Below are 243,968 nucleotides of genomic sequence, written 5' to 3' on the forward strand. Positions count from 1 at the left end.
TCTGAGATCCCCCTTGTCTCCACAACCCAGACCATAACTGGGATCTAGGAACAAGGACTTCCTTTACAAAGTAAATTTCCTGTCATGTGTACTGACGTGGAGGGACACCAGGCTACCATTACCCCATTTGTCCTTGACCTCCCAATATCATTATGGGGTTGGGCCTTACCCAATTAAACCTGTCCATACAGTCAAATTTACCCTAACGGCCATTGCTGGAAAAATATCCAACTCAAACTGTCCTAGAAAACTGGAAAATGGGTCTGGGTGGAGCAATGGCTTTTAATTTCTTTTTTTTTAAGCTTATTTTTGACAGGGAAAGAGAAACAGAGCATGAGTGGGGTAGGGGCAGAGAGAGGGAGACACAGAATCTGAAGTAGGCTCCAGGCTCTGAGCTGTCAGCACAAAGCCCTATGCGGGGATCAAACTCACGGACTGCAAGATCATGACCTAAGCCGAAGTCGGAGGCTCAATCAACTGAGCCACCCAGTCGCCCCACAATGGCCTTTAAAAGGGGGGAAATTAAAGCAAATTCAAATACCAGTGAAAGAACAACTTAATCTTGGACATGTTGAACTAGCTCTTTCAACACTCCAATTTTTTATATTCCAAAGAAGTCAGGGAAATGGAGACTCCTCTACGATGTAAGTGCTGTTAATACTCTTTTGATCCCAATGGGGCCATTGCAATTTGGCCTACCTAACCCAGCTTTAATCCCTCGAGATTATAATATCATTATAATTGATTTAAAAGATTGTTTTTTCACTATTCCATTACCTCCAGATAACAAAGAAAAATTTGCTTTCTCTGTCCCTAATATTAACAATCATCAACATATACAGAGATTTCACTGGAAATTCCAGCCACAAGGCATTTTGAACAGCCCCACCATGTGTTAGTCATTCGTTACTGCAGCCTTAACAACCACCAGAACAATTTCCCCAAGTTCTCATTTTTCATTACAAAGATGATATTCTATTAGCAGTCCCCCAACAAAACATTCTTGAGACTTGTTCACATTTTTTTTTTCAATCAATTACTTCTGTCGGCCTCCTCATTGCTCCTGAAAAAATTCACAGGTAGGCTCCATAGAAATATTTAGGATATAAACTTTTGCAAAGTTATGTCATCCCACAACATATTCATCTCCCTAACCCTTTGACACTTAGTTCACTGCAACAATTCTTAGGACATATCAATTGGCTCAGACCCACCTTAGAAATCCTGACACATCAGCTTACTTCATTGTTTGACTTGTTAAGAGGGGACCCTAGCCCTGCTTACCCTCAGCATGTCACACCAAAAGCTCTAGAGCAATTGCATCTCATAGCCCATCAGGCTTCCATTACCTTTATTGATCAGCAGGAATCCCTATTTCCTTTTGTTATTTTCATTTTAAACACACCCCATTCTCCCACTGGAGTTGTCAACTTTTGCCTACTAAATGTATAATCATTGAATGGTTATTTTTACCTTCCCAACTCAAATGTCAGGTAACTCCTTATTTGTCACTCCAACTACAATGAATCCATGAGAGCTGTAATTGAATCATTCAACTTACCAGGACTGACCCTATATCTATTTTTCCAGGAATTAATAAAGATGAGATTGAATACCTTTGGGCCCAAAATGAACTTTTCCAAATCACTATGGCAGATTACACAGGTAATTTTCTTTATTCTTTCCCACATGCTAAAAGAATCCAAGGCCTTCAATTTCTTCATCTTTCTGCTAAACCCCTCATTTCCAAACAATCAATTTTTGGTTGTTTGGTTGATGCTCTTACTGGTATATTATTTTATTGTGGCTCAAAAAGGGCCTTCTGAGGTGTCATTACATGGACCGAAAATGCCACCTGGAAATTTACCCTTACTGCTTCCACTACTTCTACCTAAAGGGCTGAACTAGCTGCTGCTATATTGGCTCTCAAAACATTTTTGAATCAACCAATTAATTACCAACTCTCAATATGTTGCTCAATTACTTAATGACCTTCCTTGTGCCACTCTCAATACTAACCTTGATCAACCTTTGCTCAATATGTTTCTAGAAGCCCAAGAACTTTTGCAAATGCATCATCATCTCATTTTCATATTTCATATTCAAAGTCATTCTCATTTACCTGGGCCCCTTAAATATGGAAATGACTTAGCTGGCTCTTTATTAACAGGGTCACTTTTCTCATCCACTATCATTTCTCACTCTTTTTTTCACCAAGGTGCATGCTATCCAAATATATTTCCATTCCTCTTGCTCAAGCAAAGAATGTCATTCATTCCTACCCAGAATGTCAATAATTTCCCCCTACTTACTTGCTCCATGGAATAAACCCTCAGGGCCTAACAGTCAATCAATTATGGCAAATGGATGTTACACACATATCTTTTGGTAAGTCTCAATGGGTGCATGTGTCTATAGACATTTTTTCCGTATATATATATGGGCTCTGCCCAGAAAGAACGCATCTCACATGTTATCTCTTACTTACTGGAATACTTTACAGCAATGGGTGTACCTGAAAAGATCAAAACTGATAATGCCCCAACTTACACCTCACAACAATTACAACTCTTCTTCCAACAATGGAATATATGTCCCTTCACTGGAATTCCTTATAACCCACAAGGTCAAGCCATTGTGGAATGTGCAAATGGCACCCTAAAACTACTTTTATTGAAACAAAAGGGGGAAAATTCTACCCCTACGGCCAGATTAATGAAAGCCCTATTCACATTAAATCATTTATAATTAGAAATTCTCATTCTGCAGTGTTCATTTTCAAATGGAATAGGAACTCCCCCAAACCAAGATATGATATAGATTGCCCAATGAGGGGCAACCTGGAAGGGTCCAACACCATTGTTAACTAACCTGGGGGAGGGGTTATGCTGCTGTGTTTTCTCCTCAAGGTCCTGTATGTGTACCTTCCCAGTTAATAAAACCACATCATAAGCTGGCACGAGGGACTCAGAAATCCAATACCAGACTTCAAATTGATGGCAGTGGCCCCTCCCAATGGGATGTCAAATCAAAGAAAAGGAATATTGGGGCCCCTGGGTGGCTCGGTCGGTTGAGCCTGGGACTTCTGGCTCAGATCATGATCTCACGGTCTGTGAGTTTGAGCCCCGCATTGGGTCTGTGCTGACAGCTCAGAGCCTGGATCCTGCTTCAGATTCTGTGTCTCCCTCTCTCTCTGACCCTTCCCTGTTCATGCTCTCTGTCTCAAAAGTAAACATTAAAAAAAAAAAAACAAAGAAAAGTAATATTGGCCACTCAGCCAACTGAGATATATCCTGGGGTGATGTTAAGAAATTAACTTCACAGGCTGAAGCAGTGTTAATCAACACAGGCACGCCTGTGACCTCTGAAAATGTTTCTGTCCATCATCTCTTACTTTACTGCCCACTCAACTAAGGTAATACTCCTGCTAATGTGTCTTCATTCTTTACCTGCTGCTTTTAGCCACCCACACTTTACTTTTCCCTATTGGACTTATCCTGTTAGCCCTCCTATGTTTGATCTAGTCTCCTGGGAAGATCTTGAAATTCCTATCTCATCTAATGATTCCTCTATTACCAAAGGACACTGGGTCTATTAACACTGATGATTCGTCTAACTATGCATCACATAGACTCTCCACAAATTGGAATTTTTCTCACTTGGGCATTCCTCTTTGTTTCTATTATAACTCTAATACTTGCAATATTAACCTAAGCCCCTGTGTCCCTCTTCACAAACAATGAAGAGCGTACCCAAAACACCAGAAGATGAATCTCAGGTAAGTATTATTAGATATCAACATTTTGTTCTCACAGTGGGAATATAAGTAAACCTATCTGAGGGAAAATGAATACCAAAACCTCCAGTGCCAGTATGTTCCAGACTCTGGCTGGAGATGGGGTACCATGATGGCTTCTCATGGGACCTCTGCTGTTCTTGTAATTTTACTCAAATTTCCTTATTTAACAAAATAATAAATTGATCAGTAATCAAAAATCTCCCAACAAGGAAGATTCCAGGTCTGGATAGCTTTCCAGGGGAATTCTACCAAACACATAAAGAAGAGTTGACATCTATATTTTTGAAGCTGTTCCAAAAAAATTAAAAAAAAAAATAAAAGAAATAGAAGGAAAACTTCCAAACTCATTGTATGAGGCATTACCTTGATTCAAAAACCAAAGACCCCACTAAAAAGGAGAACTATAGACCAATATCCCTGATGAAATGGATGCAAAATTTCTCAACAAGATACTATCAAACAATACATTAAAGAATTATTCAGCATGATACAGTCAGAATTATTCATTTGATATAGGGCTAGTTCAATACTGCATCAATCAAGGTGATACATCACATTAATAAAAGAAAGGATAAGAACCACATGATCTTCTCAATAGGTGCAGAAAAAGCATTTGACAAAATACAGCATCCATTATTGATATAAACCCTCAACAAAGAAGTGTAAGAAGGAACATACCTCAAGATCATAAAGGCAATAGATGAAAGGCCCACAGCTAATATCATCCTCAATGGGGAAAAACTGAGAGTTTCCCCCCCAGGGTCAGGAACACAACAGGGATGCCCACTCTCACCACTGTTGCTCAACATAGTGTTGGAAGTCCTAGTCTCAGCAATCAGACAACAAAAAGAAGTAAAAGGCATCCAAATCGGTATGGAGGAAGACAAACTTTCACTCTTCACAGGTGACATGATAATCTATGTGGAAGACCCAAAAGACTCCACCAAAAAAACCCAAAAATTCTAGAATTGAGACATAAATTCAGCAAAGTTGCAGGATATAAAATCAATGCACAGAAATTGGTTGCATTTCTATACACCAATAACAAAGCAACAGAAAGAAATCAAGAAATTGATCCCATTTATAATTGCACCAAAAACCATAAAGAACCTAGGAATAAACCTAATCAAAGAGGTGAAAAATCTATACACTGAAAACTATAGAAAGCTTATGAAAGAAATTGAAGAAGACACGAAAAAATGGAAAAACATTTCATGCTCATGGATTGGAAGAACAAATATTGTTAAAATGTCACTACTACCCAAGCAATATTCAATGCAATCTGTTTCAAAATAACACCAGCATTCTTCACAGAGCTAGAACAGTCTTAAAATTTGTATGGAACCAGAAAAGATCCTGAATAGCCAAAGCAATCTTGAGAAAGAAAACCAAAGTAGGAGGCATCACAATCCCGGACATTAAGCTGTATTCATCAAGACAGTATGGCACTGGCACAAGAACAGACACTCAGATCAATGGAAAAGAATAGAGAACCCAGAAATAGACCCACAAACGTATGGCCAACTAATCTTTGACAAAGCAGGAAAGAATATCCAATGGAACAAAGACAGTCTCTTCAGCAGGTGGTGCTGGGAAAACTGGACAGTGACATGCAGAAGAACGAACCTGGACCACTTTCTTACACCATACACAAAAATAAACTCAAAATGGATGAAAGACCTAAGCGTAAGACAGGAAGCCATCAAAATCCTCGAGGAGAAAGCAGGCAAAAACCTCTTTGACCTTGGCCACAGCAACTTCTTCCTCAACACGTCTCTGGAGGCAAGGGAAACAAATGCAAAAATGAACTACTGGGACCTCATCAAAATAAAAAACTTATGCACAGCAAAGGAAACCATCAGCAAAACTAAAAGGCAACCGACAGAATGGGAGAAGATATTTGCAAATGACATATCAGATAAAGGGTTAGTACCCAAAATCTATAAAGAACTTATCAAACTCAACACCCAGAAAACAAATAATCCAGTGAAGAAATGGGCAAAAGACATGAATAGACACTTCTCCAAAGAAGACACCCAGATGGCCAACCGACACATGAAAAAATGCTCCACATCACTCATCATCAGGGAAATACAAATCAAAACCACAATGAGATACCACCTCACACCTGTCAGAATGGCTAACATTAACAACTCAGGCAACAACAGATGTTGGCAAGGATGCAGAGAAAGAGGATCTCTTTTGCATTGTTGGTGGGAATGCAAGCTGGTACAGCCACTCTGGAAAACAGTATGGAGGTTCCTCGAAAAATTAAAAATAGAACCACCTTATGACTCAGCAATTGCACTACTAGGCATTTATCCACGGGATACAGGTATGCTGCTTTGAAGGGACACATGCACCCCCATGTTTATAGGAACACTATCAACAATAGCCAAAGTATGGAAAGAGCCCAAATGCCCATCGATGGATGAATGGATAAAGAAGGTGTGGAAAATATACAATGGGGTAATACTCAGCGATCAAAAAGAATGAAATCTTGCCATTTGCAACTACGTGGAGGGAACTAGAGGGTATTATGCTAAGCGAAATTAGTCAGAAAAAGACAAATATCATATGACTTCACTCATATGAGGACTAAGATACAAAACAGATGAACATAAGGGAAGGGAAACAAAAATAATATAAAAACTGGGAGGGGGACAAAACATAAGAGACTCTTAAATATGGGGAACAAACAGAGGGTTACTGGAGGGGTTGTGGGAGGGGGGATGGGCCAAATGGGTAAGGGCCATTAAGGAATCTACTCCTGAAATCATATGCTGAGTAATTTGGTTGTAAACTTAAAAAATAAAATAAATTTAAAAAATTAAAAAGAGCTAAGTTTTCCTAACAACTTTACAACCCTAAACAAAAAAAACAAAAACAAAAACAAAAACAAAATGAAAAAAACGAAAAACGAGAGCAGAAGGCTGACACTCCTGCTTACTGCCCTCAGCCAGAGTGAGTCCCCTCTTTTATGTCTGGAAACAGCACAAAACTTGGGTGCAACCAATCTTTCTTGTGACCCAAGGGATTCAGACCATGCTGTCACTCTTGGGATTCTTCCCTGCTTCACCACTTGAGCACCTTTAAGCCAGGCACTTCCCCATGGTAGCGGATTTCTAAAAATTCAGATTTTGTGCTCAGCTGCTTATATTATTTTGTAGTAGCCTCTGTAAGTAGGCTTCCTCCCCGCAGCCATATCCAGAGAAATATCTTCCACCATAAACTCTCTGTACCTCCTGCCTTCCAAAAGGTGGTCACTTTTCTCTTGCAGTTTTGCAGTTTTTGTTCTCTCAGACCTCCAATTGATTTCTTCAATGTTGAGAGTGACTTGATAACTATCTAGCTATGTTCAAGGGATAAGATAAGCTAAGGGTCTCCCTACTCCTCTGCCATCATATCTCCTCTAGATCTTCTTGATGGATAGACCCCTTAATTATGATATAATGCCCTTCCTCATCTCTTGCTACAGTCTTCAGTTTAAAATCTAGCTAGTCTGATATAAGTATGGCTAGTCTGGCTTTCTTTTGACATCCATTAGCATGATGAATGGTTCTCCATCCCCTCGCTTTCAATCTGCAGGTGTCTTTAGGTCTAAACTGAATCTCTTATAGGGGGAATATAGAATGATCTTGGGTTTTTTTTTATTCATTCTGATACCCTATGTCTTTTATTTGGAACATTTAGTCCATTTATATTCAGAATGATTATTGAAAGTTATGAATTTAGTGCCATTGTGTTTCCTGTAGAGTTGGTGTTTCTGGTAATGTCCTCTTGTCCTTTCTCATATTTGTTGCTTTGGTCTTTTTTTCTTTTTTCTTCTCTCAAAGAGTCCCTCTTAAAATTTCTTGCAGGGATGATTTAGTTGTCATGAACTTCTTTAGTGTTTGTTTGGGAAACTCTATCTCTCCTTCTATTCTGAATGACAGCCTTGTTGGGTAAAGAATTCTTGGCTGCATATTTCTCCCATTCATCACATTGAATATTTCCTGCCACTCCTTTCTGGCCTGCCATGTATCTGTGGACAGATCTTCTGTGAACCTGATCTGTCTTCCCTTATAGGTTTAGGACTTTTATTCCCTTGCAGCTTTCAGGATTCTGTCCTTGTCTATTTTGTGAATTTCACTATTATATGCCTTGGCTATGATCAGATTTTGTTGAATTTAAATGGGAGTTCTCTGTGCTTCTTGGATTTTGGTGTCCATGATCTTCCCCAGATTACGGGAGTTTTCAGTTATAACTTCTTTGAATAAACCTTCTTCCCCTTATTCTCTCTCTTTATCTTCTGAGACTCCCATGATATAAATGTTACTATGTTTTAATAAGTTTCTGAGTCCCCTAAGTCTGCCTTCAGGGCCCATGACCTTTCTTTCCCTCATCTTTTAGGTTCGTTATTTTCCAAAATTTTATCTCCTATACCACTGATTCCCTCCTCTACTTCATCCATCCTCATTTTTATGGCTTCCAATTGAGATTGCATCTCAGTTACAATATTTTTAATTTCAGCCTGATTAGATTTTAGTTATTTTATCTCTGCAGTAAGGGATTCCCTTGTATTTTCTATGCTTTTTTTCAAGCCCTACTAGTATACTTATAATTGTTGTTTTAAATTATAGTTCAGACATCTTAATTTTATCTGTATTGATTAAACCCCTCATCATGACTTTTTATTCTTTCTTTTGGGGTCAATTCCTTCAGCTTATGTTGTCAAGGTCAGAAAAAAGAAAAAGAAAGGAAGCTGGATCCTGTTTCCCCTAGAGCTGAAGCTTTGTAACACTCTATGAATAGCAGGCTTGGTTCATGTGAGGGGTTTGTGCTGGTTTTATGATGGTAGGGCCTGTGGCTGATCCTCAGGAAGACTTATCCTAGTGGAGATGCGCCTGCAGGATGCTAGGGGAAAGGACTTGGTGTACATGGCTCCAGCCTCCACTTGGTGGTGCTGTTTTGCTCACTGAAGTTAGTCAGTGCTGGTGGGCAGGGTGAAGATGGCATTGTCCAGCTCTCTTATCCCTGGAGCAACGAGATCGCACATGGCACTCTTCAGGAAGCCCTTACAGAAGAGCAAACAATCATCCAGGTTTCTGGAAGATCCTCGTCTTCACCCTCCCTGCATCTAAACTGCCTGTCTGCCAGGTGGCATAGCACTCCTGTGTTTTATATCAGGTACTGGGCTGCATTTCAAAACTCCAAATTTTAGAGATCCACATGGTACAGACCTGAGCTGATCCTCTGGGAGAGGGTCACACTATGCTGTGACTGGTGCTGGCTTGTCCCAGAAATCGGTTATGCTGCTGTGCAGTTGTCTGGGATTTATCGTCAAGTGCAGCAGAAAGCTTACACCAAGGCTCATTGCCCTCAGCCAGTGTTCCCATTCCTATGTTAGTGAATGGGCCAGCCCAGTAGAGCTGGCCAGGTCTCTTGACCCTAGAAAAGATGTGCCATCCCTTCCAAATGCGCTCCTAACAGAGAAAATGCTTCTCCCCATGTGAGCCATGGGACCCTCAGACCATGGTGCCCCTACCAGGTTTTTACCCTCCTTCCCCACCAGATCACCACTAAGTTCACCAGGCATGACTCTGGTGATGGTACGGACGTCCAAAACTACAGACTCTGCACTCCATTGTTTATAAAAACCAAAGGTATTCAGCCCCTCTCCTTTTCCCAGTAACGGTTTTAGAGAAGAGTTTTTCTTGAACAATTCCTCATGCACACTTTCACTCTTTCTCTCTCCCTCTTTCTTTTGCACTCCTTTCTCCTCGATCAAGACTCCCTCCCCATCTCAGTACTCACAGCTCTCTCTCCCCCAAATCAACTCTCTGCAGTTCCTACCTTCCACAATGTGGTGCTTTTTTCATCTCTCTTTATGAATTTTTAGCTCTCTCATTCCTTAGATCTTGGGTCTTGAAAACAATTTGATATTCATCTAGCTATGTTTGAGGCAAGCCTAGGGTCTCCCTACTCTTCAGCCATCTTTGTAAGGTTTTTTTATGTTTGTTTATTTATTTTTGAGAGAGAATAGAGGTCAGAGAGAGAGAGAGAAAGAGAGAGAGAGAGAGAGACTCCCAAAAGAGAGAGAGTTCCAAGTCTCTCCCAAGAGAGTCCCAATGAAGGGCTCAAACCCATGAACTGTGAGATCATGACCTGAGTGTAAACCGAGAGTTGGATGCTTAACTGACTAAGCGACCCAGGTGCCCTGGGTGTTTTTTGATTACTGATTCAATATCCTTGCTGTTAATGTCTGTTGTATGTTTAAATGTTATATTTTTTCCTGCTTCAATTTTGGTAGGTTATATGTTTATAGGAATTTATCCATTTCCTTTAGGTTGTCTCATTTGTTTGTATATAGTTTTTCACAATATTCTTACTTTTTTTTTTTTTTTTGTATTTCTGTGGTGTTGGTTGTTATTCTTCCTATTTATTTGTGATTTTATTTATTTGGGTCTCTCTCTCTCTCTCTCTCTCTCTCTCTTTGGTGTGTCTGGCTAGAAGTTTATGAATTTTGTTAATCTTTCCAAAGAACCAGCTCCTTGGTTTCATGGACTTTTTTTTTCCAGTTTCTATATCATTTATATTTGTAATATTTATTATTTCCTTTCCTCTGCTGGCTTTACACTTCATTCTTCATTCTTCTGTTTCAAGCTCTTTTAGGTGCAAGTTTAGGTTTTATTTGAGGTGTTTTTTTTTTTTTTTTTCTTCAGGTAGGCCTGTATTGTTATATACTTCCCTCTTAGGACCACTTTTGCTGAATTCCAAAGGTTTTGGAGATTTGCGTTTTCATTTTTATTTATTTTCATGCATTTTTTTTTACTTCTCCTTTGATTTCATGGCTGACCCATGCATTGTTTAGTAGCATGTTACTTAACCTCCATGTATTTGTGCTCTTCCCAGATTTTTTTTGTGATTGACTTATACTTTCATAGTATTGTTATTAGTAAAGGTTCATGGTTTGATTTCAAACTTTTTGTATTTTTGAGGCCTGATTTAGTACCTAATATGTGATCTATTCTGGAGCTGTTTCCATGTGCACTTGAAAAATATGTGTATTCTACTTTATTAGTATGATAAATTCTGAATATGTCTGTTTACTCCATCCAATCCAGTGTTTCACTCAAAGTCATTGTTTCCTTGTTTATTTTGTTTGTTTGATCTGTCCATAGATGGAAGTGTGGTGTTAAAGTCCTCTATGATTATTGTATTAATATTGGTTAGTTCCTTTATGTTTCTTATTAACTGATTTATTATTTGGGTGCTTTCATATTTGGTGCAAAAATATTTACAATTGTTATATTTTCTTGTCTCTTTCTTTATTAAATACTGCTCTTCTTTTTCTTTTTTTACAGACCTTGTTTTAGGCTATTTTGTCTGCTACAAGTATTGCTGCTCTCACTTTCTTTGGATATCCATGTGCATGCTGTGTTTCTCCATAACATCAGTTTTAATCTGCCTGTGTCTTTATCTAAAATGAATTTTTTATAGGCAATGTATAGATGGATCTTGTTTTTTATCCACTCTGTAACCTTTGGTATCTTTTTAAATTTATTTATTTAAATTCAAGTTATCATACCATGTAGTATTGGTTTGAGGAGTAGAATCAAGTGATTCATTACTTACATATAACACCCAGTGCTCATCTCAACAAATGCACTCTTTAATTCCCAACACCCATTTTGCCCATTCCCCATCCACCTCCCCTCCAGCAACCCTCAGTTTGTTCTCTGTATTTAAGAGTCTTTTACGGTTTTTCTCCATCTCTGTTTTTATCTTATTTTCCTTCCCTTCCCTCATGTTTATCTGTTTTGTTTCTTAAATTCCACATAAGTGAAATCATATGGTATTTTTCTTTCTCTGAATAATTTATTTCACTTAGCATAATACCCTCTAATTACATCCATGTTGTGGCAAATGGCTATATTTTATTCTTTTTGATCACTGAGTAATATCCCATTATATATATAATATATATATAATCGGGGCTTGATCTCACAATCATGAGATCAAGACCAGAGCCAAAACTGAGAGTTGAACACATAATTGACTTTGCCACACATCTTCTATACCTATACCACATCTTCTGTTTTTTTTTTTTAATTTTTAAATGTTTATTTTATTTTATTTGTATTTTTTTCCTTTTTTGTAATTTTATTTTTTTATTTTTTAAAATGTACAACCAAATTAGTTAGCATATAGTGCAACAATGATTTCAGGAGTAGATTCCTTAATGGCCCTTACCCATTTGGCCCATCCCCCCTCCCACAACCCCTCCAGTAACCCTCTGTTTGTTCCCCATATTTAAGAGTCTCTTATGTTTTGTCCCCCTCCCAGTTTTTATATTATTTTTGTTTCCCTTCCCTTATGTTCATCTGTTTTGTATCTTAGTCCTCATATGAGTGAAGTCATATGATATTTGTCTTTTTCTGACTAATTTCGCTTAGCATAATACCCTCTAGTTCCCTCCACGTAGTTGCAAATGGCAAGATTTCATTCTTTTTGATCGCTGAGTATTACCCCATTGTATATTTTCCACACCTTCTTTATCCATTCATCCATCGATGGGCATTTGGGCTCTTTCCATACTTTGGCTATTGTTGATAGTGTTCCTATAAACATGGGGGTGCATGTGTCCCTTCAAAGCAGCATACCTGTATCCCGTGGATAAATGCCTAGTAGTGCAATTGCTGAGTCATAAGGTGGTTCTATTTTTAATTTTTCGAGGAACCTCCATACTGTTTTCCAGAGTGGCTGTACCAGCTTGCATTCCCACCAACAATGCAAAAGAGATCCTCTTTCTCTGCATCCTTGCCAACATCTGTTGTTGCCTGAGTTGTTAATGTTAGCCATTCTGACAGGTGTGAGGTGGTATCTCATTGTGGTTTTGATTTGTATTTCCCTGATGATGAGTGATGTGGAGCATTTTTTCATGTGTCGGTTGGCCATCTGGGTGTCTTCTTTGGAGAAGTGTCTATTCATGTCTTTTGCCCATTTCTTCACTGGATTATTTGTTTTCTGGGTGTTGAGTTTGATAAGTTCTTTATAGATTTTGGGTACTAACCCTTTATCTGATATGTCATTTGCAAATATCTTCTCCCATTCTGTCGGTTGCCTTTTAGTTTTGCTGATGGTTTCCTTTGCTGTGCATAAGTTTTTTATTTTGATGAGGTCCCAGTAGTTCATTTTTGCATTTGTTTCCCTTGCCTCCAGAGACGTGTTGAGGAAGAAGTTGCTGTGGCCAAGGTCAAAGAGGTTTTTGCCTGCTTTCTCCTCGAGGATTTTGATGGCTTCCTGTCTTACGCTTAGGTCTTTCATCCATTTTGAGTTTATTTTTGTGTATGGTGTAAGAAAGTGGTCCAGGTTCGTTCTTCTGCATGTCACTGTCCAGTTTTCCCAGCACCACCTGCTGAAGAGACTGTCTTTGTTCCATTGGATATTCTTTCCTGCTTTGTCAAAGATTAGTTGGCCATACGTTTGTGGGTCTATTTCTGGGTTCTCTATTTGTTTCATTGGTCTGAGTGTCTGTTTTTGTGCCACTATTACTCTATATTCTGTAACTATAGAATACTTATGAAAGAAATTGAAGAGGACACAAAGAAATGGAAAAGCATTCCATACTCATGGATTGTCAAACAAATATTGTGAAAATGTCTGTACTACTCAAAGCAATCTACATGTTTATTGCAATCCCTATCAAAATACCACCAGAATTTTTTTCACAGGCAGAACAAAGAATCCTAAATTTTTTATGGAACCAGGAAAGTCCCCAAATACCCAAAGAAATCCTGACAAAGAGAAATAAAACTTTAGGCATCACAATTCCAGATTTCAAGCTACACTACAAGGCCATAGTCACCAAGATAGTATGGTACTGGCACAAAAACTGACAGAATGATCAGTGGAAAAGAATAGAAAACCGAGAAATTGACTCACAAATATATGGCCAACTAAGCTTCAACAAAACAGGAAAAAATATCTAGTGAAAAAGAAAATAGTCTCTTCAACAAATGGTGTTGGGAAGGCTGAATGGCAACATGCAGAAGAATGAAACTGGACCACTTTCTTACACCATACACAAAATATATTCAAAATGGATGAAAGACCTACATGTGAGACAAGACACCATCAAAATCCTAGAGAATACAGTCAGCAACCTCTTTGATCTCAGCCAGAGCAACTTCTTTCTAGACACATTGCCGGAGGCAAGGGAAACAAAGACAAACGTGATCTCCTGGGACCTGATCAAAATAAAACCTTCTTCAAAATGAAGGAAACAATCAACAAAACTAAAAGACAGCCTATGGAATGGGAAAAGGTATTTGCAAATGACATATGTGATGAAGGGTTAATATCCACAATCTATAAGGAACTTACCAAACTCAACATCCAAAAAACAAATAACTTAGAAGAAATAGGCAGAAGACATGAAAAAACATTTCTCCAAAGAAGACATCAAAATGGCTAACAGACACATGAAAATATGCTCATCATCAGGGAAATACAAATCGAAACCATGATGAGATACCACCTCACACCTGTCAGAATGGCTAAAATTAACAAGAAACAACACGTATTCATGAAGATGCAGAGAAAGGGGAACCTCTTGCACTAACGGTGGGAATGCAAACTGGTGCAGCCACTCTGGAAAACAGTATGGAGGTTCCTCAAAAAGCTAAAAATAGAACTACCCTATTACCCAGAAATTTCACTAGATATTTACCCAAAGGATACAAAAATACAAATTTGAAGCAGTATGTGAACCCTGATATTTATAGTAGCATTATCAACAACAGCCAAACGATGGAAAGAGCCCAAATGCCCATCTACTGATGAATGGATAAATATGTGGTGTGTGTGTGTGTGTGTGTGTGTATGTATATATACAATGGAGTATTACTCAGCCGTCAAAAAGAATGAAATCTTGCCATTTGCAATTATGTGGAAGGAGGTAGAGTAGAGTGTGTTATGTTAAGCAAAATAAGTCAGTCAGAGAAAGACAAATAACATATGATTTCACTCATGTGGAATTTAAGAAACAAAAGAGATGAACCTATGCAATGGGGGGGAAAAAGAGAGAAGGAAGGAAGCCATAAAGACTCTTTAGGATAGAGAACAATCTGAAGATTGATGAAGGGAGGTTGGTTTGGGATCTGCTAAGTGGGTGATGGTATTAAGGAGGGCGCTTTTTATGATGAGCACTTGGTGTCATATGTAATTGATTCATCACTAAATTCTACTCCTAAAATTAATATTACACTATATGCTAACTAACTAGAATTTAAATAAAAATTTGAAAAAAAATAATAGAAAGCTAGATCACCTTTAAAAAGGAGGGTGGGACTGGGCGATTGTTCTGACACTTGAGCCAGCTTCTGTGCATATGTAGGGGCTGACACTAGTTCTCCTGGAACAACTTTCCCATGGAGAGAGGAGTTGACAGAGTCCTCCCGACTTCTTTCCGAGAGTCCAGCCTGTAGCTGGCAGAAGCTGACTCTTGCTCTTAGACGTCTGAGGGAGTGGGGGAATTCCTGTTGTCCTGTAGTTACCTCCAGGCTGTGGCATACCCAGGCTAGGGCATTCCCATTAGCCCCCATGTAGACATGTCTTCATTCTGTTCCTGTCTCCGCCTCCCCAATGCCCCTTCACCTTCAGAACTTCTTCATCTGACATCCCTTTACTCCCTTTATTGTAATGAGAAATAACATATTAGCTGATTAGAATGTAGCAGCACTCAGGCCACAGCTGAACATGAGTTCATAGGCTTAATCCACTATCCCTCCCTCTCAAGGCTGTTTGCATATTCATGGGAGATCCACAGAGGCATCAGCCTTTCTCATGCCAGGAACCTGCCAGGCACTGCACTGGGTGATTTTACATATTTTATCATCTCACTTAATTCTCATAGAAATTTTGTAATTATTATTTATTCCCATTTTGTAGATGAGGCTGCTGAAGCTCAGAGAAGCTAAGTAATTTGCCCAAGGTCACACAGATAATAATGGGAGTTGAGATTCCATGTCATTCTGTCTAGGTCCAGGACCCTACAGTGCATAGGAAAGGAGCACTGTTCACAGCCTGCCTCAATCACTGCAGATATGTCTACCTGCCTTCTCTACCTTCTGAAATACCATTTCTATTTATTCAGCTTCTCCTACAAAAGGGAAGCAGCATCAACTCCTATTTACAGTGATGAATTTTATAACCTTCTAGCATTTTCTGATGGGATGTATGTGAGAGAGCAAAACCTCACAGTCTTGTGGAAAGCACTGAAGAAGGTTCTAAGCCCTAAGGAGGATGAGTAAAGAGGATTCTGGCCTCTAAACTGTGAACAGGAGGGTTTTGAAAAGATCGAAGAGGCATCTCTGCAGCCAGTCTTCAGCTGCTTCATCAGGTGGACCATTGGTTCGGGGGCGGGGGTGGGAAGCGCGGTCAAAGCCCACCAGGGGGCAGCAGAGAATGAGTCAATGGACAGCAAGCTAACTTTGGGACACTGGCAGGTTAAGTTGCAACCTCACATCCAAACTAAAGGCAGATTTTAGCTGGGCCAGAAGAGTAATGGGTGGGGCAGCCTTGTAGTAACAGCTCACCCTTGATGCTTAAGGTATTTAAGCACATGGTAAGCATTATCTCCTTTAGCTTTCACAACTTACCTAGGAAGTAAATCCTATTTATTATCAGCCCTACTTTTTCATGCAATGAGGCTCCAAGAAGTATATGATTTGCCCAAGGTCACACAGATTGAAGAGATGAAGTACAGATAATTTGGACTCTAGAATCCCTGTGGTTAGCCTTGGAGCTATACTGCCAGGGAAGAAAGGACATTATGGGAAGTGTGGAAGGTAGTAGGGCCTGGGTTTGTTCTGGGGGCAGAGACTGATGCCTAGGCCAATCCAAGGACAGTGACTAGAAGCCTGGTCAAAAGGAAATTCTTGGGGTAATTCCAGGAAACAGGATGTGGTAGGATTTTCAGTCTGAGGTTCCCTGGAAACCCTTATTTGAAGAAGCCACTCCAGCTCATCCTTGGCACTTCACCCTGACAGGACTGGACACATCAGAAGCTGCAAGCCACTCAAAGACCCAAAGAGATGTCCCTGTAAGATCTAATCAGGACTCCCTTGCTGAGCTTCAAAAACTGGATGAGTGGGAGAGTATGTCTCCAAACAGGCTGTAGTGTCCCCAGTGTGCCGAATCTGGTCCTGTGGCTCTCTCTGGGGCAGGGGATGATGCTAGCTGCCTTGCATGATCCACGCTGGAACAATACCTGGGCAAATTCAAGGCCCCTGAATTAGTTCACATCACCAGGGGACTTAAACAAGACCTGGGAGCTTGCCTTACCCTGAGATCCAAGTCAGTACCTCCTTCTCTGGTCTTGCCACCAATCATGCAGGGGCCCAGTTTAGTTGAGGAATCCAGTTTAGCACAAACCTTTGGCTTCCTGGTTCAGAAATGCATCCTTCTTTCTAGACTTGCACCCACCACTAGGACTGTCTGGGAGTTACTGGGCATAACCCTAACGTTCTCAGGTTAAAGTCACCTTCCTCAAATCCACTGACACAATGGGCTTATATTCTTCCTGATGCGTGTACAGAATCTACTGAATCAGTCTCAGTTCTGGGAATCCAGACTAATTCATGTTCTGTTACTCTGCCTCAGGGCCTTTGCTTCAGGTTCTTCTATCTGAGATCCTCTTCCTCCATCTTTGTATGACTTCTTTGCTGACTCCTTTTTGTCACTTACATCTCAGTTTACATTTTTCCTCTTTTTCAGAAAGGCTTTCCCTGTCTTACCTAATAAGGATCAAACCCCCTCTCTCTCCTTTTTGTCTTTTCTCTCCTTTGTAATTTCCAGTGATGATTATCCAGTATCCAGTAGGTTGATAATGCCCTCACACAGAACAGTCTAAAATGGAAAGTGGAAAGCCATAGGATAAGGAAGTAGTGGGGACCTTGGATATTATGGGGAAGTGACCTTAGTAGTTATTTAATCGAAGTCCTCAGCTGATAAGAATTATCACATTCTTTTTTTCAGTTGAGTGTTTTGTTTCTCCACAACAGTTACAGAGAGCTGGTAGGTAACTGTTCTATCCTAAGACATGCCTCTGGGTTATACACAGTTGACTCTTGGGGTAGATTATAATGCCAGGTCAAATCAGTTAGATACTAGGTAGGTCATATCCACCTGTTTTCAGTTAGATACTAGGTAGATCTTATCTACCTTCAAAGAGAAACTTTTGTCTGCCCCTTGCAAATGCACAGAACCCACTCTCCCCAGGAGACAATTATCTTTGAATATGTCACAGAGAAATCAGGGAGCTTAGGAAGTTTTTAGGAGGCCTTAAGGATCTTCTATTTCCTAATAGGAAATAGAATCCAACAATACATTAAAAGAATTATTCACCACGATCAAGTGGGATTTATTTCTAGGATGCAGGGCTGGTTCAGTATCTGCAAATCAATTAAAGTGATACATCACATCAATAAAAGAAAGGATAAGAACGACATGATCCTCTCAATAGATGCAGAAAAAGCATTTGATAAAATACAGCATCGTTTCTTAATAAAAACTCTCAAAAAAGTAGGGATAGAAGGAACATATGTCAACATCATAAAGGCCATATATGAATAGTCCCACAACTAATCTCATCCTCAATGGGGAAAAACTGTCAGCTTTTCTACTAAGATCGGGAACACAACAGGGATCTCCACTCTCACCACTGCTGTTCAACGTAGAGCTGGAAGTCCTAGTCCCAGCGATCAGACAACAAAAAGAAGTAAAATGCATTCAAATCATCAAGGAAGAAGTCAAACTCTTACTCTTCACAGATGACATGATACTCTATGTGGGAAGCTCAAAAGACTCCACCAAAAAACCCTGCTAGAACAGCAAAGTCACAGGATATAAAATCAATGCACGGAAATTAGTTGCATTTCTATACATCAAAAATGAAGCAACAGAAAGAGAAATCAAGAAATTTATCCCATTTACAATTGCGCCAAAACCATAAAACACCTAGGAATAAACCTAATCAATAGGTAAAAAAAACCCTAATCAATAGGTAAAAAATCTATACACTGAAAACTATAGAAAGCTTATGAAAGAAATTGAAGAAGACACACAAAAAGTGGAAAAACATTCCATGCTCATGGATTGGAAGAACAAATAATGTTAAAAATGTCGCTACTACCCAAGCAATATTCAATGCAATCTGTATCAAAATAACACCAGCATTCTTCACAGAGCTAGAACAAACAATCCTAAAATTTGTATGGAACCAGAAAAGACCCTGAATAGCCAAACAATCCTGACAAAAACAAAAACAGAAACAAACCTGAAAACTGGAAGCATCACAATTCTGGACTTCAGGCTTTATTACAAAGCCGTAATCATCAAGACAGTAGGGTACTGGCACAAAAACAGACACACAGATCAATGGAACAGAATAGAGAACCAGAAATGGACCCACAGATGTATGGCCAACTAATCTTTGACAAAGCAGGAAAGAATATCCAATGGAAAAAAGACAATATCTTCAGCAAATGGTGCTGGGAAAACTGGACAGCAGCATGCCAGAAGGATGAAACTGGACCATTTTCTTACACTACACATAAAAGCAAACTCAAAACGGATGAAAGACCTAAATGTAAGACAGGAAACCATCAAAATTCTAGAGCAGAAAACAGGCAGCAATCTCTTTGATCTCGGCCGCAGCAACTTCTTTCTAGATAAGTCCCCGGAGGCAAGGGAAACAAAAGCAAAAATACAGTATTGGGACCTCATCAAAATAAAAAGCTCTGCACAGCAAAGGAAACAATCAACAAAACTAAAGCCAACTGACAGAGTGGGAAAAGATATTTGTAAATGACATATCAGATAAAGGGTTAGTATCCAAAATCTATAAAGAACTTACCAAACTCAACAACCAAAAAGCAAATAATTCAGTGAAGAAATGGGCAAAAGACATGAACAGATACTTTTCCAAAGACACCCTAACGGACTAATGGCTAATGGACACAGGAAAAAATGCTCCACATCACTCATCATCAGGGAAATACAAATCAAAACCCCAATGAGATACCACCTCACACTTGCTAGATTGGCTAAAATTAACAATTTAAGGAAACAACAGATATTGGTGAGGATGTGGAGAAAGAGGAAAACTTGTACACTGCTGGTGGGAATGCAAACTGGTGCAGCCATTCTGGAAAACAGTATGGAGTTTCCTCAAAAAATTAAAAATAGAACTCGCCTATGACCCAGCAATTGCACTATTAAGTATTTATCCAAAGGATAGAAAAATGCTGATTCGAAGGGGAACATGCACCCCAATGTTTATAGCAGCACTATCAACAATAGCCAAATTATGGAAAGAGTCCAAATGTTCATCAACTGATGAATGGATAAATAAGATATGGTGTATATATACAATGGAATATTATTTGGCGACCAAAAACAATGAAATCTTGCCATTTGTAACAATGTGTATGGAACTAGAGTGTATTATGCTAAGTGAAATAACTCAGTCAGTAAAAGATAAATATCATATGATTTCACTTATAAGTGGAGTTTAAAAAACAGATGAACATAGGGGACAAGAAGGAAACATAAGATAAAAAGAGAAGGAGGTAAACCATAAGAGACTCTTAAATACAGAGAACAAGCTGGAGGGATGTTGGGTGGGGGGATGGGCTAAATGGGTGATGGGCATTAAGGAGGGCACTTGTTGGGATGAACACTGGGTATTAAATATAAGTGATAAATCACTAAATTCTAACAAAATAAATAAATAAAACCCTGATAAATTTTTTAAAAAGTATCTTCTATTTCCTCTTCTGGATCAGAACCAGGTGGGACAAGATGGTCTCCAGGTCTGAGCCTAAAGGCTCTTTAAGTCTTTGAGGTGGGGATAAGGGAGGATATAGGGTCCCCAGGTATATTTTCAGATAAACAATATCTAATTTTTTAAGTAAAAATATGTCCTATCCAGTAAGTGGGGCATAATTATGCTAAAAAATATATTTCATGGGACATAGTTATATTAAAAATTATTCAGTGTTTATCTGAAATTCAAATATAATTGGGCATCCTATATTTTATCTAGCAACCTTAAGGGAGACAGACCAACATTTAAAATAAGTGGCTTCCAAGGGGTGCCTGGGTGGCTCAGTCAGTTAAGCGTCTGACTTCAGCTCAGGTCATGATCTCACTATTCACGGGAGTTCTAGCCCTGTGATGGGCTCTGTGCCAACAGCTCAGAGCCTGGAGCCTGCTTCAGATTCTGTGTCTCCCTCTCTCTCTGCCCCTCCCCCACTCGCACTCTGCTTCTCTCTCTCTCTCTCAAAAATAAATAAACATTAAAAAGAAACATGTTAAATAATAAACAAACAAACAAATAAAATAAGTGGCTTCCCTAAAAGGAAATCTTGAGATTGGGGAAAACAGAGGCCACAGTGAGCAATGACTTTTTGAGGAGAGGAATGAAGTCAGTTTCTTTCATGCCAATTAAGCAATCACAGGCAACCCTGTCAGAAATCCAAACTCATGACTAACATGGGACTGGAGATCAGGAAAAGAAATTTAAAAGATTAAGAGTCAGAGAAGCAATCTTCACACACAGGGCAAGCCAGAAGACAGAACAATCCCATCCAGGAAGGTAAGAGCATGGCCTTCTCACCCATTGTTTTTGCCCAAGAGAACAGGTTTTGGGGGATTCTGGTGGGCTCCTTTGCCCTCCTTCGTTGCTTCCCTGATGCTTGGCTGTCAGCGAAATTTCTCCTCAGTGCATATAAGTCTTCAGCTACTGAGGGCTCATGAAGTTTCTTCCTAGGTCCTGTTTCTAGACTGCCAAAAAGCAAAGAAGAGAGCCAGGTAAAGCAATCATTCAGGCTACATCCTGATTTTGATTCTGTGTGTGTATTCTCTTGTCATTTGAAAGACTGCTTCTCTTGGTTTGAGTGAGATGAGATGAGGTACATTTGTTGTCCCTATACTGTTTGCAGAGGTTTACATAGATTTACAAAAACAATTTAATGCAGAATCAAGTTTTGTATCTGTAATTTTGAGCACAGGGCTCACCCCTACATTATTTACCTGAGATGATCATGAGTTCAACTATAATTTCTTTCCTACAATTGGGAAGGAAAAATTACGCACAAAATGCCCCAGTGTAAGGTGTTCATGTGGTGAATTCCCCCTCTGTTCTCCCACTTCTCTCCTACTATTTTAAGCAGGCTCATTAATATAACTCTATTATCAGACCTTTGAAATTCATAAGAATAAGAGGGAAGAAAAATACATATAATAGCAAGGAGAGAAGAGAAACCACTGTTGGTTTCCAACCAGCACACTTTAATCATGACTTCCATAGTTCATGAGCTTTTGTCTATTTGTTTGTATTAGGGCTTAAAATTGTGTATTAAAATATATATCATTATAAGACATATACACAAACAGATTTAAGCCCTATTCCTGAGACTTGAATGAGGGAGAAAGAGGATGCTGTGTTCAGCCACATATTCATGTCATCATAACCATCTATTTGGCCAAAGATTGAAATGAAATTAATACCTTTGGAGAGAACTCCTTTTATTAACCAGTTTTGTGCCAAGGAAAGTAGGGAATAAATAAAAATGAATTTTGTTTCTCTACAAGCTTATGGTATAGAGTCACATTGAAGGCAAATGAAGAGCATTTCCCCCCAGAATAATAACTCAAAGTTTGTTGTTGTTGTTTGCTTTTGTTTGTAGTTTCTTCTTTGAACTTAAGTTTCAGTTGGTAGAAGTGGTTAGAACCTTGAGCAATCTCCACTTGATATCAATGAAAAAAGCAAGTACAAATCCTTTCCCAGAGAGAAACCAGAGGGTCCTGGGTATTATCAATGTCCACCCGGAGAGAATGTCTTTTGGATCTTTATGAAGTGCTGAGTGAGATGCTCTGGATGCATTAAATGATGCCTGTGTGCCCCTGCTACAGGTATCCTGCGAACTGTGCCCATAAGATGCCAAAAGAAGAGGCTTACTTCATCCTTGGCTACCCCAAGAAGGGGCACAACCACTCCTACATCACAACTGAAGAGTAAGTTCAAAACTGAACCTAGGGGGGTTTCTAGTTTGCCATTTGCTGACACAGCCTGCTGATTTCTACCAGCACCTGCTTGTCAGTAAATCTCTCTAGTGTTCATTTCTGCAGAGAGTAAAAACCCTGATAATGAGGTGAGGAACCCCCATGATCCTACAAGGGACTCAGTCAAGCTTCTCTGAGGCCAAACAGGCAAGGAAACAGGAATGATAATCAGTTGGATCTTGGCATTTATTTTTCTGTATCCTTGGCTATTAGGTTTTCACTACAGGTTCCCTGGATGGAAAACGTCTGGATGCAAGATGACACTTTCCTCAAACCTTGTTATGTCTAACCCACTCAGGCTCCTAGAGATGGTCTGCAGACAGAACAAAGGCGAGTTGCCAAAGAGCTAGTGAGAATGAAGGGCAAGTATGTGCGACTCCAACTGCAGACTGACTCCAGGGTGAAGATGGTGGTTATAATTCTGCATCATAATTTATCCTAAGGAAAGCTGTTTGATATTATGAATTAATTAAAAATAAGTATTTATATGATTCAGTATTTCTAAGTGCTAAGCAATGCATAATCAGTCCAAGACACTATCCTTGTCTTTGGAAAAATATTACAGTCTTTTGGATAATTAGGTTCAAGAATAATTTTAGCAAACATAAGTGCTGTAACGGGATGACAGTCTCCTGGGACACACTCTACATGTACTAGAGTGGGCAAGATTGGTGGGAGGTCAGTTTACACCCTCTGAGTGGAGACTCCAACAGGAAAAAAATGGTACCAGGTTTTTATTTGGACTACCTCTTAAGTTCAGAAGTTACTGAAAACTTGCTCTCCCTTGGAAAAGAACTATTTAAAAATCTTTATTAGAGTGAACTAGCAGGGGCAAGCAAGATGTAGAATCCATTAAAGGGACTGAGGAAGAATTTAGGCTGGGAGCATTTCCTTAGAAGACTCTAGTGGGATTCTCTAACATTCCTGCATGGTCAGTGGGGAACTGGGATGGGGAGATCTTCTGAAAAAATGTCTGAAGAGCAAAAATATACTCTTTGGGGTATTTGGGGGGTACACATATTAGGTAGGATATTGTTTCAGCTTCTGTATAATGATTTAACAAACTGTATCACTGTGAAACGTCAGGAAAGAGAGGTTGAGGGGTTCTCTCAGTTGAAAGGGCATAAGTAATTTATGGAGGTTTTAAACTGCAGTTTTCCAGTCAGTGCCACTAGAGAGGCTGATTTCATAGGTCTGGGGGTAGGGGCACAGAGTTGGCACTTTAACAAGCATCTCATGTGACTCTGCTGCAGGAGGCATTTGAATGACACTCTAGAGAGCCCTGCCCAGCTGAGTAGTGGATTCTTTTGGTGTGTCTGGCATATCCTGATGTTTTCCACTACTGTATCAGTCACTGGATGTGTGTAAATGCAATGTGACTGTGCATAAAGAAGTGGAACAGAGCTCTGTCTGTGTCAAGATGTCCAAGGGGATGACCACAGACTTGGTGGGTGAAATTAGAGCACAAGCATGCTAAGAATTAAATCATCTGCCTTCAGTCATGAGAACCCACTGAATGCTTCTTGTGAAAGCTTCATTTCAGGAAAGGGTGATATGGCAGGAAAGAATGATATAGAAGGAAAGGCACTGCTTGGATATCTTAGGCCAGTCACTGTGAATGCTGGTTCTTTCACTTACTAGTTGTGCAGCCTTGGGCATTTTACCACCTTAAAATGTTAGGGATATCAGCTGTGACATGAACATCATATCTACTTTGGAGGACTATTGTGAGGATGAAATAAAAGTCTATATGTGGGGTGCTTAGCACAATGCATGGCACAAATCAGTGCTCAATGAATGGCAGAGAAGCCACTAACCTGGTGGTGATGTTGATGAATCTTGGTGGGTCTCAGCTTCATGATCCACAAAATAGGTGGACTGGCCTGCATAATTAGGTCAGAGTTTTTATCCAGCACTGTCATCCATCCTGTTTAGAGATGGACAGAATAGACTTAATGCCTCAGCAGCCTTGAGAAGGAGGTGGTCAGGTAGATGTTACAGGGCTTCTGTCCAGGAGAAGCCTCAGCTATATCTTGATTTACATTCAGATGCTCAATCTCCTATAAATCACCCAGCTCTGCAGAGCCTTTCTTTAGCAAGTCACAGCACTCTCCACTTTGATCATGCTATGATGTAGAAAATCAGGCCGATGCCACCTAATTGACAGTGTTATACAGGGAAAGCACAGCCTCAGTCATTGTTTCCAGGGCCTCTGTGGTAACTAATGCTTCCCATGGGCCACTGGACACAGGGCTCAAAAGGTTGGCTTAGATGCCCAGATTGCGTCCTGCTACAATCTTAGTGAAGTTCCATTCTTAGTGAAGCTACAGGTTTGCTCTAGGTTCAGCTCAGACAGTTCTCCCCAGCACTGAGCCTCCTTGTTATATCTTTTAATAACCCATGCCTGGCCAGCTGGGAGGTTCTTATTGAACATCTTTAGAGTCTCTTGACTCCAAAGTCAAGCCAGCTGGCATCTCTGACTTGGCAGCCAAGCAGTCTGGAGAGATAAGGTTGCTTGTCTCAGCATCCCCTGGGCTCTAGTCCCAGCTCAATTCTAAAATATCTTTTCCAGGTCACTTAGGTGAGAACAGAGTAAGCAGTAAGCACTGACCCATCTGGTTCAGTCTTTGGTGATTCTAAACTGGATTCCTGAAGCAAGCAGAGGCCATATAGCATCTTGTGTAATGGAGTATAAACATGAGACACATATCCTAACAGCTGGGCTAGGCTCTGGCATCCCCATGCAATAGTTACAGTCTTGGGGACCTTTAAATCCAACAAGCCCTACTTCCACCCCTTCAGTCAGAATGTGCCAGCCCTAAGTCCTCAGTGGCTGCTTTAAATACTTTCTCCTCTTCACTATCTTTTCTCTATCCCCAATCAAAACCTGCTCTGTGGAAAGTCGCAGATCCCCTCATTCTCACTAGAGTGTCAATGACCCACAAGAGGTGAAAGTAACAGAATATTAAGCTTTTAGGACAAAGGAAAGATGAATCTTTAAAGATGGTATTTCAGGTCTTCAGTTCCAATTGTAAATGAGTAAAAATAATGATGTTGGGGCTAGCATTATGCCCCAAATCCACATATTTATAAATAGTTACCTTAAAAGAGCATTCAATGGTTCATTCATTTTGCAGATGTGAATTTGTAATCACTCATAATTCATTAATTTGGCCATCCATCCAACTGTCCACTTAGCCATCCATCCATCCATCCATCCATCCATCCATCCATCCATCTTTAAGAAATATTTTTTTGAAACACCAATGTGCCTGACACTTTCTAGGCACTGAGGAAACAAATTAAAACATAAACCAAAAACCAAAAAACTCCTTTGGGACCTCCTCTCCTAGAAGAGACAGGTAAGCACACTGCTGATTACCACTGCAGGGCTGTGTATAAGAGAAGACAGGATTGGTTGCCATCATCCTGGGAGGGGTGGGTGGTGCTGAATCTTTGAACATGAATTTATTAGTCATGCACAAGGAATAAGGGGGTGAGTTTGGGTCAGAAAAGACACAAACACAAATGAGATAAACTCAGGTTTAAATCCTGGCTCCATCTTGTGCTACCCTCTGTATGACCATCAGCAAGGCACTTCACCTCTAAATCTATTTCCTCATCTGTGAAATGGGGATGATATGTAATGTCTCCTTTGCAGGATTGTTGTAAGAATTAAATAATCTAGTATATGTACAATGTTCATCATGGCATCCGGCTTAGAGTAGGTCTTGAGTCAATGTTAATTATCAATACTTTTTCTGGACTAATAGTTGGGGAAAATGTTTTAAATAAGTCCTGATGGAAAGAAAAGATAACTCAGTCTCAGTAAAAACTTTGTTCATGTAAGGGTCAGTTGCTACTGCACTTTTTGTGTCTGGAACTTGGGTGCTTAGGCCATGCCAGTTAGCCCTATTTCTGTGGGCACACACCTGAGAGACTCCTAAAGAAGTTCCTGTTCCTGGTTACAGATGCTAGAGGCCTGGTGAGCGTTCAGTGTGGTATGGGGTAGGAAACTACTTGGGGGCTGGGAGGTGTTGCTCTGGGCTGGAAAAACTCCTGTGAAGATTGAAGATTGATGCATGTTCATCGCAATCTGGAGCGAGGATTCTGTACCCAGATGGATTTGTCTATCTCTTGGGCCAGGGCTGCAGGGATTGGAATCCTGACAGTAGTCCTGGGAATTTTGCTGCTCATTGGCTGCTGGTATTGTAGAAGACGAAGTGGATACAGAAGCTTGAGGGTTAGTAAAGTTTCCACTGCTGGAATCCCTCTGGATCCAGGATACCCTTCCCTTTCTTTCTTTGAATTTCTGGGGAATGAGATAACATTCTCATGATCACCTCTAGCTCTTCTCTCTGGTTCTGATGAGTCTTTCTCTATACTTCTTTCAAGTCTTCTTTGCTTCTACCTAGGCATGAACCCCAACCAGAAACTTGGCTCATCTCAGTGATTTGATTCACAGCAAACCTGAGTACTTGGCTGTGTATGTAGCTGAGCACTGATAGTTTGTGTGGTGCAAGGATAGAGGTCCTGATACTCTTGCACAGCAAACAATGGCATGTGAGATCCTCCAGATCTTATCAATCCTTCTGGGAATTCTCACTGGTTCTGTTCTTCAACTTAGTGGCTTGCTCATCTCAGCTTGCTGCCTCGCCTGGGAGTTCCAGGTTCTTCTAACTCTGTTATACCAAGCAATTCAGCATGCCTAGGACCTATACAGCCATAAGTACAATGAGGAAACCATCCACCCCTCAGCAGCACAAAGGACCGCTGGGTTTTTAACAGAGCCCATTGTCGTTTGATGACCCATGTAGTTTTGACAGAATTTTTTCTTCTTTACCCACATGAACAGGAAGCTAACAAATTACACAGCCCAGTCTTGGGGCAGTAGTGTCTTCCACACATAAGAAACATCAATTGAATCTTAAACCATTAGAACTACAGGTCTCACTTAAAAGCCAAGTAGCACTTTAGCTTTAAGCATCCAAAGGCTCTCTCCATAGTGAGCAATGAAATGAAAGGAAAGTTGCAATTTCTCTCTCCCTTCCCCCTTCTTCCTTCTCTCTTTCCTCCTCCACCCTCTCTTTTTCTGTCCCTCCACACTTCTCTCCATTTCTCCCTTTATTATTACACATCTGAAAACTTCTGGGTTGATACATAATGGAAAAAATTATCTTTACAAAAGATGTTGGAATGTCCCGTTCCTCATTCAGCAAACACTCCATTTAGAAGAAAAGGTTCTATGACAGAGAGGACGGTTGTGAGGGTGGGGTTTGGAGCTTGGCAGTCTGAAGAAGGGAAGGGGAAGATAACAGGTATAGCTTTGAATTCTCCTTGCCAGGAAGCTTGGGCAGTCCCATGTGCCCCTTGCCCTAATGCCCATCTTGCCAGAGTGTCCAAATACAAATCATGACATACAGTGCAAGTTTGGGGGCCAACACGGCCACTGAGCAGTAGTAGCCCTCCCGTGTGTTGACATTTAGTGGAAAGAAGGAAGTTTATGAGTCTGAATAAGATCCCAAACCAAGTACCATAGGAAAGCCTTGGCTTAGGAGATTAGGGATGGACCTTGTGTTCATATGACACTTCTCTGTGGCTGTTCACAACAGATTAGGAAGGGACTTTGCTCTCTGCCACAGAATTCCATTTGTGCCTCTAGTACAGAGTTAATATTGCTGTGCAATTGGATATTTATTTATTTTTGCCTCCTCCACCCCTTATCCTTCCTCCATTTATGTCTTGGGACAGAGAATATTTCTTACTCATCTTGGTACCTCCAGTGCCTGGCCCATAGCAGTCACCCAATTGTATGGCATCAGGATTTGGTCTCATTGTCTGTCATTGACTCGCTTGATGACCTTAGATTTTAACTTCTCTGAGCCTCATTTACTGTATTCTACACCTAGGCACATGTGATATAATGTGATATATATCAGTTTTTATTTAATATATATTTTCTTCCATATGTTTATTTAATTCTATATTTGTATATAAAAACACACAATGATTTAAGTCTTTCAAGGAGTAAAAGCTCTACAAATTCAATATGTTGACAACCATTTCCTAACTGGCTTGATGCCACTGGACAAAAATACAATGATTTTTTTCCTTCCTGATTCAACACTCCCATCTTAAACTCAATTAAACCATAACAGAGAGTCTTTAATGTCATAAGCTCAGACACTGTGAACATTTTGCTTAGTAAGGTTTAAGTTCAACCTTACTAGATCAGTGATTTGTAGAGTTTCTGGAATTTTTGTGAGATGGAGCTGTGTTTAAGTTTTCTGGTTCCTGTGGCACCTAAAAAATGCTGTCATTTATTTTTTTTAATGTTTATTTTTATTTTTGAGAGAGAAAGAGAGACAGAGCATGAGTAGGAGAGGGTCAGAGAGAGAGGAAGACACAATCCAAAGCAGACTCCAGGCTCTGAGCTGTCAGCACAGACCCTGATGTGGGGCTCAAACCCATGAGTCATGAGATCATGACCTGAGGTGAAGTCAGACACTTAACCGACTAAGCCACCCAGGTGCCCCCTACTTTTTAAATTAATATTAAAATCTTGTTTTGAGACTTTCATATTTCCTGAAAAGCTGGATTGGGGATCAGTAGTCTAAGAAATTTAGGCAAAATTATGTAAAATAGTGCACTAAATAAATCCTCCCTGCCTCTCTTCAGTGATTCTTCTTTTTTTTTTTTTTTCATTTTGAAACCAAAGGACATAAATGACAATAAATGCAAGCTTCAGGTAGCTAAGTTACTCCACCTTTACCAACCTGCTTTAAGCTTTGAAATGTTTACTTTCCCACTTCCATTGACCATAGAATGGTAGCATGGTTGGTTGGAATTAAGATCTCCTAAAGTGTCTCCATTGACTCACAACTCCCTTTAGCCCTGAAAAACATCTTTTGAAAGAAAAGAGTGCTTTTTGCAGCTTGTTTCTGCAGGAAAATGATTTATAAAGGGATGGCAGTTGTTTTTGTATTTACCAACTTTACCTTTCACTTGAAAGTTTAGGACAAAATGCTTTTTGATTCTTGGATAATTTCTTGGAGAATTTCAAGGCCCCTGCTACAGCTCAGTTGACACTCATGTTTCACTTGTGTTTCTCAATGCTTGATCAGGGGCCCCTGCACTGGGGCTCTTGCTAAAATGCAGATTCTGGGACCCTCTCTGGTGGTGGGACCCAGGAAGCTGCCTTTTAAAAAGATTTATTTTTGAGAGACAGGGAGAGAGGCGGTGGGGGGGGTGGGGTTGGAGAATCCCAAGCAGGTCCCACACTGTCAGTGCAGAGCCCAATGCGGGGCTCGATCCCACGAACCGTGAAATCATGACGTGAGCTGCAATCAAGAGTCTGACACTTAATGGACTGAGCCACCCAGGCATCCCCAGGAAGATGCCTTTTAAATCGAATGCTGAAGTTTCAGTACAAATGCATAGAATTGGCAGTGAACTAGGGGAGTGGATCATGCCCCTATCCTATAGCAGGTGAGAGATTTACAAAGAAGAAAAAGAATAAAAGTGATAATTGAGGTAAAGGGAGAAAAGGCATTAAATACCTTATCTGTGGGCTGCGAGTTGGGGAGGGGAGCAGAAACTTCCTGCATCCTCACATCAAGATTAGGGCCTTTGCGCATATATCCTTCCAGGGGGTAACATCAATAATAATTTCAGACTAGAGTCTAGGAAAACTACTTCTTTACAGTCTGAAGACTGTGTAGTTATCAGCCCAATCCATGTCTGGCCTGATCTCACTGATATTTCAAACATTTCTCCACTTCTCCCTGAGAAACCTGCCTTAATGCCCTCTTCCAACCTAGTAGACCCCAATGATTAGCCACAGTCTGCAGAAAAGGCTGAAGAACTGCTAACATCCTCACAGCCTCCTTGTTCCAGTCCCTCTCAGCCAGTACCACAGAATGCATACTGCTAATGCCCTACTGGCTAGATTTGGCTCACTGGTGTTTGGGACTGTATTAAAAAAAAAATTTAATTAGGTACTAAAATTTAAAAGTAGCATGTTACATAAAAATCTCAATTTCCAGTTTCTTTTAAAAATCAAGAGATCTAGCAAAAACTGGCAGCTATATAGTGGTTGTCCCTTTAGATGAGATACTCTCCCTCCTTTTCTATTGCCCCCACCTGGCCCCTTTCCTCCCCCTTAGCATTACCTGCCTGCTTCCTCTAAGGATCTGAATATAGCTGGGTTGCCTGGGGGCAGGCAATAAAGAGGCGCATTGTCTGCATAGCACTGGTTCTCCATGTGACCCTAGATCATCAGTTTTGACAGTGTCACCTGGGAACTTGTTGGAAATGCGCATTATGGGCCTCACCCTAGTGTCAGAAAGTCTGGATGTGGGTCTGCCAATCTGGGTTTAACAAGCCCTCAGGTAATACTGATGCATGCTAAAATTTGAGAACTGCCACTATGGAGAATTTAACAAAAATAAAAGCAACTAAAACTATGCTTTTTATTATCATAATGTGCCAGTAATTTTAAACTATGTCAGTGATGAAATATTCCACCTCACTATGGTGGACCACTCCTGAAGTCCCCACTTGGGTATGTTTCTCTGTCCTGCACAATTTGTTGTTATTTTATTGTAGGGATGGAGAATATCACCCTGTAAACCTATGCAAAGCACCAAACTAAGCTTTCACCCACCCCTCCCCATGATAACTCAGGGTGCATAATTTATTCCTTGACTAGTCATCATGTTGCAGTTTAACTTGGAAGCTCAGACTACAACCACAGTATTTCTACCACAACATATGTGTTTGTAGCATTTTAAAGATATTTTGCTGTCATTATGGGGAAGGCAGAAATAGTCAGTGTGTCCCTGCTGCCAAGTTTCTCAAAAGTTTTTTTCTCACTGAGATACCTCACTAGCTTTGACCACCTCCACTCAAAATCATTCTCTGAGGTTCATTTTTTAGATTGATTCTTTTTCTCTTTCCCTTCAAGAATATTCATTGACGAACTAATGGGTATCAGGCACTGTACTAAGTGCTTTACCTTTAGTTTTAATTTCTACAACTCTGAGAGGTAGGTGGTATTATCGTCATACTACAGATGCACAAATACTAGAATTCAGACAGGCAAAATGACTACTAGCCTGAAACACACTGCACATAAGTGGCAGAACCAAGATTAAAACCCATTCTCCTTTTTTTTTTTTTATAAGTTTATTTATTTATTTTGAGAGGCAGGGTGAGGGGAGAAGTAGAGGCAGAAGGAGAGAAAGAATCCCAAGCAGGCTCAGTGCTGTCAGCACAGAGCCTGACATGGGGCTTCATCTCACAAACTGAGAGATTATGACCTGAGCCCAGATCAAGAATTGGGTGCTCAACCAACTGAGCCACCCAGGCATCCTGATTAAAACCCATTCTTAAAATTTCAACTTCCTTCTCTTTTATTTATTGAACTCAATTATTTTTTTCTCAACCACTGACCTTCATGCATGCACATTTCAGGACAAAAGCATTCACGCTGGCACTCGAAGCACCTTAACAAGGAGATGTCCACGTGAGGGGTTTGGTCACCAGGATAGCAAGCTGCCTTTTCAAGAGAATAATTGTGAACCTGTGGTAGGTTGAGATCCTATATCTTGGTGTTTCTGTATGGCTGTTTTTAACTCAAATGAATAAAATTATTCCAATTTAAAAAGCAAGGACAATATGAATATACATAATGCTCCTGAACTGTACACTTAAAAATGGTTAATTACAATGGTAAAATTTATGTTATATATATATATATTATATACATATATATATAAACATAAGTAATAACATAATAAACATAACAAAAACATAAATAAACAAAATACATAACAAATAAACAAAAAACACAATAACAAAGATAAAAATGGGGAAGCCCAGAGATTGTCTTAAATCATGTCCTCTTTTACTCAGATTTTTTAGGGTCAGTGATCTTATGTGTATAAGATCCAAAGGAAGAAGTTTGTTCTGTATACAATATCTTTTTTGTTTTATGTTTTTAGTATATTTGCCTTTTTCTGAATATAGATACATCTAGGGGAGAAAAAAAAGCATCTGTTATTAATTGTATAGAGCTGTGCAGTCCAAAAGGGTAGCCACTAGCCACATGTGGCTATGGAGCATTTGTAACAAAGTAGTTTAAATTACAATGTGCTGTAACACATACCAGATTTCAAAGATTTAGTATGAAGAAAAAAATATAAATAATTCATTAATGATTTTTATATCAATTACATGTTGAAATGATATTTTGATATGTGGGATTAAATAATTAAGATTAATTTTACCTGTTCATTCTTATTTTGTAATGTGGATACTAGAAATGTTTAAATCTCATATATGGTATACTCTATTTCTATTGTGTGCACTGGTATAGGTGCAGTATATCATAATGGTGGAGAGAATGGACTCTGGAGCCAAATTGCTGTGAAATTGTGTGACCTTGAACAAGTGACTTAACCTCAGTTTTCCAACCTGTAACATGAAAACACTCTAGAATTCTAAATTTTGAGCATTAAATAAAGGCCTGGCACATTTTTGCTATACTGATGATAGCACTGGCCTTTAGATACACAAGATACACAAGGATGTATCTATGTGGTATAAATGTAATGTATATTAGTGGCTTTAAAAACAGTGTTCAAGAACTCACTAGCTAGGGCTTGGGACTTAAACTGACAAAGGTAATGCAGGTATAAATAAGTTTTTGATATTTTGGGAAGCCTGTGGACACTTACAAGTTTCTGTCCAGAGAAGTAGTATAGTTATGATGCTAACCATTAACTCTACCCTCTCCCAGAACATACGCACTGTTGCCAAGCCTATACTCTCCCTTTCTCATTCTCACAGGTTCCCAATGCTCCACCTGCCTATGAGAAACTCTCTGCAGAACAGTCACCACCACCTTATTCCCCGTGAGAATGCTGAGAGGTGCTGAAATGATTTCCCTTACAATTTTGCTGGAATTTAATATGGACATCTAATATTCTGCTTTGGAATGCTGTAGAAACAGTGTAAATCATCCCTAATAATAAGCTTAGTATTAAATTGTTAGTAGAGCAACTAGTAATACTAATTGGAGAAATTATGAGAAATATTAAAATGGAAAAAACTTTCTTAATAAACACTATAATGCCTGATACTATTTGTATAATTTTCTGAGACAGAATTCAAGTGTGTATTCTGGCACCATTAAATTTCTTCTTTGTTGAAATTTGGCTAACAACTAAGAAACTACTATTCTGATTTTTGAAGAAGCAGCCTCTTGGCCAATAAGAACTCTAACAAAATTGCTGCACATGAGTCTGTGGCAGGGAGTACTTGCAGAGGATATCTTTATAGGTTTAAGACAAATTTGACCTACCAAATTATAGTCACATTCAGAAAAGTATCAGTAATGTCTCTTTGTGGTCTACAATTCCATGATACTACAATAACATACTGCAGAGATCCTGTATCTTCATACATAGAATCCAGTTCTAATTACATTTCACTTCAAGACTTAATGCTATCATAATTAATGATAAAAAGTTTCTGTTAAACCAGAAGGTGGTGTAAGGATTTAAATAAGATACTGTAGGATTCTGGGAAGATGGCAGCATAGGAGGATGCTGAGCTCACCACGTCCTGCGGGTCACTTAGATTACATCCACACCTGCCTAAATAACCCAGAAAATTTTCTAGCAGAACCCAGAAGACTAGCAGAACGGATTCTCTGGAGCCAAGCATAGATGAGAGGTCCACGGAAGAGGGTAGGAAGGATGGAGAGGCGGTGCACGCTACAGGGACTGGCAGGATGCAGCCGGGGCAGAGGGGTGGCCCGCCGGCAAGGCAGAGCCCCCAAGTCTGGCTTGCAAAAACAGAGGGGACTGACGGAGTGTGTTCTGACAGCAAGCAGGACTTAACATCTGGAAGGTTATAAGTTAACAGCTCTGCTCGGAGAGCAAGAGAGCTGGAGGACAAAGGGAGGGAGAGTTGTTGAGCCCCTGACGACAGAGGGCAGCTTGGTGGGGAACAAAGGCGCTCACCAGCGCCATCTCCCTTGCCCATCCCCCAGCCAAAATCCCAAAGGGAACCGGTTCCTGCCAGGGAACTGGCTTGCACTGCGCAAACACCAAATGCTGTGATTCTGTGGTTCCATCCCTCCAGTGGGTCTGACTCCCTCCCGGTGCCGCAGGGCCCCTCCTGAAGGGGATCTCCGAAGGATAAGCTAGCTGAGCCTGCCCGTCCCACCCCCGTGCACCTTGCCGATCCACCCCAGCTAATAGGCCAGATCCCCAGCACCACAAGCCTGGCAATGTGCAAGTAGCCAAGATGGCCACGCCACCCCACAGTGAATCCCACCCCTAGGAGAGGGGAAGAGAAAGTACACACCAGTCTGACTGTGGCCCCAGTGGTGGGCTGGGGGCAGACATCAGGTCGGACTGCGGCCCCCGCCCACCAACCCAAGTTATTCAAGACAGCACAGGGGAAGTGCCCCGCAGTCCCCCACCACTCCAGGGACTATCCAAAATGACGAAACAGAAGAATTCCCCTCAAAAAAACCTCCAGGAAATAACCACAGCTAATGAACTGATCAAAAACGATTTAAAAAATATAACAGAAAGTGAATTTAGAATAATAGTCATAAAATTAATCGCTGGGCTTGAAAACAGTATAGAGGACAGCAGAGAATCTATTGCTACAGATCAAGGGACTAAGGAACAGTCAGGAGGAGCTAAAAAATGCTATTAACGAGCTGCAAAATAAAATGGAGATGATCACAGCCCAGATTAAAGAGGCAGAGGAGAGAATAGGTGAACTAGAAGATAAAGTTATGGAAAAAGAAGAAGCTGAGAAGAAGAGAGATAAAAAAATCCAGGAGTATGAGGGGAAAATTAGAGAACTGAGTGATGCACTAAAGAGAAATAATCTACGCATAATTGGTATTCCAGAGGAGGAAGAGAGATGGAAAGGTGCTGAAGGTGTACTTGAAGAAATCATAGCTGAGAACGTACCTGATCTGGGGAAGGAAAAAGGCATTGAAATCCAAGAGGCACAGAGAACTCCCTTCAGACGTAACTTGAATCGATCATCTGCACGACATATCATAGTGAAACTGGCAAAGTATAAGGATAAAGAGAAAATTCTGAAAGCAGCTAGGGATAAACGTGCTCTAACACATAAAGGGAGACCTATAAGACTCGTGATCGATCTCTCTACTGAAACTTAGCAGGCCAGAAAGGAATGGCAGGAAATCTTCCATGTGATGAAAAGAAAAAATATGAAGCCAAAAATCCTTTATCCAGCAAGTCTGTCATTTAGAATAGAAGGAGAGATAAAGGTCTTCCCAAACAAACAAAAACTGAAGGAATTCGTCACCACTAAACCAGCCCTACAAGACATCCTAAGGGGGATCCTGTGAGACAAAGTACCAGAGACATGGCTACAAGCATGAAACCTACAGACATCATAATGACTCTAAACACATACCTTTCTATAATAACACTGAACGTAAATGGACTAAATGCGCCAACCAAAAGACATAGGGTATCAGAATGGATAAAAAAACAAGACCCATCTATTTCCTGTCTACAAGAGACTCATTGTAGACCTAAGGACATCTTCAGATTGACAGTGAGGGGATGCAGAACTATTTATCATGCTACTGGAAGTCAAAACAAAGCTGCAGTAGCCATACTTATATCAGACAAACTAGACATTAAATTAAAGGCTGTAACAAGAGATGAAGAAGGGCATTATATAATAATTACAGGGTCTATCCATCAAGAAGAACTAACAATTATAAATGTCTATGCACCGAATACAGAAGCCCCCAAATATAGAAAACAATTACTCACTAACATAAGCAACCTTGTTGATAAGAATGTGGTAATTGCAGGGGACTTTAACACCCCACTCACAGCAATGGATATCATCTAGACACACGGTCAATAAAGAAACAAGGACCCTGAATGATACACTGGATCAGATGGACTTGACAGATATATTTAGAACTCTGCATCCCAAAGCAACAGAATATACTTTCTTCTCGAGTGCACATGGAATATTCTCCAAGATAGATCACATACTGGGTCACAAAACAGCCCTTCATAACTATACAAGAATGGAGATCATACCATGCATACTTTCAGACCACAATGCGATGAAGCTTGAAATCAACCACAGGAAAAAGTCTGGAAAACCTCCAAAAGCGTGGAGGTTAAAGAACACCCTACTAAAGAATGAATGGGTCAACCAGGCAATTAGAAAAGAAATTAAAAAATATATGGAAACAAACGAAAATGAAAATACAACAATCCAAACGCTTTGGGATGCAGCGAAGGCAGTCCTGAGAGGAAAATATATTGCAATCCAGGCCTACTTCAAGAAACAAGAAAAATCCCAAATACAGAATCTAACACCACACCTAAAGGAAATAGAAGCAGAGCAGCAAACACACCCCAAACCCAGCAGAAGAAGAGAATAATAAAGATCAGAGCAGAAATAAACAATATAGAATCTAAAAAAACTGTAGAGCAGATCAACGAAACCAAGAGTTTGGTTTTTTTGAAAAAATAAACAAAATTGATAAACCTCTAGCCAGGCTTCTCAAAAAGAAAAGGGAGATGACCCAAACAGATAAAATCATGAATGAAAATGGAATTATTACAACCAATCCCTCAGAAATACAAACAATTATCAGGGAATACTATGAAAAATTATATGCCAACAAACTGGACGACCTGGAAGAAATGGACACATTCCTAAACACCCACACTCTTCCAAAACTCAATGGGGAAGAACTGAGAGCTTTTTCCCTGAGATCAGGAACACGACAGGGATGCCCACTCTCACCGCTGTTGTTTAATATAGTGTTGGAAGTTCTAGCATCAGCAATCAGACAACAAAAGGAAATCAAAGGCATCAAAATTGGCAAAGATGAAGTCAAGCTTTCGCTTTTTGCAGTTGACATGATATTATACACGGAAAATCCGACAGACTCCACAAAAAGTCTGCTAGAACTGATACATGAATTCAGCAAAGTTGCAGGATACAAAATCAATGTACAGAAATCAGTTGCATTCTTATACACTAATAATGAAGCAACAGAAAGACAAATAAACTGATCCCATTCACAATTGCACCAAGAAGCATAAAATACCTAGGAATAAATCTAACCAAAGATGTAAAAGATCTGTATGCTGAAAAATATAGAAAGGTTATGAAGGAAATTGAAGAAGATATAAAGAAATGGAAATACATTCCGTACTCATGGACTGGAAGAATAAATATTGTTAAAATGTCAATACTACCCAAAGCTATCTATACATGCAATGCAATCCCAATCAAAATTGCACCAGCATTCTTCTCGAAGCTAGAACAAGAAATCCTAAAATTCATATGGAACCACAAAAGGCCCCGAATAGCCAAAGAAATTTTGAAGAAGAAGACCAAAGCAGGAGGCATCACAATCCCTGACTTCAGCCCCTACTACAAAGCTGTAATCATCAAGACAGCATGGTTTTGGCACAAAAACAGACACATAGACCAATAGAATAGAATAGAAACCCCAGAACTAGACCCACAAAAGTATGGCCAACTCATCTTTGACAAAGCAGGAAAGAACATCCAATGGAAAAAAGACAGTCTCTTTAACAAATGGTGCTGGGAGAACTGGACAGCAACATGCAGAAGAATGAAACTAGACCACTTTCTTACACCATTCACAAAAATAAACTCAAAATGGATAAAGGACCTGAATGTGAGACAGGAAACCATCAAAACCCTAGAGGAGAAAGCAGGAAAAAACCTCTCTGACCTCAGCCGCAGCAATTTCTTACTTGACACATCCGCAAAGGCAAGGGAATTAAAAGCAAAAGTGAACTATTGGGACCTCATGAAGATAAAAAGCTTCTGCACTGCAAAGGACACGATCAACAAAACTAAAAGGCAACCAATGGAATGGGAAAAGATATTTGCAAATGACATATTGGACAAAGGGCTAGTATCCAAAATCTATAAAGAGCTCACCAAACTCCACACCAAAAAACAAATAACCCAGTGAAGAAATGGGCAGAAAACATGAATAGACACTTGTCTAAAGAAGACATCCAGATGGCCAAGAGGCACATAAAAAGATGCTCAACATCGCTCCCCATTAGGGAAATACAAATCAAAACCACACTCAGATATCACCTCATACCAGTCAGAGTGGCCAAAATGAACAAAACAGGAGACTATAGATGCTGGAGAGGGTGTGGAGAAACGGGAACCCTCTTGCACTGTTGGTGGGAATGCAAACTGGTGCAGCCACTCTGGAAAACAGTATGGAGGTTCCTCAAAAAATTAAAAATAGACCTACCCTACGACCCAGCAGTAGCACTGCTAGGAATTTACCCAAGGGATACAGGAGTACGGATGCATAGGGGCACTTGTACCCCAATGTTTAAACAGCACTCTCAATAATAGCTAAATTATGGAAAGAGCCTAAATGTCCATCAACTGATGAATGGATAAAGAAATTGTGGTTTATATACACAATGGAGTACTATGTGGCAATGAGAAGGAATGAAATATGGCCCTTTGTAGCAACGTGGATGGAACTGGAGAGTGTGAGGCTAAGTGAAATAAGCCATACAGAGAAGGACAGATTCCATATGTTTCCACTGCTATGTGGATCCTGAGAAACTTAACAGAAGACCATGGGGGAGAGGAAGGGGGAAAAAAAGTTAGAGAGGGAGGGAGCCAAACCATAAGAGACTCTTAAAAACTGAGAACAAACTGAGGGTTGATGGGGGGTGGGAGGGAGGGGAAGGTAGGTGATGGGCATTGAAGAGGGCATCTTTTGGGATGAGCACTGGGTGTTGTATGGAAACTAATTTGACAATAAATTTCATATAATATAAAAAAAATTTTTTAAAAAGATACTGTAGTTTGGCTGATGTCTTGCTTTAAATGTTCCAATGGCAGTTTAGCTACTTTGGGCTCCAAAGCCTTCTCACAAAAAAAAAAAAAAAAAAAAAAAAAAAAAAAAAAAATATATATATATATATATATATATATATATATATATATATATATATATATGTAATCAAAAAGGATCAGAGATTTTGGAATGGTATGGAATGGTGCATAACAACATTAATTTTTTTTTGTTGACCTCTACATGTCATCTTTACTATTGTTTATCTAATGTTTATTCTTTCAGTCAACTCATTAAAAAAATTTTTTTTGGGGGGGTTCCGGAAGATGGCGGCGTAGGAGGACGCGGGGCTCACAGCGCGTCCGGCCGATCACTTAGATTCCACCTACACCTGCCTAAAGAACCCAGAAAACCGCCAGAGGATTAGCAGAAGGGAGTCTCAGGAGTCAAGCGCAGACTAGAGGCCCACGGAAGAGGGTAGGAAGGGCGGCGAGGCGGTGCGCGCTCCACGGACCGGCGGGAGGGAGCCGGGGCGGAGGGGCGGCTCCCCGGCCAAGCAGAGCCCCCGAGTCTGGCTGGCAAAAGCGGAGGGGCCAGACAGACTGTGTTCCGACAGCAAGCGCGACTTAGCGTCTGGGAGGTCATAAGTTAACAGCTCTGCTCGGAAAGCGGGAAGGCTGGAGGACAAAGGGAGGGAGAGCTGCTGAGCCCCCGGACGGCAGAGCTCAGCTTGGCGGGGAACAAAGGCGCCAGTGCCATCTCCCCCGCCCATCCCCCAGCCAAAATCCCAAAGGGAACCAGTTCCTGCCAGGGAACTTGCTCGCTCCGCGCAAACACCCAACTCTGTGCTTCTGCGGAGCCAAACCTCCGGCAGCGGATCTGACTCCCTCCCGCTGCCACAGGGCTCCTCCTGAAGTGGATCACCTAAGGAGAAGCGAGCTAAGCCTGCCCCTCTTGCCCCCGTGCACCTTGCCTACCCACCCCAGCTAATACGCCAGATCCCCAGCAACACAAGCCTGGCAGTGTGCAAGTAGCCCAGACGGAACACGCCACCCCACAGTGAATCCCGCCCCTAGGAGAGGGGAAGAGAAGGCACACACCAGTCTGACTGTGGCCCCAGCAGTGGGCTGGGGGCAGACATCGGGTCGGACTGCGGCCCCGCCCACTAACTCCAGTTATACACCACAGCACAGGGGAAGTGCACTGCAGGTCCTCACCACGCCAGGGACTCTCCAAAATGACCAAAGGGAAGAATTCCGCTCAGAAGAATCTCCAGGAAATAACAACAGCTAATGAACTGATCAAAAAGGATTTAAATAATATAACAGAAAGTGAATTTAGAATAATAGTCATAAAATTAATCGCTGGGCTTGAAAACAGTATACAGGACAGCAGAGAATCTCTTGCCATAAAGATCGAGGGACTAAGGAACAGTCACGAGGAGTTGAAAAACGCTTTAAACGAAATGCAAAACAAAATGGAAACCACAATGGCTCGGCTTGAAGAGGCAGAGGAGAGAATAGGTGAACTAGAAGATAAAGTTATGGAGAAAGAGGAAGCTGAAAGAAAGAGAGATAAAAAAATCCAGGAGTATGAGGGGAAAATTAGAGAACTAAGTGATACACTAAAAAAAAATAATATACGCATAATTGGTATCCCAGAGGAGGAAGAGAGAGGGAAAGGTGCTGAAGGGGTACTTGAACAAATTATAGCTGAGAACTTCCCTGAACTGGGGAAGGAAAAAGGCATTGAAATCCAAGAGGCACAGAGAACTCCCTTCAGACGTAACTTGAATCGATCTTTTCTGCACGACATATCATAGTGAAACTGGCAAAATACAAGGATAAAGAGAAAATTCTGAAAGCAGCAAGGGATAAACGTGCCCTCACATATAAAGGGAGACCTATAAGACTCGTGACTGATCTCTCCTTTGAAACTTGGCAGGCCAGAAAGGCTTGGCACGATATCTACAGTGTGCTAAACAGAAAAAATATGCAGCCGAGAATCCTTTATCCAGCAAGTCTGTCATTTAGAATAGAAGGAGAGATAAAGGTCTTCCCAAACAAACAAAAACTGAAGGAATTTGTCACCACGAAACCAGCCCTACAAGAGATCCTAAGGGGGATCCTGTGAGACAAAGTACCAGAGACATCACTACAAGCATAAAACATACAGACATCACAATGACTCTAAACCCATATCTTTCTATAATAACACTGAATGTAAATGGATTAAATGCGCCAACTAAAAGACAGGGTATCAGAATGGATAAAAAAACAAGACCCATCTATTTGCTGTCTACAAGAGACTCATTTTAGATCTGAGGACACCTTTAGATTGAGAGTGAGGGGATGGAGAACTATTTATCATGCTCCTGGAAGCCAAAAGAAATCTGGAGTAGCCATACTTATATCAGACAAACTAGACTTTAAATTAAAGGCTGTAACAAGAGATGAACAAGGGCATTATATAATAATCACAGGGTCTATCCACCAGGAAGAGCTAACTATTATAAATGTCTATGCGCCAAATACCCGAGCCCCCAGATATATAAAACGATTACTCATAAACATAAGCAACCTTATTGATAAGAATGTGGTCATTGCAGGGGACTTTAACACCCCACTTACAGAAATGGATAGATCATCTAGACACACAGTCAATAAAGAAACAAGGGCCCTGAATGATACATTGGATCAGATGGACTTGACAGATATATTTAGAACTCTGCATCCCAAAGCAACAGAATATACTTTCTTGAAAGTATTGAAATTATAATTGAATATACCATATATATACCAAATATATATACCAAATATAATTGAAATTATACCATGCATACTTTCAGACCACAATGCTATGAAGCTTGAAATCAACCACAGGAAAAAGTCTGGAAAACCTCCAAAAGCATGGAGGTTAAAGAACACCCTACTAACGAATGAGTGGGTCAACCAGGCAATTAGAGAAGAAATTAAAATATATATGGAAACAAACGAAAATGAAAAGACAACAATCCAAACGCTTTGGGATGCAGCGAAGGCAGTCCTGAGAGGAAAATACATTGCAATCCAGGCCTATCTCAAGAAACAAGAAAAATCCCAAATACAAAACCTAACAGCACACCTAAAGGAAATAGAAGCAGAACAGCAAAGGCAGCCTAAACCCAGCAGAAGAAGAGAAATAATAAAGATCAGAGCAGAAATAAACAATATAGAATCTAAAAAAACTGTAGAGCAGATCAACGAAACCAAGAGGTGGTTTTTTGAAAAAATAAACAAAATTGACAAACCTCTAGCCAGGCTTCTCAAAAAGAAAAGGGAGATGACCCAAATAGATAAAATCATGAATGAAAATGGAATGATTACAACCAATCCCTCAGAGATACAAACAATTATCAGGGAATACTATGAAAAATTATATGCCAACAAACTGGACGACCTGGAAGAAATGGACAAATTTCTAAACACCCACACTCTTCCAAAACTCAATCAGGAGGAAATAGAAAGCTTGAACAGACCCATAACCAACGAAGAAATTGAATCGGTTATCAAAAATCTCCCAACAAATAAGAGTCCAGGACCAGATGCCTTCCCAGGGGAGTTCTACCAGACATTTAAAGCAGAGATAATACCTATCCTTCTCAAGCTATTCCAAGAAATAGAAAGGGAAGGAAAACTTCCAGACTCATTCTATGAAGCCAGTATTACTTTGATTCCTAAACCAGACAGAGACCCAGTAAAAAAAGAGAACTACAGGCCAATATCCCTGATGAATATGGATGCAAAAATTCTTAATAAGATACTAGCAAATCGAATTCAACAGCATATAAAAAGAATTATTCACCATGATCAAGTGGGATTCATTCCTGTGATGCAGGGCTGGTTCAACATTCGCAAATCGATCAACGTGATACATCACATTAACAAAAAAAAAGAGAAGAACCATATGATCCTGTCAATCGATGCAGAAAAGGCCTTTGACAAAATCCAGCACCCTTTCTTAATAAAAACCCTTGAGAAAGTCGGGATAGAAGGAACATACTTAAAGATCATAAAGGCCATTTATGAAAAGCCCACAGCTAACATCATCCTCAGTGGGGAAAAACTGAGAGCTTTTTCCCTGAGATCAGGAACACGACAGGGATGCCCACTGTCACCGCTGTTGTTTAACATAGTGCTGGAAGTTCTAGCATCAGCAATCAGACAACAAAAGGAAATCAAAGGCATCAAAATTGGCAAAGATGAAGTCAAGCTTTCGCTTTTTGCAGATGACATGATATTATACATGGAAAATCCGATAGACTCCACCAAAAGTCTGCTAGAACTGATACATGAATTCAGCAAAGTTGCAGGATACAAAATCAATGTGCAGAAATCAGTTGCATTCTTATACACTAACAATGAAGCAACAGAAAGACAAATGAAGAAACTGATCCCATTCACAATTGCACCAAGAAGCATAAAATACCTAGGAATAAATCTACCCAAAGATGTAAAAGATCTGTATGCTGAAAACTATAGAAAGCTTATGCAGGTAATTGAAGAAGATATAAAGAAATGGAAAGACATTCCCTGCTCATGGATTGGAAGAATAAATATTGTCAAAATGTCAATACTACCCAAAGCTATCTACACATTCAATGCAATCCCAATCAAAATTGCACCAGCATTCTTCTCGAAACTAGAACAAGCAATCCTAAAATTCATATGGAACCACAAAAGGCCCCGAATAGCCAAAGTAATTTTGAAGAAGAAGACCAAAGCAGGAGGCATCACAATCCCAGACTTTAGCCTCTACTACAAAGCTGTCATCATCAAGACAGCATGGTATTGGCACAAAAACAGACACATAGACCAATGGAATAGAATAGAAACCCCAGAACTAGACCCACAAACGTATGGCCAACTCATCTTTGACAAAGCAGGAAAGAACATCCAATGGAAAAAAGACAGTCTCTTTAACAAATGGTGCTGGGAGAACTGGACAGCAACATGCAGAAGATTGAAACTAGACCACTTTCTCACACCATTCACAAAAATAAACTCAAAATGGATAAAGGACCTGAATGTGAGACAGGAAACCATCAAAACCTTAGAGGAGAAAGCAGGAAAAGACCTCTCTGACCTCAGCCGTAGCAATCTCTTACTCGGCACATCCCCAAAGGCAAGGGAATTAAAAGCAAAAGTGAATTACTGGGACCTTATGAAGATAAAAAGCTTCTGCACAGCAAAGGAAACAACCAACAAAACTAAAAGGCAACCAACGGAATGGGAAAAGATATTTGCAAATGACACATCGGACAAAGGGCTAGTATCCAAAATCTATAAAGAGCTCATCAAACTCCACACCCGAAAAACAAATAACCCAGTGAAGAAATGGGCAGAAAACATGAATAGACACTTCTCTAAAGAAGACATCCGGATGGCCAACAGGCACATGAAAAGATGTTCAACGTCGCTCCTTATCAGGGAAATACAAATCAAAACCACACTCAGATACCACCTCACGCCAGTCAGAGTGGCCAAAATGAAGAAATCAGGAGACTATAGATGCTGGAGAGGATGTGGAGAAACAGGAACCCTCTTGCACTGTTGGTGGGAATGCAAATTGGTGCAGCCGCTCTGGAAAGCAGTGTGGAGGTTCCTCAGAAAATTAAAAATAGACCTACCCTATGACCCAGCAATAGCACTGCTAGGAATTTATCCAAGGGATACAGGAGTACTGATGCATAGGGGCACCTGTACCCCAATGTTTATAGCGGCACTCTCAACAATAGCCAAATTATGGAAAGAGCCTAAATGTCCATCAACTGATGAATGGATAAAGAAATTGTGGTTTATATACACAATGGAATACTACGTGGCAATGAGAAAAAATGAAATATGGCCTTTTGTAGCAACATGGATGGAACTGGAGAGTGTGATGCTAAGTGAAATAAGCCATACAGAGAAAGACAGATACCATATGGTTTCACTCTTATGTGGATCCTGAGAAACATAACAGAAACCCATGGGGGAGGGGAAGGAAAAAAAAAAAAAAAAAAAAAGAGGTTAGAGTGGGAGAGAGCCAAAGCATAAGAGACTGTTAAAAACTGAGAACAAACTGAGGGTTGATGGGGGGTGGGAGGGAGGGCAGGGTGGGAGGGAGGGCAGGGTGGGTGATGGGTATTGAGGAGGGCACCTTTTGGGATGAGCACTGGGTGTTGTATGGAAACCAATTTGACAGTAAATTTCATATATTAAAAAATAAAAAAAAATAAAAAAAAAATTTTTTTTTGTCTTGAATTTACTTCACGACCCTAAATGGAAAATCAGTATCATTTTCCATAAGTAGAAGATAATGCTAAAAATGAAGATAATGAAAGTATTTTTATGCACACCTAGAAGGTTACTGATGATCACAGAAGGCTGTCAACCTGAGACCTGCTCTTTTTATTCAAGAGGGAGATTAGCAAGAATCAAAGAGCTTTCAACATAATTAAAAGACTTGCAAGAGAAAGTTATGACTGCCTCACTGTATGATTCAGCGTTTTTTAATGCTGAATCAGTAAACCACCTAAAGTCATCTTGTATCATCGGAAATACTAGGGTAGCAGAATTGTTTCATTTTCTACAAAAGACACGATTGCACTGAAAAGAAAAAACACTGAATAAACAGACTTTTACACATTGAAAAAATCATTAAACAAAATGCTGAAATACTTACATACTGTTCCTGATTCTGTTCTCTTACCACTTAAAATAAGCCTTCTCCCTCCCCTTTTGAAACAAATGAGCTCTAAATGAAGTAAACATCAACAGGCATTTCGTCAGCTCCTTGCAATCCCTAGTCTAAGCCTCAATCCTCCACCTCTATAGAAGTATGTGTGGCTTGAGCCCCGGACCTCTCTAGCATCTCCAGACCATCATTGCTGAGAGTGCTCTCCTTTACCCATGGAAAAAGGTTCTCTTCACAAAGTCCTTCAAACTAGCATCCTAGGTGATGAACAAGGAGGACTGAGAGATTCCCTGAGGGAGTCTGATTGTTTTTACAGTTAAAAGCAGACACACTTTCAGGAGAAAAAAAGTCATCTCAAGTGACTGATGCCAAAACATCTTAGGAGCAATTCAGAAGAACATTCTTCATGGCATGTTTGGATAAAAACATTCATTTTTAAGAAAGCTTAAAACTGCTATTCTAAGAAGCTGTGCAATGTAAGAAAAAGTGTAGGAAATGAACAGAAGACAATGCTTGACAACTTGAAAACACAAATGAAAGAGGCTTTAAATTATAAAGAGAGCCTATTAAAATCTCTAAAACAGCACTGAAGACAAGTTTGCCTGCTCTCTTTAGAGAAGGTTACATAGATGATGGCAACTTGAAATCAGACAAAGAGAAAGAAAACTGAGACTCCCTAAACTGCCCATCAGAAGTTAACTTGGAGAAATACATTGATGCTATTCATTTTTAAATAAGGCTTGAAGGAGAATGACCAAGACAATCTAAAAAGTGAAGAAAATTAATCAATTGCTTATAATTCAAATAAAAGGTCTCCAAACTGAACAAACACCTTTGCAGTCTAAAAATACTGCTTGAAATTGAGATTCAAAAACTTCAGCTAAAACTTCAAATACTACCTGAACTACACCAAGAACATGCAATGCATATCTGTAGAAAATCCATCAAGGAAAGACTTTACAGTTTAGAAATAAAGGAGAAACTTCCCAAAGTATATGAAGCCACATACATCAGAAGTATGACTCCTATAGGTAGATGGTCTTGAGAAATAGTTGGAAAGAAGTACTTCCTTTTACCAAAGCTGGATTGTCTCCAATGATAAAAGAGCACCTTGGCTGAGTCAAATCTCACTGAGCTAAGAAAAAAATCACAACAAGCAAAAATTAGCTGAAGAAGTGTAAATTCCAGCTTTTCCCAAGTGGCCTCCACTGCTCCACAGGTAGTCCTGGGCAGAGGCTAGAGAGTATCAGGGGACTCCCTGAATCATCAGGTCCCCAAGGAAAGAGGAAGATTGAACTGTAAGGGCTCAGGTATCTGAGTCACCTGTAAGTTTGATTCATGTTTACAGTAGCCAAGTCCTAAACATCCACAGCAGGACATCTGTCTTTTCTCTTTAAAAATAATTTAGAGCAGGGGCACCTGGGTGGCTCAGTTGGTTGAGTGTCCGACTTCAGCTCAGGTCATGATCTCACAGTTTGTGGGTTTGAGCCCTGTGTTGTGCTCTGTTCTGACAGCTCAGAGCCTGGAGCCTGCTTCGGATTCTGTGTCTCCCTCTCTCTCTGACCCTTCCCTGCTCACACTCTGTCTGTCTGTCTCTCTCTCAAAAATAAACATTTTAAAAAAATAATTTAGAGCAATCTCTTTTTAGTTTAAGTATTGTTACTTAATTGATGCTATATTTGCCCAAATTCAAGTTTGACAGAATTATAATTCCTAAGATAGCGTTTTACCAATCTAGATGGTTTTAATAAAATTCTTATGGACATTAGACCATTTCATTAGATATTACAGAATTAGATCCAAATAAGTATTGTATTTAGATTGAACTAAATGGTCTACTATTACTTAAGCCACAACTTAAGTTAACTTTTACATAATCAGGGAAAAACATTTAATCAATAAATTCCATTTATATATGTTATGAGCTGTTTGAAGAAATCTGTAAAAATATTTATCTAATAAATTTTGGTTTAAAAAAACAATATAAAACAAGAAACCCACCAAAAACAAAACCCTAAACCAAATACCACCCCCCCCCAACTAAACCTATTAGTCTTTTAACTTTTTTTTAGCACTAGATTCAGATAATTTAGGGCAGATAAAATTATGTTCATGATATTCTTTGCTGTTACAATGTTTCTAAGTTTTATGCAATCAAAATAAATTCTTTCCCTTAAAAAACATTTTTCTATCCTTCTCAATCCAAATACAGGTTTCCCCAATTATTTGAAAGTAGACAGTTCTTATGAAAACTTTGAAGCCAACATGGGGTAAAATGAAGAGATGATTACCATTAACTACATGGAAAAGTTTTTAGCCATCCCAGATCCCCAAAATAACCTCTTAGGCTACTTTGATACCTTAGGACACATCTTGGTAACAGATACAAAGCAAATTGACATAAAGCACAGATACTCACAGGTCAAAGCTATGGCGACTTGAAGCTGAGAAGTTCCCAGGGAAGGAGCTTGGTGGTGCCTCTCACTGCTTGGGGTGCCTGCTGTTTCTATAAAGGCTCAATGCAAAACAAACCATGAGTGCTGTTTTTGCTTTTCTCCGTTTTTTTTTTTTTTTTTTTTTTTTTTTTTTTTTTTTTTTGTAAAAGTGAAAATCCTCTTTGGACTTCTTTTGGTTAGGGAAAACAGGTACTAATGCAGGTCTTTTGTAAAAGTAAAGTAGCATGATGTGAACTTTTGCAAATGGTCAGAAACCTGTAGTTTCTCTTTTTCTCACTTCTCTGTTGCAAGCTACCATCACTGCCAGATAAAAGGTCTTCATACTACTTTCTTGACTTACCTAGTAACTTCCTAATTGGCATGTCTCTAGTCAGGTAAATGATAGCAGCTACTATTTATTAAACGTTTACTTTGTGGCAGACTTTGGGCCAAGTGTGTTACATAAATTATTACATGTAATCTTCACAGCAACGCTGCAAGGTAAATTAACTGATCTTCATCTTACATGTGAATGTTAATACCTTTGCCTCAAAAGCTTCAGTACCATCCCAATGACTTTCAGAATATTTTTCAGTCCTTTGTCACCCCTACCTATTTTTTAGTCATTCCTCATCAGCCCCCCCAACCCATAATATTCTATTCAAACTCAACTGCTATTCCCTAAATGCTCCTTGTGCTTTTTTTTAAAGAAAACTGAGATATAATTGACATATAATATTGTATTCATTTTGGTGTACATGATTTATGTATATATATTGTAGAACTATCACATTAAATCTAGTTAACATCTATCACCAGTGATAATTTTTCTTGTGATGAGAACTTTTGATCTACTCTTAGCAACTTTCAAATGTGCAATATAGTACTGTTAATTTACCTGTGCTTTTTAAAGACTCTTTCCAAGTCCAGTTCTAAATATACTTTCAGTCCCAGCACAAATTCCACCTCTTATATGAAACCTCTGGCACCTTACCACTAAATTCCTAAGAGTTCTTTATTCCTCTGATATTTACTTTTAACTTATTGTTACATTCTGTTGTTGTTGTTGTTGTTGTTGTTGTTGTGTGTGTGTGTGTGTGTGTGTGTGTGTGTGTGTTGAGGACAGGGATGTGATCTTATTCATCTATGTTGATCCTACATCTTCTGTATTATACAGTTCTCAAAAAATGTGTAGAATTAATTTACACCTCTTTGAATTTAAAGCTTGTTGACAATCATGCTTTCCATTTACCTTGATAATTACTTTAAGAATGATATTGAGGATTACACACATAAAAGCATGCATTTCTTTAATACTTCTTTATATATTACTTAACCATAGAATTTTCTCACACTCAGATTTTGTCCCCATGTTAAACTATAAGAACCTGAACTGTGCCATGCCCTTCAACTTTCTTGGTAATGGCATGCATAATAAATACTTATTCAATAAATAAGTAAAAATACCTGAGACAGTGGAAAACATTATAGCAACAATCAGGCTTCAGGCTCAGATAATAGCAAAACAACTTTTAGAGTGACTTAAGGTAATTTGTTATCATCTCTATGTTATAATACACTGTAACTTGGATAGTTCATCAAATTTCTTAGATCACTTTCAGAATTTGCTACATTCTCAAGCTTTTAATATCAAAGATTTCTAAATTCACTGTCAATGATATACTGGGGGAAGCAAAAATTTTCACTTATCTAAGTGTACATATTACTATCACTGCTTTAATTATAAAACTATTGAAGTCAATTAATTATTAAATGCACCAATAAAATTGTAGGCTTGAAAGGAAAACTTCTAAACTCTATGAAGCCAGCATTACCTTGATTCCAAAACCAGAAAAAGACTCCACTAAAAAAGGAGAACTATAGACCAATTTCCCTGATGAACGTGGATGCAAAAATCCTCAACAAGATATTAGCCAACCGGATCCAACAATACATTAAAAAAACTGTTCACCACAACCAAGTGGGATTTAAACCTGGGATGCAGGGCTGGTTCAATATCCACAAAACAATCAATGTGATTCATCACATCAATAAAAGAAAGGATAAGAACCACATGATCCTCTCAATAGATGCAGAGAAAGCAGAAAGCATTTGACAAAATACAGCATCCTTTCTTCATAAAAACCCTCAAGAAAATGGGGATAGAAGGATCATACCTTGAGATCATAAAAGCCATATATGAAAGACCCTACGCTAATACCATCCTCAACGGGGAAAAACTGAGAGCTTTCCCTGTAAGGTTAGGAACAAGATAGGGATGTCTACTCTCGCCACTGTTATTCAACATAGTATTGGAAGTCTTAGCCTCAGCAATCAGACAACACAAAGAAATAAAAGGCATCCAAATTGGCCAGAAGGAGGTCAAACCTTCACGCTTCGCAGATGACGTGATACTTTATATGGAAAACCCAAAAGATTCCACCAAAAAAACTGCTAGAACTGATCCATGAATTCAGTAAAGTTGCAGGATATAAAATCAATGCACAGAAATCGGTTGCATTCCTATACACCAACAATGAAGCAACAGAGAAATCAAGAAATTGATCCCATTTACAATTGCACCAAAAATCATAAAATACCTAGGAATAAATCTAACCAAAGAGGTGAAAAATCTATATATTGAAAACTATAGAAAGCTTATGAAAAAAATTGAAGAAGACACAAAAAAAAAAAAAAATGGAAAAAGATTCCATGTTCCTGGTTAGGAAGAACAAATATTGTTAAGATGTCAATACTACCCAAAGCAATCTACATATTCAATACAATCCCTACCAAAATAACACCAGCATTCTTCACAGAGCTAGAACAAATAATCTTAAAATTTGTATGGAACCAGAAAAGACCCTGAATAGCCAAAGCAATCTTGAAAAAGAAAACCAAAGCAGGAGGCAACACAAGCCTGGACTTCAAGCTGTATTACAAAGCTGTAATCATCAAGACAGTAGGATACTGGAACAGAAACACTCAGATCAATGGAACAGAATAGAGAACACAGAAATGTACCCACAAACGTATGGCCAACTAATCTTTGACAAAGTAGGAAAGAATATCCAGTGGAATAAAGATGGTCTCTTCAGCAAGTGGTGCTGGGAAAACTGGACAGCGACATGCAGAAGAATGAACCTGGACCACTTTCTTACACCATACACAAAAATAAACTCAAAATGGATGAAAGACCAAATGTAAGACAGGAAGCCATCAAAATCCTCAAGGAGAAAGCAGGCAAAAACGTCTTTGACCTTGCCACAGCAACTTCTTACTCAACAACTTACTCTCTGGAGGCAAGGGAAACAAGTGCAAAAATGAATTACTGGGACCTCATCAAAATAAAAAGTTTCTGCACAGCGATCGAAACAATCAGCAACACTAAAAGGCAACTGACAGAATGGGAGAAGACATTTGCAAATGACATATCAGATAAAGGGTTAATACTCAAAATCTATAAAGAACTTATCAAACTCAACACCCAAAAAACAAACAATCCAGTGAAGAAATGGGCAAAAGACATGAATAGACACTTCTCCAAAGAAGACATCCAGATGGCCAACTGACACATGAAAAAATGCTCCACATCACTCATCATCAGGGAAATACAAATCAAAACCACAGTGAGATACCATCTCACACCTGTCGGAATGGCTAACATTAACAACTCAGGCAACAACAGATGTTGGTGAGGATGTGGAGAAAGAGGATCTCTTTTGCATTGTTGGTGGGAATGCAAGCTGGTACAGCCACTCTGGAAAACAGTATGGAGGTTCCTCAAAAAATTAAAAATAGAACCACCTTAGACCCAGCAATTGCACTACTAGGCATTTACCAATGGGATACAGGTATGTTTCGAAGGGGCACTTGCACCCCAATGTTTATAGCAGAGCTATCAACAATAGCCAAAGTTTGGAAAGAGCCCAAATGTCCATCAACAGATGGAGGGATAAAGAAGATGTGGTATATATATACAATGGAGTATTACTCAGCAATGAAAAAGAACGAAATCTTGCCATTTGCAATTACGTGAATGGAACTAAAGGGTTACTATGCTAAGTGAAATTAGAGACAGACAAAAATCATGACTTTACTCATATGAGGACTTTAAGAGACAAAACAGATGAACATAAGGGAAGGGAAGCAAAAATAATATAAAAACAGGGAGGGGGACAAAACACGAGACTCTTAAATATGGAGAACAAACAGAGGGTTACTGGAGGAGTATGGGAGGGGGGATGGGTAAATGGGTAAGGGGCATTAAGGAATCTACTCCTGAAATCGTTGTTGTACTATATGTTAACTTGGATGTAAATTAAAAAAATAAACTAAATTAAATTGGAGGCTTGAAATGGAAGCAGGAATCTAAAGAGTCCCTTAGTATTTTATATATAATTTTGTTTTTACTATTCACAAAGAATTGATTTTTTTTTTTTTTGAGGAAAAACCATATAGGAAATGAGAGGAAAGAGCTAACATATCAGAAAGACATGTTATTTCCCCATGTTTTAGCTTAGCATTGAAAATGATGCTGAATATATTCAAATGTCCTATTTCTATACTATGTGTGGAAACATACTGTTTTAGTACCATGAAGTTTTCAGGTAGCATTGTAGTGACTTTTCTTCCTTTACATGAATGCCTTTATAAACAGTGTTGAAGAATACTTAACGATAACACTGATTACAAAGAACTGAGGAATTTGACTTTGTACTCTTTGGTTGGCCAAGATCCCAGAAATCCACATGATCTACCAAGCTGGAAACAAAAGAAAAAGAATTTGGCTTTTGGTTATATTAAGAAGCTACCTACATTTCTCACTGATTTATTCAACAAACATATTGAATGTCTACTGGGTGCGAGTTACTGAGGTGACAATGATGACTGACAAGGTCTCTCTTTATGAAGGTCTCTCTTTAAAAAGGAAGACAGACTTTCAATAATTGCATACAAATCTCATTACAGTAGTGTAGTACTATGCCCTTCTCAATCTATGAATGACTACAATATCATGATGCTGGCTAGGATGAAGTAAGGAGAGGGAGTTATGTAATATGTAATGGGAATATGTAATGAAACATTAAGTCAAAGAGAACTTCTAGGAATGCCTTGAACTTTCTAGAAACTAAAAGAAAACTAGAGTGCAATAAGCAAGGGAATAGGTTGAAAAGAAGCTGGTGAGGTAAGCAGCAATAGATTGAGGCCCCTTTTAATCCCCAAGGGGATGGCAGGGTCAGGGGCTGGGGTTTCACTCTAAAAGGTTCACCAGATCACACAGAGTTTCAAAGGTCATATTAGGATTTTGGATTTAGGAGTTAGAAAAGAATTGTGGTTAATAATTAGTTTAGGTCCTTCACTGGGATTAAAGTTGGGCCATAGGTAATTCAGTAAATTAGTTTCTAGAAATGGCTTGGAGAATTCTTTAAAGGGAAAAGATGAATAATTTCTGGTTGTTTTGCTTTAAAAGTTGAGTATGTAAGTACATTTATTTATTGAGCACACCTATGCACAATGCAATTGCATTCCCAAATATCACCCACATTCCCTTGAAATCCAAGGTCTTTCTAAACTGAAAGGGAAAGAGGGGCAGTGACTACAGAGGAGAACATAGACATGACTGGCAAAGGCACTGTTTTAGAACATAAGTATAGATTTTTGAGAGCCTTTAGCAACTTTCCAGGAACATCCTCACACCCCTTCCACTTTGATAACTAATACATTTCAGTGTAGTTTCAAAGGAAGTCTTCAGGCCTACTCTTCCCCATCATTTTTAACCCTAGACTACAACTCCATGTGATGTTTAACGTCATTATAAACATAATCTGGATGAATATACAATCACTATCTTAGATAATGGATAAAGATCCAATAAATATAAAATCTATCTTTTTTTGACTTTTCATGCTTTGCCTTCTTAAAAAGATATTTATTTATTTATGACTAAGCAATTATACATTTTTTTTGTGTATTCCTTATGCTGTGTCTTTTTTCCCAGACTTTAAAAAATTTTAATTCCAGTAAATATGCAGTGTTATATTAGTTTTGAGTGCACAGTATAGTGATTTAACAATTCTATACACTACTCAGTGTTCATTGTGATAATAAAATCTATCTTTTATTTAAAATGAGGCATATTCTGAAATACCACAAAGTCAAACCCTGAGAAGAAGCTGCCCCATAAAAATCACTTGTTTTACAACAGAATATAAGTGACTGCTCTGTGATTGAAAAAACAGCAAACAAAAACAAAGAATGCTTATAAATAATTGGAAGTGTTCAAATTCATTTGTTATTCTAAATTAAAAAAAGGAAAATTCTTATGTTTTATCATTTTGGAAAATCAGTCAACTATGAAATAATACCTCAATATAAAAACAGACATATCAGGAGGGAAGCTATATATAGGGTACATAAGACCTCTCCATACTACCATCACAACTTCTTGTGAATCTAAATTTGAAAATAAAAAATTAACAAAGCATATCTGAGGTGCATAAACACAGACCAAACACATTGGCCTGAAAGATTACTTAATCAATGGGGAATTTGTTGGTGAAATAAGACAAAAAACTTAAAACAATGAAATCCAAAGTGAAATTTTATAATAGAAGTAATGTACAATCATGGAAATTTAAAGCATCAGGTTCAACTAATGGCTCAGGTCTACCACCCACTTGCTGGATGACCTCGGACAACATCACTTAATCTTTCAAGACTACTGTGAAAAGTAAGTAAGATATATGAAGTAAAATTTGTAAACTGTAAAACCTTGTACAAATGCTAGCCATTAATTCAAATTTCCCACCCTTAATTCCTTTCAATGGAACAAGAACGCAGTTCTTTCAATGGAACAATTCTTTCAATGGAACAAGAACGCAGTTTAAAAATGGTATTCAAACAAAGAAATACAGCAACTCAGTTTATTACATGCAGATTCTTCTGCATTGTTGCTAACAGTTCACTGGTCCAAAATTACTAAAATATTTAAAAAACTATACATTATGTAAACAAAACATAAATAAGACAGCATAGTTCTTTGTACATATAGTTTAGTACAGGTTGTTAGGGATTTAGGAATATGTACAATTTTACAACATGGACTGCATTTTCACAATGCATAAATATGTGTGTGTGTGTGTGTATACACACACACACACACATACATACATTTATTTATATTTTTACAGAAAACAAAAACAAGATTTCACTAATGACACAGAATACAATATTGTTGATACACACTGCCATAGTCCAAGTTCAAGAAGAAACATGTCAATTCAAGTGTGCAAAGAGCTAGCCTACTACGAACTAGTGAAACTTGACTTTGTCCAATCTATGCAATACAGACAGGTAGATTCTGTCTATTTTAAACAACTTTGGAAAACATACTCATACCAATGAGTTAAATGGAACAGATCTTTTTCTCCCAAAGGAAACAAAGCCTTGTTGCAAGCTAATGAAAAGATACATTAAAACACACAGAACTATGTATAGTATGTTTTCAACAGTATAATAAAGTTAAAATTTTTATGGGAGTCAAAACAATGCCCCATTATTTAAAAACTGGCTCATTTAGTCTAAATTCAGGATGCAGCTGTGTTGGGCTTCTCTAAGTCAGATGAGTGAAAAGCGGGGAAGACAGAGGCAGGATTTCGACTAGCAGATACAACAATTTGAGAGAGAGAGGAGGAGAGAGAAGAAACCTTAGATGCTGGAGGATTTATGGTATTCAAAATGGCTCCTTCTGGGCTAACCAACAATTTTTTGACTGATGTGTCCAGATGAAATACTGATGTGCTACTTGGCAGTGGAGGATTAGTAGAACAAATGGCAGAAACCAAAGATGTCTTAGCCAAAAGAGTAGCTGGAGGAGACTTAATTACTGAAGCCAATGACACTGTTGGTGCGGGAAGTGGAACAGACACTTTAGCAGTTGTGTTTATGATCTGTGATGTTGTATGTACTGTGGGTAGAGGACTGACATTCCCAAGAGAGTTTATAATTTTTGTAGAACTTCTTAGAGAATGCTTCACAGGTTGCCCACTTAAAGAATTATTTGATGCTAGTGTGATCTGGGCAGGGTTATCTACTGATAAAGCCGGAAGGCCTTGGCCACTGTTAAGAACTAAGGGAGGTCCATATTTTGGATTAGTAGATATAAGAAGAACATGGCTACCAGCTCCAAGACCTTGTGGTGGGACAATAAACCGGGTTCCATTAATCATGATCTGAGTACCAGGTGCCAAAGGTGTACTGGTGTTGATGACTATTTTTTGCTGAATATAAGGTTCACTGAACTGACCCCCTATCACACTATTCACATTTGATGGTGCTGTAGCAGTGTGAATGGCAGAGCCACCAGGAGCAGAACTGTAACTTGAGGTTGATTTTACTAAAGCAGAGGACATTTGCTGGTTTGGCAGAGAAGCAAAATTGGAAATATTAATTACTTTACCTAGACTTTGTGAAAGGGATGGCAATTCAGTTTGAGGTTTATTTGTGTTTATATTTGTTGGCACTGTAGTTAAAATCCCTGGTGACTGAATCTGGACAGAAGTCCGAGATTGTCTTTTAGAAAGAGATATAGAACATGTGGCTCCTGGTACAGTTGCCACTTGTGGAACTGTGTTGATTATTTTAGGGGATACAGTCACAGGTGTAGGTAAGGCAACAGTAACAGGGATCTGCAAAGCTGATGTTAAACATTTAGGAGACACTGTTGGTTGTGTAGTTGAAATCAGAACAGATGATGCAAGATGTCCTGTTTTCACAGTTGATATAGCCACAGTGTTTCCGAGATTTGACGTGCAAAGTCTATTTGACAAAATAGGCATAATTCTTGAAGAGGTATCATTTCCACTGACTAAAACAGGAGGTCGTGTCCCAACGGAAGCAGAGGCTGAGGTCACTGAAAGAGAACCCAAAGACACGTTTGCTCCTGTTACTGAAAACATGTTTACTGCTCTTGTTGCAGAAACCATTGATTCATTAAGAGGAGTAATATTTTGACTCACAAAACTTGAGCTTACTGGAATTGAATTACTACTTGTTGACAATGGCAAAACATAGCCCTTGGTACTTTTTTCTTCTCCTTTTGGGGTTACATTTTGCAATATGTTAATTGATGGTATAGGTGGCACACTGCCTGAAGTGTTTACAATTGCTTGACCTATGTTTAGTCCAATTTTCACATCTTTTATCTGAGATACAGTTGGTGATGAATTTATTTTTATTGGTGCTCCCACTGTTGATGGAATTAGTACTATCTGGGGTTGTTCTGGAGTCTTAACATATGTTTTACTCAAGGGGGGAGAAAGAGTTTGTTTTAATGGTTCTGCCACAATAGTTGGAGTTGAAGTGCCACTGGGAATTGGAGCATTAATAAAAACTAATTTCTGGGCAGAAACACCCGTAGATGTTGGTGCAGGTGTCACATTAATTGCAGTTCCACTGCTAGAAGAAAGAACAGATGGAGCTGACACCAGCATAAGTTTGTGAACTGCAGTTGCACTGATCACATCGCCATTTGTTGCTGCTGTTGCTTCTGATCTTGTAACAGGGAAACTTTTTGTGAAATAATCTCCCTGTTGTTTATTTGGAGTATGAATAACATTCGTACTGGTTTGTCCAAAATTTCCTGTTGATATACTAATTACATTTACTGAATTATTTGCTGTTGATGATAGTAGAGTGCCAGAAGAAAGAGAGGACTTTAAGGGAGAAGGCGGCATATGTGAAGCTTTATCTATCATGTGGCCCAAATTACCACCGCAGGAAGACTGGCCTAATGTAAGCTTGAGATTCTTTCCCACTGATGGATTAAAGCCAGACGGAATGGAATCAGAAGTTGATGTTTGGCTAAAAGATGGGAGACTAGATGTAGTAGTCACTCCAACTGAGGGTGAAAAAACAGAGGATGATGAAGTTGTTGATTTGGGTACCAGAAATGCCTGAAGCTGAGGAGCAAAAGTGAAAACTGAACTTGAAGATAAGCTATTGGGTGAATTTTGATCTGGACTGGTCTGTACTTTTACAACTCCAGTGTTCCCACCTCGTGTCCTAACAAGAATTGATTGTGAATCTCTTATACACACAGTTTTCAGTTCTTGCTTTACTTCAGAAGAATCAGGAGTTTGTTGTGCAAAAGAGTTGAGGGAACTACCAGGATTTGTAGATCCACTTAGTGTTGTTGCTGAAAACAGAGGCTGAACTGTTGAGGAAATGGTGGATGAAACAATGGGCTGGGAAAATGTGGCTGCTGAAACTGCATTCTTGACTTTTCCTGACTCACTCTGGCTAGTCTTAACTGGTGGTGTTAATAAATTACTTATGGAGGTTACAGGTGACAAAGGTTGTGGCCTATCACTATTTGACAAAGGTGTAATTGTCCTATTGAAAAGTATATTAGGTAGCTGGGTAGAAACAGTTCCTGCTGAGCTGACAAGAACTGATGCTAAAGAAGAGTTTACATTTGTTGTCTGTAGGAAAGATGAACAAGGTTGTTCTGTACTTTTCTGTTGAAGTGGCGGTACTTCTTTTGCAACTGCTTTCCCTTCCTTGTGCTGAATCACAAAATTCTTAGGCAGAATGAGAACCTGTTGCATGATTTTTTCTCCTGTTTTAGAATCTAGCACAGGTTGCATCTGAATCTTTACAGAGCTGTTATGGAGATCTATGGGCAACCACTGGCCACAGGGCACTTTGTATACCATTTGTAAAGGACCTTTTGTACTGGTGTGGCAGGTCAATGCTGGCTTTATAGGACTTGCTTCTGGAGGAGATATAACTGGTTTTTCCAAAGCAGGAGCAGTTCTACCTGTGGAAGGGGGCAGTTGATTTGTTAAGGTCACTTTGTTCCCAATATTCTTTGCAAGCAAGGCCTGAATAGGTTTGGTCCCTTTCTGGAGAATAGATACTGGTGTTGAATCCACTGAGGCAAACGACTCTGGAAACAGTGGCTCTGTATGCTTGAATTCATTCAAATAGTCAATCTGCACCTCACCTTCTGCATTCTCAACTGTTGTCTCATTTGTGCTTAACTTTGCTTTCTTCCTTGGGGAAAGATCTTTTGTGCTATCATCCACATAATTAGTTTGTTTTGACTGTCGTTTAAGTGTTTTAGGCAGTATCTTTGCAATATCTTTAGAAGGCAATTCCTTTTTCAACAACTTGCTTCTGGCCATAGGAAAATCTATTTCAGACAGTTTCATGTCATCTGAAAATTATAAAAGCAAACACTGTGTTTAAATAAAACAGCAACTGAATAGCAATAATAAGACCAATTATAAAAAAGCAAGTCAATCTTTGAACTGGAACTTTATTAAGAAATCTACTACAGGGTGATTTCAAAGTCTCAGCACCCTGATTGGAAAATTAAGGTAAGGTGATCTTTGACATGGCAATCTTGATAGCACAACCCATTCCCAACTATGTATTAATGACAGAGTTTTTTTTTGTTCAAACTCTGCTAAGTCTGCTGCAATACAAACACAAAGGAAAATTTACATCTCTTAAAGAGATACTCAGGCCAGCAATTAGAGCTCAGAATTTAGATCTGAAAAGGAATACAGTCTAGTTCTTTTCTTCTAGATAAGGAAATCATGAAATCAAAGAGAGATAGTTCTCCATTCTAATTTTCAGAGACTCTAAAGGAGTTTCTGGGGTTAATTATTCCTACAGTAAAAAAATTATGTTCATATCAGTCAAACTGGGTTGATGAGAAGCTACTCTTTTTCAAGTCACCAAGGACATGAAAAACAACAGGTTAAAAAATTACTAACCACAAATTTTCACACTAACCTGTTATATAACTAAAGAAAGTTATTTAACTAGATTTAAAGAATAATATAATCTGATAAACTGAAATGAATTATAGATAATCTAATTTAGCCCCCTTATGATGATATGTCCACTCTGGGGTCTCATTAGGCCATCAACCTTGGTCATTCCTCATAAAAAATCTTCCCAGATTAGGGACTTGTCAAATTCCATTTAAATCAAATCAAAAACAGTGCTTCAAAAATAGTAACAATAAAAAGAAGATGATGAACTTATTTTAAGAATTTTAAGAATAATATAATCTGATAAACTGAAATGAATTATAGATAATCTAATTTAGCCCCCTTATGATGATATGTCCACTCTGGGGTCTCATTAGGCCATCAACCTTGGTCATTCCTCATAAAAAATCTTCCCAGATTAGGGACTTGTCAAATTCCATTTAAATCAATCAAAAACAGTGCTTCAAAAATAGTAACAATAAAAAGAAGATGATGAACTTATTTTAGAGGGATTGTATATTAAAGATGTGTGGTCTATAATGAGCAAAGACATGCCTACAGTTTGGAGGCAGGCACTGGCTCCAGAAACTCCTAGAAATGTAATGATTCCAAGGAACCTTTACAAGGACACAGGACACCTTCAAAACATGGCAGATTTTCCTAATTAATACACATCATTAACCAGATTAACCTTTATCTCCACAAAAGATAGTAAAACTTCTCTTTGTGGTTTTAGTGTTGATTTAAAGAAAGTTTTAATACTTACCTGAATCAAAGTTATCTTTCTCCAGGATATCCAAAGGTTCTGTCACCTCTACAGACTTACTAATTTCTACTTTAGGAGATTCTTTTCCAGGATCTCCTTCACCTTCTTCAGTAGTCCACAGTTCTCTAGTAAATTTATCATGATCAGGCTGTCTTCTGAAATCATCGTAGTCTTTCTTTAGGCGGCTCCTGAAATAAAATGCCCAACAAACAACACATACATCTTAAACTCTTGGAAGCTAAACTAACTGTTAATAATTTAAACTTTATTTTGAAATATTTTCAATTAAGTCGCTAAAAGCTATGTTTTAATCTCAAGTGTGTCTAAGATGCTTGGTTCAGTCTTACCAACAAGTATCATTAAAGAAGAGAAAACCCAGGGGGTAGGCATAAGAAACCAGAAAGGATTATATTTATAACTTCAGAATACAGTGTTTGAATATACCACCAATTTGTCTTTTTAAATGCTATTAGACCTATTAAATGAGAGAAAGGTAAATTTTTTTTTTCTAGCTGCATGGACAAAAATAGATTTGAAATATTTTCATAATTACTGATTATAATATAGTAAAAAATGCCATTTAAAAAAGTTAATCAAATCCTAAACACTTTACCAGCAAATGAATGAAGTAAAGTTGTAGGATACAAAATGAATACCCAGAAATTGATAGTATTTCTATATATTAATAACAAAATAGCATAAGGAGAAATTAAGAAAACAATTCCTTTTACAATTGCATCAAAAAGAATGAAATATCTAGGAATAGGCTTAACCAAAGAGGTGAAAGACATGTACTCTAAAAACTTTAAAACACTGATGAAAGAAATTGAAGATGACACAACTAGAAAAATATTCCATGCTCATGGATTGGGAGAATATTATTAAATGTTCATAAAGCCCAAAGCAATCTACAGATTCCAAGACAATCACTATCAAAATACCAACAGCATTTTTCACAAAGCTAGGGGAAACAGTACTAAAATATGTACAGAACTACAAAGACCCCGAATTGCCAAAACAATCTTGAGAAACAAAAACAAAGCTATAGGAATCACAATTCCAGATTTCAAGATATACTACAAAGCTGAAGTAATCAAAACAGTAGGGTAATGGGGCACAGGGGTGGCTCGGTGGGTTAAGCGTCAAACTTTGGCTCAGGTCATGATCTCATAGATCGTGGGTTTGAGCCCCATGTCGGGCTCTGTGCTGACAGCTCAGAGCCTGGAGACTGCTTCGGATTCTTTATCTCCCTCTCTCTCTGCCCCTCCCTTGCTCGCACTCTGTCTTTCTCTCACAAATAAATAAACATTAAAAAAAATAGTACGGTACTGACACAAAAACAGATACACACATCAAGGGAACAGAATAAAAACCCCAGATACAAACCTATACTTATATGGTCAACTAATTTATGACAAAAAAGGCAAGATATACAATGGGGAAAAGTCTCTTCAATAAATGGTGCTTGGAAAACTGAACAGCCACATGTAAAAGAATTAAACTGGGGGCGCCTGGGTGGATCAGTGGGTTAAGTATCCGACTTCGGCCTAGGTCATGATCTCGTGATTCGTGAGTTCGAGCCCCGTGTTGGGCTCTGTGCTGACAGCTTGGAGCCTGGAGCCTGCTTCAGATTCTGTGTCTTCCTCTCTCTCTGCCCCTCCCCTGCTCATGCTCTCTCAAAAATAAATAAATGTTAAAAAAAAAAATTTAAAGAATGAAGCTGAACCACTTTCTAATACCACACATAAAAATAAACCCAAAATAGATCAAGACCTAAATGTGAGATCTGAAACTATAAAAATCTTAGAAGAGGACACAGGCAGTAATTTCTCTAACATCAGCATGGCAACATTTTTCTAGATTTGTCTCCTAAAACAAGGGAAACAAAAGCAAAAATTAACTACTGGGACTAAACAAAAATAAAAAGCTTCTTCACAGTGAAGGAAACAATCAATAAAACAAAAAGGCAACCTAATAAAAGGAAAAAGATACTTGCAAATGATGTATCCAATAAAGGGTTACTAACCAAAACATAAAAAAAAAAAAAAACTTCTACAACTCAATACCAAAAAGCAAACAATCTGATTAAAAAATGGGCATAGGACCTTAACTGACATTTCTCTAAAGAAGACCATATAGATGGCCAAGAGACATATGAAAAGATGCTCAACATCATCAGAGAAACACAAATCAAAACTACAATGAGATATCACCTTACACCTGTAAGAATGGCTAAAATCAAAAAGTTAAGAAGTAACAAGAGTTGGTGAGAAAAAGGAACCCTTGTACACTGTTGGTGGGAATGTAAATTGGGGCAGATACTGTGGAAAACAGTATGAAGGTTTATCAAAATTTAAAGATAGAAGCTTTGCACAGTGGCAGTATCATAGCCAATGAGGTTTATCTGAGGCATGATTATTGCTAATTGAAAACTTTTCCCAATATCTTGCCAGGATGATTTAAAATATAGTCAGCACTGGCAATTTTTGAAAAAAAGAAATTAAAAATAGAAATAACATATGATCCAATAATTCCATTAGTGGGTGTTTGCCCAAAGAAAACAAAAACACTATAAAGGAAATAAGCACCCCTGTGTTCACTGCAGCATTATTTACAATAGCCAAGCTTTGGAAGCAACCTAAATGTCCATCGATAGACAAACAGATAAGGAAGACATGGTATATATTATGTGTACACATGCACACACATACACACATACACACACACACACACTGGAACATTATGCAGCCATGAGAAAGGATGAGATCTTGCCATTTGCGATAACATGGATGAACCCAGAGGATATTTTGCCCAGTGAAATAAGTCAGAGAAAGAAAAATACCGTAAGATTACACTCACATGTGAAATCTAAAAAACAAATGAAGGGACTTTTCAGAAGATGGCGGTGCAGGAGGACACTGGGCACACTGTGTCCTGATGATCACCTAGATTCCACCCATATCTGCTTAATTTACCCAGAAAACCGCCAGAAGACTAGCAGAACAGACTCTCCGGAGCCAAGCGTAGACAAGAGGCCCACGGAAGAGGGTAGGAAGGGCAGAGAGGCAGTGCGAGCTACACAGACTGGCGGGAGGGAGCCAGGGCGGTGGAGGGGCAGCCAGCACACCCGGCAAGGCAGAGCCCCAGAGTCTGGCTTGCAAAAGCGGAGGCGCGGGTGGAGTGTGTTCTGACAGCCAGTGGGACTTAACATCTGGAATTTTATAAGTCAACAGCTCTGCTTGGAGACGGGAGGGCTAAAGGACAACAGGAGGAAGAGTTGTTGAACCCCGGAGGACAGAGCTCATCTTGGCGGGAAGGCGCTGGGAAGCGCCATCTCCCTCGCCCATCCCCCAGCCAAAATCCCAAAGGGAACCAGTGCCCGTCACAAACTTGCTTGCACTGGGCAAACACCCAACGCTGTGCTTCTGCGGATCCATCCCTCCAAAGAGTCTGCCTTGCTCCCGGTGCCACAGGACCCCTCCCAAAGCGGACCACTGAAGGCAAAGCGAGCTATGCCCGCCCCTCCCGCCCCTGTGCACCTTGCGGATCCACCCCCGCTAATAGGTCAGATCCCATAGAAGCAGCACCACAAGCCTGGCAGTGTGCAAGTAGCCCAGACACGGGCCACACCACTCCAAGTGAGTCCTGCCCTTGGGAGAGAAGATAAGGTACACACCAGTCTGACTGTGGCCCCATCGGTGGGCTGGGGGCAGACATCAGGTCTGACTGCGCCCGCCCACCAACACAAGTTACTCCAGACAACACAGTGGAAGAGCCCTGCGGTTCCCCACCACTGCAGGGACTATCCAAAATGACAAAACAGAAGACTTCCCCTCAAAAGAAACTCCAGGAAGTAGCGACAGTTAACGAACTGATCAAAAATGATTTAAGCAATATCGCAGAAAATGAATTTAAAATAATAGTCATAAAATTAATTGCTGGGCTTGAAAAAAGTATAGAGGACAGCAGAGAATCTATTACTACGGAGATTAAGGGACTAAGAAACAGGAGGAGCTAAAAAATGCTCTAAATGAGCTGCAAAATAAAATGGGAGGCGACCACAGCTCGGATTGAAGAGGCAGAGGAGAGAAATAGGTGACTTAGAAGATAAAATTATGGAAAAAGAAGAAGCTGAGAAAAAGAGAGATAAAAAATTCCAGGAGTATGAGGGGAGACTTAGAGAACTAAGTGACATAATTAAACGAAATAATATATGCATAATTGGGATTCCAGAGGAGGAAGAGAGAGGGAAATGTGCTGAAGGTGTACTTGAAGAAATCATAGCTGAGAACTTCCCTGAACTGGGGAAGGAAAAAGGCATTGAAATCCAAGAGGCACAGAGAACTCCCTTCATACGTAACTTGAATCGATCTTCTGCACGACATATCATAGTGAAACTGGCAAAATACAAGGATAAAGAGAAAATTCTGAAAGCAGTTAGGGATAAACGTGCTCTAACATATAAAGGGAGACCAATAAGACTCGTGACAGATCTGTCTACTGAAACTTGGCAGGCCAGAAAGGAATGGCAGGAAATCTTCAATGTGCTGAACAGAAAAAAAAAAAAAATGCAGCCGAGAATCCTTTATTCAGTAAGTCTGTCATTTAGAATAGAAGGAGAGATAAAGGTCTTCCCAAAACAAACAAAAACTGAAGGAATTCGTCACCACTAAACCAGCCCTACAAGAGATCCTAAGGGGGATCCTGTGAGACAAAATACCAGAGATATCGCTACAAGCACAAAACCTACAGACATCACAATGACTCCAAACCCATATCTTTCTATAACACTGAAAGTAAATGGACTAAATGCACCAACCAAAAGAAATAGGTTATCAGAATGGATACAAAAAAAACAAGGCCCATCTATTTGCTGTCTACAAGAGACTCATTTTTGACCTAAGGACACCTTCAGATTGAAAGTGAGGGGATGGAGGACTATCTATCATGCTACTGGAAGTCAAAAGAAAGCTGGAGTGGCCATACTTCTATTGGACAAACTAGACTTTAAATTAAAGGCTGTAACAAGAGATGAAGAACGTTATATAATAATTACAGGGTCTATCCATCAGGAAGAGCTAATAATTATAAATGTCTATGTGCTGAATATGGGAGCTCCCAAATATATAAAACAATTAATCACAAATATAAGCAACCTTATTGATAAGAATGTGGTAATTGCAGGGGACTTTAATACTCCAGTTACAACACTGGACAGATCATCTAGACACAGGATCAATAAAGAAACAAGGGCTCTGAATGATACATTGGATCAGATGGACTTGACAGATATATTTAGAACTCTGCATCCCAAAGCAACAGAATATACTTTCTTCTCGAGTGCACATGGAACATTCTCCAAGATAGATCACATACTGGGTCACAAAACAGCCCTTCATAAGTATACAAGAATGGAGATCATACCATGCATACTTTCAGACCACAATGCGATGAAGCTTGAAATCAACCACAAGAAAAAGTCTGGAAAACCTCCAAAAGCATGCAGGTTAAAGAACACCCTACTAAAGAATGAATGGGTCAACCAGGCAATTAGAGAAGAAATTAAAAAATATATGGAAACAAACAAAAATGAAAATACAACAATCCAAATGCTTTGGGATGCAGCAAAGGCAGTCCTGAGAGGAAAATACATTGCAATCCAGGCCCATCTAAAGAAACAAGAAAAATCCCAAATATAAAATCTAACAGCACACCTAAGGGAAATAGAAGCAGAACAGCAAAGATACCCCAAACCCAGCAGAAGAGAAATAATAAAGATCAGAGCAGAAATGAACAACATAGAATGTAAAAAAACTGTAGAGCAGATCAATGAAACCAAGAGTTGGTTTTTTGAAAAAATAAACAAAACTGATAAACCTCTAGCCAGGCTTCTCAAAAAGAAAAGGGAGATGACCCAAATAGAGAAAATCATGAATGAAAATGGAATTATTACAACCAATCCCTCAGAGATACAAGCAATTATCAGGAAATACTATGAAAACTTATATGCCAACAAACTGGACAACCTGGAAGAAATGGACACATTCCTAAACACCCACACCTTTCCAAAACTCAAACAGGAAGAAATAGAAAGCTTGAAAAGACCCATAACCAGTGAAGAAATTCAATCAGTTATAAAAAATCTCCCAACAAATAAGAGTCCAGGACCAGATGGCTTCCCTGGGGAATTCTACCAGACATTTAAAGCAGAGATAATACCTATCTTTCTCAAGCTGTTCCAAAAATAGAAAGGGAAGGAAAACTTCCAGACTCATTCTATGAAGCCAGCATTACTTTGATTCCTAAACCAGACAGAGACCCAGTAAAAAAAGAGAACTACAGGCCAACATCCCTGATGAATATGGATGCAAAAAATTCTCAATAAGATACTAGCAAAATGAATTCAACAGCTTATAAAAAGAATTATTCACCATGATCAAGTGGGATTCATTCCTGGGCTGCAGGGCTGGTTCAACATTTGCAAATCAATCAACGTGATACATCACATTAATAAAAGAAAAGAAAAGAAAAGAAAAGAAAAGAAAAGAAAAGAAAAGAAAAGAAAAAGAACCATATGATCCTGTCAATCGATGCAGAAAAAGCATCTGACAAAATTCAGCATCCTTTGTTAATAAAAACCCTCGAGAAAGTCGGGGTAAAAGGAATATACTTAAAGATCATAAAAGCCATTTATGAAAAGCCCACAGCGAACATCATCCTCAATGGGGAAAAACTGAGAGCTTTTTCCCTCAGATCAGGAACACGACAGGGATGTCCACTCACCGCTGTTGTTTAACATAGTGTTGGAAGTGCTAGCATCAGCAATCAGACAACAAGAGGAAATCAAAGGCATCAAAATTGGCAAAGATGAAGTCAAGCTTTCACTTTTTGCAGATGACATGATATTATACATGGAAAATCCGACAGACTCCACCAAAAGTCTGCTAGAACTGATACATGAATTCAGCAAAGTTGCAAGATACAAAATCAATGTACAGAAATCAGTTGCATTCTTATACACTAATAATGAAGCAACAGAAAGACAAATAAAGAAACTGATCCCATTCACAATTGCACCAAGAAGCATAAAATACTTGGGAATAAACCTAACCAAAGATATAAAAGATCTGTATGCTGTAAACTATAGAAAGGTTATGAAGGAAATTGAAGAAGATATAAAGAAATGGAAAAACATTCTGTGCTCATGGATTGGAAGAATAAATATTATTAAAATGTCAATACTACCCAAAGCTATCTATACATGCAATGCAATCCCAATAAAATTGCACCAGTATTTTTCTTCAAGCTAGAACAAGCAATCCTAAAATTTGTATGGAACCACAAAAGTCCCCGAATAGCCAAAATAATTTTGAAGAAGACCAAAGCAGGAGGCATCCAATCTCAGACTTTAGCCTCTACTACAAAGCTGTCATCATCAAGACAGCATGGTATTGGCACAAAAACAGACACATAGACCAATGGAATAGAATAGAAACCCCAGAACTAGACCCACAAACGTATGGCCAACTCATCTTTGACAAAGCAGGAAAGTACATCCAATGGAAAAAAGACAGTCTCTTTAACAAATGGTGCTGGGAGAACTGGACAGTAACATGCAGAAGGTTGAAACTAGACCACTTTCTCACACCATTCACCAAAATAAACTCAAAATGGATAAAGGACCTGAATGTGAGACAGGAAACCATCAAAAACCCTAGAGGAGAAAGCAGGAAAAGACCTCTCTGACCTCAGCCGTAGCAATCTCTTACTCGATACATCCCCAAAGGCAAGGGAATTAAAAGCAAAAATGAACTACTGGGACCTCTTTTATATATATATATAATATAACATATATACAACATAACAGAGAAAGCTGAAAAGTGATCTCTCAGAGATCCTTTTCACATAAAAATATAATAGCTATGTTTCCATAAAACAATGGAGAGATGAAAACATTTCCAAAGACACATAATTTAGAGATCCTCTATTATTCCTCTTGCTTTCAACTGAATTTCTCTATTCTACCACTAACCTTTACCTTATTTCATTTTGTTTAAAAAAGAAATGGGGGTGCCTGGGTGGCTCAGTCCATTAAGCATCGAGTCTTGATTTTGGCTCAGGTCATGATCTCAAGGTTTGTGGGATTTGAGACCTGCATCGAGCTCTGTGCTGACAGCAGAGCCTGCTTGGGATTCTCTCTCTCTCTCTGTTCTCTCTGCTCTCTCTCTCTCTCTCTCACTCTCAAAATAAATAAATAAATAAACATTGAAAAAGATCTGAACATATATTCTCCAATTTATTTTTACTACAAATTCTTATTTAAGTATACTGAAGCTTAAGTCTCACCTCTGTCACTTAATAGCTGTGAGACTTTGGGGAAGCTCCTTAAACTTTCTTTTTATTTTAAGCTTATTTATTTATTTTGAGAGAGAGAAAGAGAAAGAAAGAAAGAGAGCAAATGAGTGCGTGCAAGTGGGGGAGGGGCAGAGAGAGTGGGAGAGAGAGAGAATCCTAAACAGGCTCCTCGCTCAGACACAACCTGATGCAGGGCTCAATCTCATGACTGTGAGATCATGCTCTGAGCCAAAATTAAGAGTCAGATGCTTAACCAACTGAGCCACCCAGGCACCTAGCACCTTAAACTTTCTAGCATCAGTTTACTTTTTTGTATAATGGGGATAATAATAGTACTTACCTCACAGTATGTGTGGCACATAGAATAATTGTAAAATTAATCTCCTTTTAGAAATATCTTCATGGGGGTTGTATGAAATTCCTCCCTTCTCAGCCCTCTTCTTTGTCTCAGCTGTTTTGTTTTATTTTATTTACAGGGAAAATAGAAGCTGGGGCACCTGAGTGGCTCAGTCCATTAAGCATCTGACTTCGTGAGTTCAAGCCTTGTGTCGGGCTCTGTACTGACAGCTCAGACCCTGGAGCCTGCTTCGGATTCTGTTTCCTTCTCTCTCTGCCCCTCCCCTGCTTACGGTCTGTCTGTCTCTCTCTCTGTCTCTCAAAAATAAACAAACATTAAAAAAAGAAGAAGAAAATAGAAGCAGACAAGAACTTTCATATGCTCTTATCTCATCTGCCACTTATGACCTTCATTTGTACTCATATTCTGTCTTCCTATTTAAGCTAATGCCTCCATTTATGCATCCTCTCTCATCTATCCAATAATATCATTCTACCAAATGTCTCTTCCTTTCCCTGAGTCCATTTTTGCCTATTAGATCATTTTCACCAGTATACAGAAAGTTATTTCCCCATTAATTAAAACAAACAACAACAAAAAACCAAAGCACCTTCTCTTGACTGCAACTTGTCCTTCCAGCTACTGCCCTATTTATCTGCTCCACTTTATGATAAAACTTCCTCTCCCCTAATTCTCTTGAACAGACTTCTATGACTTTTACCCACTACTCTACCAACACAGCTCATCAAGGTCATCAATGATTTCCATGTTGCCAAATTCAAAATTAATTCTCAGGCCTCATCTTTTTCAATCTATCACAAACAGCCCTCCTTTTTGAAATTATTTTCTTTACCTGGCTTCCAAGACACCCCGCTTTCTCTTGGTTATCCTACCTTACTGAACATTCCTTCTCAGTCTCTTCTGCTGAGTCCTATTCCTCTCCACCATCTCTAAATGTTGGAATGCCCCAGGGCCCGGTCTCTCTTTTTCTCTATCTATGCTCACATTCTAGGTGATTTCTACCAGTCTCATAGCTTAAATATAATCTATATCCTGACAACCCTAAATTTATGCCTCCAGTCTGGTTTATTCCCTTGAACAGGGACTCATACACTAAACTGTCTACTCAATTAAGCCCAATTAGATGTCTAAAAATCATATCAAACTTCACATGCTGAAATCCAAACTCCTGAATCCCTGCCCTGCAAACCTGCTACTCCTTTAGTTTCCCTTATCTAAATTAATGGCAATTCCATTATTCCAGTTGTTTAGACCAAAAATAGAACATCAACTTTTTACTCTTCCTCTTCTTCTTCTTTTTTTTTTTTTTTGACACTTTATATCCAATGTTTAAGAAAATTCTACCTATCCTACTTTCAAGATACATCCAGAATCCAACCACCCCTTGCCATCTGAATAGCTGTTAAGGAGAATCATGAAAAACAGGTGACCACCAATTGACCCATGAGTTGGACCCAGGCACTCAAAGGCTTCTCATTCCTTCCCCCACCCTTGGAATGCAGGTTCTACTTGCCTTTCCTGCCCCCCAGAGACTGCTCCAAGAACACAGCCTTGAGATAGTGATGTGATGTTGAAAATACCTACACGATATATATGTGATTGCATCTAAGTAAGGCCTCCTTATATGAACTTTTAAGATCTGGTGGGCAGGTGCAGAGATCCATTTGTCTTGCTGCTGCTCAAGACAAGCCTTATCAAATGTAATTTCCTTTTACTTACTCAACCTGCCACCTACGCACCTGGAGTGGCCTGTTTCTTCTTTTGGTCTCTCCCTGCCCTCTGAATACAGACGCCAGTTTCAGATTACACCAGGGAAACTCCTTAAGAGTGTTACAGACCAGTAACCACTATCCTGTTCCAAGCCATCATCGTTTTTGTTTTTGCCTGGATTATTGCTTTTTGTAATTGAATTCCCTGTCATCCCACTACACTAATCTCAGCATGACAGGTAGTGTGAGTGCTTTAAAACATAAGTCAGATCAGGTCCTTCCTCTGCTTAAAACCATTCAATGGTGTCTTATTTCAGAGTAAAAACAAAAGTCCATTAAGACTTACATGATCTGGATACTGTTCCCTATACTTCTCTGATATCTTGACTCTTAGCCTTTTAATCCTCACTCACTCAGCTCTGGATACACCTGTGAACCTTTGCATTTCTTCTACATGCCAAATATGAGGCCAACCTTAGGGCTTCTGCATCTTCTTTTCCTTCAGATATCCATGTGGCTCTCTTCCTCATTTATTTCAGGTCTCTGAATATCAACTCATCAGGGAAGCTTTCCCTGACACCCTACAAAAGAGCAATCATCATCTCATCCAAACCAGGCATTTCCTATTCTCCTTACCGTAATTTAATTTTCTTCATAGTACATATCACTAACTGACATTTTGAGCTTGTCTGTTTCTTCTGAGAATGTACACCACAGATGAAGTCAGAAATCAATAATAGAAGGAAAACTGGAAAATCCACAAATTTGTGGAAATTTAATAACATACTATTAAACAACTAATGGATTAAGGAAGAAATTATTTTAAAAAACCTGGAAAATACTTATACATAATGGAAATGAAAACACAACATAGTAAAACGATGGGACACAGTGGGGGGAAAAACAGTGCTAAGGGGGAAATTTAGAGCTATAAAGAAATGTTTACACTAAAAAACAAGAAACATTTCAAATCAACGACCTAACTTTATAACTTTAGAAATTCAAAAAAGAAAAACAAACTAAACCTAAAGCTAATGGAAGGAAGGAACTAAGATATCAGAGGTAAACAATATAGAGAATAGAACAACAAAAGAGAAAAATCAATGAAACCAAAATTTCCTTCTTTTAAAAGATCAACAAAATTAACAAATCTTTATCTAGATCAACTTAGAAAAAAAAAAAGAGAGAAGACTCAAATTAGGAAAATCAGAGATAAAAGTGGGGCCATTACAACCAATCCCATAAAAATAATAATTAGAATGTTATGAAAAACTGTATGCCACCAAATTGGATAATTTAGATGAAATAGACAAATTTCTAAAATCAAAAACCTACCAGGATTAAGTTACAAGGAAACAGAAAATCTGAATATGCCTGTAACTATTAAAGGAGAATGAATCATTAATTCAAAAGTCTCTCAACACAGAAAAGTTTGGATCTAATGCACTCACTGGTGAAATCTACCAAACATTTAAGAACTAATACCTTTCTTTTGCAAACTTTTCCCCCAAAAAACTGAAAAGTAAGAAAAACTTCCTAATTCATTCTTTGAGGCCAGCATGACGCTAATGCCAAAGCCTGACAAGGACACTACAAAAAAAACTAGACAAGTATCTCTTTTTTTTTCTTTTTTGTCCCATTTTAATTCCAGTTAGTTAACAATTAGTGTTATATTAGTTAAGATGTACAATATAGTGCTTCAACAATTCAATACATCATCCTGGTGCCCATCACTACAAGTGCACTCCATAATCGCCATCACATTTTTAACCCATCCTCTACCCTCCTCCCATGTAGTAACCATCAATTTTTCTCTATAGTTGAGTCTGTTTCCTGGTCCGTCTCTCTCTATATATAGATGTAGATATATAGATATAGATAGATTTCTCCTTTGCTTATTTTGTTTCTTAAATTCCACATGAGTGAAATCATATGGTATTTGTCTTTTTCTGACAGTTTGATTAGCATTATACTCTCTAGCTCCATCCATGTTACTGCAAATGACAAGATTTCCTTCTTCTTTATGGCTGAATAATATTCCATTGTGTGTGTGTGTGTGTGTGTGTGTGTGTGTGTGTGTGTGTGTGTGTGTGTGTGTATGCCACTTCTTCTTTATCCATTCATCAATTAGTGAACACCTGGGATGCTTCTGTATCTTTGCTACTGTAAATAATGTTGCTATAACATAGGGATGCCTGTATCACTTTGAATTAGTGTTCTTGTATCCTTTGGGTAAATACCCAGTAGTGCCATTGCTGGATCATCATTTTTAACTTTCTGAGGAGCTTCCATACTGTTTTCAACAGTACCTGCTCCCACTGACACTGTAAGAGGATTTCCCTTTCTCTGCAACCTCGTCAACACCTGTTGTATCTTATGCTGTTGATTAGCCATTGTGACAGGTGTGGGGCAATATCTCATTGTAGTTTTGATTTGCATTTCCCTGAAGGTAAGGGATGATGAACATCTTTTCATATGTCTCTTTGCTATCTGGATGTCTTCTTTGGAGTAATGTCTGTTGATGTCTTCTGCCTACTGTTAACTGGGTTATTTGTTTTTTGGGTGTTGAGTTGTATAAGTTCTTGAGTTGTATAAGTTCTTTATATATTTTGGATACTACCCCTTTATCAGATGTGTCATTTGCAAATATCTTCTCTTATTTAGTAGGTTGCCTTTTAGTTTTGTTGACTGTTTCCTTCCTTGTGCAGAAGCTTTTTATTTTGATGTTGTCCTAATAATTTATTTTTTCTTTTTAGGTTTTTTAATGTCCCAAACATTTATTTTTTCTTTTTGGGTCTTTTGATGTTGTTCCAATAATTTATTTTTTCTCTTTAGGTCCTTAATCCACTTTGAATTTAGTTTTGTGTATGGTGTAAGAAAGGAATACGGTTTCCTTCTTTTGCATGTTGCTGCCCAGTTTTCCCAATACCATTTGTTGAAGAGACTATCCTTTTCCCATTGGATATTCTTTCTTGCTTTATCAAAGATTACTTGACCAAAAAACTGTGGGTTCATTTCCATTTCAATACCATTCCCTTGATCTATGTGTCTATTTTTGTGTCAGTACAATAAATACTGTTTTGATTACTACAGCTTTGTTAATATAACTTGAAGTCCAGAATTGTGATGCCTCCAGTTTTGTTTTCCTTTTTCAAGACTGTTTTGGCTATTCAGAATATTTTGTGATTCCATGCGATTTTAGGGTTGCCTGTTCTAGGTCTGTAAAACATGTTATTGGTATTTTGATTGGGATTGCATTAAAGGTGTAAATTGCTTTTTGAAGTACAGACATTTTAACAGTACTTGTTCTTCCAATCCTTGGGCATGGAATGTCTTTCCATTTCTTGGTGTCTTCAATTTCTTTCATCACTGTTTTATAGATTTCAGAGTACAGGTCTTTTACCTCTTTGGTTAGGTTTATTCCTGGGTATCTTATTATTTTTGGTGCAATTGTAAATGGGATTGATTCCTTAATTTCTCTTTCTGCTGCTTCATTATTGGTGTATAGAAATGCAACAGATTTCTGTATATTGATTTTGTATCCTGTGGCTTTACTAAATTTGTTTAGCAGTTCTAGTCATTTTTTTAGTGGAGTTTTTGGGCTTTCTATATATAGTATCATGTCATCTGCAAATAATGAATGTTTTACTTCTTCCTTGCCAGTTTAGATGCCTTTTATTTATTTTTGTTGTCTGAGACCGCTGTGGCTAGGACTTTCAGTACTATGTTGAATAAGTGGTGAGAATGGACATCCTTGTCTTGTTTCTGACCTTAGGGAGAAAAATTTGTTGAAGGTTTTTTACCATGAATGATGTTGTATTTTGTCAAATGCTTTTTCTGAATCTACTGAAATGATCCTATGGTTCTTATCTTTTCTCTTATTGATGTGGTGTATTACGTTGACTGGTTTGCAACTATTAAACTACCACTACAACCTAGGAATAAATCACATTTGTTTCTGGTGAATGATCTTCTTAATATATTGTTGAATTTGGTTTGTCAGTATCTGTTGAGGATTTTTACATATATGTCAATCAGGGATATTGGCCTGTAGTTATCTTTTTTAGTGGTGTGTCTACCTGGTTTTGTTATCAGGGTAATCCTGGCCTCATAGAATGAATTTGGAAGTTTTCCTTCCTTTTCTATGCCCTGGAATAGTTTGAGTAAAACAGGTATTAATTCTTCTTTAAATATTTGGTAGAATTCACCTATGAAGTCATCTAGTCCTGGAGTTTTTTTGTTGGAAATTTTTTGATTATTCATTCAATTTCTTTCCTGGTTATCAGCCTGTTCAAATCTTCTATATCCTCCTGTTTCAGTTTTGGTAGTTTATAGGTTTCTAGGAATTTATCCATTTCTTCTTGGTTGTCCAATTTGTTGGCATGCAGTTTTTCCATAATATTTTCTTATAATTATTTGTACTTCTGTGGTGTTGGCTGTTATTTCTCCTCTCTCATTTGTGATTTTATTTGAGTTCTTTCTGTTTTTTCCCTGATAAGCCTGACTAGATTTTTATCAATTTTAATTGTTTGTTTGTTGTTCTTTTTCTCACTCCCTTAGATGTAAGGTTAGGTTGAGATTTTTCTTGCTTCTAATTGAGCCCTTTATTTCTGCTTTATTATTCCTTATCTCTGTATTAAGGGTCTCACTCATGTCTTCCACTCTCTTCTCAGGTCCACTGAGTATCCTTATGATCACTGCTTTAAATTCTCTATCAGGCATATTACTTATATCTGTTTGGCTTAGATCTCTGGCTGTGGCCTTGTCCTGTTCTTTCATCTGGGATAAGTATCTCTGTCTCCTCATTTTGTCTGCCTCTCTGGGTCTGTTTCTCTGTGTTAAGAAAAGCAGCTATGTCTTCTGCTCTTGAAAGAAGTGACTTTATGAAGAGGAGGTTCTGGAGTGTCCTGCAGTGCAGTGTCCCCTATTCACCAGAACCTGGCACTTCAGGAGAATGTCCTATGTGTATTGCTTACTGTAATGTCCAAATCACTTTTCCTTTCAGAGCAGTCGTCTGCGCTGACCCTCTGCCTGTTGTGGGCTATGCTTACTCTGTGGTATTAGTGGGACTCAGGCCGACCAGCTCTAAGAGGGGAGAGCTCACCAGGGAACCTGCAAGTGGGCAATCGGTGTTAGCGAAATTATATTGGGCCACTAGTCCTCTGCAGGATCTCTCAAAGCGCTATGGCTGTGGGGGATGTGAAGCTGGTCTGGGCGCAAGATGATGGCTGGGCATGGCCTGCAGCAGCAGATATGCACCTGGAGTCTGGGCAGGGTACCTATGCAACTTTAACAAAACTTGCCCTGAGTGCTGGGTCGAGGCTACAGGTATCTGTGCAGCTTTGTCTCCTATGGCTGGTTCTATGTTTATCCTGAGGGTCAGGGAGGAAAATGGTGCCTGCCAGCTTCCTCATTTTGAAAAAAGTTCACCAAGTCTAAAATCAGTATGAACAGATCTGTTTCCTGTTTGCCCCTGGCGTTGTGTAAACTGCTGTTTTTATGTTGCCTCTCTGCACAGGCTGTTATCTCTTTAAAGGCAGGAAACCAGCAGCTATCACTTACCCTCCTGGCTCACCCAGTGCTTAGTCAGCAGACTTTTAAAGCTCCAGGCTCCAATTCCCACTGGTTTTACAAACTCATGGAATTCAGCCCCTCTGGTTTTTAAAGCCAAACATTATGGGAATTAGTCTTCCCCATTGTGAGCTCCCTGGCAGAAGTACCTGTTTCTTTACCCTCTCTGTGTACACAGTCCTTTCCCTCCTGCAGGCAGCCTCCCTCCACATTTTGGCAGCCTCCCTCTACATTTTGGACTTCCCTAAACTTTCAGATGCAGCTTCTTCTCTATATTTAGTTGTGGAGTTTGGTCTGCCAGTCTTCAGACTGCTCTCTGATTTATTGACTTGGGTGGATGATATCTAGCTGTAAACATGGGATGGTGTGAGCTCAGGATCCTTCTACTCTGCCATTGTTCCCATGCTCCCACAGACCAGTATCTCTTATAAACACTGATGCAGAAATCCTCAACAAAATATAAGCAAATGGAATTCTGCAGCATACTGAAAGGACCTGAACAAATGGGATTTACTGCTAGAATGCAAGGATGGTTCAACATATGAAAACTGATTAATGTAACATACCACATTGACACAAGAAAGCAAAGAAACCACATGATCATCTCAATCATTGCAGAAAAAGCATTTGACAAAATTCATCATTCTTTCATGATAGAAACACTCAACAAATAGAAGGAAGCTATCTCAATATAAGAAAAGCCATAAGGAAAACCCATAGTGAACATCACACTCAATGATGAAAGACTGAAATCTTTTCCTTCTAAGTTTGGGTAGAAGGCAAAGATACTCACTTTTGCTACTTCTATTCAACACAGGACTAGAAGTTCTAGACCAAGGGGTGCCTGGGTGGCTCAGTTGGTTGAGTGTCCGACTTCAGCGCAGGTCATGATCTCATGGCTTGTGAGTTTGAGCCCTGCATCGGGCTCTGTGCTGACAGCCCAGAGCCTGGAGCCTGCTTCCGATTCTGTGTCTCCCTCTCTCTCTGCCCTTAACCCACTCGCATTCTGTCTCTGTCTCTCTCAAAAATAATAAACAAACATTAAAAAAAAAAAAAAAAAAAAAAAAAAAAAAAGAAGTTCTAGACCAAGCATTACGCAGGAAAAAGAAAAGGCATCCAAATTGAAAAGAATAATCTTTTCACAAACAACATGATCTTACATGTAGAAAACCCTACAGAGCCACAAAAAAAATTGATAGAACTAACTAAATGAGTTTAGCAAAGTAGCAGGATACAAAGTCAACACACAAGAATCAGTTGCATTTCTATACAGTAACAATGATCAATCTGAAAAGCATCTTAAAACAATTCCATTTTTAATAGCATAAAAAAGAATAAAACATTTAGGAATTAATCAAGGATGTGAGAGACCTGTACAATGAAAAGTACAAAACACTGGAGAGAGAGATTAAAGATGATATAAATAAATGGAAACACATCCATGTTTATGGATTAGAAGACTTAATATTTTTAAGATGTCAATACTACCCAATGGGCTCTACAGATTCAAGGCAATCCCTATCAAAATCCCAATTGTATTTGTTACAGAAATAGAAAAACCTATTCTAAAACTCATATGGCATCTCAAGGGACTTGAGCCAAAACAATCTTGAAAAATAAAAACAAAGTTGGAGTGCTCACACTTCCTGGTTTCAAAACTTACTACTAAACTTACTAATAATTTCTTGGGAATTACACCAAAGGCAGAGGCAACAACAAAAAAAGACAAACTGGACCTTATGAAAAATTTCAAAAATTGCTCATCAAAGGCACTATCAACAAAACAGAAAGATAACACACAGAATGGAGGGAAACATTTGTAAGTCATATACCCAATAAGGGATTAATAGCCAGAATATACAAGGAATTCCTAAAAATCAACATAAATCAACAAGCAGATTCAAAAATGGGCAAAAAACTTAAATAGCCATTTCTCCAAAGATATGTAAGTAACCAATAAGCACATGAAAAGATACCCATTTTATTTCAATATTATTAATCATTAGGTAAATACAAATCAAAAGTACAAAAATATACCACCTAGTGCTCATTAGAATGGTTACTAGTAAAAAACAAAAACAAAAACAAACAAACAAACAAAAAAAACCCAGAAAATAACAAATGTTGGTGAGGATGTGGAGAAATTGGGATCCTTGTGCATTGTTGGTGGGAATGGAAAACTGTACAGTCACTTGGAAAAGAGTATGGTGGTTCCTTAAGAAATTAAAAATAAAACTACCCTACAACCCAGCATTGCACTACTAGGTATTTATCCAAAGGGTATGAAAATGTTGATTCAAAGGGGCACACGCACCCCAACGTTTATAGCAGTGCTATCAATGACAGCCAAATTATGGACAGAGCCCAAATACAAATGTCCATCAACTAATAAATGGATAAAGAAGATGTGTGTGTGTGTGTGTCTGTGTGTATGTGTGTGTGTGTGTGTGTGTGGTGGAATATTACTCAGTGATCAAAAAGAATGAAATCTTGCCATTTGCAACAACATGGATGGAACTAGAGTGTATTATGCTAAATACACTGAATATGCTGAAATAAGTCAGTCGGAGAAAGATAAATATATGATTTCATTCTTATGTGGAATTTAAGAAACAAACAAGATCAACATAGGGGAAGGGAAGGAAAAATGAAATAAAGTAAAAACAGAGAGGGAGGCAGACCATAAGAGACTCTTAAATACAAAGAACAAACTGAGGGTTCATGGAGGAGCCATGGGTGGGGGATGGGCATTAAGGAGGGCACTTGTTGGGATGAGCACTGGGTGTTATGTATGTAATTGATGAATCACTGGGTTGTACTCCTGAAACCAATACTACACTTCACGTTAACTACTTGAATTTAAATAAACAAATAAATAAAACAAATAAAATAAAATAAAAATAGAATTACCACATGATCCAGCAATTCCACTTCTAAGTATATACCCAAAAGAAGTGAAAGCAGTATCTTGAAGAGATATTTGTACACCCATGTTCTTGGCAACATTATTCATAATAGCTAAAACATGAAAACCACCCAAGCATCCACTGACAGATAAATAAGCAAAATGGTATACACACACAATGAAATACTGAGCCTTAAAAAGGAAGGAAATTCTGACATATGCTACAACATGAATGAACCTCGACAATATTATGCTAAGTGAAAGAAGATAGTCACAAAAACACAAAAATATAAATGCTGTGTATTACATGAGGTACTTAAGAGCAGTCAAATAATATAGACAAAGTAGAATGGCGGTTGTGAGGGGTGGGTGGGAAGGAAAATGGGGACTTATTTAATAGGTACAGTTTCATTTTTACAAGATAGTAGGGTTCTGTTTAAACAGCACTACTTTTTCAGGGCTTAGAAGTGCCTTGCACACAGCAGGCACTCAAAAATAACTGTTGAATTATAAATCAATGGAAAAATACCAAATGATTCCAGAACATCTTCCCATAATCACAAGTTAAGAGCCCTAAAATAAGTAAAACGTTATAAAGCTCAAAGTACCTGTTTCTTTGAAAAGCTTTCATCAACTTTGGTTCCCATGGCAGCAACTCATTTAAAAGACGTATCAATGTACCATGCAATTCTTTTACAGCTTGCCTCCGATGATACCATTTGCCCTAAAAACACAATATTAAAGTAAATCCTTTAGATTTAATCTAAAAGTGAATGTCAAGCCTTATTTTCTGAGTAAAACACAAAATAAAACACCAATACTTATCAAATGAGTATATCTTTTTTAGAAGGTTGCAGAAAGAGGAAAAATATTCTGTAATAAATTTATAATATTTTAAAGACTCTCAATTCTACTAGAGAAATCTAAAACCTATTTAATCAAACAAGGAGACAAAATTTTTTTTTACGTTTTTAATTGGGTCAACTGTAAATATTTTAATAAGTCATTTCTAAATACATGTAAAAATACAAACATTCATAAAAATTCACTAAATATGTAAATGATATGGTTCACTTCTGTAAAGTTTTTGTAATTATCCCAAAGAGTGGGAAAAAAGAGAAAAAAGTCAGGATTGTTATATTCAAGCACAGTCTTAACAAACTTCCTTAGGAAGTTTTACAATTATTTTTACTTAAAAATATTTCCACCACAGACAAACAGATAAGTGGTCATAATTTTCAACACTATAATGCTACAGCTACACTGAGTTAATAATTACTGACGCCCCCTCTCCATTTGTTAAGTATTATCCAAAGTATTTAACTCATATATCTATCTCTATTTCTATCTATCTGTATCTCTATCTAGAAGGGGAAAAGGAGGGAGGGAAAAGGAGGAGGAAAGTGAGGAAGAGAAGGAGGGGAAAGAATGGAGGGGTTGAATGAGCATGAGAGTACACATGTACTTTAGTGTTATGAAAACCTTTCTAATGTATGTGCCTTTTTAGTCTCACTTAACAAATGAAACTAAGGCTGAGAGATTAAATGACTTGTTTAAGGTCCTATGACTTGAATCCAGATCTACCTTATGTTGAAGTACAAGTTCTTAGAACTACATCACTCTACTCTACTACATCACTCTACTCTACATGTCTACTCTTAAGAGCTGTATTGCATAAATTCAATGACATAGGTTATAAAAACCATTAGTAAAGATACACTTCACCAGTACCCATAAAATTATTCAAATACCATAGGAACAATAAGGTTACAGAAGTTATATCGTTAGGTAGCCAACTCCCCCCTTTTCCACAATGTTAGTGTATACCTATCACCATCACCATCTTCATCATCATCATCATCACTACCATCTTCATCATTTGCTGCTCTATAACCATGTGGTATTTCTTTTTTTTTGTTGAGATATAATTCATATACCATATAGACCACTCATTTTTTTCTTTTGTAACAAAAAATACACAACTATATATACTGTGGATCACAATTAACATGCAAAAATTAGACTTCATCTCATAGCAACTATTGAGTTAATTTACCACATATGTAGAACACTACGGCAGAAAAATAACCACTTCCTAAAGCAAAATGTATTCTGAATCTGTGCATAAATTTCCCAATTTTATATATATATATATATATATATATAACCGTCAACATTTCAGCCACTTACTGAAATGTGAAATTTATCTATGTATGTGAAATTTTAGTCACAAACATAAATGATGAATAGTGTAGTTCCTACTCCAACAGAATATTTATTCATGTAGAAATAAACAAGTACATTTTTGCTTCTGAGGTTTTTATATCTTGGAAGGGAATTGTTTATTAGAAGAGTAGGAAGATTTGGGATTACATGTGTGCACATAATGAGTATGGAACCTAGGCTCAATGATTAACCCTTATCTTTTTAATGGCATGACAAATCAGAGTATTGTGAAAAAATTTCAAGGAAAGTAATTATTTCATATATTGTTTATATATTATATCAATCATTATATCAATTGTATCAATCATTTATATGATATATTATATCAATTATATTTCATATAATAAACTAGACAGACTTTTCTTCTTGTCAAATGCTTTCTCAAAGGACTCAACAGTAAGTTATATCTCAAAAGTTTATTTTCTCAAAAAAAAAAAGGGGTTAGAAAATAGTATAAAGTGCTTATTCTAACCCATGAAAACTATTAAACAATAAACAATACTTTTATCTAGGGAGAGGTAAATGAGGAAGATGAAAAGGCAGATGACAGACAGTCACCCTAAATCCTTTGTGGAATGAGGTAGTACTCTCAGTTAAAAAAAAAAAAAAAAAAAGGTAGAGATTCTTTTTTTTTTTTTTTTCTTTAACAGGGCATACAACAGCATTATTTCTCAACTTTTTAACTACTACTTGGCTCAAAAATGAAATGGTAAGAATAGACGCAGAAAGACGAAAGGCATGAGTAATGAAGGTTCAGGGAGACTATCATCTTTGTGGTATATTTAATTGGAGAAGTGTTAAAAGACTAGAGAGCACCAGGCATTCTCTTTTTTTCTTTCAATTTTTCTTTATAATTTTTATTTAGTTTTGAGAGACAGAGAGAGAGAGAGAGAGAGAGAGAGGCAGAGAGGGAGACACAGAATCCGAAGCAGGCTCCAGGCTCTGAGCTGTCAGCACAGAGCCTGGCGTGGGGCTCAAACTTAGGAATCACAAGATCATTACCTGAGCTAAAATCAGACATTTAACTGACTGAGCCACCCAGGCACCCCGAGAGCACCAGGCATTCTGAAGTTTTTGTAACTGAGGGTTATATGGGGAAAGAATGGCAGATGCAGAATGAACCTGGGTAGTATGGCTTCTATCTGGATTAGTGTAGTGGTGATGGTGTGGGGAATGTAGAAGGACGAGCAGTATTGTGGGACCTTGAGACTAGGTAGATGAGGCAAAGGAATAGGAATCTGTGTAGCTGAATGTCATTATTTTAAGACATTTGTCAGCTGTGTTTGTGTCTCTATTAAATTATAGCATTAATTTTTGTAGAAAAGACATTAAAAAAGATCAGGAGAATTTTATCTTTTGATTTTGATTACTAAATTTTAATTAATCTAATGTCCAGAAAATATATTACTGAACTATCCAACTATATATACAGAGAAGGGATCATAAATATTAATCAGAGAATAGAATTCTAACTTTCATATAATTCTGTCTTATCTGCTGACCTGTTTGAAAATGCCTATAGCTTTCTAACTTTATATATGTTTTTTGGCCTTCTTCCCCTTTTTTAATATTGTATATTCTCAACTTGGGGTAGTGATGGTATGGTATTTCATTATTTAAAAATGCATATTTAATTATTATATATTTGGAAAACAAAAAGTCTATTATTGTCATAAAAGAAATTATAGAAAGAGTGATAAAAACTAGAAGATACATGTAAAGAATACAATGACCTCAATAAAGGATATCACTATATCCTGCCATGGGGTATGTGTGTCCACAGTTTTTATGTTTACCAAAAGGGGATACACATTTAAAAAAGTTCAGAATCACTGCACTGGGACTGGTATTTTAGGTAAGGTGATTTAACAACTTGACAGTAAAAAAGAAACTCACACTGCCTGTTTCATTTACCATCTTCTTTGGTCAATAAAAACCAAATGGAATTAATATAACGTGTCCCCTCCTACCTAGTGGTGGTCTTGGAGTGTCACAGTATACAATGAAACTAATATAAAGAGAAAAAAGTTACGAATTTTTAAAAGAAGTTAGAAATGGCAACCATCTGCCTTAACTTGGGTCTAATGTAAAAATTTATATAAAATCAAATATTTCCCGAATTTAAATCAGGTCGTTAACTAAAAGCTAGCAATAGCTATTCTGACTGATCAGCTTTATTTACATATACAAAAAGGCAAAACTGAGAATAACTACTGCGTTTCTTCTAGGATGAAATTATTAAAGCTAAAGGGAAGGACGAGAACATAGACTCAGTGAAACACAGGGAAGTGCCTGTAGACAGAGGCAGACTTTCAGCTAGAATTCTAGCTCTTCTGAATGTTAAAATCCCTTCTTCCACACAATGCTGTCCCACTTGGCCTACAGACAATTCCTAAAGAATACGAGACTGTATTACCTAAGTACCTATCTTTACACGTAGGTGTCTCTGTAATGCAAAAATTAAAATCTATAAAATTTAGTTTATTTACAATATTACTTAAAATTATACTGTTCTAAAGTTTAAAACTGGACTAAAAAACACAGAAAACAGCAAATTCCTCATCTTCAAACACTTAAGAGAGAACATGGATGTAATAAAAATCAGAAAGGTTCTTACAATCTTTATCTGTAGATATCAACACAGAATTGAAAATAAAGACAGTAGGTATAGAAGGACTAGTAAGAGGTCATTTGTGAAACAGTGTTATAACTATTTCTCTAATAAAAAAATATTTTATAAGCTTTATGTACATAAATGTAGTCCTAACACTTTTTATAAACAGGTATGTGAAAAGGGGGAAGAATAAACTGTTTTTCATTTAATATTATTTTCATTTAATATTTCATTCAATATTAGAATTCTATTTTCAGGGATAAAAACTATCTTGTAAGATAATCCCAATGTATTATGTGAACTTAATAATGCAAACATTTACTGAAGGTCACGTTAAAAGAGGAGAGTAATATTTTTCTTTTATGAATCTAATATAAAGTTTAACATAAAGTATGAATTTCAAGCATACACCATAGAGCCAAAGGCATTTAATATGGTCTAAATCTGAAGCTTACCTTTCAATACTTCTCATCCAATGTCCACAGCAGCTGCAGATTGCCAGCTCCCTTTCCATGAGATGCCCCAAATGTCAAACAATGGAGGTATTATAACCTCATAGGGATTACTACAAAAAGAACCTGGTCTATGGTTACAAGATAAAACTTTTATTATATTATGCAGTTTTATAAGTTTCTGAATAAGATACATTAATAACCTAAGGAACCATACAGGAAAAGAAACTTGAAAAAAAACTTACAAAACTACACAATATTATAAAATGAAAAGCTGAGTCTATGTGTATGAAATGAGTGGGGAGGGAAACTTACCTTACAACTAAAGAACGATTCCATTCTGCTGCAGTAATCAGGGATGGGTATGACAGAACCAGCATAATGCTGGCTGGGGTGTTGCAAGGACAGGGAGTTGGCAATCTACTGATGCTGGAGACATTGGACACCTAAAAGAAGAACAAAAGGAAAACAAGTAAATTCTAGGTTCCTTACATGTCTCATCATCATGGATGTATTTTACACATTTTAATAATTGTAGATGCTTTGAATGTTAAACTTAGGTGAAAGTAACTTGTTTACACAAATCATCCTATTACTTATATAGATTTTCTTATAACATTATATGTAAACAAAATAGCTGTTGACAGCTATATGAAGAAAAAAATAAAATCATATATAAATATACAATGAATGCTTTTATAAATTGAGAAGGTACTAATGTGTTAAGAACAGTAAAAAAAAAAGATGTATATAACAAAAACATCAATACTATTTTTCTATTTTTCTATACTCCTCTATAAATGTTAGATCACAGAAACTGGACCATATGACAAAATATTTTTTTGTTACAGGCTTGGCTCTTGTCACATAAATTGTGACAAAGGATTGGAAAAGGGATTAAATAATATATCGAGCTTTTCAAATAAAATGCAAATAACTTTGAGAAAAGCTAACCGTACACAAAGGTGTCTCATTTAAAATCACTAGCAGTATCTGAAGGTAACTTGTAAATAATTTCAACTCCTATGTATAAAAACACAGCACAAATCAAATTAACTATAATTAAGTATATTAATAAACCAATTATTTGGCATTCTCCTTAGTCTAAATAATATTAAATGAAAAGGTAGTATTTACTTTTTCTTATTGCTTACCTAAATAAACTATCATCATACTCATGTATTCCTGCATACTCACAGTTTTAGGGGTAAAGTATTACATTCACCTTTTTGGTATACAGTCCCTTGGAAAAGTGCTAGTTTGACAGTATAGTGAAATATATGCATATTAACATCAGAAAAGTTAAAAGGTATTAACACTGCCAGAGGTTCTAATATGAACTATCTAATGCTAGTATTTTCTCTCATCCATTTTCACCTAAGACTAATTTAACAGAAAAAGGGGCACCTGGGTGGCTCAGTCGGGTAAGTGTCCGACTTTGTCTCAGGGCATGATCTCACAGTTCGTGGGTTTGAGCACCGCATCGGGCTCTGTGCTGACAGCTCAGAGCCTGCAGCCTGCTTCAGATTCTGTGTCTCCCTCTCTCTCTGCCCCTTCCCCACTCTGTCTCTGTCTCTCAAAATAAATAAACATTAAAAAAATTTTTTTTACAGACTAATTTAACAGAAAAGCATTTGTACTTTATTTTAAAGGCATCTCACACTGAACAACATATACAACATGCCCATTATATATCCATAATAGCATTTAACTAGAAAGCATGAAAACAAACAACTGCATCAATGCTGAAAATTTACTGCAAATTTCAATGGCATTTAGTTTTGTAGAGAGGAAAACTGGGTAACAGATCATATTCCTAGTCAGGTAATTACTACTACTGGGGAAGAAAATCTAACAATATATATGTACAGATGGTATATAACCACTTTCATTTACAAAGAAGAACGAATTCTGGATTGGAAATTAACCACAGGTTGAGTATCTGAATTTGACCTTTTTCAAAAGTAAATTGGTGGTAGCAAATAAATTGATAAAATTTGATCAATCTATACCTGATATATCAGAAAGGTGGGTTCTCAAGCAATTCACTGCACAGTCTGAATCACTAAGCAATGCTACATTTGGTATCATCAGAGCATAAAAAAAATTCCACATAAGTGACATGAAGATTGGGACTATCTGAAGAGCAAGGACAGTAACCTACTTATTTTTACTTTCTCAGGTTCTATCACAATGCCTAGCACAGAGTGGGCCTACAAAAAGTATTCAAACTACATAAGTAAATTTCTTATTTAACTGAGGTTTTCTGCTCAGATGCAAAAGATTTTTTAATTGAGGGAAATATGTCTTCTAGATTTTCTGAACACACAATGAATATAATTTAACTCTTGATGACTTGAATCATCATAAACAAATTATTGTGTTACATTTTAATACAATTACTCTCAGGGACTGTTCACATTTCTCTATGATCTGTATTTCTACATCAAATGATTATTGACTATATTTTTGGACTACCAAGACATACTCTTACAGGTTTTTCTAATTGCCTGTCAGTGTTTCATGCTATTGTCAATAAACCTGCTTTAAATTGCTCTTGTCCTAATTAAAAGCACCTACTACTACTTGTTAGCATCACATATCGTTTAAAAAGTATTTACAGGTAAGCCTTTTTCTATATTAAAAATAATTTTAATTCCAGTGTAATTAACATACTTTATATTAGTTTCAGGTGTACAAAATAGTGGTTCAACAGTCCCACATATTACTCACATGCTCATCAAGTGTACTTTTTAAAAAATGTTTATTTATTTTTGAAGAACAGGTAGAGAGAGAGGGAGACACAGAATCTGAGCAGTCTCGAGGGTCCAAGCTGTCAGCACAGAGCCCGATGCAGGGCTCAAACCCACGAGCCGTGAGATCATGACCTGAGCCGAAGTCGGATGCTCAACCACCTGAGCCACCCAGGTGCCCCAAAAGAAGTGTACTCTTAATCCCCTTCACCTCTTTCACCCATCCCCTCTACCTACCTCTCTCTCTGGTAACCATCTGTTTAGTCTCCTATAGTTAAGAGTCTGTTTTTTGGTTTGTTTCTTTTGTGCACTCTACACCCTCTATGCAGGCTCCTTTCTACTCTCTGCAGATTCTGAGTTGATCTTTCTTTAATATGTAATGTATCATTTTTTTCTTTTCCTAAAGTCTGGTAAAATGGTAGGGAAGTTCTATTACTGTTCAATTCTCTCAGGTTTTTTTTTTGTTTTTTTTTGTTTTTTTATATTTTTTACCAATTCACAAAATGCATTCAACTATTCTATCTTTAAATTTTGGGGTCTTTCCAAAGAGTTCAATATCTTCTGTAATATAAAAAGTTGGAATGATGTGAAGCTTATGGAGGGGTGCCTTAATCGCCCCAAAGATTTCAATTCAATTTTCCACAACTTTTGTCAGTGGAACGTAGTAACTATTAAATAGCTAATACAAATTTAGTTGGTGCTTTGAAACTTATTTGACATATAAACGTTAGTTATATCTGTGTGTGATATGTTAATTGAGAAGGGTTTAAGCCACACTATGAAGCTCTAGCTATAGAAGAATCTGTAACTTAGTTCAACTCTTCCTTTGAAGCTCACTTCAATTATCTGCCTGATATAAAAATACAAAATAACCCTTTTCCCTTTTAATTGCAACTTTCTTTTGAAGAAAAGGGGTTTTCAAGTAATTGTTTTTATGAAAGTTTCCCTAATGGGATTAAAACTATGCCAAACTGTAATTAAGTAGAAACAGTGAGCTCTATTAACAGGGGTTAAAATCCAGTTCTAGGTTGAGTAGTTATTAAAGGTCAAAAAAAAAAAAATACCCAAAGAACAAGATTTACGATAGATATAAATATGGATAATGCATTCTTAGATAATTCAGTAATTAGTTGATTAAAGCTTTGTCTTACCAAATATTGCTCTGGTTCATATTTCCTGTCATCTAACTTTCTTTTCTATTATTTTGAGCATGTCAATTACCATCTGATTGTTCATAAAACACATATGTTTTCTATCTCGCCACTATACTCTCAAACAAGGGAAGTAAGCAGGTGTCTGGAGTGTTTGGTGACTTCTGAATTAACACTGCTTGAAAAGAAAAGATTAAGTCTTTCATAAAAGGACAGAAGCTAGCTCAACTAACCCTGTTTAAAATTAAAAATTTATCCTCAGGGTTGGGAATAAAATCTTAAACTCTGTAAGTGGATTCTTTAAGGATAAGGACTATGTTTTAATCTCTGGACCCCTACCCAAGTTCCTGGTAGTATGCATAGCACACAGATGACAGTAAGGAAATACAAGCCTTATGAATAAGACTTGAACCTATAACTAAGATACATACAGAAACTTATTTTATCTGTTGCACAGGCCTTCCAGAAGGTCGTTTTATTTTTTTCAAAAATGTTTATTTATTTTGAGAGAGAGCACACACACATGTGGGTGAGGCGGAGAGGGAGAGAGAAAATCCCAAGCAGGCTCCACACTGTCAGTGCAGAGCCTGAGAGGAGGCTTGATCTCAAGAATTGTGAGATCATGACCTGAGCCAAAATCAAGAGTTGGATGCTTAACCACCTGAGCCATCTAAGCGCCCCCAAAAGGTCGTTTTAATTTTTTTTTTTTTCAACGTTTTTTATTTATTTTTGGGACAGAGAGAGACAGAGCATGAACGGGGGAGGGGCAGAGAGAGAGAGGGAGACACAGAATCGGAAACAGGCTCCAGGCTCCGAGCCATCAGCCCAGAGCCCGACGCGGGGCTCGAACTCACGGACCGCGAGATCGTGACCTGGCTGAAGTCGGACGCTCAACCGACTGCGCCACCCAGGCGCCCCGGTCGTTTTAATTTTTTAAAAGCTTTACATATGACTAAAGACGTGATTCCCCCACCACAGCTGAGATAGTTTTCAGTTTTGTTAACCAATAGTTTACCAGAAAATCTAGAATAAGAAAATGATATATATAATGATGTAATTGTAAAAATTTAAGTATAATTAATTTTAAGGACAATTTAGAGATTATTGCAACCATATCTACAGGAAAAGCCATTAAATAAAGTTAATTAGGGCATATTCAGGACTCTGAAGGTATCTAATATTCTTTACACTCTAATAAAATAGATTATGCACTCTCAACAGCTGGTTATAAAATAATTATGATTTGATGCTTCACTGTGAGCACATGGATATAGAATACAGAGAGGAGGGAAAAATCCCATAATCTTCCATTATAATAGAGTTTCTGTTACAGGTGTTAGAAAGTGAGATTAAAATATAATAACCCTTGGCTGCATATTAAGGCTATACTACACGCAATTATGTTTTGGGGGTCCCGTATAAAGTCACATAACTTTTAAACATAATTTGACTATATTTTTCTATTTATCTGTTTCTACTCCTTACTGTATCTTCACTTTTTAAGAATATATTACAGCATCTTTCTAAAAATGAATAAAGAAAATACATATACAATCATGTTATTTGTAATTTCTTCATTTCCTATATAAAGGAAGGTAAAGGTAAATGGTGAATATACTTGAAACAGGTCATAAATCATAATAAATTGAAAACATCTGGATATGAAGCTAAGGTCAAGAATCTTTTTTAACTATCTGATGAACTATAAAGGGTAAATGTTAATACTAACATTCACAAGTTTCACCAAATGTGAGTCTGAATTAGAAGTATATGGTCTACTAAAAGTACTCTCAATTATGGGAGCGAGTATATGATTCCATTGATTTCTACCTAACTTTCAAAACATCAACTTATTTTCTCTCCATAATAAGTTGGCAGCAGCAGACAAAGCAAGGGAATAGGGCCCTTAGCAAATACAGGCTTATGCTGGGGTTTTGCAATTTCCACACAAATGACATTTGAGGCCAGATAATTTTTTATTGTGGGAGATTATCACGCGCATTATAGGATCATTATAATGTAGGATATTTTTAGCAGCATCACAGGCCTCTATCCATTAAGTGCCAGTACCACCTCTTCAACAACCAAAAATGTCTTTAGACATTGCCAAAAGTCTCCCAGGTGGGGAGAGGAATCATCTCTGATTGATAACCAGTGGCTTATACAGAACTCTGTGATCAAAAAAGGGGTGTCACCATCTCTGATCAAAGCTTCTAATTTCTCTAACATTTGGTCTTGTTAATGTACACCCTTTGGTCAGGCAAGAGAAATATTATTATTGTATGATGAATTTAAATTATCTTAACATAATAAAGATTAATTTTATTCACTACTTGAAATCCTTTCCAATTCTTAACATGTCTTTTTATATATTATAATCATTAGTCACATATCATTTTATATATTTAAAAAACTTAACATTTCACAAATTATTTCCATGTAGTAACAATGACCTACAAATATTTTATTTTACTAGCTTTATGATACACTACTGTGTTAATACTGTTTGGTTAGGCATCTTCCTACTGTTGGACATATAGGCTTTTTCCAAATTTCCACTATTAGAGGTAGTCTGCTCAACACACTATTGTGTAAATTGCTTTTGGAGATAGGGCATGAAATGGGGAAAGTAAAAGTTAAATTCCAAACAGGATTACAGGCTCAAATAGCAAGGCAGTTTTATAGCTTTTCTTATATATTGATCATGATATTTATCCTAAGTGTTGAGTTACTTAACTACTAAAAGATATATTAGAAAAGAAAAAAAAAAAAGTCTTGTATTTTAAATTTTAGTTTCTCTATATTGATAAGGCTATCATTCATCACTATATAATCCAGACAAGGTTTCTTTTCTTATAAAAATTTTTTTTTTTTTTTTTTTTTTTTTGCCAAATTGTTCACACTTTTCCTTACACCCAGTTTCTATAGGGATCTTTCCTTATTGAAGAAAACTAGGTTGAAACCTCTTTGAAAATCTAAATTATGATCTAAAACATAAGGAAATTAGGGAGATATGAAAAAGAGAAAAAGGTCAGATGAAAACGCAAAATATAACCACTTCTGATATCAGCCTGGCAAAATTTTCCAATTTTGACTGTTTAAAATTTTGACTGAAAGCAATACTAATGTATTTCAAATACAACAGGATCAGGCAAATTTATCAATATCTGAGCTCTATCTTTCTGGAAAACTAATACATTTCCTCAATCTAAAAAGATATTTTCTGGGGCACCTGGGTGGCTCAGTTGGTTGAGCATCCAACTCTTGATTTTGGTTCAGGTCATGATCTCAGGGTTTGTGGGTTTGAGCCTTGTGTGCATCAGGCTCTGCACTGACAGCATGGAGCCTGTTTGGAATTCTCTCTCTCCCTTGCTCTCTCTGCCCCTCCCCTTCTTCCTCTCTCTCTCTAAATAAATAAATATTTAAAAATTAAATAAGATAAAAATATAATTTCCAAATAGACAATGTGAATTTTATCTCTTGACTAAAAACACAAAATAAAAATAAAATGTTATGATTTTCTCCTTTAGCTCACTGAAGAATCCTATGATCTAAACAATAATGAGGAAAACAAAATTTAAAAACTGTCAAACTATATACTTCTATTTATCTCAACCAGATGTCTCACTTTAAACAAATCTCAGGTAAATAATTAGGTATAACACTGCAGGATCTAAAGGATGTTGAAAGTTGCTTCCAAAATTGAAGTAATGGTATCAAGTGTGCTCAGACAAACTCAAGAAAATGAAAGCATTTTTTCTCCTTACATTATTAACTATAAATAGAATTAGCTGTCTTACAAGAATGAGTAAACGATCCAGATTTTTAAAAGATTATAAACTATCTGAAGAGGCTCTGCAGAGAAGAAATCCTCTAAAGAAGTGAGGTGTTTGTATGAATCCATATTAAATCCTCTATCACATAAATATTTCTGTTTTTAAAAATGGCTTATGACAAATAAATGTCTATATGGAATAAATCCTCTTTGTTACTGGAGCATTATAGATATAAAAGCTGATGAGTAACAGAATTGTTTTGACTCTAAATACTATTTTAGTTTTGACAGTGATATCTTATGAAGATCAAAATTAATACTCTATTTGTCTGGCAATAGTGAAGGAAGTCCACAGGCAAGGAATCAGTGAAAATGGCTACCACCATCACCAAGTTCATGCATTTCTCATTATTAAGAAAGTCTCTCAGGTCCTTACTACAAGTCCAATTCTTATAAATATTGTTACTTCCTTTGTAATTCACAGTATATTAGCTAAGGCAAGTACATGGACAAACACAAGAAACAACAGGTTGACCAAGAAAAGATAACAAAAGCAAAAATACAAACACACACCTTCAAAATATATAACATAAAGGTCTTTTGGTAAATGTTTAGAGTTATTGATATCAATACACTTTTAGGGTATCAGTATAATTATGGATATTCATTATGATCCTTGAATCATCAAAAAATGTTAAAATTTTGTTGAATATAGTACAAGGAGGCAGGGAAGTTTCTCATTAAATGATTAAAATAAGAAATTAAAAAGAAAGGAAGGAAGGAATTTAGTCCTAAAGTTCAGGTTTCAGTTACCTAGAAAATTCAGTTCAGTGAAACATCTTATTCCAAAATGATGCCAAATAAATTGATATTTAATATTAACATAAACATTCAATAAGGTTAGTTCCTATAACTAACATCTACCATACTCAATAATAGCTTGTATAGAAAAATAAGGAATGACAGATAATAATATGTAAACTTTTATGGTCTATTGTTACCTTTATGCTGTGTGGCCATTTCACATGAAAACAACCTTTTAGGCAGTTTAAAGGGAAATAGCTCTTATGTTAGTAATCTCAGTAAGATTATCCCTACTAAGTACAGTCCCAAGAATTTCTATTTCTTGAAGAGCAGAAAACATATTTTAAAACTAATATGCAAATATTATGAGTCATAAACAAGTTAAAAATTTAGAGTCACAAAATTTAAAAATTAAACCCTGTATGTAACCTAAAACTATCTGATAAACCTGCCTCCACAGACTACAATGTCAAATATTTGTAATCTATACTTTCTTTTACCCTTCTACTTGTTCCTGTAAAGGAAGGCAATATGCATATACCTCCTACCACTAATGGAAGTGAGGTGGATGGCTTTACAGAAAACTCTAGGATACTTGCAGAAGTCTTTTTCTCTTACAATGCATGCTGTAAGTAAGTACATAAATCAGTTATGCATAAAACTATTTATTGAAAACAACACCCTAATTTATAATATGGGAACAAATTAAGAGGCATACATTATGTTTAACCATAGCATAAAAAACAATTAGCAAATTTACTTAACAGAATTCTATTTAGACTCATGAAGAACAGACAACTAACTAAAAATTAACAGCTTCTACAAAAACTATAGATAACACCCTGATTAAAAGACTATTCCTCCTATTAAAGAACAGAATTAGTCCTTTATGATCATACAACATCAGATATATTAAAAATAACTTTGCTGAGAAAATATTTTAATACAAATGTTGTTTGAAAAAACACCTGGTGTTTCACATCAACTACCCATATACCAAAGTGTGTATGTGTAAACACACACACACACACACACACACACACACACACACACACACACACACGAACACATAAGAATCTAATAAGGGTCTAAACCATTTTTAATAGAAATATTTCTAAAAATAACAGTTTTCCACATTCTCAGATTGTATACTGAACATAATGTTTTTTTGTTAATTAATAGCTATCACTATGAACATTATCCTATCTCTTAGATTATATCGATACTCTCAGAGGTATCACTTGAAACTTCTGAATGCTTATGGCTGTTTTATGCCTCTGTTAAATAACCTCAGAAGGTTGTCCTTTAATGGCATTTAAGTCTCCTCCCTTCAGAGTGCTACCAATATGTTTCTCCTAAACAGCATATAAAATGACTACTACAAATCTGCTGATATGAAGCTTTGCTGTATGTATCAGTATCCTTATTTTATACATAATTCTAGATTAACAGGTTCTGAGCAAACACCTAAAAGTGGCTTCATGGCATTCCTAAGCCATAAAAAAAAGGTATTTTTAAAATAATGATTGATTTTCTCCAATGCTTAAAGCCTTCACATTTACTGGTGTATAACTGTGTTTCAAATATGTAATATCACTGAACTATTAATGCCAGTTAAGCAAGTATCACTGATTTAATAAATAACATAAATATTTTACCAAGTGTTGAGTGAATATTCTTTTCTTTATATTCTCTCAAGAATTATAAAAAATGAAGGTAAAATTGTGAATTTAGAATATATAAAGTTTAAAAAAGACTTTAACTGATAAAGGTGTTTTAAAAGACATACTGGTAAGTATGCTTCAAAAACATCTGGGGCAGGATTAAACAATTTATATATTATTTATGTCACAGTTAATTAAAATTTTTATGTTAATAAGCAATAAACTTCCATTAAAAGCATATAATTATTAATTAAGAATATCTGCAAGGCAAGCGTTACCCTAAAAACCACCAGTCAGCAAACAACCAACCAGTATATTGGGAAATATTCTAAAACTATACCTGATATAAACCAGGCAAACAAAATTTAATTTACTTGCCCTGGTACCATTTTTCTCTATGAAAAATGAAAACTAGACCACACAGAAGAAATAAAAGGAACAATGTTTCTATTTTTCATTGCAAATTTTTATGTAACCCAGAAAAACAAGATTAAAAAAGAAAGCTTTAGAAAAAAGCAGGAATAAATTTTAATGCTAAAAATAATAGATAGAACTTTTGGATCAACACCTACCGATTTTTTTCTACTGTTTTCCAGATCTTTGAGTTCATTCTCGATTTTTGTGATTAATTCCCTGAGTTCATCAAGATTAGTGCAAATAAGCTAAAATAAAACACAAAAACACAGCTTGATAACACATAATATAAAACACCCAAAATGTGGTAACAGAAGTTGATTTAACATACACTAAATTCACAATTATTTGTATTTGTAATAGTAAAAAGCAAAAAAAATCCCACAGTTTATATTTTAAAATATATCACTTGTTATAATGTATGAACTTCAGGCATAGCATAAAAATAACTGAAATTTCAACCCTGGTGGTTTCATACCACACCCCTCTGTTCTCAGCTTGCTTTATAATCCAGGTACTTTCTTAACGTTATCAACTTTCAGCCCAGAATGACAAAGATCTGGAAACTCACCCTATAATTCACAAATTACTGAATCACCTTTAAGAAATGCTTTATCAGGCAGTATCCTAGTTGATGAATAAATGCATCCCTGGAGAAATGTCATTATACCTTTGCTTTAGTTTGCTAACTATATGATCAAACTAATTGTATTATGGTTGGGACTGCCAAGAAAGAAGGATTTCCACTATATGTAATACATATATTCAAAGAAGTAAATGACATTAAGTACACATTCTTAATATGATCTTGTAGTCTTTAATAAAATCATCTCTATAGACAGCATCTATTTCTTTTCATAATTATATGGAAATATAATTTTACGTCACCTTGGTAATGTTGACAAATGGCCAAAATAAGTGGTTTTTAGTTATGAATAATCAAACTAGTTTGGCTTAACTACTAAAAGCTTTAAACAGTGAAGTGTCTGGGACACCTGGGCGGCTCAGTAGGTTAAGTGTCCGACTTCAGCTTAGGTCATGAATTCAAGCCCCGCATTAGGCTCTGTTCTGACAGCTCAGAGCCTGGAGCCTGCTTGGATTCTGTGTCTCCCTCTCTCTGCTCCTCCCCCACCTGCATTTTGCGCCTCTCTCTCTCAAAAATAAATAAACATTAAAAAATAAGTAAAAAACAGTGAAGTGTCAGCAAAAATATTAGTAACTACATTTTAGTTCTTGTAAAATTATACTGAGTTTTTCCCAATATATTTAACTTTTCCCTAAAATAATTTAAGCCCATATTTTAAAAAATCTATTATAAAAAAGAAATGTTTCTAAAACAACTGCAACTACATAAAGAGGAAAAGTTTTAGGTTAATGAAAGTCTTGTAATGTTTATACTGCATGATAATTTTTTAAAAAATACTACACTTATAAAGCTATTAATTCACCATAAGTTTTTATCAGCCCAAATTTGCTACATTCATTAGTTTCTGTGTAAGGATACTGTTTTCCTAAAAGGCATATTTTTTGTAAAAAAAAAAAAAAAAAAAAAAACCCAAAAAACAACAACAACAAAAGAAAAGTGGGTTACAACAAGATTATTCCTAGTGATAACTGTGTGACAAAAATGGGAAAGTAGGACCCCTTTAAACTTCATTATTAGGTTAAGCCATATGAAATCACTGATATGCCCTTGATCTACCTAAATGGCAATATAGTTAAATCTAACAGACTAAGAAAAAATCACACATATTATAAATTATAATTAGTATTAACAATTATTATTAGAAATGCCTACATACTTTCAAACACAGAACTGACGATGAAGAGAAAATATGCATTTAAGTAACTCAAATAATTTCAAGGGTATAAAACACAATGATGTAGTAGGACAGTGCTGCTAATATTTTATTATAAACTACACATTCCCATTTGCCAAATCTAGAGTCCTGGAAGAAATGCTAATAGGCAGTGGACTGGACAACTATGTGAGTGCCTCTAAAATTTGATAATGTCTTCAACTTCTATTCCATTTATAAAGCTTCACTGTTGGTCCTACACCAGGTTTTTAGTAACTACTCACTCAGTGGTAACTAAACTTCCCATTGTAAAATATGCTATTCTGACTAACATGTCAAATTTGCCCCAGAGCTTACAGATGGGTTACATGCCTTTTCACTGAACTTTGTGCGGTGGTTAATATCACAGCACAGATTTCTCATTTGCACACATGGCAAAGCACAGAGGAATTTTCACCTGCATCTTAGGTGTCTCATTATACAAGGAATAAGGGTACATTTTGCATGTATAGTTTGTAGAAACTTACAGTAACAATGAAAACATGCACCCCGACAACCAGACACACTCTAAGAAACTTAAAATCTTTCAGTTCATAGGAATCAACAAATACTTAATATTCCATTTAAAGGAACACAGTTTTGAAGTCAAACTATGAATATTATGAATATATTAAAATAGTACTTCGAAGTGGCTTACCAGCTTAGTAAGTTGTATACAAAAATCAATGCTTCTCAGACTTTAATGTGCATAAGAATCACCTGGGAATCTTGTTAAAATGAAGTTTTTGATTTAATGGGTCTGAGGTGGGACCTGAGATTCTGCATTTCTAACAAGTTTCCAGGTATGGGCTACATACAGATCATACTTTTGAGCAGTAAGGTTCTAAATGATTAAGAATTCCAAATCTTCATGGCTTCTGAAACATTCTGGTACTACAGAGTTCATAATGAACAACTAGCTTAACCAAACTCCCCTTACCCCCAAGTCCCCTGTAACCCTCTAATAGATAAACGTATTTATTATCTTCTTGCCAAACCCCCCAAACAAGACTAAATGCACATCCAAATATAAGGCTCAAACATCAAATTCCCATATAATACACTAGGATACATAGTCCTGAGCTCTCTTTCTTCTTGAACAGTTAATTTTCACTAAACAAGTACCATAAAAATCAACTGATAAACTCAAATCCAAATCAACATAAACCTGTTAGTATAGCTTATTGAGTAAAGCAAGACACTGAAAATGCCTAGATGAGTCGTCAGACTCCATAAACCAAAGGTTTGGTCCTAGCCTTTCCACTAGTTGTTAAAAAGATTACACATGCAAGTCTTAGCACCCCGGTGAAAATGCCCTCTAAATCACCAGTGATCAAAAGGAGCAGGTATCAAACACACTAAAATGTGGCTCATAATACCTTCTTTAACCACAACCCCACAGGATACAGCAGTGATAAAAATTAAGCCATGAACGAAAGTTAGACTAAGCTATATTAAACAGGGTTGGTAAATTTTGTGCCAGCCATGGTGGTCATATGATTAACCCAAATTAATAGACTTAGGGTGTAAAGTGTGTTAAAGAGAACCCTGCACTAAAGTTAAATCTTAACTAGGTTGTAAAAAGCTACAATTAATATAAAAATAAGTCACAAAAATGACTTTAATTCCTCCTGTTACACTATAGGTAAGGCCCAAACTGGGATTAGATACCCCACTATGGGTGCTTTATATCCCTCTAGAGGAGCCTGTTCTGTAATCAATAAACCCCAATATACCTCAGTGCCCCTTGCCAATTCAGTCTATATATTGCCATCTTCAGCAAACCCTACAAAGAAAGAAAAGTAATAACAACTATCATATATCAAAAAGTTAGGTCAAGGTGTAACTCATGAGGTAGGAAGAAATGGGCTACATTTTCTACGTAAAAACACAATTCCCTATGAAAATTCTTATGAAACTGAGAACTAAAGGAGGATTTAGTAGTAAATTAAGAATAGAGAGCTTAATTGAATTGGGCCATGAAGAAAGCACACACTACCCGTGACTCTCAAGTGACATAAACCTAAAGACAACTTATTCAAATAACAAAAACACAAGAGGAGATAAGTCATACCAAGGTAAGCATACTGGAAAGTATGCACGGATAAACCAAGATGTAGCTTAAAGCATCTGGCTTACACCCAGAAGATTTCACATCAAATGATCATCTTGAACCAAAGCTAGCCAAAACAACCAAAAACTCAACTAACATGAAACAACCAAAACATTTAATAAATTCTTACAAGTATAGGATAGAGAAATTTAAATTGGTGCTATAAAGAAAGTACTGTAAGGGAACAATGAAAGAAAAATTAAAAATACTAAACAGCAAACATTACCCCTTTGTACATTTTGCTTAATTAACTAGAATAACCTAACAAAGTGAAGTTAAGCTAGTCCTCCCCAAACCAGACAAGCTACCTATAAACAACCTGTGTAGAATAAACTCATCTATGTTGCAAAATAAATGAGAAGATTTGTAGGTAGAGGTGAAAAGTCTAAGGAGCCTGGTGATAGCTGGTACCCAGAAGAGAATCTTAGTTCAACTTTAAACTTCCCTAAAAACCTAAAAATTCTAATATAAATTTAAAATGTATCTAAAAAGTTACAGCTTTTTAGAAAAAAATACAACCTTGTTTAGAGAATAAGTATAAACACAACCATAATTGGCCTAAAGGCAGCCATCAATTAAGAAAGCGTTAAAATCATCTTAATACCAAAATATGCAACCAACTCCTAATTTAACACTGGGTTAATCTATTTAACAATAGAAGCAACAATGCTAATACGTGTCCTTGCATAAACTTATATCAGAGCAGATAACACAGTTAACAATAAGATAAAATAATCCAGCTATAAACTAATTATCAAACTAATTGTTGACCCAACACAGGCACACAACTAAGGAAACATTAAAAGAAGTAAAAGGAACTCAAACACAAACCCCGCCTGTATACCAAAAACATCACCTCTAGCATTTCTAGTATTAGAGGTACAGCCTGCCCAGTGAAGTTTGTTAAACGGCCGCAGTATCCTGATATAAATGGCTGTGGTATCCTGATCATGCAAAGGTAGCATAATCATTTGTTCTCTAAATAGGGACTTGTATGAATGGTCACATGAGGGTTTTGCTGTCTCTTACTTCCAATCCATGAAACTGACCTTCCTGTGAAGAGGCGGGAATATAATAATAAGATGAAAAACCCTAGGGAGCTTTAATTAACCAGTCCAAAGAAATCAACTCAATTCAACCAACAGGGACAATACATGGACTGACAATTTAAGTTGGGGTGACCTCGGAGAATAAACAAGCTCTGAGGGTCTGAAATCTAGACCAAATAGTCAAAAGTATTACATCACTTATTGATCCCAAAACTTGATCAGTGGAACAAGTTACCCTAGGAATAACAGCACAATACTATTTTAGAGTTCATATTGACAATAGGGTTTACAACCTCGATGTTAGATCAGGACATTCCGATGGTGCAGCAGCTATCAAAGGTTCGTTTGTTCAACAATTAAAGTCCTACGTGATCTGAGTTCAAATTGGAGCAATGCAGGTTGGTTTCTATCTATTAAACAATTTCTCCCAGTACGAAAGGACAAGAGAAATGAGGCCTACTTCACATAAAGTGCCTTAAACTCATTAGATGATATAATCTCAATCCAGACTTTGTTAACTTCCACTGCCCAAGAATCCGGGTTTGTTAGGGTGGCAGAGCTGGTAATTGCATAAAACTTAAACCTTTATAATCAGAGGTTCAATTCCTCTCCCTAACATGTTTGTAATTAACATCTTTTCACTGAACGTCCCAATCCTCCTTGCAGTAGCTTTCCTAACACAAGTAGAATGTAAAGTATTAGGATATATACAACTTCACAAAGGACCAAACATCTTAGGAACATACAGGCTACTGCAACCTACTGCAGATGCGGTGAAACTTTTTAATAAGAGCCCCTGCAACCCCTCACATCTTCCATATCTACATTTATTATAGCACCCATTTTAGCCCTCTCACTCGCCCTAACCATCTGAATCCCCCTGCCAATACCATATCCACTCATCAACATAAACTTAGGAGTATTATTTATACTAGCTATGTCAAGTCTCGCCATTTACTCAATCCTATGATTACGCCTTAATCAGAGCCCTGTGGGCCACAGCTCAAACAATTTCATACGAAGTTACATTAGCAATAATCCTACTATCAGTACTGCTAATAAATGGATCCTTTACACTATCAATGCTAATCATCACTCCCTTTATGACCTTTAGCCATGATCTGATTCATCTCAACCCTAGCAGAAACTAATCGGGTTCCCTGTGACTTAACAGAAGGAGAATAAGAACTTGTATCTGGGTTTAACATTGTGTATGTAACAGGTCCCTTCGCCCTATTTTTCCTAGCAGAATACACCAACATCATCATAATGAACATCCTCAATCTTATTTTTCGGAGCATTCCACAGCCCATATTTACCAGAATTATACAGAGTCAACTTTACTGTTTGAACTCTATTCCTGACAATTACCTTTTTATGAATTCGAGCATCCTATCCATGATTCCAATATGACCAACTAATACATTTATTAGGAAAAGAACTTCCTACCCCTCACACTGACCCTATGTATATGACATGCATCACTACCTATTATTATAGCAAGCATTCCACCCCAAACATAAGAAATATGTCTGATAAAAGAGTTACTTTGATAGAGTAAGTAATAGAGGTTTGAATCCCCTTATTTCTAGAATTATAGGAATCGAACCTAGTCTTAAGAATTCAAAACTCTTCATGCTACATTATACCATATTCTATAGTAAGGTCAGCTATACCTTACAGCCTGGGGTATCAGGCCCATACCCCAAAAATGTTGATTTATACCCTTCCTGTACTAATAAAACCCCCTATTCTTATTATTACAACAGTCATCTCAGGAACTATAGTTTTAATAATAAACTCTCAGTGATTAACAATCTGAATCGGCTTCAAAATAACTATGCTAGCTACCATCCCTATCCTTACAAAAAAAATTCAGAGGCACCTGCGCGACTCAGTCGGTTAAGTGTCTGACTTCAGTTCAGGTCATGATCTCACAGTTCGTGGGTTCAAGCCCCGCATCAGGCTCTGTGCTGGCAGCATGGAGCCTGGAGCCCGCTTCCAGTTCTATATCTCCCTCTCTTGCTGCTCCTCCCCTGCTCATGCTCTGTCTCTCTCTCTCTCTCTCTCAAAAATAAACATTAAAATAAATTTAAAAAAAATTCAACTCACAAGCCAAAGAAGCATCTACAAAATACTTTTTAACACAAGCAACCACATCCATACCCTTAACAATAGGAATTATCATCAACCTACTATACTCCGGGCAATAACATAAAAAACCCTCAATCCTATAGCATTGACTATAATAACTGTTGCCTTAACAATAAAACGGGGGTTAACCCCATTTCACTTTTGAGTACCTAAAGTTGCACAGGGAATCTATCTTCAGGCCTAATTCTGCTAACATGACAAAAAATTGCACCACTATCCATCCTGTATCAAATCTCACTTGCCATCAATCCCAATCTACTTCTAACAATAGCCATCACATCCATCCTAATTGGAGGCCGAAAAGGACTTAAACATAACTATGAAAAATCCTAGTATATTCCTCAATTGCCCATATAGGATGAATAACAGTCATTATACTATACAGGCCCACAATAATTTTAAACCTAGTAATTTATATCATAATAACACTCACTACCTTCATACTATTTATACATAGCTCAGGCATAACAACATTATCACTATCCCATACATGAAACAAAGCACCCCTAATCACCTCACTCATCCTAGTGTTAATACTATGACTAGGAGGCCTTCTACCACTCCTAGGGTTTATCCCAAAGTGAAAAACCATTCTAGAAATTAAAAACATGAAATTATTATATCTACACTATTAGCCATCACAGCACTCCTCAACCTATATTGTTATATACGACTAACATATGTCACAGTACTGTTTCCCTCAACAAATAACATAAAAATAAAATGACAATTTGAAAGCACAAAAAGATAAACTTCCTGCGCCCACTTATTGTAATCTTGACTATGCTACTCCCACTTATACCAATAATATCTATTCTGGACTAGGAGTTTAGGTTAAAATAGACCAAGGGTGTTCAAAGCCATAAGTAAATTACATCAATTTAACTGCTGCATATTTAACCTTAAGGACTGCAAGAATGTATCTTACATTAATTGACTGCAAATCAAACACTTAATTAGCTAAGCCCTTGACAGACTGGTGGGCTTCCATCCCATGAAATTTTAGTCGACAGCTAACTAATCAACTGGCTTCAATCTTCTCCTGCTATCTAGGGAAAAAAAGGCAGGAGAAGCTCTGGTAGATTTGAAACTGTTTGTTTTTTTTTTTTTTTTTTTTTTTTTTTTTTTTTTTTGAATAATAATAGTGAGCATTTATTGAGCATGTAGTATATGTCAGGCAATATCCTGAGTGGTTTTTTTGTTTGTATTTATTTATTTATTTATTTATTTATTTAATATATGAAATTTATTGTCAGATTGGTTTCCATACAACACCCAGTGCTCATCCCAAAAGATGCCGTCTTCAATACCCATCACCCACCCTCCTCTCCCTCCCACCCCCCATCAGCCCTCAGTTTGTTCTCAGTTTTTAAGAGTCTCTTATGCTTTGGCTTTCTCCCACTCTAACCTCTCTCTCTTTTTTTTTTGAAACTGCTTCTTTGAATTTGCAATTCAACATGCTATTTCACCACAGAGCCTGGCAAAAAGAGGACTTAAACCTCTGTTCTTAGATTTAAAGTCTAATGCTTTCCTCAGGCATTTTACCTATGTTCATAAACCCCTGATTGTTTTCCACTAATCACAAAGATACTGGCACTCTTTACCTTTTATTCGGTGCTTAAGCACTCTTTACCTTTTATTCAGCATAGTAGGGACTGCCCTTAGCCTTCTAATTAGAGCCGAACTTGGACAACCTGGCACCTTACTAGGAGATGATCAAATTTATAATGTAATCGTCACAGCCCATGTAAATGTAATAATCTTTTTTATGGTCATGCCTATTATAATTGGGGGTTTGGGGAACTGATTAATACCTCTGGTAATCGGAGCACCAGAAACAGCATTCTCTCAAATAAATAATATGAGCTGTTGACTACTTCCCCCATCCTTCCTACTACTACTTGCATCCTCAACAGAAGCTGGTGCAAGGAACGGTTTATCCCCCTCTGGCCAGTAAGCCCACATAGGAGTGTCCTTGAATATGAAGATCAAAAAGACTAATTTCCAAATAGCGGATGAAATACTGAATTAAATGCACAATGGTAAGATAAATGTTCCTTAAATGACAGGACTCTTCAACATAAATTTGTTGAATTTGAGCGTGAAAATAATTTTAGCAATATTTACTTTGAAGTTATCTTAAAATGAATTAATAGCTACATAACAATTTACAGTCTCTTTCTATACTAACTCTCTACAAATAGATATATACCTAATGCAGATACCCAAAATATATAGTCAAGTTAAGCTCTGAGAAAATTCATATATAGGAACATACATAATTTTGTTACTAATACTGAAAGAAAAAATACTCTGATTAATGCCAACTCTGCCTTATATACCCTCTATTCCTTCTCTTTTTATATAATATGGCATATGTGTGGCCTTTAAACTCAACTTCAAATGGTGTTTTTAAAACAGAATCAATCCAATAAATAAAGTTCACCTATTAAGGAGAACAGATGCATTTTTTGAACAAAGCAAAACATCTTATCAAAGCCTCCATTACCTTGAATTAGAAAATGTTATTTGAGGTTCAGGGCTTCCAGGGATGAAAAACAAAAGCTCCATAGCAGCTCAGATTACAGTTGGGTCACACTGCCAATACTCATGAGACAAAATTTTCAGTCATACTGCAGAAGTTACAAAAAAGTTTGATACCCCAAGGAAAACCTCTTGAAAGCTGTCACACTCTCCCTCAAGATAACTTTTCACTTAAGGCCAATCCATGAGAGCCACAAAATCATAAATCTTAGAACAGAAAGGACTAAAAACATGTAATTTTTAGACTAAAAAGGTGTATCTCCAGTTCACATACAAACTAATTAAAACTAACAGAGGTAACCTAAGATGACACACTGGTAGAAGAGACCATAGAACGTAGGACTCATCCACTTCCTACTATATTATATTATATTCTTTAAGGGATCTTTCCAAACAAAACAAAATAAAAAATCTAATAACAATTGAATATGTATTATAGTTTTAGGTTTAATTTATCCCTAAGCTTTGATTTCTATTAAATGTTAAATATTAAAAGGTCTCCTCTTCAACTCAGAAAGTAGGAATGTGTATATACAGCGGGGGAGGGGAGGTCCAGTAGAGATCAAAAGAATTCTGATATGATCATATATCAGAAAAACTTAACATAATAAATCATTCCTTACTTTATCATTACTTCAAGCTAGAAATTATGCCTTTGGGCATAAACTCAATAGGTATGAGAGGTATTTTCTTTATTTGTTCCAAAAAGAGCATAAGGCAGCATACAAAACTAAAGCAATATAATAAGTCACATTAAACAGCAAAGGGAAAACAATGAAGGAATCAAAATGAGTAGGCCCAAACTGGATCTCTCATTCACTACCATTCTAATAAAACAAACCTACACTTCATTCTAAAAATTGTAAGCAAAACACTAAATTCATGGTATAAATTCAAATTTCATATTGTATTTAAACTAAAATTATAATGTGGTGACTGGGTGGCTTAGTTGGTTAAGCATCAGCACAGAGCCTGCTTCGGATCCTCTGTCCCCCCTTCTTTGCCTCTCTCTCTCTCTCTCTCTCTCTCTAAAATAAATAAACTTTTAAAAATAAATAAGCTAAAATTATGTTAACATCTTAAAATATGAGGACAGAAAATTTCTTCTCATTTCTTATGATCACCATACTATCAAGAATGATTGCTTCAAAACCTGCAAATAGGATATCATATGTGATGTGAAAAATAAGTCTGATTAACAAAGTATTTGTATTAATGAGATATGTTTCTCTCAATGCACAATATTTAAAAGTTGAAAGAATTTTAAGAGGAAAGTAAAACCCATACTTTTAAAAGTGAAAAAGCTGAAGTTAAAAATATTTAAGAGGTAGCAATTTAAAATAATATAATCAAAATAAAATAATATAATCAAAATAATCCTTAACACAGTGAAGCAGGTGAACTCTAATTTTGGTCTCAATTTGTTATACTGAGGGTCTCAATTTGTTACTTTATTTCATATCCTTTAGTTTCTCCATTGGTTAAATATAGTATGGTTAACATACCTGTGAAAATTATAGTTTTTTATATTTTAAAAAGTTTTAAACTTTTTCACAGGTATGTTAAGGATCTGAGTTTATGCTTATGTTTAAAAATACTACCACTATGTAAGTCCTAGTCAGCAGCTGGATTCTGGATTTCCTCTATAAACCAGCCTTTAGAATAAACCACACATATATAAACAGGATCAAGTATAAGTTACATGAAAGATTTTGGTTACCAATGAAAAGCAAAGACATGGCAACTAAAGCTCTTACATTATTTTAAAATTTTACTGAGACTTGACACACTGTTTTAAAAATACTTCCTATGACTCTGTTATAACTGTGTTCAAAAAGAGAATTCACATACTAGATTTCTCTCTCAAATAAACAAATTAAAAGGCTTTGGCAAATATTAATTTTATTAAGAAAATTGATATTTACTTTTCAGTCTAACAGTCTTATATTACAAAACTGACAAAATAAAATTTTAGTCAATTTAATAAAGTCATAAGCAATTGTTCAATATGATTTAAAAGTTTAAATCACCAACATGCTAAATACTAAAAATAAAAATATTTCCTAATTTTTTTGCACCTATTGCTAAATTAAAAAACCCCAAAATTTCCCAATAAGCCAACTATATAATCACCATAACCCTATAGTGGGTAAGCATAAATTTTTCCCCTGATTAAATCTAATGATGCAAATATTACTTGGTTTTTCACTTTTCAAATTCTTGTAGGCTTAATCATAACATTTCATGATTTATAAAATATGACCAAATCTGAGATTTACTGCAAAGTCTTTATGTGGTAAAAGTCAGTAATAGATGCTTTTAAGCCAATTCTTAATTGATTTTCCTACTCATAACATTGTACTTATGTCTAAAGAATCTGGCATGCTTATTTGAAAAAATAAATAAGAAAGAATACATAAAACAGTTAACTCTCTCATTTAATTGTCACAAGAACCCTATAAGTAGGTACTATTGTTACCCCATTATACAGATGAGGAATTGAAAGCACAAAGAGGTTAAGGTTACAGAGTTAGTGGTAAAGCTGGCATTAGAACCTATATAGCCTGGTTCCAGAATCCATGCTTAACCACTATGCACATTACTGGTACCCATCTAGATCCACTGAATCAAGGATGAAATCTTGGTGCATAAAACCCAGGAATTTTCATTTTTAATAAAGGTATCACATTATTTTTATACTATCTAAAGTATGAGAACCACTGACATAACCCTTAGGAACAAGTGGCACAGATGTGGTTAGTCTCTTTATAATACACACACAAAAATAAACCCAATCCACTATTTGAATATCTATAGTGTATACCTTAAATAAAGGTAGGATAATTCTTTTCTTAAACTGAGATATAGATACTAGGTGTAAATATAAGTAAACATGAAGCAAACAGGCAATGTTAATTTCCAGATTTAAAAAAGTCAACAAAAACACCGTCGAAGTAAAAAGTAGTTGAGGTCGGGGTGCCTGGGTGGCTCCAGTCGGTTAAGCATCTGACTCTTGGTTTCAGCTCAGGTCACGATCTCACTGTCTCGTAAGTTCAAGCCCCACAGCCACCTCTGCGCTAATGATGCAGACCCTACTTGGGATTCTCTGTCTCCCTCTCTCTCTGCCCTTCCCCCACTCATGCTGTCTCTGTCTCTCGAAATAAATAAATAAACTTAAAAAAAAAAAAGTAGCTGAGGTCAAAACAGGATTTACTTTTTTAATTCATTAGGACTTATCAAGAAATAAACTTTACAATTTAATCCCTGGACACATTTTTCTCTTAGCATGTTTTATTGTCTATTTAAAGATGGACTAATCCTTATACAAATTAAGTCAGGTTTTGCAAAAGGGATCCAATCTCTATCTACTAACAGCTTCATTACTTTCAGTAATATTTTAGAATAAATGTGGTGAAGAAAATCTCCCAGTGAAACCATTTTAGAAAGTATTTTTATGTTTAATACTAGAAATGGGATATTTAAAGAACTTGGATAAAATGAATAATTTGCAGAATCTGAGGTGCTAAATGACATATTGCTAGAACTTCTGGGAAAGAAATAAATTCACTTCTTTATTATATAATAATCAGTTTCTTACATGTGGGGAACTTCAAAGAAAAAAAATTCTACATAAAGTTATTTTGAAAGGCAAAACTATAGGTTTTATCTGTAACAACAAAGTTTACTAGTGACTAATACTGTCTTATCTCCTCTTCTTTGCTTATTTGAAGCAAATGACCTTTTTCCTGGGAGACAGCTATCAATTTCATGGGATAATACCATGGTATTCATATTATAAACTAGGCATAAGAACCACTGCTTTCATAAGCCTATTGCCCATCCTAGCGCGCCCCCCCCCCCCCCGCCCCACACACACACTAGGACACCTTAAGAACCAGGAAGGGGGTTTATATATAACATAATAAAACATAACATAATTAATATAATATTTATTTTAAACAGCTCAATTTGGCAAAACATGTACTCTGACCTTAAGTTTCTGAGAGTGGTAAGCAAATGGTCAGTAACTGACAAAGCATCACTTAGTATTGTGCTTTTCAAGATTTTTTGCTCTACCCATGGTCAAAAATATATTTTACAGTGCAAGCAAGTACAATAAACACAAGACCAAAACCAAAGTTTCATGAAATGATATTACCCTTACTGTATTTGACACATTCATAATTTCTTTTCTATTTTAACTGTTAGTTTATAAAAGGAATGGTGGTCATATAATCTGCTAGATTAATTTCATGCCTCACTAATGAATACCATTTGCAATTTTAAAAATACTATGCTATCTATGTCACTTATTACATATAAAAGTCCATCCACTAAGATGGGAATGGAAACAAACATCAACAGCAGGTCAGATCTGTTCTGAGACTTATATTCCTAGGATGAATATTTTAAGGGATTGAGGGGAAAAAAAATCAGTGGGAAAAATAGCAAAGGCTGGTATGATATCAGTGGAAGAATGACAATATTATAGTACTGAATACCAGGTATAAGCAATGGTTAGACAAGCCTCCAAGTAAAACAGTAAATATACGTTTTTCACTTAATATTCTGTAACCAAGGTTACTTTATACAAAAAGATTATGTAGAAATGTTTGAAATTCATTCTAAGAAAGTCATTAAAAATATCTATCCTAGGGGTGCCTAGGTGGTTCAGTTAGTTAAAATGTCCAACTCTTGATTTCTGCTCAGGTCATGATCTCACAGTTTCATGGGTTCAAGCCCTGCATCGGGCTCTGCTCTAATTGTGTGAAGACTGCTTGGAATTCTCTCTCCATCTCTCTCTCAAAAAAACTACATAAACATTTAAAAAAATATATTCTATCCAGGGGCGCCTGGGTGGCGCAGTCGGTTAAGCGTCCGACTTCAGCCAGGTCACGATCTCGCGGTCCGTGAGTTCGAGCCCCGCGTCAGGCTCTGGGCTGACGGCTCGGAGCCTGGAGCCTCTTTCCTATTCTGTGTCTCCTTCTCTCTCTGCCCCTCCCCCGTTCATGCTCTGTCTCTCTCTGTCCCAAAAATAAATAAAAAAACGTTGAAAAAAAAAATTAAAAAAAAAAAAAATAAAATAAAAATAAAAAAATATATTCTATCCTAAAATACTAAAAGAAAATGCCTATTTTCTTTCACTGTTCATTTAAAATTGTATTTTTACCAATTAGTAACTTCCATAAAAACACTTCTAAAAATAAGATTTTTACTGAAAAATAAATGTGTTTACATTTTTGGATATATGTAACTATTAAACTCACATTACATATTACCAATATTTTCATAGTTATTGTTCTTTGTTTTCTTCTTGACTTGAGACTGACAGAAATTTATTTTAACACCATTTTTATTTTTTGGGAATTAAGTATTGTTAGAACTGGACTGGACATGGTAATACAAAGATATTTTAAAAGAAGAGTCATTTGAATGAAAAAACATCTTTTATTAGATTGAAAATAAAAGTATTATTTAGGGTGAAATTCTCTGCTGATTCTAGTACCAGCTACAAATGAAAAACTCTTCACGTAATAATCTGGCAGTAAATATAGTTATTTCTTTTTGCAGAAATGTGTAAAGACCATTCAATTAAATGTTACTTAATATTCTCTCTGAAGTTCATATATAGTTAAGAGTTAAAAGATTTGTTTTTAAGTTAATAAGTCTACTATTTCCACAGTGCCCAAATAAGTGAAAATAAATTACCTATTTACAAATTGTTTACAAATTATGATTTGTTCTTGGAAGACTCTCATGTACACATTTGCTATCATATATTAAACATTTATATTTATAATATATAGTATATATTCTATTAAACTACTTCTACAAAGTAGAATAACATAAGAAAAACCAGAGATTTTTGACTATCAAAGAGACAAAAATAGAGGTAAAAAATTTTCAAATACTAGATTGAATCTTAGCCATCCGTGCCTTGCACTTAAAGGGAAAAAAGTCATAGTTGGAAACACTTCATTTAAAGTATGGGTGTTACAGTGGAATTCAGCCAATCTCTTGAGGAACAATATAAACACTAAAAAAGTTAAACTAAAAAATGTTGAGACAAAATTGAAACATTTACCTGAAATTCTGGTACAGTGGGTGACTTTGTAACAGTTTTCCTCTTCTTTGTGATTGCTTTTTTAGATATGGATTTTTTTCCTTTCAAGATTAAAAGAGAAAAGCTTCATAATACTGTTTATAGCACTTCATTAACAAGAACCAAATTACATAGAACCTTGAAAGTTAAAATATAACTAACAGATGGCTTCTAGTGAGTCAAAATAAAGTGATGAATCAAAACAAGCCGTAGTAAAAGCAAACATTAAACTATAACTACCTGTAACAAGTATATTAACAAATGCTGTTTTCTTTACACATGAACTAAACTATCAAAATCTCTGATGAATTTCACAGTATCAGAACTTACTGTAATAAGATTTGGCAAAAAAAAAAAAAAAAAAAAGGCACATTACTACTGCTCAGTTAAAAATCTAATTCACAACTTAAAATGAAATTTTATAAGACAAAAAAATCTTACCTTTTAACAATGACTTCCATAGTCAGGAACTTGCATAAAACTATACTCTGAAGACTATGGTCTTAAACCAATCTAATGTGAAAATCCTCTCAGCAGCTTAGGAAACAAGGTCTTTCTATCTCTTTATCTCTTTATCACCTAAGAGGCTGCCTTTGGCAGATTCAATAATCACTTTAAAAACAAGGTAAAAATCTCCCTTTAAAAAGTGCATCTAGTCATTTATGCAATCAGAAATCACTACGAAAAATAAATCCACATTCTTAAAGAAATCCAACTCATTAGCACAGATTGAAATGTATCTACTCTGTATTTAACATAACAGAGATATATACATGCATATAACCTCTGTTTTTAGAAAGGAACATGTTAAAGTGTTTTGTCTACATTTGCATTTAGCAAAATCAGTTAATAAACTGGTTGTTAATTATTCAACAAACATGAGATACAGGGCACTTTACAATTTATGGGAATAACAAAGAATTATAAAATGGAAATCCTGTCCTCCAGGAGCTGATAATCTATATAAGGGAATAAAAATTAATCAGAAACACTTAGAAGTTAATTTTAGTTCACAATCATTTGTACGTTAAAATCAGCTTAAAAGTTACTATTTTTTTACATAATCCCTTTCTGAACATTTTCCTATATAGATATGATCTGCTTCCATGCAAACAGTTCATTTGATTGCAACATTTTATTCAACTTGTAGGCACAATTCTAATTTAAATATAATTGTATTTTCTTCTGTATTCCTTTACAACCATATCACAGAACTGTCATTTGATCATTTCTAACTTTTGACTCAGTAAAATGCACGTATACTATGTTTGAACTACTACAAATTTTGAGTTGCTGAAGTTCACATGGATTTCACTGTCCTGTTCTATTAAGTATCAACCTGCTGTCACTTGACATTTGTTTTTAATTAAAATAACCTAACATTTATTTCTTATCACTGTTACTTGTTTCCGTGCTTACACAGAATCTATACGGGAACTAAACTTCCACAAAAATAGGCAAGTGCGTGGTCTGCTTAACCAGTATTCAGGAAGAAGTGATTCAACTCTTGGTATCTCTATAACACAGCTAGAATAACTGATTTCTAATTGGATGCAATAGGTACCTCTCAAAGGGACTCATGAGTCTGGACACAAGAATGCCTTTCTTCTATAAACTACATTTTTTAAAGTTCATAGGAAAAGATTTAATAGCCTCAAGAATTTTGGGAAAGCTATAAAAACAATTTGAAGGAAATGAAATCCTTCCTTATCCCCCCACCCCCACCCCAGCCCCAGCACTGTTGTAATTAGCTTTTTAAAAACCATGTGAAAATAAATGAGTAAATATCGTTTGATTTTGCATTCATTTGTAAGCACAACAGAGGTCACCCTTGATACTTCCAATAAAGTTTATATTGTTGCCACATAAGCACTAAATTTGGGTACTAAAGCTCAAGTTCACTCTAGCAGCCATGCTTATTTTAATGGATTAAGCAGCTGAAGTGGTTACTGGGTATTTCCTTTCACTATATGATTAGGATACCTAAATGTAGATTAAATAAATGGAAGTAGTATTCTGTTGTGGTTTTAAGCTTGAGTTTTAGAACTAAACTACCTGGGTTTGAATACCAGTTCTAACCACCTACTAGCTACAAATTGCTTTATTTCCTTGTGCAGTTTATCTATAAAACAGAGATAATGATATTACCTACTTTCTTATTGAGAATTAAAACGTAAAAAAAACTCAGACTACTGTTAGGCACATGGTTAAGTGATCAATGTTAGTTGTTATTATCTCCCTTAGCTAAGCCATTATGTTAAGTGTCTAAACAAATATTATCATTTAACCTTCTTCAAATTATTTTATTAACTTATTCTTTCATCTTAGTTCTTGCTTATATATCCTCTGTGCTACCACTCTACTTCCTACAATATTTATGTAACACATTATACAGTATTGTAATGATCCATTTATAGGTTTCTCATCCTTACTAGACTGAATTATTGATGACAGAAATCACATTATTCGTTTTTTATTTACAGCATTTTTCATACAAGAAGTTATGAGAAATGATCCTTAAACAGAAAAATCCTAATTTTAATCAGAAATTTCACCGGTCTGGAGATAGGAAAAGGGAGGCAGGTAACTGTTTATAATTCTTAAGGTCTCTCTGAGTCCATTTTTAAATAAAGAAAGCACTGGCAATAACTAGATAATTTACGCAATTTACCAAAGAGTTTCACAACATGACCTAGGAGTGGTAGTAAGAACACTAATTTTTATTGAGAACCTATTATGTCAGACACTTAGCAAGATAATTTATATAAATTATCTCAATTAATACTCAAAACAACCCCTCAAGGTAGGCAACACCTCATTTTAATGTAGGATAACTGAAAACCAAAGGTTACTTAACTTATTCAAGTGTTACACTGTAAGCAAGCACCACAGCCAGGGATTCTAACTCCAAAGTCCAAGTTCTTTCCATTATATAATTCTACCTCTTGAAAATCAGTTACCATTTACTGATTCCTACCACATGCCAGGCACCATGTTAAGTACTATGCATTCACTATTCCAATTAATCTTTGTAATGATTACATCAAGGTATGTCTTACCTCATTTTTCACAGATAAAAAAACTGGCTATCAACAGGCAAATAAACTGATGGAGGACTTATAGCTAATGTGCACTGGACATATATTTGCACTACATCTGCCTCACTTCAAAGTTGTGTGCTTTTTATGATAAAATACTGCATTCTTTCAAATTTTCTGCAGGAATGTAATTTGCTTCTGACTGATTTCACAGCATTCCTTTTTTGATTAGGATTATAAGATTCACATATTCACTTATTAGTATCTTCAGACTATATCCTCATAAAAATTTGAATAGAAATTTTCCTTCATTCTTCAGTAAAAACTGGCTCTTCCTTTTTATTATACCACTTTTAAAATGTAGCATGGATACTACAAAACCACCAGGCTTTATTTGGTAATCTGCTTTTGTTCCAGGGCAAGATATATATAGGGCAAGCTACATACTGCCCCCTAGTGGGCTTCCATTCTTCCACCACTCACTTGATGATACACCAGGTCTTTACCCCACCCCCCCCAGCCCTAAATCATCTCGTCCCATAAAACAGAATACAATTTTCAGATCTGGGACTGTGCTAAAGTCAGAAAGCATATACAGAATTTTGACACAATTATTGGGCCTAAAATACACACATGAGCAAAAAATGAGTGTCAACTTGTACCTGGAAAATAGAGAAGGAAAACTTAACATGGCCTAGTAATTAGTATTCAAGTGTGGCCTAAGGAAGCTTTTTAAAACTATGCTGAGGACAGCTGTAGTAAAGGAAGCCCAACTTGAGAGAAAGACAATGTAACTAAAAATATATTTTATAACTTAGGCACAAAACTCTAGTCTTCCAGAACATGGAGATATACCTCTTAACTAGCAAAATGCAGGTGATTATTATCCCCAATCCAACTCCTCTTTCCTGTCTCTTATTCTCCATCTTTCCCTTCTCCTTTATCTGCCTTACCTGACTGTCATCATTCTTTGGCCCCTTGAACTATTCAGAGACTTCTATTTCAAAGCCCTCCTAGATTTGGCCTTCTTATGTTAAAAATTATCCTGGAGCACCTGGGTGGCTCAGTTGGTTGGGTGTTTGATTTCGGTTCAGGTCATGATCTCACAGTTCCTGGGTTTGAGCCCGCATCAGGCTCTGTGCTGACAGCTCAGAACCTGGAGCCTGCTTTGGATTCTGTGTCTCCCTCTCTCTCTGCCCCTCCCTAGCTCGTGTTTGCCCACCTGCACTCTTTCTCTCAAAAATAAACATAAAAAAAAAAAACTATCCTAACACATTCGCTAGTTTCTCAGTGCTTACATTTTAGGAATCGTAACAAATGAATGGATACTAAGACATTAATCACTGTTAAAAAAAAAAAAAAGGCCAAGGGCATTTATATTATTAAATAGAAATCTGGGAAGTGGCTGGAATGTGAAGTCACAGAACCAGAGTCTAAATTTGACTTTTTATGTACTAAATGTTCATGTCGTAAGCAAATATTTAGTCTATACAAGTTTCTGGAGTGTTGTATCTCTTAAGTAAGCAATTTAACCTTAACAAAACAGCTGATTTTCTTTCCATTCTTCTTGCCTATTAGCAAATTTCTCATCATACTGGTAACTTTTTGCCACTATCATATAATTCAATAACTGCTAAACAATGATTTTTTTCTCCTTTAGCTTAAAATACTGAATCAGCTGTCAAATTCTGCTTATTGTAACATCTCTCTCAAAACATTATTTTCTTCTGTCAATGTGAAAGAAAAGTCATATAGTCAGTCATTCTCTATCTGGATTTAGAAATTTCCTCTTCTTAAACTTACCTTCAACCCCTTCATGAAAACCCTGCCAGTTTCTTTTATAACTCTTTAATGGTCCTAACTATTCTGCAAGATCCTTTCTCCTAATCCTGCCACTTATTAGCTATGTAACCTTGGACAAGTTAATAAACATCTCTGTGCCTCAGTTTTTTAAATCTATAAAATCTATATAATGAGGAATAATAATACCATTTAATGGAGTTTTTATGAAAATCAAATGAGAAAATATATATAAAGGCTTAGAACAGTGCCTGGCATACAGTTAGCACTTATGAGTATAGTATATAGCATTAAAATAAAAGGACAAAATACTCTATCGATCCTTCACTCTCTTATATCTTGGCATCTTGAGTTGGTCCTCTAAAATTTTCCCCATACAGACACACATAGTTAGGATCTTTGGGTTTTCAACAACAACAACAACAAAAAACTGTAAAACTTTTTCACAATAACGGGTCTGGATGTAACCAAATATTGTAGATTACACTGCTTTTTTAGTTATTCCCTATAAAGGAGCTTATTGCTTTTTACACATTATCTCTTATTGTAAGGTCATTTCCTTGCACTAGGCACTTGATGCAATTATTTAAAACAGCACCACCTGTCCAGAAAGAGATCACCCATAACTGGCACAGTCTCATCATTCAAATAGCTTCTAAAACCTCAACTTTTCACCTTTTTCCTTATGTTTTTCTCTGTGTTTTCAGTGACACCAGCTTAATTATACCCTCATGCTTTTATTCACATTATTAACCACTGTTCATCTATCCAATCCCCACTATTCTTCAAAGTCTTTTATCCTCTGCAAAACCTTCCAAGACAACTATAGCAAACACTGACTGATTTACTCTCCACTTGACCTTTTACTCTATTATATACTTAACAATTATTAAAATGAATTGTTTACCACTTTGAGCCTTAGTTTATTCACTTATAAAAGAATAACACCACCACTTGTCTTATTTATTTTAATCAGTTCAGAGGAGCTAACACAAAATGATTTCGTTGAAAATAATGAACATGTGAGAAGAGGGAAAAACCCTCCAAACCAAATTGGCTAAAATGAGTAACTTAAAACACCATAAGCTTTTTGTAACAATTAATGTATCTTTAATAATTTTTGCCCATCTTTTTCAGGTTTTATAAAAAGTCCTCTAGTTTTTAAAACCTATTTTATTTCAGCCAACTCTACTCCACAAAATCTATAACAGAATACTATTGAAAACAACCAAAATGTCTAATAAGGAGGTTGGAAAAATAACTACAAAATACACATAACAAAATGATGGTGCAAAGATCTACTGATCACACAGAAGTTCACGGTGCACTGTTACGCAAAGAAAAAACAGATTGTAAGATGGTATGGATAGTACAATGCTAATTCAAAAATATATAGGCCTGAAAAGGATATAAAAGATACATTTTAAGGAGCTAATCTTATAGCTGAGTAAACTATATTATGTGTGTTCATTTATTTATTCGACAGATTCCTACACAATGTGTTGGTCACTGTGCTAACCTTCTGTCCCCAAGAATGTTATAAAATACAGGGAAGACAATCATCAAAATAATTTACAAAGAAATAAACGCAACCATTATAAGTAAAAGTTATAAGTATTATAAAGGAGAAGTATCTGATGCTATAAGCATGCACAATTGGGGATATTCCAACGTTTTTCTATTCTATAATGTTTCTAAGAGTAAGGAAAGGCTTAAATAACTAAAAATGAATTCAATTAAAAAGCAGAAAGCAAACTCCAATTCTAAAAAAATAGATAAAAATGCTTAAAAGTTGCAAAACTGCCCCAGAGTTCCCTAAAATTATCTAATCATTCTCAACCAATTTGTCTTTGCACCTTCTACTAAAAATTATCTCCCACCTGCTAAATTTAGAGAGTCCACCAAAAATTAAAGCCTGTATAATCAACATAAAATGGACATTAACCGCATGTAGAATTTACTCTATCCTAAGTGAATGCTCATGGATGACACACTTTATCCCAAAGCATATTCTACAGAATGCTATTACTTGAAAAAAAAAATCTCTGTGTTCAAGTAAACTTAAAAGTACTAGGTTAAACAAAACTAAACAGTTTTTTTTCTTCAAGGCCTCCCAGAGTCCTTAAAATAAAGGCCCCAAATCACTTTTCCACAATTCTGAAGTTCAAAAAGTTCTCAAAACTAACCTTTTAAAAATAATTTATATGGTAGCAAAACTTGACATGAACTGTTCTAAGGTTCTTTATAGTTTTCATCTCATTTAACCCATTCACATATCTTTCTGTAAAAACTATGTGTGTAATTACAGGGGCTACACCAAACTCAACTGGGGATGTTATTTAATAAACATATATATCATACTATCCTTCTATAATCTGATGATTTCTGAATTCCAAAACATATCTGATACAAGAGTTTTGTAAAATGCATTGTGGACCTGTACTAATGCACAATGTGAATCTAGAAGAGGAGCATTTCCACATTTTCCAAACATGTCACCATGGAGCTCCCTTTTAAAAATAGTGAAAGAGAAAACACTGGATTAGAGTATGCCCAAAACTGACTATAAAAGGCTACAATGCCTCATAACTAATAAAGGAGCCCAGGGCAAAGCCTCAGGAAGACAAGTGTACTGAAAATGATGTAAAACAAATGTTCTGTTGTTGTTGTTGTTGTTGTTGTTGTTGTTGTTATGCACCTAGGTGGCTCCATCAGTTAAGCCTCCGACTCTTGGTTTCAGCTCAAGTCATGATCTCACGGTTTGTGAGTTTGAGCCCTATAGGGCTCCACAATGACAGCAGGGAGCCTGTTTGGGATTCCCTCTCTCACTCTCTCTGCCCCTCCCCAGCTCCCTCTCTAAATAAATAAATAAATAAATAAATAAATAAATAAATTTAATTTAAAAAATTTTTTAAAAGGCATGGCTCAGTCGGTTTTGGCTCAGGTCATGATCTCATGGTTCATGAGTTTGAGCCCCACATCGGGCTCTGTGCTGACAGCACAGAGCTTGCTTGGGATTCTCTCTTTCTCCCTCTCTCTGCCCCAGGCTTGCTCACTCTCTCTGTCCCTCTCTCTCAAAATAAATAAATAAATAAATAAAAATTTTAATATCATTTTATGTACTGCTGTTATAACAGAAAGGAGTTTAGTATCTTATAAAGAAAGAGTGGGCATATGCTTACCCAGAACTATCAAGGGAGAGAGAAACTGTATTTGCCAAATCCAAGTATTTTTATTACTGAAGACTAACCTCCTAAATTTGCTCTGAAGATAAAATTAGTATATAGGCTAGTGCATTATTTTCTTCTATTTCATCCCTGTAAGCTGTCTATACCCACCTAAAGATGCTCAGAGAGGGTACATAAGTACTTGCTGAATTTACTTCTATCTTTTTTTTTTTTATTCACTTGGACAACTGGACATGACACTCCCACAAATATTCTCTCTGATCTACAAATATTCTGCACCACCATTTAAAAAATGTGGCAACACTTTAATTGCTTGCCATAAAAATACATTTAAAAGTAATCCTTACAGTTAATATTTTTACTCTCCTATTGGTAAAGCCTGTATAGGAGCTACATCAGTATCTACCCCCATAAGTCACAATTACCTTTGAACACATGAATAGTAGGTCATAAATAAACAATAAAAGGTTTCAGGTGACAATGGTACTAATAAAACAGTATTACATATTTTAGCACTGGAAAAAATATTTCCAACTTCTACTAATTAATATTTTTGAGAGGAAAACGTGACAAATCAAACTAAATTTATATAGCCTAAATATGTGGATTATTACAAAATTTAAAAGGCTTATTTCTGAAAGTTACTTTTAAAAATTGTAGTTTTTCATCATCTGGCCAGTGTAGTGGTTCAACTTTGCAATTATCAGTTCATCAAATTAAGCCTGTTCTTAATAGTAAATTTTATGCTTCCTTATCAATGATATATTACATACACGTTTTAAAATATACTTAACTGTATTCATTTAAATAACAGCAAGTATATCAACTAAACAAACTTCACTCTCTCATTTGCCAACTCATTATCAAATTATTGTCAAATCCTAATTATCTTTGTTACTGAGGGAAGACATAAAAAATGGAAATCCACAAATAATGACAATAAACCACAACTCATTTTAGTAAACAATTCAAGTTTTTCCCAACCAGGCAAATTTTATAATAAGTGGAGTTCAACATCTGCTTTTATCTCACCTATCTTCTTGACAAACAAGACACAGAAACTGATTAAGAGGCAAACAATAGAAAAAGCAAAAACACCTGAGTAATGAAAAGATAGTGCAACCAACCACCGAAGACTTTATTTACAGAATTTTTTGTTATTCTTTAAATAGACTTGCAACAAATACATGGGGTATTCAAATTTGATGTAAGACAAATGTGCAAATCTTCTTACAAAATATGCTTCATGTCCTATTAGTTGATGCAATGTTTTTCCTTGTATTTCACATTTTTCCTGGGTATGAAAATATATACTGAAAATAGAGTGCTAAAAAATATATGATGTGGGAAAAAACCAACACCCAAAAAGATAATCTGACTTGCCTTGGTTTAAGTTGCTATGTACTCTATATAGTATTGGGAATGGTATCTCCTGATATCAGTGCTTTTTCCATTTGCTGTACTGGTCTTAGCCTGGGGGGAAAAACACTTCTCAAAAATGATAGGAAGCATTATTTATCAAGAATCTGGTCCAGAGAAATGTAAAAACATGTCCAAAGATCTTCAACTGAAAATTAAATTAAAATGTACTGTGACGGTATTTTTTTCTGTTGAGTATACAAAACCTCTTCTGCTCTGAGTTTTAATCAGTGGAAGAATATAAAACTTGATCTCTTAAACACACACACACACACACACACACACACACACGCACGCACGCACACACACTTTTCATTCTGTTAATCAGTGCCTCTCATGCCTAATTGCAAGAACAACATGAAGTATGCTTAAATGTAATTCTCATCCATTTGTGTTAGCTTACCAGATTTGTGCTTCTTGTGTTTTGCTTTCTTTTTGATGATCAATAACTTATTCTGGATCTCAGGTTTGTAAGATTTGAATGCAAGAGAATGAAGACTTTCACGCTTTCTCTGTAAGTTTTCATTTAAAACATCTTTCAATTTCTTTTTTTTCTTTTTCTTCTTTTTTGCCCTCATTTTAGTTAGTTTGATTTTCTTGTGACTCTGCAGTGACTGCTCTAATAGAATGTCTCTTACAACTTTGTGGCAGTTAAATTCTGGATGATCACTGTGACTTCCATTTACATGTATTTGGCAAGATTTTAGAGCATTTTCTTTTAATGGACTGGGTTCAGGCTTTACTCTGGAAGCTTCACCATATTTTTCTTGATTTTCTATAAACCTTATTTCACCTGGACTAAGAGGCTCTCCAAAGCCAGTAACTTCCCCTGGACTCCCTGGTTCCCCTAAATTTTCTTTATAACAATCAGTTTTTTTAATTTCACAGGGCCTGCAAATTCTAATTTCACAGCTGGATTTCACTTCCATTTCAACAGGGATGTCATGATTATCCAAGTTCATTTTAGCAGAGCCCCAAGTTGTATCAAAATTAGTTTCCTGCTCTTTCTTGAAGGCAGAGGAGAGGCCTATACTACACCTATGTTCTCCATTACTCGTACTAACATAGTCACATTTCAATTTCTCCAGTTTAATCCGAGGTACTCTTTGTATTTTAATGGGTGGAACTGGAAATTCTGGGGCTTGAAAAGGTCTCTGTTTATAAATCCGTACATCTGCACCACAGAACTGTGGAAAATGCACATAAGCATTCTCCAAATAATCGTAACCCAAGATAACTTCCCTGCATTCATGAATAGGCTGTCCAAGTACAGCATCTTGAACTTCTTTTTGTGTTTCATACACAAAGTCACAAAGACCCTTAAGTAACCATACTTTTTGGTAAAAAGGTAGTTCATGAAAAGGTTTTTCTTCCAATGGATTAACTTCTCCAAGAACTTTAAAAAACTGAGGACATAACCCAAGCTTTTCAGCACAGTTGTCAGGATTTTCAGTCTGTCCTACAGCAGTATACCACTGCTGTACTTTCTGTCTCAGTGCTGCTTCCCAGGTCCTATAAGGCAAAGTAGGTCTTCGATGTAAGGTAGGTCTGCGATGAGGTGGACTTAACAGAGAAGTCATTATTTTAGAAAGAAAAGCATTACACTGAGGCATTAGAAGACAACGTTCCAATTCGTAAAAGACTATTTCTGGCAAATTTAGAATTTGTTGGGCTAAACAAAGAAAATGACCAATAGCTGGAATTTCCCACATAGTCTCCATACAAGTTGGAGCTGCTTGAGCTAGGAGTTTTCTTTCCCATTCTTCCATTTCCTTTTGACTAGCTTCTTCTGCTTCTTTTCTTTCCTGCTCCCGAAGCCTAAAGAAAGTTTAACAAATTATACTATTGTTAAAGTAGAAAGTACCATTAAATACTAAATATTTGGTGTCGTATTAATCTTTAATCAACAAGGCAAATGGCTACAAAGTATCTCATTAGATGTACCATTATTTTCTTCAGATGATGAAATAAATATATAACTTGACACTGAGTCTTCTGACATTTCTTCATCCAAAGTAAAATTCTTCAACTTAGGATGTGTATCAATTTCAAAGTAAATGAAAAAAAATTTAAACGTGTACTAAACAAAAGCACAGGGTAGTGCTTTCTAAAAGTAGTATGATGTCATATAAGAACTATAAAGATATTTAAATCCTTTGACATGGTCATTCCGTTCCTAGAAAGTTTTTGTTTGTATTAACTTGACAGAGTTAACTTTTAACCATATAAAAAAAGTTATAAAGAAGTTTTTATAAACTTTTGTTAAGTTATAAAAAAGTTACACAATTGGGAAATAAGCTGGCTATTATTAGCTAGCCTTAAAAACTAAAATTATGGGAGGAGGATGGCACAGGAGTAGGGGGGCCCTAAGCTTACCTCATCCCTTGAACATAGCTAGATAAATATCAAATCATTCTGAACACCTAAGAAATTGATTTGAGGACTGAGAGAATAAAACTTCACATCTACAAGAAGAAAAATGACCACCTCGTGGAAGGTAGGAGCTACAGACAATTGTTGTGGAGGAGAAAAGAACTGTGAGTGCTGTGGAGAGGAGGGAGCCCTGATCATGGAGGTGTGCCTGAATGAGACAGAAAGAGTAAAGCAACAGGCAGGGGACTGCACAAGAAAAACTCTTCCCCAACACCAGTGACTGGGAAAAAGAGAGGGGCTGACTGTTAGTTTTTATGAGCAGTGGAGCTCAAAGTCTGAAGTTTTAGAAGACCCTACCATCGCTGGGTTGTATCTGGCAGGCTTAGCAGTGCCCCAGTGGGGAAGGAAGGAGGAAGGAGATACAGGAGTAGGAAGCATGATCTGAATATCCCCTGGGTCCAACTGGGAGAAACAGTTCCCCTTCTTGGGAGTTCATTTGGGAGTGGTGGCATGGACTTTCCCAGGACAAAAGAACTGATGGTGCCAATGTGTTGCCCTATTCCCTAGAATAGGAACAAAGACACAGGCTGAAGGTATCAAGTCTTGGTGCCAGCTTTTTGCTGCACTTCACCATAAACTCTGAACCACTGTGTGGTCATGCAACTGCTTTCCTGGGACAAACTGGTAAATGGCAAAAGCATAGCAAGACCCTCTCCCAAAGCATCAGCATTGGTGCAGGCTACACGGTTCCCTAAAATTTGGAGTTCTGAAACCCAGCCACATGGCAGAGATAAAGCATAAGAGTACTGTGCTGCCTGGCAGGCAGACAGTTGGGACTCAGACAAGGTGAAGGCAGGGATCTGACAGAAGCTGGGAACAGTAGAGAGGGATTCTTTGCTCTTCTACAATGACTTCTTGAGGAGTGGCGGGGCGAACTCCTTGCTCCCAGGAGAAGAGAGCTGGCAACATCACTTTCTTGCTCTCCCCCATCAGTACTGACCAAATTCAATGAGCTAAACAGCCTCCTCAGTGGAGACCAGAGCTGCTTACAACAAGCTCCACCCCACTGTGCCCTGCAGGTGCATCTCCACTAGGGCAAGACCACCTGAAAATCAGCGCAGCAGGCTTCTCCCCCAAACCCAGTGCATCCCGTCATGCACAGAGTTTACTGACAGAGTGCTTCAAAGCTTCAATTTAGGAGAAATAAGGTCTAGCTTCATTTTTTTTTGGATTCCACATCTTTTAAAAAGCAGATCAAAACACACCTACAGACCTAGACAAAAACTACCACACAGTGGACAATGTCCAAACACCCCCTACTGCAAGCAAGGAGACACTCTGCAGAGGACCGGCCTGAGGGTAGGAAAAGCCAAAATACAACAACAAACTGCATATAGGATACCCCTTTTGTTGGTCTCTTCTTAATATAGCCATTACTCTCAGGAGCAGGAATAGAACAGGCTTTCCTAATAATCACACACACAAAAAAACAGTGACCTAAAGAAAATGACAAAACAGAGGAATCCATCCAAAAGAAAGAAAAGGAAAAAGTCACGGTTGGGGATTCAATCATTACAGACATAAGATATCTGAACCATAATTTAAAACAACGATTATAAGGATACTAACTAGCTGGGCTTGAAAAAAGCATAGAAGATACTAGAGAATCCTTTACTGAAGAGATAAAAAAAACCTAAAATCTCAGGCTAAAATTAAAAATACTATAACTAAGTTGCAAACCCAACTGGATGACATGACAATAAGGATGTATGAAGTAGAGGAATGAATCAGTGATATAGAAGACAGAATTATAGAGAACAATGAAGCAAAAAATAAGAGGGAAACAAAGGTATTGGATCACGATGGTAGACTTAGGGAACTCAGCAACTCCTTAAAGCATTTGTATCACATTTGTATCACAGGAGTCCTAGAAGAAGAGAGGAAAAAAGAGGAAGATTTATTTCAGCAAATTAGAGCTGCAAACTTCCCTAATATGGGGAAGGACAATACACATCAAAAGTCAAGAAGTGCAAGAACTCCCATTAAATTCAATAAAAACGACCATCACAAAATACAAGACCAAAATACACAAAGAAAGAATCCTGAAAGCAGCAAGGGAAAAAAAGTTCTTAACCTACAAGGGAAGACAGACCAGATTCACAGAAGATCTATCCACAGAAACTTAGTAGCCTAAAGAGACTTGCAGGATATATTCAATGAGCTGAATGTGAAAAATATGCAGCCAAGAATACTTTATCCAGCAAGGGTATCATTCAGAACAGGACAGATAAAGAGTATCCCAGACAAACAAAAATATAAAGGAGTTCGTGACCACTAAACCAGACCTCAAGAAAAATTAAAGGGTACTCTTTGGGGATAAAAATACCAAAAGCAACAAAGATTGAAAAGACCAGAGATCATCATCAGAAACACCAACTTTAGGGGCGCTGGGGTGGCTCAGTCGGTTAAGTGTCCGACTTCGGCTCAGGTCATGATCTCATGGTTCGTGAGTTCAAGCCCCGCGTCAGGCTCTGTGCTGACCGCTCAGAGCCTGGAGCCTGTTTCAGATTCTGTGTCTCCCTCTCTCTCTGACCCTCCCTTGTTCATGCTCAGTCTCTCTGTGTCACAAAAATAAATAAACGTTAAAAAAAAAAAAAAAAAGAAACACCAACTTTATAGGTAACAAATGGCATTACATTCATATCGTTCAATAACCACTCTGCATGTAAATAAACTAAATGCTCCAATCAAAAGACATAGGATATTAGAAAAGATAAAAAGAACAAGACCTATCACACACAATGCTGCCTACAAGAGACTCATTTTAGACCTAAAGACACAAGCAGATTGAAAGTGAGGGGATGGAGAACCATCTAATGGACATCAAAAGAAAGCTGGACTAGCCATACTTACTTATATCAACAAACTAGATTTTAAACCAAAGACTGTAACATGAAAAAGGGCACTATATCATAATTACGAGGTCTATCCATCAAGATCTAACAATTGTAAAATTTATGCCCTCAATTTAGAAGAACCCAAATATATAAATCAATTAATTACAAACATAAAGAAACTCAGTGACAATAACACAGTACAGTAGGGGACTTTAACACTCTACTTATATCAACAGACAGACCATCTAAGTAAAAAAATCAACAATACACGGTGGCTTTTCAATGACGCACTGGCCCAAAAGGACTTAACAGATATATGCAAAGCATTTCATCCTAAAACAGCAGAATATACATTCTTTTCAATGTCACATGAACATCCTTCAGAACAGACCAAATACTGGGTCACAAATGAGCCCTCAACAGGTACAAAAAGATTGAGATCATACCATGCATATTTTCAGATCACAAAACTATGAAATTTGAAGTCAACCACAAGAAAAAATTTAGAAAGTCCTCAAATACATGGAGGTCAAAGAATACTTAAACACTTAAATACTTAAATAGCTTACTAAAGAATAAATCGTAAACCAGAAAATTAGAGAAGAAATTTAAAAAGTACATGGAAGCATGGGGCTCCTGGGTGGCTCAGTCAGTTGAGCATCCAACTTCAGCTCAGGTCATGATCTCACAGTTCGTGGGTTTGAGCCCTGTGTTGGGCTCTGTGCCCACAGTTCAGAGCCTGAAGCCTGCTTCAGATTCTGTCTCCCTTGCTCTCTGCCCCTCCCCTCTCACACTCTCTCTCAAAAATGAATAAATGTTTAAAAATACATATTAAAAAAAAAAAAGTACATGGAAGCAAATGAAAACATGGTGGTCCAAAACGTTTGGGATGCAGCAAAGGCAGCCATAAGAGGGCAGTATATGGCAATACAGGCCTACTTCAAGAACCAAGAAAAGTCTCAAATACACAACCACACCTGATACCTAAAGGAGTTAGAAAAGGAACAGCAAATAAAGCCTAAAACCAGCAGAAGAAGGGAAATAAAAAATATCAGAAAAGAAATAAATATAGAAACAAAAATAAAAAGCCCCAGTAGAACACATCAACAAAGTAAGAACTGGCTCTTTGAAAGAATTAATAAAATTGATAAATCCTTAGCCAGACTTATCAAAAAGAAAAGAGGGCCAACATAAATAAAATCAAGACTAAAAGAGAAGAGATCACAACCAACACTATAGATATACAAACAATTACAAGAGAAAATTATGAAAAATTATATGCCAACAAACTGGGTATTCTGTAAGAAATGAACAAAATCCTAGAAACATACAAAGTACCAAAACTGAAACAGGAAGAAAAAAAATTTGAAGAGACCTATAATCAGCAAAGAATTTGAATTAGTAATCAAAAATCTCCCAAGGACATAAGAGTCTTGGGCTGGATGGATTCCCAGGGAATTCTACTAGACAATTAAAGAGTTAATACCTATTCTTCTCAAACTGTTCCAAAAAAAAAAACAACAAAAAAACAAAACAAAACAACCAGAAATGGAAGGAAAACTTCCAGACTCATTCTACAAGGCCAGCATTACCTTGATTCCAAAACCAGCCAAACACCCCATAAAAAGGAGAATTACAGACCAATGTCCCTGATGAACATGAAAATTCTCAACAAGATACTAGCAAATCAAATTCAACAGTATATCAAAAGAATTGCTGACCATGATCAAGTGGGATTTATACCTGGGCTGCAGGGCTGGTTCATAGTTGTAAATCAATCACGTGATACACCACTTTAATAAAAGAAAGAATAGGAACCACACGATCCTCTCAATAGATGCAAAAAAAGCATTTGACAAAACACAGCGTGCATTCTTGATAAAAACCATAAACAAAGTAAGGATGGAACCTTACTTTGGATGATACCTCAACATCATAAAGGCCATACACGAAAGACCCACAGCTAAACTCATCCTCAATGGGGAAAAACTGAGAGCCTTTCCCTTACATCAGGTATAAGACAAAGATGTCCATTCTCACCATTGTTATTGAACATAGTAATGGAAGTCCTAACCTAAGCATTCAGACAACAAAAAGACATAAAAGGCATTCAAATCAGCACGGAAGATGTCAAACTGTCACTATTTGTAGACAAAATGATACTGTATGTATAAAACCCGATAGACTCCACCAGAAAATTGCTAGAACTAATACATGAATTCAGCAAAGCTGCAGGATATAAAATCAACATAAAAAACTCAGTTGCATTTCTATACACCAATAACAAAGTGGCGGAAAGAGAAATCAAGGAATCGATCCCATTTACAACAGTACCAAAAACCTTAAGATACCTAGGAATTAACCTAACCAAAGAGGTAAAAGATCTGTACTCTGAAAACTATAGAACACTTATCAAAGAAATTAAAGAGGACATAAAGAAATGGAAAAACATTCCATGCTCATGGAAGAACAAATATTGTTAAAACATAAAAGAAAATATATAATATTTTATAATAAAAATATTATAATAAAATATTGTTAAAATATAAAAGTCTATACTACCAAAACCAATCTACACATTTAATGCAACCCCTATCAAAATACAACAGCATTTAGCAGCGCTAGAACAAACAATACTAAAGTTTGTATGGAACCACAAACGACCCACAATAGGCAAAGCAATCCTGAAAAAGAAAAGCAAAGCTGGAGGCATCACGATCTGGAATTCAAGCTGTATTACAAAGCTGTGGTCATCAAACAGTGCGGTACTGGTGCAAAAAGAGACACAGTGATCAATGGAACAGAATGACAACCAAGAAATGGACCCAGAACTATGTGGTCAATTAATCTTCAACAAAGCAGGAAAGACGATCCAATGGAAAAAAAAAAAAAACAGTTTCTTCAACAAATGGTGCTGGGAAAACTCTATAGACAGTGACATGCAGAAGAATGAAACTGGACCACTTTCTTACAAAAATAAATTCAAAATGGATGAAAGACCTAAATGTGAGATAGGAAACTATCAAAATCCTAGAGACCACAGGCAGAAACGTCTTTGACTTTGGCTGCCGCAACTTCTTACCGGACAAATCACCAGAGGCAAAGGAAACAAAAGCAAACATGAACTATTGGGACTTCATCAAGGTAAAAAGCTTCTACACAGCAATGGAAACAATCAACAAAACTAAAAGGCAGCCTACGGAATGGGAGAGGACACTTTGAAATGGCATATTGGATAAAGCGATAGTATCCAAAACCTATGAAGAAGTTATCAAATTCAACGCCCAAAACCAAATAATCCAGTGAAGAAATGGGCAGAAAACACAGACTAGACACTTTACCAAAGACATCCAGATGACCAACAGACACATGAAAAGATGTTCAACATCACTCATAACCAGGGAAATACAAATCAAAACCACAATGAGATACTACTTCACATCTGTTAGAATGGCTAAAATTAACAACTCAGGCAACAAGAGATGTTGGCCCTGCCTTGGGGGAACACTACTTCCCATCTAGCCTTGGCTGGCACAGAGCAAGAGATTATGGACACTTCCAGCATCTTCGTTTGACTCGGTTACCCATGCCTTCAGATTGTTTTCTCCTGTAATCGTAGGCATTGTTTTTAAGAATAAAACAAGGTTTAGTCTACACATTTAAAGACATTATCCTCGACTAGGAGGAACATGGCGGAGTAGAAGGACACTGGGCTCACTGCGTCCTGCTGATCACTTAGATTCCACCTACACCTGCCTAAATAACCCAGAATAACGCCAGAAGACTACTAGAACGGATTCTCTGGAGCCAAGTGCAGAGGAGAGGCCCACGGAAGACGGTAGGAAGGGAGGAGAGGCAGTGCACGCTACATGGACTGGCGGGAGGGAGCCGGGGCGGAGGGGCAGCCTGCTGGCCAGAGACCCCGAGTCTGGCTGGCAAAAGCAGAGGAGCCGGACAGAGTGTGTTCTGAAAGCAAGCGGGACTTAATATCTGGAAGGTTATAAGTTAACAGCTCTGCTCAGAGAATGGGAAGGCTGGAGAACAACGGGAGGGAGAGTTGTTGAGCCCCGGACGACAGAGCTCAGTTTCGTGGGGAACAAAGGCGGTCGCCAGCGCCATCTCCCTCGCCCATCCCCAAGCCAAAATCCCAAAGGGAACCAGTTCCTGCCAGGAAACTTACTGGCACCGTGCAAACACCCAGCGCTGTGGTTCTGCAGATCCATCCCTCTGGCGGGTCTGACTCCCTCCCGCTGCCGCAGGGCCCCCCCCAAGTGGATCACGGAAGGAGAAGCGAGCTGAGCCTACCCTTCCCACCCCCGTGCACCTTGCCCATCCACCCCAGCTAATACACCAGATCCCCAGCACCACAAGGCTGGCAATGTGCAAGTAGCCCAGACAGGCCACACCACCCCAGAGTGAATTCCGCCCCTAGGGAGGGGAAGAGAAAGTACACACTAGTCTGAATGTGGCCCCAGCAGTGGGCTGGGGGCAGACATCAGGTCTGACTGCGGCCCCGCCCACCAACGCAAGATATTCAAGACAGCACAGGGGAAGTGCCCTGCAGTTCCGCACCACTCCAGGGACTATCCAAAATGACAAAACGGAAGAATTCTCCTCAAAAAATTCTCCAGGAAATAACAACAGCTAACAAACTGATCAAAAAGGATTTAAACAATATAACAGAAAGTGAATTTAGAATAATAGTCATAAAATTATTCGCTGGGCTTAAAACTGTATAGAGGACAGGAGAGAATCTATTGCTACAGAGATCAAGGGACTAAGGAACAGTCAGGAGGAGCTAAAAAATGCTATTAATGAGCTGCAAAATAAAATGGAAATGACCACGGCTTGGATTGAAGAGGCAGAGGAAAGAATAGGTGAACTAGAAGATAAAATTATGGAAAAAGAGGAAGCTCAGAAAAAGATAAAAAAATCCAGGAGTATGAGGGGAAAATTAGAGAACTAAGTGATGCACTAAAGAGAAATAATCTATGCATAATTGGTATTCCAGAGGAGGAAGAGAGACGGAAAGGTGCTGAAGGTGTACTTGAAGAAATCATAGCTGAGAACGTACCTGATCTGGGGAAGGAAAAAGGCACTGAAATCCAAGAGGCACAGAGAACTCCCTTCAGACGTAACTTGAATCGATCTTCTGCACGACATATCATAGTGAAATTGGCAAAATACAAGGATAAAGAGAAAATTCTGAAAGCAGTTAGGGATAAACGTGCTCTAACACATAAAGGGAGACCTATAAGACTCGTGACCGATCTCTCTACTGAAACCTGGCAGGGCAGAAAGGAATGGCAGGAAATCTTCCATGTGATGAACAGAAAAAATATGCAGCCGAGAATCCTTTATCCAGCAAGTCTGTCATTTAGAATAGAAGGAGAGATAAAGGTCTTCCCAAACAAACAAAAACTGAAGAAATTCGTCACCACTAAACCAGCCCTACAAGACATCCTAAGGGGGATCCTGTGAGACAAAGTACCAGAGACATGGCTACAAGCATGAAACCTACAGACATCACAATGACGCTAAACCCGTATCTTTCTATAATAACACTGAACGTAAATGGACTAAATGTGCCAACCAAAAGACATAGGGTATCAGAATGGATAAAAAACCAAGACTCATCTATTTGCTGTCTACAAGAGACTCATTTTAGACCTGAGGACACCTTCAGATTGAAAGTGAGGGGATGGAGAACTATTTATCATGCTACTGGAAGTCAAAAGAAAGCTGGAGTGGCCATACCTATATCAGACAAGCTAGACTTTAAATTAAAGGCTATAACAAGAGATGAAGAATAGCATTATATAATACTTACAGGGTCTATCCATCAGGAAGAGCTAACAATTATAAATGTCTATGTGCCAAATATGGGAGCCCCCAAATATATAAAACAATTACTCACAAACATAAGCAACCTTATTGATAAGAATGTGGTAATTGCAGGGGACTTTAACACTCCACTTACAGAAATGGATAGATCATCTAGACACATGGTCAATAAAGAAACAAGGGCCCCAAATGATACATTGGATCAGATGGACTTGACAGATATATTTAGAACTCTGCATCCCAAAGCAACAGAATATACTTTCTTCTTGAGTGCACATGGAACATTCTCCAAGATAGATCACATACTGGGTCACAAAACAGCCCTTCATAACTATACAAGAATGGAGATCATACCATGCATACTTTCAGACCACAGTGCGATGAAGCTTGAAATCAACCACAGGAAAAAGTCTGGAAAACCTCCAAGAGTGTGAAGGTTAAAGAACACCCTACTAAAGAATGAATGGGTCAACCAGGCAATTAGAGAAGAAATTAAAAAATATATGGAAACAAACAAAAATGAAAAGACAACAATCCAAACGCTTTGGGATGCAGCGAAGGCAGTCCTGAGGAAAGGAAAGAGAAGCAGAACAGCAAAGACAGCCTAAACTCAACAGAAGCAGAGAAATAATAAAGATCAGAGCAGAAATAAACAATATAGAATCTAAAAAAACTGTAGAGCAGATCAACGAAATGAAGAGTTGGTATTTTGAAAAAATAAACAAAATTGATAAACCTCTAGCCAGGCTTCTCAAAAAGAAAAGGGAGATGACCCAAATAGAGAAAATCATGAATGAAAATGGAATTATTACAACCAATCCCTCAGAGATACAAGCAATTATCAGGGAATACTATGAAAACTTATATGCCAACAAACTGGACAACCTGGAAGAAACGGACAAATTCCTAAACACCCACACACTTCCAAAACTCAATCAGGAAGAAATAGAAAGCTTGAACAGACCCATAACCAGCGAAGAAATTCAATCAGTCATCTAAAATTTCCCAACAAATAAGAGTCCAGGACCAGATGGCTTCCCAGGGGAGTTCTACCAGACATTTAAAGCAGAGATAATACCTATCCTTCTCAAGCTATTCCAAAAAATAAAAAGGGAAGGAAAACTTCCAGACTCATTCTATGAAGCCAGTATTACTTTGATTCCTAAACCAGACAGAGACCCAGTAAAAAAGTGAACTACAGGCCAATATCCCTGATGAATATGGATGCAAAAATTCTCAATAAGAAACTAGCAAATCGAATTCAACAGCATATAAGAAGAATTATTCACCATGATCAAGTGGGATTCATTCCTGGGATGCAGGGCTGGTTCAACATTCGCAAATCAATCAACGTGATACATCACATTAATAAAAGAAAAGAGAAGAACCATATGATCCTGTCAATCGATGCAGAAAAGGCATTTGACAAAATTCAGCAACCTTCTTAATAAAAACCCTGGAGAAAGTCGGGATAGAAGGAACATACTTAAAGATCATAAAAGCCATTTATGAAAAGCCCACAGCGAACATCATCCTCAATGGGGAAAAACTGAGAGCTTTTTCCCTCAGATCAGGAACACGACAGGGATGTCCACTCTCACTGCTGTTGTTTAACACAGTGTTGGAAGTTCTAGCATCAGCAATCAGACAACAAAAGGAAATCAAAGGCATCAAAATTGGCAAAGATGAAGTCAAGCTTTCACTTTTTGCAGATGACATGATATTATACGTGGAAAATCCGATAGACTCCAGAAAAAGTCTGCTAGAACTGATACATGAATTTAGCAAAGTTGCAGGATACAAAATCAATGTACAGAAATCAGTTGCATTCTTATACACTAATAATGAAGCAACAGAAAGACAAATAAAGAAACTGATCACATTCACAATTGCACCAAGAAGCATAAAATACCTAGGGATAAATCTAACCAAAGATGTAAAAGATCTGTATGCTGAAAACTATAGAAAGCTTATGAAGGAAATTGAAGAAGATATAAAGAAATGGAAAAACATTCTGTGCTCATGGGTTGGAAGAATAAATACTGTCAAAATGTCAACACTACCCAAAGCTATCTACACATTCAATGCAATCCCAATCAAAATTGCACCAGCACTCTTCTTGAAGCTAGAACAAGCAATCCTAAAATTTGTATGGAACCACAAAAGGCCCCGAATAGCCAAAGTAATTTTGAAGAAGAAGACCAAAGCAGGAGGCATCACAATCCCAGACTTTAGCCTCTACTACAAAGCTGTAATCATCAAGACAGCGTGGTATTGGCACAAAAAAAGACACATAGACCAATGGAATAGAATAGAAACCCCAGAACTAGACCCACAAACGTATGGCCAACTAATCTTTGACAAAGCAGGAAAGAACATCCAGTGGAAAAAAGACAGTCTCTTTAACAAATGGTGCTGGGAGAAATGGACAGCAACATGCAGAAGAATGAAACTAGAGCACTTTCTCACACCATTCACAAAAATAAACTCAAAATGGATAAAGGACCTGAATGTGAGACAGGAAACCATCAAAACCCTAGAGGAGAAAGCAGGAAAAGACCTCTCTGACCTCAGTTGTAACAATTTCTTACTTGACACATCCCCAAAGGCAAGGGAATTAAAAGCAAAACTGAACTACTGGGACCTTATGAAGATAAAAAGCTTCTGCACAGCAAAGGAAACAGCCAACAAAACTAAAAGGCAACCAACGGAATGGGAAAAGATATTTGCAAATGACATATCGGACAAAGGGCTAGTATCCAAAATCTATAAAGAGCTCACCAAACTCCACACCCGAAAAACAAATAACCCAGTGAAGAAATGGGCAGAAAACATGAATAGACACTTGTCTAAAGAAGACATCTGGATGGCCAACAGGCACATGAAAAGATGCTCAACGTCGCTCCCCATCAGGGAAATACAAATCAAAACCACACTCAGATATCACCTCACGCCAGTCAGAGTGGCCAAAATGAGCAAATCAGGAGACTATAGATGCTGGAGAGGATGTGGAGAAATGGGAACCCTCTTGCACTGTTGGTGGGAATGCAAATTGGTGCAGCCACTCTGGAAAACAGTGTGGAGATTCCTCAAAAAATTAAAAATAGACCTACCTTATGACCCAGCAATAGCACTGCTAGGAATTTACCCAAGGGATACAGGAGTACTGATGTACAGGGGCACTTGTACCCCAATGTTTATAGCAGCACTCTCAACAATAGCCAAATTATGGAAAGAGCCTAAATGTCCATCAACTGATGAATGGATAAAGAAATTGTGGTTTAGGGGCGCCTGGCTGGCTCAGTCGGTTAAGCGTCCGACTTCAGCTCAGGTCATGATCTCACGGTCCGGTCCGTGAGTTCGAGCCCCGCATCGGGCTCTGGGCTGATGGCTCAGAGCCTGGAGCCTGCTTCCGATTCTGTGTCTCCCTCTCTCTCTGCCCCTCCCCCATTCATGCTCTGTCTTTGTCTCAAAAATAAATAAACGTTAAAAAAATTAAAAAAAAAAATTGTGGTTTATATACACAATGGAGTACTACGTAGCAATGAGAAAGAATGAAATATGGCCCTTTGTAGCAACATGGATGGAACTGGAGAGTGTGATGCTAAGTGAAATAAGCCATACATAGAAAGACAGATACCATATGTTTTCACTCTTATGTGGATCCTGAGACACTTAACAGAAACCCATGGGGGAGGGGAAGGGGGAAAAAAAAAAAAAAAGAGGTTAGCGTGGGAGAGAGCCAAAGCATAAGAGACTCTTAAAAACTGAGAACAAATTGAGGGTTGATGGGGGGTGGGAGGGAGGGGAGGGTGGGGGATGGGTATTGTGGAGGGCACCTTTTGGGATGAGCACTGGGTGTTGTATGGAAACCAATTTGACAATAAATTTCATATATTGAAAAAAAAAAACTGAGAACAATCTGAGGGTTGATGGGGGGTGGGAGGGAGGGGAGGGTGGGTGATAGGTATTGAGGAGGGCACCTTTTGGGATGAGCACTGGGTGTTGTATGGAAACCAATTTGACAATAAATTTCATGTATTGAAAAAAATAAAAGAATAAAAAAATAAAATAAAATAAAATAAAATAAAATATAAAATTTTTTTAATTTGGGGAGCACTGGGTGGCTCAGTCGGTTAAACACCCAACTCCTGATTTCAGCTCAGGTCATGATCTCACAGTTCATAGGTCGAGTCCCATGTCAGGCTCTGTGATGATGGTGTGCAGTCTACTTGAGGTTCTCTCTCTCTCCCTCTCTCTCTGCCCCTTCCCTGCTTGCTCGTTCTCTCTCTGAAAATAAACTTAAAAAATTTTTTAAAAATTAAAATTGGATGAAATGTGAGCCATAAATCTTTGTAATCTTGCATTAGACAATATGTTCTTACGACACCAAAAGCACAAGCAATGAAGGAGAAAATAAAGTGGAGCCATCAAACTCAAAAACTTTTGTGCCTTTAAAAGACATAATCAAAGTGAAAAGACAGAAAATGGAAGAAAATTTTTGCAAATCATATATCTAATGAGAGACATATAACCTCAAAATATAAGGAACACTTATAACTCAGTAATAATAAAAGGCAACCCAAGTTTAAAAAATGGGTGAAGGGGGGCGCCTGGGTGGCTCAGTCGGTTAAGTGTCCAACTGCAGCTCAGGTCACGATCCCACGGTCCGTGAGTTCGAGCCCCGCGTCAGGCTCAGAGCCTGTAGCTTGCCTCCGATTCTGTGTCTCCCTCTCTCTCTGCCCCTCCCCCATTCATGCTCTGTCTCTGTCTCAAAAATAAATAAACGTTAAAAAAAAATTAAAAAAAAAAAATGGGTGAAGGATCTGAATTGACATTTCTCCAAAGATATACAAATGAACAATAAGCACACATAAAGACACTGAACATTATTATTCATTACAGAAATGTAAATCAAAACCACTGTAAGACAGCTATTCATACCCACTAAGAGGACTGTAACAAGAGAGTTAACAAGTATTGGTCCAAAGGTGGAGAAACTGGAAACCACTATCAGTTCCTCAGAATGTTAAACATACAGTTACCATGTGATCCAGCAATTCTTCTTCTAGGTATATACCCAGGAGAAATGAAAAGACGTATCTACACAAAAACCTGTATATGAATGGTCATAGCAGCATTACTCACAACAGCCAAAGAATGGAAACACCCCAAATGGCCATCAATTGCTCAATGAATAAAGAAAATGTGGCATATCTGTACAATGGCATATTTATCAATTTAAAAAATGCTGATACATGCTACAACACAGGATGAATCTTGAAAACATGATACTAAGTGAAAAAAGCCATCCACAAAAACTACATTTTGTATAATTCCATTTATATGAAATGTCCAGAAATCTATAGGGACAGAACATAGGTTAGGAATTTCCTAGGATTAGGAAGGTCAGGGGAAATGGTGAATGACTATCAATAGTCTTTCTTTCTGCAGTGATGAATGTTCTAACATTGACCGTGGTAATGGTTGAACAAGTCTGTGAATATACTAAAAGCAACTGAATTTTACACTTTAAATAGGTGATTTGTATGGTGTATCATATATTTCAATAAAGCTGTCAAAAAAAAGGGGAAAACACATAAGGTTTGGGAAGCAGAAATAAGAATAACAACAACAAAGGAGGGAAAATATAATTTATCTTACTCGTGATTCAAGAGAATTGTTCCTCTAGAAAAGATGTATAAAAGTACAGAGATAAGACTAGTTCCTGGACTCTAAATGAAAACAAGGCAAAATAATGTCTGATACCGGATATTTTTCTGTACTATCCCACTATAACCTGCAAAACCAATACACAGTTAAGTACACCACTTTGGCAATATCAGAACTTTCTCTTTTACAGAACAAGCCTACTTTTATATTTTTGGCTAAGAGATCACACTACAACTACCTTGCTAATACAGATACAATATCTAATCAAGTAGTACTGGTTCATTTTCAACAACTAAAAGAAACTGTCATTTGTGATTTAGCATTTATACATATTAATTATATTTGAACAAGCAATTTTAGGTATTCTTCATAAAACTCAAATTTTTTTCAAATGTGCTTATAGTTTTGAGGACTTTAAACCTTTTACTGAATGGAAGCATTGGTGGGCTGGTTAGAATGTGGGTTCAAAAGCCCACACAATCAGTAGAAGGGTGTACCAGAAACAAGAGTCCCCTCCCTTGTCCCCAACTATAGGGCTATAACAAAAATTGTTCTCCCAACAGAAGTGGTAGATGGAAAAAGTAACATCTCTCCTAAGAATATGTAACTACAAACTGACTCTCACATGGATTTATTGCTGATATTCACATTTCTAGGTGCTCAGAAAAATATCACACTAAGAACCAAGTTTAATGTGGTCTCATGCCAAATTTGTTGTCTGGTACTTGAACAGAAAAAAAAAAAAATCATATCTCTAAGGAAATGTATCTTACACCTATCTTAAAAAATTCCCACTGATACAGCTGACAAAAATTTAGTTCACAGCCAAAGATTACAAAACATAAGAAATAAGGTATTGTAAGGGACAGGGAAAAAATCTAGCCCCCCGAAACCATAGATAGGAATTACAGGAAATAGAAAATATATTGTTTAGTGAAAAGAAAGTGAAAACATGGATCGAAAAAAAAAAAAAGACTATAAAAAGCAACAAAGTAGTTGTGACAAGAAACTACAGAACTTCTAGATATGAAAAATACAAATATTAAAAGAAAAAAAACAGATTTACAGTTAACTCCTCAACAGCAACGATGGAGGCCAACAGACAATGGAATACCATTAATGCACTTAAAAAATCAATGTAAATTTCCATTTAGAGCAAAAAGACCTTTCAAAAAATGAAGACAAAAATAAAAATATTTGACAAACAAAAACTCAATATTTGTGATGAACAGAGCCCCACTTAAAGAAATTCTTGAGAATGAAATCTAAAGATGGAAGGACAGTGATTCTTGACTCAAGATCAGATACAGGAAAAGAGAAAAAAGTAGTGATAGGAAAAGAGAAAAAAAGTGGTGATATATATCTATATAGACATGGCATAAAGTAATGATAAAAATGTTTTGTAGATTTTAAAAAGAAGACAGAATTAAAATACATTACAACAACAGGAAATAAACTCGGTAAAAAATGATTAAAGTGAAATGTACTGCAAAGCCTTTGCATTAATCAGGAAGGTAAAAACGCTGATTGATTTTAAACTTTGTAACATTCAAATTAGCAGAAATAGAAACATTTAAGAAAAAATGATACAATAATCAAAAGTGGTGGGTGCAGCTAAAAGAGTATTATGAGGGAAATTTATACATGAAGAAGGTATATTTAAGATGACAGAGTCATCCTGAGTCACCACCATAGACACCAAGGCAACAACTACATCTAACTCATGCAACTAACTCTGAAAATGACATGAAGATTGGCAGAACAGATCTTCTATAGGTAGCTGCAGAGAGAAGGCCACCCGTTAAAAAGGGTAAGAGGGGCAGACACGCAATCAGGAACCAAACTCCTGGTGAACCTAACCACAAATGGGAGGGATAACATAAGCACAGAGGAGTGAGGATAGCAGTTACCACACCCTGGCCCTGGGGACTCACAAGTCTCCGTACATCTAGCTTTGAAAATTAGTGGGGCTGGGGTGCCTGGGTGGCTCAGTCGGTTGAGCGTCCGACTTCGGCTCAGGTCACGATCTCGCGGTTCGTGAGTTCGAGCCCCGCGTCGGGCTCTGGGCTGATGGCTCAGAGCCTGGAGCCTGCTTCCGATTCTGTGTCTCCCTCTCTCTCTGCCCCTCCCCCGTTCATGCTCTGTCTCTCTCTGTCCCAAAAATAAATAAATGTTAAAAAAAAAAAAAAAATTAGTGGGGCTTAAGTCTAGGAACTTGAAAAAAATCAACAGGGTTTAACTCCAAGAGAGCAAGCACATGATAGGAAACCGAGTCCTTGCCCCTAAAGAGCCAGCATGCTAAAAAGTTTGGTCCAAGACACAGCACAATATCAACAGTTTAGAAAGCACCTAGGGTATACATGAAGGAGATATTCACTAATCTTAGGACTTTTGCCAGAAGGGCAAGGATGTGCAGATTTCTCCAGGAACAAAAGTGCTGGCAGGCACCATTTTTCTTACCCTTCCCCAGTGTAGACAGCCAGATGCTTTGGAGAGCCAATACTATCACTCTTCATCAACCTTGCCAGCACCACAGGCCTTGCCCTGACATTACCCTGCAGACCCACACCACCCAACATGCCTACATGAGAAGGCAACCCTCCACAACAGCTTCTACACTGCCATACCATCAGGCAGTCTCAGTTGGTACTGGCACTACTCCAAACTGACTCCCTAGGTGGGGGTGAATGTTGTGTACATGAGGAGATAACCGCACACGCCAGCATGTCTGTAGTTTCTGCAGCTAGGCCTCTGAGCTGGCTGTACAGGGAGCAAGAACAGATCTTCAATGTGCCTGTAGCTATTGCAGAAGCAAATTGTAGCCAGCCAGGCTGAGTCCCCACTATATCCACCACTGTGCTCCTAGCAATTGTGGCTCAGCCACAACTGGAGGGCACATGCAGCCTACACAGGGACATCCCTGGAGTTTCTAATTATGGTGACTAGCGGGGATTGTGCTACAGGTCACTTCAGGACCTCTCCAGGAGACCACTTCTTTTTTTTTTTTTTTTTTTTTTTTAATTTAGTTAGTATGTAGGTATGTATGTAATCTCTACACCCAACATGGGGCTCAAACTCACAACCCCAAGATCAAGAGTTGCATGCTCTCCCAACTGAGCCAGTCAGGCACCCCTTACAGGAGGTCACTTCTTACAAGACCAGGAGAAGACAGAGAAAAGGGGGCAGAAAACTAAATGAAGAAATAATGGCTGAAAACTTCCCTAACCTGAGGAAGAAAGCAGACATCCAGGTCCAGGAATCAAAGAGAGGCCCAAACAAGATGAACCCAAAGAGGTCCACACCAAAATACTTAATAATTAAAATAACAAAAATTAATGATACAGAAGGACTCTTAAAAGCAGCAAAAGAAGTTATATACAAGGGAAACCCCAAAGGCTATCAACTGATTTTTCAGCAGAAACTTTGCAGACCAGAAGGGAATAGCATGATATATCCAAAGTGCTAAAAGGAAAAAAACTACAACCAAGAATAACTATCCAACAAGGTTATCATTCAGAATAAAAAGACAGAGAAGGAATATCCCAAACAAAAGTTAAAGGAGTTAATTGCTACTAAAGCAGTGTTCTAAGAAATGTTAAAGGGAATTGTTTAAGTGGACAGAAAAGGCCATAACAGAAGAAAGAAAATTATAATAGGAAAACATTTCACTGGCAAAAATAAACATATAGTAAAGGCAGTAGATTACTTATAAAGTAATGGAGGTTAAAATTTAAAAAGTAGAAAAATCAATTATATCTAGAAATTAGTCAAGGGATACACAAAATAAAAAGATGTAAAATATGACATCATAAATATAAAACATGGAGGGAAGAATAAAGATTTAATGCTTCTAGAATGTGTTTGAACTTAAATGACCATCAACTTAATATAGATTGCTATTACACACAGGATGTTATATATGAACCCAATGATAACTACACAACAAAAACCTGTAAAACATACAAAAGAAGAGAAAGGAATTCAAGCATAACACTAAAGAAAGCCATTGAAACCACAAGGGAAGAGAGCAAGAGAAGAAGAAAGCAACAGAGAATAACTACAAAAACAACCAGAAAATAATTAACAAAATGGCAATAAGTAAATACCTGTCAATAATTACATTAAATATAAATAGACTCAAGGCTCTAATAAATAAACATAGAGTGACTATATAGATAAAAAAAACAAGACCTGTCTATATGCTGCCTACAAGAGATTTACTTCAGATCTAAAGGTACATACAGACTGAAAGTGAAAGAATAGAAAAACATATTCCATGCAAATGGAAGCAAAGGAAGGAAGAAAGGAAGAAAGAGAGGGAGGGAGGAAGAGAGGGAAGAAGGCAGGCAGGCAGGCAGGCAGAGTGGCTGGCTGGCTGTCCTGGGTAGCAATACTTATATCAGACAAATTATACTTTAAAACAAACACAGTGACAAAAGACATAGAAGTATATTACATAATAATAAAGATATAATTCCAACAATAGGATATAACAACTGTTGATATGTTTTCACTCAACACAGGAACACCTAAATGCATTAAGGAAATATTAACAGATGTAAACAGAGAAACTGAAAGCAATACAATAATAGTAGGGGGACTTTAACATCCCACTTACATCAGTGGGTAGACCATGCAAACAGAAAATCAAAAAGGAAACAATGGCTTTGAATGACACATTAGAGCAGATGAACCTAACAGATATATACAGAACATTCCATCCCAAAATAGCAGAATGAGTTATTCTCAAGTGCACATGAAGCATTCTCCAGAATAGATCACATGTTAGCCCACATAATAAGTTTCAATAAACTTAAGAAGACTGAAATCATATCAGGCATCTTTTCCAACACAATGGTATGAAACTAGAAATCAATTACAAGGGGAAAAAACACATGAAGGCTAAATAATATGCTCCTAAACAACTAATGGGTCAATGAAGAAATCAAAGAAGAAATAAAAAATACATGGAGACAAATGGAAATGAAAACACAACAGTCCCAAATCTTTGGGATGCAGCATAAGCTGTTCTAAGGGGGTAATTTAAAGTGATATAGGCCAACCTCAAGAAACAAGAAAGATCTCAAATAAACAATCTAAGTTTACACCTAAAGGAATTAGAAAAAGGAAAAAACCCAAAGTTATTAGAAGGAAACAATGATTAGAGTGAAAATGAAATGGAGACTAAAAATAAACAATAGAAAAGATCAATGAAACCAGGAGCTAATTCTTTAAACAAAACTTATAAACCTTTAGTAAGATTTATCAAGAAAAAAAAAAGCAGACTCAAATAAGTAAAATCAGAAATGAAAGAGAAGTAGTAACTAATACCACAGAAGCTCAAAGAATTATAAGAGAATACTATGAAAAATTATATGCCAACAAATTGGACAACCTAAAACAAAATAGCTAAATTCCCAGAAACAATCTTCCAAAACTGAATCAGGAAGAAATAGAAATTCTGCACAGACTGACTACAAGTAATAAAATTGAATCTGTTATTAAAAAATTCCCAAGAAACATATGTATAAGATCAGATGGATTCACAGAACAGTTCTACCAAACATTTAAAGAGTTAATACCCATTCTTTTCAAACTTTTCCAAAAAAAAAAAAAAAAAAAAGAAGAGAAAGGAAAACTTCAAAATTTATTCTATAAGGCCATCATTACGTTGATACCAAAACCAAAGACACTACAAAGAAAAAAAACTATAGGCCAATATCCCTGATGAACACAGGTGGAAAATCTCAACAAAGTATCAGGAAACCAAATTCATGAATACATTAAAAGATCAGTCACCACAAACAAGTGAGATTTATTTCAGGAATGCAAGGAGATGGTTTAATATCAAAAATCAATCAACATGATACACCATATTAACAAGAAGGATAAAAACCATATGATCCTCTTGATAGATGCACAAAAAGCATTTGACAAAATATAACATCCATTCCTGATTTTTTTTTTTTTAATTTTTTTTTAATTTTTTTTTTTTTCAACGTTTTTTAATTTTTATTTTTGGGACAGAGAGAGACAGAGCATGAACGGGGGAGGGGCAGAGAGATAGGGAAACACAGAATCGGAAACAGGCTCCAGGCTCCGAGCCATCAGCCCAGAGCCTGACGCGGGGCTCGAACTCACGGACCGTGAGATCGTGACCTGGCTGAAGTCGGACGCTTAACCAACTGCGCCACCCAGGCGCCCCCATCCATTCCTGATTTTAAAAAAAAAGAACTATCAACAAAGTGGATGGAGGGAACATTCCTCGACATAATAAAGGCTATGTTAAAAAAACTTACAGCTAACATCATAATGGTGAAAAAACTGAAAGCTTTTCCTTTAACATCAAGAACAAGGCAAGAATGTTCTCTCTCACCATTTTTACTCAACATAGTACTAGAAGTCCCAACCACAGCAATCAGACAAGAAAAAACAAAAAAAACAAAACAAACAAACAAAAAAAACCCCCAAAACTAAAAGGCACCTGAACTGGTAAGGAAGAAGTAAAACATTTACTATTTGCAGATGACATAATACTACTTATAGAAAAAAAAAAAAAAACAAAAAACCCTAAAGACTCCATCACAAAACTATTACAATAAGTAAATTCAATACAGTTTCAAGATACAAAAATAACATACATAAGTCTACTGCATTTCTCTACACTAATAGCAAAGTGGCAAAAAGAAATTAAAAGAACAATCCTACTGACAATTGCACAAAAAAGAAACCTAGAAATAAATTTATCCAAGGAAGTGAAAAGACCTTTGCTGTAAAAAGTATAAGACATTGATAAAAGAAAGTGAAAACAATGCAAGTGGAAAAATTTACCATGCTGATAGACAGCAATAATTAATATTGTTAAAATATCCATACTACTCAAAGCAATCTATAGATTCAATGTAAGCCTTATCAAAAAATGAACAGTACTCTTCACAGAACTAAAACAAATAATCCTAAAATTTGTTTGGGAGCCACAAAAGGCCCCAAACAGCCAAAGGAATCTTGAGAAAGAAAAACAAAGCTGGAGGAATCATGCTCCATAATTTCATACTATACTATAAAGCTATAGTAATCAAAACAATATGACACTGGCACAAAAACAGACACATAGATCAATGGAACAACGTAAGAGAGCCCAGAAATAAATCCACACTTATATGATCAATTAACCTACAACAAAGGAGGCAATAATTCTTTCAATAAATGGTGTTGGTGGGAATGTAAATTGGTACAACCACTGTGGAAAACAGTATGGAGGCTCTTCAGAAAATTAAAATAGAAATATCATGTGATCCAATAATTCCACTACTGGGTATTTACCCAAAGAAAACAAAAAACACTGATTTGAAAAAAATACATGCACCCTGTTTACTGCAGCATTATTTACAACAGCCAAGATATAAAAGCAACCTAAGTGGACACTGATAGATGAATGGATAAAGAAAATGTGGTGGATACATAGAATGGAATGTTACTCAGTCTTAAAAAAAAGAATGAGATCTTGCCATTTACAACAACGTGGATGGATCCAGAGGGTATAATGCTAAGTGAAATGAATCAGACAAAGACAAATACTATATGATCTCACTCACATATGTAATCTAAAAAAAAAAAACAAAAGAACAAACACAAAAACAGACTCATAAATAAAGAGACTATACTGGTAGTTGAAAAGGGAGGAAGTGGATGGATGAGAAAATAGCTGAAGGGATTTAAGAGGTAAAAAGTTTCCAGTTATAAAATAAATGTGCCACAGAGATGAAAAGTACAGCATACAGCAGTCAATACTGTAATAATATTATACACTTATGGAAATGAGTAATGTACAGAATTGTCGAATCACTATGTCAGACACCTGAAACTAACATAACACTGTATGTCAACTATACATCAATGAATACTTCTTTTAAAAAAGAATGTACATTTAGAAAAGTTGAAAATCAAATACAGAAGTGTTCATTAGAAAAAAAGAAAAAGCAAATCAAAGTTGAAAAAAGAAAATATAGAGTAGAAGTCAATGAAATAGAAAACAAATATACAAGAGAAAAATCATTAAATCCAAAAGTTGGGTCTTTGAAAATATTAACAAAATTTGATAAATGCTTAGCAAGGTCACTCAAGAAAGCACGTGTGTGTGTGCTTGCATGTGCACACACACACTCCATCCAAAAAATGAAAATGTCACATCCTGTAGATCCTACAGACATAAATGATTTAAGGATATTATGAGCAATTTTATGCCAGATAACAATTTAAATAAATTAGCCAAGTCTTTCGAAAAACATGAATTAACAAAACTGATGGAAGAAGAATGAAAACTTACATAATGTTTATCTATTAAAGAAACATAATTTAAAATCTTCCCCACATTGAAAAACTGGGGTCCTAAAGCCTTCACTACACGATTTCACCTCAAAAATTTTAGTGAATGCGATATTAGAAACAAAATATAAGAGACATGTTAAAGAAGTAAAAGAGGGAATTAAAGTAAGTAACAAATTATCAGAGAATTTCGAAGAACCATCTTTTGGATTTGGATTTTGTTTAGGCAATTTGAAAACAAAACTAAAGAAACTTCTAGAAATAGGGGCTCCTAGGTGGCTCAGTTGGTTGAGCATCTGACTTCAGCTCAGGTTCAAGCCCCGCATCGTGCACTGTGCTGACAGCTCGGAGCGTGGAGCCTGCTTCGGATTCTGTGTCTCCCTCTCTCTGCTGCCCACCTGCCCATGCCCCGCTCGTGCTCTCTCTCTCTCTCTGTGTTTCTCAAAAATGAACAAACATTAAAAAAATTTTTTTAAAGACACTTTCAGAAATAAAAAAGTATAAACACAAAAATAAAATATTCAATGGATAGGTTAAATAGTTGATTGTATATAGGAAAAGGCAGAGCTGAAGAAATTTCAAAGAATTCAGTGCAAAAAGACAAAAGTATAAAATGTATGGAAGAGATATAAAGACCAATGAAGGACAGATTGCAATCTAACAACCAACCAATTGGAGCTTCAGAAAATAAGAATAGAGAAGAGGGGTAGGAAGATGGTGATGACAGCAATATTTGAAGACACAATGGCTAAGTATTTCCTAGAACTACTGAAGGACACAAATCTTCAATTCAGGAAACCCAAGAAAATAAATTAAGAAAGCCACACTTGGGCACATCATAATAAAACAATAAAATATCAAAGGCAAAAAAAAAAAAATCATACAAGCAGAGAAGAAAAAAAGATTACATACACAGAAATGACAAAAGGATTGAAAGACACATTAACAGCAACAAAATAAACCTGAAACAGTACCACTCATGAATGAAGATAAATTAATGTTTCCAATTGGACAAAAAAAGTAGAACTGATTCTAACAAAAGTAAAAACTTCTAAAGTGTCTTCTGCTTCCACCCTAAATGAAATAACAAGGAATCAGATTTACTCTCCCACCTGAACCAACCAAAAAAATCCTGTCAAAATAGATAACAGGATGGTTTATAGGAACCTAAGTATCAAGCAAAGGACAATGATCCTCTAAGAAATGGGAAGCAGACAAGGTGAGCCCAGCAACTGTGGCAGTTTATTGCCTGCTGAGATTTTCCAGGCCATGATGCAGATAGGGGAAACCCAGGCAAGAGTCCAGAGATAGGAAGGCAGCTAGAGTCTTCAGGGCACAACACCAAAGAGGAGACAGCTGAAGGAAATGAGAATACCAAAGATGTTCAGAGGATCCCCTTTGAATATTCAGAGTACTAATTAGTGCATGCATGTTAGGTAACAAGCCAAGGCTAGGTAGGGGAAAAATACCCCCAAAATTAGAAAACAATATCTATTCCTACTAGACATACTAGAAGAACTCACAAATCATGGGACAGCGAATAGAATACTTGGTAGTAGAAAATAATTAGCCCTAAACTGGCTATTGCTCTGGACCCAGGTAACAAATCCTGAAAGATCCAAATGATCAAACTGTTTCCAAGTAATTTAATTGCATTCCAGAAAAAAGCCCATTAAGATTTACAGGGATAAAATATGGGAATAAAAACATGTAGCATCCTCCAAGACAAAACCATGTTTGCCACCTAAACCAAAACCAGCAGGCCTACAACGAACCAGAAAACACATGACCTATATAAGGAGAAAAATCAATCAAAACTGGCCCAGAAATGAAAACAAATGTTAGAATTAGCAAAGAAGGCCATTAAAGTAGTTATTTGAACCATAACCAATACAGTCAAAAGATTAACTAGAGACATAAAGATATAAAATAGACAACAATCAAACTTTGAGAGATGAAAACTACAATGTCTGAGATGAAAATATACCGTATTTACTAATGGCAAAGTAGACATGGCAGAAGAAAAGATTAGTGAACTTGAAGACAGTGATAGAAACTACCCCAATTTAAAGATACAGAGAAAATACTTCTAGAGTATATAATTCAGGAAGAAAAAAAAATGATCACAGAAAGAAGTTCTAAGATGTAAGGATGAGAGAACAAATCAACTGTTAACCATGTTACAAAAAACAGAATTACAATAATGTCTAGTTTAGGGTAAAAAATGAGACAGAGCTAAATTATCATTTAACAATAATATGTAAGATTGATGAGGCAGAAGAGATCAAATTAAGAACAGACATAAAGAGCATGGAACTTCCAAATCAGTGGAAATGGCTGTAAGCGAATAAAATCTTCATCTTCCACAGATGGACTTCACTAGATAATGCCAAATCAAAATATCAAGAAATAGCAATATAAGCATGCAATTTGAAATGTGGAAACAATCACTAAAAGAAATATCTAAAGGAGGATAATTTCTGACTCATCGACTTGAGGTTTAGCTGAAGTAAGGTTGCTGTCTTTCATTATAAACCTTAATAGAACCACCTGACTTTTATACTAAAAAGCCTGTGTGGTGCACCAGGGTGGCTCAGTCGGTTAAACGTCTGACTTCGGCTCAGGTTATGATCTCACGGTTCACGGGTTCGATTCCGCCTGTCAACTCTGTGCTGACAGCTCAGAGCCTGGAGCCTGTGGAGCCTGCTTCAGGTTCCGTATCCCCACCTCTCTCTGCCCCTCCCCCACTCGTGCACACGTGCACACACACACACTCTCTCATTCTCTCTCAAAAATAAACAATTAAAAAATTAAACTAAAAGGCCTGTGAAATGAAAAAAATTCTTAAATCAACTTTTCAAAAGCTAAAGAATATAAGCCAGGTAATACTAAAGAGTCTGTTTATCTTAAATTTATAGATATTGTGTCTTTTACCATGAAAATGAGTTTCTCTACACTTCAGATACTAAGAAGAGTAGTCACTTCTTCTTCAATATTCTGCTATTAATACCAAAAAGGTTGTCCAATTATTTCTCATGGAATATAACTCAGAGTTTCTTTAAAAGTTTGGTATAGAAAACTGTATCTATTGGAACACCAACCATCACAATGCAGGTAATTTAGTACTCTTAGCATTAAAATTGATTTTGGTCAACCCTGTCACAATCAACTCTGTTTCTGCAGAAGTGAAAGAGTAAAACTAGTGCTTGAGAAAGAAAATGAAAGGGGAAGTTGGAACAGACCAAAACACTTTTATGAATTTGTTTTTGCCTACAGTAGTGATAAGCAACCTTTGGTCAATAAAGGTTAGTGACACAGTAGTTTCTTTAATTATTCAATTCAACTTATTGATAGGGACACTAAGGACATAGAAGGGTAAGAAAACTTCCTCAGGTGTAGATAGTGGGTTAGTGTAAGTGCCAGAAATACAGTTTGCCATTGATAGCACCAAACACAGCATCAAGTGGTTTACACTTGGAAGAAGAAAATTAGGCAATGGTGTGATACACACGTCTGTTGGCTCAAGTGCCTGGAAAAGTTATGATATAGTTGGGGCATGATACTGCCAACTGTGGGTATTGCCTGAAGGTACTCAAGGGCTGCTACTCACACTTCTGTTCCTTATAAATGGTACCTTTCAGGGAAGAATGATAGATAGGGTATAAAAAGGCATGAGGAAAAAAAACAAAGTCCAGTGTGGTATACGCAAGCATACCACAGAATAGTTCCTTAGAATTAGAAGTGTGAGTCTCTTCTAATCCTCAGTAGAAATGGGGCCTGCCAAAGAGCTGTAGAGTTAATGTCTATAATTCAACAATTGTTGAAACCTTTGTCAAACATAACATAATTAAACAAATATTTTAATACTGTATTCTGAAACACTGGAGCAAACCACATTTTGCTGACAAGGACAGATAAAATTCACCAGCTTTCAAGGTTATTCTCAATTTAAAAATTTGCTCAAAAGTAGAATTCTACAATCAGATATAGTAGTGCACATTTCTAAAATGTCAGTTCAAAAATTAAGCCTTCAGTGTTGGAGACATGCTAAAAAATTGTCTGAAGATAATTCTAAAAGCCATATTTGCTAAATAAAAAGAAAATAAAAGGTAAACAACAACACATGAACAGAAAAAGTGGTCCAAAATTTTTCTTTGACTGGACAAGTCTCATTTTTGATGTTGTTCTTTTTTGGCTTAGAGAGTGTTTACCTGTTACTGTGTGAAACAATAACAGAAGCTATGCCTAAAGTTATTTTGGTCATGTATAACTAAGGAACATTGCTAGTGAGTGAAAAGCTTTACAAAAAATAAATAATGTTTCAAAGTATCCTAACTTTACCAGTTTTATAAACGTTTATTGAATCTTTAAGATGTGTAAGGATACAAAGAAATGAAAGCATGGGCTCCACTCTTAAAGAGATTACAATCTGGTAAAAGAAACAAAATATATATATGTATGAAATTTAATCCAAAATAATCCATCAATTAAGGAAACAATATAATGTATGCAAATTGAAAGCATGAAAAAAGAAAGCAAGGCATTTGTTTACATTTTCTTTTTTTTTTTAATTTTTTTTTTAACGTTTATTTATTTTTGAGACAGAGAGAGACAGAGCATGAACGGGGGAGGGTCAGAGAGAGAGAGGGAGACACAGAATCTGAAACAGGCTCCAGGCTCTGAGCCGTCAGCACAGAGCCCAACGCGGGGCTTGAACTCACGAACCGCGAGATCATGACCTGAGCCGAAGTCGGATGCTTAACTGACTAAGCCACCCAGGTGCCCCTGTTTACATTTTCTAAAATAGAAATGGTAATATTAGGTATTCAGTCAAGCTTTCTGCTTAACTGCCAACAGAAGATCTATTCTGGCTAAAGCAGAAAAGGAATTTATTTAAAGATTAGTAGGGAGTTTATGGAAGCCCTGTTAAGGGCCAGGAAGCCAAACATAGTAGGTATGAAAATAGGAATCCCAACCATACTTTGAGAGGTTCTCCAGGAAAAACTATGTTGCCACCACACCTTGATACCTCTGATACTAGGAACATAGAAAACCAGAAGCTCATACCACCATCTTTGCCAAAAGATAAACCCCTGCCCAAGACTGCCACCTCATGTTGCTCTCACACAATTTTAAAGGTGACAGTATATGACTGGTCATAAGCCTCTGTCTTGGCTGTGAGTGGGAATGAGAATATAAATTTTCTACCACCTATTTTGGGAAGCCAGGACTTGTAATATAAAAATCAACAAAAATGTAGGGAAGCTATCCAAAATGCTAGGTGGTCACAAATAATGAATGTCTATTGCATTAAGTCATTGTTATTTTACGGTGCAGAGAAATTGAAAATAAATCACTTAGTAAGTGATAGTTTTTATTTCACAAAAATGTAGAAAATATTTTCAACTCCAGTGATTTCCAAATCAACAAAATACCACTGAGCTTATGTAAATATATGAAACAAAATTATAAGAAACATGCAAAATTATAAGAAACATAAGAAAAATGCACTGAGCTTATGTAAATATATGAAACAAAATTATAAGAAACATTATAAGAAAAATATATGAAAAAAATGAGAAACTAGCTACTATTCTGGAATCCATATAGTTTTGCAAGAAAGAATGGTGAACAGGCCCAATATTTTTAATAGAGCTAAAGTAGACTTTAACAACCCAAATTGCCACCTAATCATATGATTATATTGTAACAAATTAACAGAAATTTCCTTGAGGATAGGTAACTTTCAATTATAAACAATTTTGTTTTTAAAAAAACCTATCTAAAACATATTGTATACTTTGCTACATAATAAATGAGATATATAAAATGTAATAAACTTCCCCTAACAGTTCAAGGTCACCATTATAAACAGAATGCAGTGATCACAAGTGGCTTAAAGACTATTTCTGCAACTATAAATTAATCAGCCCTCTCACTCAACTTTCCCAAAATTTTGGGTTGTAGTGTTGTTGTCTCTTAAATCAACAGTGCCCCGTACACCAAGCAGCCCCAAGATTGCCTGCTGTTCTGCAGCATTTATGTGAAGATGGACAAACTATTAAGCTTTACTGAACTTTTATTCCTTTCTGTTCAATACACACAATCTGTTGTCTCCTTTGCATTAGTTTCCAATGCTCTCCAAATAAATATAGTAATAGAAGAATGCCAGGATTTTGGATTTTTGCAATGTGATTTAAGAAACCATTATTTTAATAGCATGTACCATACAAAAATGGGAAACTAGCTACTATACAAAAATTGAAAGAAAGTGGAGACTCCCTTCCCTCAAGAGATCACAAAACAGACTTAACTATGAAATTTACAAGATTTTAAAAAATAATTTACTTTTATGTTTGTGTCTGCTCAGGTGATCAGCTAAAAATTATCAAATGCCCATCAGATAACTGAAATATTACAATATTACAATATGCACTAGAATTGTTCAGCTTGCCATCAATTTGAATTTCTGATAGAAATGTTGTTTTAACCTACTTAACAGTATGGAAAATTTATCTTCTCACTTCTTATGCCAAAAGTTTTAACAGAAAAAGTAGAAGGGAAGGGAAGGAGAGTGAGGAGAGGGAGGGGAGGGAAAGGAAGAGAAGAAGATGACAGACAATGAAGATGACAAAGATGAAGAAGACCAAGATGAAGACCAAGACAAAGATGAAGAAGACTAAGATGTCACCAATGCCTATGCCTAGAACTGAAGTATAACCACAGTAATCATGTGATCTTTGCACACTTCCCTATCTTCCAATATGACCCTTCCTTATAAGGATTTCAAAGTTCCTGTCTAGAACTGACTTTACAGTGCCTATATTCTCAGCTGGTCTCTGACCAACTCTTAACAAATATTACATAGAATTGAAATTGACAGAATGTAAGGTATCATGATAGATGGCAAGTTAAGTATACACAAGGAGGAAGTATTTGTTTAGCACTCCCACCTATCATACCACATATTGCTGCCTAAATGTCACACTTTCCTTCTGAGGATTCCAAAGAAATCATGGGATAGGTTAAAAAGACACTTAAAAACCTGCCTGTCCCACTACCTATTTGGCACATTACAAATTTCAATATTTATGTTTAACTATAAAAAAAAAAAAGCATACTTATGTTAGAAAATTTAGAAATCACAGGTTAAAAGAATTCCACCATTCATGTGTTTTTAGGTGAACTCTACATTTGGATGCACATAAAGTTAACAATCTCCTGGCACTGAAAAGAAGGAAAAAAGGCCACTGTAGCTAGGATAACAAGTATGAGGGAAAGAAAGATAGGAGATAGAGCAGTATGCTGAAACTTAAAGGTGAAAGAGAGCCTTATAAATAATATTAAGCCATTCAAGTTTTTGTGTGTACTTGCTTTGTTTGGGGAGGTCATAGGTAATGGGATAGGTAAGTGGCATCAACAAATTTGCATCTCAGAAAGTTCATTCTAGTTTTAATGTAAAAACAGCCTGGAATTAGGCAAGCATGGACACTGTTAAACCAACTAAGAGAAATTTATCATAGGCTTAAGTGAGAAATGAAGAAACTAGATGGAAGTAGAAAAATAGAGGAAAGTGGACAGATTCAAGAAAGATTTAAGAAATAAAACTGTCGAAGGAATTAAGGTGATGCAGAAGTAGGGGAAAGCTGGGCTTTCCTTGTCCCTCAAACACAGCTGTATTGAGGTCAGATCACTTGGAACACCCAGGAAATTGATCTGCAGACTGGCAGAAGGATCTCCATGGTTGGAGGGAGGCAGCATGGCAGGTACAAAGTATGTGGAAGTGAACTGGGGGAGAGAAAAATGGCAGTGCTGTGGAGGGGAGAGAACCCTTTCTGTGGAGAGACAAAAAAGAGAAAAGGAGGAGTTGAGAGAGTGCAGCACTGGATTTGCACAGGAGGAAAACCCATCTGGACAAACACAATGGAGAGCAACAAGTACTGAATGTTGCAGGTTTTTTGTTTTTTGTTTTTTTGGAAACAGCGTTTAGAGCTCAAACTCTGAGGTTCTGGAAGTGTGCAACTTTCTCTGGAGCAGAGCTGTGGCAGAGACTCCTAGGAAAAGGAGGGAACTGGCCCCAGAGCACATAGTGTGGCGTAGAGATCTCCCAGGCACACTAGGAGAGCGCATTCCCCTGCCTGGAGTACTTTTGGAAGAGGGTATATTGCCTTTCCAAGGACAAAAGACCCTGTAGGCTCAGCAAAAGGCCTTTCATAGGCAGGGGACAGAGCTGCACCCAGAGAACATGTAAACTTTTTGCTGCTTTTAGTGGTGCTCTGCCATGGATTCCATGCAATGCACAGAACTATTTTTCTGGGACAAAGGACATCAGACACAGTGTGGAAAGGCTCTGCTCCTGAGGAGGGGGGTGGGTCGCTAAGTGCTAGGTTCTTTAAGATGTCAAGTTTTGAATCCCAGCAGTGCACAAAAGAAAGAACACAGGAGAGCTGTGGTGCAGAGAGAGCTGAACTGCCCTCATATTCTGTGAGGACTGCCTGAATAGCTGGGGGTGTGAGGTTCCTTGTCTGGGAACAAGAGATTTGGGTGGTACCATTTCCTCTCCCCCCCCCCCCCCAATACCAACACAATGGACTTTGCTGGGCAGCAAAGAGGCCCCCGGTAGAGGTGGGGCCCACTTACACCAAACCCTGTCCCCCTATGCTTGGCAAATGCTTATTAACCAGGGCAAGACTGACTGTGAGCCAAGGCAGCCGGCCTTTCCTCCAGAAGACCAGCACAACCAGCACCCATCATGTACCAAGTGTACTGAAAATCCAGTGCTTCAAAATTATACCTGCAGTTCTGGTAGAACTAGGACTAGGCTTACTTTTTTTTTCTTCTTTTTCTTTCTTCTTCATTTTTTCTTTTGGAATCAGTCTCACAGTTTCTTGTTTGTTTGTGTGTTGTTTTTTTTTTTTTTTTTTTTCATTTCCTTTTCTATTTTTGGATCAGGCCTCTTTATTCTTTTCTTTTTTCTTCTATTTTTATTTTCTTCTTGTTTTCCCTTTCTGTTTCTTTGGAATCAGCCTTTTAGTTTTTTATTCTCTGGGGTTCCCTCCCCCCTTTTCCCAGGCTTATTTTAACAAACAAATCAAAGCACACCTAGTTAAAGGTCCAAACACTCCCCACTGCAAGCAAGGAGGAGCTCCAGAGAGGACTGACCAGTGGGAAAGAGCAGTCAAAACACAACAGCAGAGTGCACGCAGCATACACCAGAAACACTTCCTCAAGTGCCAGGCCCTAGACAGTATATGACCTCTTTTAAATATAGCATTACTTTTAGGTGTAGGAAATGCAACAAACTTTTAAAACATGCAAAAGACAGAAACTTAGCCAAAATGACAAGAGAGAGGAATTTTCCCCAAAAGAAAAGTCAAGAAGAAATCAAAGCCAGGGGCTTGCTCAAAAGAGATATAAGCAATATATCTGAACAAGAATTTAGAACAAGTCATAAGACTACTAGCTGGGCTTGAAAAAAAGCATAGAAGACACCAGAGAAACCCTGGCTGCAGAGATCAGAGACCTAAAAAGTAGTCAGGCTGAAATAAAAAAATACTGTAACTGAGATGCAAAACTGACTGGATAGAGTCATAACAAGGATTGAAGAAGCAGAGGAGAGAATAGGTGATATAGAAGATAAAATTATGGAAAATAATGAAGCTTAAGAGGGAAAGTAAACTATTAGATCACAAGGGAAGACTTAGAGAACTTAGTGATGCCATAAAATGGAACAATATCCATATAACAGGAGTCCAAGAAGAAGAAGAAGAACAGGAAAAAGGGGCAGAAGTTTTCTTTCAACAAATTATAGCTGAGAACTCCCCTAATCTGGGGAAGGAAAAAGGCATTCAAGTCCAAGAGGCAAGGAGAACTCCCCTCAAAATCAACAAGAACAGGTCAATACCATGACATACTGTAGTGAAAACTGCAAAATACAAAGGTAAAGAAAGAAATCTGAAAGAGCTAGGGACAAAATGTCCTTAACCTACGAGGGTAGACACATGGGTTAGCAACAGATCTGTCCACTGAAATTTGGCAGGCCAGAAGGGAGTGGCAGGATATATTCAACGTACTGAATGGGTAAAACATGCACCCAACAATTCTTTATTCAGCAAGACTTCATTGTGAATAGAAAGAGACAAAGGGTTTCCCCAACAAACAAAAACTAAAGGAGTCTGTGACTGCTAAACCAGCCCTGCATGAAATTTTAAGGGTACTCTGAGCAGAGAATGAATGAATGAATGAATGAATGAAATTTAAAAATAAATAAATAAAAAGACCAAAGCAGCAAAGACTACCAAGGACCAGAGAACATCACCAGAAACACCAACTCTACAGGTAACACAATGGCACTAACTTCTTATTTTTCAATAATCACTCTGAATGTAAATGGACTAAAATGCTTCAATCAAAAAGACACAGGGTATCAGAAAAAAATAATAAAACAAAACTCATGTATATGCTGCCTACAAGAGATATCTACACCTGAAGACATGTGCTGACTGAAAGTGAGGGGATGGAGAACCAACTATCATGCTAACGGATGTCAAAAGAAAGCGAGAGTTGCTATACTTATATCAGACAAACTAGATTTTAAAACAAAGACTGTAACAAGAGAAGAAGGGCATTATATCATCATTAGGGGTCTTTTCACCAAGAAAATCTAGCAATTGTAAATATTTATGTCCTCAACTTGGACGAAACCAAATATATAAATCAGTTAATCACAAACATAAAGGAATTCATTGATAATAATACAATAATAGTAGGGAACTTTACTCCTCCACATACAGCAATGGACAGATCATCTAAGCAGAAAATCAACAAGGAAACAATGGCTTTTAATGACACACTGGACCAGCTGAACTTAACAGATATATTCAGAGCATTTCATCTTAAAGCAGCAGAATACACATTGTTCTGGAGTGTATATACAACATTCTGCAGAACAGATCACATACTGAGTCACAAATCAGACCTCAACAGGTACAAAAAGATCAAGATCATACCATACATGTTTTCCGATTACAACACTATGAAACTTGAAGTCAACCACAAGAAAAAATTTGGAAAGTCCTCAAATATATGGAGGCTAAAGAACATCGTACTAAAAAATAAATAGGTTAACCAGGCAATTAAAGAAGAAATTAAAAAATACATGGAAGCCAATGAAAATGAAAACATGTCAGTCCAAACCTTTTGGAATGCAGCAAAGACAATCCTAAGAGCAAAGTATATTGCAATTAAAGCCTATCTCAAGAAGCAAGAAAGGTCGTAAATGTACAACCTAGCCTTACACCTAAAGGAACTAGAAAAGGAACAGCAAATAAAGCTTTAGCCAGCAGAAGAAGGGAAATAATAAGGATTAGAGAAGAAATAAACAATATAGAAACAAACAAAACAATACAACAGGTCAATGAAACTAAAGGCTAGTTCTTGGAAATAAAATTGATAACCCCTAGCCAGGCTTATCAAAAAGAAAAAAGAAAGGATCCAAATAGATAAAATCACAAACAAAAGAGGAGATTTTGCAAACACCACAGAAATACAATTACAAAAGAATACTATGAAAAATTATATGCCAAGAAACTGAGCAATCAGGAAGAAATGGACAAATTCCTAAAAACCCATAAACTACCAGGACGCCTAGATGGCTCAGTTGGTTAACCAAGAGTCTGTGCTGACAGTACAGAGCCTGCTTGAAATTCTCTCTCCTCTTTCTGCCCTTCCCCTGCTTACACTCTTGCACTCTCTCTCTCTCAAAATAAATAAATAAACTTGCAAGGAAAAGAAAAGAAACCCACAAACTACGAAAACTGAAACAGTAAGAAATAGAAAATTTGAACAGACCCATAACCAGGAAAGAAATTGAATCAGTAATCAAAAAATCTCCCAAGAAACAAGAGTCCTGGGCCGGATGGCTTCCCAGAGGAATTCTACCAGTCATTTAAAGAAGAGTTCATACATAGTCTTCTCAAACTGTCCCCAAAAAAGTAAATGGAAGGAAATCTTCCAAACTTAATCTATGAAGCCAGCATTACCTTGATTCCAAAACCAGCTAAAGATCCCTCTAAAAAGGACAATTACACACTAATATCCCTGATGAAACTAGATGCAAAAAATTCTCAACAAGATACCAGCAAAGAGAATTCAACATTACATTAAAAAAAGTATTCACTATGATCAAATGGGATTTACTCCTGGGCTGCAGGGCTGGTTCAATATTTGCAAAACAATCACAGTGATACACCACATTAATAAAAGAAAGGATTAGGGGCACCTAGGTGGCTCAGTTGGTTGAACATCCAACCTCAGCTCAGGTCATGATCTCACGGTCTGTGGGTTCGAGCCCCACGTCGGGCTCTGTGCTGACAGCTTGAAGCCTGGAGCCCGCTTCAGAATCTATGTCTTCCTCTCTCTCTCTGCCTCTCCCACACTCACACTCTCTCAAAAATGAATAAACATTAAAAAAAGAAAGAAAGAAAGGATTAGACACATATAATTTTCTCAGTAGATGCAGAAAAAACATTGGACAAAATACAGCATCCATTCTTGATTTAAAAAAAACCTCAACAGGGGCGCCTGGGTGGCTCAGTCGGTTAAGCATCCGACTTCGGCTCAGGTCATGATCTCACAGTCCGTGAGTTTGAGCCCCGCGTCGGGCTCTGTGCTGACAGCTCAGAGCCTGGAGCCTGCTTCGGATTCTGTGTCTCCCTTTTTCTTACTCTCCCCCATTCATGCTCTCTCTCTGTCTCAAAAATAAATAAACATTTAAAACAATTAAAAATAAAATTAAAAAAACCTCAACAAAGTACAGATAGATGGAACATACCTCAACATCATAAAGGCCATATGTGTGAAAGACGCACAGCTAATCCCATCCTCAATGTGGAAAACCTGAGAGCCTTTCCCCTACAGTCAGGAACAAGATATGAATGCCCACTCTCACCATTACTACTTAATATAGCACTGAAAGTCTTAGACTCAGCAATCAAATAGCAAAAACAAATAAAAGGCATAGAAATTGCCAAGGAAGAAGTCAAACTTTCACTATTTGCAGATGCTATGACACTCTATGTAGAAAACCCAAAAGACTCCACCAAAAAATTGCTAGAACTAATACATGAATTCAGCAAAGTCGTGGGATATAAAATCAACATGCAGAAATCTTGCATTTCTATATACCAATAGCAAAGCAGCAGAAATCAAGGAACTGGTCCCATTTACAACTGCACCAAAAACAATAAGATACTTAAGAATAAACTTAACTACAGAGGTAAAAGATCTATACTCTTTAAACTATGGAACACTTATGAAAGATATTGAAGAAGATACAAAGAAATGGAAAAACATTCCATGTTCACTGACTGGAAGAAAAAACACTGTTAAAATATCTATACTACCCAAAGCAATCTATACATTTAATGCAATCCCTATCAAAATACCACCAGCATTCTTCACAGAGCTAGATCAAACAATCCTAAAATTTATATGGAACCAAAAAAGACCCAAATAGCCAAAGCAATCTTGAAAAATAAAAATAAAACTGGAGGCATCATGATTCTGAATTTCACACTATTTTACAAAGCTGTAGTCACCAAGACAGTATGATACTGGCACAAAAACAAACACATAGATCAGTAGAAGAGAATAGAAAACACAGAAATGGACCCTCAACTATATGGTCAATTCATCTTTGAAAAAGCAGGGAAAAAAAAAAACAATAGAAAAAAGTCTCTTCAATAAATGGTGCTGGGAAAACTGGATGGTGACATGCAGAAGAATAAAACTGGACCACTTTCTTATACCACACACAAAAATAAATTCAAAATGGATGAAAGCCTCAAATGTTAGACAGGAAACCATCAAAATCCTACAGAAGAACACAGGCAGCAACTTCTCTGACCTTGGCTGGAGCAACTTCTTACCAGACATGTAGCCGAGAGGCCAGGGAAAGAAAAGCAAACATGAACTATTGGGACATCAAGATAAAAAGCTTCTGCACTGCAAAGAAAACAACAAAACTAAAATGCAGCCTACAGAGTGGGAGAAGACATATCCAAATGACATATCCAATAAAGGGTTAGTATCCAAAATCTATAAAGAACTTATCAAACTCAACACCCACAAAACAAACAACCCAATTAAGAAATGGGCAGAAGACATGAATAGACACTTTTCCAAAGAAGACATCCAGATGGCCAACCGACACATGAAAAAATGTTCAACATCACTCATCATTAGGGAAATACAAATCAAAACAAAAATAAGATAACACTCAACTGTTAGAAGGCTTAAAATTAACAAGACAAGAAACAACATGTGTTGGCAAGGATGCAGAGAAAGGAGAACCCTTTTGCACTGCTGGTGGGAATGCAAACTGGTGCAGCCACTCTGGAGAACAGTATGGAGGTTCCTCAAAAACCTGAAAACAGAACCATCCTATGATCCAGCAATTACACTATTAGGCATTTACCCGAAGGCTACAAAAATACAAATTTGAAGGGGTACATGCACCCCAATGTTTATAAGCAGCATTATCAATAATAAATAACTACCAAGTATGGAAAGAGCCCAAATGTCTATCAACTGATGAATGGATAAAGAAGATGTGGGATATACAGACAATGGAATATTATTCAGACATCAAAAAAAAAAAAAAGAAAGAAAGAAATCTTGCCATTTGCAATGACATGGATGGAGCTAGAGAATATTGTGCTAAGTGAAATAAGTCAGTCTGAGAAAGACAAATACCATTATCATCTCACTCATATGTGGAATTTAAGAAATAAATGAACAAAGGGAAAAGAAAGAGACACATCAAGAAAGAGACTCTTAATTATGGAGAACAGGGGAGCCTGGGTGGCTCAGTTGGTTAAGTGTCCCACTTTGGCTCAGGTCAGGATCTCACGGTTTGTGAGTTCGAGCCCCGCATCAGGCTCTGTGCTGACAGCTCTTTGTCTCCCTCTCTCTCTGCCCCTCCCCCACTCATGCTCTGTCTCCCTCTCTCTCTCAAAAGTAAACATTAAAAAAATAAAAAAAATTTTTTTTAAATTATGGAGAACAAACTGATGGTTACTAGAAGGGAAGTGCAGTGTAGGATGGGTTAAATAGGTGATGAAGATTAAGGAATGCTGAGCACCTGGTGATGTATGGAAGTGTTGAATCACTATATTGTACACTTGAAACTAATATTACACTGTAGGTTAACTAACTGGAATTTAAATTAAAACTCAAGAAAAAATTACATATAGTTATATCAGACTTTAAGTACTGATAGGGGAGAAAAAAAAAATGAAGTCAACGTAGATCTTTCTCCTTCAAAATGAAAGGAAAACTAAAAACTGTTTTCACACCAAAAAATGAAAGTTCATTGGCAGACCTACATTATGAATAATGATAAAGAAAGTTGTTTAGGCAGTAGAAAAATGACACCAGATGGCATCATGGATCAATACAAAGGAAGGCAGATTGTTGGGAAGAGTATATGTGTGGATAAATTTAAAATGCATTTTCCCCCTCATTCTTAAAGTTCTTCAACAAGTAACTGTTTGAAGAACATACAATAATGGAGCACTGGGGTTTACAATACATTGTAGAAGTAAATGACAACAACAGCACAAAGTATGAGAAGAGGTAAATAGTAGTATACTGTAAAGTAGTATAACATTTGAAGTTAAATGGGATAAATAGCCTAGAGAAGCCACTAAAAAAAAAAAAAAAAAAAAAAAAAAAAAATCAAACAATGATGGCTCAAAAGCCAACAGTGGAGATACATGCAATGTTAAACAGTGTCAGAAATATTATCAGGGATAAAAAGAGACACTCATAGTAATAAGGACACCAACTCATCAAAAAACCCTAAGCATCAAAATCTTTCAGAACTTAGAGTACAGACAAAAGGCCCTATACTAAAATCAATTGTGTATCTCTACAAAACTCTATACAAAATATCTATACAAAATTGTGTTTCTATATAAAAAATAATACATTGAATTTAAAAAAGATTTACAATCTCATTAAAAACATGAAAATATGTATGGATAAAGTTAACCAAATATACGGAAAATGTAAACAACTTAAAATTACAAAATAGCACTGAAAGAAATTTACAATTATCTGGAAACTGACTGATAAATTCCATGCAATCTCAATCAAAATTTCCTCAGGCTGTTTTTTTGTAGGAGCTTACAATATGATATGAATCACATAGAAATAAATGCAAAGATCCTAGAATAACCTAACAATTTTGAAAACAAAAAACAAAGACTCATATTACCAAATTTCAAGGCTTACTATAAAAGCTATACCAATCAAGTCAATATATTATTAGCCTAAGAACAGACCTATAGATAAATGAAATAATATAAAGTCCACAAAGACTCACAAATATATGTTCATCTGATTTTCAATTAAAATGCAAATCTAATTTATAATCTAAGAACAGTTTTTTCAACAAATGATACTGGGACAATAGACTATCCATATGGGAAAAATAATAAACTTTTATCCTTACTTCAAACCACATATAAAAATTAAGTTCAAAAAAAAATTAAGTTCAAATGAATCACAAACCTGACCATAAAATAAAAATTTAGAAATTTCTGGGAAAAAAGGGAGAAAATTCATAATCTTGGGTAAGCTAAGATTTCTTAAGTCCTAAAAAGCACAAAACAAAACAAAAAAAAAAAGAACAAACCCAAAGTTAAAATTTTCTTTTTCTTAAAATTAAACACTGAAAATGAAAGGCCATAGACAGAAAATATTTGCAATACATATATATCTGACAAAGTACTTGTATCCATAATATATAAAAGGATTATTAAAATTCAATAATAAAAGGCATGGGAATGACAAGAGCAGTTTCTTCTGGGGACAAAGAGAAAATACAGGGAGGGAATCAATTTTATCTACATTAATTTCTTTAAAAACTGCTAAGTAGTGGGTACCTAGGCCTTTATTATAATTTTATTTATTCTTCGCTTCATCTTTAAAATATTTACAACTTAAAAATCAAAAGTTAACACTACACCCAAAGAAAAACTTTAATTCATATTACTCCATGAAACTATCATAGTCACTAAGACATTTAATACATAATTTAATACATTTAATTAATGTATTAAAATATAAAATATAAAAAATATAAAATATAAAAAATAAGACATTTAATACATAAACATAATACATAAACACTAAGACATTTAATACATAAACACATGTAAAATCGGAGGAAGCAAAAAGATTCAGTTATATTTCTAGTTTTTTACTAGTCATTCCTACTTGAATGATTAAATGTTTCCCTTATCACTTCAATCAACTAACTAAAAAGAATTTACTGATCTTTCCCCATACAATGGACTTAGACTCTTCTGTTTTCTTTGTTCATTCCATCATTTTACAAGTCATAAATCAGCATACTGTTTAGGAGCACAACCTTCAGGGCCAAACTGCCTGGGTTCAAATACTGACTACCACTCAAAAACTGCCTAACCTTGAGCAAGTTAATTTATCTCTCTGTGCTTCAGGACAAATGTTAAATACATGTAAGATGCCTAGATCTAAACCTGGCAAATAATCATATTCAATAAATGATTACCATTCTTTTTTCTCCTTCGTAACTGCTCAATCACCATGATTATAACTGTGTCCTGACTTATCTTTGTCTTTTTTTTATCTTTGTTCCCCCTTAGTGTCAAGGAAGGTATTAAGTAAGTCTTGTTACTTGTTCCCATAACAATCTGACCTCTCTCTCCCTATTTCTGGTCATCAGTAGTGGAGATCTAGACTACTACAGCTTTCTTCCTACAAGCCTTCCTCTTCATTTTCTCTCCATTCCAATCTATTATACTCTATTGTGGGATTAATCTTTATCCCTTTCCATAAAATCCTCTTTCTTATAGCAAGAGTAGTTCTATGAGGTTTTGTAGAAGGAAAAAAAAGCATTTCACAGTGGGTTCTGAATTAATCACTAGAATAAAAAGTATGGTAGAAGAAAGTCTCAAAGTTGAGTTTTAATCATACAGTTATCAAAGCAAGCTAAATTTATTACTATGAAAGTAGCAACAACACATTATAAATTGCTTTTGAGTAAGCATTAGCAGTTCCCTATTATATCAGCAATCATTCCTACCATAGTTTGAGTCTGAGATTTGATTTAGTATAAAAATCACCAGTCTTTTCTGAGTAATCACTCACCTCTCTGGGCCCTTGTCTCTTTGTTATAAATAAAATGTTATATAAATGCCATTAGTCCATGCTCCCAGATCCTAGAAGGTAACACTAATTAAGCACAACATTCTTTCTTGATGAGCCCAGAGTAAGCTGAGTATCCAGAAAATTAATACCAATGGAGAAACTAGCAGAGGTGAACCTATGTGTCATTTTGAACTACATAATCTTTGTAATTTCTTTTAATTTTAAATGTATGTGAAACTATTCTAAGGCTATACAAATCTATATAAAACTCTCTTAATTTAAAATTTGATAATACTTCTATTTCCATTTATAATTCTAGAAATCTAGAAGGCATTCTGAAATCTTTTGTCAAAATTATTTTTTATAGTTTCAAAGTAATTTGGATTAAAATTTAAAATTATATTTTTAAACAAATTTCACTGTGATTATTTCATTATGAATTCATACACTTGGTGACCATGTATTTTGCATCACTACTAAAATGGGCCCAAATTGACACGGGCACACAAAAGTTATATAAGCTACTCTTTGAAAAGTAGTTCCTAGAAATTTAAACATGAAACTTTTTTTTTTTAACATTTACCTTTTTTCTTCTTTTGCTCTCAGCTGTTCTTCCTGTCTCAAAACTTGAACCATTATTGACTCAAAAACTCCACTTGTCAAGCCTGCCAAATTTCGTGGTGTTGACCGCCGCCTTGTTGAGGTACATGCAGTTCCCTTCTCATCCTCCAGTCCATAATAGCCTCTAGATGTGACTGCTATCGTTGTCTTTTCTCTCAGGTGCCTTGGAGAAGAATAAGTCAATTCATAAGGTTAAACCTTCTGGGTAAGCAACAAACCCACTTAGCCAGCATCTTAAGAATAATCCCTTTTGTTAATTATATAAAAAGTATATCGTTAAACCTTACTTAACTAACTAAGCTCCAGATTTTTTTTTTTTTTTGATGTTTATTTTTGAGAGAAAGAGAGAGAGAGAGAGCAAGCACATGGGGGGAGGACAGATAGAGGGAGACAGAGGATCTGAAGTGGGTTCTCTGACAGCAGAAAGCCCAATATGGGGCTGGAACTCAAGAGCCACAAGATCATGACCTCAGCCAAAGTCAGATGCTTAACTGACTGAGCCACCCAGGTGTCCCTATGCTCCAGATTTTTACTCACCCTACGTTAATTTCTAGTTTTCCTTACCCATATCATAAAATCAGTCTGAGTGATAGTCCCTTCCCTACATTTAAGAAATATATAAATCTTGGGTCACCTGGGTGGCTCAGTTGGTTAGGCGTCCGACTTCAGCTCAGGTCATGATCTCGTGGTCAGCAGACTCGAGCCCCACGTTGGGCTCTGTGCTGGCAGCTCAGAGCCTGGAGCCTGCTTCAGATTCTGTGTCTCCCTCTCTCTCTGCCCCTCCCCCACTTATGCTCTGTCTCTCTCCCTCTCTCAAAAATAAATAAACAGTAAAAAAATTTTAAAAAAGAAATATATAAATCTTTAGCACTAAAATTAAGCATTAAAACACTATCTCTTTAATGGAAAAAAAGTTTATTGTTTGCAAAATTAAATGCAGCTCATCTTTACATTTCTTCATGTATTTCATACTACTTATCACTGGTATAGGACAATAAACAATACTACAAAAACATTTTGGGGGAATAAATTCATGGTACATAAACACTTTGAAGAAATTCTAAACAAATGAAGTATTACAATATATAAGTGCAAATTCAGAAAACTGACTAACCTATAATAAGAATCTTGGAATTGAGATTACCTCTTCAATGTCACCACAAATGTCTCTCTACTCTATAATGTTCTATTAATATTAGACTAGGACTTGAAAATACTGCTGAAAAAGTTTCTCAGGAGTTTAATTATCCATATATCCCCTTAATGAATTTGAAATAACTGATTAAAATAATGTATAATGGAAGGGATGCCTGGGTAGCTCAGTCGTTTAAGCATTCAACTCATGATTTTGGCTCAGGCCATGATCTCACAATTGTGATATCAAGCCCCACAACAGGCTCTGCGCTGAGTGTGCAGTATGCCTGGAGTCTCTCTGTCTCTCTCTGTCTCTCTCTCTGTCTCTCTCTCTCTCCTCTTTTCCTGCTGGTGAGCACATGCATACTCATTCTCTCTCTCTCAAAATAAGTAAATAAACTTAAAAAAAGTTTACACTGGGGAAAAAAAACATTAATCTTATCAAGTTTTAAAGTTTAAATTAAAACCTGACTTCTGAACTTTTATCTGTAAAAGGGAGAATTACAAAAAGCATCAGGGAAAATACCTACTCTTCTACCTTGCAAAATATTCCAGAGCCTCTGAAGGTTTTGTACATGGTGTTGTTTCTACAATGGCAAAATCAAGTCAATACCCCAGGTAAGCATTCAATATGCTCAATAAGAATCTATGTAAATTAAAAGTTGACCCTGTAATCAAATTTTCCTGCTTTCCTACAAGCTTTTCTTAAAATAGGGTAAGGTTCAACAAAACAAACCTTAATGGCATGAAATACAGTCAAATGCCTGTCCATCTTGGACTTTGTTCACAGTGGTTTATTACTTTAAATTAGAAGAACTTTTATAACAATCTTAGTCTCAGGGCATCTAGATCCCATCAATGGTACAACTACAAGGTTCTATTGAACTATGGCACTGTTATGTATTTTTTTTTGTTATAGGGGATAATAATGTAACTGATTTAGCTTTAAGTAGGTCATGAACTTTTAAATTAGTTTTCAACTAATCCTGAAGAATTTGGGCTAATGTAGCCACACTGTTTCAGGCTGTGATTATTTTATGCACAATAGCATAGATCTGTATGATGGCTAATTGGGCTGGGAATAAGGAATGTGGACCAAAAGTTAATAAACTGGTGATAAAAGTAATTTTAATTACTTCCTCATCAATACTAATGGAAGAGAACATTAATGCACTGAAACATGAGTTCTCAGAGGTCACAGTATATGCAGAGCACTGGGAGTAAGGAGAGTTGAGGGAAATAGTAAGACACACAGCTAAATTGTTACGTAAACAAGTCAGCAACCAAATTTTACCCTTTAACTTCAAGTAGAGAAGTCCTACAAGCAGAAGATGAAGTTATATAAACTACTTTTTAAACAGTATTTTTTCAGAAATTAATATCCTTTAGAGAAATATTCAAAGAGAAATTAATATCCTTTACTACTCATCAGAAATAAAAATGGATATGCTTTGATATTTATTATTCATAATTAAAATACAAAAAGGAAAACTATAATGTAGCTTTCATATCAACATGTAAAGATTAAAAAGACATATTCCCCAGTGTTGGGGAGAATCTAAGAAAAGAATAATTCTATACAATATTGGATGTGTAAAATGGGCACACCATTTTTATAAGTCAATTTGGTAAGAATCATTAAAATTTAACATGCACATATCCTTTGACCCTTCATGCTCCTAGAAATTTACCCTACAGGCGTATCTCCACAACTGTGAGCAATAATACACACACACACACACACACACACACACACACACACACACACGTTTGCAGAGTACTTTTAAAAAGAATAACCCCCAAGGCCCCTGGGTGGTCAGTAAGTTAAGCAACTAACTCTTGGTTTCAGCTCAGATCATGATCTCACGGTTTGTGAGTTCAAGCCCTGTGTCAGTCTCTGCAGCTGGCAGCATAGAGCCTGCTTGGGATTATCTCTCTCCCTCTCTCTTTGCCCCTCCCCTGCTCATGCTGTCTCTGTCTCTCTCAAAATAAATAGGTAAACTTAAATAAAAAAGTAAAAAGAATAACCTGTAAACATAAATGTCCTTTTATACAACATGGATTAAATAATGTGTACCATAACATGGAATAACATCCATCCATCAAAAGGAGTAAGGAAGTCTGTATGTACTCACTATAAAAGATGTCTACATTACATTGCTGAATGTGAAAAAAATTCTGAATATATCTTTTAAGCCAAAAGCAATCATATATAAATAAGTATATGTAAACATATATATGGCACCAAGTAGCATGTGTGTTTATATACAAGTTCAAAGTCTCATCTGACTACTGCAATCTCTTTGTGACAGGCACCCTGGCTTCTACTCTGATCTCTTTACAGTCTATTCTTCATGCAGCAACCCAGGTCATCCTTTTGAAAGGTAATCAGATCATGTCATCCCCCTGCTCTGTCTCCTCCAAAGCCTTTCAGTTACACTTAAAATAAAAACCAAAATTCTGATGGCCTATAAGACCAGTGTGATATGACCCTCATCAACCACTCCAGACCTCATTTTATACCATTTTGCTCATTGCTCTTTGTGTTCTGGCCACAAATGTCTCTGTTATTCTTAGTCACACCAATATCAGCTTTGCCTTTGATCAAGCTCATCCTCACTTCAGGCACTCTTCCCCCAGGTATCTGTATGGCTAGGCATTATCACTTTATCCTAACATCTGTTCAGCAGCAGTTGAGAGGACTTCCTGAGAGGACTTCCCTGACCATCATAACTGGTAAAGGATCCCTTGTTACTCTGTTCCCTTACCCATTTCTTTTCCTTCCTGTTTACCACGACATTATATTGTATAATTACCTATTTATTTGGTAATTTTTCAACTCACCAGAATAAAAGCTCCAGGAGAATAAGGATTTTGTTTTTTTAATGGATGTAACTTCAGAGCCACACACACACACACACACACACACACACACACACACACACACACACAAGACATATGGAAGGATACAAGCCAAGCTATTTTTCATTTTAAATTTACAGACATAATTCAAGTTGAAAAGTTGCAGCCATCTATTTTCTCCAGAGTGAAATACCTATCAAACAATTGTTACTAACTACTTGGGTTTCATTTATCAGAGAATAAAATACAATAAGACAAAAATAAATCTCACCTCCAAATAAGAATTGTCAGACAACCAATCAACAATCAAATCATACACTAAAATAACTCTCCCTTTCCAAAATTCAAGCTTTTGTACTATTAGGAAAATTAGTTTATGAAATCACTCTGGCAATAGTTTGAAAATAACAGATTGCTAGCTATAAACAAAAGCTAAGCAATAATTACAGTGGACTCATTGAGTTTTAGTTACCCTTTGTTTTTGTTTTTTTCACATAAAGCATCAAAGGTCTTTTCTGTGTTGTTAACACATTCCAAATTTCAGAATTCAGAGGCTTAATTCTGTTTCAAATTATTCAAGTATTAATAAAGAAGTAAATTGCTATTTAAGCTTTACTTATGGTTAATACATGCACTAACACTGCCCACCCCAAAAAAACAGATGTTTGAAAAAGTTTCCCATATTATGTGATTTTCGTTGTTGCTATCAAAACAAAGAAATGTGTCACCTATAAAAACTCTATCTGTACAACTAAAACTTGGAAACAAAATTATCTAATCTGTTTAAAAATATTCTAAATAAAGAGTTTCAGTCAAAATAGAACAAAGGAAGATATAGATAGAACAAAGGAAGCTATAATTACAGAAGAGGGCCACAGAATGATGGAGCACAGTTACTGATGACATATAGCCCAGCAAAGAGAAAGCCATTAGGCTATCCTGACCTCTCTCCAGTCCTCCTGTCAGTGCCTCCCATTGACTGAACCCAATCAAAAGCCAGAACACAAGGCAGACCAGTTGATGCAGTCCTTAGAAATCAGCCTCCTGGGACACAGCACAGTGCACAAAAGTGGAGAATAGATTTGGATGGGCAAATGAAAATTATCCATCAAAGTAGAACCGTAGTATTATTAGACTTCAAGAACAACTATTTGAAATTAGGGAAGACAAAACTCTCATTGGTTTATTTCAACAAAAACTTTTGCCTGTCTAATATAGTCAGCCCAGCTTACAATGCCATTCCATCTGGATGTATGCATCTTTATGAGCTCTGAACTACAAAAGTCATTAAAGCTAAGTATTAAAATAAATTTAATATAAAACAAAACTTTCAAATAGTTCTACAGTCAAGTATTAACCAAGATTTTCAAAACTAATGAAATATCACAATGTCCTCACCAAAACTAACGTTTTGTAACATTAATGTTAACGCTTATTTTAAAATATGCTTATCTCTCATGTTTAAGTATTTAGATTGTAACACTTTACAATATACAAAATATAATAGTACAGAATATGATTAAATGAATGATAAATAAATATAGATACATTGGGGGTACCTATTCAAAATATTTTCTGCTTGGGAAGCCAGATCATAAAAGTTTGGAAACAAGTACTCTCATATTCAGCTGTACTGAATATCCAGAAAAGTTTTAAGAAAAAAAGTCTTCATGCCTACAAAAAAAGGTATTTATTAGACTATGAAATTTATTTCTTACTTGATCTTCCTTACCTATTCTCCCAGTTATTACTCTTATTCCCCTTGCATTTTTAACCCATCATCATCCAGATCTCCAATCTCTTATTTGATTCCTTCATTTGCACTAATATAATTCAGCCTTTTAGCTATCCACATATCAGGTAGTTGGGACCCATCATACCTGACAAACTGCTGATCTCATCTCTCTTAACCAATTATCCGTCTCAGGCATTCCATCTTTCTTGCACTGACAGCATGAAGCCTGCTCGGGATTTTCTGTCTCCCTCTCTCTCTGCCCCTCCCCCATTCACACTCTCTCAAAAATAAATAATTAAATGATTTATTTTAAACCTAAAATATTTTTATGAATTTTTTTTATTTGAATTCCAGTATAGTTAACATATGCTGTTATATTAGTTTTAGGTATACAATACTGATTCAACAATTCCATACATCACCTAGTGCTCATCACAAGTATACTCCTTAAGCCCCATCCTCTATTTCACCCATTCTTCCACTCACCTCCTCCCTGATAACCATCAATTTGTTCTCTATAGTTAAGAGTCTGTTTCCTGGTTTGTCTTTTTTTCCTTTTGCTTGTTTTTTTTCTTAAATTCCACAAGTGAAATCATATAGTATTTGTCTTTTTCTGACTTATTTTGCCTACCATTATATTCTCTAGCTTGCATCCATGTCACTGCAAATAACAAGATTTCCTTTGTTTTTATGACTGAATAATATTCCATTGTAGATACATACCATTATTCTTTATCCATTCATCAGCTGATGGACACTTGGGTTTCTACGATAAAAATTTGCTACCGTAGATAATGCTACTATAAACATCAGGGTGCATGTATCGCTTTGAATTAGTGTTCTTGTATTCTTTGCATAAACACCCCATAGTGAAAATGCTGAATCTTAGTTCTATTTTTAACTTTTGAGGAACCTCCATACTGTTTTCCACAGTGGCTCCACCAGCGTGAATTCCCACCAACAATGCACAAATGTTCCTTTTTCTCCACATCCTTGCCAATACCTGTTGTTTCTTGTGCTGTTGATTTTAGCCATTCTGACAGGTGTGATGGGATATCTCATTATAGTTTTGATTTGCATTTCTCTGATGATCAGTCATGTTGAGCATTCTTTTATGTGTCTATTGGCCATATGTACTCTTCTTTGGAGAAATGTCTGTTCATGTCTTCCCATTTTTTAATTGGGTTTTTTTTTTCGCATTGAGTTTCATAAGTTCTTTATATATTTTTGATACTGACCCTTTATCAGATATGTCATTTCCAAATATCTTCTTCCATTCTGTAGAAGTTGCCTTTCAGTTTTGTTCGACTTGCCTTTCAGTTTGATTTCCTTCACTGTGCAAATGCTCTTTATTTTTATGTAGTCCCAAAAGTGTATTTTTGCTTTTGTTTCCCTTGCCTCACAATACATATCCAGGAAAAAGTTGCTATGGCTGATGTCAAAGAAGTTACTACTTGTGTTCTCTTCTAGGATTTTGATGGTTTCAGGTCTCCCAGTTAGGTCTTTAATCCATTTTGAATTTATTTTTTAATAGGTGTAAGAAAGTGGTCCAGCTTCTTTCTTTTGCATGTTGCTGTCCAGTTTTCCCAATACCATTTGTTAAAGAGACTGTCCTTTTCCCATTGGACATTCTTTCCTATTTTGTCAAAATTAATTGACCGTAAAGTTTGGGTTTATTTCTGGGTTTTCTATTCTGTTCCACTGATCTGTATGTTTATTTTTGTGACAGCATCATACTGTTTTGATTACTACAGATTTGTAATAACTTGAAGTCTAGAATTGTGATGCTTCCAGGTTTGCTTCTTTTTCAATAGTGCTTTGGCTATTTGGGGTCTTTCGTGATTTCATATAAATGTCAGAACTGTTTGTTCTAGCTTTTTTGGTGGAGTCTTTCGGATTTTCCATATACAGTATCATTTCATCTGCAAATAGTGAAAGTTTCACTTCTTCCTTGCCGATTTGGATTCCTTTTCTTTTTGTTGTCTGATTGCTGTGGATAGGACTTCCAGTACTATGTTGAATAGCAGTTTGAGAGTGGACATCCTTGTCTTCCCCCTGACCTTAGCCAAAAAGCTCTCAGTTTTTCCCCACTGAGAATGAGGTTAGCTGTTGGTTTTTCATATAAAGCCTTTATTATGTTGACATATATTCCCTCTGGACCTACTTTGTTGAGGGTTTTTATTGTGAATGGATATTGTATTTTGTCAAATGTTTTTGTGCATCTACTGATATGATATGATTTGTATCCCTTCTCTTATTGACGTATCACATTAAGTGATTTGGAAACACTGAACCACCCTTGCAACCAAGAAATAAATTCCACTTGATTGTGGCAAATGATTTTTTTTTTTTATTTTATGTAGGTGAATGGCTTTCTGAACGTATTGTTTAATTCGGTTTGCTAGTATTTATTGAGAATTTTTGCATCTATGTTCATCACAGATAATAGCCTGCAGTTCTCTCTTGTAGTGGTGTCTTTATCTGGTTTTGCTATCAGGATAATGCTGGCCTCACAGAATTAGTTTGTTAGTTTTCCTTCCTTTTTTATTTTTTGAAATACTTGGAGAAGAATACCTATTAATTCTTTAGATGTTTGGTAGAATTCAACTGTGAAGCCATCTGGTCTTTGACTTGTGTTTTTGGGTGGTTGTTTGGTTACTGATTCAATTTATTTGCCAGTTCAGTCTATTCAAACTTTCTATCTCTTCCTGATTCTAATTTGGTTAGTTATGTTTCCACAAATTTATCCACTTCTTCTAAGTTTGTCCAATTTGTTGGCATACAGTTTTTTCATAATATTCTCCTGTAATTGTATTTCTGTGGTGTTGGTTGTTATTTCTCCTCTCTCATTTGTGATTTTGAGTTTTGGGGTTTTTTTGTTGTTGTTGTTGTTTTATGTTTGTTTGATGCGTCTGGCTAGGGGATTATGAATTTTATTGATCTTTTCAAAGAACAAGCTCCTAGCTTTCTTAGTTTTGTATCATTTGTTTTTGCTCTAATCTTCACTGTTTGCTTCCTTCTGCTGGATTTGGATTTGTTTGTTCTTTTTTCTATCTCATTTAGCTGTAAGGTTAGGTTGTTTGAGATTTGTCTTGCTTCTTAAGGAGGCCTGTATTGCTATAAATTTCTCTCTTAGAACTGCTTTTCTGCATCCTAAAGATTCTGGACCATTTTGTTTCTATTTTTGTCTCCATGTAATTTTTTGTTTCTTCTTGATTTCTGGTTGCCCCATTGTTTACTAGCATATTATTAAACCTCCACGTGTTTGTGGTCTTCCCAGATTTTTTATTGTGGTTGATTTCTAGTTTCATAGCATTGTCAGAAAACATGCATCATATGACTTCTATCTTTTTGAATTTCTTGAGAGTTGTTTTGTGGCCTAATATATGCTCTATTCTGGAGAATATTCCATGTGCCCTTGAAAAGAATATGTATTCTGCTGTTTTAGGGTGGAGCACTCTGAGTATATATGCTAAATCTATCTGGTTCAATGTGTCATTCAAAGCCAGTTTCCTTGTTGATTTTGTTTAGATGATCTGTTCACTGATGTAAGTGGGGTGTTAAAGTCCCCTACTATTGTTGTCTTATTATTGTTGAGTTCCGTTATATTTGTTATTTTTTTATGTATTGGGGTGCTCCCATGTGGGGTGCATATTTATAACTGTTATATGTTCTTGTAGGATTATTATATAGTATCCTTCTCTCTTGTTACAGTCTTTGTTTTAAAGTCTAGTTTGTCCAATATAAATATTGCTATCCCATCTTTGTTTTGACAACGATTTGCATGATAAATGTTTCTCTATCCCCTACTTTCAATCTGCAGGCATCTTTTCTTCTGAAATGACTCTCCTGTAGGCAGCATAGATTGGTCTTGTTTTTTATCTACTCTGTCACACTGTGCCTTTTGATTAGAGCATGTAGTCCATTTACATTCAAAATAGTTATTGAAATTTTTCTCTGATCCTTTCTTGTCTTTCTCTCATGGTTTGCTGGTTTCTTTGGTGATAGACTTAAATTTCTTTCTTTTATTCTTTACATCTCTATTACTGGTTTTTGAATTTGTGGTTACCATTCAGTCTGCATATAATATCTTCTGTATATGTGGTCTCATAAATTTAAACCTGTTCTTTATTCCTCTTCCCCTTACATTTTAGGTATATACTGTTACTTTACATCCTCTTATTTTGTGAATCTCTTGACTGATTTTTACATATACTTATTTTTACTGCTTTTGTGTTTCCTACTCTTCATTCTCTTATTTATAGTCTTTCTTTTCCACTCAAAGATTTCTAGTAGGACTGATTAAATGGTCATGAACTCCTTTAGTTTCTGTCTGAGAAACTCTCTTATCTCTCCTTATATTCTGAATGATAGTCTTAACTGGGTACAGTATTCTGGGCTGCAGATCTTTCATTTTCAGCACCTTACATATTTCATGCCCTTCTCTTCTGGCTTACAATGTTTCTGCTGAAAAATCTGCTGACAGGCAAACTCATGAAGTTTCCCTTGTTTGTATCTCTCTTCTCTTGCCACTTAAAAAAAAAAAATTGTCACTAATTTTTGCCACCTTAATTACTATTTGTCTTGGTGTGGACCTCCTTGGGTTGATTTTGTTGGGGGATCTCTGTGCCTCCTGGATCTGCATATCTGTGCCCTTCCCCAATAGATTAGGGAAGTCTACAGCTATTATTTCTTCAAATAAGTTTTCTGCTCCCTTTTCTCTCTCTTCTTATTCTGAAATACCTATAATGGGAATATTACACTTGTCAAGGTGTCTCTTTAAGGGAGGGTCTCAGCTTCCTAACATCCTGAGCTCTCCCAGAACCAAGCCCACTGATTTTCAAAATTCCAAACTTTATGTTCCGTTAGTTATAAGAACCCACGAATTCAGCCCCTCTCATTTTCAAAGCTAAATGTTATAGGGATTCAGCTTTCCCATGCAGACTCCCCAGGGTGATACTCTGTTTCTTGCCCTTTTCCGCACTTGTGACTTCCTACTGCCCGCGATGGCCAGGATTTTGCTTCCCACTGCATCTCCACCCTTCCTACCCTCTTTCATGTGGCCTGTTCTCTACCTTTAGCTGTAGAATTTGTTCTGCCAGTCTTCCAGTAGTTTTCTGGGGTATTTACATTGATATGATATGTTACCTAGTTGTATCTGTGGGACAAGGCAAACTTAGGGTCCTCCTGCTCTGCCATCTTCCCAGCTCTGCCATCTTCCCAGCTTCCCATATGATATTTTTTCATTCATATTTACTCAACTGCTCTATACTGTGTGATTACTTTCTCAACAAGGACTTGGACTTTACAGAAAGAACAGTTTTACATCAGTAGGAAAGAGTAGAGAAATACTAATTATATTCATTCCCGTTATTCATTCATTCAAAATATTTGCTGAGCAACAGGAACTCAGCAATGAACATGATGATAGTGTGTATGTACTGAATGAAAAGTGTAAGAATCAAAGATGAATTTGATATATTCAGATTGAAACAATAGTGACACCACGGAGAAGAATGAGAAAGCTGAAAAGAAAAACAGAAAAATTAGAAGGAGATCTGGGTTAGAAATAAACTTAGTTTTTAACATTTTCGGATACAATAGTTGTACAACCCATTGGAAAAGTTCTGTGGACAGAAATATGAAACTAAAACAAAAGGGAAAGCTCAAAATATTGATTTGAGAGTCTTACTGATAAAGTTATAAAAAATAAATGCTCTTGCCATACAAGAATAGATTTAAGAAGATCTAAAGGCATAACTTCAGAGATTATCCACAGTTATAACGAAAAACACAGCCAAAGGAAGACTCAAAAGATAAACAGTTTAAGTAATAGCACAATAGAGTGGAAAGGAGAAAAGTTATAAGTACGAAGTGATCTAAACTATTTCATTCACCAAATAGATGGAGAGGGGAAAGTGAAAGCAAAGGATTAAACAAGAAGGCATTCATTAGCAAAATGCAAGATGGCAAGTTCAACAGGAATTGCAAAAGTCCTTATAAAAACAACAAACAAAACTTTCAAGGCCTATATTTGTAACTGAAGTGGCACCAAATAAAAAAATTAAATTTCCAAAAGAACTGCAGACTATCATAATTAATTTTTAATAAGAATATTTTGCTTAGAATAATTTTCCATTTCTTGATTTTCTCTAAGGTACACACAAAGGTTAAGTTTTTATTTACAAGAAAATAGCACTCAGTGCCTTACCAACGTCAACAATTTTGATAAGCATTTTTACTAAGTTAGGACTGCTCTGCTGAACATCTTACTACCACTACAGCTATTCCTTATCATACAGAAGCAATCACTTCTCAGCACAGGCAAAACAGAAGGCTCCCTGGGTCACTAACTCTCATACAGTGCATTTATATTCAAGTTCCCTAGAAGACAGTAAAGTTGTGACAGTTGTAAAGAGCTAACTAAATGTTTATGCACTGAATTCAGAAGCACCCAAATATATAAAACAACTGATCACAAACATAAGCAATCTTACTGGTAAGAATGTGGTAACTGCAGGGGACTTTAATACTCCACTTACAACAATGGACAGATCATCTAGACAGAAAATCAATAAACAAACAATGGCTCTGAATAATACACTGGACCAGATGGACTTGACAGATATATTTAGAACTTTTCATCCTAAAGCAACAGAATATACATTCTTCTGGAGTGCACATGGAACATTCTCCAAGATAGATCACAAAACAGCCCTCAATAAATACAAAAGAATTGAGATCATACATACTTTCAGATCACAATGCTATGAAACTTGAAATCAACCACAGGAAAAAGTTTGGAAAACTTCCAAATGCATGGAAGTTAAAGGACATTCGACTAAAGAATGAATGGGTCAACCAGGCAATTAAAGAAGAAATTTAAAAATATATGGAAAAAAATGGAATGAAAATACATCAATGTAAACCCTTTAGGATGCAGCAAAGGTAGCCCTAAGAGAAAAATACACTGCAATCCAGGCCTATCTCAAAAAACAGAAAAATCCCCAAAACAAAATCTAACAGCACACCTAAAGGAACTAGAAGCAGAACAGCAAAGAAACACCAAACCCAGCAGAAGAAGAGAAATAATAAAGATCAGAGCAGAAATAAACAATATAGAATCAAAACAACAACAACAACAAAAAAAAACAGTAGAACAGATCAATGAAACTAAGAGCTGGTTTTTTGAAAAAATAAAGAAAACTGATAAACTCCTAGCCAGACACCTCAAAAAGGAGAGTGGACCCAAATAGATAAAAACACAAATGAAAATGAATTTATTACAACCAATCCCTCAGAAATACAAGCAATTATCAGAGAATACTATGAAAAATTATATGCCAACCAACTGGACACCCAGGAAGAAATGGACAAATTCCTAGACACCCACACGGTACCAAAACTCAAACAGGAAGAAATAGAAAATTTGAACAGACCCATAACTAGTGAAGAAATTCAATCAGTTACCAAATTTCTCCCAATAAATAAAAGTCCTAGACCAGATGGCTTCCCAGAGGAATTCTACCAGACATCTAAAGGAGAACTAATACCTATCCTTCTCAAGCTGTTCCAAAAAATAGAAACAGAAGGAAAACTTCCGGACTCATTCTATGAAGCCAGAATTACCTTGATTCCCAAACCAGACAGAGACTCCACAAAAAAGGAGAACTACAGGCCAATATCCCTGATGAACATGGATGCAAAAATTCACAAGATACTAGCAAATCAAATTCAACAACATATAAAAAGAACTATTCACCATGATCAAGTGGGATTTATTCCTGGGCTGCAGGGCTGGTTCAATATTCGCAAATCAGTCAGTGTGATACATCACATTAATAAAAGAAAGAACAAGACCACATGATACTGTCGATAGATGCAGTAAAAGCATTTGACAAAACGTAGCATCCTTTCTTAATAAAAACCCTAAAGAAAGTCAGGATAGAAGGAACATACCTAAACATCATAAAAGCCATCTATGAAAAGCCCACAACTAATCTCATCCCCAATAGGGAAAAACTGAGAGCTTTCCCCCTGAGATCAAGAAGACGACAGGGATGTCCAATCTCACCACTGTTGTTTAACATAGTGATGGAAGTCCTAGCATCTGCAATCAGACAACAAAATGAAATAAAAGGCCTCAAAACTGGCAAAGAAGAAGTTAAACTTTCACTTTTTGCAGACGACAGGATACTCTACATGGAAAACCTGAAAGACTCCACCAAAAGACTCCCAGAAGTGATACATGAATGCAAAGTCGCAGGATACAAAGTCAAGGTACAGAAATCGGTTGCATTTTTATACACCAATAACGAAGTAAAAGAAAGAGAAACAAAGAAACTGACCCAATTTACAATTGCATCAAGAACCATAAAATATCTAGGAATAAACCTAACCAAAGATGTGAAAGACCTGTATGCTGAAAACTATAGAAAGCTTATGAACGAAACTGAAGACACAAGAACATTCCATGCTCATGGATTGGAAGAATAAGTATTGTTAAAATGTCAATACTACCCAAAGCAATCTACACATTAAATGAGATCCCAATCAAAGTTGCACCAGCATAATTCTCAAAGCTAGAACAATCCTAACCTTTGTGTGGAATCTGTATTGTATGAAAAGGCCCCAAATAGCCAAAATAATATTGAAGAAGAAAACCAAAGCAGGAGGCATCACAATCCCAGACTTTAGCCTCTACTACAAAGCTATAATCATCAAGACAGTATGGTATTGGCACAAAAACAGACACATAGACCAATGGAATAGAATAGAAAACCCAGAATTGGACTCACAAATGTATGGCCAACTCATCTTTGACAAAGCAGGAAAGAATATCCAATGGAAAAAAAGACAGTCTCTTTAACAAATGGTGCTGGGAGAACTGGACAGCAACATGCAGAAGAATGAAACTAGACCACTTTCTTACACCATTCACAAAAAATAAAGTCAAAATGGATGAAAGACCTAAATGTGAGACAGGAAACCATCAAAACCCTAGAGGAGAAAGCAGGCAACAACCTCTTTGACCTCAGTCACAGCAATTTCTTGCTTGACACGTCTCCAAAGGCAAGAGACTTAAAAGTAAAAATGAACTATTGGGACCTCATGAAGAGAAAAAGCTTCTGCACTGCAAGGGAAACAATCAACAAAACTAAAAGGCAACCGATGGAATGGGAAAAGACATTTGCAAATGACATATCGGAAGAAGAGTTAGTATCCAAAATCTACAAAAGAACTTACCAAACTCAACACCAGAAAAACAATCCAGTGAAGAAATGGGCAGAAGACATGAACACTTTTCCAAAGAAGACATCCAGATGGCCAACAGACACATGAAAAGATGCTCAACGTCACTCCTCATCAGGGAAATACAAATCAAAGCCACACTGTGAGGTGATACCACCTCACACTGGTCAGAGTGGCTAAAATGAACAAATCAGGAGACTGTAGATGCTGGACAGGATGTGGAGAAATGGGAACCCTCTTGCACTGTTGGTGGGAATGCAAACTGGTGCAGCCGCTCTGGAAACAGTGTAGAGGTTCCTCAAAAAATTAAAAATAGAACTACCTATGACCCAGCAATGGCACTACTAGGAATTTATTCGAAGGATACAGGAGTGCTGATGCCTAGGGGCACTTGTACCCCAATGTTTATAGCAGCACTTTCAACAATAGCCAAATTATGGAAAGAGCCTAAATGTCCATCAACTGATGAATGGATAAAGATGCAATTTATATATACAATGGAATACTACTTGGCAATGAGAAAGAATTCATGCCATTTGCAGCAATGTCAATGGAACTAGAAGGTACTATGCGGAGTGAAATAAGTCAGTCAGAGAAGGACAGATATCACATGTTTTCAGTCATAAGTGGATCTTGAAAAACTTAACAGAAGACCATGAGGGAAGGGAAGGGGGAAAAAAACAGTTACAAACAGAGAGGGAGGAGGCAAACCATAAAAGACTTAAATACAGAGAACTGAGGGTTGATGGGAGTGTGGGGGAGAGGGGAAAATGGGTGATGGGCATTGAGGAGGGCACTTGTTGGGATGAGCAGTGGGTGTTGTATGTAAGCAATAAACAACGGGAATCCACCCCAAAAACCAAGAGCACACTGTACACATTGTATATTAGCCACTATATATATGTATATGTGTGTGTATGTATATATATATATATATACATATATATATATATATACATATAAAACTTTGAGAATAGATTTGTTGCCTAAATCTTAATCCTAGTTCTATCATAAATAATATATACATAAAACAAATTGTTATATGTCACTAATATATATTTATATATAAAAGTATATTTATAAGTTTATACTTTATACATGCAATGCTATTATATACACCAAAAAGTAAACTAAAATAGAGATTTAAAAAGAATTAAAAAAAAAAACAAATATACTGAAATTGTAATATTTTCTTCCTTCACCCCAGTCAATCATCCTGCATACCTGCTGGGGTGCAAACTCTACTCTGGAGACCATACCGTAGCTATACAGAAGCACCTGTAGTTCCCAGAAACACTGCATTTCATACCTTGCATTCACTATAGTTGAGCATTCTACAATGCCACCCTGAAGCCCTCCAAAAAATATACAGCAGCAATCTTCAATAACTGTTCAGGTATAAATGTCTTTACGTTATCTTTTACCTAATCTCTTTCCCCCTTCTCATTTCCTCTTCTCACTTGCCATCCCCACACTTATTCCCATTCAGATTTAGGTCTCCCTCTTAAATTCCCCTTGTACCTGTCTATATGTCCATTATAGAATCGTTATCTTTTTAAGTCTCTGTTTCCCTACTAAACTATGTTTATAGGCTTGGGGCTTATCTTTTGATCTCAGGAAGCTGAATGTCTAGCTTTGGCAGATACTAAACTGTACAAATAATCTAGCCTAATACTCTGACAGTACAAATGACTTAGACTGAGATTCAAATTAAACACTGTGTCCATAGTCCAGGGTACTAAAACTATTGGGCTGCTCTACCATGATAATGTGTCATTTTCTTTACTGTACCTCATTTCTTGCTCGCTAAAAGCTCAGCAGTATATGGAGCAGCTGTAAAGTTCTCTTTACAATAATCTAAAAATAAGAATTCAATGTTTTACAAATATATATAAGACAAAAGAAAACTTAAATAATATCTAAGAGATTTTTTTTTATTACTAAAATACCACATACCATGTGTTTTCAAACAAGGTATCTGAGTCAACTGCTAAAAATCATACTCATGTGGCCGGTTCACAGAATGTTGTTCTGGAACATCTATGTATCTTAATTTATACCAGTTATAACCCACACTTTTCTCAAAGTTATGCCCACTCAAAGCATTTATTTAGTAATAACTCAGATTTTAGGCTATTATAGAAAAAGAAATGAATTCTACAAGTGTGGTCTGGCAAACTTATTAATAATTAATTACAAAATGTTTACCTACATCAAATACAATAAAATTGAAGGACTCAAAACTTCATCTGAGACCATCATATTTTTAGTTTTTGCTACTAAAATGCAAGAATTTTATCTCTTGAACTAATAATGTCAGAAATACATTATGTCATTATGTTTATAAACAACAGAATATCTTAAGTTTACAAGACCAGTGCTCTAACCCCTGAGCTATGGAGTCAACCGAGAATGTCTTAAGTTTAATTTTTCTTTAATGTGTATTTTTAAGACACGCGTGCATGCGCACACACACACACACACACACACACACACACACAGTATGAGCGGGGTAGGGGCAAAAGGAGAGAGGGAGACACAGAATCCGAAGCAGGCTCAAGGCTCCTAGCCATCAGCACAGAGTCCAACCTGGGGCTGGAACTCATGAACTGCGAGATAATGACCTGAACAAAAGTCGGGCACTTAACCGACTGAGCCACCCAGGGGCCCCTTAAGTTTAATTTCTAAGTATGGATGCTATTAGACCATATGGGAATACAGCATTCTGAGCATTAGCCACCAGGAATCATTCTAACTAAGCATTTAGAAATTAACTTTATGTTCAACAGTCTTCTTGTTCTTTTGTCGGGCTCAAAAAATATTTATTATACACATAAACTTTTGAAAACACCTGTAATTCATCCAAACCAATACGCTACTTCTTAGCACTTTCATGCAATCTCATTCTAAAGCCGTTTCCACATTTGTAAATCTGGATGCTTGGACTAGATGAACGCTATGGTGCCTTCCAAGTCTAAAATCCTGTGACATCAACTTGGAGTATATTTTACCACTTAAAAAAGTGACGTGTGAATGGATTGGTTTTCTCTGTAAGTCATAACTATAATGACTCTGTGGAGACAATAGTGACAAACACACTACACAAGTATAACATTAAATAAAGTATTAAAAGCAAATCTGTGAATAATCATTACCAAATGATTGTATTTTATGAAAGGATTCAAGAAGAAATTCCTTAAATAGAGGCCCTCTAATGAGTCAAGCACTAGGTTAACTATTGTTTTCAGTGAAAGAAGTCACTGATAGTCTTGAAAACATCGTATGGGAAGCCAACGACATATTAGATTATTTTTAAACTACCATTATAAATCCAGGTCCAGGGGTACCTGGTTGGCTCAATCAGTTAAGCATTAAACTCTTAATTTAGGCTCAGGTCATGATCCCAGGGTAATGGGATCGAGCCCAACGTCAGGCACTGCATTGAGTGTGGCGCCTGCTCAAGATTCTCTCTCTTCCTTTCTCTCAAAAATAAATAAAATAAAACAAAGTAAAACAAAGTAAAATAAAATAAAATAAAATAAAATAAAATAATAAAATAAAAATAAAATAAATCAAGGACCAAAAACCTACAACTTCTCAGAAACTATTCCATAAAAGCACTAGTTTAAGGTCCAGGAAATGAGGAAAATATTCATTTATTCAACTACTATTGCTAATATTGTAATGGTTACAACTTATATCAGACTAATTATGGAACTGACACTGTTGACTTTACATTTATTAACTCATTTAATCTTACAGCAACCCCATGAGATACTATTATTATCTGAAGCCAAAAAGGTAGTGACTTGTTCAAGTTCACTCAGCTAGTAAAGAATCAAACTACTATTCCACTTCAACTACCATTTCCAACATTCAATTATTTTTCTATTCCTGAAGAATTTCCACTTGAGAAATTAATTTGGTTCACATCAAATATATATTTATAAATATGTTTATTTTAGTATCTCTTGTGTTACATTATTTTCTCTGACTAAAGAAAAATAATTGACTCTGGCTATTTGTGTGGATTATATCAAGAGCACAGTGCCATCTGAAATGACTCTGATTTCTGGTAGAATAAACACAAAAGTCTAAACGTTTTAAAAATTTTGTGTTGATGCATCCACTATTATCACAAAAATTCGGTCTCCTCATATGAAGCTGAGAGAAAAGATCAGGAATACGCCAGAGTAATCATTAACCATTTAAACACAATCCGTAAATTCCCGACGGTCGACATGGGTAGTGAAAAAAAGATACATTTTTTAAACGGTTTGAAACGGCCATCTTTTTACATAAGCCAAACACATTTTTCAAACGATACTTCATCCTAAAACCTTTTTCTAACGTCATGTTAAAACTGTCTAGAAGTGGCGGGTCCATCTCCCATCTCACTAAAACTTTCTTTCCCTCTACCCTACCCCCGTAATTCTTCCTATGGGTACCATATTACTTTCTATCTACAAACTTTACCTGTTCTTCTGCGCTCAGGACTCGACTCCCTTTCAGCTTTCCATTTGGGGAATGCGTACATTCACCACACACCCACCACACCCTTGTGGGCCTCCACTCAGGCCTGCTCCTCCTCCCGGGTTCTGCAGCACCAACCCTGCACGTAACAGCTACGCCCCCCGTCCCCTGGCCCAACCCATCCTCGGACACGTGCGACGATGTTTGTGTCACTCCATCAGTCCCACTGGGGACAGGACTCACTTACCGAGAAAGAAGCGCCAACTTTTGCTCCAGCATCATCTCTAGCTTCTGGCCCTGTTTGGAGATCCAATGGTCCACTCCATGCAGGCGGTAGCATGTCTCCAGCATCAACCTGAAGTCCGCCACGAACTCGGTGATGCCGCGGTACTGGCCGCCGGCGAACTTCTCCTCCATCTGCAGCAGACACATGCCCTGCCCGACCTGCGGCGGGAGGGCGCGACCGCCCCGGCCCCCGCTGCGCGGCCCCTCAGCCACCTCAGCCTCCCCGAAGGCAACGCCCCCCAAGGGCTGCAGGAAGGGGGCAGTGAGGCCCCGGTGCTTCTCCTGCAGGAACTCGCCCAGGATGCGGTAGCCCTGCTGCAGCTCATAGGTCAGGTCCTGCTCCTTGCAGCCACAGCCCCCGACCACCATCGCCTCTTCCTCCTCCTCTTCGTCGTCCTCCTCCTCCTGCGAAGAGGTACCCCTCCCTTGAGCCGGCCTTGAGGCCGGGACCGCTACTGCCATCTCCTCCTCGTCTTCCTCTTCCTCGGTCGCTGGTGGCGGCCGCTCCTCCTCCCCGGCAGGCTCCATCTCCCCCGGCGTCTCGGGCACGCTCATGGCCCCGGTAGAACCACGTCGGGCCGTGTGGAGAGGCCGATCGAGGCGCCGGGGAACGCGTGAGCGCGGGCCGCTTCCTTAGGGCTCGGCCTTGCCCCGCAGCCCCAGCCGCATTGGGCTTTCCTCTCAACCGCCTGCTCCGCTCGCTACCCGCGGGGGTCCTGAGCTTGTAGCCGGCGGGGCGGGGTTACATGCCGCGCTGGGGAGGGGGGAGAGAAGAGGAGAGCCTAGGTGCCCTCCTCTCCCCTCCCCCCGGCGGCGGAGCGCGCCAGGCCCTCCTTTGCCTCACCCCTTCGCGCCCCGCCCGCCTGCTCCTCACCGGCCAGGCTAGGCCTGGCTGCCGCGGCCTCGGCGCCCCACCCTCTCCGGGCCGGCCGTAAGGGGGTTGGGAGGGGACGAAGAGGAAGTGAGGATTCTTCTCTAGCCGCCCCGAAGGGGGCTGCAGCACTGGGCTGCGGAGGCTGGGGCTCCTCCTCCTCTCCCCTCACACCCGCTCCCGCCCCCTCTCTACCTGCGGGGTACCCGGGCAGGAGGAGGCGGCGCGCGGAACGGCCCCGGCGACAACTGTCAGTTATAAGTCCCGCTGGGCCGAGGGCGGGGGGAAGGAAGGGGAGGGGCGGAGAAGAAGAGGGAGGGCACTCAAGCAACCCCCCAGGCTCTGGAAAGAGGCAAAAAAAGGGCACCGTCCCCATCCACGGTGCGCATGCGTAGTGGAACAGCCCCACCCACCCCCTTCGCGTCTCGCCCAGCTACGCAAAAGCACTGACTTGGGTTGCGCGACCGGCTCCGAGGCCTATAGGTTGCGCGGACCAATTATGTCATCAGCATGTAGACTACTGTTAAGGGGCGGAGTGGGGAGAGAAGCAAGGCGCCTGCGCAGGAGTACTCGACACTGCCGAAGAGGCCCAAGGCCTTTTAAAGAAAGCGAAAGAGCTTTTTTTTTTTTCTTTTGCAAGACCCTAAAAGCCCTAAAAACTAAAATTAATCCTGGGGCGCTTGGGTGCTTCAGTCAGTTAAGCTTCTAACTCTGGCTCAAGTCATGATCGCACAGTTCCTTCGTTGGAGCCGCATGTCAGGCTTTGTGCTGACAGCTCACAGCCTGGAGCCTGCTTCAGATTCTTTATCTCCCTCTCTCTCTGTCCCTCCACTGTTCTTGCTGTCTCTCAAAAATAAATAAATGTTAAAAAAAAAAAGGGGGGGGGGGAGAAAAAGAAAAACTAAAATTAATTCTGAAGGACCTTGCTCCATAAAACCCTTGTTAATGGCAAATGAATAGTGAGAAGGCACAAAATGTAAATCCTATCCTGTTGTAAATTTCATATTTTCTGTACCCACCTTCACCCATGTAACTGCCGGGTTTTTAATATAAAACTAGAATTTTATAGTTTAGAAAACAGGTGCAAGGACTCGACCAACTAAAACATGTTCACATGCAAAAAAAAAAAAAAAAAGATAATTTGTAAAACTGTTAATTTCTAAAACTCTGGTCCAGTTCTTGACCAATTCCTATTTTAAGTAATGTCTTGTTTTCAGTTAAAATTAACATATTCCCACCTCCATTCTTGAGATCTGCTAAGAATAAAGGAAGGGAATGGAAACTTACTAAAAATCCTTGGGGTTATAAAGTTTTCAAATATTTCAAGTCTAAGCTGCACAGTATTAGTCAGGTCGTTAGCCTTACAATGTCACCATACATTTAAAAATTACTTTTGAATGTCTAAAACGTGAACTCCTCATTCACTTTAATTAGGTAATGCTTAAAGTAAGTGGGGTGAAAGAGTGTAATGGTTCCATAAAGCAGATATTAGTATTTTCTTATGTTCTATTAGAAAGATGCAAATCTCGGGGTGCCTGGGTGGCTCAGTAGATTAAGCAACCGATTTGGCTCAGGTTGCAATCTCACAGCTGGTGAGTTCCATACCCACATCAGGCTCTGTGCTGACAGCTCGCAGCCTCTAGAGCCTGCTTTGGATACTGTGTCCCTCTCTGTCTGCTCCTCCCCCGCTCATATTCTCTCTGTCTCTCAAAAAATAAATAAGCATTTAAAAATTTTTTTAAAAAGAGAAAGATGCACATATGTTTCTATTTACAAAGAATGCTCTAGCTTGAAACTGGCAATTATGTCCTAGAAATCAAGCATTTTAAAAGTACAAGTCATCTAAACAAATGGTCAGGATATTCTGATCCTTGATTATTGTGAACCTTTAATGAACCAATAAAAGTCAAAACTTCAAAGCTTTTGGGAGAAGGGGGGAAAAGAGTAGCAGTAAGTTTAAGTAGCAGAATTAGGTAAAATAGTTAAATGAGAACACTTATTGAGTATTGACACTCCCACACACCCATTATCCAGTTTTCAAGGTCTCCTCTCATCAGTCATTTGTAATTTATGAGACATTTCGCTTTCTCCTCAGAGCCCTTAGATGTACCTCAGCTCACAGCAACAAAGCCAGGGAACAGTCTAATTTCAGCAAATGGCAACCCAAAATGAGTCTGATTGAGCATCCTTCATTTCCTTTGACCATTCCCCCAGCAAATATCCCCTCTTTATCTTTAGCCACCAACTCTATTTCATGACTCTCTCATAATATAGATTGTATTTATTGATTCCTGTGCCACCAAGCACCTTACATTCATTATCACCTTTAATTCTCACAACAATCATAGGTATTATGCCTATTTTACAGATGTAGAAACTGATGCTTAGGTTAAGAAAGTAGTTTGCCAAAATTCAAATCTAGGTCTGTCACACTTCAAGATTCTCCAAGGTACCTAATTCTCCAAGGCCACCTGGCAGAATTTCCAATTTTCATGCACAAGAGTGTAGGGAATTGCTAGAAATTTGATCAAGGGCTTCTGATGGGATATCAATTAAGATAAAGAGGTAGGAGTTGAAGGAACCACAGCTATAGGTCATGGAGAGGCCACAATGATTGTGATCTTAGCTTTTATGAAAGTAGGATCAGATCCTTAAGCTTAAAAAAACTATTATACAAGAAATATGTTGGTTGTAGGTAAATTATTAGTGAGAAGAAAAATTGCCATTTAATCCCACCACCCAGAGAAAATTTTATTAATATCTTGTTGCAGAATTTTTCTATTTATTTATGTATACTTTTATTTATCTTAAATAAAATTGTGACTATACTATACTTAATGTCCTTTCCTATTATTTATTGTAATAAATAATAAATCATTGCAGGGAATGGACAGGAAATCCATATCTAAAATCTCAACTTCATATTTCTGTCCACAATAGCCTACATGGCCTGCTCATCTGAACTGGCAGGGAGTGAATCAGGGAAATTCTAATGTAAAAGGAATTCCAAACCATTAACACACACACACACACACACACACACACACACACACACACACACAGCAAAGGTGCAAACAAACAACAGCACTAACAGGTACCATTTATTAAGCACTTACTAGGTCTTAAATATTTGCTAAATACTTTACATACACAGTACTCACAATACCCCAGGAAATCATGACAGATACATTTGTTCTTAAATTTTGGGTCAATGATTCACTGAGTAGAAAGCTTTTTTTCTACCCTACAAAAAGTTGGACATTAAAGATCAACATTCCAATTAATTAACTCTAGATTAGCTGTTTTCTTAAAATGCACATCTGCTATTTGACTGGAGTCAAAGCCGTTTTTTCTCATGTTTAAAGATAAAATTAATTTTGCTTCCCTTTCATCTTCAGTGCTACTATAGAATCTATTAAGAACTTCTTCAAAATAGAAATCTATTTAAACTCCATTTTAAATCAGGGCTTCTCTCCTTGTTGGGCTGCTTTCAGGGGGAAAATGGCATATATACACAATGCAATATTCTGCTTAAACACATAATACTGATTGACTCCCACAAATATTGATTACTTACTATTTGTCAAACACTGCAGAATAGTATGTTACATGCTACCAATGTTCCATGTACCAGGATACCCTTTGCAGTAACCATAGTTCTTAGAGTCCTGGATAACTTGAAAAATAGAGACCAGTCAGGCTAAGATTTTACAATTCTCTTAACTCTCAGCTGGACACCTTGAGGACTAGAATATGGATATGCTTCACCCAGTTCTCAGGAGGACATGATGAAAAAGTTCACATAATATATAGAGAAATCTCCCACATCCAAGGCAGTATCTCCCAATTTCAGCATCCTCCCATTACCATGAAAAGCACCCGGAGGAATAAGCTTGCCACTTTATCTTTCACCCACAATTCCAAATAGTTTGCCTTGGAAGTTCTCCTATCTTTGTAAGCTCTCAGCACCTTGTGATGGGCAGCATGACATCTTCACACAAGTATACTGTTTGCCCAGCATCAATAATTCAGACAAGTAGCAACAATTTATGTACTTCACATCAACTAGGGGAAAGGTGACAAACACTAAGACAATGGTTATCACCAAGCTCTATATTTAAAAGATAAAACATGCAAGGTGAACACAAGGCTGTAACACTGACTAATCCTGGAGAAACATATAGGGAAGGAATATAAACTGCTTGGCAAGGAGAGAACAGTTCTCACAATTGTAATGGAATCCATTCACAATAGTTATTTGGAATTACTTTTATGGTAGAAGATATTCAAGTGACATTAACGTGCATCAAGCAAAATTTAGCAACTCTTGTAGAGCTTCCTGCTGCTCCTCATCAAGTTGCGATATGCATTCCAACCATAATTCTTCAGAAGTCTGTACCTGACGCACAACATTAGCTAGGCGTTTAGCACAAGGATCTTTATAATTAATAGTCTCATTAATTTTTCCTTCTGCAATTATACTGATTATTTTGGGAAGATTGGAATTATTTGGACCAAGTACAACTGGATGGTTACTTTCAATTAAATCACAGAGAAAACTCAAAGTCTGAATAGCTTCCTCTTTATCCTCATGCAGTGGAAGCCATGATAACCAATGTGGAAGAACTTCATCTACATTTACACAGTTAGGCTTAAACCTCAAAATCTTCCCTACTGCTGAGATACAGTTCTCTGTAGCAATGACATTTTTTTTGGTTTTGGAATTTGCACACTTAATAACTTTTACCAGCAATGGGACAGCTTCTGAACATAAAGAACGATAATCATCTCCACCAAACTGTGCCATAACACCCAGGCCATAAGCAGCTGCTTGCCTGACTTCAGGGTTGTTATCTCGCATATTTAGTAGCATTGGCCACCGAAAATATTCTACATACTTATATGAGGTTGGACTGCAGTGCTCTATAATATCATCAAATATGCACAATCCCCACTGTCTATCTGGCCATGGCCTACTCGAACAAATTAGATTTACAATTAATGGAAGAAGCTGTTCAAACCATGGTAAAATCTTTTCCTTGTAAGTACTAAATAAAGAGTGCAAAATATCTGATACTTTGGTAAGAATATAAACATCACATTCATCCTCATCTTGCAGAGACATTTCAACCTGCTGGTCGTAGTTTTCTTCCCGTCTTTTAACCTGTCTCAGTTCTTGGTTTTTAAAGTGTCCTTCAAGTTTTGCTTTCAATATTTCTCCTAGTTCTTCTAAGTGTTCATCAAGAAGGCACCCATCTCCCATTACTTCAATGGACTTTGCAAAAGAATTCATTATTTCTGAGAGTACATCTGTATCAGGTTCAGTCCCAATAGCCTTGATTAAGGGATCACATATGAATTGCCACATCTGTGCAAGATATTCTGGGCCACGAGTTCTTGCACATTCCAGGAGAAAAGGCATAGACTCTGCTGCTGCCACTCGAACATTGTCATGGAAATAAAATTTCAATAAAGGAACCATCAGCTTTACAACCTGTTCTGTATATTCCACAAATCCTTCCCTTAACTCCTTAGCATAGTAAACCAACATCTGGCAAGCAGTTGCTTTTGCTTCAAGTCCTGAAGTCTTAATTCCAAAACTTTGTTGGTCTCCAAGATTTACAAATTGCCATCCATCATCATCACTCATATTTTCCACATCTTGTGTGTCTAAGAGAGCAACATCAGGTTTAGCTGAAGCAGTCTTAATAAGAGGCTCAATAACTAGTGGAAGGTACTGTTGAAAATCACTTCCAAGAATTTTACACATTCTAGCCCATGCTGAAACCATGTAAGATGTCTGAGGGTCATCATCTTCCATATTATTTAAGTCTGATTGTGTCTTCAACAATAGCTGCATCACATTTGATGCATCTTGCATAAATTTTTCCTTCCCAACAGCAAGACCAACATGGCTAATGCACTCAATAGTTTTTCCTTTCAGAAGCTTGAGTTCCTTCTGAACAGCAAGCTCAACAATGTGCTTTAGTGATGGCATAAATATATCATAATATGGAACAAATTTTTCTTCTATTGTATCTGCAACTGAGGCAATGGTTGTCACAAGCTGTTCCAAGGCCAATTTAGTTCCATTCCGAATCAATTCTTGAAGTTTAATCACCAAGATGGAATGTAGATTTCTCACCATACTATCCAAATATAGAACTAACAATGTTTTTGGACAGTCTTCAATAAAAATAATAAGTGCAGAAGCCGCATGTGATTGTACACGCTGATTACCTTGATTTTCCATGGTACGCAACAGAGCTGCAATCACTGTTTCATGGAATTTCTTTTGGAAGTTAGGAGAAAAATCTGTAGCCATCTGCCCAAGTGTAGTACAGGCTGCAGCCCTCACTCTTGGGTGAGGATCCTGAAGAAAAAGCAAAACAGAGTTAACTGTTTCATCTAGAATTGATTCCATTTGCTGATGGCATCCTTCTCCAATGGCAGATAAGGCCATTAATCCAGCATGTCGATATTTCCAGTCAGGGCTCTGAAGCATCTGCATGATGTGCTCCTTAGTCATTGGTAAAACAAGTTTCCCACCAAGCCCACAAGCCAGTCGGTCTAGTGCACTCTCAGCAGCGACGGCATTGCTGTCAAAATCATCTTCTTCCATTTCATCGGCATTTACCCAGTCCTCATCATCTTGTAGATCAACCATCATTGCTAATATATGAGGAACTGCCTGTGCAATTATATTTGTATGTTTTTTCAACATTGGGGTTGCAGTTTCAGACAAGGTCACTATTATTTCAAGGGCCAACTGGCGTTGCAGATTACTAAGTCTAGAGTCTCCACATAACTTCAGACTCAACTGCAGAGTATCTTCTAAATAAGGACCCAGGTATTTAGGTACGGTATCTGCAATCTCAACAAGGGATTCTAGCACTGAATCATCATCTTGGTAGCATGAGTCATTCACAGCCTGTAAGATTCCAGGAAGCAAGTCTGCAAAGTCCTTGAAAAGAGCAATATTATTCTCATTAGCAAGTACAAATGCAGCTGCAGCTCTAGCAGATAATGTCCTGATTGCTGGATGTTCTTGATCCTGAATGCACTGGTCCAACAAACGTTTGATGATATCTAAATCATGCCGCTCTTGGTTCCCAAAAATCCCAGGAAAGTGCCAGAAAACGTGAAGTGCAACTTCCCAAAGAACTACATTTTTAGAGTAGATTGAATCAATAAGGAACTTCAAACCTTCAGGCCAGTGGTTAGTGCCATCCTCATCTATCAAATTCCTGGCCAGCACTGCAAAAATATCACAAAGTTTTTTCCTCATGCTAGCATGTGTTTCTAACTTAACGGCCAGTATCAGTTCAATCTTGACGTCCCTCTGAACATCAGAAGGCAGATTTGGATAGACTTCCTCAAACCCAGAGGACAAAAGCCGCCGTAGCAGCGCGGCAGCCATTTGTCTCACCTCATAACCTGCTCTTCTATTTCTGACAGCATCTAAGAGGAATGTAGTCTTACACAGACCTGGAATATTTTCATAGATTTCTTCTGCCTGCCTCCGCACCATACAGCTTGGATTGATCAGGTTCTTCAGAAGCTGGTAAAACTCTTGCTTTCCCGACACGGTGGCCGGTACCCCTGCAGACCCGGCCGCCGCCATAGCGCTCTGTCAAAGAAACCGCGACGGAGATGGAGGGAGGGGGTCTGCGGCCAGAAACAGTGACGTAAAGGAGGCGCCCGAGGGGATGGGCGGGGCTGCTTATGCACTGCTGGCGGGGTGCTGTGTCTGAGCTCCCGGAGGTGGGCTGCTGGGCCTGGGGGCGGGGGGTATAAGTGAGATGGGGTGGGGATGACGGACACCCTCGGTCTGTTTTCCAATCAGATGAAAAGGCACCTGCAGAGAAGAAGAAGAAAAAAAAAGAAAAAGAAAAGTATGATTTGAATGTATTAGAATGGGATTGTGGGTGACTTTTTACCTCCGTTATATTAATAAACTAGCTCTGTTGTTACCCCGATAATTTTAACGCAATAATTGCATCTTGAAAACCCTCCAGGTGGAAGAAGCCGGTCACAAAAGGTCCCATATTGTATGATTCCGTTTATATGAAGGGTCTTGAAAAGGCAAATCTACACGGAAAGTAGATTTACAGAGGCAGTGGGAAGGAGAGATAGATTTACAGAGGCAGTGGGAAGGAGAGAATGTAAAATGACTGCTATCAGATAGTCGGTTTCTTTTGGGGTGATGAAATGTTCTAAAATTAATTGTGGTGATAGTTGTACATCTCTGTGATTATACTAAAAACCATTGCATTGTTAGATTGGTGGATTGTATGGTATGTGAATAATACCTCAATAAAGCTGTTTATCAAATAAGTACAATCAAAGGTAAAGACATTGATTGCCATCCCACTACCACATCTAAAGCACTAAAAACAGTGGTGCTCAAACCCTGGTGTGTCAGAATCACCTGGCCCGTGGATTATAATAAAGAATGAGAAAAACAACTGAATAAAGTATGGTGGAAAGTGATCGGGGCTAGTAATCAGAAGACTTGAATCCTGGTCTTATCTGTAAATTAATTTTGTATCCTTGGTCACGTCACTCAAAGTTTTCTTTGCATGTTGCCTACACTGTAAAATGCTTTTATGGTTTTCCTTTTAGTAGGAAGATGCTGAGATTATTGTAAGAAACAAATGTCCTTGAAGTTAAATATTGTTTCTTTAAATTCAAGTAGGTGTGTCAATCAAAAACAATGATCGTTCCTCTAACAATGATTAGATCTTACTTTTGTATTAGCACTTTGCCACTCAGTCATTTTGACCCTTATGCAGGTTTGCAAAGTTGGTGGGAAAGTTTTAATACTAATTTTAGGTAAGTAATAGAAACCCAGGGAGGTTAAGGACTCTGCCTAAGATGACATAGCTGAGTCTCAAATGTACCTCTTCTGAAAGCAACACCAGTGATCTTTCACCATACCACTTCCCCATAATTACTCTTAATTTTGCAACATGATCAGAGGCCTTCACTTACTGCAAAGTCTGTCTTAAACTTCTCCAAGTGGGCCTAATTTTAATTTTGTAAAACATTGCTGCATATACCCTGAAAGACAGAAAATCACAGCTTTGGAGTTAACCAGATGATAGACAAAATAGTCTCATAAATTACATTGTAATATGCAATACTATACTCATTTAGGAAGAAGCATTATTCTCTAAGTAGTGTTTCTCATGCTGTGAACCAAAACCAGCTGCATCAGAATCACTTGAGATACTTATTTTTAAATTTAGATATTAGAGACCAAGGTCTAAACTAATGAATCAATCTCTGAGGAATGCAACCCCCAAATGTTCAATTTTAACAAACACACTGAGTTTTCATGTAAATACCAAAATTGAGAACCGCTGATTAGTTTCGGTTCTGATTCCAAGATCTTGACTACAGTTTTGCATCTTGCTCCAGATGACTGGTTTTCTTACTGTTTCTTAAATAAGTCTAACTGCAGGGCCTTTGCATTTGCTGTTTCAGCAAATATATTATACATATATATTAAAAATTATATGGGGGAGGGAGGAGTCTTCTCTTAATACTATATCTACTAGTATTTTAAAGACTTATTAAAACTGCAATGAGACACCACCACAGACATACCACACACAATGCTTTAAATTTAAAAGTTTGATAATAGCAATGGTTGGTGAGGATGTGGAGCAACAGGGAACTCAGTTATACTTTTGGAGGTACTATCAAGGATTTGGAAGGTTTTAAGAGGTGTGTCAATGGCACTCAGAGAAGAAACAGCTTAGGAAATTTCCCCAAGTTTTAGTCTGGGCATCTGGTTGGAGGTACTGCAATGTACCTATTTATTTACCTAGAAATGGATAAACAGCAGTGTTAATTCAAACCAAAGGACTGTTAACTCTTCCTGAAGGAAAAAAAGGCTTCCCAAAAAAGTGACTCCCAGAATTTGCGTTTTGCTATCTTCTTGTTCCCACGTGCTATAGTGATGGTCTTCATATCAACAGTAGGAGCTAAACTGAATCCATTTCGGGAAAATTACTTATGATCTTTTATTTTAGAAAAACATACTGATTTAAAATCTTAAGGTACTTCCTCTATTGTATAATTCTCTTCTATTTACTTTTTGCACCATTTCCTCCCCCAACCTTGCCCCAGGAACGTGCATAATACCCAGGATCAAGACTGGACTTGCAGATTTGGTTAGAGTTCAAGAACTTTATTAAGCCTTATAATTAAAGTTGGCTTTTAAAACTGTTTGCACTATTGAGAGGCCATTTAAGAATGTTTCCATAAGGTAGCTCAATACCAGACAATTCAAGTATTCATTAGCAGCTTATTAAGTGAGAAAAGTGCAAAATAAATTGCAAATTTATTCCGAGATCTGAGAGATTTAGAGTCAAATGGGGGGGGGGGGGGCAGAATTAAATTGGACATATTTGATATTTTAACAAGAATAATCCAGAATAAAAATACAGGAAACAGCAGCAACAACAACAACAATAACAAGAAACCCATCAAGGCTCCCACTGGCCTAAGATGAGACAATCTGAATATTAAAAAAGAATAATAATGCCTATAATGGATTTAAAAACATCAAATATATGCACAAAAGTGCTGAGTTTCCAATACTAACAAAAGCCACTAACTTATTAACCATTTTTGGAAGTTGCCAGGTCACCAACTATGAAATGGATAAAATAATCAAGACTTTTCCTGCCTTTCCTGTACAAACTGTATTTCAGGATAACCAAATAGATAATGAGGGTACATTCTTCTTTACAGAATTCCAACTAATAAGTGCACTAATTAGCATAAGAATGCTAAAATCAGAAAATTTCTGTGTTATAACCCCAAAATAAATCATGAATTTAGGAAATAACAACCAATGAATGTTAAATATTGACTAGGAATATAATAATAGAGGAATTAAGCTGAAACCAAGTGAAATTACTGATTAATCTTAATATTATTAAACGTGGGATAAATGAGAGGCATCATTTACTGTTGTCTTTCAGGTCCACATCCATACTTCCTATAATTTGTTCTCTGATTCTGAGGTTGGGCTCTGGAAAAAATATTCTCTTTCCATAAATGAGTCCCTGATAGATTTCACCAATAAGAGCCATTAGAGATTTGGAGGGTATGAAAAGGACAGAAACGGGATTATTCCTTTCCATTTTTCCTTATCTTGCCTGGACTGTCCTAACCATGGCCCTTCCTCCTGGTGGCAACCATTCCCTCCCTTGTGTAACACTCAGAAAGTCTAATCTCGCTCATCTCTGCAGAGATACCAGCAGTAGCCTAGGGGCACCCCTTCCTCAGAGGTTTCACTTTCAACTCTGGGAGGTCCCTCCGCTGAGTTTAAAGATACCAGTTCCATTTTGTTCCCTCAGCTTTAGGGAAGTTCCTTCAGTTATCATCTTTTGGTTTTTTCAGTGCTCTTTATTTACTCTTTCAGATATCTCACACCTGTATAACCAATCCCTTAAATAAAATCTCCTCTTGAGGTACTTAGTGTGGTTTGTTTTCCCAAGTAGTCCTTGGCTCATAACAGGCATTAAGTGATGCAATAGGAAGTACACTGCACCATCTATGAAGTATTTTTTTTATTTTAAATCAGGTTTATTGAGGCATAATTTATATGGAATAAAATTCACCAATTATAATTATATAATTAGATTACAGTCCAGTAACCATGACCACAACTATATAGAAAACATTTTCATTACTCCAAAAAGTTCCCTGGGTCAGTCCCTCAGTAGAAAATCTCCTTTCTCCACTCCTGGCTCCAAGCCACTACTGATCTGATTTCTGTTGCTATAGCTTTGTCTCTTCCAGAATTTCATATAAATGGAATCATTTAGTGTGTGACTTTTTGTAACTGGATGCTTTCTCTCAGCACAATGTTTCTGATATTCATCCATTCTGTTGCATATTTTTTCCTTTTTATTCCATTATATGAATATGCCACAATCTGTGCATTCATTAACTGAGAGAAATTTGGGTTGTTTCAAGTTTTTTAAATTAATTAGTTAGTTAATTAATTATGTTTATTTATTTTTGAGAGAGAAAGAGCGTGAGTGGGGGAGGAGCAGAGAGAGAGAGGGAGACACAGAATCTGAAACAGGCTCCAGGCTCCAAGCTGTGAACACAGAGCACAATGCGGGACTTGAACTCAGAAACGTCGAGATCATGACCTAAGCCGAAGTCAGATGCTTAATCAACTGAGCCACCCAGGTGCCCCAGATTGTTCCAAGTTTTAAGCTATTATAAATGAAGCTCCTATGAACATATGAGAACAATTTTTTTGTGAAAATATGTTTTCATTTCTCTTGACAAATACTAGGAGAGGAATGGTTTGGTTAAAGGGTAAGTGTAGGTTTATAAGAAACTGTCAAGTGCTCTTCAAAGTGTTTATACCATTTTACGTTTCAACAGCAAAATGTATGAAAGTGCCAGCTGCTCCATATCATTGTCAGCACTTGGGATTCTCATTTTTTTAAATTTCAGTCATTCCAGTGAGTATGTAGTGGAATATGATTGTGATTTTGGCTTGTGTTTTCTTAAGAACTAACAGTGTTGAGCATCTCTGTATGTGCTTATTTGCCACTTGTGTATCTGCTTTGGTGGGGTGTTTATTCAAAATGTTTTCCCATTTTTAATTTCATTTTTAAGTAATCTCTACCCAACATGGGGCTCAAGTTCATGACCCTGAGATCAAGAGCCACATGCTCTACCAACTGAGCCAGCAAGGTGCCCCTCTTTTGCCCATTTAAAAAATTCTAGTTTTTTTTGTCCTCTTATTTTTGAGTTTTAAGATTTATTTTTATATTCTTGATACAAATCCTTAACTAGATATATATTTTCAAATATTTTTTCCTTTCCTTTTTCATCTATGTCTTTACAATAATCAAAAGTTTTAAGGTTTGGTGAAGTTTAATTTATCACTTTTTACATTTTTTAAGGCTTTTTATGTCCTACTTAATTAAATAGGACTCAACTCAAGGTCACAAAGATTTTCTTTAGTATTTTTTTCTATGGCTTTATAGTTTTAGATACAACATTTATATATGGGATCTGTTTCAGGTTGATTTTGTATATTATGTGAGGCATGGGTTGAGGTTCATTTCTTTTTGCATTTGGATTTATAGTTGCTCCACTTTTACTCCCACTGAATTACCTTGATACCTTTGGTGAATTGACCATATATATGTAGACCTATTTCTGAACCATTTATTCTGTTTCATTAATCTATGTCTATCCTTACTTCAATGCCACAATGACTGTCTTGATTACTGTAGCTTTACAATAAATCTTGACCCAAGTAGTTATAGTCTTTCATTATTTTTGTTTCATTTTGTTTTTGAAAAATGACCCAATTTCTCATTCAAAAGGAGAAGAAAAATTGTTACATAATAAAAGACATAAGAGACATAAAATCACCCCTCCCGTTGAAAATGTTAACTTAGGAAAATGTCTAATGAAGATATTTATTTTTGTTTATTCAGTCATTCTGATATCTCTTTCGTTATGAGCCCATTTCCTTTAATTGCTCTAATTTTGCCTTTAAAATAAATAGGAAACATCCATTACCCAACTTATTAACCTGGGTCTTTTTTTTTAGCTTTATTGTGAAGAATCATTATTAATAAGATTCTGGATGGGAGATAAGGTAGTGCCATAGTAGAAGGACCCTAGGCTTGCCTTGTCCCTCAAACACAGCTAGATAGCTACCAAATCATTCTAAATATCCAATAAATTAACTTACAGACTGACAAAACGAATTGCACAATTAGATGGAGAGAAGGCCACATCATGGAAGGTAAGAAGTGCAGAGACATGCTGTGGAGGAGAAATGGATCACGAGTGTTCTGGAGGGGAGCAAGCCCTCATCATAGAGAAAGGCATGAGAGAAGAGTGCACAGGGAGTCACACAAGAACACTTCTCCAAAGCTACTAATTAGCAAAATGAAAGGGGCTGATTTTCATGAGATTTTGCAACCAGTGGGGTGCAAAAACTGGAATTCTAGAAGTTCCTGGGTTTGACTGGGATAGAGCCCTGAGGGTGCTGCCCTATTCCTAGAGAGAAGTCATGAAAGCAACCCAGGGGACAGATGGTACAATCTGAGGATCACCTAAGGCACACAAGGAGAGACTGTTTGCTCTTCTTGGAGTGCATCTGTAAGAGGTAGGGTTCACAGACACACCTCCCCAGGGACAAAAGAGCCAGCTGGTTCCATTTCCCTCCCCTGCCGCTCAGCATAGGCTCAGAGGCGAGACACCTGCTGAAGGCTGTTCACAAGGATATGGCTCTTTACCCTGCTGTGTTCCAAATCCCATACCCTGTGCTCTGGCATGACTGCCCTTCTCAGTCAAACCTGCATCAGTCCCAGCATGGTGAGACCCTCCCCCAGAGGACTAGCACAGGCCTCCACCATACCACATCCCTAAAGTTTGGAGTTTTAAAAGTCAACAGGCTTGGCTGGGATAGAGCCCAAAGCGCACTGTGCTGCTCCAGGCAGGCAAGCAACCCCAAGATAGAGAGCATGAAAACAGTAATCTGAAAAATGCCTGGGATGTGTGAGGGGAAATTATTCATTCTTTTGGGACCTCTTCTTCATAAAGCCATTACTCTCAGGAGCAGGAAACACAATTGGCTTTTTTTTAACCCACAGAAGACAGAGACCTAGACAAATGCCAAGAAATAGGAATTCATCCCAAAATAAAGAACAAGAAAAGGTCACACCTACGGATACAACTGAAACAGATATAAGTAATATGACTGATGAGAATTTAAAGCAAGAATGATAAAGCTCCCAGCCAGGCTAGAGAAAAGTATGGAAGACATCAGGAAACTCTTAATGCAGAGTTAAAAAAAAAAAAAGTCAGAAATGAAAAATGCAATAACTGAGATTCGAAACCAACTGGATATAGCGACGACAGGACTGAAGAAGCAGAGGAGTGAATAAGAGATATGTAAGACAGAATAATGAACAATAATAAACTAAACAAAAGAGAGAAAAAAGAATTATGGATCATGAAAACAGACTTAAGGAATTCAGGAACTCCATCAAACATAACATTAGTACCATACGAGTCCCAGAAGAGAAGAAAGAGAAAGGGGGGCAAAAGGTTTAGTTGAGGAAATAAGAGCTAAAAAATTCCCTAATCTGGGGAGGGAAACAGACATCCAAGTCCAGCCACAGAGAACTTCCATCAAAATCAATAAAAGCAGGCCAACACCATGACAGATTGTAGTTAAATTCGCAAAACATAGTGATAAAGGAAAATCCTAAAAGCAGCAAGACAAAAGAAGTCCCTAAGTTATAAGAGAAGACCCATAAGGCTAGCTGCAGATCTCTCCACAGAAACCTGGCAACCCAGAAGAGAGTGACATAATATATTCATCATGCTGAATGGGAAAAATCTTCAGCCAAGAATGTTCTGTCTATCCAGCAAAGCTATCATTCAGAATAGAAAGAGAGATAAAGAATTTTCGGAGAATTTTGTTTTTGGAGGAAAAACAAAAAAAGGAGTTTGCAACTGCTAAACTAGTCCTGCAAGAAATATTAAAGAGGACTTTTTGAGTGGGAAGCAAAGACCAAAAATGACAAAGACTAGAAAGGAACAGAGAAAATTTCCAAGAACAATGACAAAATAAGTAATAAAATGGCACTAATTATATATCTATCAATAATTACTCTGATGTAAACAGACTAAACATTCCAGTCGAAAGACATAGGATGTCAGAATGGATTAAAAACAAAACAAAACAAACAAACAAACAAACAAACTACATCCATATGCTGCCAACAAGAAACTCATTTTAGACCTACAAGGATTGAAAGTAAGGGGATGGAGAAAAATTTATGATGCAAATGGAAGTCAGAGTAGCAACACTTATATCAGACAAACTAGATTTAAACCACTGAATATAAAAAGATGAAGAAGGGCATATGTCATAACAAAGGACACTATTCAACAAGAAGATCTAACAATTATAAATATTTATGCCCTCAACTTGAACACCCAAATATGTAAAACAATTAATAACAAACATAAAGGAACTCATTGATAATAATGCAATAATAGTAAGGGGACTTTAACACCAAACTTAATCAGTGGACAGATCATCTAAGAAGAAAATCAACAAGGAAACAATGGCTTTGAATGACACACTGGACCAGATGGACTTAACAGATATATTTAGAACATCCCATACTAAAACATCAGGATACATATTCTTTTCAAATGCACACGGGACATTCTCCAGAATAGATCACATGCCAGCTTACAAATCAAGCCTAAACAGGTACAAAAAGACTGAGATCATACCAAACCAAAAACTATGAAACTGAAGTCAACCACAAGAAAATAATTGGAAAGGCCACAAATACATGGAGGTTAAACAACATGCTACTAAAGAATGAATGGGCCACCAAAGAAATCAAAGAATAAATTAAAAAAATACATGGAAACAAATGAAAATGAAAACATGACAGTCCAAAACCTTTGGGATGCAGCAAACATAGTCATAAGACAGAAGTGTATAGCAATACAGGCATACCTCAAGAAACAAGTAAAATTTCAAATAAGCAACCTAACCTTACACCTAAAGAAGCTAGAAAAAGAACAACAAATGAAGTCTAAAGCCATCAGAAGAAAGAAAATGATAAGTATTAGGGGACAAATAAATGATACAGAAACTAAAAACAAAAAAAAATAAAAACAAAAACAAAACCAAAAACCCAAGCAACCCTCCCCCCCACCCCCAAATAGTAGAACAAATCAATGAAACTAGGAGCTGGTTCTTTGGAAAAATTAATAAAATTGGCACGCCTCTGGCCAGAATTATAAAAAAGAAAAGAGAAAGGACCCAAATAAATAAAATCACAAATGAGAGAGGAAAAAAATCACAACCAACACCACAGAAATGCAATTGTAAGAGAATATTATGAAAAATTATATGCCAACAAATTGGGCATTTTGGAAGAAATGGACAACAAATTCGTAGAAACTAATAAACTATCAAAACTGAAAAAGGAAGAAATAGAACTCTTGAACAGACCAATAACCAGCAAAGAAATTGAATCAGTAATCACAAATTTCCCAACAAACAAAATTCCAGAGCCAGATGGCTTCACAGGGGAATTCTACCAGACAATTAAAGAAAAGTTAATACCTATTTTTCTCAAACTGTTCCAAAAAATAGACATGGAAGTAAAACTTCCAAATTCATTCTAGGAGACCAGAATTACCCTGATTCCAAAACTAGGCAAGACTTCACTAAAAAAAAAGAACCACAAGGCCATATCCCTGATGAACATGGATGCAAAAATCCTCAAAAAAATATTGACAAACTAAAATCAACAATACATTAAAAAAATTATTCACCACAATCAAGTGGGATTTATTCCCAGGTTACAAGCGTGGTTCAATATTTGCAAATCAATCAACATGACACATCACATCAATAAGAGAAAGGATAAAAACCATATGATCATTTAAATAGTTGCAGAAAAAGCATTTGACAAAGTACAACTTTCATTCATGATAAAAACTCTCAACAAAGTAGGGTTAAGAGAACATACCTTAAAGCTCTTATGTGAAGTAAAGCCCTTATATGAATAAAGCCCTTAAGTGAAAAATCCACAGTGAGCATCACACTCAATGGGGAAAAACTGAGGGTTTTCCCTTTAAGGTCAGGAATAAGACAAGGATGTCCACTCCCACCACTTCCATTCAACACAGTACTGGAAGTCCTAGCCATAGAAATTAGACAACCAAAAGAAAAAAAAAAAAAAAAAAAAAGGAATCCAAATTGCTAAGAAAGACGTAACACATTTACTATTTACGGATAACATGATACTATATATAGAAAACCCTAAAGACTCCACCAAAAAACTACTAGAACTAATAAATAAATTCAGTAATAATGATGCAAAGTAATGGAAAGACATTCCATGCTTATGGGTTGGAAAATCAAATCAAATTGTTGCAGGATTCTTTTACCACAATACCCAGGATTCATTGTCTCGCTGCTCTGAATAATGAAGATGTGGACACAAAATGAGGAGCAGGCAAAAATTTAATAGAATATTATTATTAGAAAAGAAGAATAGTAGGAAAGCTCTTTTTATAGAGAGGAGTTTTATAGAGAGGAGTTACAAAACTTTGTTTTGTAAGGTTCTAGTCAGCCCTCTCCCTTCCCTTCCCCCTTGTTCCTTCTCAGGTTCTACCCTTATCGGCTTGATAGCTTTAGGTGCTGGGTTGTCCATTTCTTGGCTCCTTTTCATTGAATGAGAGGATGAGAGGTGGTCTATGGTCATATGTAGGTCTTTTGTCAAATTCCTGAGGGAAACCTGAGGGGGAATAGGTAGGGTCTGTTACATTCTTTTTTTTTTAATTGTTATGTTTATTTATTTTGAGAGAAAGACAGAGAGAGAGAGAGCACCAGGGAGGGGCAGAGAGAGAGGGAGACACAGAATCTGAAGCAGGCTTCAGGCTCTGAGCTGTCAGCACAATAGCCCGACATGGGACCTGAACTCATAAGCTGTGAGATCATGACCTGAGCTGAAGTTGGACGCTCAACCCACTGAGCCACTCAGGTGCCCTGGGTCTGTTACTTTCTTAAGAGGAACTTTAGCCTGAGGGGTTTTGCTGTGGTCAGACACTCCCAGCATCATTCCAAAATATGTGTTTTCCCCACCCAGGGACCTCAGGCCCTAATCTTTCCCTTTCTGTCTATTGAATTCTGTCTTCTCCTATCATAATAGGTTGTTAAAATGTCTATACTACTGAGAGCAATCGACAGATTTAATGTAATTCCTATCAAAATACCAATAACATTTTTCACAGGAGTGGAACAAATAATCCTAAAATTTGTATAGAACCACAAAATATTCTGAATAGACAAAGCAACCTTGAAAGTGAAGAACAAAACTGGAAATATCACAATTCCAGGTTTCAAGTTATACTATAAAGCTATAGTGATCAAAACAGTATCAGGGCCCCTGGGTGGCTCAGTCGGTTAAGAATCTGACTTCGGCTCAGGTCATGATCTTGAGGTTCCTGAGTCAAGCCCTGTATCAGGCTCTGTGCTGACAGCTCAGAGCCTGGAGCCTGCTTTGGATCCTGTGTCTCCCTCTCTCTCTGCCCCTCCTCCACTCATGCTCTGTCTGTCTCTCTCAAAAATGAATGAAAATATATTTTTTAAAAAAACAGTATGGTACTGGCACAAAAATAGACTCATAGATCAATGGAACATAATAAAATACCTAGAAATAGGCCCACAATTATACGGTCAGCTAATCCTTGATGAAGCAGAAATGAATATCCAATGGGAAAAGGACAGTTTCTTCAACAAATGGTGCTGGCAAAACTGGTCAGCTACATGCAAAACAGTGAAACTGGACCACTTTCTTACACCACACACAAAAATAAATTCAAAATGGAAGAAATACCTAAATGTGAGATCTCATACCATAAAAATCCTAAAAGAGAACATAGTAATATTTCTGACATAAGCCTTAGCAACATTTTTCTAGATACATCTCCTGAGGCAAGGGAAACAAAAGCAAAAATAAACATTGGAACTACATCAAAATTAAGTTTCTGCACAGCGAGGGAAACAATCAGCAAAACTAAAAGGCAACCTTTTCGAGAAGATACTTGCAAATGAGATATCTGATAAAGGGTTGGTATGGAAAATATACTAAGAAATGATACAACTCAAAACCCCAAAAACAATCCAAATTTGAAAATTTAATCCAATTAATAATCCAATTAAAAAAACAATTAAAAATTTAAAATAATCCAATTAAAAATAAAAACGTGCTGCTGAAATTAAAAATCCAATTAAAAAAAGAATTGAACAGATATATTTCCAAAGAAGACATCCAGACACATAAAAAGATGTTCAACATCACCCTGATGATCACATCAGGGAAATGCAAGTAAAAACCACAATGAGCTATCACTTCACATCAATCATAATGGCTAAAATCAACAACACAAGAAACAACAGCCATTTGTGAGGATGTGGAAAAAAAGGGAACTCTCTTGCAGCATTGGTGCAAACTGGTGCACCCACTCTGGGAAAACAGTATGGAGTTTCCTCAAAAAGCTAAAAATAGAACAACCCTACCACTCAGCCATTGCACTACTAGGTATTTACCCAAAGGATACAAAAACACTAATTCAAAGGGCTATCCACATCTTAATATTTATACCAGCATTATTTATAATAGCCAAATTATGGAAACAGCTCAAGTGTTCATCAACTGATGAAAGGATAAAGAAGAAATGATTTTATATCAATTCAGTCACAAAAAACAATGAAATATTGCCATTTGCAATGACATGGATGGAGCTAGAAAGTATTATGCTAAGTGAAATAAGTCAATCAGGAAAAGACCGATACCATATGATTTCACTCATATGTGCAATTTAAGAATAAATTCCACTCATATGTGGAATAAAGAAAAAGAGAAAGGCAAACCAAGAAGCAGACACTTAACTCTAGAAAACAGACTGATGGCTACCAGAAGGGAGGTGGGTGGAGGAATGGGTGAAATAGGTGATGAGAATTGAAGAGTACACTCACCATGATGAGCACTGAATAAGGTACAGAATTGTTGAATCACCATATTGTACACCTGAAACTAATATAACACTATATGTTAACTCTACTGGAATTAAAATAAAAATATTAAATAAAAAAAGAGATGTGAGACTTTGGGAGAGTTACTAAATTTCTTCAAGCCTAGTTTGCTCATATTCGATGGGGAATAATAGGACCTAATTCATTGGGTCATTATGACAATTAAATGGAATAAAAATATAGATATAGAAAGTTGGGATTTTTGCAATATTAATTAATGTAGGATTTTCCTCCCTATTTCTTCCTCTTCTCCATTTTCTAGGGAGGTCCTTTGTGTATCCCTTTTTTGGGAGTAATTTATAAGGAAGGAAGCAGCTCTTTGAAGACAAAGGTTTTCCCTCTGTGAAATTTTAAACACATCAAGATTGTTTAGATCTGTGAGGGATGGGGACAAAGGGAGGTGGGTATCCTTACAGAGAAAGAAATAGGAACAGAGAGGAAGTGGATATTACTCTCAAGTTTATGGAAATGATGAGGGATGTTCCATGAGAATGGGGAACTATGTTTCTTCAATAGGCTGGATCCCCACAGGTATATGGTGTACAGGTGAAGTAAGACTGGATGCTAATACTGAGGCTCCCAGCCCTAGTAAATATTACTATGCCCAAAAGGAAGTGGGAATACTCCATAAGTGCATACCACCATACTACCATAACTGCATATTGGCCTTGGGTAATGAATATCTCAAGCGGTGGCCCAATGTGTGGACCAAAGGCTGGTCCATTTGGTCATAAGGCTGGTCTTACTCTTTGTAAGACCCAAAGGACTTTGTGTGAATTTAATCGGATGGGAGTGTGTCTTCACCTGTATTTCCTTGAAATCATAGCTTGAGATAGGGCTTCGGTGCAGGTAATTTATTTGGAAAGTAATCCTATGGAGCAAGTGCATAGGATAGAGAATGAGGGAAAGTCAGTGCAATGTCGCATTATTGAGCTGGTTACTGGCATGAACTCAAGTCAAATTGCCTGCTGAAGGGACTAGGGACAAAAGGGAGACTCATTAGAATGCTCCTACCTCCCATTGTTTGAGACATTAATCTTTTTGGTCTGCACATGTATGAGTACTAAAGCAGGCACGTATGGGCACTCACAGAAAGGAACCAGAGGAGCTCTGAGGCAGGAAGTGAGAGAAACAAGTCTTGAGGTGAGGTGCTATCAGTGCCAAGAGGAAGGAGGCCTGCAGGGATCTGTTTGCCACAGCCATGGCAGGAATCAGAGCTGAGGCACACAGGATGTGAAGGTGTCTATACCAGAAGGAGAGACTCAGTAATGACTGAGCAATATCGGGTGGAGAGACTTTTAGAAATTTATTTTCCTCGTGATTAAAATAATAGATATATTTTTTGAGTAGAAACTAATTTAATTTGGTTAAATACAAATATAATCTTTTTAGTATCTCCTTATTTACAGTATAAGGTTTAACCCTGGTACAGTAGCACAAAAAAGGTTACTTTCCTTCCTCTAATCACATATCAATACATATAAGCACACACATATTATATATATATATATATATATATATATATATATATATATATATACACATCCTTGTCTTAAAATAAAAGGAAGAATTTTTAGGAAGCATTTTGATTCCATTGTGAGTTTATACCTGTGTGATGCTAGCATTTGGTTCGAAAATCCAAGAAACTGACCTAGGATCTCCCTGCCTTCCCAAAAGAGCTGGCTTGGGGTCTGATGTGTACATCCACTTATTATTTTGTAAAGAATCCCTATAAAGAATAATGCTTCATTTATAGTACAGCTCCTCAAACTTTAACCTGCATACAAATAATTCAAATAGACAACTCATCTACCGTCTCTGTTTTGTGTTTCTTCTCAGCACTTATCATTTTCTAACATATTACATATATAACTTATTTATCACATTTATTGTTTGTATCACACCCTACAATGTAAGCTTCATGAAGGCAGGGATTTTTGTCTGCTTATATCTGTAATGTCTGTCTCAGAATGAGCACTCAATAAATATTTGTTAAATGAGCGAAGAAATATTTAATTCATCTATCTAAATTGCATTTTAAAGAATATTGAACACTTGCTAGGTACCAAGCATTGTAAGAGGTGTTTTGTGGAATACTAAGATAAAATACCACCAGGCAAGAAGAAAAAACAACACTGGGCCCTCCCTTCATGAACTGACAGGCTAGTGGGTAAGTAAGACATGTATAAATAAATGTAATAAAGGCAGGAGGGACCCAAGGAATCAAGGATCTATTCTGACATGAGGCAGCATGGGGAAACTAAGTGGAGGAGGTAGCACTTGAAGGATGGTAGAATTTTTACCTATGGGGAAGAGGAAGAAATTTCAGATAAAGGGAAAAAGTGAAGGAGAGGCTTGGAGACAGAAAAATATTCTTTGTTGCTTTTTTTCAAGGAATAATAATTTCTCTACTGCAACTGAAACATGGGGAGAGGGTTATGTGGGCAATAAGTTAGAAAAGGTTAAGCGGGACCTGATAGTATGGACACATGACGTCATGGTCGTTCATAATGGTCCTTAGTTTTAGCCAAATACAAAAAATACACTTGACCACGCCCCTACTGACCTATGCATATGTATTTGCAAGGCTCTACCAGTGTTCTTGATGCCTGCCTAGAGCTAAAATCCACTAACTGGAAAGATGGTTTGGGAGGCAGAATGAGAAGTGAGATGACTAGGAGGAGTCAGAGAATTGAGGCAAGGAATCCAGGTAGAAGTCTTGCAAAACCTGGGGAGGGTTTATGGGAAAAAGAAGAGGAATCCTGTTCAAATCAGTGAGGAGAGGTTAGTAGAACTCTTATCTACTAAATGTTGAGGATGACTTGGGATCTGTCTTCTAGAAAGTAGCTTCAGCACTCCTTCCTCTTGGCTTCCTGGTTCCATACATTTCTTATTTCTCTATTGAAACCACACAATGCAGGCTCTAACAGGTCTTTGGAAGTAGGATAATATAGTAATTAAAGAGACACAATACAGAGTCAAAGGACTTACCCTGCTTCATGACATTGGCAAGTCCTTAAATGCTTTAAGGCTCAGTTTCTTCATCTGAAGAATGAGGAAAAGCGAGTAAATCAATTGAAAGTCTTGCATATGAAAATACTTAAAGCACTTAGTTGAATATCTGGCTGTGATAGTTGAGATAGATTGTGTTGTGCTACAGCAATAAATAATTCCCAAATATCTGTGGTTTAAAATTTCTCAATCATGCTACATGTCTATTGTGAATCAGCAGGAGAACTTGTCCCATTATAGTTACTCAGGGAGGGAACCAGGCAGAGTAGCTACCATCTGGAAAACTTCCCTTCCCAGTGTCAAAGGGAAAGAGAATTCTGGAAGGTCTCTTGCTGACAATTAAATGCGTGACCCAGAAGAGATACATGTCACTCTCACAGACAATTCATTGACAGGTGCCAATCACATGGCCTCACTTACTACTTACAAGGGGTCCAGAAAGTGCAATCCTCCCATGTGCTCAGGAGATATGAGAGCCTGAAGTATTTGGTAAATTTTTATTATTGCTATTATAACCTAAGATTCGTGATGTTAATAGTCCTCCTTTCTGTGCCCCTAGCCTCTTCCTTGAGCCTCCGTTTCAGGGGTATGCAGTACAATAACCACCCCTCACTTCAGTGACAATAGAATCCTCACAGTGCCTGCTAGTGATATCTAAAGCTACTTCACTAGTCCTTGGTGGGAACTTAATTCTGCACCTTCCAGAGTGGAATTTACCTAGCAGAGCTAATAATAGTATTAATGGTAATAGCATTAATTTTCCAGCTTGCTCCCCGTTTGTGGGCCCAATAAAAGCATTCAGGATACAAAACCCAACATTTTTTCACTGTTCAGACTGTTTTTATTACATAGATACTCCCCTTCTGGCTCCAGTACCCTCTCCCTTATAACACTTGTATTTAAATATTCATAGAGATTAAACCAAAACCATTGTATAATTCCTTAAGATCTATCTGCAAAATATGATCCTTAATTACAAATAATAGGAGCTGCTTCTGAGGGAACTATAATTTCATGTTCCTAATATCCTATTGTGGCTTCTTAATAGAAGTTTATGGACACTTGGCTACAACAGCATTTCATGTAATTCGTTTTCTTTGTAATTTTATGTATTGTGTTTTATGCATTTAAAAACGTTAGTCTGAGAAGGCCTTCAAAATTTCACCAGACTGCTTACTTTACTTGGCCTGTTAAGAACAGCTCTAAAAAGTTCTAGGACTAGTGTGAGGAAACATTTTAATCTTACCACTAGGTGGTGCTATTGCTTTAAGTAAGGAAGAGTAAGGCAAACTCCTGGCAGGTAATGCAGATTACCTCAGAGGAACAAGGGGGTCATGTGGTCACAGTTATAGTAGTCTTAGTCTTAAGAGGAAGTTTCAAATCCTTAGCAGATAAAACACAAACCCATTAACTAACACTTCATGACCTAGTATATAAAATGTGATTGGTAATGGGTTTTACTAAAGAAGTATAAAACACAAAAATGCTAGGTTTGGGGAACCTGTTAACCTATACCCTAAAGATTTCTTCTGCACAATATAGATTTTCTCCAATACACAGATGGCTCATTGTGGTATTATTTTTCTTGCCAATGTTGTCTGGATTTTATTTCTCCCACTGGCTCCATTCTAAGTTTTTGTAGGTAGATATCATACTTAAAATGCAATGAATTCCAGCTAGATTCAATCCATTTATTAGATGCACATGGCAAGTTCAAAGTAGAAGATACAACTCCTGAATAGAAAGTGAAAATAGAAAGTTATATAATTGAAATTGCAAGAAGAACCAAAGGAAGAAACATAAAACTGAGATGGTTATGCTGACAAAAGCAACATATACTTGAAATATTTGCTTTAAAAACAATGAAACAATTTGCTTCAAAAGAATCTGAGGGAAAAGGTGCTTGTGGGAAGTGGCTGGTGGTATAGATGGAAAAAGATGACCATGTGATAATTATTAAAACAAGGTGATAGGTAAATGGGAGTCCCTATACAATACCTTTATTTTTGTATAGTTTGATTTTTTCATAAAAATTAATATACATATAACAAAATGCTAAAAAGATGCATACATGAATTTTTGGTGATAAGAGTTAGGTATGTGAAAATACATACCAAGTCACAGAATAAATGGGAAGGAAGGATGAATACTGATGTAAAAAATGTTGTGAGGTACGGGAAATGAATAAACTGGAGGGAAGTGTTTTACTGAGTTTCTATTACTCAATTCTCATTTAATTCTTTTGGCAAGAAAAAGATTTTACAACATTTTTCTATCAGATCTAAAAATCAATTTTTATGAGACTTTAATTCTCCTGGCCTTTTGTTTGGGGGTAAGAGGATTGGTGAGAGGGTCAGCAAAGAACTAAGTGTTAGGAAACACAAAAGACTCTTTTCAGCATTTTTAGGCAAAGGGGGCTGAAAGAAAGTTGATTTTTCCAATTAGCTTTGTAAATTCTTCATGGCTTTAAGAAGAGAATACTTAGTTTATTTTTATTATCTATGGTCCACTCAAAGATATTTGTTTTAAGAAATCAATTTCATCTCCACTGACAAAAGGGAATCTTCCCAGGTTGTTACAAATGTATGTCTATGGGATTTAATATTTTTGAAAAGTTAAATGAAAATGGTTTTTAATCCATGAACACCTCAATTTCTGATCTAACCACAAGAGGAAAAAAATGCCTTTAGTGTAATTTTTCTTAGCAGTCAGAAACCCCCTCAATTTTTGCTTTTTGCAGGATAACATAAAGAAGCCATTTATATTCTTAGTTTTATAAGGAGAAGTAGGAGTCAGAACTTACTTTCTGTCAATACAAGAGTAGTACTTTATCCTCCTGAATAACAGAACCAATTTATTAACAATAATGTATTATGTTTTTATTTAAAACAAAATAATTTATAATCCAATTACAACTGCAATCAGTTCAAATGTTGAGGGAGACAATATTTTGGATTACTTCCAATTTAAGTAATCTCATTGGTAAACTAACTTTTTTGCTCCCATACCCTGTCCACCGTAGCCATGAATTTGGAGTCTGGAAGGAGTATCTGACTTACAGGAAGTATCAAGTCCGAATGTTGTTCCTTTTGTCCTGTTTTGGTCAGTGTTCTTCAAAGAAACAGAACAAACAGGATAGATAGATAGATGATAGGTAAGTAGATAGATGATAGATGGATAGGTAGATAGATGATAGATACATACATACATACATACATACATACATACATAAGACTTATTATAACAAGTGGCTCACATGATTACAGAGGCTGAGAAGTTCCATAATCTGTCATCTGCAAATTACAGGCCAGGAAAGTCAGTAGTATAATTCAGTTCTCAGCTTGAGAACCAGAGAAGCCAATGATATAAGCTCCAGTCCAATTCCAAAGCCCCCAGAACTATGAGCACCCATTCTGACATCAAAGGGCAGAAGAAGATGGATGTCACAGGCTCAAAGACAGCAAATTTACTGTTCTTCCCTCTACTTTTTTTTTTTTCTATTTAGAATAGTAGTGAATTGGATGAGGCCCTCCTTCATCAGTGAGGATGATCTTCTTTACTCAGTTTACCAATTCAAATGTTAATCTCTTTCCGAAAAACCCTCACTGACATACCCAGAAACAATGTTTTACCAGCTATCGGGGTAGGCGTCCTTTACCCCAATAAAGTTGACACATAAAATAATTAACTATCACATAGCCCCTGGGAATTATGATGTAGAAGAAGGGAGACAGATTGAGGAGAGATAAGGGGTAAGGGTCAGATGGCCTAGTCTCTCCTCTCTGAGCTTTGGCCAGAATGGGATCATCCCTGGCACAGGGCTTTGCCTCATTACACATTTGGGTCTCCAGAGGAGGCCCATACACTAGCCTGGGGACAGCTACAGCAAAGATCTCTGTGGCACTGATTGCAGAGGGTGGGTTTGAGTTTAGTTTCCTGAGCTGCCTGTGGTTTCCAGGCAGCAAAGGTGGAAATCTCCTACATATCTAAAAAGGGCACACAGAAGGTGGGCCTGCCATGAGGTCTGCTGTAGCAAATGGCACAGCCTAGGTGGCCATCACAGGTCAGGGCTGAAAAGGGAAAAGGAGCAGTCTTAGAGGGATCTTTAGCATCAGTTGAGAGCAAAGGCCAGGCTGAACTATCTAGCAAGCACCACCAAGTTCTGACCAAACAGAGATATCACCATGAGCTATCTCATTGCAGACTTCAGAAGCAGCAGCCAGGAGAATCCATAGGCATGGGACCAGTCACTCTTCAGCGCACCAGAGAGCACCCCAAAACAATCACTCATTGATAGAGACAAGCAGTGATACAGAAATCATCACTAGGATTTGAGAACTTTACCTCATCTCTGCTGTCACGAGTATACCTGGGCTACTGTCCTTGCTTTACTGTCTGACAAGTGGGGCATATGAAGGGAATCAGATTAATTACATGCTTTTCTACACATTTGAGTGTAGTGTGAATTCTTTTGAACCTTATTTATACAACTACAAATAAGTATGGACATTTTCTTTACAGAGGATAACAACTTTAAAAAAAATGAGGACTGTATATGATGAAAAAATTAGTGAATAGTTCCTTTCATACTCCATTCATAGTTTATTGTTTATACTGCCTCTACTACACAAAAGGAGTTGAAATAGTTTGTAGTAAAATAATGATAGCTAATATTTATTGAATGATTCTTCTTTCTATTTTAAATGTTCTAAATTATGTTATTGAATCTATAAGGTAAATTCTTTGGATTATATCTATTTAACAGATGAGAGAGAGAGAGAATGCTCAGAGTGGGAGAGCAATAAGCCTAAGTTACCCCAGCTAAGAAGTGGAAGAGCTAGGCTTCAAACTACTTAGCCTCCCTGTGTTTGTAACCATTATGCTATTAGAATAAAAACTTAAATACCTCAGGGAAAGAGCAATTATATCCAAAGATAGCTAATATAGTCTTTATAACGAAATTAAACTTAGCTTGCTGTACCATAAGGTCAATTAAAATAGATCTTTTTTTTTATCAGGTGGCCAGGAACTGAACTAAGAAGAATTTATGGAAAGTAACAGTGGACATTATGCTCATTAATGTTTACAAGAATTTTTCATAAGAGCCCAAATAATTAAAATTGCTGCTACATAGGATAAAAGAAGCTTGAGCTTTTTGCAATGTGTCAGATATCATGTCAAATGTTCCACATGAATTATCTTCTCTAATGTTCCTAATAAATGCTCTGAAGGTGGGACTTTATTATCCTTATTTTATAGATAAAGAAACTGAGGAAAAGTTTCTAGAGGTGCCAGAGTTAGTAAAAAGCAGAGTAGAGATTCAATCCTGTATGCTTGCCTGTCACATGATACTCCTTCCTGCAACTAACAAGCACCACAATGTTCATCTGGTCACTACCAGGACAACTACAAAGGTTACCTATGATTGGCATCCATTCTGACTGGTCAGTGCCCATGCTGTTACTTATTGTTATACATTGTCATCTTCAGGTAAAAAGAGCAGTGCATAATGATATCCTTTATTATGGAGTCAAGATACATTTTCAACCAGTGGGAGAGACTACTGTTTTGAAACTTCATTTACACAAATAGAAAATAAAAATAAATAAATTCTAAAAATAAAAACCCATTATTCCAAATAATTTTAAGTGGCTAAAGTAGATGTATATTTGCTAATGAATACACAGTTTGGTTAAAGATCACACCATTTTCTTGAATCAATGATTCTGCCCACCATACAAGGATCAGAAAAGAGCAAATTATAACTTATGTTGCTGTAGGTCATGTTTTGTTACTGATGTGTCATATCATGGTCTGTTGATGGTGAGTTTAAGTACTTGGTATAATTCTGGGGTCAGAAGTGAATGGTGGGTAAGTGTAGGAAGCAGGAATTTGGCCCAGGTAGAATGAATGGATACTGAAAAGAGCCATCCTAGTAAGCATGAGTCCAAAGAAGAGGTCTGTAGTCAAAGCATGTTCAAACATGACATGATTATCGCAGGGCCAAGAAAACTAAAACCATGGCAGACATAGTAAATGCCTGAAGTTTTAACAGGAACATTAGTTTTATTCCTTGAATCCCCCAACTCACAGGATGGTATTTAAGAGGGTACAAGTGTGTTTTTTGTTTCCTCTTTGTCCCTTCCTCCATCTTGTTTAGCACATATGCACTGCCATCTTGGACCATGATGTCAAATCTATTCAGAGCAGAGCAAGAAGATATAGAGAATATTGTCTCTGCACCATTCCATGATGCACCATATCACATTTAGATCTCTGATACAGTCTTGGACTTGGGAGGAATAAGTGTAGATACTATTTAAGCCATTATTATTGTTGGTTGTTGATAGCCTGAAGCTGAACCTAATGCTAACTAATAAAGAGACCATTTATCATAGGTGGGGTTCCTCAGAAAGCAGACTGAAATGGAAATTGGCATGTAGGAAGGGTAATGTATGGGAGTGTCCTTGGAAACTACAGTTGTGGAAGAAAGGGAGTAGAATTGCATAGAGGGAGAAAATGAGCTGTAATGTAGTTACTGCAAAGGCTTCAGCTGACCCCATGAAAAGCTCTGACACTAGCATGGTCATTGAGAGTTGTCCTCTGTTGGGGATAGGTGGCCTAGCCCTTATGTTTTCATGTTGACCAGGCACTGGTATAGCCAGCCCATACTGGGCTGCTCCCAAGGAAGGGAGTGATCAAACTTGATTGAGGCAGACAGATCTCTATAGTGAAGGTGCTGCCCAGTTATGACAGAGGAGGTCTGTTAGCCAACACTTACAGCATATTGGTGATTATATCCTCTAGTCCTGAAAGTGGATCTGGAGAGCATAGCTCAGCATTGATTTTACCACTCAACTCTTTATTTTGAGATGATGTAATTTTAACTGAGTTATTGATGGTTTAAGAGTGCTACTCTATCAACTCTATCGATAATTATCAATAATTGTATCAATTATATATAGAGAATTATCAATAATTATATCAATTATAATGCTTTCAGTTGTAAGTAACAGAATATCCAACTTAAAGGAAAGGGGTGTGCTTCTAGGAAAGAATCTCAGAGTCATCCACATTTGGGTGTAAATGGCAAATAGCCACAAAATACCCTTTTTGGAAATAATTTTATTTTATCATGAGGCCAAAGCTTAAGCCAAAGACATGAGTCTCAATCTATGGAGTAGTAATTTTATAGAGACAAAAGAATTAATTTCATAGAAACTAATGCCTTCTCAAAAACAGGCTGGAACTGTGGACCCTTGTAACATCTGTGAGTCCTGAGGAGTGGTCAGCTCTTTTGACAAGGAGACAGAGATTCAGGAGACTTACTGAGACCAACTAGAATCCTTCACCATCACATCTTCCAGACCTCTAGCACCCTATGTTGCAGACCTGATAAGTTATTGGTTTACCTTCACCTGCTGATTCCTGATGTGGAACATTGGTTATTTTTTCTTCTCCTTGATATTCTTTCTTCCTGTAGTGAATATTCTGTGTTAGTGGCCACACAATGATACCAAATATTCTCTTTCATTTTAGTAATTTTCCACATTATGAGTACAACCATCTCAGAAAATGTTCATGGTCAGATTCCCTTAAAGTTAGGCTGCAAACATGTAACCTAATTTCTATTAATCATTTAAGTCCACATGGGTCAGAGGTCTCCAAGTGCAATGTAAAGAAATAGTGCACATACCAGGACTGATCTGGCACAGGTGGCAACAGAAGTGTTAGGCTCTGTTAGGAACAGGACTCTGGCACTCTCTCCTGAGCAGTACAGGTACTAAATGGCAGAAGTAGTGATGTACTAAGAAAAGCCTCCCCCCACAATGTGTGTCTGGACACTGTATTTGACTACATGGCCTCAGAGTCTGGCCTCGGATCCTCCAAGTGAGTCTGTGAACTATTATCATATAATGAATTCCTTCTTTTCTTTCCTTCCTTCTCTCCTCTCTCTCTCTTCTCTTTCTTTCTTTCTTTCTTTCTTTCTTTCTTTCTTTCTTCTTTCTGGGTCTTTCTTCCTGTCTTTTCTTTCTTTCTTCCTTAAACTATCTAGAGACAATTCCATTGTTGATTGCTAAGACCACTATACCTATGAAAGGCAAATGTAGTCAGCAAAAACCCATATCACCTTACAGATACTAATAATACTCTGGAATTTTCACTTGTTAATATCCTGACTTTTACTTTAAATTTCCATCTCATGTCTTACATTCACTTTCCGTTTTCCATAGACATTGTTTAATGGCTTACATCATAGTGAAAATGATATCTCAAGATGTGATATCTGAATCTGTGATGCCTCAGCTTCACAATACTATGAAAAGGCATATTTCAAAGTCAAAACTTCAGCCATGGTCATACCATATTAAAATTTGACAAATAGAAACGTCATTTATGATAAAAACCAGATTTCAGTACTTGAATACCCATCACCCTAGGTGAGTTTTTCCCTGAAATGTTTTTAACTTTAATAGCAACAACAACTTCTATCCTGACTGCCCAGTGTTCAGGGGGACCTCACTCTCCAACTTTCCATTATTTAATTGATACTGGTTTTGATATTGGGCAATGTTGTTAGGATTTGCCTTTTGAGAATATTTTCCGAAGTTTTTTTTTTTATTTTTAGATAGAACTTCTCTAGAAGTGATATTGTGAACATTCTCCAATGACATATATTTTTGCTGCTGTGATTACATAACTACTCAAAATTTTGGAGCCCAGGTTAATACATGTTTTGTAAATTTAGGGCAAAAAGTTCCATATCTCCTTAATCTTTAGGTGATAATTCATTACAATATTTTCAAAGAAGAATTCTAATAAGGGTATTCACATTTATGATCTTTAGTAGATTGAATTAGTGATTTAAATTCTTGATTTTTTTCTGTATCCATGCCTTTGCCACTTAACTTTGCAATTCTTCCCTCTAAAACAGGATTTCTCAACTAAAACACTATTGATATTTTGGGATGAGTAATTCTTTGCTGTGGGGTGATCTTGTGCATTGGAAGATGTTTAGCAGCATCCCTGGCCTCTACCTACAAGATGCCAGTATCACTTCCCACTCCCTGCCATTGTGAAAAACAAATATGCCTCCAGACACTGTCAATATCCTCCCCTAGAGGCAAAATTTCCCCAGTTGAAAGGCATCCCTCTAAAGGTGAATAGCTCTCCTACTGACTTTGGGAGTCAACGTGATTTTATTTGGTTAAGGAAGAGATTGAAATATATAGGAAGTTTGATCTTTTGTTCATTTTCCATTGCCACAAGAAAAATGCCTCCAGGTTAACTGCTCACTCTCTAACCTAGGCTCTAGAATGAGACACACAAAGAACAACCACCTCAGCTGATCTGAAGAAGTATGAGAGATGCCCCATCTACCACAGACTCATCCAGCTTCAGCTATTTGGGAAATAAATGCCATGCATATTATATGTCACTGAGATTTTGTGGTTATCAAACAGCAAAAGATGACTGATACAGACTCGTTGGCTGAAGTAAAGTGTGTCCAGCTCAGTTATAATGACCTGGATTTTCCAGTTGCTTACTATGTCTTGAGATGATCCCTCACTCCTTGTTTCCTTTCCTTTTTTTTTTTTAATGTTTATTTATTTTTAGGAGAGAGAGAGACAGAGTGTGAACAGGGGAGGGGCAGAGAGAGAGGGACACACAGAATCTGAAGCAGACTCCAGGTTCTGAGCTGTCAGCACAGAGCCTGATGCGGGGCCTGAACTCATGAACTGTGAGATGATGACCTGAGTTGAAGTCAGATGCTCAACCAACTGAGCCACTCAGGCGCCCCATCCTTTCCTTGATTGTACATCTTCTAGGGAAATAATGTTTGTGCTTCATACCAAACAAATCCATTCAGCTCTCTTCTAAGAGCTACCTGTAACCACCTGGCCACCTATTTAAAATGAACTTAAGCGATGAAGCTGTTTTGTCTTTTTCATGTTAAATTTTATGAGGGGTTCTTTATAAATTTAGGATACAAACCCTTTTTCAGACATATGAATTGCAAATATTTTCTCCAAATTTATGGTTTGTTTTTCATTTTCTTAACAGCGTCTCTTGATGAGCAAAAAATTTTAATTTTGTAAAATAAACCCTTATTTTGTTCTCTGTATTTGAGTCTTTTATGGTTTGCCCCCCTATCTGTTTTTATGTTATTTTTACTTCTCTTCCCCTATGTTCATCTGTTTGATTTCTTAAATTCCACATGTGAGTGAAATAATATGATATTTATCTTTCTCTGACTGACTTATTTCACTTAGCATAACAAACTCTAGTTCTATCCACGTTGTTGCAAATGGTAAGATTTCATTCTTTTTGATCACCGAGTAATATTCCAGTGTGTGTGTGTGTGTGTGTGTGTGTGTGTGTGTATGAAGTGATATATATATCCATTCATCAATCGATGCACATGTGGGCTCTTTCCATACTTTGCCTATTGTCGATAGTGCTACTATAAACACTGGCGTGCATGTGTCCCTTCGAATCAGCATTTTTGTATCCTTTGGATAAAGAGCTAGCAGTGCAATTGCTGGCTGAAGGGTAGTTCTATTTTTAATTTTTTGAGGAACCTCCATAGATTTTTCCAGAGTGGCTGCACCAGTTTGCATTCCCACCAGTCGTGCAGAAGGGTTCCTTTTTCTCTGCATCCTTGCCAACATCTGTTGTTGCTTGAGTCGTTAATTTTAGCCATTCTGACAGGTGTGAGGTGGTGTCTCATGTGGTTTTGATTTGTATTTCCCTGATGATGAGTGATGTTGAGCATCTTTGCATGTGTCTGTTAGCCATCTGGATGTCTTCTTTGGAAAAGTGTCTATTCATGTCTTTTGCCCATTTCTTCACTGGATCATTTATTTTTGGGGTTTGATAAGTTCTTTGCAGATTTTGGATACTAACCTTTTACCCAATAAGTCATTTGCAAATATCTTCTCCCATTCCATCGGTTGTCTTTTAGTTTTGCTGATTGTTTTCTTTGCTGTGCAGAAGCTTTTTATCTTGATGAGGTCCCAATACTTTATTTTTGTTTCTGTTTCCCTTGCCTCCAGAGACATGTCAAGTAAGAAGTTTCTATGGCTGAGGTTGAAGATTGTTGCCCATTTTCTCCTCTAGGATTTTGATGGCTTCACATCTTATGTTTAGGTCTTTCTCTTTGATTTTATTTTTGTGTATGTGTAAGAAAGTGATCTAGGTTCCTTCTCCTGCATGTTGCTGTCCAGTTTTCCCAGCACTACTTGCTGAAGAGAATGTATTTTTTTCCATTGGGTATTCTTTCATGCTTTATCAAAGATTAGTTGGCCATACATTTGTGGGTCCATTTCTGGATCCTCTATTTTGTTTCATAGATCTATGTGTCTGTTTTTGTGGCAGTGCCATACTGTCTTGATGATTACAGCTTTGTCATACAGCTTGACATCCAGAAATGTGATGCCTCCAGCTTTGGTTTTCTTTTTCAAGATTACTTTGGGTTTCGGGGGTCTTTTCTAGTTCCATACAAATTTTAGAATTGTTTGTTCTAGCTCTGTAAAGAATGTTGGTACTGTTTTGATAGGGATTGCTTTAAATACATAGATTGCTTTGGGTAGTATCAACATTTTAACAATATTTGTTCTTCCTATTGATGAGCGTGGAATGTTTTTCCATTTCTTTGTGTCTTCTTCAGTTTCTTTTATAAGCTTTCTATAGTTTTCAGTGATAGATTTTTCACCTCTTTAGTTAGTTTTTTCCTAGGTATTTTATGGTTTTTGGTGCAATTATAAATGGTATCGATTCCTTGATTTCTCTTTTTGCTGATTCATTATTGGTGTATAGAAATGCAACCAATTTCTGTACATTGATTTTATATCCTGCAACTTTGCTGAATTAATGGATCAGTTCTAACAGTTTTTTGGTGGAGTTTTTTGGGTTTTCCACATAGAGAATCATGTCTGTAAAGAGTGAAAGTTTGACTTCCTCCTTACCAATTTGGAAACATTTTATTTCTTTTTGTTATCTGATTGCTGAGGCTAGGACTTCCAACACTATGTTGAGTAACAGCGGTAATAATGGACATATGACTTAAGGGTAAAACTCTCAGCTTTTCCCTATTGAGGATGATATTAGCTGTGGGTCTTTTGTATATGACCTTTATGATCTTGAGGTACGTTCCTTCTATCCCTACTTTCTTGAGGGTTTTTATCAAGAAACAATGCTGTATTTTGTCAAATGCTTTCTCTGCATCTATTGAGAAGATCACGTGGTTCTTATCCTTTCTTTTATTAATGTGATATATCACATTGATTGATTTGCAGATATTGAACCAACCTTGCTTCCAAGGAATAAATCCCATGTGATCGTGATGAATAATACTTTTAATATATTTTTGGACCTGGTTGGCTAGTATCTTATTGAGAACTTTTGCATCTATGTTCATCAGGAAAATTGGTCTGTGGTTCTCCTTTTTAGTGGGGTCTTTTTTTTTGGTTTGGAATCAAGGTAATACTGACCTCATAGAGTGAGTTTGGAAGTTTTCCTTCCCTTTCTATTTTTTGGAACAATTTCAAAAGGATAGGCGTTAACTCTTCTTTAAATGTTTGGTAGAATTCCCCTGGAAAGCCACCCAGCCCTGGAATCTTGTTTGTTGGGAGATGTTTTTTTATGATTCAGTTTCTTTACTGGTTATGGGTCTGTTCAAATTTTCTATTTCTTCCCGTTTTAGTCTTGGTAGTTTTTACATTTCTAAGAATTTGTCAATTACTTCCAGATTGCCCAATTTATTGGCATATAATTGTTCATAGTATTCTCTTATTGTCTCATAATATTTCTGCAGTGATGGTTGTGATCTCTTACCTTTCATTTGTAATTTTATTTATTTGGGTCCATTCTTTTTTCTTTTGAATCAATCTTGAATCAGTCTGGTTAAGGGTTTATCAATTTTGTTAATTCTTTGAAAGAAACAACTCTTGGGTTTCATTGGTCTGTTCTACTGTTTGTTTTGTTTGTTCTGTTTTTTGTATCACTGATTTCTGCTCTTATCTTTATTATAGCTCTTCAGCTTGTTCTGGGCTTTATTTGCTGTTCTTTTCCCAGCTATTTTAGCTTTAGGTTAGGTTGTGTGTTTGAGACCTTTCTTCCTTCTTTAGGATTGCTATTTACTTCCCTCTTATGACCGCCTTTGCTGCATCTCAGAGGTTTTGGACTGTCGTGTTTCATTTTCATTGGCTTCCACGTACTTTTTAATTTCCTCTTTAATGTTTTGATTAACCCATTCATTCTTGAGTAGGATGTTTTTTAATCTTCAAGTGTTCATGGTCTCTTGAAAAAAATTTTTTTGTGGTTGATTTTGAGTTTCATAGCCTTGTGATCTGAAACGTGCAAGGTACGATCTTGATCTTTTTGCACTTGAGGAATGTTTTGTGTCCCAGTGTGTAGTCTATTCTAGAGAATGTTCCATGTGCACTTGAGAAGAATATGTATTCTGCTGCTTTAGGATGAAATGTTCTGAATGTATCTGTTAAGTCTATCCAGTCCAGTGTGTCATTCAAAGCCACTGTTTCCTTGTTGATTTTCTGCTTACACAATCACATTGCTGTAAGTGGGGTGTTGAAGTACCCTACTATTACAGTATTTTTGTCAATGATTTTCTTTATGTTTGTGATTAATTGATTTATATATTTGGGTGTTCTACTTTGGGGGCATAAATATTTACAATTGTTTGATCTTCTTGGTGGAAAGACCCCTGAATTATGATATAATGTCCTTCTTCATCTCTTCTTATAGTCTTTATTTTGAAATCTAGTTTGTCTGATATAAGAATGGCTGCACCAGCTTTCTTTTGACGACCATTAGTATGATATATGGTTCTCCAACTCCTTACTTTCAATCTGCTGGTGTCATTAGGTCTAAAATGAATCTCTTCCAAACAGCATATAGATTGGTTGTGTTTTCGTATCCATTCTGATACCCTATGTCTTTTGACTGGAGCATTTAGCCCATTTACATTTAGAGTGAATACTGAATGATATGAATTTATTGCAATTATGTTGCCTGCAGAGTTGGTGTTTCTGGTGATGTTCTCTGGTCCTTTTTAGTCTTTATTGATTTGGGTCTTTTTTGTTTGCTTTTGTCTTTCCTCCACTCAAAGAGTCTCCCTTAAAATTTTTTGCCAGATGGTTTAGTGGTCATGAAATCCTTTAGTTTTTGTTTTTCTGGGAAACTCTTTATCTCTCCTTCTATCCTGAATGACAGCTTTGCTGGATAAAGGATTCATGGCTACAGATTTTTCTGATTTAGTATATTGAATATATCCTGCCACTCCTTCCTGGCCTGCCAAGTTTCTGTGATTAGGTATACTGTGAACCTGATATGTCTTCCCTTATAGGTTAAGGACTTTCATAATTCTTTCCTTGTCTGCGTATTTTTTGAATTTGACTATGATATGCCTTGGTGATGGTTGGGTTTTTTTAATCTCATGGGAGGTCTCTGTGCTTCTTGGATATTGATGTGTATTTCCTTCCCCAGTTCAGGAAAGTTTTTCACTATAATCTGCTCACATAAGCCTTCTGCCCCCTTTTCTCTCTCTTCATCTTCTAGGACTCTCATGATTCAGATGTTATTCCTTTTTAATAAGTCACTGAGTTCTCTAAATCTTGTATCATGATCTTTTGCCTTTGTTTCCCTCTTTTTTTCTGCTTCATTATTTTCCATAATTTTATCTTCTATATCACTGATTCCCTGCTCTGTTTCATCCATCCTTGCTGTCATGGCATCCATTCGAAATTGCAACTCAGTTATAGCATTTTTAATTTCAGCCTGCCTAGATTTTCTTTTATCTCTGCAAAAAGAGGATTCTCTGGTGTCTTCTATGCTTTTTTCAACCCCAACTAGTATTCTTATTATCATGATTTTAAATTTTAGGTCAGACATCTTACTTATTTCTATGTTAAGTCCTTGGCTGTTATTTCTTCCTATTTTTTCTTTTGGGATGAATTCCTTCATTTTGCCATTTTGGAAGAAGATAAAAATTAATAGAGTAAAAACTGGAAAACAAAACAAAAAATCAAATAAAGGAAGCTAGATCCTAGATGTGTTTCCATTTTTTTGTTGAAAGAAGCTTTATAGAATAGAGGGGAAAAAAAGGAAGAAAAAGGGGGAAAAAGTAAAAAATTTAAAAATTAAAAAATTATATAATAAAATAGAATAAAATAAAGAAAATGAAATCGAATAAAAATAAAAATATAACTAAAGTAAAAAAAATAAAGTTAACTTCCTTCTTTCTTTATCCAAGAAATAGAAAGAAAAGAAAGAAAAACAAAAACAATTTAAGCAAAAGCAGAAGGTAAGAAAATTAACAAATGAATGATCCAGTAAAAAGAATGAAACACAAATGAAGTTACATCCAGTTTCCCCTAGAACTCAAACTATAAAGCCCTTAGTCCGTACACTAAGCAGGTGGAGTGACTTTTGATGGTCTTCTGGGGTATGTTCTTGGAGGTCACAGTTGGGTGGGGCTTATTATAATGACTTGTTCTCCATCAGGTGGTGCTGCTTAGCTCACTGGGGTGGATCAGTAGGTGCACTTGCCTATGCCTACATGCTTTTGTGTAGGAGAGGTGGAAATGACTTCACCCAGCTCCCTAGTGTTGGCACAGGAACTTCAGGCTCTCACTGACCTGTGATCTAACACCCCTCCCTTGTCTCGGTCCTCCATCCATTCCCTATCTCTACTCTGTGTCCAAGCTGTCTGCCTACCAAGCAACACTCCCCCCAGAGTTTTATCTAAATGGGGTCGTGTTTCAAAACCCCACACTTCAGAAACCCCCATGGCTTGGATCTGTGCTGACTCTCTGGGAGAGGGTCTCACTGAGCAATGGCTGGGTGCCAGCTTGCTTCAGAAAACATTCATGCAATTGCATAGTGGCAGAGGCTCAGAGGTTATGGTAAATCACAACACACAGCCAGCACCAGGTTTCACTGCAATCTGGCATCTTTGTCCCAATACCATCAAACATGGCTGTTCTCCAAGGTCCACTGGGACCTTTGCCTGTGAGGAAGCCATATGACCTCTACCAAATTTACTCCAAGCAGGAGATCCACTTCTCTCCATGTGGTACACGAACCCTTCAGACCACACTGCCTGCTCCTGGGGATTTAACCTACTTCATCACCAGAGCACCGCCAGGTACTGAGCTCCAGAACTTCAGATTCTGTGCTCTACTCTTTATAGAATCCTTTTCTATGTTATTGAAACCCTTTCCTTTCTCATCATCAATGGTTTTGGGGAACAGATTTCTTGTTCAGTCCCCTACGAGTATTTTCTCTCTTTCTCTCCAACTATTTTTGGGGGGAATGCTTTTCCTTCACAATCCCCATGTGCTGCACTCTCCCCATTTCTCTTTCTCTCTCTGTCCTCACTCAGTGAAGATGGCTCCCTACCCTCTGAAGTTTTTCTTTCCCCCAGTTCACCTTTATGCACCATTCTGTGCTCAGTTTGTGGCTCAAGTTATGCAGATTGTTTCGTTAATTCTCAGATCAATTTCCTGGGTGTTCAAAATGGTTTGGTGCTAAAAAAAAAAAAAAAAAAAAAAAAGTGGTTTGGTGCTGATCTAGCTGTGTTTCAGGGATGAGACAAGCTCAGGGGCTCCATGCTGCTCCACAATCTTGACACCTCTAGGATAGAAAGTGAATATATTTCTGTCTTATAATTTTTGTAACTGTGGTTGCTCTTAGAAATGTCTGACACATGATAGGTTTTTACTAAATATTTATTGAATGAATGAGAGGTATTTTACCCAAGGTTACAACTCAACATTTTTTTTGCCAAATGCTTGGTTAGTATTGCCAAATGCTTGGTTTTGAATCATGCAGGTTTATAATTTTCTTTCTTTTATTCCTATTTGTGTTTATTTTCTCTTTCCCCTTGCTAGAATGTAAAATCCATGATGGCAGGGATCTTCACCTGTTTTAATCACTGATGATATAAAACTTACAGAAAAGAACCAGACATAGGAGGCACTCAATAAATATTTGTTGAATGAATAAACTCCTTTCTCTAGAAATAATATGCAGTAATGTTTTCTTCTCGACTTTATTGAGGTGTTTTACATACAGTGAAACGTATCTATTCTAAGTACAGTTCCATGAGTTTTGACAAATCATTATTCCCCATGTAACTACCACTATAACCAAAATATAGAACAATTTCATCATTCCAAAAGGTTCCCTGTACTCTTTCTCAGTGAAACCCAGGCCCAGGAAACCACTAATGTACTATTAGTATAGATTAGATTTGCCTTTTCTAAAGTTTCATATAAATGAGATCGTACAATATATACTTAATTTTGAGTCTGAGTTTTTTTTTGTTTGTTTTTGCTCTGCTAATGTTTTAGAGATAATGATTTATAGTAAGTTTCTTGTTTTATGTAAGTTTTTTTGTCTTTATGTCATGGTGTGACTTGTGAGCATTCTCCCCACATTTTAGGCCTGTATTGGGTGTTCCTATGCTCAGTGTTCTGGTTCACAATGTTCCTGTAGTGTTATTGTAGGAACTGAATGGTGGCACCAGCCCACTGCACAGAACCCACTTCAGAGTTCTGAGTTCACATCTCACCATCTTAGGTGGTGTATTGCTGATAGAGGGGCTGAATATGTTTTTTTCAGTAAATGGTTAATTGTGGCAGTGTTGTTCCTTGGCAAGTTTTCTTTATTCTTATAACTCTTTCTTTAAGAAAAGGCATTTGATAACTTCAGATTTAGTACCACACTTTTGAGAAATAAAATGTATGGGTCCTGGAACTAGACTTAAGAATTCAAATTCTGCTATATCACTAACTGTGTGACCCTGGGCAACTTAGTCTATACAATAGAGATGCTTTCTAGGGTCACCATGAGGATCAGATGTGTTAAGTTGTGTTATGTACTTAGAAAAGTCCCCAGCATATGGTAACCTCTCAGTAAGTTTTTATTGATGTTGTTATGTTGTTGAAGGTATATTTTGCAATATATAAATACAAATATATTTATTCCCCCAAACCTGACTATGTACACTGAAGTCCTCAAAACTTTCTCGCAGAATCATTTCCTTTTGAAACTTCACTTTGATATGTTCTGAGTGCTTTGATTTGTCTATTTTTGAGAAACCTCCATATTTTTATTATGCAATTCAAATCCTGCTCACGTCCCTCTGGGAAAAAAATATCTCTTCCAAACCTTATGATGAAGGAACAACCCCTTAGACATTATATTTACTTTCCTTGAGGAAACATTTCCTAATAAGTGAATATATTTTCTCAATAAATGAAGGTTTAATTTCCACATGGAAAGATGATAACTGACAAACTGAATTCTTAGTCAGAAGTAACTTTTAAAAAGTATAATTACAAAATATAACAAAATTATAAATTATTTATTTAAAAGAAAAGGTATTTCTGGAAAACAGAGGTGGAAAACCCTAACATTTAAGATAATTGTGTGGATTATTAAGCTAATATCACTTAGCATTAAACCCATCCTTCTCTTTCGCCTTTATAATGTTGGGTCTGGGATTCTACAAACCCCATTACTCCTTTGCCAGCCTGTCCCCTGTTAAACCCAGTCAATAGCGAGTGCTGGAGGGAGATTGGAGAACTGAGGAGCAGAAAAGCCTGGCTCCTTCTTGTCTGCTTCCCATTCCTCTCTCACACTAGCAAAGACTCTTCACTTTGAGTGTAGCAACTTCCATGAGCCACAGTTGATTCTAGTTTGTAATTATCCCCAAACTCCTTGAACCAGCTCTGTTACATCCTTCCAGGGACATCAGCCCCAGCTAGCTCATGTGCCTTCCTCAGAGGTCTCAGTCTTTCTCTCTGGTTCCTTCTCAAAACACCTAGAGCTCCACTAACCGCTGAGCAGCAGCCACTACTCAGAGGTCTGAGTCTTATCCTGAAAAATCTCCTTTAAGCTTCTTAGATTTAATTTACAAACTTTTCTCTTTTTTCTACAGCCCTAGCAATAGAATAGCTGCTTATATCAATATCCATTTCCACAATAGCTTCATTGTTCCCTGTTTGCCTTTTCAGTTTTCCAATACCTGTTAATACTTTATATTAACTATCTGACCAGATGTCATGTAAGTCATCATCAGTAAACTTCCCATATCATCTGTTCACTTATTATCCATCTGTATTTCTGTTTATTTAAATATCTTTCTATTTAGCTCATCAATAGATTTTTATCAAGAACTTCACATGTTTTGTGGAGACCACTTCTCAGTCTGACTTGGAGTAAACAATTTTCTTCATGGTGTGGTTTGAAATACATCTTCTGGCCCCAGCATATCTCCCTCGTTAGCTTGTTGCCTACTAAAATTTCCAGCATCAGGGAATAATCCCTTTGGTGAGTGATGAGTTTTGCATCTCTGAAGATCTTCTTAAAATGCAGATACTGCTTAAAGGGTAGGGTATGGTGTCATTTATATTACAACATATATTAGTGGATCATATTGGAACACTGGCTTATGAGACCTGTCCTCTGTGTCCTCTTGTATGCTCTGGACCCTCTTGGTGGCAATGCCCTCAATTAGTATGTGTCACATGCATGGAGAAATTGAGGTGGGGAAGACTTTGTATGGGACAGAAAGCAATGTTTAATTCTGGTGACCTCATAGTAGGGAGGCAGCCTGAGAGCAATGGGTGCCTGAAAAAGAAGAAGCAGAGAAATAGCAGGAATGAATGTTGAGGATAAACTTGTTTATTTCAAAAATCTTGTCTTGTGCTAGATTCCTCAGGCAGAGATTGTGCTTAGGAAAAAATAAATTGGCAATAAAATAATTTTTTATGGGAAAAGTAATAAATTATTAATTGCATCATGGTATTACTCTATTCTATCCTATCTATATTAGTGTAAAATTAGTCATAAAATCAAGCTTACAAAGAATCACTGACCTAGGCAAACTGAAGAGGTAGAATAAACAACAGATCAAAAAATTGCATTTCTTCTACAATCCATTTTCTCCCCTCAGGCAAGAACAGTTTTCCTTATGCAGCTGTGGTGGTGGGGAACTGGCAGACTTATTCACTTAGCCTCTGTTATCTCCATCTCATTTCATTCTCATTTACAAGGTTTCTAGCATTGACAATTTTCACCAGCTTTTTTTCTCCAAAAATGGTCAGAGAAATGTTTATTTTAATCAATATCTATATCCATATCCAAGTCTATATTTCTTCTTTTTTCTTAATAGAGTTACGCTTACAGAGGGCAACTTTGTATGTTAAGCTGCACTGTAGAAGTGTTACAAGACCAAATGAGAAGATGGCTGAGAGTAACATCAGCATTATGGTAGAATAATAATACTTCCCTTGTTTTTGTCCCCCCACTCAATGACAATAATTTTGGCATTTATCCACAGACAAAAGTGCCTTTATTAAAACTGTGGGATCAAGCACCATATAACAAGAGACCCAGGAGGAGTCTCACCCACATGTGTATTGAGCAATAGGTATACAAACTTAAATCCTGGCTGTGGACTCTGCAGTGACCCATGGACCTGCTCCAGTCCTTCTTGGCCACAGTCTGGGACTCCATGAAAAACATTGTCTTAGACAATCACCCACAGATGAGAGAGACTTTGTGGAAGTCCAGGTTTCCAGAGGAGAAGTTCCAGCACACGGCTGAAGAAAAAAAAATGAATTTGGACATACTGAAATGGGTAAGAGAAACAGCTTGACTTTACCAACATCACTTCACCCCAGGCAGCACAGTAAAGGGCCAGGAAAGATCTTCTTCAACCTTTGATGTATCCTGTGGGGGAAAGGAGAGCATGTGAGTGAGCACTGGCTTCCCCAGCTGTGCAGGACACTTAAAAAGGGACTCATTTCTCTCTGGCCCAGCCAGAGTACTGAATCATGAGATAAAAAACTTAGGCATGGAAGAGGCAGATATGACTCTAAGAGTGCAGTAAAGGGGCACAGATCTTATTAACTGCATCATTCACCCCATCAAAAAGCCTACTATGGACCGCTGGGAATGCCACACCTGTGGATGCCCCCAGCTGGCCCAGAGGCATCCTCAGCATTTCATGAGCCTTGCCCACTCCAGCCCATGACCAGAACCCCATGGTCACTCCTGATAGCAGTGGTGGGAGTGAGCTTTGGCAGAAGCATGTGAGCATGTGGGGAAAGGTGGCCTGAATCTGAGGGCCAGGCAGAGACCATAAATTTAAGCTTTAGTGCCATCTTTGGGAAAACAAGGGTGGCTATTAGCACTCAGCCTACTGCAGAGAAGGCTTATAAACTCAAAAATTCTGTCACAAGAGAGCAAGAAGCATGGAGAAGGTCTATCTATAGAAGGTTTGAGAAAGCTCCAGAAATACTAGCAGGGTTAAAAGAATGTATTTCTCACTTCAAGGCAGTTAGTAAAGATGGAGAAGGTGACTGCTACTTCAAATGCAAAGACAACAATGCAACACTTCAAGTAACATGAAAAATCAAAGAAACATGACGTCACCAAAGGATCACAATATTTTTCCAGGGACATTTCCAAAGACATGAAGGTCTATAATTTAAAGAATTCAAAATATCTATTTTAAGGAAATTCAAAGAGCTATGAGAAAACACAGAAAGACAATACAATGAAATAAAAAAATACACAAACAAGATGAAAAGTTTAATAAAGAGACAGAAACCCTAAAAATCTGATACTGGGAGGGGCCAACATGGCAGAGAATAGGGGGATCCATACTTCCCGTGTCTCTCAAACAAAGAAGTGTAAAAGCCAAAGGACTTTGAACACCAGAGCCTTGGAGGAAAAGAGACTGAATCTACTAGGAAGAAAATGGGAAAGCTGGAAAAAAGATAGGTGGGTAACTGTGAACTGGGGGAGATAAAAAAAAAAAGGCTGCGTGGGCATGGAGGGGAGGGACCCCCTGCTATGGAGAGACAAAGTGGAGAGAAAGAGTGTCTAGGGAAGTGTAGGATCACATCTGGACAGGAGGAAGACCTCGGACTGACACTGAGAGGGATCCAATCTCTGCAGGGCTTTCTTCAGACTGGAGCCAGCTCCCTTGCACACCAGGGGAAGAGAGGAGCCAGGGGCCTGGGTGTGGTGGTAGGTCAGGGGCTGTCTGCAGTTGGAAAAAGTGGTTCCCTCCCTGGAGGGCTGTGTGAGAGTACAAACCTGCCTGCGTCCACCATCCCGGGCTCAGTGGCTGGGCTGAGGGCACAGTCTGCAGGAGGAAAAGGCGGCCGTCTCCCTGGAGTGCTGTGGGAAAAGACAAAGCCTGCCTGCGTCTGCCACCTTTGGGGCTCGCGGCGAGGGCAGCGGCTCTCAGTCCGCAGTAGGAGAAGGCTGTCCTCCCTGAAGTGTGGCAGCACAGACAAAGCCAGCCAGGACCACATATTGGGCCACACTGAGAGGCGCTTCCCCAGTGCCAGAGCGCACGGAGTAGGACTTTGAATCCTAGCCAAGCACAGGGTCAGGGGAGTTGGCGGGGAGAGGAGGACCGCACCCTCTGTGCCTGCAGCACAGTGAGGACGACTGAAACGGAGTCCACCGGTCCAGCTCCACTCAGTGGAGGAGACTAGGGGACCACCATCCCCCCCCCCCCCCCCCCCCCCCCCCCCCCCCCCCACGCACACACCACCACCACCAAGGTGGGGCCTCAGGGATCACTCCTGGGGCCCAGAGTGGAGGTGGGTCCAGATTACACCAAACCACGCCCCTTTGCACTGGTTTAACTGCATATCCACCTAAGCGGCACAGACCCTGCAGACAGCTACTCCCGACAAGTGATGCAGCATTGCCTGGATTAACTCTAGGTCAATTCTGGATATATAGATATATCCCCCCCCCCCCCCCCCCCCGCCCCCCCCCCCCCCCCCCCCCCCCCCCCCCCCCCCCCCCCCCCCCCCCCCCCCCCCCCCCCCCCCCCCCCCCCCCCCCCCCGCCATTTCTCCTCCTTATCTCTTCCATGCCCTAGACTGGTTACTCTGGTTACTGGTCTGTCTAAACAGACATATTTAATCCATTGTCTTGATACATGTTCTACACGCCTTCTTTACATTCTTTTCTCTCTCTCTGGAATAATCAAGCCATATAGTTTCTCTGTCTGGGTAACTTTATCTTCGTTTCATTTTCCCCACCTCCTACTTTATTTTCCTTTCTCTCTCTCTGGATTAAGCCTTTTAGTCTCTCTAACCAATGTTTACTTTTCCTCCCCACCCCCCAGCCCTCCACTCCTGTCATTTCTTTGTATGTGCTCTTCCATCAGCACCGCCTCCAACCTCTTCTTTACTTGTAGTCAGTGTCTTTGGGTGTTTTGTTTTTAGTCTTTAGTTTTCTGTTTTTGTTTATTTGTTTGTGTTATTTGTTTGAGTGTTTGTGTGTTTTTGTCTCCTGTTTGTCTATCTGTTTTCCTTTCCAGGGCTATGCCAAGGAACAAGTCAAAGCACACCTGGTGGAGGGTCCAAAATGTCACTACAAGTAGGATAATAAAATAACCAAAGTCACAACAACAGAGAGCAAGTAACAATCTCTGAAGAAACACCTCCTGAAAGGCCAGGCCCTGGACAGTGTACAACCCTCCTTTAGTAGAGCCGTGCCCGCAGGTGCAGAACACACAAGCTTGCAGAACACATAGCAAGCTTTTAAAACACACAAGGTACAGAAAACTAACCAAAATGATGAAACGGAAGAATTCTCCTCAGAAGAAATTCCAGTAAGTAGTGACAGCTAACGAATTGATCAAAACTTATTTAAGCAATATAACTGAAAAAGAATTTAGAATAATAGTCATAAAATTAATTGCTGGGCTTGAAAAAAAGCATAGAGGACGGCAGAGAATCTATTGCTACAGAGATCAAGGGACTAAAAAATAGTCATGCTGAATTTAAAAATGCTATAAATGAGGTGCATAATAAAATGGAGGCAGCCACAGCGCAGATTGAAGAGGCAGAGGGGAGAATAGGTGAATTAAAAGATAAAATTGTGGAAAAAAGAGGAAGCTGAGAAAAAGAGAGATAAAAAATCCAGGAGTAGGAGAGGAGAATTAGAGAACTAAGTGATGCAATCAAATGGAACAATATCCGTATCATAGGAATTCCAGAAGAAGAATTGAGAGAAAGGGGCCGAAGGTGTACTTGAACAAATCATAGCTGAGAACTTCCCTGATCTGGGGAAGGAAAAAGGCATTGAAATCCAAGAGGCACTTGGAAGAGACTCCCATCAGACGTAACTTGAATCTATCTTCTGTATGACATATCATAGTGAAACTGGCAAAATATAAGGATAAAGAGAGAATTCTGAAAGCAGCTGGGGAGAAACGGGCCCTAACATACAAAGGTAGACACATAAGGCTAGTGGCAGACCTATCTACTGAAACTTGGCAGGTCAGAAAGGAATGGAAGGAAATTGTCAATGTGATGAACAGAAAAAATATGCCAAGAATCCTTTATCCAGCAAGTCTGTCATTCAGAATAGAAGGAGAGATGAAGATTTTCCCAAACAAACAAAAACTGAAGGAATTCATCACCACTAAACCATCCCTACAAGAGATCCTAAGAGGGACTATGTGAGTGAAATGTTGCAAGGACCACAAAGCACCAGAGAAACCACTACAAGCATGAAACCTACAGACATCACAATGACTCTAAACCCATATCTTTCAATAATAACACTGAATGTAAATGGACTAAATTCTCCAATCAAAATACATAGGGTATCAGCATGGATAAAAAACAAGACCCATCTACTTGCTGACTACAAGAGACTCATCTATTGAGTCATCTGAGGACACCTTCAGATTGAAAGTGAGGGGATGGAGAACTATCTATCATGCTACTGGAAGTCAAAAGAAAGCTGGAGTAACCATACTTATATCAAACAAACTAGACTTTAAATTAAAGGCTGTAACAGAGATGAAGAAGGGCATTATATAATAATTACAGGGTCTATCCATCAGGAAGAGCTAACAAATACAAATGTTTATGCACCGAATTTGGAAGCACCCAAATATATAAAACAATTAATCACAGACATAAGCAACCTTATTGATAAGAATGTGGTAATTGCAGGGGACTTTAATACTCCACTTACAGCAATAGATAGATCATCTAGACACAGGATCAATAAAGAAACAAGGGCCCTGAATGATACATTGGATCAGATGGACGTGACAGATATATCCATAACTATGCATCCTGAAACAACAGAATATACTTGCTTCTCGAGTGCACATGGAACATTCTCCAAGATAAATCACATACTGGGTCACAAAACAGCCGTTTATAAGTATACAAGAATGGAGATCATACCATGCACACTTTCAGATCACAATGCTATGAAACTTGAAATCAACCACAGGAAAAAGTCTGGAAAATCTCCAAAAGCATGGAGGTTAAATAACACCCTACTAAAGAATGAATGGGTCAACCAGGCAATTAGAGAAGAAATTTAAAAATGTATGGAAACAAATGAAAATGAAAAGACAACAATCCAAACGCTTTGGGATGCGGCAAAGGCAGTCCTAAGAGGAAAACACATTGCAGTCCAAGCCTATCTCAAGAAACAAGAAAAATCCCAAATACAAAATCTAACAGCACATCTAAAGGAACTAGAAGCGGAACAGCAAAGACTCCCCAAGCCCAGCAGAAGAAGATAAATAATAAAGATCAGGGCAGAAATAAACACTATAGAATCTAAAAAAACAGTACAGCAGATCAATGGAACCAAGGGTTGGTTTTTTAAAAAAACGAACAAAATTGATAGACATCTAGCCAGGCTTCTCAAAAAGAAAAGGGAGATGACCCAAATAGATAAAATCATGAATGAGAATGGAATTATTACAACCAATCCCTCAGAAATGCAAGCAATTATCAGGGAATACTATGAAAACTTATATGCCAACAAACTGGACAACCTGGAAGAAATGGACAAATTCCTAAACACCCACACCTTTCCAAAACTCAAACAGAAAGTAATAGAAAGCTTGAACAGACCCATAACCAGCGAATAAATTAAATCAGTTATGAAAAATCTCCCAACAATAAGAGTCCAGGACCAGATGGCTTCCCTGGGGAATTCTACCAGACATTTAAAGCAGAGATAATACCTATCTTTCTCAAGCTGTTCCAAAAAATAGAAAGGGAAGAAAAACTTCCAGACTCATTCTATGAAGCCAGTATTACTTTGATTCCTAAACCAGATAGACCCAGACTTTAGCCTCTACTACAAAGCTGTAATCATCAAGACAGCATGGTATTGGCACAAAAACAGACACATAGACCAATGGAATAGAATAGAAACCCCAGAACTAGACCCACAAAAGTATAGCCAACTAATTTTTGACAAAGCAGGAAAGAATATCCAATGAAAAAAAGACAGTCTCTTTAACAAATGGTGCTGGTAGAACTGGACAGCAACATGCAGAAGATTGAAACTAGACCACTTTCTTACACCATTCACAAAAATTAACTCAAAATGGATAAAGGACTTGAATGTGAGATAGGAAACCATCAAAACACTAGAGGAGAAAGCAGAAAAAGACTTCTCTGACCTCAGCCACAGCAATTTCTTACTTGACACATCTCCAAAGGCAAAGGAATTAAAAGCAAAAATGAACTATTGGGACCTCATGAAGATAAAAAGCTTCTGCACTGCAAAGGAAACAATCAACAAAACGAAAAGGCAACCAATGGAATGGAAAAAGACATTTGCAAATGACATATTGGACAAAGGACTAGTATCCAAAATCTATAAAGAACTCACCAAACTCCACACTTGAAAAACAAATAATCCAGTGAAGAAATGGGAAGAAGACATGAATAGACACTTCTCTAAAGAAGACATCCGGATGATCAACAGACACATGGAAAGATGCTCAACGTCGCTCCTCATCAGGGAAATACAAATCAACACCACACTCAGATACCACCTCATGCCAGTGAGAGTCACTAAAATGAACAAATCAGGAGACTATAGATGCTGGAGAGGATGTGGAGAAACGGGAACCCTCTTGTACTGTTGGTGGGAATGCAAACTGGTGCAGCTGCTCTGGAAAACAGTGTGGAGGTTCCTCAAAAAATTAAAAATAGATCTATCCTATGATCCAGCAATAGCACTGCTAGGCATTTACCAAAGGGATATAGGAGTGCTGATGCATAGGGGCACTTGTACCTCAATGTTTATAGCAGCACTCTCAACAATAGCCAAATTATGGAAAGAGCCTAAATGTCCATCAACTGATGAATGGATAAAGAAATTGTGGTTTATATACAATGGAGTACTACATGGCCATGAGAAAGAATGAAATATGGCCTTTTGTAGCAATGTGGATGGAACTGGAGAGTGTTATGTTAAGTGAAATAAGTCATACAGAGAAAGACAGATACCATATGTTTTCACTCTTTAGTGGATTTTGAGAAATATAACAGAAGATTCCATGGGGGAGGGAAAGGGAAAAAAAAAGTTAGAGAGGGTGGGAGCCAAACCATGAGAAACTCTTAAAAAACTGAGAACAATCTGAGGGTTGATGGGGGTGTGGGAGGGAGGGAAGGGTGGGTGATGGCTATTGAGGAGGGCACCTGTTGGAATAAGCACTGGGTGTTATATGGAAACCAATTTGACAATAAATTTCATATTAAAATTAAAAAAAAGAATGAATGGGCTAAAGAAGAAATTAAAAAGGAAACTAAAAGTACATGGAAGCCAATGTAAATAATAACAGCACAGCCCAAAACCTCTGGGAAACAACAAAGGTGGTCATAAGAGGGAAGTATATAGCAATCCTGGCCTTCCTAAACAAGGAAGAAAGGTCTCAGATACACAACCTACTTTACACCTTAAAGAGCTGGGAAAAGTACAGTAAATAAAACCCAAAACCAGCAGAAGACAGGAAATAATAAAGATTAGAGTAGAAATCAATGCTATCGAAATGAAAACAAAAACAAAGCAACAACAACAAAAAACAGTAGAACAGATTAATGAAACCGGGAGCTGGTTCTTCAAAAGAATTAACAAAATTGATAAACCCCTAGCCAGTTAGGCACAAAATAAAAAGGACCCAAATAAATAAAATCACGAATTAAAGAGGAGAGATCACAACCAACAGTGCAGAAATACAAACAATATAAGATAATATTATGATCAATTATATGCCAATAAATTGGGCAATCTGGGAGATATGAACAAATTCCTAGAAACATAGAAAACTACGAAAACTGAAATAAGAAGAAACAGAAAATTTGAACAGGCACAAAACCTGTAAAGAAATAGAATTAGTAATTTAAAAATCTCCCAAAAAACAAGAGTCCAGAGCCAGATGGCTTTCCAGGAGCATCCTATGAAACATTTAATGAAGAATTAACACCTATTCTTTTGAAGCTGTCCCAAAAAATAGAAATGGAAAGAAAATTTCCAAACTCATTCCATGAAGCCAACCGGATTCAACAATACATTAAAAGAATTATTCACCACGATCAAATGAGATTTATACCTAAGATACAGGACCTGATACCTGCAAAACAATCAATGCGATACATCACACCAATAAAAAAAAAAAAAAAGGACGAGAACCACATGACCCTCTCAATAGATGCAGAGAAAGCACTTGATGACATAGCTTGACAACAAGCATCCTTTCTTGATAAAAACCCTCAAGAAAGTAGGGATAGAAGGATCATACCTCAAGATCATAAAGGCTGTATATGAAAGAGCCATTGCTAATATACATCCTGAATGGGGAAAACTGAGCTTTCCCCCTAAGGTCAGGAACATGACAGGATGTTCACTCTCACCACTGTTTTTCAACACGGTATTGGAAGTCTTAGCCTTGGCAATCAGACAACACAAAGGAATAAAAGCATCCAAATTGGCAAAGAGGAAGTCAAACTTTCACTCTTTGCAGATGACATGATATTCTATATGGAAAACCCAAAAGATTCCACCAAAGAACTGCTAGAAATGATCCATGAATTCAGTAAAGTCACAGGATATAAAATAAATACACAGAAATTGGTTGCAATTCTATACACAAATAATGAAGCAACAGAAAGAGAAATCAAGGAATCGATCCCATTTACAATTGCACCAAAAACCATAAAATACCTAGGAATAAACCTAGCTAAACAGGTGAAAAATCTATACACTGAAAATTATAGAAAGCTTATGGCTTCCAGTAGCATGATAAATAATTCTCCATCCCCTCACTCTCAATCTAAAGGTGTCCTCAGATCTAAAATGAGTCGCTTGCAGACAGCAAATAGATGGGTCTTGTTTTTTTATCCATTCTGATAGCCTATGTCTTTTGGTTGGCGCATTTAATCCATTTACATTCAGTGTTATTATAGAAAGATACGGGTTTAGAGTCATTGTGATGTCTGTATGTTTTATGCTTGTAGTGATGTCTCTGGTACTTTGTCTCACAGGATCCCCCTTAGGATCTCTTGTAGGGCTGGTTTAGTGGTGACAAATTCCTTCAGTTTTGTTTGTTTGGGAAGACCGTTATCTCTCCTTCTATTCTAAATGACAGACTTGCTGGATAAAGGATTCTCAGCTGCATATTTTTTCTGTTTAGCACACTGAAGATATCGTGCCAATCCTTTCTGGCCTGCCAAGTTTCAAAAGAGAGATCAGTCACGAGTCTTATAGGTCTCCCTTTATATGTGAGGGCACGTTTATCCCTTGCTGCTTTCAGAATTTTCTCTTTATCCTTGTATTTTGCCAGTTTCACTATGATATGTCGTGCAGAAGATCGATTCAAGTTACGTCTGAAGGGAGTTCTCTGTGCCTCTTGGATTTCAATGCCTTTTTCCTTCCCCAGTTCAGGGAAGTTCTCAGCTATAATTTCTTCAAGTACCCCTTCAGCACCTTTCCCTCTCTTTTTCTCCTCTGGGATACCAATTATGCGTATATTATTTCTTTTTAGTGTATCACTTAGTTCTCTAATTTTCCCCTCCTACTACTGGATTTTTTTATCTTTCTCTCAGCTTCCTCCTTTTCCATAACTTTATCTTCTAGTTCACCTATTCTCTCCTCTGCCTCTTCAATCCGAGCTGTCGTCGTTTCCATTTTGTTTTGCATTTCGTTTAAAGCGCTTTTCAGCTCCTCCTGACTGTTCCTTAGTCCCTTGATCTCTGTAGCAAGAGATTCTCTGCTGTCCTCTATACTGTTTTCAAGCCCAGCGATTAATTTTATGACTATTATTCTAAATTCACTTTCTGTTATATTATTTAAATCCTTTTTGATCAGTTCATTGGCTGTTGTTATTTCCTGGAGATTCTTCTGAGGGGAATTCTTCCCTTTGGTCATTTTGGGTAGTCCCTGGAGTGGTGAGGACCTGCAGGGCACTTCCCCTGTGCTGTGGTGTATAACTGGAGTTGGTGGGCGGGGCCACAGTCCGACCTGATGTCTGCCCCCAGCCCACCGCTGGGGCCACAGTCAGACTGGTGTGTGCCTTCTCTTCCCCTCTTCTAGGGGCGGGATTCACGGTGGGGTGGCGTAGCCCATCTGGGCTACTTGCATACTGCCAGGCTTGTGGTGCTGGGATCTGGCGTGTTAGCTGGGGTGGGTAGGCAAGGTGCATGGGGGCAGGAGGGGCAGGCTTAGCTCACTTCTCCTTAGGTGATCCACTTCAGGAGGGGCCCTGTGGCAGCGGGAGGGAGTCAGATCTGCCGGAGGGATGGATCTGCAGAACCACAGCGCTGGGTGTTTGCACGGTGCCAGCAAGTTTCCTGGCAGGAACTGGTTCCCTTTGGGATTTTGGCTTGGGAATGGGCGAGGGAGATGGCGCTGGCGAGCGCCTTTGTTCCCCACCAAACTGAGCTCTGTCGTCCGGGGGCTCAGCAGCTCTCCCTCCCTTTGTCCTCCAGCCTTCCCGCTTTCTGAGCAGAGCTGTTAACTTATGACCTCCCAGACGCTAAGTCGCGGTTGCTGTTGGAACACAGTCCGTCAGGCCCCTCCACTTTTGCCAGCCAGACTCGGGGGCTCTGCTTGGCCAGCGAGCCGCCCCTCCGCCCCGGCTCCCTCCCGCCAGTCCATGGAGCGCACACCGCCTCGCTGCCCTTCCTACCCTCTTCCGTGGGCCTCTCGTCTGCGCTTGGCTCTGGAGACTCCGTTCTGCTAATCCTCTGGCGATTTTCTGGGTTATTTAGGCAGGTGTAGGTGGAATCTAAGTGATCAGCAGGACGCGCGGTGAGCCCAGCGTCCTCCTACGCCGCCATCTTCCCTCTCAGTCCCTGAAAATTATAGAAAGCTTATGAAAGAAATTGAAGAAGACACAAAAAAAATGGAAAAACATTCCATGCTCCTGGATTGGAAAACAAAAATTGTTAAAATGTTGATACTACCCAAAGCAATCTACATATTCAAAGCAATCCGTATCAAAATAACATCAGAATTCTTCACAGAACTAGAACAAACAATCATAAAATTTGTATGGAACCTGAAAATACCCCAATAGCCAAAACAATCCTGAAAAAGAAGACAAAGCTGGAGGTATCACAGTCCTGGACTTCAAGATGTATTACAAAGCTGTAATCAAGATTGTATGGTACTGGCCCCAAAACAGACACTTCGATCAATGAAACAGAGTAGAGAACCCATAAGTGGACCCACAAATTTATGGCCATCTAATATTTGACAAAGCAGGAAAGAATATCCAATGGAATAAAACAAGACTCTTCAGCAAATGGTTAAGGGAAAACTGGACAGAGACATGCAGAAAATGACCTTTCTTATACCATACACAAAAATAAACTCAAAATGGATGAAAGAACTAAGCGTAAGACAGGAAGCCATAAAAATTCTAGAGGAGAAAGCAGGCAAAACTTCTTTGACCTCCGCTGCAGCAACTTCTTACTCAACACGTCTCCAGAGGCAAGGGAAACAAAAGCAAAAATGAACTATTGGGATTTCATCAAAATAAGAAGCTGTGCAGTGAAGGAAACAATCAGCAAACCTAAAAGCAACTGATAGAATGAGAGAAGATATTTGCAAATGACATATCAGATAAAGGATTATTAGTATCCAAATCTATAAAGAACTTATAAAACTCAACACCCAAAAAACAAATAATCCAGTGAAGAATAGGCAAAAGACATGAATAGACACTTATCCAAAGAAGACATCCAGATGGCTAACAGACATATGAAAAAATGATCTACATCACTCATCATCAGGGAAATACAAATTAAAACCACAATGAGATAACCCCTCACACCAGTCATAATGGCTGAAACTAACAACTCAGGCAACAACAGATGTTGGCAAGGTTGTGGGAAAAGAGTATCTCTTTTGCACTGTTGGTGGGAATGCAAACTGGTACAGCCACTCTGGAAAACAGTATGGAGGTTCCTCAAAAAGTTAAAAATAGAAGTACCCTATGACCCGAAATTGCACTACTAGGTATATACAGAAGTGATACATGTGTGCTGTTTCAAAGGGGCACATGCACCCCAATGTTTTTAGCAGTGCTATGAATACCAAAGTATGGAAACAGCCCAAATACCCATCAACAGATGAATGGATAAAGATGTGGTATATATACACAATATATATGTGGAATATTACTCACAATCAAAAAGAATGAAATCTTGCCATTTGCAACTATGTGGATGGAACTAAAGAGTATTATGCTAAGCGAAATTGGTCAGTCAAAGACAAATATCATGTAACTTCACTCATGAGGAATTTAAGACACAAAACAGATGAATGTAGGGGAAGGAAAACAAAAAGAATATAAAAACAAGGGGGGGGGCAAAACAGAAGAGACTTAAATGCAGAGAACAAACTGAGGGTTGCTGGAGGGCCTGTGGGTGGGGTGATGGGCAAATTGGGTAAGGAGCATTAAGGAAGACACTTGTTGGGATGAGCACTGAGCATTATAAATAGGGAATGAATCACTGGAATCTACTCCTGAAAACATTGCACTGTATGCTAACTAACTTGAATGTAAATTAAAAACAAACAAACAAATACATAAATAAATAAACAAATATATTTTTTTAAAAAGTGTATAAGCTTCTGGGAAGTCTCACCAACCTCTAGCAAGACCAAGGGGGTTTGCAAGGGTTTTGTATCCCTGCTTATATTCCCTGAAAGCACTCCTACCCTCTAAATGTGTGGGATACTAAAGCTTGTCCCTCAGGCTGAAGCTCTAGTCTAAGTAAGCCTTTTTCATAGGAAGATTGGGGTTTTTCTGTCTGTGCAGTGCCTAAGGCTAATGGCCTGCCAAGAACTGTCTTTCCAATTGTTACAGTCTTGGCCACCAGGGCCAGGCAATTAAAGTGTGTCCCCTGTGTGGATTGCACATGCCCATTGGTTTGGGCAAGGCAGCTAGAGATTATAGGGGGTAGGCCACATTCACCAGCTTCAGAAATGCAGCGGGCAAATGTCTTCACTGCATGCCCCTACATACTTTAGGAATGTAGTGCAAGAGTGCCTTGTCTGTGCACACACACCAGCTTTAAGCTGAAAGGTGGAATGTGGTAACTACTTGCTCTTGCTCACTCCAGCCAGGAAGTGGGGAATCACTACAACTGCCTGCGCTCTCTGGCCTAAGCAAGTGCTATAACCATTTTCCTCCTCCCTCCCACACAAGTTGGTGAGAGGGTGCTGTATCTGAGCTCACCTGCCTGTGCTTGCAGGCTATGTGGAGAATGCAACAACTATATCCACCAGCGTCTCCATTTCCAGGAGGCACCTCAATTATCCCATCCTTCCAGCCAATACTTCCAGATCAGCAAATGGATGTCCTCGCATAGAGTCTAGGTGCTTTTCAAACTGCTGTGTTTTGTTTTGTTTTGTTTTGTTTTGTTTTGTTTTGTTTTTGCTGAGTCTTGGGGCAAGTAAAGCCACATGTGAGTTCTCCAAGAAGAGAATCTCAGTTTCTTTTTGCATTTTGGGACTTGTAGATTTCCTGGGGCCTTGTATTTCCCATGTAGATCTCACAGGCTGGAGCACCCAATATTGTATTCTAACCCTTCACTCCTCTGATAACTCCACATTAATCTGGTGATACCTCTTCCTGTTCTGTGTTGCCATGCCAGGGGATGGGGTTTTTGTGAGACTGTGTCTTTGCCTCTCCTACCCATCTTTATGTGGTCTTTTTATCTTTGTTGTATCCTTTTGTTGCTATTCTTTGTTTTGAAGAGCAGTTCATCTACTTTTCATATCTATTTCAGAAGAAAATGATCCATATATAGCTGTAGATTTGGTGTGTTCATGGGAGAAGAAGATAAGTTCAGGAACTTATCATCATCACCTAAAACTTCTTCCAAAAATTTCAGTATGAACAG

At 37.3% G+C, this 243,968-nt stretch overlaps 3 protein-coding genes, 1 long non-coding RNA gene and 1 other non-coding gene across 9 annotated transcripts; 2 read left to right on the forward strand and 3 right to left on the reverse strand.

Annotated features, from left to right (window-relative positions):
• Window positions 1-21,219: 21,219 nt before the first annotated feature.
• On the forward strand, window positions 21,220-34,535 carry MLANA (melan-A). The gene is made up of 5 exons (XM_042913792.1): window positions 21,220-21,443; window positions 22,763-22,864; window positions 27,059-27,155; window positions 32,387-32,500; window positions 33,764-34,535. Exons 2-5 carry the CDS (start codon window positions 22,788-22,790, stop codon window positions 33,830-33,832), a joined length of 357 nt encoding a protein of 118 aa, XP_042769726.1. The 5' UTR covers window positions 21,220-21,443; window positions 22,763-22,787; the 3' UTR covers window positions 33,833-34,535.
• On the reverse strand, window positions 21,460-49,100 carry LOC122205415. The gene is made up of 3 exons (XR_006196041.1): window positions 48,955-49,100; window positions 24,730-24,839; window positions 21,460-21,631 (listed from the first exon to the last, which is right to left on the reverse strand). It is a non-coding gene; the product is annotated as an uncharacterized LOC122205415 (long non-coding RNA).
• Window positions 49,101-55,034: 5,934 nt separating this feature from the next.
• Window positions 55,035-185,946, reverse strand: KIAA2026 (KIAA2026 ortholog). 2 transcript variants are annotated; one of them, XM_042913626.1, is made up of 8 exons: window positions 185,154-185,946; window positions 165,413-165,613; window positions 121,923-123,337; window positions 112,057-112,136; window positions 96,432-96,521; window positions 81,029-81,144; window positions 61,523-61,710; window positions 55,035-60,191 (listed from the first exon to the last, which is right to left on the reverse strand). In XM_042913626.1, the coding sequence occupies exons 1-8, from the start codon at window positions 185,744-185,746 to the stop codon at window positions 56,560-56,562; spliced, it is 6,315 nt and encodes a 2,104-aa protein (XP_042769560.1). In that variant the 5' UTR covers window positions 185,747-185,946; the 3' UTR covers window positions 55,035-56,559. The 2 variants fall into 2 exon arrangements, with proteins under 2 accessions (XP_042769560.1, XP_042769559.1); XM_042913625.1 differs by lacking the exons at window positions 96,432-96,521; window positions 165,413-165,613; window positions 185,154-185,946 and having other exon boundaries at window positions 121,923-123,681.
• On the forward strand, window positions 63,887-64,025 carry LOC122205758. The gene has a single exon (XR_006196249.1). It is a non-coding gene; the product is annotated as a U4 spliceosomal RNA (small nuclear RNA).
• Window positions 185,947-187,802: 1,856 nt separating the features above from the next.
• RANBP6 (RAN binding protein 6) lies at window positions 187,803-193,686 on the reverse strand. 4 transcript variants are annotated; one of them, XM_042913472.1, is made up of 2 exons: window positions 193,492-193,686; window positions 187,803-192,435 (listed from the first exon to the last, which is right to left on the reverse strand). In XM_042913472.1, the coding sequence occupies exons 1-2, from the start codon at window positions 193,684-193,686 to the stop codon at window positions 190,369-190,371; spliced, it is 2,262 nt and encodes a 753-aa protein (XP_042769406.1). In that variant the 3' UTR covers window positions 187,803-190,368. The 4 variants fall into 4 exon arrangements, with proteins under 4 accessions (XP_042769406.1, XP_042769405.1, XP_042769404.1 ...); XM_042913471.1 differs by having other exon boundaries at window positions 187,803-193,026; window positions 193,551-193,649; XM_042913473.1 differs by having other exon boundaries at window positions 192,262-192,435; window positions 193,551-193,686.
• Between the last annotated feature and the right edge of the window lie 50,282 nt (window positions 193,687-243,968).

This window comes from Panthera leo, chromosome D4 (genome assembly GCF_018350215.1).
Source record: "Panthera leo isolate Ple1 chromosome D4, P.leo_Ple1_pat1.1, whole genome shotgun sequence".
NCBI lineage: Eukaryota > Metazoa > Chordata > Mammalia > Carnivora > Felidae > Panthera > Panthera leo.

Coding starts and splice junctions, on each gene's coding strand:
- MLANA (XM_042913792.1), top strand. CDS start 22,788: ATGCCAAAAGAAGAGGCTTACTTCATCCTTGGCTACCCCAAGAAGGGG. Junction 27,156..32,386: donor GTGGATACAGAAGCTTGAGG/GTTAGTAAAGTT, acceptor TGCACATTTCAG/GACAAAAGCATTCACGCTGG. Junction 32,501..33,763: donor AGAATAATTGTGAACCTGTG/GTAGGTTGAGAT, acceptor TCATTCTCACAG/GTTCCCAATGCTCCACCTGC.
- RANBP6 (XM_042913470.1), bottom strand. CDS start 193,686: ATGGCGGCGGCCGGGTCTGCAGGGGTACCGGCCACCGTGTCGGGAAAG.
- KIAA2026 (XM_042913626.1), bottom strand. CDS start 185,746: ATGAGCGTGCCCGAGACGCCGGGGGAGATGGAGCCTGCCGGGGAGGAG. Junction 112,137..121,922: donor ACACAAGAAGCACAAATCTG/GTAAGCTAACAC, acceptor TAATCTTGAAAG/GAAAAAAATCCATATCTAAA. Junction 81,145..96,431: donor AAAACAGTAGAAAAAAATCG/GTAGGTGTTGAT, acceptor TTGTGTTTTTAG/GGCAAATGGTATCATCGGAG.